At 43.6% G+C, this 288,358-nt stretch overlaps 1 protein-coding gene across 1 annotated transcript; it reads right to left on the minus strand.

The window, feature by feature from the left end:
• Positions 1 to 85,286: 85,286 nt before the first annotated feature.
• Positions 85,287 to 205,030, minus strand: JMY (junction mediating and regulatory protein, p53 cofactor). Its single transcript, XM_073623747.1, has 11 exons — positions 204,098 to 205,030; positions 180,747 to 180,920; positions 158,665 to 158,815; positions 157,145 to 157,314; positions 131,592 to 131,757; positions 120,162 to 120,349; positions 118,880 to 118,963; positions 116,159 to 116,254; positions 115,418 to 115,976; positions 95,283 to 95,596; positions 85,287 to 87,261 (listed from the first exon to the last, which is right to left on the minus strand). Exons 1-10 carry the CDS (start codon positions 204,683 to 204,685, stop codon positions 95,289 to 95,291), a joined length of 2,484 nt encoding a protein of 827 aa, XP_073479848.1. The 5' UTR covers positions 204,686 to 205,030; the 3' UTR covers positions 85,287 to 87,261; positions 95,283 to 95,288.
• Between the last annotated feature and the right edge of the window lie 83,328 nt (positions 205,031 to 288,358).

The raw sequence follows: 288,358 nt of genomic DNA on the forward strand, positions 1-288,358 counted from the left end.
CTTTTTACAATTTGGCACTGCGTCGCTTTAACTGCTAATTGCGCGGTAATGCAATGCTGTACCCAAACGAAATTTGCGTCCTTTTCTTCCCACAAATAGAGCTTTCTTTTGATGGTATTTGATCACCTCTGCCATTTTTATTTTTTGCGCTATAAACGGAAAAAGACCAAAAATTTTGAAAAAAAATTATATTTTCTACTTTTTGTTATAAAAAAAATCCAATAAACTCAATTTTAGTCATACATTTAGGCCAAAATGTATTCGGCCACATGTCTTTGGTAAAAAAAATGTCAATAAGTGTATATTTATTGGTTTGCGCAAAAGTTATAGCGCCTACAAACTAGGGTACATTTTCTGGAATTTACACAGCCTTTAATTTATGACTGCCTATGTCATTTCTTGAGGTGCTAAAAACCCCCACAAATGACCCCATTTTGGAAAGTAGACACCCCAAGGAAATTGCTGAGAGCCATGTTGAGCCCATTGAATATTAATATTTTTTGTCCCAAGTGATTGAATAATGACAAAAAAAAAAAAAATATAACAAAAAGTTGTCACTAAATGATATATTGCTCACACAGGCCATGGGCATATGTGGAATTGCACCCCAAAATATATTCAGCTGCTTCTCCTGAGTATGGGGATACCACATGTGTGGGACTTTTTGGGAGCCTAGCCGCGTACAGGGCCCCGAAAACCAATCACTACCTTCAGGATTTCTAAGGGCGTAAATTTTTGATTTTACTCCTCACTACCTATCACAGTTTTGAAGGCCATAAAATGCCCAGATGGCATAAAACCCCCCCAAATGACCCCATTTTGGAAAGTAGACACCCCAAGCTATTTGCTTTGAGGCATGTTGAGTCCATGGAATATTTTATATTTTGACACAAGTTGCGGGAAAGTGACATTTTTTTTTTTTTTGCACAAAGTTGTCACTAAATGATATATTGCTCACACAGGCCATGGGATATGTGGAATCGCACCCCAAAATACATTTAGCTGCTTCTCCTGAGTATGGGGATACCACATGTGTGGGACTTTTTAGGAGCCTAGCCGCGTACGGGGCCCCGAAAACCAATCACCGCCTTCAGGATTTCTAAGGGTGTAAATTTTTGATTTCACTCTTCACTGCATATCACAGTTTCGGAGGCCATGGAATGTCCAGGTGGCACAAACCCCCCCAAATGACCCTATTTTGGAAAGTAGACACCCCAAGCTATTTGCTGAGAGGCATGGTGAGTATTTTGCAGCTCTCATTTGTTTTTGAAAATGAAGAAAGACAAGAAAAACATTTTTTTTTTCTTTTTTCAATTTTTAAAACTTTGTGACAAAAAGTGAGGTCTGCAAAATACTCACTATACCTCTCAGCAAATAGCTTGGGGTGTCTACTTTCCAAAAATGGGGTCATTTGGGGGGGGGGGGTTTGTGCCACCTGGGCATTCCATGGCCTCCGAAACCGTGATAGGCAGTGAAGAGTGAAATCAAAAATTTACGCCCTTAGAAAGCCTGAAGGCGGTGCTTGGTTTTCAGGGTCCCGTACGAGGCTAGGCTCCCAAAAAGTCTCACACATGTGGTATCCCCATACTCAGGAGAAGCACACTCAAAGAATGTATTTTGGGGTGTAATTTCACATATTCCCATGGCATGTTTGAGCAATATATCATTTAGTGACAACTTTGTGCAAAAAAAAAAAAAAAAAAATTGTCTCTTTCTCGCAACTTGTGTCACAATATAAAATATTCCATGGACTCGACATGCCTCTCAGCAAATAGCTTGGGGTGTCTACTTTCCAAAATGGGGTCATTTGGGGGGGGGGTTTGAACTTTCCTGGCATTTTATGCACAACATTTAGAAGCTTATGTCACACACCACCCACTCTCCTAACCACTTGAAGACAAAGCCCTTTCTGACACTTTTTGTTTACATGAAAAATTATTTTTTTTTTGCAAGAAAATTACTTTGAACCCCCAAACATTATATATTTTTTTAAAGCAAAGGCCCTACAGATTAAAATGGTGTGTTTATTTTTTTTTTTCACATAGTATTTGCGCAGCGATTTTTCAAACGCATTTTTTGGGGAAAAAAAAACACTTTTTAAAATTTTAATGCACTAAAACACACTATATTGCCCAAATGTTTGATGAAATAAAAAAGATGATCTTAGGCTGAGTACATGGATACCAAACATGACATGCTTTAAAATTGCGTACAAACGTGCAGTGGCAGCAAATTAAATACATTTTTAAAAGCCTTTAAAAGCCTTTAAAGGTTACCACTTTAGATTTACAGAGGAGGTCTACTGCTAAAATTACTGCCCTCGATCTGACCTTCGCGGTGATACCTCACATGCAATTGCTGTTTACATTTGACGCCAGACCGACGCTTGCATTCGCCTTAGCGTGAGAGCAGGGGGGGGGCAGAGGTGCTTTTTTTTTTTTTTTTTTTTTTTCTTTATTATTTTTTTGCTTTTTTATCTTATTTTTAAACTGTTCCTTTCATATATTTTTTTTTTAATCATTTTTATTGTTATCTCAGGGAATGTAAATATTCCCTATGATAGCAATAGGTAGTGAAAGGTACTTTTTTTTTAAAAAATTGGGGTCTATTAGAACCTAGATCTCTCCTCTGCCCTCAAAGCATCTGACCACACCAAGATCGTGATAAAATGCTTCCCCAATGGCACTGTTTACATCCGGCGAAATCTAAGTCATGGAATGCTCGTAGCTTCCGGTTTCTTAGGCCATAGAGATGTTTGGAGCCACTCTGGTCTCTGATCAGCTCTATGGTCAGCTGGCTGAATCACTGGCTGCATTCTCAGGTTCCCTGTTGAGACAGGAGAGCCAGAGAAAAACACGGAAGACGGTGGGGGGGGCATTTTCTCCCACTGCTTGTAAAAGCAGTCTAGAGGCTAATTAGCCGCTAGGATTGCTTTTACATGAAAGCCGACCGCTGGCTGAAAAGAATGATACCAAGATGATACCTAAACCTGCAGGCATCATTCTGGTATAACCACTCAAAGTCGTGAATGGCATACCTGAAGACAAAAAAAATGGTTAACAATAAAGCACAGTAAACCTAAAGTATAAAAAATTGCATAACTGAAAAGCAAACATGATAAAACATAATAACAATAAAACATTGCAGAATAGAATACAGTAAAAAAGAGCAGAACAATAGAGAGAGAATAGAGAGAGAGAGAGAAAACAATGAAACGACAACTATTTTTTTTTTGTGTTTTTTTTTTTTTACACTTTTTTTTGTAACTGTAACTTTTATAACTGTAACCGGTTCCAGGTTCGGGCCTCTCAAAATGCGATGGCATCTTGGGAAACCCTGTGAAAGTGTGCCTAGTCTGTGCAATGCTGTACCCTACGCTAATACTCAACTAGTGAATGGTAGCGTTCAAAACATTCACCAATGCAAAGACCAGGATTGTCAGGACAGGAGGGACAATAGTAGCGGGTGTCACGCCTATATCCGCGCTTGCTGCAGACATGACATCTTTTTTGGGGGGGTTCGTTGGGTAGGGGTACTCGGGAGGACATAAAAATGCCTCTCATGCACCCGACTGCATTTGGTTGGGGATGTGAATGGGGGAAGTACGGGCGCTGCAGAAGTGGTGGGTTCCCAATTAGGATTGGCGAATGCAGCAGGAAGGGCACTATGGGCACGACGGGCCTGTTTGTCTTCTTCTTGGTGGCAGCGGGACACTACTTGTGCTTGCCACCTCACCAGCTTGAACTGCGCTTATGGGACTCGCCACGTCACCAAGTGTTACTGCACTGCTGGTTTGACTACGACCGGGGTGTACTAGGCCGCTGGCGCTTGCCAGTTCACCAAAATGCTACCAAAAAAACTGTTAGCGATCGCAGGGATCAGGCCTGACTCCGCAAACGCTGCAGTTATGCGTTTAGTGTTTTGTAAGTGACAGTGATCGATCGATACTGCACTTGGGTGGGCTGGGCCGGGTGGAGGGGCAAAACGCAGGTGCTAGCAGGTATCTGGGCTGATCCCACTAACACTGCGTTTTTGGGAACCCTAAACTGTTGGGGACGCTAGTATAGATCTGATCAGATCAGATCAGATATTGATCCATTCAGATACTATACCACTAAGGGAGGTGTACGGTGCGTGTGTGGGTGTTAGCGGTACTGGCACTAACCTGATGCTGCTTGGGGCTGGTGCTTGCCAATTCACCAAAATGCTACCAAAAAAACTTTTAGCGATCGCAGGAATCAGGCCTGACTCTGCGAACACTGCAGTTATGCGGTTAGTGTTTTGTAAGTGACAGTGATCGATCGATACTGCACTTGGGTGGGCTGGAATGGGCCGGGCGGAGGGGCAAAACGCAGGTGCTAGCAGGTATCTGGGCTGATCACGCTACCACTGCGTTTTTAGGAACCCTAAACTGCTGGGGACACTAGTATAGATCTGATCGGATCAGATATTGATCCGTTCAGATACTATACCACTAAGGGAGGCGTATGCTGCGTGCGTGGGTGTTAGCGGTACTGGCGCTAATCTGACGCTGCCTGGGGCGACGCATATCACCGCCGGGCGATCAGGGGGCTAAACCTTTATTAGGTAATAAACGGCGGGTGCCCTGACACTATAAAAAATAAACGAACTAACCAGCGTCACCCGTAACGGTTATACGGTGAAAGGGTTAACTAGGGGGCAATCAAGGGGTTAAAACATTTATTAGGTAGTATATGGGGGTCCCTGACGCTATAAAACGCTGACGGCGAACCTAAATATTTACCTCCCTAACTAGCGTCACCAGCGACACTAATACAGCGATCAGAAAAATGATCGCTTAGCGACACTGGTGACGGGGGGGGTGATCAAGGGGTTAAAACTTTATTAGGGGGGGTTAGGGGGGTACCCTAGACCTAAAGGGGGCTAACACTTACTGCCCTACCACACTAACTGTCACAAACTGACACCATGCAGTAATCAGAAAAAAAAAAAAAACTGCTTGGTGTCAGTGTGACGGGGGGGGGGGGGGTCGGGGGGTAAAGGGGGGTGTAAAGTGTGCCTGGCATGTTCTACTGTGTGTGTTGTGTTGTGCAACTCACTCAGATGTCTTCTCTCCTCGGCGCCGGAACGGAAACTGCCGAGCCGAGGAGAGATGACATAATTTCCTCTGCCTCTGTGTACTACACAGAGGCAGGGGAAGATTCTCATTGGCTGGGAGCGATCGCGAGGGGGGGGGCCACGAATCGGACCCCCCGCCTGCGGGAAGGCAATCACGTACAGGTACGTGATTTTGCCTGCCCGTGCCATTCTGCCGCAGTATATCTGCGTTAGGCGGTCGGCAAGTGGTTAAATCTGCAATAATGTCAACAATTCTGTGTTTTTTTGTCAATATGGGGTGCTGTGTGTACATTAATGAGGAAAAAAAATGAACTTAAATGATTTTAGCAAATGGCTGCAATATAACAAAGAGTGAAAAAAAGAAAACTGTATATATATATATATATATATATAGATATATATAGATATATCTATATATATATATCTATATATATAGATATATATATATAGATATATATATATATCTATATATATATATATATCTATATACACACACACACACACACACAGTATCTCACAAAAGTGAGTACATCCTTCACATTCTTTTTAAATATTTTGTTCTATCTTTTCATGTGACAACACTTAAGAAATGACACTTTGCTACAATGTAAAGTAGTGAGTGTACAGCTTGTATAACAGTGTAAATTTGCTGTCCCCTCAAAATAACTTAGCACACAGCCATTAATGTCTAAACCGCTGACAACAAAAGTGAGTACACCCCTTAATGAAAATGTCCAAATTTGGCCCAGTGTTAATATTTTGTGTGGCCACCATTATTTTCCAGCACGACTTTAAACCTCTTGGGCATGGAGTTCACCAGAGCTTCACAGGTTGCCACTGAAGTCCTCTTCCACTCCTCCATGACGACATCATGGAGCTGGTGGATGTTAGAGACCTTGCGCTCCTCCACCTTCCGCCCCACAGATGCTCAATAGGGTTTAGGTCTGGAGAAATGCTTGGCCAGTCCATCACCTTTACCCTCAGCTTCTTTAGCAAGGCAGTGGTCATCTTGGAGGTGTGTTTGGGGTCGTTATGTTGGAATACTGCCCTGTGGCCCAGTCTCCGAAGGGAGGGGATCATGCTCTGTTTCAGTATGTCACAGTACATGTTGGCATTCATGGTTCCCTCAATGAACTGTAGCTCCCCAGTGCCGGCAGCACTCATGCAGCCCCAGACCATGACATTCCCACCACCATGCTTGACTGTAGGCAAGACACGCTTGTCTTTGTACTCCTCACCTGGTTGCCACCACACACGCTTGACACCATCTGAACCAAATAAGTTTATCTTTGTCTAATGAGACCACAGGACAAGGTTCCAGTAATCCATGTCCTTAGTCTGCTTGTCTTTAGCAAACTGTTTGTGGGCTTTCTTATGCATCATCTTTAGAAGAGGCTTCCTTCTGGGACAACAGCCATGCAGACCACTTTGCAGTGTGCGGCGGATGGTCTGAGCACTGACAGGCTGACCCCCTACCCCTTCAACCTCTGCAGCAATGCCGGCAGCACTCATATGTCTATTTCCCAAAGATAACCTCTGTATATGACGCTGAGCACGTGCACTCAACTTCTTTGGTCGACCATGGCAAGGCCTGTTCTGAGTGGAACCTGTCCTGTTAAACCGCTGTATGGTCTAGGCCACCATGCTGCAGCTCAGTTTCAGGGTCTTGGCAATCTTATTATAGCCTAGGCCATCTTTATGTAGAGTAACAGTTCTTTTTTTTTCAGATCCTCAGAGAGTTTTTTGCCATGAGGTGCCATGTTGAACTTCCAGTGACCAATATGAGAGAGTGAGAGCGATAACACCAAATTTAACATGCCCGCTCCCCATTCACACCTGGGACCTTGTAACACTAACGAGTCACATGACATGACCCATGGGAGGGATAATGGCTAATTGGGCCCAATTTGGAAATTTTCACTTAGGGGTGTACTCACTTTTGTTGCCAGCGGTTTAGGCATTAATGGCTGTGTGTTGAGTTATTTTAAGGGGATAGCAAATTTACATGGTTATACAAGCTGTACACTGACTACTTTACATTGTAGCAAAGTGTAATTTTCTCAGTGTTGTCACATGAAAAGATATAGAAAAATATTTACAAAAATGTGCGGGGTGTACTCATTTTTGTGAGATACTGTATATATATTTACCAATACAGTAGCCACTGGTACTCTTAGGAGACAAGCATTGATGCATATTATTTAATATGATCCAACTTTTCAGTGGAATGCAGTCTACCTTTCCCAAAGCCTTAGAAAGGTAGGGTGTACCTCGCTGAAACGTTAGAACACATTAAATGTTATACATTACTGTCCACATTGTGAATCTATGCAATGACTCCATACTAACTTTTGGTGTCTCTATGCAGTACATAGACAAACAAATGTTGAGAGCTGGTAAAAAAAAAAAAAAGTCATTCGGTTTTGGAATGGTACAGATTTTTCTTTTTTTAAGAACTCCCAATGCAAAAAATGCCCCCCATGGAATTTCTTTCTAATGGACTGTCAATCTGGTCTGATACCTACATGAATCATGCATATGCGGAGTGCTCCACAAAGGCCAGACGTGTTAGTCCCCCACTAAGCCAGGTGGATAAGTAAAGTGCACATTACATTCTACTACACATCTAACATACACATGTGGAAGATGTCACCGTTAAATGGCACTTGACAATCCTTCTACAGAGTGATAGCCAAGATCCTTTCACAAATTTCTTTGATATTTGGGGTGGTGGTTGGTTTGAAGATGAGCCACTGGTGCAAGAATATCCACTGTCCTGCAAACCACATTCTTTTGGGTCATTGATCTTCTCAGAACACAATCCTGTGACCAGTTATGTAAAGCTGGCTATACACTAGTATAATTTCTTCAAATTTCTTTTATTTTAAGAACATTTATTCAATTTTCTAATCGTTAGTGTGCTCAAATCGATGTTTGTTTCACTGCAGTGACGTGAAAATGTGAAGAAGCAGGATGAAAAAAATGATCATGAAATAATAAATTTCTAACAGTGAATATGGTTCTTGTATGGGAAATTACGTTCATTCCAAAATTGATTGCTAAAGCAAACTGAATTTTAAAGTACTTCCAAACAACAATCAAAGTCATTGAATGTACTGAGAATTATTGTACAAATGTTTGTATGATGCACAACATGGTCCTGGGCCGTTTGGGTTATGGCCTGAGTCAAGGCCTCAATAGTTGGGAATACCCCATTCTTAACATTAGTCGCTAAACTGGCACTAACTTGGGTGGTGTAGGCTACAGTGCCTTGTTTGTGCCCCTTTGAAGTTTCAGGCTTCTGGGTTTTACCAGTGATCAAGGCTTCCTCCTTCCAAATTGTTTTCATCGGTTTGGAGTAGGTCAGAGTATCAACTTGATCTCTTGCCCAAAGCTTGAGCATTATCGGATCTAGAGGTTGCGCTCCTTTTCGAACTTGAGTCAGTAAGGTCTTGCTCGTGGCTTCAACCTGCATTCCACCCTGTATGATGACTTGATGAAGGATCCTATCTAGACGTGTCACAAAGGCTGACAGTTCCTGCCCCTCTCCTTGATTGGTGTGCTCTAAGAGGTAGATCAGCTCTGCACAGTTCTCCACTCTTTCATAAATTTCTTGAAGAGCTTCCAAACACCACCATGCTGCCTGATTTGACTTGCTTTAGGTTCTGAAGAGGCTCTGTCACTAGCCAAGCACCTGGCTACACTAAGAAATGTTGACTTTGATACATTTTAATTTTACTAGAGGTCAACCAAAAGGGCTGCCAGTATGTGTTGTAATTATTATTGGATTGAGATTACAGTGAGTTAGGTATTAAAAGATAAATTCTAGGAAAACCCCCAAACACACTGTTATAACACACACACACATATACAGTGGGGCAAAAAAGTATTTAGTCAGCCACCAATTGTGCAAGTTCTCCCACTTAAAAAGATGAGAGAGGCCTGTAATTGTCATCATAGGCATACCTCAACTATGAGAGACAAAAAGTGGAAACAAATCCAGACAATCACATTGTCTGATTTTTGAAAGAATTTATTTGCAAATTATGGTGGAAAATAAGTATTTGGTCACCTACAAACAAGCAAGATTTCTGGCTCACACAGACCTGTATCTTCTTCTTTAAGAGGCTCCTCTGTCCTCCACTCATTACCTGTATTAATGGCACCTGTTTGAAGTTGTTATCAGTATAAAAGACACCTGTCCACAACTTCAAACAGTCACACTCCAAACTCCACTATGGTGAAGACCAAAGAGCTGTCGAAGGACACCAGAAACAAAATTGTATACCTGCACCAGGCTGGGAAGACTGAATCTGCATAGGCAAGCAGCTTGGTGTGAAGAAATCAACTGTGGGAACAATAATTAGAAAATGGAAGACATACAAGACCACTGATAATCTCCCTCGATCTGGGGCTCCACTCAAGATCTCACCTTGTGGGGTCAAAATGATCACAAGAACGGTGAGCAAAAATCCCAGAACCACACGGGGGACCTAGTGAATGACCTGCAGAGAGCTGGGACCAACGTAACAAAGGCTACCATCAGTAACACACTATGCCGCCAGGGACTCAGATCCTGCAGTGCCAGACGTGTCCCCCTGCTTCAGCCAGTATATGTTCGGGCCCATCTGAGGTTTGCTAGAGAGCATTTGGATGATCCAAAAGAGGATTGGGAGAATGTCATATAGTCAGATGAAACCAAAGTAGAACAGTTTGGTAGAAACACAACTCATCGTGTTTGGAGGAGAGAGAATGCCGAGTTGCAACCAAAGAACACCATACCTACTGTGAAGCATGGGGGTGGCAACATCATGCTTTGGGACTGTTTCTCTGCAAAGAGAACAGGACAACAGATCCGTGTACTTGAAAGAACGAAAGGGGCCATGTATCATGAGATTTTGAGTGCAAACCTCCTCCCATCAGCAAGGGCATTGAAGATGAAACGTGGCTGGGTCTTTCAGCATGACAATGATCCCAAACACATTGCCCGGGCAACGAAGGAGTGGCTTCGTAAGAAGAATTTCAAGGTCCTGGAGTGGCCTAGCCAGTCTACAGATCTCAACCACATAGAAAACCTTTGGAGAAAGTTGAAAGTCCGTGTTGCCCAGCGACAGCCCCAAAACATCACTGCTCTTGAGGAACTCTGCATGGAGGAATGGGCCAACATACCAGCAACAGTGTGTGACAACCTTGTGAAGACTTACATAAAACGTTTGACCTCTGTCATTGCCAACAAAGGATATATAACAAAGTATTGAGATGAACTTTTGATATTGACCAAATACTTATTTTCCACCATAATTTGCAAATAAATTCTTTCAAAAATCAGACAATGTGATTGTCTGGATTTGTTTCCACATTTTGTCTCTCATAGTTGAGGTATACCTATGATGACAATTATAGTCCTGTCTCATCTTTTTAAGTGGGAGAACTTGCACAATTGGTGGCTGACTAAATACTTTTTTGCCCCACTGTATGTATGTGCGCGTTTTGCAATTCTGTATAAGGTGTAATACGCAGTGTTTATGTGCTAAAATATTTTCCATTAGTGTAAGGAAGATAGCTACAGTCTTTGAGGCATTTATGCCTAATGAACAGCCTTGGAGACTATAGAGGTTTGTAAAAATCTCTTGAACTTTTTCTTGTCGATCATGGTATTATTAGACAACACAAAGTGAGCTATAAAGCACTGTTTTGTGAATCCAGTATTGATTGTAAAATAATATACTCTGACAAGTAAGTTAACTTGATAAATGTGGGCAATAAACTTAGTCTATTGTCTGTATAAAATATCACACATGACAAGAGACTTTGGTAGTTAGGCAGCACTGTTAATCTTAACGACTAAAATTTCCAGTACCCACCCGAACTTCCGCTTTCCTCCGAGCTCCGCCTGTCTGTTAAAACCCCAGCCCCCTGACCATGCAAATTGATGAGTTTTTCCCCTCCCAGCAAGGTAGCAGTGGTTAGCATATAATAGCAGCCTCTCCCAACCATCCAGTTCTCTTCCCTGTGCACTCACTCCCATTTACTTCCCCATCCCCACTTGCAGGTCACCTCCCCATCCCCAAAGTATAATGCAGCCTGGCATTACAGCCAATATAGTTTACAGTTTTTGTTTGCTTCTTCTATTTTAAAGTTGCACTTCTATCTGTCAAAAAGCAATATTTTTGTTTGTTTATGAAACTTGGTTTTATTTATAAAGACAATATATATCACAATGGCTAAATCTGTGTCTGTAGTGCATGTTCAAACCTTAATACTATAAATAATAACAAGTTTTTTACTCTAGGAGTATATAATGTGTTTGGAAATTCTAGAGAAATGCTTAAATAATGCATTACAATTTAACTAAACCCATTAGATTTTAGGTGGCTAAATGAAAATTGGAATTGGTTTTCGTCATAGTTTCCATCAATTGACTTCATTCTAATTTTATTTTCATTTAGTTTTTGTCATTGCAAACATGCATCTGATGAAAACTATGACTAAAATATTTTCGTTGATGAAATTAACACCGTTCGGCAGATACTTCCTGGCAGCCCCGCAATAGAGAGATGGCATTAAAAATCTCCTGTAATTAAAGCTGGACATTAGGAAAAAAAACAACTAAAATAGACTTCAAACACAAGCAGGCACTTTTTGATAGCCTTGATTGGTCAGGGTTCTGCCTTGGGCTACGTTGAATTAGGTAATACAAATTCTTTGGATATGGAAGTCTATTAAAGGATAACCTTGAAATATTGAACATGTGATGTAGATTATTCAAAGTCTAGACTATTATCCAAAGTCAAGGACTAGAAAAAATGTGCCTGTTCCAAAACGCAATGTTAGATATTACAAACAATAAAGTGTCCTAAATGTGCATTATGTGAAAGAAAGTAGTGCAGGGGCATGGCAGCAAGCTGTAGGTGCAGGGGAGAATTACAGGGGGTATGACAGTGGGTCGTATGTGCAAGGGGGTGGGCAGAGGGTAGGACTATAGGAAATATGTGCAAGGGAGCGATGCGGACAGCGGGCAGAATGTGCAGGGGGGGTGTAGGGAGATAATAGCAGACAGTATGTAGAGGGGTGGAGTGCAAAGGGTATGACAGAAGGCAGTATGTGCAGGGGAGGAGTGCTAAGGATAGGATAGAGGGTAGTATGTGCGTGGGCCTAGCGCATTATCCCCAATATAGGCTTTATCATACTCACAAGTGTAAACTAAAAGCATATCATATCATTCCTCCATATGAATCCATGTGAAGCTGTCCCCATCATATGGGACTATCTCGCAGAGGCATAGGCTAAGGAGCTTCCTCAGAGCCTGCCAAACAAGTCTAGCTTGCACACTTATAAGTGACATACTGGATTGATGGTAACAGCCCAGGGGGTATGTCCTTCCCTCTCCAAAGGGCGTGGATAAGATCCGTACCAATCAAAGTACACCACATCAAAATTCAAAGATATTTAATAAAATAAGGGGACATACAAAGAGTATATCCGTATACTCATTTGAGCTCACATGAAGAGCTGCAGTATAATTACTAATAATAGTGTCTCTGATAAAAAGTGCTAAAATACAAGAATATGTGTATAAAAAGATGATAGTAAAACATATTATGCTGACCTACCCGACCTGTAGTGGTTGCTAGTGCATTCCCCCCCACACCATTCCTGCTGGATGGATGTATGAGTCAGTTTCATATGGTAGGGCTGGGATGCATAAATATTTCCCTTTAGATCTTCCACAGGGCACAATAAGAAAAATAACAAAAATAAAAAACGCTTCACGATCTGAGAACAAAAACAACTGCAACACAACTAGGGTTGTCCCGATACCACTTTTTTAGGACCGAGTACAAGTACCGATACTTTTTTTCAAGTACTCGCCGATACCGATTACCGATACTTTTTTTAAAATGTCACGTGACAGTGTGTTTTTTTTTTTTTTTAACAGTGCTTTCTTTTTTTGTGGGGTGGGGGGGGGTGAACGGTGTATGTGTGTGTGTTTTTTTTTTTTTTTATTTATTTATTTACAATTTTTATTTTTTAAAATAATATTTTTTTTTATACTTTATTGCAATATGTGTTTTTTTTTTTTTTTTTTATCAGCCCTGTTGGGGGGCTTTGGTGAGATATCAGGGGTCTTAACAGACCTCTGATATCTCCCCCTTGAGACAGAGAAAGAGACAGAGGATAGAGATTCCCCAGTCCCTTTCTCTGCAGCCTCAGCTGCACTGAGAATGAATGGAGAGAAGACAGCGGCTCCTCTCCATTCATAAACTGAGACATCGTAATCACAGAAGATTACAATGTTTCAGTTATGTGAATGGACAGAGTCAGCTGACTCTGTCTATTCACAAAGCAAGGAGGAGGAGGACAGCGGAACGGAGGGGGACAGAAAAGGAGAGGGGATCGGAGGTGACTGTCACAGCGGAGAGGCACAGAGGAGGAGAGGGGATCGGAGGTGACAGTCACAGCGGAGAGGCACAGAGGAGGAGAGGGGATCGGAGGGGTCAGTCACAGCGGAGAGGCACAGAGGAGGAGAGAGGATCGGAGGGGACAGTCACAGCGGAGAGGCACAGAGGAGGAAAGGGGATCGGAGGGGACAGTCACAGCGGAGAGGCACAGAGGAGGAGAGGGGATTGGAGGGGACAGTCACAGCGGAGAGGCACAGAGAAGGAGAGGGGATCGGAGGGGACAGTCACAGAGGAGAGGCACAGAAAAGGAGAGGGGAACGGAGGGGGACAGCGGAGAGGGACAGAGGAAAGGAGGGGACATGGAGGAGGATGCAGTGACAGTCAGCGGTGAGCGATCACCGCTGTGTCACTAAAGCAGCTGAAAGCCGGCGGGGGGGAGAATCTTGTAACTCCCCCACCGCCGATCACAGCTGTCCTCCAGGTATCGGGTGAAGCATCGGGAGCATTTGCCCGAGTACAAGTACTCGGGCAAATGCTCGGTATCGGTGCCGATACCGATACTAGTATCGGTATCGGGACAACCCTAAACACAACAATACACGCTCATACCCCTAACTAAAATTTAGTGGAACCAATTGCCTTCAGAAGTCACCTGATTAGTAAATAGAGTCCACCTGTAATTTAATCTTAGTATAAATACAGCTGTTCTGTGAAGCCCTGAGAGGTTTGTTATATAACCTTAGTGAACAAACAGCATCATGAAGGCCAAGGAACACACCAGACAGGTCAGGGAGAATGTTGTGGAAAAGTTTAAAGCAGGGTTAGGTTATAAAAAAATATCCCAAGCTTTGAACATCTCACGGAACGCTGATCAATCCATCATCCGAAAATGGAAAGAGTATGGCACAACTGCAAACATATCAAGACATGGCCATCCACCTAAACTGACAGGCCAGGCAAGGAGAGCATTATTCAGAGAAGCAGCCAAGGGGCCCATGGTAACTCTGGAGGAGCTGCAGAGATCCACAGCTCAGGTGGGAGAATCTGTCCACAGGACAACTATTAGTCATGCACTCCACAAATCTGGTTTTTATGGAAGAGTGGCAAGAAGAAAGCCATTGTTTAAAGAAAGCCATAAGAAGTCCTGTTTGCAGTTTGGGAAAAGCCATGTGGGGGACACAACAAACACATGGAAGAAGGTGCTCTGGTCAGATGAGACCAACATTGAATTTTGGCCTAAAAGCAAAACGCTATGTGTGGTGGAAAACTAACACTGCACATCACCCTGAACAAACCATCCCCACCATGAAACATGGTGGTGGCAGCATCCTGTTGTGGGGATGCTTTTCTTCAGCAGGGACACGGAAGCTAATCAGAGTTGATGGGAAGATGGATGAAGCCAAATACATGGCAATCTTAGAAGAAAACCTGTTAGAGTCTGCAAAAGACTTGAGACTGGGGCGGAGGTTCACCTTCCAGTAGGACAACGACCCTAAACATACAGCCAGAGCTACAATGAAATTGTTTAGATCAAAGCATATTCATGTGTTAGAATGGCCCAGTCAAAGTTCAGACCTAAATCCAATTGAGAATCTGTGGCAAGACTTGAAAATTGCTGTTCACAGACGGTCTCCATCCAATTTGACAGAGCTTGAGCTATTTTGCAAAGAAGAATGGGCAAAATGTCACTCTCTAGATGTGCAAAGCTGGTAGACATCCCCAAAAAGATTTGCAGCTGTAATTGCAGTGAAAGGTGGTTCTACAAAGTATTGACTCAGGGGGGCTAAATACAAATTCACGCCACACTTTTCACATATTTATTTGTCTAATACAAGAAAAGGTAGAGGGGTAAGGGGCGGCCGCAGTTGGCTGCTTCTGTCGGCCGATATCCCAACCCCCCACACAAGGAGAAACAAGGGGAGGGGACTATTACGGTACTCAAGATAGTTGGATATTTAGTAAAAGAAGGTTAAGAGGGAAATAATAAGATAAAAATTGAATTTTTAATAAGAAACAATTTTAAAAATTATTACAATGTCACATACAGTTGATATTCAAAGCAAGGGCAATATATACAACCATACGGATTACATCCAATAATGACAGAGGGTACATATATAGCTTGGATTCTCGACCGGTTTCGCGGTATTCACCGCTTCCTCAGGAGAGTAAAGTCTATAATGTAGCATGGAAATATAATAATAATGAATACAAATAAAACCAAAGATACATAGGAATTTTAAGTTGCAGCAAAGTCATTTCAATAAGGCATTAAACAATCACATACAAATTAAATATAATGAGGACCAGCTCACCCGTTCAGAGATTCTCTGTGAATATGTAGGGCCCCATATAATTCCCCCCGCGGCGAACACAGGGGATAACAAACAGCCTCTAGTAAATAAAATTTATTGAATAATTAATTTATAAGGGTCACTGGACCAGGAACTGAAAGAGAAATAAGGTATAGGGGTACCAGTGATACAGCTCTAAACTTCAAGAACCAGTGTGCCAAGAAAGATGAAGGGGATTGGATATATGAAATAGTGGTAGAGAGGGGATTAACAGGGGAATGGGGGAGAAGGATATGGGTCAGGAGGGAAAGGGGGGGAAAGGGGGGGGGAAGGGGGGAAGGGGAGGGGGAAGGGAAAAAGGGGAATGGAGAGGAAGGGGGAGAGGGGGGAGGGAGAGGGGGGGAGGGAGAGGAGGAAGAGAGGGGGGGGGAAGGGGGAGGAGGGGGGAGGGAAAAGGAGAAGGAAGGGGGGGGAGAGGGAGGAAAAAAAAGGGGGGGAAAAAAGGGGACTGTGAGGGTCAGTAAAGACGCAAGGCCCAATACTTCCATATATGTGAAAAACAGGTCAGGATAAGGAAAGGTTGCACACAGGTATTAAGAGCTGACACTTACCCCTAGAGCGTTATTCAATTGAACAACGCCTGAGTTGGAATAAACAAAGGCAGCATGATAAGGATCATACAATGATGTTGACAAAGCCAACGCTGTTGGATTAGCAAAGAAGCTGGAACCATCGATGTGGGCAGCAGAAAAGTCACTGCAGCAACTGCAATCAGAGTTTGTCAAAATTACAATCCACACTAGTAAAAGGGGGGATTTTTGCCCACAAATAAGTGGGAGTAGTGAAAGTAACAAGCTAGGGTTACAGTTTACCAAATTATGGGTGATATAAACCGATAATAAACATACAGCAGTGTCAGATTAGCAGTGTCAAATTAGCAGTGTCAAATTGGGGTATTGGTTCTTAATGAAAGAGACACAGTTTGAAGTAGCCATACATAAGCATACAATAACGCTGCAAATGGTACTGCATAGAGGGACTGTATTCAATAGACTTGGTATGAGAATACAAGAAGAAAGCTTGACTGGGAGCAAAGGGGGAGAAACAAAACTTACCCACAATGATATCTTTCAACTAGCGTGGCAACAGGAGGCTGTAGGCTCACACAGCGGCCGTGTCCGGCCGCTATAAGAGCACCCCAACCCGGAAGTCGAGGACAGCGTAGCAGAGGCGGTCCCTGACGTCACCGGGTCCGCTCGCCCGCACTGCGCAGGTGCACAATCTGTGCTACTGCGCAAGCGCGCGCCCCTGTCAAAGGGAATCGGATTCCCAGACCTGGGGACGCAAGCAGCCCAAAGGCTGCCAGGGCGAGCATGTGTCCGCCGTACGGAGAAGGATCGAGGCGAAACACAGATCAACAGAGTCTATTGGCGGGGGGAAAGAGCTTGTCCTTAAACAGCAATTCAAATAGCACCAGTATAAAACATGATGAAATAAAGGAAAAAAGCAATACATTGATTATATGTAGAAACATATGGGTATCAAACACCCACAGCATTTAGGGGTAAACCTAAGGCAGAAAAGGCAATATAACTCATAATAGAGCCTAATGATCCCCCCCCTCCCCTCCTCTCCCTCCCCCCTCTCCCCCTTCCTCTCCATTCCCCTTTTTCCCTTCCCCCCTCCCCTCCCCCCCCCCCTCCCCCCCCCCCCTTTCCCTCCTGACCCCTATCCTTCTCCCCCATTCCCCTGTTAATCCCCTCTCTACCACTATTTCATATATCCAATCCCCTTCATCTTTCTTGGCACACTGGTTCTTGAAGTTTAGAGCTGTATCACTGGTACCCCTATACCTTATTTCTCTTTCAGTTCCTGGTCCAGTGACCCTTATAAATTAATTATTCAATAAATTTTATTTACTAGAGGCTGTTTGTTATCCCCTGTGTTCGCCGCGGGGGGAATTATATGGGGCCCTACATATTCACAGAGAATCTCTGAACGGGTGAGCTGGTCCTCATTATATTTAATTTGTATGTGATTGTTTAATGCCTTATTGAAATGACTTTGCTGCAACTTAAAATTCCTATGTATCTTTGGTTTTGTTTGTATTCATTATTATTATATTTCCATGCTACATTATAGACTTTACTCTCCTGAGGAAGCGGTGAATACCGCGAAACCGGTCGAGAATCCAAGCTATATATGTACCCTCTGTCATTATTGGATGTAATCCGTATGGTTGTATATATTGCCCTTGCTTTGAATATCAACTGTATGTGACATTGTAATAATGTTTAAAATTGTTTCTTATTAAAAATTCAATTTTTATCTTATTATTTCCCTCTTAACCTTCTTTTACTAAATATCCAACTATCTTGAGTACCGTAATAGTCCCCTCCCCTTGTTTCTCCTTGTGTGGGGGGTTGGGATATCGGCCGACAGAAGCAGCCAACTGCGGCCGCCCCTTACCCCTCTACCTTTTCTTGTATTAGACAATTGGGATGATGGTACGCTTAATTGGTAATTTAACTTTTCTAATATAGGCGCTCTTCCTTATTGTATACACAGGGTGGATAACACACCCATATCGTTTCGTGCCCTTGGGTGAACAGCAACACCCATCGACACGCCCCCATTAACAGCGCATGTACATATTTTTTTGACATTGTCATTATTTGTATTTCTTAGTCTTTGTATTGTGTCAGCACAACACACTCTAGGGGTTACCGTCGGCAGTTTGGTATATTATGGATATCCTAGGCACAGATTGGACGGGCTTTATGTCCAACCTCCAAACCACCTGTCTGAATGAACACAAAATCGATGATGACATTTCGACGTTTTTTGAGCGAATGTTCAAACTTCTCAAACGTAAGTCCCATTTACACTGGCACATTGAATATTTTAAACTATATGTTAGTGAAAAAATTTGCCCTTTGGGTTTAAGAGGCCAGATCTTCCCTACCCTTAAAGATCCCTCAGTGGACTTTAAGAAAACCTGGGAAGATATTCTAACTAAGAACAGCCTTGAATTAGTCGGACTACTTATTACTCAATATACCCTAGATATGACCCTTCTTAATAACGATATCGAGCGACTTAATACCGAATACTCCCATTTGACCGATAATACGGTTTTCAAAACCAAGTGGAAAGAACTTAGAGAACTCTTGGAAACCATGAATAAGGATATTATTGTTAAGAAACAGATTAAATTTGGGAAGGATAAAGCCGCCTTCACTGAGGGCCTGGCCTACCGGTGGCCTGGGAGAGGCCGAGGTAGACGAGGCCCTCCTCGTACCAACAATAGAAATTTTACTACTGATATTGAATCAGATTCATCACTCTCTTTCACTGTATCTTCCTTAAACGTCACTCAACCCAACACTTCATCTGCACTTAACTCTTCACGCAAGAGACTTCGTTTTGGGGGTAACACCCCACCCACGAATCCTAAAAAAGATAAGAAAGGCCCAAAAGGCCCCAGACTCACCCAGGTACCTCTCACACAAACTTCACATGATACGAATACCCCCTTGGAAGGGGCCACTGGTCACTCCACATTGCATGGCACAATTCCCAAAATCCTAAATTTGGCGTCAATGACCAACAAGTACACAAAAATTAATGAGGATGCAATTTTTTTAGATCTGAAAAAACAACAGAGCAATCTGGATGCTTACGTCCTAAAACCCCCACCGTCCCAGTAGTATCCTCCCCTTCATATCACACTGATCGTAATGTTATCAACCTTACCCCCTACACATTTAACAGCGAGGAAATCTCGTTGTTACAATTAGGTCTGGGCTTTTGCCCTCTTGATGCACTTAAGGTTACCGAAACAATTAAGGACTTGTACCTGTTTGCACGCAATCTAACTTTCAGGTTTATCTATGATAAGGATTGCACTAACTTGGGACTTGAGCGTGAACTCGTGGAGCGTACCAAAGGTTTCTCTATGGAGGAATTTAGGGCTCTCCGCGACCTTATGCTCCTGTTTGATGAGGGCGACACTGGAGACCCCGCAGCCTCTCAGGACGGCGGCGATCCCAGTGACATCCCCTCAAATTAATCTGTAGCAGGGACAGTTTCACTTGCCCCCCCGCAACCAATATATTTGATCCTTCGGTTACCCCTAGACATACACCTTTGCCCAAGCCCTTTCGCCTACGATCTCGCAGGTTTCCTGATCTGAATACCTGCCCCGAGATATGGGCTTTTCTTCGAGCTACAATCAGTGATCTCAAGAAACAAAAATGGCCCGACTTTCCCCCAAATCTTGATCCTGGTCAAATTCGAGCCCTTCGGTCCTTACAGCAACGTTCTGATGTCGTGATTAAACAATCAGACAAGGGTGGGAATATTGTCCTCATGACCAACCACCAATACCAATCTATGTGCCTAGCTATCCTCACCAACAAACATTGGTATAGACCTATTTCTGTTACACTTGTTTCCTCCTTTGCACAGGAACTCCAGGCTCTTTGCACTGAGGCCTACCTTTCAGGCCTCATTGACAAAGACACCTTGGAGTTCCTGGTCCCCAAATTTCCCCGCACTCCCACCTTTTATTCCCTACCCAAGACCCACAAAGATATGCACTCCCCTCCGGGAAGACCTATAGTGTCGGGGATAGGCTCCTTAACAGACAACGCAAGCAAATTCGTCGACGCGTTTTTAATGCCCCATGTCCGTACTCTCCCGTCCTATATCAGAGACACCACCGACCTGTTGCAACACCTTGAGGGAATCCAGATCCCTCCTGACGCCCTACTGACGCCCTACTCGTGGCCGTTGATATTGAGGCTCTATACTCTAGTATCCCCCACGAGCGGGGCGTACGGACGGCTGGATCCTTCTTAGCTGAACAAGACACAACGACTTGGCCTTTGAATCAGTTTGTATTGACACTACTGTATTTCATTTTGACCAAGAACTATTTTACTTTTAATGATCAATTATTTTTACAAATACAGGGTGTTGCAATGGGGACGTCTTGTGCCCCAGCATATGCAAACTTATATCTAGGTGGCTGGGAGCGACATATCCATGCTCATGACCAATTTACGGAGCTTCTAAACGATATCCTTTTATGGTATCGCTTTATTGATGACCTATTCATGGTATGGTCGGGACCTAGGGACAAACTTCTACACTTTTTACGTCAACTTGACAATAATGATCTAAATCTCAAATTTACTTTTAAAATCGAAACTGAGCAAATCCCCTTCCTAGATCTATTAATCATCAAACAACCGGATGGGACTTTAGGCACCGATCTCTACAGAAAACCCACTGCTGGGAACACCTTGTTGTTCGCCACTAGTGCTCACCCAAATTCCCTGGTACAGAGCATACCCTATGCCCAATACCTACGACTACGCAGGAACTGTACACATGACAGTGACTTCAAACGCCAGGCTAAAGCATTGCGCGAACGCCTTTTACGACGAGGTTACTCATCTACCAATCTGCGAAAAGCGTATAATAGGTCTTTGACACGTTCACGGACCTCTCTTCTTTTCAAAGATAGGAAACCGTCTCCCCCCTCAGAAACCGTAAGATTCATCACTACGTATTCTGCACACCATAATGTACTTCGCAACATTCTAGCCAAACATTGGCATCTTTTGGCCGAACATCACACACTGACTAAATACATCAGACATGCACCGGAAGTGGTGTTCCGCAGAGCACGATCACTACGTGATCAATTAACTGCCAGCCATTATAATCCCATAAAACCTGTGAAGAGTGGCCCCAATGGCACATTTCAATGTGGGGAATGTCCCCGGTGCCCTTGGGTCCACGAAAGCAGAACTGTGGTTCTACCCAATGGAGAAATCCTGGTTCCACGGACTTTCGCCAACTGTGGTACAAAGGGGGTTATTTACCTTATGAACTGTGTATGCAAAGCCTTTTATGTGGGCAAAACTATTCAGGAACTGAGACAGAGAATCGGTGACCACCTCTATGACTCAGAAAATGGCAAACTGACTACTATCGGCCGACATATCGGCCTATACAATAGATTTGACAACTCTGTGGCCAAATTTCTGGTACTAGAGGTGGTTCAACCTAGTCCCAGGGGTGGCGATTGGGATCGCTCGATACTCCAGAGGGAATCCCTCTGGATCGAGCGACTCAATGCCACCACCCCTCCCGGCTTAAACGAGTCAGTGTCCTATAGGGCCTTTTTATGAGGCCTTGTCCGGTACCTTCTTCCCCCCCCTTTTTCCCTCCCCCCCCCCCCCCTTTTTCCCCTTCATTCCTTCCCTTCCCTTCCCTCCCTTCTCCCCCTCCCTCCCTTTCCCCCCTCCCCTTCCCTCATCTTCCCACCATTGTCTTCCGTCCCCCTTTCTTCTTTCGCCCATCTTCCCCCTTCTCCCTCCTTTCTCCCTTTCCCTCTTCCCTCCCTTCCCTTTCTTCTTATCTCATCTCCCCATGTGTTTTGCTATCATTAGGCTCTATTATCAGTTATATTGCCTTTTCTGCCTTAGGTTTACCCCTAAATGCTGTGGGTGTTTGATACCCATATGTTTCTACATATAATCAATGTATTGCTTTTTTCCTTTATTTCATCATGTTTTATACTGGTGCTATTTGAATTGCTGCACTATTTTGCAGATTGTGCACCTGCGCAGTGCGGGCGAGCGGACCCGGTGACGTCAGGGACCGCCTCTGCTACGCTGTCCTCGACTTCCGGGTTGGGGTGCTCTTATAGCGGCCGGACACGGCCGCTGTGTGAGCCTACAGCCTCCTGTTGCCACGCTAGTTGAAAGATATCATTGTGGGTAAGTTTTGTTTCTCCCCCTTTGCTCCCAGTAAAGCTTTCTTTTTGTATTCTCATACCAAGTCTATTGAATACAGTCCCTCTATGCAGTACCATTTGCAGCGTTATTGTATGCTTATGTATGGCTACTTCAAACTGTGTCTCTTTCATTAAGAACCAATACCCCAATTTGACACTGCTAATTTGACACTGCTAATCTGACACTGCTGTATGTTTATTATCAGTTTATATCACCCATAATTTGGTAAACTGTAACCCTAGCTTGTTACTTTCACTACTCCCACTTATTTGTGGGCAAAAATCCCCCCTTTTACTAGTGTGGATTGTAATTTTGACAAACTCTGATTGCAGTTGCTGCAGTGACTTTTCTGCTGCCCACATCGATGGTTCCAGCTTCTTTGCTAATCCAACAGCGTTGGCTTTGTCAACTTCTCATTGTATGATCCTTATCATGCTGCCTTTGTTTATTCCAACTCAGGCGTTGTTCAATTGAATAACGCTCTAGGGGTAAGTGTCAGCTCTTAATACCTGTGTGCAACCTTTCCTTATCCTGACCTGTTTTTCACATATATGGAAGTATTGGGCCTTGCGTCTTTACTGACCCTCACAGTCCCCTTTTTTCCCCCCCTTTTTTTTCCTCCCTCTCCCCCCCCTTCCTTCTCCTTTTCCCTCCCCCCTCTTCCCCCCCTCCCCCCCCTCTCTTCCTCCCCCCCCTCCCCTCCTCTCCCTCCCCCCTCTCCCCCTTCCTCTCCATTCCCCTTTTTCCCTTCCCCCTCCCCTTCCCCCCCCTTTCCCTCCTGACCCATATCCTTCTCCCCCATTCCCCCTGTTAATCCCCTCTCTACCACTATTTCATATATCCAATCCCCTTCATCTTTCTTGGCACACTGGTTCTTGATGTTTAGAGCTGTATCACTGGTACCCCTATACCTTATTTCTCTTTCAGTTCCTGGTCCAGTGACCCTTATAAATTAATTATTCAATAAATTTTATTTACTAGAGGCTGTTTGTTATCCCCTGTGTTCGCCGCGGGGGGAATTATATGGGGCCCTACATATTCACAGAGAATCTCTGAACGGGTGAGCTGGTCCTCATTATATTTAATTTGTATGTGATTGTTTAATGCCTTATTGAAATGACTTTGCTGCAACTTAAAATTCCTATGTATCTTTGGTTTTGTTTGTATTCATTATTATTATATTTCCATGCTACATTATAGACTTTACTCTCCTGAGGAAGCGGTGAATACCGCGAAACCGGTCGAGAATCCAAGCTATATATGTACCCTCTGTCATTATTGGATGTAATCCGTATGGTTGTATATATTGCCCTTGCTTTGAATATCAACTGTATGTGACATTGTAATAATTTTTAAAATTGTTTCTTATTAAAAATTCAATTTTTATCTTATTATTTCCCTCTTAACCTTCTTTTACTAAATATCCAACTATCTTGAGTACCGTAATAGTCCCCTCCCCTTGTTTCTCCTTGTGTGGGGGTTTGGGATATCGGCCGACAGAAGCAGCCAACTGCGGCCGCCCCTTACCCCTCTACCTTTTCTTGTATTAGACAATTGGGATGATGGTACGCTTAATTGGTAATTTAACTTTTCTAATATAGGCGCTCTTCCTTATTATTAACATATTTATTTGTAATAAAAATTTTAAAACCATTTATCATTTTCCTTCCACTTCACAATTATGTGCAACTTTCTGTTGGTCTATCACATAAAATCCCAATAAAATACATTTACATTTTTGGTTGTAACATGACAAAAAGTGGAAAATTTCAAGGGGTATGAATACTTTTTCAAGGCACTGTATATTCCAACATTTTATGAAGCAGTGTTGGAAGAAATAAAAAGGATATGCCAGAAGAGCAATTATAACAGCAAATGAGTACACCCTAAGAAACAACTGTGAAGCGTCAAAAGAAGCTATTAAGAAATTGAAGGGTAAGGAAGGTATAATTATTAGACAAGCCAATAAAGGAGGTGGTCTGGTTATCCAGGACAGAGAGGCCTACTTGGCTGAGGCCCTGAGACTGGGAGATGATGCCACCCATGAAAAACTTCTTGGGGACCCCCTATCCTGTTATACAATATCTCTCAAACAACTACTAGATTGAACTATGGAAAAGGGTGTAATAATGAGCAGATGACGCTTTGCTCAATTTGGGGGATAGCGCTGCCTCCTTGCAGGCATTGATGGAGACTATTACTAAATTTGGTGACTTTTCAGGTTTCTCTATTAATTGGTCTAAATCTATTCTCATGCCCCTTGACCCAAAAACTGAACCTTTGCCTACGGGCGCTGGAAAAATTACCATTGCCAACTCTTTTAGCTATCTGGGTGTGGTGGTAGCCCCGGACAACTCTAGTTACCTTTGGTTAAATTTGTGCCCATTGCTAAATAGACAACGGGAAAAATGCCTCAGTTGGTGCAAGCTTCCCCTCTCGGTAGTGGGTAGAGTGAATTTGATAAAAATGATTTGGGCTCCGCAGCGCTTGTATATTTTTCAAAATTCACCTTTGTGGATTTCTCATAAGCGGTTCAAGTAGGTGGATACACAGATGCATGATCTCATCTGGAAACAGAAAAGGGCTTGGATTAGCTTGTATACTCTACAGTATGGAAAAGATAGGGGAGGAATTGCTGTTTCTCAACCGAAAATGTACTTCTTGGCCTCCCAGATGCAACAGTTCGCTGGATGGGGTCAGGAGGATAATGACGATCATATAGTACAATTAGTGAAATTTTGGTAAGCATTCCGAGAGGCTTTTTCTTTGGAGGGCCCACTAGGGTTTACCCCTCTGTGGAATAAACCAAAATACCCGGAACTGAATAAGCTACAAGGATTATTTACATGGAGACAAAAGGGGGTTTGGTTCGTTCCACAAAAGTGAGTACACCCCTCACATTTTTGTAAATATTTTATTCCATCTTTTCATGTGACAACACTGAAGAAATGACACTTTGCTACAATGTAAAGTAGTGAGTGTACAGCTTGTATAACAGTGTAAATTTGCTGTCAAAAATAACTCAACACACAGCCATTAATGTCTAAACCGCTGGCAACAAAAGTGAGTACACCCCTAAGTGAAAATGTCCAAAATGGGCCCAAAGTGTCAATATTGTGTGTGGCCACCATTATTTTCCAGCACTGCCTTAACCCTCTTGGGCATGGCGTTCACTAGAGCTTCACAGATTGCCACTGGAGTCCTCTTCCACTCCTCCATGATGACATCACGGAAATGGTGGATGTTAGAGACCTTGCGCTCCACCACCTTCCATTTGAGGATGCCCCACAGATGCTCAATAGGGTTTAGGGCTGGAGACATGCTTGGGCAGTCCATCACTTTTACCCTCAGCTTCTTTAGCAAGGCAGTGGTTGTCTTGGAGGTGTGTTTGGGGTCGTTATATTGGAATACTGCCCTGCCGCCCAGTCTCCGAAGGGAGAGGATCATGCTCTGCTTTAGTATGTCACAGTAGATGTTGGCATTCATGGTTCCCTCAATGAACTGCAGCTCCCCAGTGCCGGCAGCACTCATGCAGCCCCAGACCATGACACCCCCACCACCGTGCTTGACTGTAGGCAAGACACACTTGTCTTTGTACTCCTCCCCTGGTTGCCGCCACACACGATTGACACCATCTGAGCCAAATAAGTTTATCTTGGTCTCATCAGATATGGCCCTAGAATCGATTCCTGTAGTTTCTCTCTCGGCCTTTCATAGGCCTATCGGATGCCTGAGAAACTATACGACTGGGGTCTGAGAGACTCCTCTCTGTGCCCAAAATGTAAAGTGCAGCAAGGCACTTTTATACATGTAAAATGTAACAGTTACTGGACTGATGTCATACAGTGTATTTCCAGTTTAGCTCAGGTACCTGTGCCTCTAACTCCTTTAGTGTGCCTATTAGGTGCAATTGATGTAGAAATGTACCAAAAAGGATGTATATTATGATCACCAGACTGCTGTATCTGGCTAGAAAGCTCTTAGCCCAATACTGGATGGCCTCTACAATACCTACTGGGAAACAATGGACTGCATATGTCAACTCCCTTCTCCTCAGGAAACAACTGGCTTACCGTCAAAATTTGATCTTATTTGACAGCCTTGGTTGGATAATCCTTGCCCGACCGCAGTTAGTGATGGATAGATTATTGCGACTCTAACCCACCAAGAGTCGCACGTAAAAAAGGAAGAGAAGAGAAAGGAGGTTATTAAATGTTTTCATTTTGTTTTAAAGGGTACCCGGTTCCTCAGCATTCGATAGCTAAAAAAAAAAAAAGCTCCCTACTGATTCAATAGATACTGTACCGAGTGCCAGTTTTATTAGTTGTTTGTCTAACATAAACTGTACCTCAAGTATTGTGACTCACTGCCACTGACTCCATATATACACCTGATGTACTTTATCATTTGCTACATCTTTATGCTATGTACGGCTGTATAGTCACTTTATGCAACAACCAACAAAAAAAATGTTTTGATTAAAAAAAAAAAAAATTCACCCTGACCAATAATTATTTTTCCTACCTAGGTGATTTCTATGGGCAGGTTAGAGGCATGGCTATGGGAGCTAGATTTGCCCCTAGTTATGCCAACCTGTTCATGGGTCTTTTGGGAGCATCAGTTTATATCGGCAAACAACCCATTTGGGGTCAATCTAGCTCAACACGCGAGATACATAGATGATATCCTGTTTGTATGGAATGGATCTCAAATCGAATTAAGCAACTTTCTGGAATATTGCAATGCCAATCCCTTTGGTACAGCCTTCACTCATGCTGTTGACAACAAATCACTGGTATTTTTAGATCTTGAACTACAGGTGGACGGAGAAGGAAATATCCTCTTAAATACACACTTCAAACCTAGGGCGGGAAAACTCTTATTTACATGCCAAGAGCCACCACCACCCAAGATTAATATACAACGTCCCGTTTGGACAATTCTGCAGGCTGAAGAGAACCTGTACAAGAAGGAGTGACTATGAAGAACAAGGGACCATCCTCAAAAATATATTCCTAGAGAAAGGGGTACGAAGAAGATCATGTGGAAAAAGCCTACATGGAATATTAGATACAATACAGTGAAGGTTCCCCACTAGAAATGCATGAATCGAATGGAGAAACCAAACCAAAGAAAAAAAGTTACATATTATAAAAATACAGAATCCATCAGATTCAGCACCAGGTAGAACACCAAGGCCTTCGATATGCAACGGAATTGGAATATTCTCAAGCAAGACCCTGTCCTGGGTCAGACACTGTCCCTTAGACCAGAGTTGTATTCAGAAAACCGAGGGACTTGAGAAGTTACATTGCTCCTAGCAGGGTCTGCAAAGTTCAAGGTGAGAGCAAGATCAAGATGGGCCTCTGGTCATTGGTGTTCGACCAAAGAGGGAATTATAAGTGTGGAGTGAAGAATTGCAGGACCTGTATGTATATGTGGCATCAGAAGAAGGAGATAACGGGAAGAGACAGTCACAACCACACGATAAACAATTCATTAACTGTGGAACCTCCTATTTGATTTATGGCATTATTTGCCTGTGCAGCCTCCTCTATGTGGGACGTACAATACACCCATTAAGAGTGAGGTTTGGTGAACACAAGTGCAATATCATCAACAAAGAAGAAGATAAAGATAAAAATAAAAATAATAAGAACAAGAATAAATATAAATACTCAGTACCACGTCATTTCAAAGAGCATCACAACGGGAACCTGGCTGGCTTGAAAGTGTTTGGCATAGAAGCAATAGGTAATGACCCTGAAGCTGGGCGAAGATTCCAGAGGTTATGTAAGAGAGAAAGGTTCTGGATATTTACCCTGGAGTCTTTGGCCCCTAGGGGGTTAAACGAAGATCTTGAGGTCCATGGGGTTATCTAGTGAACAGAGGGTGCACAGACAGAGTCTGTAGCTAGTGCGTCACGCACACACAGGCATACTTAACACAACATTCTGGCGTGATGCTATACACCCCAGTTTTATGCAGTTAGTACCAACCTTTTTTTGCAACAGACCTTGCAATCTTTTTTTTGAGGCTAAAAGTCCCTCCTTTTAGGACATTCCCCTAGTGCCACCCAGCCATTTCAGACTTCTCTGTAGGTGCTAAATACACTCATCGACAACCCAGTATGTTTACAATTGCAAAAATGGATTGTCTAGAGTGTCTGCACCGGCCAGTGTGAGCGATGGAGCCAATGTACATGAGCCTGTGTGGTGACACGCGCAGATGTACATACTTTGTGTGCACAGCATTTGTGCACATGTAGCTGTGTACACATGCACATGTGCAGCCACTAGTGGCATCTGTTGCCTGAAGTACGACATTTACTTAGAGTCCAGGCTCATATGCCTGGTGTTTAGCTCTTATATATATATATATATATATATACACACATACACACACACACACACACAGTATCTCACAAAAGTGAGTACACCGCTCACATTTTTGTAAATATTTTATTATATCTTTTCATGTGACAACACTGAAGAAATGTCACTTTGCTACAATGTAAAGTAGTGAGTGTACAGCTTGTATAACAGTGTAAATTTGCTGTCCCCTCAAAATCACTCAACACACAGCCATTAATGTCTAAACCGCTGGCAAAAGTGAGTACACCCCTAAGTGAAAATGTCAAAAATTGGGCCCAAAGCGTCAATATTTTGTGTGGCCACCATTATTTTTTTGGATCGTACCCAAACCTGGATGAACAGGGCATGTGTAAGGGGACAGCATCAAAACACATATTACTTGCCCTGTGGAAGATCTAAAGTGAAATATTTATGTATCCCAGCCCTACCATATGAAATAGACTCATACCATCCATCCACCAGGAATGGCGTGGGGGGAATACACTAATAACCACTACAGATCGGGTAGGTCAGCATAATATGTTTTACTATCATGTTTTTATACACATATTCTTGTATTTTAGCACTTTTTTTTATCAGAGACACTATTGTTAGTAATTATACTGTGGCTCTTCATGTGAGCTCAAATGACTATACAGATATACTCTTTGTATGTCCCCTTTTTCTTTTGGTTTACACACACCATATTGGTTTTGATCATTTTGCATAAAATTGTGGTTTTCAATCTTATATATTTTTTAAATATCTTTGGTGAATTTTGATGTGGTGTACTGTGATTGGTACGGGTCTTATCCACGCCCTTTGGAGAGGGAAGGACACACCCCCTGGTCTGTTACCATCAATCCAGTACATCACTTATAAGCGTGCAAGCTAGACTTATTTGACAGGCTCTGCGGAAGAGGAACTCGGCGTTATGCCTCTGCGAGATAGTTCCATATGAGGGGGACAACTTCACATGGATTCATATGGACGAATGATATGATGTGCTTTTATTTAAGTTTAAACTTGTGAGTATGATACCTATTTTTGTTTAACCACTTCAATACCGGTCACTTTCACCCCCTTCCTTCCCAGACCAATTTTAAGCTTTCAGCGCTCTCGCATTTTCAATGACAATTGCGCGGTCATGCTACTCTGTACCCAAATGAAATTTTTATCATTTTGTTCCCACAAATAAAGCTTTCTTTTGGTGGTATTTATTCATGACTGCATTTTTTTATTTTTTGCGACTTAAGCGGAAAAAGAGCAGAAATTTGAAAAAAAAACAATATTTTTTTCTTTCTATTTTAAAAGAAATCCAATAAAATCGAATTTTGTCATAAATTTAAGCCAAAATGTATTCTGCTACGTCTTTGGTAAAAAAAATCCGCTTAAGTGTATAATAATTGGTTTGTTTGATCACGGACAGATGCACGCAGATGATCATGTACAGATGTGCGCAGGTGATCACGGACATAGGTGTGCAGATGATCATTGGGACATGTGATTTTACTGTTACATATGTGGGGGACAGGTGTTTTTACTGTGTGTTTACATTGTGTGTTTACATGTGTGGGGACATTGGGCCGGTGATCAGTGTGTAAAAAGCTGTAAAAAAAAACAGCTCATACTCACTGATCACCGGCCGGCTGCAGAGATCCGCTCTCCTCTCCTCACGGACAGCTTCTGAGTGAGGAGAGGAGAGCCGATCGCCTAGCAACCGGCTCTCTATTTACATCACATGACGGCTGTGATTGGACACAGCCGTCATGTGATCAGGAGGGCCAATCACAGTGCCCTCCTGCCGATCGGAGATGCGCCGTGTCCGGGTGACACGAGCGCATCGGGATCACACTGCTGCATGGGCACGCGCGCCCAATCCCCCTCCTTCTGAGGGACATTCCTGAATGTCCACTCAGAAGGAGGAAGCGCCCGCCTGGCCGTATATGTACAATGGGCGGGTGGGAAGTAGTCAATTAACCAGTTACCAACCGACCCATAGCCGAATGACGGCTGCAGGGCGGTTGGATAACTCTGGGAGGGCGTACTATGATGTCCTCCCGGAAAACCGCTCCCGCGCGCCCCCTAGAGCGCGCACACGGGAACATACGTGTTTGCCGGGTTCACGGGACCCGGCGCAACACAGATCGCTGTAAAGGGCCAATGACAGCGCCCCTTTACCACGTGATCGCTCCGTCCAATGACGGAGCGATCACAAATGTCAACAAAGACAGTGAAGCAGGGTTATCAGAAGTTCATCGCTCTCCTCTCCTCACACCGACGCAGCGTGAGAGGAGAGGAGAGCTTTACAGTGCCATACTGTGAGTTTTTTACATATGTCAGTGCCCAACAGTGCCACAACAGTGTTACCTGTGCCACATCTGTACCACCTGTGCCACCAGAGCCACACCAGTGCCACACCAGTGCTACTACAGTGCACACCAGTGCCACCTGTGCCCATCAGTGCCACTTGTGCTCATCTGCGCCACCAGTGCCACATCAGTGCTGCCTGTGCCCACCAGTGCCGCCTGTGCCCACCAGTGCCGCCAGAGCCACACCAGTACCACTACAGTGCACACCAGTGCCACCTGTGCCCATCAACCTCACCAGCCACCAGTATGGCAAAAAAATTATTTACGGCCGAGGAGGCCTACCAGCATCTCAGCATGACCGATGAGAGCAGCGGGGAGCTTTCTGAGTCTCAGTCCGATTCGGATTCAGCCTATGAACCCGTGACAAGCAGCGGGTCTGATACAGAATCGGAAGAGGAACGTGTGCCAGTGAAAAGAAGGCGTTCTGGCGTGGAGCAGCAGCCTACTACCACCTCAAGCGCAGTGCTGTCCACCTCAAGCGCAGAGCCACTGCAACAAAGGCCAAGCACCAATAAGGTGTCATCTCAGCCCCAAAAGGGATAGAAGCCATGCCAGCCTTCCCTATGCCCTTCAAAACCCCCTGTGACTTCCCCTTAATTCCGGAGCAGCAAATATCCCCCATTTTACCGCCCAGCCAGGTGTCCAGGTGAACACCGATGATTTTGTCATGCTTGATTTTTTTTTTTTTTATTTGATTTTCACTGAAGACTTACTATCGTCCATTGTGGCCCAGTGCAACCTCTATGCACAGCAGTACATAGTAAGCAACCCTGGCTCTAGTTTTGCCCGTCCCTTTGATTGGAGATTGCTACCATAGAGGAATTCCAAATTTTCTTAGGCCTAACTTTTACTATGGGTCTCACAAAAAAAAACGAAATTTACTCATATTGGTCAACTAACCCAGTCTACCACATGCCACTCTTTACTTCGATTATGCCAAGATCAAGATACCTTATGATTTTGCGCTTCCTCCACTATAATGACAACACCCAGTGCCCTCCCCGAAATGACCCCTTTGACAAATTATTCAAAATTCAGCCACTCCTAAATTATTTCTCTTAAAAATTTCCCCAGTTATATACCCCCGACCAGAATATCTCTGTTGATGAGTCCCTTGTAAAATTCACAGGCAGGCTAATGCCGCGTACACACGAGCGGACTTTCTATCCTACTTGGTCCGGCACACTTTCCGACGGACTTTGTCCGCCAGGTGCGCCGGACTTTAAAACGAACGGACTTGCCCACACACGCCGGGATTTTCCGGCGGGCTAAGTCCGCCCGTCTTTCCGACGGACTTTCGCCGGAGTTCCGGCGGACTTTCAGAATGAACGGACTTGCCCACACACGGACAAGTCCGTTCATTTTGAACGTGACTCAGGTGCGACGGGACTAGAAAAGGATGTCAATCTTGCCGCTTTTATCGGCTAGATTGACACCTTGCGAGCCCCGTCGCGGGGCATACCAGGCCCTTAGGTCTGGTATGGATTATAAAGGGGAACCCCGCTACGCCGAAAAAACGGCGTGGGGTCCCCCTAAAATCCATACCAGACCCCGATCCGAGCACGCAGCCTGGCCGGTCAGGAAAGGGGGTGGGGACGAGCGAGCGCCCCCCCCCTCCTGAACCGTACCAGGCCGCATGCCCTCAACATGGGGGGTTGGTGCTTTGGGGGAGGGGGGCGCCCTGCGCCCCCCCCCAAAGCACCTTGTCCCCATGTTGATGAGGACAAGGGCCTCTTCCCGACAACCCTGGCCGTTGGTTGTCGGGGTCTGCGGGCGGGGGCTTATCGGAATCTGGGAGCCCCCTTTAATAAGGGGGCCCCCAGATCCCGGCCCCCCACCCTATGTAAATGAGTATGGGGTACATGGTACCCCTACCCATTTACCTAGGAAAAAAGTGTAAGTAATAAAACACACTACACAGGTTTTTAAAATATTTTATTAAACAGCTCCGGGGGGGGGATCTTCCTCCGGCTTCGGGGGTCTTCTTCCGGCTTCGTGGGTCCCTCCGCTTCATCTTCTCCCGGCGTCCGGTTGGTTCTTCTCCGCTCTCCGGCCTCTTCTCCCGGTGTCGCAGGTCTTCGGCCGGCCCCTCCGCTCTCTTCATGTAGCTCTATTGCGAGCGGAGGTCCGGACTTCTGGGCTTCTTGGCTTCTTGGCTTCTTGGCTTCTTGGCTTCTCTTCTCTTCTCTTCCCCCAGATGTTGACACGACGCTCTCTCCGGCTGGACTGGTTTCTGAGGGCTGCGTTGTGACTTATATAGGCGGAGACCCCGCCCCCATATGATGTCACAGTCCCTGGGCATGCTGGGACTGTGACGTTTTAGGGGGCGTGGTCGGGGGGCGTGGTCGACCACGCCCCCTAAAACGTCACAGTCCCAGCATGCCCAGGGACTGTGACATCATATGGGGGCGGGGTCTCCGCCTATATAAGTCACAACGCAGCCCTCAGAAACCAGTCCAGCCGGAGAGAGCGTCGTGTCAACATCTGGGGGAAGAGAAGAGAAGCCAAGCCAAGAAGCCAAGAAGCCAAGAAGCCAAGAAGCCCAGAAGTCCGGACCTCCGCTCGCAATAGAGCTACATGAAGAGAGCGGAGGGGCCGGCCGAAGACCTGCGACACCGGGAGAAGAGGCCGGAGAGCGGAGAAGAACCAACCGGACGCCGGGAGAAGATGAAGCGGAGGGACCCCCGAAGCCGGAAGAAGACCCCCGAAGCCGGAGGAAGATCCCCCCCCCGGAGCTGTTTAATAAAATATTTTAAAAACCTGTGTAGTGTGTTTTATTACTTACACTTTTTTCCTAGGTAAATGGGTAGGGGTACCATGTACCCCATACTCATTTACATAGGGTGGGGGGCCGGGATCTGGGGGCCCCCTTATTAAAGGGGGCTCCCAGATTCCGATAAGCCCCCGCCCGCAGACCCCGACAACCAACGGCCAGGGTTGTCGGGAAGAGGCCCTTGTCCTCATCAACATGGGGACAAGGTGCTTTGGGGGGGGGGGGGGCGCAGGGCGCCCCCCTCCCCCAAAGCACCCACCCCCCATGTTGAGGGCATGCGGCCTGGTACGGTTCAGGAGGGGGGGGGCGCTCGCTCGTCCCCACCCCCTTTCCTGACCGGCCAGGCTGCGTGCTCGGATCGGGGTCTGGTATGGATTTTAGGGGGACCCCACGCCGTTTTTTCGGCGTAGCGGGGTTCCCCTTTATAATCCATACCAGACCTAAGGGCCTGGTATGCCCCGCGCTCGCCGCAATAGGAAGATTTGTTTTTCCTATTGCAGCGAGCGCGAGATGCAATACCATCCCCTCGTGTCGTATTTGGTCTGTCGGACCAGCCTACACACGAGCGGGCTTTCCGTCGGACCAGCACACACACGAGCGGACTTTCCGCCCGAAACTGAGTCCGACGGAAAGATTTCAAACATGTTTGAAATCTAGGTCCGGCGGGCTTTTGGGAAGAAGTCCGCCGGAAAAGTCCGCCGCCGCCCACACACGGGCGGATTGTCCGGCACACTCTGGTCCGCCGGACCAAGTATGCCGGAAAGTCCGACCGTGTGTACGCGGCATTAGCATCAAACAGTTTAACCCCAGCAAAAGGGCCCAATATGGGGTTAAAATGTATAAACTTTGCGACCGAGCCACGGGGTACATTTACGCCTTCCGGGTGTATGAAGGGAAGTACTCCCAACTGCATCCCTCTGAATGCCCAGAATATATTGGAGCCAGCTGCAAAGTTGTCTGGGAGCTTGTTTATCCACTCCTTGGAAAGGGGTACCACCTTTATGTGGATAATTTTTATACAAGTTTGCCCCTCTTCCGCAATCTTCACCGGAGGGACACCCCAGCATGTGGTAGCGTAAGAACCAGTAGAAAGGGCTTCCCGCAAAAACTGGTCAATGAAAGGCTACGACGAGGGGAGACGGTGTCTTTGCGGAACCAGGAGCTATTGGCTGTCAAGTGGAGGGACAGACGAAACGTCCACATGCTGACGACAATTCATAATGACACCTACGTGGAAGTCTCCAGGAGAAACAGCCCAGTCCAGAAACCAACTTGTATCTATGATTATAATTTGTTTATGGGGGGAGTGGACTTCAATGATCAGATGATTGAACCCTACCTTCCCACAAGAAAATCCCGTCATGAGTATAAAAAAAGTGTCCATTTATCTTTTCAGTTTGGCCATGTATAACACTTATGTTATTTACCAAAAATCTATTGAGACCCCCGTATCCTATCTGCACTACCAGGAACAAGTAATCTCCGCCCTTTTGTACCCTGAAAGCCCACCAGAAAATATTCGCTCTGATTCCATGAGCAGACTCCACGAACGCCACTTTCCTGATAAATCCCCCCCCCCCCCCCCCCAGTGAATCAGGCCACAGACGTCGGAAGAAATGCCGGGTGTGCTCCAGAGGAGGAATTAGAAGAGACACCACATTTTATTGTCCCCAATGTCCTTCCCAACCAGGCCTCTGTATAGGTGAATGTTTCCGCCGCTACCATACTTCTCTACATTATTAGGGAAGTATGGTAAACGTAATGCTCATTTACTGTCATTTTCCTCCACACCCCTTATGCCACTGCACTGAACCTGACATACCTCAGCCTTGTCTGGAACCGACCCTTGCCTGTTATACGACCAAGCTTCTGCCTAACACTAAACTTTACCTACCTCTGCCTTCTCCGGAACTGACCCTGGCCTGTTATACGACCAAGCTTCTGCCTAACACTAAATTGTACCTACCTCTGCCTGCCCTGGAACTGACCCTGGACTGTATGACCACATTTTTTGCCTGCCTCTTGGACTGATCATGTACCCTGCTATGCTAGTGGGAACACAGGGGTCTCACATATGTGAGGGGCTACAGAAATGTTTTTTCTGGGTGAAGAAAATTTTTTCATTTCTCATTCCCAGATTTAGGGTCTGGAGACTCAGAGGCTTCAAAGAGATTTGGGTGGGAGATTTGGGTGGGAGAAGCCTCTACCCCTGTCCCCAATCTTTCCTGGCCTGCTACTTGGACCATGTTCCTGCTTACTACCAGGACCAATATTTTGGCACTGCTGGCAATGTCTCTGCTTGCACTGACCCTGGACTGTATAAGTACAGTATCCCTGCCTGTACTATGGACAATATTCTTGCCTGCTGCCTGGACTATTCCATTCACTGTCGCTGACCACCTCCCTGCCTGCTGCCTGGATCAGGGCTCTCTTCCTGTGGACAACTGCACTAATAAAACCACAGGTAATCTTTTGTTTACCCTTTTCTCAGCAGAATGTATTTTAGGGTGTAATTCTTGGTATGTTCATGCTATGTGTTAGAAATATGAAGGGCCTTCAAAAATGTGATAGATTGTAAGGAAATTAGATGTGTAATTTATGCTCCTAGAACGCCTGAATGTGCTACTTCAATGTTGGGCCTCTGTATGTGGCCAGGCTGTGTAAAAGTCTCACACATGTGGTATCGCCATACTCAGGAGGAGTAGCAGAATATATTTTGGGGTGTCATTTTTGCTATGTACATGCTATGTGTTGGAAATAACTTAGAAATGGACAACTTTGTGTAAAAAAAAAAAAAAAAATGCATTTTCGTATTTTTTCCACATTTTCCAAAAACTTCTGGAAAAAAAAAAATGAACCGATTATAGGTTGGGGTGTTTGCTTTCCAAAATGGGGTCACTTTGTGGGCGTTTCCATTGTCCTGGTGCTCCAGGGCCTTCAAAAGTGTAATAGGTGGTTGAGAGGTTAGATGTGTAATTTATGCTCCTAGAACGCCTGAATGTGCTACTTCAATGTTGCGCCTCTTTATGTGGCCAGGTTGTGTAAAAGTCCCACACATGTGGCATCCCCATACTTAGGAGGAGTAGCAGAATATATTTTGGGGTGTCATTTGTGTAATGTACATGCCATGTGAGAGAAATAACCTGTTATGATGACAATTTGGTGTGGGAAAAAAAAAAATCTTCATTTTGCAATTGTAGAAAAAAACAACAACTTCAAAAAACTCACCATGCCTCTTACTAAATACCTTGGAATGTCTACTTTCCGAAAAGGGGTCATTTTGTGGGTATTTGTACTTTCCTGGCTTGTTAGGGTCTCAAGAAATGAGATAGGCCTCAGTACATCAGATGTGATCAATATATTTGTTTTAGAGGGTAGTATGTGCAGAGGAGGAGTGCTAAGGATAGGATAGCGCAGGCATCACTAAATGGCAGACCATGGTCTGGATCGAGCCACTATCCCATCTGGACCCGCGGTCACGCCCTTTAGGAGCGGTTTCTATCCCCCAGCCTCGGTCGCTGTCATTCTCTTTATGTCAGAAGCAAAATAAAATAAAAGGTCTGCAGTCACCATTGATGCACCTCCATCCCTATATACATATACAAAAAAAAAAGAGAGAGAGTCGCCCTGGGACTTTAAATGAGGTGGTCACAGTTAGCCACTGAGTAACAAGAGCAATAGCAGTATAAATGTTTATTAAAATTAATGTACATACATGGATAATATAGCATATTAGCTCAGCCAATGGATTTGCATATAATAAAGAGAATAATTAAAGTTGATACAAACGTTATAAAATGCAGTATATACAAATGCACGCATCAGAAAACCCGACGCACGTTTCGCAAAATCATTGCTCGCTCATCAGGGGTGGATGCGGATGAGATGTATCTAAACAAACAAAAAGATGGGTCACAGTGGTAAATGTAAGAACAATGGCAGATTGGGCCAGAGCAAAACAGCCCAATACTTACCAATGAACAAAACCAGAGTTTCCATCGCTGAACCCCCAAATGGACGGCAGCAGCCAGAGTATGGCACGGGAGCTGAGGGGGAGAAGACAGACACGGGTACCCCCAGGGGGGACGCCAGGGGGCAGACATGGCATAAGTGAAGGTGAATGGTCCTATTGTCTCAGTATGTAGCTTGATATACATCTATGTTTACAGCTGATATCTATGTCTCAATGATTTGCCAAAATTTAGTAAACATCAAGTTATATAATGTAATAATATTTTTGTATGAGAGCATATATACTCTAGCATAAGTATACGTGTCAAGCTTTACTAAAAAAGCAGAGTAGACAAAAGTTGTACAGTTATTTGTATAGAAACATATGTGGACTAACCTGATATCGGTGCCATGCTCCTACACCCATTGGGTGGCTTCCGCATTTGCGGTGTCACACAGTGGCAGTGCAGTTTGTCATCTTGGATGGACGGGAGTCTACTGCGCATGCATACTCCCATTGGTAGCTGACACCCTGGGCATCGGCACACCAATCCATCCTTGCATGGCAGGGGCGGGGCGGACCGGCCCCCTTTGGGGATATAAGTCAGGGGTGAGACATGTCTGAGATCACTTCCTTCGCTCACCAATACTATGCACACCACAGAGATTTTCATTGCTGTTCAGCTGTTTCTATATCAAGGTAAATACACTCTCCCCACCCCCCAGCACTCACTTGGTGCTTTATCTGCATTCCCTGCACTTTTTTGTTTCTTTTAAAACACTGTTTTTCACACAACCCTTTCCTTCTTTCTTTCTCAGACAAACACATTTTTTCAGGATTTACTTTTTTACCCATGGTCTCTATGTCTGCTCCATTATTGGATCAGGTTAGTCCACATATGTTTCTATACAAATAACTGTACAACTTTTGTCTACTCTGCTTTTTTAGTAAAGCTTGACACGTATACTTATGCTAGAGTATACATGCTCTCATACAAAAATATTATTACATTATATAACTTGATGTTCATTTTACTAAATTTTGGCAAATCATTGAGACATATACATCTATGTTTACAGCTGATATCTATCAAGCTACATACTGAGACAATAGGACCATTCACCTTCACGTATGCCATGTCTGCCTCCTGGTGTCCCCCCCTGGGGGCACCCGTGTCCATCTTCTCCCCCTCAGCTCCTGTGCCATACTCTGGCTGCTGCCGTCCATTTGGGGGTTCAGCGATGGAAACTCTGGTTTCGTTCATTGGTAAGTATTGGGCTGTTTTGCTTTGGCCCATTCTGCCATTGTTCTTACATTTACCACTGTGACCCATCTTTTTGTTTGTTTAGATACATCTCATCCGCATCCACCCATGATGAGCGAGCAATGATCTCGCGAAATGTGCATTGGGTTTTCTGATGGGTGCATTTGTATATACTGCATTTTATAATGTTTGTATCAACGTTAATTGTTCTTTTTATTATGTGCAAATCCATTGGCTGAGCTAATATGCTATATTATCCATGTATGTACATTAATTTTAATAAACATTTATACTGCTATTACTCTTGTTACTCAGTGGCTAATATATATATTAGCCAGTTTACAACCGGCAGCTCCCACTCCTGTCCAATGCAGAGCCATCTCCCGAACTCAGGATTATTACCCCCACGCAGCCTGACCCCCCCCCCCCCAATGCAGAGCTGTGACTCCTGCCTCCTGCCCTCCGCTCGATCTAAGGTAGGAGAGTGAAGGGCAGGGGACACTACAGGCAGGGGTGTGTGTGTGTGTGTGTGTGTGTGTGTGTGTGTGAGAGTGTGTGTGTGTATGTGTGTGTGGGGGGGTGATGTGTGAGGAGGCAGTGCTGTGGGGGAGGGGGTTTGTGAAGAGGTGGGGTTGTGATTTGAGAGGGGCAGTGCTATAGGGGAATTAAGAGGGCATGGGGATTTGTAATGTAAAGGGGGGGGGCAGTGCTGTGGGGGGGGGGTGATGTGAACAGAGTCGGTGATATGGAGGGGTGATGTGCAGGGGGCCAGTGATGTGAAGCGGGGGGGGGGAGGAGGTGATGTGAAGGAGATGCAGATTATGTGAAGAGGGTAGATCAAACTACTGGGGAGGGGGGATTTGTCATGTGAGGAGGCAGTGCTGTGGGGGGGGAGTGATGTGAAGAGAGTCGGTGATATGGGGGGTGATGTGCAGGTGGCCGGTGATGTGAAGTGGGGCAGTTCTGTGTGTGTGTGTGTGTGTGTGGGGGGGGGGGTGATGTGAAGGAGACACAGATTATGTGAAGAGGGTAGATCAAACTACTGGGGAGGGGGGATTTGTCATGTGCAGGGGGAGTGATGTGAAGAGAGTCGGTGATAAGGGGGGTGATGTGCAGGGGGCCGGTGATGTGAAGCGGGGCAGTGCTGTGTGTGGGGGGGGTGATGTGAAGGGGAAGCAGGTGTTGTGGAGAAGGGGGCAGGTGATTAGAGGGAGGGCAGTGCTGTGGGAGGAGTAGGGTGTGTGCTGGGGAGGCAAGTGATGTGAAAGGGGCCTGAGAACACTACTCTGAAGGGAAAAGTGTGAAATGAAGTGGGGGACTGTCATGTAAGAATGGGATTGTGATATAAGGGGGGCTGTGAAGTAAAGGAGTATTCCCACAAATATGTGAATCGGGCCTCTGCTGGAAGTAAATATCACTGATCGGACCTCCGAAAAATGTAATTCAATACCCCTGGGATGGAGGGTAGTATGGGCAGGGGCGGAATAGTGAGGGTATGACAGCAGGCATTATAGTGACCAGAAAAACACACACATGTGCGCTATATGAGGTCCAGAGCTGACACACTCCTCTGTGCAGAGCGCTGCAGTGAGCTGTGAATAGTTTCAGGAATGGGTCCTTCTTTCTCAAGTTGGCAACCACTAACAGGAAAGGAGAGTATGATTTCAGCGAGACAACTTTTGACAGGCATGGGATCCTGCCCAGATTTACACAAGCTCCAGCCTAAATAAGGATATCCTTACTACATCACTGGTCCTGGTGATTATATTTTGCGGTTTCCCCTTCCAATGTGGCGATTTACACCAAACAAATGTAAGTACACTTTTTTTTTTTTTTAAATGTTCTTTTCAATCAATAAACTGTTTCTCTGCGCTAGATGTCTGACTGCAGGCAGTATATGCAAGGAATTAGTGTGGCGGGTATGGCAGTGGACAGTATGTGCAAGGAAGGAAAGCAGATCTTATGACAGTGGGAAGAATATGGAGGGGAGGAGTATATATATAGTAGGGTGACCAGACGTCCCCAGACAAAGTCTGTCCCCAGATGCAGGGCCAGATTGATGAACACAAGGCATCCCATGCTGGCTAAGAAACAGCCTGGTGGCTTGGATGCCAACGCCCCCTGCTGGACGATCTCACTGCCGCTCCTGCTGCTGTTCAGTGGAGGAGAGGAGAAGCCAAAATTTGACTGTGGAGGGCTGAGACCGGGAGGTGAGAAGATGAATGGGTGGGTCTGTTTGTACACAGGTGAGGGCAGTGGGGGAGCAGGGGTCAGAGCTGATGCAACCGCATGGAGGGATGGAGAATTTAGCTGTTGTGGGGGAAGAGCGAAGGGGTGGCTGCAGAGATAATCTGTGAGAGAAAAGTGCAGAGGTGAGCTATGAATGTGGGGGCAGAAGTGTCCTCTGTGCATAGCAAATCTCTGAATCCTGCACTCTATGCCTAACACCCTCCTGTATATTATGAAGTCCTGTGCCCAGAGCTCGGTGTATTATGCAGTCTTGTGCTCAGTGCTCTGTGTATTATGTAGTCCTGTGCCCAGCACACTTTATTATGTAGTCTTGTGCCCAGTGCTCTGTGTATTATGCAGTCCTGTGCCCAGTGCTCTGTGTATTATGTAGTCCTGTGCTATTTGCCAATAAAAAAAAATATGTCCCCGGATTTAATTTTAAAACTCTGGTCACCCTAAGTAGGGGAGGAATGCAGAGTGTATGACAGTGGGCAATATGTGCAGGGGAGGCGTGTAATTGGTATGACAATGGGCGATGTGTGCAGGAGAGTATTGACGATAGAGAGGGAGAGGATTATAGTGGGTATGACGGCAGACAGTACGTGTGGAGGAGTGTAGTGGGTATGACAGTGGGCAGTATGTGCATAAGGGAGTGCAGAGGGTATTACAGTGGGCAGTATGCACAAGAGAGGAGTGTAGAGAGTAAGATGACAGGCAGCATGTGTAGGAGAAAAGAACAGAGCCAACAGTTGCCAGTATGCGGAAATAAGGAGTATAGTATGATGGCGGTCAGTAAGTGCAGAAGAGAGATGGGTAAGATTCAATACACCCAATATTTAAAAGAGGTGGTGGGGGCTATGCCAGCATACACAAAACATTTTTATTTTTTTTTATTTTTCATAGATTTCACATTACAATTCATCATGATCTTACAATGTCTTTTTATAACATCCTTAAAGAGGGTGTAAAGGTTCATGTTTTTTCACCTTAATGAATCCTTTGCATTAAGGTGAAAAAACATCTGATTACCAGCCCCCCCCCCCCCCGTTTACCTGAGCCCTCGAAAGTCCCGCGCTTGATCATTGCCTGGGCGTCTCAGCTCTTCATTGGATAGATTGATAGCAGCGCAGCCATTGGCTCGTGCTGCTGTCAATCAAATACAATGACGCAGGCGCCGGAGCCGAGTCCTGCACTTGGCGGCTATAGACGCCGTATGCAGGACTCGGGAGTGCGCCCGCAAGGTAACCCCCGGGAGAGTGCTTCTCCCAGGGGGTTATCTGAGACGGGGAGGAGCTAGGAGTGCCGCCGGGTGTCTCCAGAAAATGCTATTCGGGGCCACTCTGTGCAAAACAAGCTGTAGAGTGGAGGTAAGTATGACATGTTTGTTGTTTTTAAAAAATAAAAAAAATCACTTTAATACTTCCATCTAACTATGTACATTGTGTTGCCTCTTAAATAACTCCTTAAAGTGGGAGTCCGGCGACCATTTTTTTTTTTTTTTTTTTTTAGGTCATTGAGACACTTTGCTAATCCCAAAATAATACTCACAGTTTGGGTGTAATATTTCCGCCTCTGTCAGTTTTCGTACTGAAGAATAACTTTAAAAATGTGATGCTGGCTGTTTCCATCTTGCTTGTGGGCATGTGAAGCTCACAAGCATTGATTTCCGGGATGCGGTGAATGCTGTTCATTCACAGCTTGTTCACAAGCATGATCATTGTTCCCGCACTGAATCTTGGGAAGCCTGACACTAAGCTCCCAGGAGACAGTGCGGCGCCGGGAAAGGCAATAAGCACGCCTACTCCCATGGGAGGAGAGACAGGAAGTGCCACAATAAAATACAATATAAAGGTAATTACAGCGATAAAAAAAAATTTAGTGCGGCATTTGAACATCTATGCAATTAACTGAAGGGGGTAAGATTAAGTTATAAATTTGAGTGGAACCCCGCTTTAACTCAATTTTTCTACTTTACCCCCACACCCTAAATCTAAATAATACCCAAAAAGAAGAAATAAGACCCCCCTTCCCCTGCACTTCCCTCCTCCTCCCCTCTCGGCCGGGCACCTTACCCTTCTAACTTTCTATTCTCGACCCCCTCCCTATACGCCACATAAGGGGCCCATGTCTTCCGGTACCTCCCATCTTGATCTTTCATCGCCAAAGTAAGATTTTCCATTTGTTGGATTTCTGCGATCCTAGCAAACCACTGTGCTCTAGATGGAGGGCTATTCTTTTTCCACAGGACAGGGATACACGCTCTTGCTGCTGTAAGAAGATGTCTCAGCAAAGAGTTTTTATATTTTTCCACTGATATAGGAATGTCTAATAGCAAAAAAGCTGCCGGTTTATCTCCTAGAGACACTCCTGTTATTGTTTTAATGGTTTCAGCAACCATTCTCCAGAACTCCTTAATTTTCGCACATTCCCAAAAAATGTGCAATATAGTACCCTCTGCTTCATGACACCTCCAGCAGACATCTGACATTTAGGGGTATATCCGATGTAATACAGTCAGTGTTATATACCACCTAGTAAGACTTTTATATCCCCCCTCCTGATATCTACTCGCTACTGATGCCTTATGGTTGAATAGCATGATCTTGTCCAACTGCTCTTGGGGAAAATGACACACCTAAAGCCCTTTCCCATGCCTGAAGGAAGGTAAGTTCTTGCGGTGCTTCTAATCCAGTTAATGTGGCATAGAAATATGACGAGTGTCTCACTGACTCCCCCTTCAGGCATATCTGCTCAAACCCCGTTAGTGCCCTGACTTCTGTGTATGTATTTGACTTGAATGGAATAAAGGCATCTAGTTGCATCATCCTAAAAAAAAATCTAGTTCTGGTGCTATCTTTTGTTCGATTTCTGTTTTTGTCATTAAGCGGTTAATGGATGATCCTACTGATACCTCTACGATGTATTGCTCCGAACCCAAGGTCCATTAGACCTGGCTGAAACGCCGGCGTACCTAAAATCGGGGTCAGCGGACTAGGGTGTGTCGAGATTATTTTTAGAGTCATTTTTTTTATATACCTTTTTGGTCGTTAGCAGGGTGGCGCCTATCAGCGGATGTTTCCTTACTTCCAGTGGCACATCAGCTTCTGGTATCCATACCAGACCTTCCAGAGGAATGTCTATCATCGCCTGTTTCATTTGTATCCAGGGTTTCTTCTTATTAAGCCTGCACCACTCCACAACTCTGACTAAATGTGAGGTTTCCTGATATCTTATTGGGTCCGGAAACCCGATCCCTCCTTTTCCCTTAGGAAGTGATAGGATAGTTCTACGTATTCTTGCTGGCTTCCCGGCCCAAATAAACCTCAAAACCTTGATGTAAGATATCTTAAAAAACTTGGGGGGATCTTAATTGGCAGGGTCTGTATCAAATACAAAAGCCTTGGCATCATGTTCATCTTTATAATATTTGTCCTCCCGAACCATGTAAAGATTTCTTTATCCTATCTCAGGAGGTCAAGTTTGATCTGTCTCGCCATGGCATAGTTCATAGCTTATTCAAATTCTTCGATATTTTAGTCCCTAAATAACTTTTATATGGGATTCAGTCCAACTAAAATCGAATTGTGTAATTATCAGATGTAATAGGGATGTATTTATTTCTATCCCCATCGCCTCAGATTTCCTGTAGTTTCTAGTTTACCAACCGGCCCATAGCCGAATGACGGCTGCAGGGCGGTTGGATAACTCTGGGAGGACGTCATATGACGTCCTCCCGGAATTCCCCTCTCGCGCGCCCCCTGGGGCGCGCACCCGAACACATCCGTGACCGCCGGGTCCAGAGGACCCGGCGCATCACGGATCCCGGTAAATGGCCGCTGATCGCGTCCGTTTACCATGTGATCGCGCCGTCAAATGATGGCGCGATCACATGTAAACAGACCGGCGTCATCTGATGACGCCGGTTCCTCTCCTCCCCTCCTGTGTACCGATCGGTACACAGTGAGCGGGGAGGGGGATGGATGGATGTCTGCAGCGCTGTGGGCTGGATGTGTAGTGCCCACAGCGCTGCACAGAGACATCCAGCCATCCATCCATCCATCCATGCTCAGCCATCCCTCACTACTCTGCAATGCTGTGCAATACTCTGCAATACCCCCACAATACTCTGCAATGCTGTGCAATACTCTGCAATACCCCCACAATACTCTGCAATGCTGTGCAATACTCTGCAATACCCCCACAATACTCTGCAATACCCCCACAATACTCTGAAATGCTGTGCAATACTCTGCAATACCCCCACAATAATCTGCAATGCTGTGCAATACTCTGCAATGCTGTGCAATACTCTGCAATGCTGTGCAATACTCTGCAATACCCCCACAATACTCTGCAATGCTGTGCAATACTCTGCAATGCCCCCACAATACTCTGCAATGCTGTGCAATACTCTGCAATGCTGTGCAATACTCTGCAATGCTGTGCAATACTCTGCAATGCTGTGCAATACTCTGCAATACCCCCACAATACTCTCCAATGCTGTGCAATACTCTGCCATGCCCCCGCCATACTCTGCCATGCCCCCGCCATACTCCGCCATGCCCCGCCATACCCTGCCATACCCCACCATACTCCGCAATACCCCGCCATGCTGAGCCATGCTCAGCTGTACTTGCCCTCTGTATGTGGCCAGGCTGTGGAAGTCTCACACATGTGGTATCGCCGTACTCAGGAGGAGCAGGAGAATCTATTTTGGGGTGTAATTTTTGGTATGTACATGTTATGTGGTAGAAATATTGTATAAATGGACAACTTTGTGTTAAAAAAAAAAAAAAAGCATTTTAACCACTTCCCGCCCGCCGGCCGTCATACAATGTCCTTGACTTTGTGCGGTGATATCTGAATGATGGGTGCAGCTACAGGCATCATTCAGATATCAGCTTTTTCAGCCGGCGATTCCCTACACCATAGGAATGATCATAGTGGCTGTTCCACTGCTTGATCGTTCTTACGGGAGGCGAGAGGGGATGTCCCCCCCCTCCCACGCTTCTACCGACTCACCGCTACGATCGAAGCCAGGATCGTTTTTTTTTTTTTTTATTTCAGGCTTCCCAGCCTAGAGGTGAGATGTGGGGTCTTATTGACCCCATATCTCACTGTAAAGAGGACCTGTCATGCCATATTCCTATTACAAGGATGTTTATATTCCTTGTAATAGGAATAAAAGTGGTCAAAAATTTTTTTTTTTTTTGGAAAAAAGCATCAAACTAAAATAAATAAAGTAAAATGAACAATAAAAAAAAAAAATTTTTTTTTAAAGCGCCCCTGTCCCTGTGTGCTCGCATGCAGAAGCGAACGCATACGTAAGTCCCACCCACATATGAAAACGGTGTTCAAACCACACATGTGAGGTATCGCTGCGATCGGTAGAGCGAGAGCAATAATTTTGGCCCTAGACCTCCTCTGTAACTCAAAACATGTAACCAGTAAAAAATTTTAAAGCGTCGCCTATGGGGATTTTTGAGTAGCAAAGTTTGGCGCCATTCCACAAGCGCGTGCAATTTTGAAAGGTGACATGTTGGGTATCTATTTACTCGGCGTAACTTCATCTTTCACATTATGCAAAAACATTAGGCTAACTTTACTGTTTTGGTTTTTGTAAAGCACAAAACAGTTTTTTTTCCAAAAAAAACGCGTTTAAAAAATTGCTGCGCAAATACCGTGCGAGATAAAAAGTTGCAACGACCGCCATTGTATTCTCTAGGGTCTTTGCTAAAAAAACATATATAATGTTTTGGGGTTCTATGTAATTTTCTAGCTAATAAATGATGATTTTTGCAAGTAGGAGAGAAATGTCAGAATTGGCCTGGGTGCTCCAGAACGCCTGAAGGTGCTCCCCTGCATGTTGGGCCTCTGTATGTGGCCACGCTGTGTAAAAGTCTCACACATGTGGTATCGTCGTACTCGGGAGTAATAGCAAAATGTGTTTTGGGGTGTAATTTGTGCTATGCATATGCGGTGTGTGAGAAATAACCTGCTAATATGACAATTTTGTGGGAAAAAAAAAAAAGTAAAAAAAAACCTTGATTTTGCAAAGAATTGTGGGAAAAAATGACAACTTCAAAAAACTCACCATGCATCTTTCTAAATATCTTGGAATGTCTTCTTTCCAAAAAGGGGTCATTTGGGGGGTATTTGTACTTTTCTGGAATGTTAGGGTCTCAAGAAATTAGATAGGCCGTCAGTACTTCAGGTGTGATCAATTTTCAGATATTCGCACCATAGCTTTTGGACTCTATAACTTTCACAAAGACCAAATAATATCCACCGATTTGGGTTAATTTTACCAAAGATATGTAGCGGTATAAATTTTGGCCAAAATATATGAAGAAAAATTACTAATTTGCAAAATATTATAACAGAAATAAAGAAAAATGTATTTTTTTACAGATTTTTCGGTCTTTTTTCTTTTACGGCGCAAAAAATAAAGAACCCAGCGGTGATTAAATACCACCAAAAGAAAGCTCCATTTGTGTGAAAAAAAGGACAAAAATTTCATATAGATACAGTGTTGCATGACTGAGTAATTGTCATTCAAAATGTGAGAGCACCAAAAGCTGAAAATTGGTCTGGTTAGGAAGGGGGTTTAAGTGCCCGGTGGTCAAGTGGTTAAAAATTGGATATTTCCCCATATTCACGTAACTCCGACAACAGGGATGGAAGCGATATAACTGGGGAGGTTATAAAAAAAATTAAATCGTCGGCATATGCCACGAGTTTCTGTTCTTCTCCCTTTACTAATATCCCCTTAATATTCAGATTCACCCGTATTTTTCTTAAAAAAGGTTCTATTGTCAGAATAAAAATAATGGGCGAGAGTGGGCATCCCTGTTGTGTTCCGTTTTGAATGGAAAAAGGCTCAGAGATTCTATCGCCTATCTTTACCCCGGCGCTTGGTGCCGAGTATAGATTGGAAAACCAGCTCAACATCCCATCTCCCAAACCTATGTGTTGTAAAGTAGCTTTTAAAAACATCCAGTCTACCCTATCAAAGGCTTTTTCTGCATCAGCGGAGACTAGCACCAGTGGTCTCCACTGCCTTTGTGCAAGATAAATCGTGTTCACCACCCGCTGTGTGTTCTCTTTTCCCTCCAAGGGGTAAATCCCACCTGATCTGAATGTATTAAACCAACAACACATTTTTCTTTACTGTGGTGACAGGTTCTCTTCATTAGACCCCGTTAGCTCTTCATCAGATACAAACCAGGGTCAGAAAGACCTTGATTTACACCTAAGCTGTCTCAGATCACCAGCATACTGAAGATGAGAACCTAGAGGTGTTCCATGCTCTGTGACAGCGTGCGTGTAGGCACATGATAACAGAGGGGTCTTGTATAGGCACATACCTTCTTTCAGGACCGACACACAATAGATCAGTCTCGCAAACTAAGTCTAAATTTAGACCTACAGAAAAAAAAATCTGCAGGATTAAATTCCACCATTCCACTTCAGATAATTCAAGACAGCTACACAACCCCAAATCACAAAAAACACTAACTTGCAAGTCAGTTTAAAAGCAACATTTCCATATCTGACTGTAGGGTATCTTTAAGGACGTTTCTATCCAAACAAAAGTATTACCAAACACTTCCTGTAAATATCAGTACGATTATACAACATTTTGATGGCAGAAGCTCTTAAATGAGACAACTATGTTGCTAGGAGACTGGATGTACAATACAAGTACGTGACTACCCTTCATACTTCTGATCATTTAAAGTAGTATTAAACCCTCAGTTTGTTGGCTTAAAGACTCGTACACACTATAAGAAAATCAAGCAAACATTTTCAAATGATCGTACAATTTTCTGATACTGAGAAAACAACTTTCGACAGCCGATTCCAACCTTCCAAACAAAAGTTTCCAAAGGGACAAACTCTAAAACAGGAGAAAAATCTGAAACAAAAGACTGCGCATGATCAGAAACAATAACAAAAAAAAGTAGAGCTTTTAACGATTAATTCCTCAATAAATCGGTAATTTTTTTTTGATCGATCAAAACTTTGATTGGCCAGGCTGCCTGCCCTGGGGCCGCTTTGGGCCAAGCTGTGGCTGCAGTGCAGCCCTCTGCTCCCTCCTCCACTATATGTCATACACCAGGGATATGCAATTAGCGGACCTCCAGCTGTTGCAAAACTACAAGTCTCATCATGCCTCTGTCTCTGGGTGTCATGCTTGGGGCCGTCAGAGTCTTGCTATGCCTCATGGGAGTTGTAGTTCTGCAACAGCTGGAGGTCTACTAATTGCATATCCCTGTCATACAGTCTGCGGGCATCTCCTGCTGTGTGTCTCCAAGCGGAGTGTGAAAACTTTGCCCACGCTGTGAGAAAAGCCCCGCCCTCCTAGAACAGCTCGTGTGATAGAAGCAGTGTTCTGTCTATCACACGAGCTGATCTAGGAGGGCGGGACTTTTCTCACAGCAGGCCAAAGTTTTCACACTCAGCCCCGAGACACACAGCGGGAGATGCCCGCAGACTGTGTAATCCAGGTACTGACTACAGTGAGGCTGCGATTATGGGCGCGGCGAGGCTGCGATTATGGGCACGGTGAGACTGCATTATGGGCATGGTAAGTCTGAGATTATGGGCGCGGTAAGGCTGCGATTGAGGTTGAGTTTATGACGTATGACGTCCTAGCCATGCCCCGCTACTGCCATAACAACAGTGCTAAATCAGCTAAAAGTATTTGGATCTGTATGTGCTTTATTATTAATCGATTAAAAAAAAAAATCGATCAATCGAACACTAACATTTTAAGCAGTAACAGCCCTAAAAAAGCCTTTGTCTTGCGAGAATTTTCGTACATTATTTCCTTCCTCGGTTCTGACTTGCTGTGAAACAATGAGGAAACTCGCCCGATTTTGTTATAGTGTGTACCCTACTTAACACATTGAGCACAGTAAAATAAACATTCCCCAGTAAACTATTTTTTAAAATATGTTTAGTGAGGATTTTCTAAAGTATAGAGAACAGATCTATAGCATATAGAAACAGAGAAATCAAGGAAAAAAAGACAGCAGTCATGACAATCTAGAATCTTTACTGCTTTCACATTGGAGCGGGTAAGGAAGAATACCCCTGGGAAAGAAACAGAACAGCGAGAACACCGAAGGCAGGCCCCTTTCACACATGCAGACTGTTAATTTCATCAGTTCAGTCACTTTTTTTAAAGAAAAAATGAAAGAAGTGTACATCAGTTTCTCATTTATTTTTATAACAGTTTTTCTACATCCTCCAGCTAGAGTCCTTAACCACTTGAGTCCTGGAGCCATTTTTTTATGCAAAAATGGACCATTTGTCAGTTTACATCCGTTTATCGTCCAATATGTTTTTTTAACAGAAGAAAATAGAGCTTTGGTCCGTTTCAAAAAACAGATGTTGACGGAAGCAGAAGTAAGCGGATGTAAATGGACGATCATCCGTTTTTCCATAGAGAGGTATTGATTTTCATCTGTCAACTGATGGATGAAAAACGGACAAATAGTCCACATGTGTGAAAGGGGCCTAAGGCCCCTTTCACACGATCGGACCGTTCAGGTCCGCCTGTCAGTTTTGACGGCGGACCTGAACGGGCGCTCCATGTTAGCCTATGGAGCGTCGGATGTTAGCGGAGACATGTCCGCTGACATCCGACCCGGTCCGATCCGCTAAAGGCAGACGGATGGCTCTACGTCCAGGTCCGTCGCTGGCGGATCGGGTGAGATCTGATGAAAACGGACATGCTGTCCGTTTTCATCCGATCCCTCCATAGGCGACAGCGGCGCCTGACAAGCCCCTCCCCGCTCAGTGAGCAGAGAGGGACCTGTCATCTGCCGGCTCAGCGGAGATCAACGGACTGATCTCTCTCTGAGCCGGCGGACCGAGGCGGGCTCCGTAGAAATGGAGTCCGCCTCGTGTGAAAGGGGCCTAAGAGTATATAGGAAGGGATCACAAGTGGATCAAAAGGATGTTTTATTGCACCTATTTAAATGTGAGCAGATAGAGTATTATTATGAAGATTGTTTTTTGAGTAGAATATACTACACTATGTGGTTTATTTACTAAAGGCAAATCTACTTAGCACTATACGTGCACTTGGATGTGCAGTCGCTGTAGATCTGAGAGGGACATGCAAGGAAAATCAAAAACAGCATTTTTGCTTGCACATGATTGGATGATAAAATCAGCAGAGCTTCCCCTCATTTTAGATCTTCCCCTCAGATCTACAGCGACTGCACTTCCAATGCAAAGTGGATTTGCCTTTAGTAAATCAAACCCTATATGTTGTTTTTTGAATTTTTCTTGGCGCTCGATCACCTAGAGAAAGCGGGATCAGCTTGCAAATTGGGACTGAACCATATGAGCAAAAGAAATCAAGGAAGCAAGAGACATTTTTGAACTTGTATACATGCACTCTATTGGACATAGGATTGAGTAATATGGTGGACTCTTCTGAGGGTAATTTTTGTTTGTAAGCGCTGGTTTTGAAAGTCAAGGTAATCTAGAATCTGTTTTTACAGTACATGCTTGGGGAGATTGATAAATGTTGATATGAAAACAGAAAAAAAAAAAGACTCGGAACTATACTCCCCTGGACAATGCAGCATGTGAAAAGTGTTTGTGTGTGTGTCTTTATGTCTCCCCTTTGGGTCTAAGCGTGATTTCCATTATACTCTTAACAGTAAATCAACAGTCTTAACAACAATTCAACAGAATCCAACCAATAGTCAAGGATATCAGGAAGTGTCTAATAGAAGAGGGATGATGTTTGCAACAGAAAAATTCTAAGAGACCCAAGGAACCTTTCAAATTTTTAATGATATCTATTAAAAATACTGTAGTGTATCCCCCCCTAGGAGCCGCTGGTGAATAGGGATCCCCACCCTGCACAGCCAGGCACACCAAATTTCCACATGCTTGCTTGAGTCAGGAAAACAGTCCAGAAACTTTGTTTTGTTATTTTTATTTAGGGGTTAATAAACTTGGATAGTGATAAGAATATTATGGGATGCCCACTTGACTGGAACAAGTGTCTCTTCAGGGACACTAACTACAGTATATACACTCTCTGTATACACGCTTCCTCCAGCACATCACTTGCTTGCAAAACAACTCAGACCCAGCTGGATCACAGTTTAGTAAATCTGGCTAGGCAGATTAAGCAAAAGCTCTTTACAGGCAGGGACTACGGACCCCTTTGGTGTGTAGAGAAAAAGTCTAGTGTCCAGTTACATTCCTGTGGCTGCTGATCCCAGCACCACCTCTTCAGGCACTGCCTGGCTGGCTGGCTGCAGCTACCCCTCTCACTAGCCCTCCTGGCTACTTCTCCACAGTCCTCCCAGACTGCCACACTCACCATCCACCCAGCTGTCTTCTTCCCGGAGATCTCCCGGATGTGGTAGCTGGCTCCTGCTGTCCTCACTCTTGCTCCCATGCCTCTGGACAGGACTTCTCTATATGTTGTAATAGGTCACCCCCCCCCCCCCAGACTAGGGGGTACCCTGAAGGGCTATGACAACCTCCTCAGGACTCCATCTCCAGCTTTCACCTGCACTCCACACTGCCCCTGTTGGCCTGACTATTTAACCGCTTCCCGACCGCCTCACGCAGATATACTGCGGCAGAAGGGCCCGTACAGGCAGATTAACGTACCTGTACGTTGCCCTTTAAGAGGCGGCTTGCGCGCGCACCCGCTGGGAGCTCCATGACCGTGATCGCGGGTCCCGCGGCCTTGATGTTCGTGGGGATACCTGCGATCGTCTCACGGTGAGGAAGAACGGGGAGATGCTAATGTAAACAAGCATCTCCCTGTTCTGCCTAATGACACTGTCACTGATCACAGCTCCCTATAATCGGGAGCGCTGATCAGTGTGGTGTCACACACAGCCCCTCGCCCCCCCCACAGTTAGAATCACTCCCTAGGACACACTTAACCCCTACAGTGCCACCTAGTGGTTAACCCCTTCACTGCCAGTCTCATTTACACAGTAAACAATGCATTTTGTATTGCACTGATCACTGTATAAATGTGAATGGTCCCAAAATCGCGCCAAAATTGTCCGTGTTCGTCATAATGTAGCAGTCATGATAAAAATTGCTGATTGCAGCCATTACTAGTAAAAAAAATGCCATAAAACTATCCCCTATTTTGTAGACGCTATAACTTTTGCGCAAACCAATCAAAGCTTATTGCGATTTTTTTTTTTTTTTTTTTTTTACCAAAAACATCTAGAAGAATACGTATCGGCCTAAACTGAGGAAAAAGATGTTTTTTTTAAATATTTTTTTGGGGATATTTATTATAGGAAAAAGTAAAAAATAATGCTTTATTTTCCAAAATTGTCGCTATTTTTTGTTTATAGTGCAAAAAATAAAAACCACAGAGGTGATCAAATACCACTAAAAGAAAACTATTTGTGGGAAAAAAAGGACGTCAATTTTGTTTGGGGACCACGTCGCACAACTGCGCAATTGTCAGTTAAAGCGACGCAGTGCCGAATTGCAAAAAGTGTTTTGGTCTTTGGCCAGCCAAATGGTCTGGGGCTTAAGTGGTTAAGAGGGGCCTACCCCCTGCCAGCCCATTTTGCTGGGGATTGGCTACGGCCCTCTTCAATACTCCAAGTAGCTCCTCCTAAAATCCCTCCCATTCTTCTAGAAACTTCTCCAAGGTTCCAGCAAGTAAGGGGAGGTACCAGAAGTGCTGCCTGATGAGTCATCCAGCCTCCCTGGATGACTCACCCTGACCCAGATTAAACACAGGCTTGGCTGCCAACCAAGCCTAACAATTTACCTACTCTATCAAAACCCTATGTACAACCTATTCTAGCACATTAGAGGGTGCTACAATACTGAAACCAAATAATTTCTTTACGTTAAGTAGGTATCTGAGTCTAGAGCAAGTCCATGTGTGGAAGAACCTTTTGGTAAGGATACCCTGATTTGTGGAAGCTTGCAAATTCTGTCAAAAAACAGGTTTATATAATTTTTTTTTTTTTATTAAATTATTTATTTATATTAGAAAACCGGATCACCGGGACACGCAACAATGGTATGACTGCAGTCATCTTAAGTACATACATAAGTATAGAAATAATATATATCGTACACTGACAGAAATGGAAGATATGACAATTCTTTTCCATAATTTTGAAGGCGTACAAACATATTACAGGGTCGATAACTTACAGGTTATATTACTACCTAGTTTCTGACATGTTTTCCATGTAGTGGCATAAAACTATGAAATCATCTATCATGTACTGTTAGTCCTCTGCCTGTCAGTGTGTCTTGCATGTGTCTTCGGCACCGCGATGGAACTTAATCCCGGATCAAGCGGCTTCCCATTTATTTTAATATTTCAAGAGGAAGAACCAAGAAACAAAAAGAGTGTCTAGTGTAACGAAGAACAGGTTAGAAAAAGAGAAATGGGAATGGACAAAGTTAGGAAGGAAGGGGAGGAGGGGTATGAGGGGGGGGGGTTGTACACTTGGGAGGAGGGAAGGGGGGGGGGCTGGGGATTCGGATAGTGATTAGCGAGTATGTGTATTTGCCTGTATCTACATGCAGTTAAGCCTGGGAACAGAGTGCATGGCAACCTCATCTACCTCGGAGTGCCTGGCCTTCTTCTGAGTACTTGAACATATTCCATAATTGCCAAGTTTTGGAGTATATTTCCTGTCTGTTTTGGCTTGTGAAGATTAAGTCCTCCATCTGATTTATTTCCTCCACTCTTTGGAGCCAGAGAGCTATGGTTGGCGGTTGGGTGGACTTCCAAAGGATTGGGATGCAAGTTTTCGCTGCATCCAGCAAGTGTCTTACTACCGATTTCTTGTAAACCCGTGTTGGGGTGTCGTTGGCGTGTAATAGAAAGTACGCTGGGTCATTTGGTACAACTCGGTCTGTGAATCTCTGCGTTAATTGGCGGACTTCTCTCCAGAAGTTCTGGATCCTAGGGCAGGACCAGAAAATATGGAGGAGTGTGCCCTTTCCCTCCTGGCATCTCCAGCAGACATCTGGTGACGAGGGGTATATTTTGTTAAGCAGAGCTGGTGTTCTGTACCAATGAGTAAGGATTTTAAAATTTGTTTCTTGAATTTTGGTGCATAAAGAGGATTTGTGGGTGAACTGCAGGATGTGTTGTGTTTTGTTAGTGGTGAACTGACATTTTAGATCTTTTTCCCATTTGGAGAGGCCCCGTAATTTATAATCTCCTGTTGGAGTGATTAACATGCTATAGGTTAGAGAAAGTGAGTGTAGCAAGGGTTCCGTTCCCGAGCATAGGTCTTCCATGGGCGTGAGGGTTTGGTCGGTAACATTGGGTGGTGGCATACTACTGAGGAAATGGTGGAGCTGTAGCGATCGTAAAAAATCCAGACGGAACTGTCCTTCAGGGTCGGACAACTCTGTGATAGTTTTCCACCTCCCCCCAACACTGAAATGCGAGGCTTGGTATATCCCCACTTCCCTTAACTCCCGAAATCTTCCTTCCTCTATTCCTGGTTCAAATAAAGGGTTCCCTAATATGGGCTTGAGTGGTGAATTACGGGTAAAGAGGGGGGACGAGTCTATCAGATGTGCACAGACGCGTGCCGTGTTGCCTATTAACGGGTGGTGTTTGAGGTCTGTTGGGAGTGCCGTGTAACACCATGGTATCCTGTGTATAGGGAATGCGCTTTGTGCTTGTTCAAGTTGCGTCCATAGATTGGTGGTTGTATGTCTGCACCAGTCAATGAGCCTACTCAGATGTGTAGCTCTATAGTAGGTTTGGAGTTCAGGCATTGCCAGTCCTCCGCATCGTTTGGGCAATGAGAGGATCTTCCTGTGTAGTCGTGGTTTTTTCCCTGCCCAAAGGAATTTGATAAATATTGATCGTATTTGGTTGAAGTAGTCGGCGGGTATGTGTATTGGGATAGTCTGCAGAAGGTACAAAAATTTGGGTAGAATTGTCATCTTGAGGATATTGCAACGCCCAAACCAGGAGTGAAGACCTCCATTCCATTTATCTAGAATTTGTTGGACTTTTTTTTAATAGGGGTGGGAAGTTAAGCTTAAACAATTGGGAGAATGTCGGGGGTATGTGTGTGCCTAGGTATTTCAGAGCTGTAGTGGTCCATTTCAAGTGGAAACTATGGGATGTAAGTTTGTGGATTTGACCATCTCTATGCTCTATATATATCTTTTTACATATAATACTTTCCATATCATGGGCCCCATTTTTTGATTTAGAACATCTCCATTATTTACAGATATTCAATATCCGCTCCTGATGAGTCGGCTAACCGACGAAACGCGTCGAGCTGTTGAGGATGTAACCCCTCACATTTCCACCAAGATTTTTATGAATTTTACTGTATATTACAAGTTATACTCATGAAATATGTATTATTGTCCCCTTATGGCAATTATGTTTTACACTCTGTTTATATGTATGCAATTTACTTCCCAAGATGTCTGCATATGCACTGAGCAATTTTTTGTTATATATAACGTTACGCAACTTGATACTCATGTACATTAAAAATATTTATTTTTACTCTCAAATTTGTGTTTGAACCTGCCTCATTTAAAGTCCCATACTCTTTTATTATTTTTTGAATTTATAATTAGGGATGGAGGCGCACTACCCCCCTTTCCTTGTGCGCTTCATTTAAAGTCCCAGTATATGGAGATATACATTCCCCCCTCTGTTGTATGTGTATTGGGATAGTCTGCAGAAGGTACAAAAATTTGGGTAGAATTGTCATCTTGAGGATATTGCAACGCCCAAACCAGGAGTGAAGACCTCCATTCCATTTATCTAGAATTTGTTGGACTTTTTTTTAATAGGGGTGGGAAGTTAAGCTTAAACAATTGGGAGAATGTCGGGGGTATGTGTGTGCCTAGGTATTTCAGAGCTGTAGTGGTCCATTTCAAGTGGAAACTATTTTGGAGTTGTGTGAGATGTGGTTGTGGGATTCCCAGGCCCATCGCTTCGGACTTACTAAAGTTAATTTTCAGATTAGCTAGTTGGCCATAGATGTGGAATTCTTTCATAAGGTTGGGGAGAGAAATGGTTGGGTTCGTGAGGGAGAACATCAAGTCATCAGCGTATGCGGATACTTTGAATTGACTTTTATTTACTTCTATTCCTGTGATGTCTGGGTTCAATCTAATGTGGCATAGGAAAGGTTCCAGGGATAGCGCGAAGAGCAGTGGTGACAGGGGGCAGCCTTGACGGGTCCCATTAGTAATTGGGAAAGCTTCGGATAGCACGCCGTTCGCTCTTACTCTGGCTGATGGGTCTGTATAAACTGCAGAGATCCAGTGTAGCATCTTATCACCTAGTCCTATGTGTTTCAGCGTCGCAAACATGAACCTCCAGCTGACCCGGTCGAACGCCTTCTCGGCGTCTGTTCCTAGTAGAATGCATGGGGATTTGGTATTGTTAGCTATATGAAGTAGGTTGAGGACCTTAATCGTATTGTCCCTAGCTTCCCTAGTTGGGACGAAACCTACTTGGTCTAGGTGAATTAGTGAGGTAAGGTGTTGTTGCAACCTGATGGAGATGATCTTCGTGAAGAGTTTTAGGTCTGAGTTTAAAAGAGAGATCGGGCGGTAGGAGCCGCATTGGCTTGGATCTTTGCCCTCTTTTGGTATAACAGAGATTTGTGCCTGTAATGTGGATTTGTGAAACTTTCCCCCAGATCCTAGATTGTTGTAGAGTCTAACCAGATGGTGACCTAGGGAGGGGAGAAGGGTCTTATAATAAGGTATTGTGAGCCCATCCGGGCCTGGCGCTTTACCTGATTTAGAACTTTTTAAAGCAAGTTGTAGTTCGCTTAGCGTGATGGGGTCTTCTAATATGGATTTTGCGTCGTCCGGAAGGGTCGGCATCAGGGAGGATGAAATGTAATCTGTCATTTTTTCGGGGGTAGCTTGTGTCTCTTTTAGATTGTATAGGGATGAATAGAAGGAGCTAAACTCCTGCACAATGTGTTGTGGTAAAGAGGCTTTCTGGCCTTTAGGGGACATAATATGGGGTATATATGAAGCTATTTTCTGCTCTCGTAGTGATTGGGCTAACAGTCTTCCGCATTTGTTACCTGATTCATAATATTTCCTTTTGGTAATTTGTATCGCCGCTTTCGCTTTATAGCGCAGTAGGTCGGTGATCTGTGTACGGGTCGTGTCTAACTCTATTTCCAGTTGTTTAGTGGGTGTCTGTTTATGACGTACTTCTAGTGTTTCTAATTTTTTAAGCAAAGTGTTCAATTGTGCGATTCTTTGTCGTTTAAGTCGTGAACCGTGTTTGATGAGTATCCCCCTGACAACGGCTTTGTGTGCCTCCCACACTAGTCCTATGTTACAGTCAGGGGTAGAATTAGAGGAGAAATAGTGTCCTATCTCTTTAGTTATCTCAGCTAGAACTTCTGGGTCTTTCAGTAGTCCCTCATTTAGTCTCCACGGTGGTTTCTGTGTCGACCTCATGTCTGGGAGAACATACCGCAATGTAATCGGGGCATGGTCTGACCATGTGATTGATCCTATAGTGGTCTCTCTAACCGCTTGTAAATCTCTGTGGGGGATCAGGAAGTAATCGATTCTGGAGTACGTCTGATGTGGTTTGGAAAAGAAAGTGAAATCCTTTTCCCCCGGGTGGAGAAGGCGCCAGGCGTCGATCAGTTGTGAATTGTGTAACGTCGTAACGATACGTTTACGTAGATCTCGCGAGGTCGAGGAGGTTCCAGTGGAAGTATCCTCCGTAGGGGAGAGGGGAACATTAAGGTCTCCTCCCAGGATCAGGTGTCCGTCTGAGAATTGTGATAGTAGGTCCAGATGACGTTTAAGGAATCTGTCTTGTTGTGTGTTGGGGACGTACAGGTTAGCTAGAGTTACTTTTGTGTCCCCTATTTTCCCCTTTAAGAAGAGGAATCTGCCTGCTCTATCATACTTTACTTCCGTAAGTGACCATGGTATTTTAGATGAGATTAGGATGGAGACCCCTCTAGACTTAGCCTCTGTGTATCTGGAGTGGTATACCACTGGAAAAAATCTGTTCTGTAGTGTCGGTAGGGCACCCTCCCTGAAGTGGGTCTCCTGCAAAAAAACAATGTCCGCTCCCATGCGTCTCATGTCATTGGTTAGCATGCGTCTTTTCTCAGGCGTGTTAAGGCCCTTTACGTTCAGGGAAATTATGTTTATGGTGGTCATGGTTGTGGGTGGTGGGTTTGCTGGTGTTTGAAGATTGAATCCCAGGGAGGGGGTGGGAAGTTGAGGGGGGGGTGGGACTAGCGAGGGATGGGTAAAGAGGGTGTAGAGTAGGTCAAGTAGAAGAAAATAGATCAACTCAAGAAAGAGTGAATGAGAAAATAAAGAGGCTGTCACTAGATAGTGCAGCTTAGTGCAGCTACTAAATTAGCCAATCAGGCTATTACGCTCCCCAGCCGATGTACTGGGAATGGAGCGCTGTCCTATGTGGGACGGTGGATAGACAGGGCCGGGGAGTGAACCCCCGAACCTCTCCCTCCACCCCCGGCCAACTATGATTTCAATACGTGTGTACTTAGTGTCATTAGCAGTAACATAGCAGGCTGGTAAGTTGTAGCACTCTAGACACATTAGCATTCTAATTATTACCATTAAAGAGCATGGTATAACGAGAGACACCAATAGGAAAAACTAATAATAGAGTGGAGCTCTCCTATCTAGGGTCCAACGAACACAATTGTGTAAACATAATAACTCGGCAAGTGCAACGACATAAAGTCCTATTTTCCTCCCCATCCAGTGACGTATAAAGTGGTTGAGCAAAGTAAACTGTATAGTAAGGGGAACATTCAACCTCAGCTCAACAGTTCCAAGTACAGGATGAGACCTCAGGATTATTAGTGTTCGGTTCCACACAAGGCCTTAACGAAGTGGTCAAACGTTTTACGTGGTCAAAAAACCTTTTACTGGCAACCCTATGGTGGATCCCCTCCCTTTCTCATAGCATAAATGACAGATCTTTAGTACCGACTTGTGCCCTAGCAGCAAGGTAAATAACAGTAACTGCTGGATGAATCCGGGTCGTCACATCATGTGTGGCTTCTGTCGTCTCAGTAGTTCAATGGTACGCTTATCCCCAAATGTGAGGTGTGTGGCGGTGAGTATCGGTGTAGGTTCATCTCCTGCCGTTCCCATGTCACACAACCTCCTGCATCCATTTAGTTTGCAAAGTTTCAAGCAATTAAAAAAGGAAAGGTTCCTGAGTGCCTTACATAAAGTCCATTCAGGTATGCGGGGGAGGACCAAATACGATGGACAGGAGAGGACAGGTACCGTACCTCAGGGCAAACAAATTCAGGTGTGACTTAAGTCCAGGAGAGGGGCAAATGCCATTAGACACTAGGCCTTTGTTTTCCCTCTAGAATGTCAAGGGATCTTCTAGGTCTCATCTCCGTCCATCGCCAGACCCAGTGTACTCCCTGAGGCTGGGGGAAGGGAGGGGAGGTCAGGCAGGGGGGAATTAGGGTAAGGTCTGTCTAATTCCCTCTCCCTCTAAACGGCAGAGGTGACCAGGCTACAGTTCCCTGTGTGCAGGGGCTAAGTTCCTTGCGGTCTGTCCTGAGTTAAGTAAGGCTGGATATGGGGAGGGGTGGCCATAGGCATACTCACGCGGTTCTCCCTCTGAAGCCGTCCTGCGTCTTCTTCTGTTCCTTTGCTGGCGAGGAGGGAGGGGTCCGTGCAGTCTCAGGGGGCCCGATCGACCTTGTGGACGTGGTAGAAATTGGAGCCAGTCGGGTACTTGGATCGGTTCTGCTTCCATGAATCTGAAGAGCACTGGTAGGTCTGCGTTTTTTTGAAGGGAGAAAGAGCCTGTGTCATTGCGGAACGTTACAGACAGCGGATATCCCCATCTGTATGTCAAGCCTTTTTGCAAGGCAAGTTCCAGGAGAGGGCGGAGGAGGGCTCTGCGTCTCAGTGTGGCCCTCGATAAGTCTGGGAGTATTCTGGCCTGCTTGCCTCTCACTTCCACTTCACCATATTCCCAGGCACGGCGGAGGATAGTCTCCTTTTGAGTGTAGCGGTGCAGTCTGCATACCACATCTCGCGGTCTGCTCGGGTCTTCAGACCTGGGGCCAAGGGCTCTATGCACTCTGTCTAACCCGATGTTGAGTTCAGGGTTATCCAGCACTGTACGGAATGTCCTTGACCGTCTCTCCTAGGTTCTCCGCAGTTGTTTCTTCTGGAATCCCCCGGAGCCGCAGATTGTTCCTGCGACTCCGGTCCTCGATGTCCTCCAGGTGTAGCTGCAAGGCGACGGCGGAGTCTCGGTGGTGATCCCTCTCCTGCTCTAGCGCTGCCACTCTTCCTTCCAAGGAGGACACCGATGTTTCCCCTGTGGTCATTCGTTCCGCCAGCGTAGCCACCTTGCCCCTTACTTCTTGCATATCCCTCCGGTGGGTCTCTTCCAGCCTGAGGATAAGCGCCTCAATGTCGGAATGGGTGGGGAGGGCCTGAAGCAAGGCCCGAATGTCCTGCTCGAGCATGATGGGTTCCGGAGATCGTGGGGATGCCATTGTGCTCCTCGTAGGGCCTCCGTTACTGTCCGGGGAGTTGTTAACAGCGTCCCGGGGACAGGATACTGCTGGTGGGTGTCCGCTCTGTTTGGGGGTTTTCCGCTGCTCACCGCGTGGTAGGCCTCGCGGCGCTGCTACAGTGGCTCCCGGAGATGCGGCTTGTAATTGCTGGAAATAGTGGCGGATCTCTCCTGGGCTCCTTCCAACGGGTGTACCCCGGGTAGATGCTCTTGTTCTATGCCGTTTAGTTGGTAGCATGCCTCTAGTAATGTGTATTTGGCCGGGGTTTTCGGGACAGGCCGGGAGCTCAGAAGAAAAGCAGCCTCACTCAGCCATGTCCAGGCCACGCCCCCAGGTTTATATAATTTTTATGAAAGGTCTGATCTTAAGGAAAGAAGTGGTTTATTCCAATTCATAAGAATCTGTTTTTTGCTTTTTTTTTGCCAAATGAGTTAGATGTTCAAATCTTTTTAGAGATGGTTACCCTGTCTGATTGGGAACTAGCCTGAAACAGGAGTAGCAGAAAAGAAAGGGGGGGGGTGACTCAAGCTGGGTTAGTAAACCTTTTTAATTCCTACACCTGCATGTACAGTTTACAACTTACAATGCTGCTGGCTCCTGCTCTCAGTGCTACTTCCCTAAACTTCCAATCTTAACAGCAAAGAACTGTAAAGTCACATGCATTCATTTCTTTGATTCTCTTTGTTTTAGGTCCGTGTTCAGTACAGTGTATGTGTTTTCCTAAAATTATAATGCTAAATACCTTCTTTGCAGAGCCCTGCTGTGCTGTCATGTGATAACCCTCTGCTTTCCTTTATGATCTAAGAGAGCACAGTGGGATGGGCTGAGATCCCCCTGTGATGAATGAAAGCTAGCAGAGGGAGGTCATGTGTCTGCACAGCAGGGCTCTGCGAAGAAGGTATTTCACATTATAATTTTAGGAAAAGACACGCACACTGTACTGAACAGGGACCTAAAACAGTGAGGATGAAAGTAATTAATACGTTTCTTTACTTTACAAGCACTGGAGAAGCTGCAGTGAATAGAATCTCACAGACATGAGAGGAGAGGGGCAGGGAGGAGATCGGCTCTTACAGACTATAGAATTGACAGGGAGAGAGGGAGGGGGAGATGCTGAGGAGATAGCTGTATGACGGAGGCACATAAACTGGCCATGCTATCAGAGATCTGCAGCCATGATAAATGTAGTCAGTTAACAGAGGTGAAGACAGGAGCAGGCAGGATCAACCAGGTGTTGTACAACATAGAAAGGGGCAATTGACATAGCAAAGCACTATGCTATATCTTGTGCCTTAAAGGAACAGGAGCATTTTTTTTTTTTTTTTTTAGGGCTACAACCACTTTAACAGTGGACAGTGCAGTCTCAAATCAGTCTGTTAGCTTGGAGAAAGGAGGGGGGGGGGAGCGAGGGAGCAGGCCTTGCCATCCTAAGCTATGGGGCTGTGTGTTTCTATTGATGCAAACGGTGCATAGAGACGTAACTGTAGTCCCTGTATGCAGGGGTGGATCCATAGGATGCTGCTAGAGAAAGGTGCCACCCTGAAACAGGAATCCTGGCACCTGATCGAGACATTTCATACTAAGCATGCATAATCAGAGGTTACCTGTAGTAAAAAACTAGCAATCCGTTATTTAACTATTTCAATTTAGAAATGCAATCTAGACGTTTTCTGTGCAAGTCAAGCCTGGCTATGTCCCGCCCCCATCACAAGGCTGCCGCCCCATAGCCATAAAGGATATTTATGGGAGAATAAGAGGGTGAGAATGGTGAGGCAAAGCTTGACTTTTGCATGAAAAGTTGAGAACTAAATAAAATCTCAGCTGCCTTCACACCTACTGAACATTTGGATACACGATTTAAACTCAAGGCAACCTCTGCATTAGCCTTTTCTTCTTCAAATTCTCAGTTAATATTGACCAGATTTGTGGCGGGTTTACAATATTAAAACTACATAGGCTTCTTAAGAAAGATCAACATTTGTCCCCATATTTACTTGGCCTATTTCTGACTCGCCTGCCTTGGTTGCTGTAGTTGTAGTCGCTTGCCCTAATAAACTGCTGTGAGATAGCGTGTGACGTCAGCCAGTAGACAGGGCAGCAACTGCAGACTTCGGGTGACCTTTCACATGACTAAGAAACATCAGCCATTCCAAAAAAAAAAAAAAGCTGCAAATGCTTTGACGAGTTTCATTCTTCATTTTTAATTTTTCAAACACTTTTGACAGATTGCAAATCCAATACACCACAGTCTACTTTGGCCTCATCAGTAACCCCTTCCACTAGCATTCATACTGTGTAGTTGACAGACAAAAGGTCGCTGAGAATTCTGACCCAGATTCTCATCCAAACATTTCAGATGCAGATTAATGTCAGGATGACAAGAATATGAGAGCATTGAGATTTAATTTAACGCTGGATGATCTTCTCAGAGCCATTTAAATTTGAAACATCCAGGAAAAGAAAACCAATCTTTTTTTGTTGCATGGCCCAATATATATGGCACTGCAGAAGAAATACGTTTTTCCTGTGTGTATGATTCCGTAAGATTCTTTTCCATCAAAACAGATGGTCTAAGACCTTTTGTTGTGGATTGTGCTTATAAAAGTAGAAGGGATGGAAATGGACTGGTTTCTCCTGCAAAGAGAATGTAGGTGCATTTACCAGTTAAGTCTTTGAGGACCCTGGGATTGAGGGGGCTTTAAATTTCAGTTGCTTTTTGGAAGACAAATAATAATAATATATATAATAATAACAATTCCTTCAGGGTATATATATATTTTTATCCTATTTAGGAAGTATGGATTAAGTGGTATTAAACTCAAAACGTAATATATTGCAGCTTACCGTTCATCAGATGTGGTGGTTGCATTAGTTGTTTTTTTTCCACTAGGTTTTCACCAGATGATATGGCCAGTAACACACCTCCTGCATTAGCGTGCCCCCACTTGTGCATATTGCTGGACTGCAATGGGGTCCAGGTAAGTATTTTTTTTGTTTTATCACAAAGCCTCCAAAGTGTGCTTTGAAAGCTCAAGCACTTAACTATATTTCATGGGAACTAGTGAATCAGTGAGTTCTGTTTTCAGTGCCCTCGTTGAAGGAAGACCAGGGTTTTTAGTTTTTTTGGTTCAAAAATCCTCAGGGAAATACTGCCTCATCCTAAACCTCAAGACTTGGAATTGTTTTATTAGGTGCAAAAGATTATGAATGGAATCAATTTACTCAGTAAGTGCCTCTTACCAATGAAGTACCTTACGGCATTCTGGACCTAATATCTGAAAAGTGTGGCTTGCATTTGTTTTCAGCCCTCGAGTCAATACTTTGTAGAACCATATTTCACTGCAATTATGCAATTACAGCTGCAAGTCTTTTTTGGGTATGTCTCTACCAGCTTTTCACATCTAGGAGAGTGACATTTTTGTCCATTCTTTCTTGCAAAATAGCTCATGCTCTGTCAGATTGGCTAAAGAGTGTCTGTGAACAGCAATTTTCAAGTCTTGCCACAGATTGTCAATTGGATTCAGGTCTGGACTTTGACTGGGCCATTCTAACACATGAATATGCTTTTATTTAAACCATTCCATGGTAGCTCTGGCTGTATGTTTAGGGTCATTGTCCTGCTGGAAGGTGAATCTCCGCTACAGTCTCTAACAGGTTTTCTTCTAAGATTGCACTGTATTTGGCTCCATCCATCTTCTCATTAACTCTGACCAGCTTCCCTGTCCCTGCTGAAGAAAAGCATCCCCACAACAGGATGCTGCCACCACCATGTTTTACGGTGGGTATGCTGTGTTCAGGGCGATGTGCAGTGTTCGTTTTCTGCCACACAGCGTTTTTCTTTTAGGTCAAAAAGTTCAATTTTGGTCTTATCTGACCAGAACACCTTCTTCCTCATTTGCCATGTCCCCCACATGGCATCTCGCAAACTGCAAACTGGACTTCTTATGGCTCTTTCAACAATGGCTTCCTTCTTTCATAAAGGCCAGATTTGTGGAGTTCACAACTAATAGTTGTCCTGTGGACAGATTCTCCCACCTGAGTTGTGGGTCTCTGCAGCTCCACCAGAGTTACCATGGGCCTCTTTGGGAGCTTCTCTGATTAATGCTTTACTTGCCCGGCCTGTCAGTTTAGGTGGACGGCCATGTCTTGGTACTGTAGGTTTGCAGTTGTGCCATACTTCCATTTTCGGATGATGGACTGAACAGTGCTCCGTGAGATGTTCAAAGCTTGGGATATTTTTTTACAACCTAACCCCGCTTTAAACTTCTCCACAACTTTATTCCTGACCTCTCTGGTGTGTTCCTTGGCCTTCATGATGCTGTTTGTTCACCAAGGTTCTCTAACAAACCTCTAAGGGTTTTACACACAGGTGAACTCTACTAATTAGATGACTTCTGAAGGCAATTGGTTCCAGTAGATTTTAGTTAGGGGTATCATCAGAGTAAAGGGGGCTGAACACAAATGCACGTCACATGTTTCAGATATTTGTAAAAAAATTTGAAAACCATTTATCATTTCCCTTCCACTTCACAATTATGTACCACTTTGTGTTGGTCGATCACAAAAAAACCCCAATAAAATACATTTTCGATTTTGGTTGTAACGTGACAAAATGTGGAAAATTGCAAGGGGTATGACAACTTTTTCAAGGCACTGAATTAAAACATTTTTGGATATTACAGCAGCAGTATTAGAGTTCCTGCAAGATGGAGCAGAGCTGTAACTAGCCATTAGTACCTTAAAATTATAAACTGCAGATTAAGAAGTTGCTCATGAAGTTCTTAAAATGTTTTTTTTTCGGGTCTAGAACGTTACCTTAAAAAACATTTCTTCAATGGGGCTGGTCAATAGCGCTTCAGGGCCTTATCAAGCAACCTTTTGAGCCTTTATCTTATGCCTCTCTGAAAATGCTAACCATTAAAGCAGCTTTTTTTTCAACTATTACTTCTGTTAGAAGAATTATCCCTGTCAATAGCAGTCTTTGTTGATCTACTTGGATACAGTGCTTTTTAGGATGGACTGTTTTTTTTACCTAGGGTATATGCCTGGTTTCATAGTTCCAAGGAAATTACTATAACCATTCAGCTCAACCCAGGCAACTAGATTTTCATTCACTGGAGTCATTAAGCTTCCAAAGGATCCCTCACAAGATGGATTAAAATGGCTATTCAAGGATCATGCACTGCTAACAAATCTTCAGGAGTCTTAGCAGATTCTACGAGGGCTCGAGTCATTTGTTGAACTGATACGTCTCTGGAGCAAATTTACAAGGCATTGGCATGGTTAAGCTGGTCCACATCCATCTGGCATTTCCACCTAAATCTGATATCCTGAGAGAACTTTCCTCCCAAAGGCATGATGCCTCAAATGGTAATCCCTCCCTATTAGCTGGTAAGTTCTCATTTTCTTAGGCGATGTCCTGGAAGTGACTGGAGGAAACTAAAAGTTAGTCTTACTGGTAACTTGGTTTACAGGAGGCTTTAACCCCTTCCCGCCGAGCGTACGCAGATGTGCGTACTTGGAATTCGGGGGTTATACCGGGATGATGCCCGCAGCTGCAGGCATCATCCCGGTACTGTTTTTTAGAGCCGGCGACCGGCTTTCCAGGGATAACAACTGATGCGCCTAAAAGCCGCTCAGCTGTTATACCGGAGGAGCGGGTGTGGACACCCCCCCCTCCCGCTGCTCTTACCGGGCCTCCCGTTCCACCGGGAGACCCGATCAACAATCTGCCGCCTCTGGCGGCTACGGACAGACTGAAACAAAGTCGTAAGCGGCTTCGTTCCAGTCTCCTAATTGTAAACACGGAAGCGACGTCATGACGTCACTTTCCGTTTACTCAGCTGCCAATGGCGCCGGTTTTAAAAAAATATACAGTATTCAGAATCGCCGAAAACGCCGATCTAAATACTTTGAAGTGCAAAGGAGGGATCGGGGGTCTTTTAGACCCCCGATCCCTCCATAAAGAGTACCTGTCACCACCTATTACTGCCACAAGGGATGTTTACATTCCTTGTGACAGCAATAAAAGTGATCAAATTATTTTTTTTTTAAACACAATAGAAAAAAAGATGTTTTAAAGCACCCCCGTCGCCGCGAGCTCGCACAGCAAAGAAAACGCATACGGAAGTCGCGCCCGCATATGTAAACGGTATTCAAATCACACATGTGAGATATCGCCGCGATCGTCAGAGTGCGAGCAATAATTCTACCACTAGGCCTCCCCTGTAACTCTAACCTGGTAACCTTAAACAAAATTTAAAGCGTCGCCTATGGAGATTTTTAGGTACCGTAGTTTGTCGCCATTCCACGAGTTCGTGCAATTATAAAGCATGACATGTTTGGTATCTATTTACTTGGCGTAACATCATCTTTCACATTATACAAAAAAATTGGGCTAACTTTACTGTTTGGGTCTCTTTAAATTCATGAAATTGTCCCTTTTCCCAAAAAGTTGCGTTTAAAACACTGCTGCACAAATACCATGTGACATAAAATATTGCAACAATCGCCGATTTATTCTCTAGATTCTCTGCTAAAAAAAAAATATATAATATAATATTCCCTGGGGGTAATTCACAAAGAGGGGTGCAAGCACAAGCTTGAAATTAGGGTTGGTGGCACAGATAGACCTGAAACAGGTTATATGATTAGTTAATGTAGCGCACACGCCACTTCCGACCATTTTCTGCACCATTTTAATTGCACAGGAAGCTTAGTTAAATCCCTGACTTATGCATTTCAGTCCATCTCTATGGTTCTCTCCACATACTGAAAAAGCAGGACCTAATTTAATGACTCCTCAGTAAAATAATTTGTGTTGGTGGGAAAAGCTTGTGGTGAGAATAACTAATTTTTTCTCGTCTACTGGCCACACCTACTTCGTAAGCAGCCATGGAAGTTGATTTACCAAAGGCAAATGGACTTTGCAAGTATGCTCATTTTCCCTAGAGCTTAGTCATTATGAAGTTTCACTTTGTAAAGAAAACCCAATCGGGTGCAAGGAAAATTTAAAAAAAAAAAAAAAAAAAAAAAAGCTCTGGGGGAAACGTGTAACTGTATTTGTTTGCACAGTCTATTCATCTTTTGTAAATCAACCCCCACAGAGCTGAATGGGCCCAAAGACTACAGAAGCCAAGATGGCCTCATTCATTTTTATGGCTGTTTATTGCCAGAGGGGAAAGAAACCCAGCAGTGGGATGTGAGACCACTTTCACACTGGGGCGGTTTTTAGGCGCTTTAGTGCTGGAAATAGCCTCTGCTAAGTGCCTGAAAACCGCCTCTCATTCATTCCAGTGTGACCTTTCATACTCGGGCTGTGCGCTTGTGGGGCTTTCCGAAAATTCCTGCAAGCAGCTGTATTTAGTGCTCCCAAAATGCCCTGCCCATTGGAATGAATGGGCACTGATTTGAAAGCACCGGCGCCGCTTAAACAGCGCTAAAGCGCTGCTAAAACGAGCAGCGCTTTAATGCCGACAGCCTGCACTTTCATTTTATATCATACATTAATACACTATTTCTTCAATTTCACTCATTTTAATGAAATTACAGGCGTATGTAGAAAGACTGAAAAATAGCCTTCTTTTGCTGCTTTCATTTTCTCCAGAGATGATGTAACACTGAAAAAAAAAAAGCCAGAAGGTGAAAACACAGAAAATTCTAATTTCTATAAGTCCCTTCTAAAACAGAAGATCATAGATTACAACTTCTAGAAAAAGGTATCACAAGTTACATGTAAAATTGTGCTTAAAACATTGGAAAGTGTTTTTTGTTCAGTCAAACTATCTGTGCAAAAGCTTTTTCTTTTTAATGAATTCTAACATCAAGTTTACTTTAGAAGGCAGGTTAATTCAACAAGAGAGACCACAAATTAATATGGTTGAAATAAATAATTTTTATTCAAGAAAACAAATAGTTTAAGCACCAAAACTGAGTATGCGGTTACATTTAATATGAGAAAAGTGATTTCGGGACAAAGTACGGTATTCAAAATACATTACAGTGACAAATGATTAAAAAAAAAAACAAAAACAAAAAACTAACGGAAAAAGAAGCAATAGAATTGGCGATACCATTTAAAAAATATGAGGCAGAATTGCAAATCAATCATTTCATAGTATTGCTATATATAAATGTTTGTTTAAAAAAATTATACTTTTGTCACTTAATAAATACTTTAGATTACTTAAGCAAATAATAGTATTGTAAATCCCCGCAATGCCATTTACAATACAATGTGCATCTGAAAATGTTCTTTATCTTAAAGTGATTTTTGTCTTGTATAAAGAGCACAGTGTGCTAGTGTTCACTTCATCAGAATATTGCACAAAGCTAGAATGTGAGTACTTAGCATCAGATATTCTACATACCTACAAGTGGGAAAGTTCAACTCATGACTGCAGAAGCAGTTCATGGCATTAAGTGAACCAAAACTACAGGTTATAGGCTTGGGCAAAAAGAATGCTGCTTTTGTGCAAAAATAGGTTATGTACAAAGTAGAGCTCACGGGGAGCTGGAAAAAAATAGGACAGTTGTGGTTTGCAACCAATCAGGAGCTAGCTTTTTTTAAAAATTTAAACTGCTTCAGAAAAATCAAGTGCAACACAATACAAATTGGCCCCACAGCCTAATAAAAATGTCAGTCATTTTGTGGGCTAAACCAATATCTGGCCTGGCATTACTCTAGGAGCTAGTAGATCTCACAGCTGTAATATTAGCCCAGGATACAGTATATGAACAGGTACACTATGACTAATATACAGTTTTGGATAATGAAGATGAATGGCTCCAATCACATAAGAACCCTACCACGTCTCTATGCCATCAGTGTAGGACATCTACTGACAGTGTATATGAGGATGGAAAAGCCTTCAATTTATGAAAGCTTTGACAGGTCTCATAAATCTAATCAGAGAAGCAATAGGCAGCCTTGTAGCTTGTGCTAGAAAAGCAAAAAACTCGTGTTCAATGCTGCTTAATTAAGCACGACTACACAGTTTCAAATTAAATGTTAAAGTGACAACGTCAGTATGTACAGGCAAATAAGTAACAAGTCATGTAGTTGCAGAACTAAAGTAACACGGGAAAGGGGGGGCTGGATTATCAAGTGACTTGTGGACAAAATCAGGGCCTATGAAGTTGAAATCTGACTGTATCTCAATTAATAAATATATCTGAGCAAAATAAATAAAATATGCAGGACATCTCTGCAACACATGTGCACTGCTTCATGTTATATCCATTTATAAATGCTGCAAGTAAACAAAAATACCAGTTGAATTGCCAGAAATCCATTTAGTTGCTTTCTGTAGTAGGCTGAAACATATTACCTCTACTGCAGCCTTTTTCAACCAGGGTGCCTTGAGGCTTCTTCTGGGGTGCATTGACAAAATGGCTAAAAATTTTTGATCAAAAATTGTATACAAGCCAGCAGGTGGATATAACTTGCCTTTTAGTTACACAAAGCCGCACGTTTTCAATGTGCACCATTACAACTGTCTAGATACTGCCATTCTAACAACCAATGATGTCAGCAGTTGATAAGGAGGATGTCTGTTGCCTCCACAGCATCCATGTTTGACCCACCGCCTCTCTACCTCAGCACAGGGGTCACATTAGCTGACTGATGGAGAGAAATTTAGGAAAAGAGAAGCATTGGAATACTAGTCAGTACCAGTGTGAAAAGTGTATTTGCTTTAGAAGAAAAGAATCACCACTAATGTTGGGTGTCCCGCATGTGTGGATGTTGCTGCATTATGTAAAACTATTAGAATCATTTTATACATTTTATAATGGGGTGCCTCAAGACTATACTTTTAAAGGGTGCCTTGACTGAAAAAAAGGTTGAGAAACACTGATCTACTGAACAGAAATCCCAAGCAACGTTATCATGTCTTCCCACTTCGTACTGGTCTACAGACCCCCCCCCTTAATTTGTAGAAATAAGGGGAGGTGATACGTTCTGCAGTCTAGCGAAAGACAGGGTAGGGGTGAAAGCATTGCCTGGCCTAGTACAGAAGGAGGGACTGTGCTGTTAAGTTTGCTATGGAAAGTTAGGAGCTCCCTGGATTTCTGGTGGTTCAACAGGTATTTTCTGTACTTCCACCACTCCTAAAGAGACAAAACATGACGAAATGTGCATATTAGGATCTTGAGAGGTGTTAAGATAATATACTGAAATAGTTTTTGTATACAAACTGCCTTTGAGCAGCACATGGGAGAAATTACAACTATGATCTCTTCTACTTAAAACACAGTTCTGTTGCCATTTTGCATTGCCTTGCTGTGCAACAAAGATGATACATTTCTCCTATTATCTAAACAAATTCACTATTGGGCTGCATTCAGACCTTTTCATTTTGATTATGTAAATTATTACAAAAAAATCTTGCATCTTTGGTGCAGTTTCCACCAAAATGCATCTTTCATAGAGATGAACGGTTACACATGTAAAGTGTCCCACATGCAGAGGTGTGGATGACGCCTGTTTTTTCTGCATCTTTACACTTTGGAAACAAACAGTTCCCACTGGTGAACTGGTAATCTAAAGATGAAAGAATGTGCTTATAATAAGGGCATTTTCCTTCATTTAATTCATGTAGTGTGCCATTTACATTTACAGTCGTTTCTCTGCATTCTGGCAACATAGTGCCTCCTGTATACTTGTCTTCCACACTTAGGGGTTGATTTACTAAAGGAAAATATACTGTACACTGCAAGTGCACTTGCTCCAGAGCTCAGTTAATGAGGTAAAGCATCACTTTGCAAAGATTACCCAATCACACGCAAGGAAAATAAAAAACAGCATTTTTTGCTTGCACATGATTGGGTGATAGAAATCAGCAGAGCTTCCCCTCAGATCTAGAGCAACAACACTTGTAGTGCAGAGTATACTTGCCTTTGGTAAATCAACCTCAGAGTCATTTTTTATTTAAACTAAAATTATTTTGTTTTGGACCTCTCAACAATGTAATTTTGAAAGTGGCAGCTAGACTTGTGAAAGTATGTGACCCTTGCAAATACCGCATAGTGTAGTAAAAATGTAGCCATGACACCATATCATGTGTCTTACAGGTTTTGTGCTGGAAATGCATTACTTTGGTTGATGCATCCTACAGAAACAGAACATGTACTGTTTATACTACAACACTGGCAGATTAAAAGGACCTTTGAAAAACCTAGAATTAACAGACTAAAATGTGGTTAATGACACAAGTTAACAAATGTTAAAGCAGTCAGTTTATCACAATGGTAAATGTAGCTTATTACAACAATAGCTATGAAGACCCAGGCTACCTTAGTATTATAATAATCAAGAATATGGGGGTTTGAGAACAAGGACTGCTGCAGTGAAATGAGGGAATAATTGAAATACCCTGATAAGCACTATTATACATACATCAGAATTTCAGAGAACCCACAAACCAACTTGTATAAAGGCCTAATTTGTTGGCATGCCCTCTAACTGCCAATAAGGAATGCATGAGTTTGGATTTTAGTTTGTGTGTGTGGCCACTCCTCTTGCTCAGCTAATAAAAAAGATATTCCTGTGCTAACAAAAGTATTATAAATATGAGCTAACTGCTGCAAACACCGAAATGGTCAATCCATGGCCAAGGAAATATAAATAATGTGAACGATGCTGCGCTGTTATAAGCGGAAAACATTAATGGATAGGAGATCAGATTGATAAACAACTCATGTGCATAGTGTTAAACAAATCTACATACATATCAATTAAACAGTAAACAGTAAAAATCCAAAGGGTGCAATATCACAAATGACAGTGGTGCAGTATTGTATAACAAAACAAGTCCTTGGTAACAGTGCTCCCAATAATAAGACAGAGTGGATGAAGTGGTGCATTCCCTCTTTCACTCTTGTGCAAAATAAAATAAAGGTGGGTGTCTTTCCTTTCCTAAGTGCAGGGTGGCCTCTCACCTTACAGCATATGAGGATACTATTGAAGATCCTGGATGGTACAGACGTCTTCTACAGCACAGGGTGGACAGACCGGGAGGGATACTAAGAACATATATATTCGCTCCAAAGAAGTATACATGATACATATATTCAGATGGGAACCATCTACTAGGAAAATAAGGCCCTCTAGAGGAATCGTTTGCATTCGTTCACAGAAGCCCACAGCAAGAGTGATTTACCATCCAGGATCTTCAATAGTATCCTCATATGCGGTTACCTTACAGCTGTAAGGTGAGAGGCTACCCTGCACTTAGGTGTCACCACACGGGAAAGAAAAAGACACCGACCTTTATTGTTTTATTTTTCACAAGAGTGAAAGAAGGAATACACAACTTCATCCACTCACTTTCTAATTATTGTCAGCAGTCACTCAGGACTTCTGTTATGCAATATGACTTTGGTCTAAACCATTGGTCTCCAAACTCTGGCCCTTTGCTAGCCTTTATCTGGCCCTTGGCGCAAAATTCTTGCCACTGACACCAACAGTGGGGCATAATTCCTCCAACACGATATCAATGATGGAACACTATCCTACTGACCACAGGTTCTACACTCCCACTTACCAAAAAGCCTGAGGCATCGCTTATTCTCACTGAATCCATATTTACTACCCCTAATGGCCACAATTCAGCCCCACCTAAAGTCTGAAGGACAGTAAACTGGCCCTTTGTTTAAAATGTTTGAAGACATATGGTCTAAACTAAGAAAAGAAAGTTCTAGTCTAAAAGTACAACAGTTACTGCCAATATTTTGCTCTGCATATCCATATCTGTATAATGCAATGGGATGGGGGCATATGCAGCATAGATTTGTGTCAGAAAACTGAAATGCATACAGCAAATTCACAATTATGAAAACACAATATGGCTTTCATGATCCATAGCATGTCTCAGCTTTGGAACAAAAAATGTCAGAGAATGCAGCTAACATGGATTTGGGTAAGATGGCTAAATTGCTAAAATCCAAACTTCACCCAGAAATGGTCCCTCAGATATTCCATAAGATGCCATCATTCATTTAAAATGTATGAAAACCCAAACACCAATGTTGTGCAAGCCTTCCTTTTTGCTTTGTAAATACAGTAGTGATAGTTTTTACACCATACCGGTGTCAGTAAACGTTTAATAAAAACCTGATTATCCTGCCAGTTTATCTTCTCTCTGAGGCCTCCTAAATCGGATGACCACCAGCTTCCTATGCTGCAGAAGTGTAGTCACCTTACCGGCAGCTGTGCTTTCACCCAATCCACTACAGCCTGTGCCCCCTGCTGGCCAATTTAGCAGCTGAGACTGGGAGTTCCTGTAGCTACGACTAGTTTTGTTTGCCAGCCTGGCCGATTACAGGTGGTAAAAAAAAAAGCTAAACAATCTATCTACTGGCAGTATTCACAAGTACTATGTTACCGGAGGAATTCAGAAACAAAAATTGCTGATAATGCTACTGACAGGCTATGTAATAGATTAAAAAAAAAATATTTTGCCCTGAAATGCAAGTTAAAAGCACAAAATTGCATAAAAGTGCAAGTCTGTGCTAAAAATGTATAAACTAATAAACTACAAGCAGCTGTATTAATACTACAAAATTATATAAAATGAAGATCAATTAAAAAAAAAAAAAGTGCTTATTGCAAAAACAACAAATAAATGCATAAATCAATCGAACTGATCTATTGCACAGGTTAGATTGGTTTGTATTTACTCATTTATTGTTTTTTTCACCAATTGCTGTTTTTATTTGGTCTAGGGTTAAACTATGAATTGGATGATGGGATTAGTAGTTTACAAAATAAAGAAAAATTTTGACTGTTGTTGCTTTGCACAGTAAGAGACACGGACACTGCATTTCTGGTGAGATCAACAGGTATTTTCTGTACTTGATGAAAATGTTCCTAGCTTAAAAAACAGTAACTAATGCAGCCAACAACATCTAAGGACGGGTGGCTGCAATATATTACATTTATGTTTTTGGGTTTAGTCATCCTTTAACAATGACTTGGTCATTTTTAATCTTCAGCTGGCCACGATTGCTTTAACCTCCAAATAAGTTTGCATATTCATTACTAAAAATCATAGTAACAACATCTGCTTTGTAGATGGATTTCTCAGAATCTGAATCCTTCTGTTAAAGCGGAACTAAATGTAAAATATAAAAGAAAATGGTGAACAGGATGGCTTTTTTTTTATTGCAGAAGAGACATGCACTTTTCTATCTATAAGCAATCCTCTGCAGAATGCACACTGACCTGCACATATTCAGCTCAGCTTACATTCAGGCACACTGCTAGCGTGCCTAGATGAGTGCACCCGATGAATGCAAGGGAGTGATCCCACACCACCAATCAAAACTGCTGAAGACCAGCACCTGGAAAAACCCAGGGAAAAGATGCCGGTGCAGGCGAGGGACCTCGCGGGTGTTGGGCCGTTGATGTAATGGTAAGTATTTGTGCCTTTAGTTCCATTTTAATGTAACCGATCTACTGTCTGTCACATAACTCTGAACAGAGTCAGGGGCTACATTACAGGCAGCTTGTTATCCCTGGCAATATCTAAGCTGTTCTAATGTTCCTAAGGAAATTCTGAAAAATTGTTTCAGTGCATCGCCATTAAATCAACTCATTTCATTCAAAAGCCCTTAAAATATCATGCAGACTTTATATTTGAATGAAATCCCAGGTGTAGTAAACATGTTTCTTTGTGCCCAAAACATGTATATTACAATATTTACAATTCTTCCTGAATGAAAACCACGTTCACAGTTAGAAATATGTTCATTCAAGAAAATTTTTCATCCTACTACTCCATTTTTCTCGTCACTATGGGCAAATACAAATGTCGAATTGACCCCAATGACCATTAGAAAATCAAAATGAAAAAGTTCCAAAAACGAAAAACATTTTCGAACAAAATTTTACTGGTGTATGGCGGTCTTTAGGTTTAATGCAGGTATTTTATCCTTGGTAAGATTCAAACAGAATGCCGCACATTTAAAGAGATTCAAGGGCATGCAATGTATTTTTTTTTTTTTAACAGTGCTGACTGATCATATCACAGTAAGGCTCCGTTCACACATAAGCGTTTGGAATTGCCGAGATTCTGCCTACGATTCCAGAATTGCAGCAAAACCCAGGGTGCATTTGCAGTGTCATTTTATCTTAATGGCACCTCAAACGCAATGCAATTCTACCACGATTGTTATGTCAAAAATAGCTCAATGCATGTCTCCCAAAACAAGTCTCGGCACTTCGCTTGGAGGGACGCGCTTCGCATGATTTTGTTTGTGTGATTGCAGTGCGATTTGTCATGCGACAATCACGGCAGAATCGCACCGCTATGAAAATGCATCCCGATTCAAATCGCCAATGTGTGAATGATGCCTAAAGGAAGAATCACTCAAGAGCCATAGAAGCATTTTGATATGTATGTATACCAGTATGTCCTATCTTAATGCCTATGGAAGAATGAAAGGAGGATCTCGAGGGAAATATATATTTCAATCCTTGCTAACCATCTAATTGACACGGAATGGATTTTTGCACTTCAACGAGAGCAGGGTTTGACTTTAAACCATTAATGCCATTAGATTATGACAACATCAACCAACTGATGACAATCATAGATTTTGTTGGTATTTGCTAGATGACTCCTCACTAGCGTACAGACACTCTCAAGTTCATAAGATGAACAGAGAAGGGAGCTTTTGATGAATCAGAACACTTTAATGCAGGACTGAGAAACTAGGTGACAAGTTAATCACCTTTTTTAAGCTATCGCAGTCAAATTAAGACATGAATTAAAGAACAGTTCTACATCAAAGATGTACCTCTTTTGAACAGATCATTTATTCCCCAAACACAAACCTGACCTAGCTCTCCTCACTGATGGCGTATTAGATCTAGATAATTTGGCAAGAAAAGCCCAAAAAGCTCAATGTTAACAAACATATGATGTAATTCTAAAGTAGTTGCAAAAAATGTAAAGCATATCCCCCCCCCAGGATATTTTTTTAAACCCCTGCCTTTCCACTTCAGCCCTGGAAGGTTTTACTGCATTCATGACCAGGCCATTTTTTGCTATGCGGTGCTACTTTAACTGACAACTGTGCGGTCATGCAACACTGCACCTAAACAAAATTTATATAATTTGTTTCACACAAATACTAAAAATAGCTTTCTTTTGGTGGTATTTGGTCATCTATGTTTTTTTTTTTTATTATATAAAACGAAAAAAAAAAAAAAGACTAACGATTTTGAAAAGAAACAAATTTTTTTTACTTTCCTCTGTAAAACATTTCCTATAAAAAAAAAAAAAAAAAATAAAAAATAAAATCTCTTCATAAATCTTGGCCATAATGTATTTTGCTACACGTCTTTGGTAAGAAAAATTCCAGTAAGTCTATATTGATTGGTTTGCTTAGTGTCTACAAACTATGGGATGTATACCGGAATTAGTGATTTCTTTTATACTAGTAATGGTGGTGATTAGCGACTTCGGGCATTCTGCTGGGTGGATAAGTATAACGACTTGCCAACCGTACACTGTACATTTACTGGGACAGTGTGGGCCGGCTGTGCAGCATCACGTGCTTAGCAGGGAATGAATACAGCTCTGTGTTGTGTACATTCACAGGAGATGTGTTTTGTGAAGCTCAGAGTTGATCGCCAGCAGTCAATCACTGGCCAGGACCCGGTGACTGGCATGTGCTGTGAAGAATCACAGCACAATCGGGCGTGCGTGCCCCCTACCTGGAAATGCAGAAACACACACACACACACACATACATACATACATACATACATACATACATACACAGTATCTCACAAAAGTGAAAAAAAAAAAAAAAAGTGAAAAAGGTCGCTAACATCCACCAACTCCATGATGTCATCATGGAGGAGTGGAAGAGGACTCCAGTGACAACCTGTGAAGCTCTGGTGAACTCCATGCCCAAGACGGTTAAGGCAGTGCTGGAAAATTATAGCCACCCAAAATATTTGGGCCCAATTTGGACAGTTTCACTTAGGGGTGTACTCACTTCTGTTGCCAGTGGTTTACACATTAATGGCCGTGTGTTGAGTTATTTTGAGGGGACAGCAAATTTACACTGTTATACAAGCTGTACACTCACTACTTTACATTTTAGCAAAGTGTCATTTCTTCACGAGATATAATAAAATATTTACAAACACGTGAGGGATGTACACAGCGGACCCAGGTGACATCCCCTGCTCTTCTGGCAGCGCTCAGTCTCATGGCTCCATGTTTTTCTGTGACGTCAATCAATAGGCTGCCAGCTCTTCTGAATTCAGGCAGTGTGCCTCCCAATGACACACTAAAAGGCCCCCCCCGCCCCCCTTTCCTGAATGAAAGGCTATGCCTCCTGGAATATGTAACATACATATCCCAAGATGCAAAGGAAGCACAGTACAGAGCACAGTGCACGTCATTCACCAAGGCGAATGGCACACAAGGGAAGGTGGGGCCGAACAAAGTCTTTAAAAAAAAAAAAGGGGGGGGGGGGGGTTGGTCGCTATTCAGGTAGAGGAGTGGAGCAAAGGGACATGCTATACTTTTTTCAGCGCACCTTGTTGTGATGTATCCTGCTGCAGTGAATAAAGATGAATGAAATGTCACTTTAACATTTTAAAGTCGTGCAATGTGCAATTTACAATGCACTGGCCCCACTCTCTCCACAGGGAACACCATGACATGGCAGCTGGTGTGAACAAGCCTTGAAGCTCTCTCCCTCTTGAAAACCGGCTGTTATCTCTTCTACTACCACTACCTACCACTGTATTTCAGAGCAGCTATTCCCACTTTAACACCATAGGGGACACAATTATCAAGCAAATTAGTGGCATAATTATGTGCAAATATGGCTGCCTCTTATTCAGCTAGGTCTATGCAACAGGTTTTCTCCACTGGAGATGAAACAGAATTTCACTTCAGACGCACAACTAAGAAGTGGTCAGGGGCAGGTTTTGTTCTGTTGCAGGACTTTCTTAGAGCAGCAGAGGGAGGAATTTATTATTGAAGCTGAACTCTTATTGCAAACCCTTCACACTGATTCTGTTTAGCACCGCTTTGCTGTATGATAGAATTCATAAATGTCCTCCCCATGCATCTTTTCTAAAACATACCATTCAACATTCTTTCTCAAAGGCTGATCAGCTTTCTTCCTTGACCAGAGTGTTTTCACTTGTTTTATAATGTATATCTGTTGCACATTTATTCTAGGTCTAAACAATCCAAATTTCAAAAGTAGTTTTCAATAAATTTAAATCTGTAGTTTTAATTAAAACAACACAAGAAGATCCTGCCCTAAAAGGTCCTAACTAAGGCACTTCCTGCCATATGCGGACAATGTTTCATCCTTGCCTTCTAACTGTGGCTCCTGCATGGTCACCTTGTCTCACACATTTCCGATGGAGACTACATGAGAGACATTACACAGGCATGGTGCACCACTATAACCATCAGGAACCTCAACCCTGAGAGATACCATGCAGCCATCTCCTTAATGCATGCATGCAGACAAGTGTCTGCAAAAATGTTGCCAATTTTAGCGACATTGAGATAAAACCAAGGATGGAAAAGGGTAAAAACGTATGTTTAATTTAAATAAAATATTTTCGGATACACAGTGCTTTAGAAAACCAAATGGCAATTAGGGCTTACATCTACCTTAGGTTTGAATCCTACTTGTGCCCCTCTGGCTTGGTTAAGGACACCTTACATAAGGAACTGCACACAAAATAACCCCCCCTCCTCGAAAAAGCATGAAAAAAACAAAAAAACAACAACATTAAAACAATGCAACTTTCAGATGTATAAAAGGCACCACACCTTGATCAAAATGCTAATCTGAAAGAATTGTTTGAAATCTGATAATGATAATCCTATCCTGTCTGTATGCACACCCCAAGATACTATAACATATGAGGTATGCAGTTTACCTGCATAGTTTTAATTAATAGTTTTAACTAAGGCTGGCCATACACAGTTCGAATCCTGCTGAACCAGCCAAAATTCAAACCGTTAATGGGCAGGCTGAATGTGCCAAGTTGATCAATCGATTAACTTGGGTACAACCAGCCTGCCGAATTCTCTTGTGATTATCACTAGTACCTGCTATAGCCACTAGCAATAATCACTATCTTCTCTGTAATACGAGAATTTTCGTACTTTAGTAACCTATTGTTTTCCATATGGAGGTTAGAATCCAAAAACAAACAAAAAAAATCGACGATCATTCGTCTGATAATCTCATCATTTGTACTAGGCTGTAGCAACAAAAAGCACTCTTTCAGGTATGTATTAAGTATACACCCCATTTAACACACCTTAATCTTTACTGGTGCCACTAATTACTTCCCAAAGTTATATTATAAGTGAAATGGAGACCATCTGTTTGTAGTCAAGAGGTTTCTTGTGATTGTAGTATGAATACAGGAATATCTACTTTAATATAGCGTTCAGTATTGTAGCAAAACCTGCATTAACAAGACAAGAACACTCCAAGCATCTCCATAAAGGGGACTGAAAAACACCAGTCAGCGGATGGATACAAAAAATTTCCAAGTCACTGAATATTTATTCACAATTAAAAAGTTTGAGAAACCCTTAGAAAGCTAAAATCTGTTCAGATCGATATAGAAAGGTTATCTGAAATAAGTTATTGTGCTTTATTTGGGTCCCAGACATGCTCCCGTTCACCACACACAATGGTCTCCTTGGGTCATTTTTGCCGACATCATGCATTCCATGATAAATCTCAGCCTCCTAATGGATAAGCTGAGCCAATATAACTATGCAAAAAACAAACAAAAAAACACATACCTGGAATTCAGCTTAAATGTGCTAGAATGGCCAATTCAGAGTTGAGAACTCAATCCAATACAGAATTTGTGGCTGTCCACTCACTCTCTATATAACCTGAAAAAGCGTGAGCAAATTTTACGAGGAGGAAAGTTGCAATATCTAAATACACAAAGCTGGTAGAAACTTAGCCACACCCTATACTAGTCACTTTCAATCAGGGTCACTTGATTCCTTTTGATAGTGTCTAAAAAGTCCCAGAGCCAGCAGTATGACATATTCTGTCTGGAAGTAAGTAGCATTTTCCTACTGACCCCCGATGAATTGCAGGGGTTTTCTTAGACCTAAAATTAATGTCAAGGGTTCCTCTTGGATAAAAAGGTTGAGGAAACCTGTCCTACACACACACACACACACACACACACGGCAGTAATTACTAGATACCGATATGACGTGCATGTATACGTATGCACTTCGTTATTTTGCGTTTTTTTTCACTGTAATTCATTTAAATAAGTTTGCAGAGCTCTGTTCTCTGTTTGAAACCAAAGAATTGATTTCTATTAAGTGTGATAAAGCTAAATAAATTCAACTGCGCTTCAATGCTCTATTGGAATAAAACATGACAACTTTTAAGGTGGAATGGTTTTCAGTGGTGGATGTAGATGTTGATAATGCTCTAGCTCCTTGATCAGTGCTGGCACATCAAGCACAGGTGTAGGCAGAGCAGTTAAGTACATAATGCCTAAAAAAAAATAGTTGGCATACAATGCAGTAATAACTCATAGCATGTGTTTCAGGGTACTGCAAAATAAATAGGAATGCTGCATGCATTTTTAAAAGGCACAAATATATACCTAAGATTAAGGTGCAAAATAAGCTAAAGAAGCAAAGTAATCTCTCAAAGTAGAAGTACTTTATTATATAACATGTTATAATGGGATGGAGAACTAAAGTACCCATAATATCTCAAATTTTTTACTTTAAAAATAACTATTCCATTAAAAGGAATCAAAAAGGTATTTTTTTTATTTCCCACAGTGAAAAATTAGAAAGCGTAAATTGCTTCCAAATGCAGACCAATATGTTGTGCTACCTTTAAGAAGTGCAAGATGCTTGCTGACTCTTTGGCGGAGGAGAAAACTGATCCAGTGCTGTGCTGGTTTTCTGATTAGCCAAAGAAAACTTAAACTGGCCATACATTATACAATTTTCTTTTTTCATTTCCTTTCAATTTACTTTCAACTATGTAGTGCAAGGGCCTTACTGATTGCATACAAATTGAAAGTGTTTAGGTTTGACCTCATATTATATGGTTTTGATAAATCTAAAGGAAAATTGTACAAGAAAATTGTATAATGAATGAGTGGCTTTAAAACAGCCTTTTGGGCCACACAACAGCCAACAGAATTGCAACACAAACAAAAGAAGGCCAAGGATCCCTTCTAAAAACGCATGCACCACAAAGAGTGCATGCATCGGAGCACATGGACATCGCAAGCGTTCGATCATTTATTGTTCATGGCTGCCTTAAAGAAGTTTGTGGCTTTCCAAGCACCACTAGACATATCCACAATTATCAAGCTAGGGAAAAAAATTGTACAGGATGGCTTTATTCTAGTGAAAGATGTTTTGATATCTACCTATCTGCTTTATAATAAATTATGCACTTCCTAAAGTGGGAGTCTAAGAGTGCTTCCTATGAGCCCTCCACAAGGGCCATGCAGAAAAAAGAACTTAGACTGGCTAACACAATGGCCCATAAGAACGAACAAAGATCTACATTTCCATGCTCCAAACATAGGAATTAAAGATTACAGAACACCACAAGGGCTTCACTTCCCACAGCATACACTGTGCTGAGCTAGCATTTTGACTCTATAAAATCGTTTCTTGCATAGGTTATGATTTGGAAATATCATGCCAAAAGTTATCCAAGTGAATAACCAAACTATACAGGTACGACTCCAATATAGACACGCAAAGAAATAAAAAGGCCATTTAGCTACAATGCTTACATCTACCCAAGGCAAGTATTCTACTACACCGTTCTTCAATTCTTAGGTAAGACACCAGAACCTAAATCTAAAAACAGAGGTTGGTAAATGACAGTAAAAATTCATAAGGCTGCACTTTTGGGTCATACAAGTGAAAGTGGAACCAAATCCAACTATTCACCTGTCCAAGCAAAGATTTATAGCTATAACATAAGAAGTTTAAACAAGAAGCTGAGCACATGAGTAAAAAATATGTTGAAGCAAAGTCACATATGACTACTTTACAACACATATCGGTACTTCATGGTTTGTACATGTATAAAAAAACTTAAGGAATGAAAAAGGATGGTTGCTACGCGTAATACAGACGCTGTTCTTTTCTTACAATTTTAATTATGCAAAAGGCTTGGCTGTGTTAGGTGTGGCACCTTCAATCACATCCAATACTAAACAAGGATGCACCTCCCCTTCATGTATACAACAGGGAACACCATATACAATTCAGCAGCTCTTTACTCCAGGGCAGGAGCAAGCGGACAGTACTAAGGGAATCAAATACGGACTAACATTAAATAAACATGATGGTCATCTGATGAACGTAACAAAGTATCCTGTCACTTGAAGTTGCAAAAGTTGTTCTATTGCTGATCAAAGAGGAAATATTGGTTGTGATGACTTTCCGACCTAGCTGAAAACAATCTACCAATAACCAATTCCAAATTTTTTTTGTATCAAAGACAAGACAATTTTTATTGTCTATAACAGGCAGCGTGTCTATATGTTAGGAAATCTGAAAATTTATGGTTGGACTTAAAGTGTTACTAAATCCACAAATAGTAAAATAGGTCTGTATATGTAGTAAAGCATGCTTGTTATACTCACTGTGGAACCTAAGGGATTAATCCTCCATGTTGTATGAAAAGGCTGTTTGATCCTGTCTTCTCTGACCCTCCCTTTCTTTCACTGTCCCCAATCCACCTGCTGATAGTACAGAGCCTTGGAGGCACTCTGCACATGCTCAGTTTAAAAGGACCTAAAAATGAGTGAGACCTGTCTCAGCCTGGAGCAAAAACACCAAAATGCCTCCATCCCTGAATACTAGGCGAAAACAAAAGAAATGGGGTTGGGACTTTACATGAGGCATGTTGGTGTGTAATAGTATATAGAATAAACATGAATGAGTTGAATGTCACAATCCCCTAGGGGTACATCATAATGAATGTTATGGATTATAATAAAGCCAATAGTAGTATAACATTTATGATGTAGAATGTATCAAATGTTTTACTACTATTGGCTTTATTACAATCATTAACATTCATTATGGTGTACCCCTAGGGGATTGTGACATTCAACTCATTCATGTTTATTTTATATACCATTATACACACCAACATGCCTCATGTAAAGTCCCAACCCCATTCCTTTTGTTTTCACATGCTCAGTTTAGTGTCTACTGCTAGAGTGTTTTTTTTGTTTTAAGGGTGCATGTGATCAGCACACTGCTAATCAGTACTGTGCAGACAGAGGGTCAGGGGCCACGCAGACTCTGAAGACAGTGAGAAGAGAATGAAAACTCCACAAGCTTTGACCAGACACTGACAGAAGTCATAAAACTGCTATATACTGCTGGTGAGAAAAGGTATTTAATCATGTAATTGCATTTCAATGTTCTGTGTACTGTGGGAGACCAAATATAGTGAATGCAGGGTCCTGGGTTTAGTAACACTTTAAGATCAGAAACAAAAATCAGCCACACAAACAAATCCCAACACGTACAACGTTAATCAGTGACTTAAAGACCATTTTAGTATAAAAAGTTGAGGACTGAATGTTCCAATTGTGTATGACCACCGAACAGAGACGGGGGAACATTCTTCCATCAATACCAAAACATGCAGATGAAAATGGTAGACACTGCTTGTAATTTTGATTACCTGGCTCCTGGGATTGTCCAGCCAAGGACAATACAAATATTGCATTAGAATAAAGATGTTGGTGTTTTAATAGGTCCAATTACCCTCAAACGTAGTAATAAATACAACTGAACAGCTTGGGTTTTGTACAGTGCAGAGGAAGAGCTATAAAAGTAAAATTGTTGGTCTTCATACTGCCAAACCAGAACTATACATGCAATGTTCTAAAACAAAACACCTATGCTGAAACTTTAAAGTATCTCATGCCAGCAAACCAGAATTTCAGCCAATATAAGCAAGACCAGCCTCTTCTATCAAAAATATGCAGAACGTTCTTTTTCAGATATATATTTAAGTCAGAATCTACCTTTTTAACTTAATGGCCAGACAGTGTAAATAAAATTAGGTGACTTTCTGGTCCTCTTGTTTGAATAACTTCCCCAAACTAAAAAACACATGCAAAGTTTAAAGCAACCATAATAAAGAAAAACTACCCACACAGAAAATACTACGTTTTCTGATCAATATTTAAATATGTTTTGCATTTTCCTTCAGATCGCTGAAAGGAAGTCAAAATGATATTGCATAAAACAATTAAGACAAAGAATAAAAGCAATCAAATCATAAAAATTGAAAAAAAATATATAGGTTATTGTAAAATGATGTACTGTCCCCTAATACACATCATGTAGTAAAAAGATTATTATTATTATTATTATTATAGCAAATGTGAGAAGCTATTGGTTAAAAAGAATTGTAATCAGACGGTGATGAGAGCCTGGCAGTCTTGTAGACAATGAACACATGCTATCTGCAGTGGCCAGCTAATTGGAGGTTAAGTGTAAATATTCCATCGAGACACACGGAATGATTTTCCAACTACTTGAGTTATACTTGACTCTTAATATTGGTCTTCTCAAAGAAATCTTGGGTCACTTTAACCTCAAAGCTTTCCCTTGAATCCTACATAGCTAGTAAACAGAGGACAGTCTACAGTTGGGCAATACAGTGTCTGGTACTGCTGCTGCAAAGAGGTCAGTTCTATTCAATCTCCTTCAAGCGAATCAGATTCAGTGCATCCAGTGATTAGAGTTTCATAGATGTCCTTCGTAAACTCCAACTTCACTAATAAATCAAGTGTGTTTGCCATAATAGTAATAATAAATGAAAAAAAAAAAAAAAACTCAAACCGATAACTGGCCACCAAGCTAAATGGAAAAAGTGCCTCTGGAAGCAGCGGAGGGCTCATGAAATCCATCTGGCTTCTAAGCTGTAAGTGTACTGGTGCTTCAGCGGTAACTATAATTTTCTAAACTGTAGAGATTCCTCTAGTTGTCTACCAGAAGGATTTGCTTCTTCCTCCTCGTAGGCTTTTCTTCATCTTGTGGCAGCAAAAATGATCACCTCCGCTCTGCTGCAATACAGTAATGTCAGCCAAGGACCTATTCAATGCAAACAAAAGATATCACACAATATGTTCATAAAGTTAGGTGTAAACAGCTTCTATTACCAATTAAGTAACACTGGCTTAACTATGTTAAAATGCATATTTTTGGCCTGACGATTCCTTAAAGTGGAACTTTAGTCAGAAAATGAGGTCCTGCTAGGTCACTTCAGGCTGGCCCTTTTGCAAGAATAGCTATGTAAAACATTAAAAAGAAGTGTCTATACTGTTTAACCACTTGACGACCGCCTCACGCCGATGTACGTCGGCAAGGCGGCACGGACAGGCAAAATCACGTACATGTACGTGATTTGCCTTCCGCGGGTGGGGGGTCCGATCGGACCCCCCCCCGCCGCCCGAGGCGGTCCCGTTCTGTCCCCCGGCGATCAGAGACGAGGGGGAGGCCATCCGTTCGTGGCCCCCCCCTCGCGATCGCCGCCGGCCAATGGGAACACTCATTTGCTGCTGTATGCTAAACAGCAGCAAAGGAAGTGATGTAATCTCCCCTCGGGTCGGTAGTTTCCGTTCCGGCCCGAGGAGAGACGACATGTGAGTAAGTGCACCAACACACACACACACAGTAGAACATGGCAGGCACACATTACACCCCGATCCCCCCCCCGATCCCCCCCCAATCACCCCCCCCCCTGTCACAAACTGACACCAGCAGTTTTTTTTTTTTTTTTTTTTTCTGATTACTGCTGTGTCAGTTTGTGACAGTTACTGTGTTAGCACAGTTACTGTTACCCCCCTGTAGGTCTAGGGTACCCCCCTAACCCCCCCTAATAAAGTTTTAACCCCTTGATCACCCCCTGTCACCAGTGTCGCTAAGCGATCATTTTTCTGATCGCTGTATTAGTGTCGCTGGTGACGCTAGTTAGTGAGGTAAATATTTAGGTTCGCCGTCAGCGTTTTATAGCGACAGGGACCCCCATATACTACCTAATAAATGTTTTAACCCCTTGATTGCCCCCTAGTTAACCCTTTCACCACTGATCACTGTATAACCGTTACGGTTGACGCTGGTTAGTTTTTTTTTTTTTATAGTGTCAGGGCACCCGCCGTTTATTACCGAATAAAGGTTTAGCCCCCCGATCGCCCGGCGGTGATATGCGTCGCCCCAGGCAGCGTCAGATTAGCGCCAGTACCGCTAACACCCACGCACACAGCATGCGCCTCCCTTAGTGGTATAGTATCTGATCGGATCAATATCTGATCCGATCAGATCTATACTAGCGTCCCCAGCAGTTTAGGGTTCCCAAAAACGCAGTGTTAGCGGGATCAGCCCAGATACCTGCTAGCACCTGCGTTTTGTCCCTCCGCCCAGCCCACCCAAGTGCAGTATCGATCGATCACTGTCACTTACAAGGCACTAAACGCATAACTGCAGCGTTCGCAGAGTCAGGCCTGATCCCTGCGATTGCTAACAGTTTTTTTGGTAGCATTTTGGTGAACTGGCAAGCACCAGCCCCAGGCAGCGTCAGGTTAGCGCCAGTACCGCTAACACCCACGCACGCACCGTACACCTCCCTTAGTGGTATAGTATCTGAACGGATCAATATCTGATCCGATCAGATCTATACTGGCGTCCCCAGCAGTTTAGGGTTCCCAAAAATGCAGTGTTAGTGGGATCAGCCCGGATACCTGCTAGCACCTGCGTTTTGCCCCTCCGCCCGGCCCAGCCCAGCGCACCCAAGTGCAGTATCGATCGATCACTGTCACTTACAGAACACTAAACGCATAACTGCAGCGTTCGCAGAGTCAGGCCTGATCCCTGCGATCGCTAACAGTTTTTTTTGTAGCGTTTTGGTGAACTGGCAAGCACCAGCCCCAGGCAGCGTCAGGTTAGCGCCAGTACCGCTAACACCCACACACGCACCGTACACCTCCCTTAGTGGTATAGTATCTGAACGGATCAATATCTGATCCGATCAGATCTATACTAGCGTCACCAGCAGTTTAGGGTTCCCAAAAACGCAGTGTTAGCGGGATCAGCCCAGATACCTGCTAGCACCTGCGTTTTGCCCCTCCGCCCGGCCCAGCCCACCCAAGTGCAGTATCGATCGATCACTGTCACTTACAAAACACTAAACGCATAACTGCAGCGTTCGCAGAGTCAGGCCTGATCCCTGCGATCGCTAACAGTTTTTTGGTAGCGTTTTGGGGAACTGGCAAGCGCCAGCGGCCTAGTACACTCCGGTCGTAGTCAAACCAGCACTGCAGTAAGACTTGGTGACGTGGCGAGTCCCATAAGTGCAGTTCAAGCTGGTGAGGTGGCAAGCACAAGTAGTGTCCCGCTGCCACCAAAAAGACAAACACAGGCCCGTCGTGCCCATAATGCCCTTCCTGCTGCATTCGCCAATCCTAATTGGGAACCCACCGCTTCTGCAGCGCCCATACTTCCCCCATTCACATCCCCAACCAAATGCAGTCGGCTGCATGAGAGGCATTTTCTTTATGTCCTCCCGAGTACCCCTACCCAACGAACCCCCCCAAAAAAGATGTTGTGTCTGCAGCAAGCGCGGATATAGGCGTGACACCCGCTATTATTGTCCCTCCTGTCCTGACAATCCTGGTCTTTGCATTGGTGAATGTTTTGAACGCTACCATTCACTAGTTGAGTATTAGCGTAGGGTACAGCATTGCACAGACTAGGCACACTTTCACAGGGTCTCCCAAGATGCCATCGCATTTTGAGAGACCCGAACCTGGAACCGGTTACCGTTATAAAAGTTAGTTACAAAAAAAGTGTAAAAAAAAAAAAAAAATATGAAATAAAAAAAAAATAGTTGTCGTTTTATTGTTCTCTCTCTCTCTATTCTCTCTCTCTATTGTTCTGCTCTTTTTTACTGTATTCTATTCTGCAATGTTTTATTGTTATTGTTATTGTTATTATGTTTTATCATGTTTGTTTTTCAGGTGTGTAATTATTTATACTTTACTGTTTACTGTGCTTTATTGTTAACCATTGTTAACCATTTTTTTGTCTTCAGGTACGCCATTCATGACTTTGAGTGGTTATACCAGAATGATGCTTGCAGGTTTAGGTATCATCTTGGTATCATTCTTTTCAGCCAGCGGTCGGCTTTCATGTAAAAGCAATCCTAGCGGCTAATTAGCCTCTAGACTGCCTTTACAAGCCGTGGGAGGGAATGCCCCCCCCACCCACACCGTCTTCCGTGTTTTTCTCTGGCTCTCCTGTCTCAACAGGGAACCTGAGAATGCAGCCGGTGATTCAGCCAGCTGACCATAGAGCTGATCAGAGACCAGAGTGGCTCCAAACATCTCTATGGCCTAAGAAACCGGAAGCTACGAGTATTTCATGACTTAGATTTCGCCGGATGTTAATAGCGCCATTGGGAAATTGGGGAAGCATTTTATCACACCGATCTTGGTGTGGTCAGATGCTTTGAGGGCAGAGGAGAGATCTAGGGTCTAATAGACCACAATTTTTTCAAAAAAGAGTACCTGTCACTACCTATTGCTATCATAGGGGATATTTACATTCCCCGAGATAACAATAAAAATGATTAAAAAAAAAAATATGAAAGGAACAGTTTAAAAGTAAGATTAAAAAAGCAAAAAAATAATAAAGAAAAAAAAAAAAAAAAAAAAAAAGCACCCCTGTCGCCCCCTGCTCTCGCGCTAAGGCGAACGCAAGCGGCGGTCTGGCGTCATATGTAAACAGCAATTGCACCATGCATGTGAGGTATCACCGCGAAGGCCAGATCGAGTGCAGTAATTTTTCCAGTAGACCTCCTCTGTAAATCTAAAGTGGTAACCTGTAAAGGCTTTTGAAGGCTTTTAAACATGTATTTATTTTGTTGCCACTGCGCGTTTGTGCGCAGTTTTAAAGCATGTCATGTTTGGTATCCATGTACTCGGCCTAAGATCATCTTTTTTATTTCATCAAACATTTGGGCAATATAGTGTGTTTTAGTGCATTAAAATTTAAAAAAGTGTGTTTTTTCCCCAAAAAATGCGTTTGAAAAATCGCTGCGCAATTACTGTGTGAAAAAAAAAAATGAAACACCCACCATTTTAATCTGTAGGGCATTTGCTTTAAAAAAATATATAATGTTTGGGGGTTCAAAGTAATTTTTTTGCAAAAAAAAAAAACTTTTTCATGTAAACAATAAGTGTCAGAAAGGGCTTTGTCTTCAAGTGGTTAGAAGAGTGGGTGATGTGTGACATAAGCTTCTAAATGTTGTGCATAAAATGCCAGGACAGTTCAAAACCCCCCCAAATGACCCCATTTTGGAAAGTAGACACCCCAAGCTATTTGCTGAGAGGCATGTCGAGTCCATGGAATATTTTATATTGCGACACAAGTTGCGGGAAAGAGACAAATTTTTTTTTTTTTTTTTTTTTTTTTGCACAAAGTTGTCACTAAATGATATATTGCTCAAACATGCCATGGGAATATGTGAAATTACACCCCAAAATACATTCTGCTGCTTCTCCTGAGTACGGGGATACCACATGTGTGAGACTTTTTGGGAGCCTAGCCGCGTACGGGACCCCGAAAACCAAGCACCGCCTTCAGGCTTTCTAAGGGCGTGAATTTTTGATTTCACTCTTCACTGCCTATCACAGTTTCGGAGGCCATGGAATGCCCAGGTGGCACAAAACCCCCCCAAATGACCCCATTTTGGAAAGTAGACACCCCAAGCTATTTGCTGAGAGGTATAGTGAGTATTTTGCAGACCTCACTTTTTGTCACAAAGTTTTGAAAATTGAAAAAAGAAAAAAAAAAATGTTTTTTCTTGTCTTTCTTCATTTTCAAAAACAAATGAGAGCTGCAAAATACTCACCATGCCTCTCAGCAAATAGCTTGGGGTGTCTACTTTCCAAAATGGGGTCATTTGGGGGGGTTTTATGCCACCTGGGCATTCCATGGCCTCCGAAACTGTGATAGGCAGTAAAGAGTGAAATCAAAAATTTTCACCCTTAGAAATCCTGAAGGCGGTGATTGGTTTTCGGGGCCCTGTACGCGGCTAGGCTCCCAAAAAGTCCCACACATGTGGTATCCCCATACTCAGGAGAAGCAGCTAAATGTATTTTGGGGTGCAATTCCACATATGCCCATGGCCTGTGTGAGCAATATATCATTTAGTGACAACTTTATGAAAAAAAAAAAAAAAAAAAAAAAAAAGTGTCACTTTCCCGCAACTTGTGTCAAAATATAAAATATTCCATGGACTCAATATGCCTCTCAGCAAATAGCTTGGGGTGTCTACTTTCCAAAATGGGGTCATTTTGGGGGGTTTTGTGCCACCTGGGCATTCCATGGCCTCCGAAACTGTGATAGGCAGTGAAGAGTGAAAGCAAAAATTTACACCCTTAGAAATCCTGAAGGCGGTGATTGGTTTTCGGGGCCCCGTACGCGGCTAGGCTCCCAAAAAGTCCCACACATGTGGTATCCCCATACTCAGGAGAAGCAGCTGAATGTATTTTGGGGTGCAATTCCACATAGGCCCATGGCCTGTGTGAGCAATATATCATTTAGTGACAACTTTTTGTAAATATTTTTTTTTTTTTTTTTTTTTGTCATTTTTCAATCACTTGGGACAAAAAAAATAAATATTCAATGGGTTCAACATGCCTCTCAGCAATTTCCTTGGGGTGTCTACTTTCCAAAATGGGGTCATTTGTGGGGGTTTTGTACTGCCCTGCCATTTTAGCACCTCAAGAAATGACATAGGCAGTCATAAACTAAAAGCTGTGTAAATTCCAGAAAATGTACCCTAGTTTGTAGACGCTATAACTTTTGCGCAAACCAATAAATATACGCTTATTGACATTTTTTTTACCAAAGACATGTGGCCGAATACATTTTGGCCTAAATGTATGACTAAAATTTAGTTTATTGGATTTTTTTTATAACAAAAAGTAGAAAATATCATTTTTTTTCAAAATTTTCGGTCTTTTTCCGTTTATAGCGCAAAAAATAAAAACCGCAGAGGTGATCAAATACCATCAAAAGAAAGCTCTATTTGTGGGAAGAAAAGGACGCAAATTTCGTTTGGGTACAGCATTGCATGACCGCGCAATTAGCAGTTAAAGCGACGCAGTGCCAAATTGGAAAAAGACCTCTGGTCCTTAGGCAGCATAATGGTCCGGGGCTCAAGTGGTTAAAGTGGCTGTAAACCTCAGACATAAAAATATAAACAAAGCATATCCCTCTATAGTGTGTACTTGTCTTAATCCAGAGCACTAAATGTAATTTCTGTCTGCTGCTTCCTTCCTCTATCAGCATGTGGGCACAGAACCCACTGCATGGGAAAAATATTTTTTGCCCAGAGTTGGGCTTTAACTTTCACAGCAGAGTTTTTGTACCTGAATGTGAAGACACAATCACACACATATAGCTCAGACACTAGATGCAGATATTTTTATACATTCTTTGTCGGGGGTAGAAGGGAAAAGGGTGGGTGTGTCTTAAGCATTTTTCCCTAAACTATATTAATTGTATACAAATGTATCCTTTTTCTTAATTAACTTAACTATTGCAATTCCAGGGGGTAGTGAGAAAATGTGTATTTTACAGAAGATGGCTAGTAAGGAAGAGAACATTGTGATTAACAGATAATGTCTGTACTTGATGAAAATGTTCTTTGGCTAAAAAAACAAAACAAATGCAGTCGCCATATTTACAGACCTGTAAACTGCCGTATATTACATTTACTTTATTAATGGAGCTCTCTCGGTTCCCTTAAGCAGAAAAAACACCTTGGGGCTCCACACCGTGGCCCCATTTTTATGAATGGGAAGGGTCACGCTATAAAGCACAATACAATGTAGAGCGGCTAGTGATATCCACTCTTCATAATAAATGAGCGCCTTAGTTATCTGCACTTCTTTTACCTGAAAGGCTCCATTTCTATTACAGATATGTATACTAGTGAATTGGGAAACATGATTTACATGCCATAAAGCTGATAACAGCGTAAGAATTGTGTGACCTGAGAAGCTTCTCGCCTCTTTCAGCTCACACCTAAAAGTCGCGCAACATACAGTGCGACTTTGAAGCAACTTCAGGGAATGCCTGAGCAATCTTCCTGTAATGTCAGATCCAAATCACATCAATTAAAATAAGGATTTGACTTGGCGGTAACTTCCATTACAGTCTGTAGGCGCAAGTCTGATAGAAGTCGCCTTGAAGTAGTACAGGAACCTTTTCTAAAGTCGGAATGACTTCAGTAGTGCCAATTAAGACAGCTCTCATTGACTAAAATGAGATTTCACATGTCACGTGACTTGGGGTCTCACTGTGTGAATTGAGCCTAAAGCGGAATTAAACCACTTCCCAAATCAGTTATATTCAAGGAATGCTGTGAAGGATAAATGTCACAGTTGCTTGTGCTAACAGATAAGATGGCAGCTTCCTTGGCTGTAAGGATACCGTACTGGTAACCCTAGCATAGGGAATAAAGGTTTCCGCGATAGGGAATTTAAAAAGACATGATGCCATTCACTAACATTAAAAGAGACGCTGTTTAACCTTAAACTGCGTAGAGGGTTTGTTACTGTAAGAGCGGTTAGGATATGGAATACCCCTCCACAGGCGGTGGTTTCAGCAGGGAGCATCAATAATTTCAAAAAACTAATAGATGGGCACCTTAAGACCATAACATTCAGGGGTATACGATGTACTATTAACATATAAGCACACACACACACACACATTATATATATATATATATATATATATATATATATATATATATATATATATATATATATATATATATATATATGTTGGACTGGATTGACTTGTGTCTTTTTTTCAACCTCACCAACTATGTATTTTGCTTTAAGTCGATCTCAGCCAAAAGGAGTAAAGCTAAACTGACCTTTTTAACGTTCTATGTAGTATAATTATTCCGCAGTCAGAAAACCATTCTTAGATGTAAAATTTTAGTCTAAATAATCTCTTGAAATCGGAAGCCACTAGTGTCATGAATCATTAAAATTAAATTAATGATACCCAAAATAAATATTAAAAGAATACATTACCACCAGCTAATTTTCCCAGTCTGTGCAAGGCAAACTCTCGTCTTCATCCTCCGATTCAGGTGAGGCCTCTTTAATTCGTCTAAGTGCCTCATGAATGCTGCGTGTCAGCGGGTCTGCATCACTCAAAAGTGTGAAAGATTCTCTTAAAACATCTTTCTGCACCTTCTTCAGTTTCACCCCCTTCCTGATTTGTGCCAATATATTATTGCTGTCGTCCTCATCGGGGAAAGGGGCCAGCGTCCTTTGTTCCACTTTTTTCAGATGAAAACTTCCACGTTTTAGGGAAGCCAAAACTTCATCCATTGGCGAGCTCACTAGAAAAGACACATAAATCAATACCAGTAGTAATATCATTGTACACTGTCATTTCAAAGGCTTCATCTTGAAACATTTTTGGTTTGTTGAAAGAACTGAAATCAGTAGTACAAGAGAAAATAAACCCACTTTAATGCAGGCTATACATGAGTTGAATTCCGAATGAATTTTCTTGATGCATTTTGTGATCCGATGGTGGCACTACTGATTTTGAAATTCGACCAACCAAGCCTTCAATTTCACCTTATGATGCTACACAAAATAATTTTGCAGTTTATAGTTCATGTGCATTTTTTTTTTTTTGGTTATATTTCTTGCATTATTCTCCCATCTCTGATTAGAAATTTGTTTCTTTTGCTAAAATTTTCTACCATGCCTGATCACTCAAATTTGATGGCTGCACGAAAAATCGGCCGTTGCTGTGGACCCACTAATGGTGGGCAATTCGAACAAAAATTCTTAGTTACGATTTTTGAAAAAAAAAAATTCTTTCAGAATTAGACCCATGTATGGCCAGCTTAAATCGCTTCATGTGCTATAGTTTCTAGGTAAGCTATTATATCTGGATGTAGATTATATTAAGGGTTGGGTACCCCTGCCTTACTGTATGATACAAAGGATGAATGACTTCAGGCCCTAAAGCCCAATTAAACATTCAGTTTAACGCAGCTACATCATTCCAGATGCATCAAAACAAAAAGTGTTCAATGTCTTAAAAAATCGATTTCTTAGCAGCAACAGCCTAAAAAGAAACGGCCATCCCCTGCCAGCATACTGCAGCATGGGACCCTTGTTCTATGTGGGAAAGCAGTGGTCTCACTGCAGAGATCCTAACTCTCACCCATAGTGAGTCAGACCTATAGTACTGCAATCAGTAAAGCACATACTCCCCTCCCAACTGATTGGAGAGCCCTGGTTCTGACTCATCAGGAGCCATGTCAAACCTCTGCAAAGAAATTACTACTTCCACAAAGGATGCGAGGATCCCACACTGCAGCATGCTGGCAGGCAACAGGCATTTCTACGTAAGCTGTGGCTGATTTTAAATAAAACAAAAATTGTAAGAAATTATACACCTTTGTTTTGATGCACCTGGAATGCATTTAATGAAGTTAAACAGGAAGTTCAATCATATAATTAAAACCCCACACGCTATTCAAAAATATAAATCACAAAACAGCTATTACTCCAAAATGTGCACTCATCACACTACAACAGAAAAAAAATATTATAAAACAGTGAAGCATTATCAATGCAAAGACCCCAAATCAATAAATTATAAACACATCTAAATACAATATCTGTTCAGATATGATAAATCAGTGAGATCAAACCTAAACGCATCTACAATGAAGCATAAAAATGTGCAATGAATCACGTAAATCAGGGATCTCCAAACTTTTCAACACGAGGGCCACATTGTAGCTTTTACAAGTATTCGGGGGCGAAAAAAAAATCAGTTATGTACAAATGAATGAATCATCATGCACATCATCAGTCCCCCCGGCAGAGTTTACCCATCATCAGTCCCCCGCGGCAGACTTTTCCCATTCAGTCGCCCTAACACCCGCCCCCCCCCCCGGCAGAATTTTCCCCATCAGTCCCCCCCCCGCAGACTTTTCCACTTTTCCCCATCAGTCCCCCTACACCCCCCCCCCCCCCGGCAGACTTTCAGTCCCCCCTCCCCCCTCAGCAGACTTTTCCCCATCAGTGCTCCCCCCCCCCCGGCAGACTTTTCCCCATCAGTGTCCCCAACAGAGTTCTCTCCATCAGTGTCCCCAGCAGACTTTTCCCCATCAGTGTCCCCAACAGAGTTCTCTCCATCAGTGTCCCCAGCAGAATTTTCCCCATCAGTGTCCCCAGCAGATATTTGCCCATTTGCCTTTTGTCACTGTTTGAGCCGACTTCAGCTCTCCTACACCTCCCGACTAAAGTGCAACAGCTGTAGAAAAAAAAAAATCTATATAAATAATAAAAAAAAAAAAAAAAAGTCGCATACACCAATTTTACTGCAATCTCCTATTGCAATTAAGTCGATCTTCAGACAGTGCAAGGAAGCTCCAGTTTCCACACCATGTACTTCGCCCCACCTTATAGGTATCTGCTCACCTTAATTGTTGGACCCTCACTGATAAAAAGTAGGCCAACTATGCTTTATTTACAAATGTAACGCCTGTCCAGTCTTCCTCTTTCCTCACAGACAGTCTCCCAATGGCAAGATAATATGTGGGAAGCGTGGCTAGCTGTGAAGTCATCACAGTGAGTGGAGTCTGGACGCCATATATTGGAATATGGAAGTGACGTGTCTGGTTTGATCTGCTGAAATGTGTTTTTTGTAACCATTTTCAATAAAAATCATAAACACGATCTGCACGATCAGTGTCTTTCTGCTTCCCACATATTATCTTGCCATTGGGAGACTAGAGAGGAGTTACTTTTGTAAATAAAACATGGCTGGCCTCCTTTAATTAGTGGGGTCCAACAATTAGGGTGAGCAGATACCCATAAGGTGGGGTGGTGAAGGATAGACCTGAAGGTGTGCGTGGTGTGGATAGACTTAATTGCAATAGGAGATTGCACGAAAATTGAATGGTGTATGGGACTCACTTTATTTATATAGACTTCTTTTATTTATTTAATTTATAATAAATATATTTAATATCACTGTGACATATAGATTGATTGCTATCATTTAATTAATAATTTACATGATTCGTTGTAGATGTATTGAGGTTTGAGCTACTCACTGATTTATCATATCTTTTTTTTTTTTTTACAAACACATTATTTTAATAAGTCTTTCCAGGTATATTCAAGTTATAATTACCATGAAAGAAGTCATTTAAATTTTTTTTTTTTTTAAATGTTTAAAATGCTTTTTTTACATCACATACAGTAAATATAATTATAAAATTAAACCCACACATTAAGGGTACCTCTATCCATTCACACTTAATTGTTCACAGCAATCAAGGTTAAGGATACTCTTAATTTTTCCCAGGTCTAACTTGGTATTACATCGAATACAAATTTCACACTGCCGTGTAGATTACATGCAATGTTCTGTGCGATGCAATTTCAGCCAAACAGATTGTATGGCTAAATTCGCATTCCATTCACACCAAAATGGTGCAGGTCCCTTTTTTTGTTTGCACTGGAATGGGATGGCATAGGTGTTCACACCCATGCCATCTGATTCCAGCACCATATGGCAGTCCGCACTGCAATTGTTGACACCCGCAGTGGTTCGCAGATGTCAGCGCCGAACCCCCTTATAGAATGACTTAAATGCCCAAAAAAAACCCAAAACAACAATAATTACCGTATTTATCGGATGTATAACACGCACTTTTACCCCCTTAAAATCAGGGAAAAATCGCAGGTGCGTGTTATACACCGATCCCCCGCTGACTGTGAGCGGAGCGAGCGCCGGCCACCGATATACATAGATAGCCGAGTGTACTCGGCTAGCTCTGCTCACAGTCACGCCCAGTCCCGCCCTATGATGGACACAGGGACTGGGCGTGACTGTGAGCGGAGCTAGCTGAACCTATCAAGTACACTCGGCTATCTATGTATATGGGCAGCGCTCGCTCCTTCGCTCACAGTCACGCCCATCCCAGGCGGGACTTTGAGAGGAGCCGAAAGCGGCCGAGAGCCACCGAGATACACAGGATCGGCTCTGTGTCTCGGCAGCGCCATTTTCAAACTGCAGTGACACTGACAAGTCACTGCAGTTTAACTGCAGCCTGGGCAAGGCTGCAGACGGGCACTGACAAGGCTGCAGACGGGCACTGACAAGGCTGCAGACGGGCACTGACAAGGCTGCAGACGGGCACTGACAAGGCTGCAAACGGACACTGACAAGGCTGCAAACGGACACTGACAAGGCTGCAAACGGACACTGACAAGGCTGCAAACGGACACTGACAAGGCTGCAAACGGACACTGACAAGGCTGCAAACGGACACTGACAAGGCTGCAAACGGACACTGACAAGGCTGCAAACGGACACTGACAAGGCTGCAAACGGACACTGACAAGGCTGCAAACGGACACTGACAAGGCTGCAAACGGACACTGACAAGGCTGCAAACGGACACTGACAAGGCTGCAAACGGACACTGACAAGGCTGCAAACGGACACCAAGGCTTCAAATGACACCAAGGCTGCAAATGACACCAAGGCTGCAAATGACACCAAGGCTGCAAATGACACCAAGGCTGCAAATGACACTGGACAAGCATGCAGATTGACACTGATAAGGCTGCATTGATGGACATTTAAATGTAAGTTTTTTTCCTTAAAATTCCCTCCTAAACTTGGGGTGCGTGTTATACGCCGATAAATACGGAATATACCACTTGTGGGGTTGCATTTACATTTCTTATTAGACCTAAAGAAAAAGAAGAAAAAAAAGAAGTTTATCATATCTTAACAGATATATATGTGACAACACTGAAGAAATGACACTTTGCTACAATGTAAGAAGTAGTGAGTGTACAGCTTATATAACAGTGTAAATTTGCTGTCCCCTCAAAATAACTCAACACACAACCATTAATGTCTAAACCGCTGGCAACAAAAGTGAGTACACCCCTAAGTGAAAATTTCCAAATTGGGCCCAAATAGCCATTTTCCCTCCCCCAGTGTCATGTGACTTGTTAGTGTTACAAGGTCTCAGGTGTGAATGGGGTGCAGGTGTGTTAACTTAAGCCACAGAAGGAGGATTTGCCCCCTTAACCACTTGCCGACCGCCTCACGCCGATGTACGTCGGCAGAATGGCACGGGCAGGCAGAATCATGTACCTGTACGTGATCTGCCTGCTGCGGGGGGGGGGGTCCGATCGCCCGCCCCGTCCCCCCCCCCCCCCCCCCCGGTGCCCGAGGTGGTCGGCTTTGGTCTGGGAGCGATGAGAGATGAGGGGGAGGCCATCCGTTCGTGGCCCCCCATCGCGATCGCTCCCAGCCAATCAGAATCATTCCTCTGCTGCTGTATGCTAAACAGCAGCAAAGGAAATTATGTCATCTCTCCTCGGCTTAGTATTTTCTGTTCCGGCGCCGAGGAGAGAAGACTGGAATGTGAGTGCACCAACACAACACACTCAGTAGAACATGCCAGGCACACTTTACACCCCCCCCCCCCCCCCCCCCCGTCACACTGACACCAAGCAGTTTTTTTTTCTTTTCTGATTACTGCATGGTGTCAGTTTGTGACAGTTAGTGTGGTAGGGCAGTTAGTGTTAGCCCACTTTAGGTCTAGAGTACCCCCCCCCCTAACCCCCATCGCCAGTGTCGCTAAGCGATCATTTTTCTGATCGCTGTATTAGTGTCACTGGTGACGCTAGTTAGGGAGGTAAATATTTAGGTGCGCCGTCAGCGTTTTATAGCGTCAGGGACCCCCATATACTACCTAATAAATGTTTTAACCCCTTGATTGCCCCCTAGTTAACCCTTTCACCACTGATCACCATACAACTGTTATGGGTGACGCTGGTTAGTTCGTTTATTTTTTATAGTGTCAGGGCACCCGCCGTTTATTACCAAATAAAGGTTTAGCCCCCTGATCGCCCGGCGGTGATATGCGTCGCCCCAGGCAGCGTCAGGTTAGCGCCAGTACCGCTAACACCCACGCACGCAGCATACACCTCCCTTAGTGGTATAGTATCTGAACGGATCAATATGTGATCCGATCAGATCTATACTAGCGTCCCCAGCAGTTTAGGGTTCCCAAAAACGCAGTGTTAGTGGAATCAGCCCAGATACCTGCTAGCACCTGCGTTTTGCCCCTCCGCCTGGCCCAGCCCAGCCCACCCAACTGCAGTATCGATCGATCACTGTCACTTACTAAACGCATAACTGCAGCATTCGCAGAGTCAGGCCTGATCCCTGCGATCGCTAACAGTTTTTTTGGTAGCGTTTTGGTGAACTGGCAAGCACTAGCCCCAAGCAGCGTCAGGTTAGCGCCAGTACCGCTAACACCCACGCACGCACCGTACACCTCCCTTAGTGGTATAGTATCTGAACGGATCAATATCTGATCCGATCAGATCTATACTAGCGTCCCCAGCAGTTTAGGGTTCCCAAAAACGCAGTGTTAGCGGGATCAGCCCAGATACCTGCTAGCACCTGCGTTTTGCCCCTCCGCCCGGCCCAGCCCACCCAAGTGCAGTATCGATCGATCACTGTCACTTACTAAACGCATAACTGCAGCGTTCGCAGAGTCAGGCCTGATCCCTGCGATCGCTAACAGTTTTTTGTTAGCATTTTGGTGAACTGGCAAGCACCAGCCCCAAGCAGCGTCAGGTTAGCGCCAGTACTGCTAACACCCACGCACACGCACCGTACACCTCCCTTAGTGGTTTAGTATCTGAACGGATCAATATCTGATCCGATTAGATCTATACTAGCGTCCCCAGCAGTTTAGGGTTCCCAAAAACGCAGTGTTAGTGGGATCAGCCCAGATACCTGCTAGCACCTGCATTTTGCCCCTCCGCCCGGCCCAGCCCACCCAAGTGCAGTATCAATCGATCACTGTCACTTACAAAACACTAAACGCATAACTGCAGCGTTCGCAGAGTCAGGTCTGATCCCTGCGATCGCTGTTTTTTTAGTAGCGTTTTGGTGAAGTGGCAAGCGCCAGCGGCCTAGTACACCCCAGTCGTAGTCAAGCCAGCACTGCAGTAACACTTGGTGACGTGGCAGGTCCCATAAGTGCAGTTCAAGCTGGTGAGGTGGCAAGCACAAGTAGTGTCCCGCTGCCACCAAGAAGATGAACACAGGCCCATCGTGCCCATAATGCCCTTTCTGCTGCATTCGCCAATCCTAATAATTGGGAACCCACCACTTCTGCAGCGCCCGTACTTCCCCTATTCACATCCCCAACCAAATGCAGTCGGCTGCATGAGAGGCGTTTTTATGTCCTCCCGAGTACCCCTACCCAACGAACCCCCCCAAAAAAGATGTCGTGTCTGCAGCAAGCGCGGATATAGGCGTGACACCCGCTATTATTGTCCCTCCTGTCCTGACAATCCTGGTCTTTGCATTGGTGAATGTTTTGAACGCTACCATGCACTAGTTGAGTATTAGCGTAGGGTACAGCATTGCACAGACTAGGCACACTTTCACAGGGTCTCCCAAGATGCCATCGCATTTTGAGAGACCCGAACCTGGAACCGGTTACAGTTATAAAAGTTAGTTACAAAAAAAAGTGTAAAAAAATAAAAAACACCAAAAAAATATATAAAATTAAAAAAAAAAAATAGTTGTTTCATTGTTCTCTCTCTCTCTCTATTGTTCTGCTCTTTTTTACTGTATTCTATTCTGCAATGTTTTATTGTTATTATGTTTTATCATGTTTGCTTTTCAGGTATGCAATTTTTTTATACTTTACCGTTTACTGTGTTTTATTGTTAACCATTTTTTTGTTTTCAGGTACGCAATTCACGACTGAGTGGTTATACCAGAATGATGCCTGCAGGTTTAGGTATCATCTTGGTATCATTCTTTTCAGCCAGCGGTCAGCTTTCATGTAAAAGCAATCCTAGCGGCTAATTAGCCTCTAGACTGCTTTTACAAGCAGTGGGAGGGAATGCCCCCCCCACCGTCTTCCGTGTTTTTCTCTGGCTCTCCTGTCTCAACAGGGAACCTGAGAATGCAGCCGGTGATTCAGCCAGCTGACCATAGAGCTGATCAGAGACCAGAGTGGCTCCAAACATCTCTATGGCCTAAGAAACAGGAAGCTACGAGCATTTCATGACTTAGATTTCGCTGGATGTAAACAGCGCCATTGGGAAATTGGGAAAGCATTTTATCACACCGATCTTGGTGTGGTCAGATGCTTTGAGGGCAGAGGAGAAATCTAGGGTCTAATAGACCCCAATTTTTTCAAAAAAGAGTACCTGTCACTACCTATTGCTATCATAGGGGATATTTACATTCCCTGGGATAACAATAAAAATGATTAAAAAAAAAAAAAAAATGAAAGGAACAGTTTAAAAATAAGATTAAAAAGCAAAAAAATAATAAAGGAAAAAAAAAAAAAAAAAAAAAAAAAAAAAAAAAAAAAAGCACCCCTGTCCCCCCCTGCTCTCGCGCTAAGGCGAACGCAAGCGTCGGTCGGGCGTCACATGTAAACAGCAATTGCACCATGCATGTGAGGTATCACCGCGAAGGTCAGATCGAGGGTAGTCATTTTAGCAGTAGACCTCCTCTGTAAATCTAAAGTGGTAACCTGTAAAGGCTTTTAAAAATGTATTTATTTTGTTGCCACTGCACGTTTGTGCGCAATTTTAAAGCATGTCATGTTTGGTATCCATGTACTCGGCCTAAGATCATCTTTTTTATTTCATCAAACATTTGGGCAATATAGTGTGTTTTAGTGCATTAAAATTTTAAAAAGTGTGTTTTTTCCCCAAAAAATGCATTTGAAAAATCGCTGCACAAATACTGTGTGAAAAAAAAAAAATGAAACACCCACCATTTTAATCTGTAGGGCATTTGCTTTAAAAAAATATATAATGTTTGGGGGGGGTCAAAGTAATTTTCTTGCAAAAAAAAATAATTTTTTCACGTACACAAAAAGTGTCAGAAAGGGCTTTGTCTTCAAGTGGTTAGAAGAGTGGGTGATGTGTGACATAAGCTTCTAAATGTTGTGCATAAAATGCCAGGACAGTTCAAAACCCCCCCCCCAAATGACCCCATTTTGGAAAGTAGACACCCCAAGCTATTTGCTGAGAGGCATGTCGAGTCCATGGAATATTTTATATTGTGACACAAGTTGTGGGAAAAAGACAAATTTTTTTTTTTGCACAAAGTTGTCACTAAATGATATATTGCTCAAACATGCCATGGGAATATGTGAAATTACACCCCAAAATACATTCTGTTGCTTCTCCTGAGTACGGGGATACCACATGTGTGGGACTTTTTGGGAGCCTAGCTGTGCACGGGACCCCGAAAACCAAGCACCGCCTTCAGGCTTTCTAAGGGCGTAAATTTTTGATTCCACTCTTCACTGCCTATCACAGTTTCGGAGGCCATGGAATGCCCAGGTGGCACAAAACCCCCCTATTTTGGAAAGTAGACACCCCAAGCTATTTGATGAGAGGTATAGTGAGTACTTTGCAGACCTCACTTTTTGTCACAAAGTTTTGAAAATTGAAAAAAAAAATGTTTTTTTCTTGTCTGTCTTCATTTTCAAAAACAAATGAGAGCTGCAAAATACTCACCATGCCTCTCAGCAAATAGCTTGGGGTGTCTACTTTCCAAAATGGGGTCATTTGGGGGGGTTTTGTGCCACCTGGGCATTCCATGGCCTCCGAAACTGTGATAGGCAGTGAAGAGTGAAATCAAAAATTTACACCCTTAGAAATCCTGAAGGCGGTGATTGGTTTTCGGGGCCCCGTACGCGGCTAGGCTCCCAAAAAGTCCCACACATGTGGTATCCCCATACTCTGGAGAAGCAGCTAAATGTATTTTGGGGTGCAATTTCACATATGCCCATGGCCTGTGTGAGCAATATATCATTTAGTGACAACTTTTTGTATTTTTTTTTTTTTTGTCATTATTCAATCACTTGGGACAAAAAAAATTAATATTCAATGGGCTCAACATGCCTCTCAGCAATTTCCTTGGGGTGTCTACTTTCCAAAATGGGGTCATTTGGGGGGGTTTTGTACTGCCCTGCCATTTTAGCACCTCAAGAAATGACATAGGCAGTCATAAACTAAAAGCTGTGTAAATTCCAGAAAAAGTACCCTAGTTTGTAGACACTATAACTTTTGCGCAAACCAATAAATATACGCTTATTGACATTTTTTTTACCAAAGACATGTAGCCGAATACATTTTGGCCTAAATGTATGACTAAAATTGAGTATATTGGATTTTTTTTATAACAAAAAGTAGAAAATGTCATTTTTTTTTCAAAATTTTCGGTCTTTTTCCGTTAAAACCGCAGAAGTGATCAAATAACATCAAAAGAAAGCTCTATTTGTGGGAAGAAAAGGACGCAAATTTCGTTTGGGTACAGCATTGCATGACCGCGCAATTAGCAGTTAAAGCGACGCAGTGCCAAATTGTAAAAAGTGCTCTGGTCAGGAAGGGGGTAAATCCTTCCGGGGCTGAAGTGGTTAATGACCAGGCCATTTTTTGTGATACAGCACTGCGTCACTTTGACAACTGCGCGGTCATGTGATGCTGCATCCAAACAAAATTGACATCCTTTTTTTCCCACAAATAGAGCTCTCTTTTGGTGGTATTTGATCACCTCTGCTGTTTTTTATTTTTTTGCGTTATAAACAAACAAAAAGCGACAATTTTGGAAATTATTTTTTTTTTTTTCACTTTTTGCTATAATACAGTTATGCTCATAAGTTTACATACCCTGGCAGAATTTATGATTTCTTGGCCATTTTTTAGAGAATATGAATGATAACACAAACATTTTTCACTCATGGTTAGTGTTTGGCTGAGGCCATTTATTATCAATCAACTGTGTTTACTCTTTTTAAATCATAATGGCAACAGAAACTACCCAAATGACCCCGATCAAAAGTTTACATACCCTGGTGATTTTGGCCTGATAACATGCAGACAAGTTGACATAAAGGGGTTTGAATGGCTATTAAAGGTAACCATCCTCACCTGTGATCTCTTGCTTGTAATTAGTGTGTGTGTATAAAAGGTCAGTGAGTTTCTGGACTCCTGACAGACCCTTGCATCTTTCATCCAGTGCTGCACTGATGTTTCTGGATTCTGAGTCATGGGGAAAGTAGGGGTTCACTGAATGGAAACTATGGTGCCGAAACCAATACCTAAAATGAAAGCTGCACTAGGCCGAAAACCGAAACTGAAAATGACAGTTTTTATAAAATATTTATATTATTTTTATATATTATTGTGTTCAACTTTTTAATTAATATCAATTTAAATTAATGTGAATTTATTGTTTGCCATTATTGGCACCTTTAGTGCAATAAAGTTCAAGAAAAATGCAGTCTTCAGTCTCTAACCATCACTTACATCATGTCTGCAATCTCTTACTTAAACACATTGCTTAATAGTATTAGCAAAATTTCCATTCAATGCACCTCTAGCAGATAGGATACAGGAGATCAATGCAGCATGCTTGTGCCCAGCAGCATCACCAGTGCCCAGCAGCATCACCAGTGCCCATTATATGCAGCCTCACCAGGGCCCGTCATATGCAGCCTACCAGTGCCCAGCAGCCTCACCAGTGCCAGTCATATGCAGCATGCCTGTGCCCAACAGCCTCACCAGTGCCCTTCATATGCAGCCTGAGTTGTGCCACCATTGGATCAGCGTGCCTTCTATCACAGGAGGTGGGACATTGTTACTATGGCCCGGACAATTCGCTCTGTGACATGCGGAGATTGCGGCGAGGAGGGAGGGGAGGAGGAGGAGGGAGTGGAGGCCTAGGGCAAGCCAGGGTGACAGTCCCGAAATGGGGGGCACTTGGGGCGAACCCCGCCCCCTTTCGGTATCGGCTGCGTTTTGCTATCGGCTGAATGAAAAAACACCATTTTCAGCCGAAGGGCAAGGCTACAAAATGAAAACGCTGCTGTTCTACCTCAAAACGGCAGAAACATTTGGTGAGCGGGAAATATAGGGACATGCAGATGTGCATCCAGAAGTTCTTCTTCTTGTAGGATAAAAACCACTGACCTGATCAACTCCATGCGAAAAAAGAGCGGATCTTCAGGAACAGATTTAGATTCTTTAGATCTAGAATGGGTCTGACATCCCCATTCGGTTTTGGGACTGTAAAGAGGTTTGACTAGAACCCCAAACCTTCCTCTTCTGTGGGGATTTGTATGATCACCCCCTGAGCCAGCAATCGGTCTAGTGCCTGAAACAGAGATTGCCTTTTCCCTGGATCTTTGGGAACGTTTGACCTCAGAAAACAAGACGGTGGAAACTCCCGAAATTCTAGTTTGTACCCCAGCGTTACCGTGGAGATTACCCATCTGTCCTGAATTTCCTCTTGCCAGACTTCTGAGAACTGCAGAAGTCTTCCCCCATGCCCTATCATGAGGCTTCAGAAATCTGTTTTGCAGGTTTCTGCCCCCAGAACTTCTTTTGAACTTGGGCCTGACCCTAAGGCAGAGGCTGTCGTCACTGCCTAGAGGCTGATGCCCCTGGCGTAGGAGAAAGAGCCCGCTTAAATGAAGGGCATTTATACCTTCTCTTGACTGGCAAGAGTACTTTTCCCACTTGAAATCTTTTGGATGCATTTGTCCAAATCATCGCCAAATAGCCGCTACCCCATCAAAAGCAAAACCAGTCAGGAGCCTTTCACATGGTACTTCTGTTGACAAATGTTTTAACCACAGGATCCTACGCATGTGTACTAGCACAAGGCGGGACGCCTGGTGAATAGAATCTTTAATGGTGTCTATGGCGGTTGGCCAAATCCCGGGCTTGTTGTACAGGAACTTCCTTCAAAACTGCTGTTAGGGATCGGACAGATGCCTATTGCAGCGACTGCAGGCTGAGTCACCGCACCTGCCAAAGAAAAAGAGGATTTTAACAGGAATTCCAACCTTTATTCTGTTGGATCCTTAAGCATTTGTGCATTGTCTACTGGACAAGTCAGACTTTTATTCACACTGGAAATCGCAGCGTCAACTGCTGGTACATTCCATTTTTTAATGAATTTCTCCTTCATGGGATAGAGAACTGAGAAACTCTTTGGAGGGAGAAAATGCTTATCCGGGTGATCCCATTTCAGCATAAATAAGCTGTTCTAGTAATGCATGAACAGGAAACGCATGCAAAGGCTGTGAGGGTTTTAAGGAACGCAAAGAAGAAACCAAATTTTCACCTGACTCCGTTAGGGGTAGCTTGAAAGTGGAACGAACCATTTCCGTAAGGGACTGTACCAGCAATTTCTCAGACTGCGAAGCTGAAAAGGGTTCATCCACTGTTTCCTCCGCAGAAGAATAATCGATTTGTCTTTCCTCCAGATCGCCTGAGGGTAACACCTCATCCTCTACCCACTCTCCCCTTGGTAAAGGGTCTAAGGTGGGGGGGGGGGGGATCTAACATGCTTCCTATCCTTTTGGATGGAGGATGCGATTAAAGCCGCTAATCTTCCCTCTAGCCCCAATAGAGCGGAGGAAAAGGCATCTTCAGTCATGTATACAGGGGCTGAGATGTGAGAAACAGCCGCACCACCAATTGGTTCCAATGACTCACCCTGGCTTGCCACGTCTGGTATTTCAGGAGATGACAGCATGGAGGCACGACTGGAGTTCCCAGCGCCTGGGGGTGAATTTTTTGGTACCTTTTTTGAGGTCTTTGTTTTGTCTTTTTTGGCAGGCATAGTCCTAAGCACAAAAAGCAGAGGCACTATTTAAATGCACTAATCGCCGAACAATAGTCTGACAGTATAATGCCGCTAATAAAAGTTCAGCCTAGCGCTGGGAAAAATGTCCTTTCCATGTTAGGCATGTGCCCCACTGCTCCTGTGTCTCGAGTGCAGCCAGCTTGCTTCTCCTTGCTATACAGCCAAGGAGAGACTGCTCCAGGTAATGTCTCCACCCTGCGCCCTGTCCTCGTGGACGCTCTGTCCCACATACGGTGCCACGCCTAGGCCTCGCCCCCTCCATACAACCCTCTCGCCTTTCTTTTCAATTTAAAAAAAAAACAAAAAAAAACGGTCCAAAACGGGGGGGGGGGGGGGGGGGGGTGGGTGAAGGAAGAGCCTAATGATGCCGAGCAGGAGGAAAAAACCTCTGGAGCCGAAAACCGGGACCTCCGCACCCCCCGCAGTGGGGGTGGGGGGGTATGGTATTGCAAGGGGGGCAGCGACAATTGTTGATTCCCTAACCCTCTTGGTCCCTCCAGGGGGGAGAAAAGCAGGATGGCAGATCTCTTACCTACTAGAGGAATCCTCACTGTGCAAGCTGCTGCTACCACACACAGACTGACACTGAGCTGTAGTGAAGACAACAGATTAAGGTATGGTCATATGCTCCCTCTAGTGGAGATTTAAGGCATGACAACATTTTTCCCTAAAGAAGAAAAAAACATAGGTGGACTTTTACAGTTCCTAGGCTTCCTCCCTTACCCTTGCCGCAGGATTCTGCTGATTTAACAGAAAGATCCAACCTTCACTCATCACGACGAGCTGCGTTTAGCAAACCTTCAAGGACCGAGTCCCTTTTTATCGGGGTTCCACTCCATTGGACCTGTATTAGCACCCCGCCAGGAAACACTTTAGGTAATGTAAGCATGACCAAAGCCCTGGGTCCAGCCCTGCAAGGAGAGGCGTTACAGGCAAAACCTTGTTTCTTCTTATGCGAGGCCCGGGTAACATCCACCTTGGCCTCAGTGGCACTTTGGATGGATCCGGTCTGTGGAGGCTATTTAAATCCAGCAAGGATCCCTCAGTGGAGCTCCTCAGAGAACATCTTCACTTGTGATCAACACCTTAGACACTGGCGAAAAAACTGAGGTGCTCCCAGTATGGGAGGGGTTATATAGGGAGGCAACTTCCTGTTTAGGGTGTGCCAGGGTCCATCACCTGAAGGTGGCTATAACCCACATAGCAATTACTATGCTATTCTGTGTCCTGTGATGTACGATAAAGAAAAGGAGGCACTTGAAGAAAGATGGGCCGCATAGTCGAGTCACCAGAAGAAAGCCATTACTACGCAAATGCCACAAAGTATCCCGCTTACAATACGCCAAACAGCACACAGACAAGCCTCAAATCACGTGGAACAAAAAGTCATTTGGAGTGATCAGACCAAAATTGAGCTTTTTGGCCACCACCATAAAAACACTACATTTGGAGAGGAGTCAACAAAGCCTATGATGAAAGGTAAACCATTCCTACTGTGAAACACGGAGATTGATCGCTGATGTTTTGGGGATGTGTGAGCTACAAAAGGCACAGGAAATTTGGTCAAAATTGATGGCAAGATGAATGCAGTATGTTATCAAAAAATATTGTAAGAACATTTGCATTCATCAGCCAGGAAGCTACACATGGGACATACTTGGACATTCCAACATAACAATGATCCAAAACAAGGCCAAGTCGACCTGTAATCGGCTACAGCAGAATAAAGTGAAGGTTCTGGAGTGGACATCTCAGTCTCCTGACTTCAATATCATTAAGCCACTCTGGGAGATCTCAAATGTGCAGTTCATACAAGACAGCCCAAGAATTTACAGGAACTGGAGGCTTTTTGCCAAGAGGAATGGGCAGCTTTACCATCGGAGAAGATAAAGAGCCTCATCCACAAATATCACAAAATACTTCAAGCTGTCATCATTGATGTTAAAGAGGGCAATACACAGTATTAAGAGCTGGGGTATGTAAACTTTTGATCAGGGTCATTTGGCTAGTTTCTGTTGTCATTATGATTTAAAAAGAGTAAACACAGTTGATTGATAATAAATGGCTTTAGCCAAACACTAGCCATGAGTGAAAGAAAAGTTTGTGTTATCAATTATATTCTCTGAAAAATGGCCAAGAAATAAAAATTCTGTCAGGGTATGTAAGCTTATGAGCACAACTGTACATATCCAAAAAAACCCCAAAAAAACTAAAACATGATTCGCAATAGGTGTATATTGATTGGTTTGCACAAAAGTTATCGCGTCTACAAACTATGGGATAGATTTAGGGATTTATTTTTTATTGTTTTTACTAGTAATGGTGGTGATCTGCGATTTTTAGCGGGACTGCGACATTGCAGCAGACAAATCTGACCCAAAATTACACTTTTTGCGGACCAGTGATGTTATTACATTGATCTGTGCTATAAAAATGCAGTGATCAATGTAAAAATGACACTGGCAGGGAAGGGGTTAACTCTAGAGGGCGATCAAGGGGTTAAGTGTCTTACCTAGGTGTGTTCTAACTGTAAGGGGATGGGCTGCCAGGGACATGACAGATCACTGTTCCCGATGACTGGGAACAGTAGATCTCTGTCATGTCCGATGTCAGAACGGGGATCCGCTTGTTTACAAAGGCAGATCTCTGTTCTGCCTCTGTACTAGGCGATCGCGGGTAGCCGGCGGACAGAGTCCGCCCGACCTGTGGGCACACTCCCGCAGCGGGTGTGCATCACCGGGTCGATTTGCGCAGGAGAGCCTGTGTGATGGCGGCGGGTCGGCAAGTGGTTACATTTGGTGTTATTGCTCTCATACTGGTCACTCAAAGTTCAACATGGCACCTCATGGCACAGAACTCTGAGGATCTGAAAAAAAGAATTGTTGCTCTACATAAAGATGGCCTTGGTTATAAGAAGATTGCCAAGACCCAGAAACTGAGCTGCAGCACTGTGGCCAAGACCATACAGCGGTTTAACAGGACAGGATCCACTCAGAACAGACCTCACCATGGTCGACAAAAGAAGTTGAGGACACGTGCTCAGCATCATATCCAGAGGTTGTCTTTGGGAAAAAGACGTATGAGTGATGCCAGCATTGCTGCAGAGATTGAAGGGGTGGGGGCAGCCTGTCAGTGCTCAGACCATACGCCGCACACTGCATCAAATTGGTCTGCATGGCTGCCCCCCCAGAAGGAAGCCTCTTCTAAAGATGATGCAAAAAGAAAGCAGTTTGCTGAAGACAAGCAGACTAAGGACATGGATTACTGGAACCGTGTCCCGTGGTCTGATGAGACCAAGATAAATGTATTTGGCACAGATGGTGTCAAGCGTGTGTGGTGGCAACCAGGTGAGGAGTACAAAGACAAGTGTGTCTTGCCTACAGTCAAGCATGCCAGTGGGAGTGTCATGATCTGGGGCTGCATGAGTGCTGCCAAAACTAGGGAGCTACAGTTCATTGGAGGGAACCATGAATGTCAACATGTACTGTGACATACTGAAGCAGAGCATGATCCCCTCCCTTCATAGACTGGGCCGCAGGGCAGTATTCCAACATGATAACGACCCCAAACACATCTCCAAGACAACTAATGCCTTGCTAAAGAAGACGAGGGTAAAGGTAATGGACTGGCCAAGCATGTCTCCAGACCTAAACCCTATTGAGCATCTGTGGGGCATCCTCAAAAGAAAGGTGGAGGAGCGCAAGGTCTCTAACATCCACCAGCTTCGTGATGTCATCATGCAGGAGTGGAAGAGGACTCCAGTGGCAACCTGTGAAGCTCTGGGAAACTCCATGCCCAAGAGGGTTAAGGCAGTGCTGGAAAATAATGGTGACCACACAAAACATTTGACACTTTGGGCCCAGTTTTGACATTTTCACTTAGGGGTGTACTCACTTTTGTTGCCAGCGGTTTAGACAATAATGGCTGTGTGTTGAGTAATTTTGAGGGGACAGAAAATTTACACTGTTACACAAGCTGTACACTCACTACTTTACATTGTAGCAAAGTGTAATTTCTTCAGTGTTGTCACATGAAAAGATATAATAAAATATTTACATACATGTGAGGGGTGTACTCATTTTTGTGAGATACTGTATTGTATGTAAAACAAAAAGGGAACTACACTGAAGAATACATGACTATGTTTTAGATAGAAAGGATGAAGATTTACATTCTCCAATAGCTTGTCACTTTGCCTATTACCATGACCCTAACAAAGATACATTTTTCATGTTAGAGCATATCGCTATACCAAAAAGAGGTGGAGATCTTGAGAAGTTATTAGTACAATGAGAATATAAATGGTATATAAACTGTTATTCTCCACATTTTATATGTTTTCTTCATCTATTATACATTTGAATCAAGTGGACATTTAAGATTTTAGATTTTTTTTCTGTATAATTATTCTATATATGCATTTCCTATTTACTTTAGTATAAATATGAGGTTCTATATAATATGTATAGTTACATATCCTTTTGCATTATGTATATGTTTTAATATGTATTTTCTCCTTCAGGAGTTTCCCAAGTGGAGGCCCATTTTGAAGATGGGTGCTCCCCAGACTTTCCTTTCTCCCTCTGCCTTTTTTTTCCCCTCACTGAGGAATGAAGTTTACCTTTTTTTTCCATCAGTGGCTTTTGTTTCACATATTGCTTGTCCTTTTAGGATGGATGGTTGGTGCCATGCAGTGGCGCTCTGCACTCCCAATAGGGAGGAGCTATAAGCTGGCAGTGGGAGGAGGAGGAAGCAAAAGTGCTCCAGACTCGAGTGCAAATGTGCATCTAGCTGCTAGTGTGTCAGCATGTGTCACATCACATTATCTCGTGACTCTTTGGGCTTGTGCACACTTGACTAAATTTTTAACGCGCAACAAACCCTCTAAAGCGCTTGTATAGCGTTAGTATGAACGTCAGACAGGCGTCAATGAGCTTTAGTATGGGCAGAGTAGACAGGCATTTTACAAGCATTAATGAGTTAAAAATGTTTCCCAAACGCCCTATGGGCAGTTTTGAAGCGTTTGAAGAGGTAAAACTGCTCCACAAGCACCTATTGCATTACAGTAAATTAACTAATCTTAATGGCCCGCAACTGCCTGCCAGAGCATTTGCGAGGCGTTACCATAGACTTGAATGGGAGGTGCTGAAAGGCTTCAAACGCCTCCTGACTCGACATGAGGCTTCAATTCTGAAGCCATCCGACGTGAACGCTTAGGGCGAACAGCACTATGTGCTGTCTATTGTATCTTGTGCATAGGTGTTTGAGGGATCTTTTTAACGCCTCTCAAATGCCTGCTCTTAATGCCAGTGTGAACTCAGCCTAAGGTGGAAGATAAAAGGGCACATAAGTAAGAGCAATCAGATTCCTTGCATTAGGGTAAAAAATTTTTAGGTGGCAGTATGCCCCCTCAACTCCCCATTTTACTTACCTCAATCCGACGCTGTGCCTGTCTGTAGTGGCTCTCCCCACTCTCACAGGCTGTCCTGAGGTGGTTGGAGCCACTGGCTCCTGCTGCTGTCAGGCACATCCTGTGACAGGGGACCGGGAGGTGTGTGTGTGGGGATGGGGCCCCGAGTTGTGCTGTGTCTTTATACGCAGATAACGGGACTTGGGAGTGAGCCCGTAGTGGCTTGCTATGGGGGCACACCAAGAAGAGAAGGAGCAAGGAATGCTGGTGGGGACCCGAAAAGAGGAGCATTAGGGCTGTTCTGTGCAATTCAATTGTATGGACATGGTAAATATAAACCAGTTTGTGATTTACAAAAAAAGAATTTGTTTACAATCACTTTAAGTCATCACATTATCATGACAGCCAGGAAACCAACATTCCCAAAGGAAAGGTCAGCAATGGCAAAGGATCCCATGCCCCCTCCTCTGCATGCTTTTCTGATTCGGGGGTTAGGTTTTCATTCATCATGTGTTTGTCTGATTACTCTTTATATTATGTATTTATCTGATCCGTTTCTATGAAAGTGTACCACCAATGACACTAAATGCACACATTGGCATGAATCCTGAGGAAATGATGTGATTGCAAAAAGCGTTGATAATCAATTCACCATACGTTTACAATAAAGTATATGGGCCCATATATATTTTGTTGTTTACAGTAGGTGATGGTCATAACACATTTATGTCTTTGGCTTTTTAACTTTTGCAATAAAACTCATTTTGTTTTATTTCACATGTGATTGCTGTCTGTGTTGGTACAATTAGTGTTCCATTTTCCCCCTCTATCTCTTGGGATGATCTAGGGGTTTCTAGCAGATATTTGAGTAGGGATGGCAACAGAGAACTTGTTGTATATGGAATGAACCCACCCTGCATATTTTTGATAGAGCAATGGCAGCCTTCATGACAGAATCACATTTAACTAGCTCTTCATTTCAGTTAGAGATAAATACAATACCACAACCAAATCAGTATTCTGGAAATAAAACACTACCTCTTCTTTGCTGCAGGCCTTCAAGAGCTCCAGTTTTCTTCAACTTTTTTCTGGCACTGACAAGTTGACTGCTGTCAAATATTTGGGTTAAGGGGGCGCCTGCAGGTGTTGGAGGTGCAGTGTCCTCCGGCTCCTTCTTGACATGTATAACTCTGACATCTAAAGGTTCTGTCTCCTCTTTTAAAGAAGGTGGAGGTGGAGGTGGTGGCGGTGGAGGGGGAGGTGGAGCAGAGAACACAGGCAGAGACTGGGGTTGTACAGTATTAAGTTCAAGTTTTTCACTGCTGAAAGTGGGAAGAGAAGCTGTTTCAGGAAGTTGAGAGCTAACTGCGTCAGGAGGTAAGGAATTATCTTCAAGCTGTGGTTGTTTATAGATTGTATAAACATCCAATGGCTGTAACACTTCTAGCGTTTCCACATCAGGTATTCCTTGTGTCTGAATACTGACAGAGAGGGATTGCGGTTCATGAAGGCTTGGGGTAGTTTTTGCTGTGGGTTTCCTTCTGCCTGGAGTCAAACGAAATCTTGTTGACTTCAATATTACTTGCCCAGGATGACGCTATGTATATAAAAAAAAAAAAAAATAAGACTCAGTGAGGTCAATGGTAATAAAACCCATTGGGAAATATAACATTCCATAAATTGCATCAAACTGATTTTACTTACTCCAAACTTTCACAAAAGTACAATTGCTGCTGGCAATATAAAGCTACCACAGCACTGTCCTAATTTGCCACCAACCTGTTTAAAAGTGCGGAGTCTATCCAAGGTCTTTTGTCGCTCCTGACTAACCCAAGTGCTCTTTTGTTCTTCCTCATCTTGCTGTTTGTCACGTTTCTGAAAACACACAATGCAATGCAAACATAATTATCAAAACCAGCCGTAAGAACAGTCATTAAAATCCAGGCATGACAACATTTAAGAGAAAGAAGACTGCATGTAAAGCTCCATGGCAAATCTAATCTTATTCCACCAAGTGATTTGATGCAGTATTAAACCCCAAAAATGTTTTTATTATATTGCCAATTCGACTGTATTAGTTTCCTTTTTAGGCTTTTTTTTCCATTATTTTCACTTGGTGATCTGGCCAGGAGGTCTGTTAATTTTCAACTTCCATTAGCAGACCAAGCTGTCCAGCAAAAGTGGAAGTTAGAAGTCGACACAAACTATTTAAAGAGATGGTAAAAGGTAAATAAAAAAAACCTATGTCTATATTTACCTGCTCTGTGCCATGGAATGGCACAGAGTGGCTGTGAACCTCCTCTTCTTGGGTCCCCCCTCTCTGTCCAGTGCCCCCATGGAAAGGGAAAGGGCATCCGTGCGTGCTCGCTCCCGAGTCCCGCTGCTGTATCCATTGATGCAGACAGCGGGACTCAGCTCCGCAGCCCCCCCCCCCCCCCGCATCACTGGCTTTAATTGACAGCACCAGCAGCCATTGGCAAAGCCAGTGAGACCCAGAAATGAGGGGAGAGAAGAGCTGCAGACGTGCACTGCACTAGATTGAATGAAGGCTCAGGTAAGAAAGAATGGAGGGGGGGATGCTGATGCCTAAACGCTTTATACCTTAATGCAAGGTATGTATTAAAAGGTAAAAATGTTTAGGCATTAGAACCACTTTAACACGGACAGGGTGCTTACAATGGTCAGCTTTTAGGGCCCATTCACTCTAGCCTGCACACTAAACTGCAATGGATTAGTGTGCAGGCAGCAGCCATTTTGGGCTGCAGTTCCATGCGGCAGGGAGTGGTATGATGCTCATTTTATCGCATCACACAACTCTTTTTTTTTTTTTTTTTTTTTTTACATTTATGTGAAATGTACTAAGTGACAGACAAAAAGCGTGTTACTGGCTAGATCAAAAAGGAAAAGTAAGGAAAATAAAAAAGGAAACAAATGTAGCTACCACAACCACTTTAAGACAAGCCTTTTCTGAGACTTTTTGTTTACAAGTAAAAATCTCTATTTATTGCTAGAGAATTACTTAGAACCTAGAAACTTAAGCAGAGACCCTACTGAATAAAATGGTGGTCGTTTTTTTTTTTTTTTTTTTTATGTCAAATGGTATTTGTGCAGCGTTTTTTTTTTTTTAAAACACTATTTTAAAAAAAAATTTAATGCAAAAAAAAAAGATATAACCCAATTTTTTGGTAAAATATAAAAGATGTTATGCCAAGCAGATATATCATGCTTTAAAATTGTGTACGCTTGTGGAATGACAAGAAAACGACGATACTTAAAAAATCTCCATAGGTGACGCTTTAAAAAGGTTTACAGTTTGGAGTTACAAAGGAGGTCTAGAGCTACAATTATTGCCCTTGCTATGACATTCACATTGATACCTCACATGTGTTGTATGAACATAGTTTACATATGCGAGCGCGACCTACGTATGCGTTCACCTCGGCACATGAGCACAGGGGGGACAAGGGCGCTTTCATTTTTTAAAAATTTATTTTTAAACTGCCCCTTTAAAAAAAACTTTTTAGATCACTTTTATTGCCATCACAACAAATAAGTAGTCATTAAAAAAATTGATATGTTGCTTTTCAAACAAACAAGAAAAAAATAAAAGAAGTAAAAAAAAAAAAAAAAAAAAAAGGAAAGGCAGTATTTACATCTGCCCTAAACTGCTGGAAGTCGCTTCCGGCCTTCTAAATCATAGAGGTGATCAGTGACGATCTGGGAAGAAGGTAAATATTTTACTGAGCAGTGTGCATATAAAGGATGTACAACTTCACTAAAAGGGCACAATTTAGCACAGCCATATCTTAAAGCGGGATTCCGTCAAAAAAAAAAAAAAAAAAAAAATTTAAAGTCAGCAGCTACTAACACTGTAGCTGCTGACTTTAAATAAGTACTTACCTGTCTTGGGTGCCCGCAATGTCGGCCGCCCGAGGCTGACCCGTCCCTCGGCTCTCGGCACCGCCATCCTAAGTAAGGGAAACAGGCAGTGGAGCCTTGCGGTTTCACTGCCAGTTTCCTACTGCGCATGCCCGCGCCGCGCTCCGTTCTGTGAATGGCCCCGTGGTGTTCTGGGAACACACACAGTTCCCAGAAGACAACGGGGCTGCTCACCGAGGCAGATTAGGAAGAATGCCTAGCAACAAGGGTTTAGGTAACTTTACATTTTTTTTCAAATGTTTTTTTTTTATTTTTTTTAGGGTTTTTGGTGATTTTTTTTTTTCAGGGTGGCCCTCCACTTTAAGTTGTAAGCAATGTTTTCATATTGGTCTTCTCTTTAGGCCATCAACTGAGCCTCTAATGTCACAATATTTGCTTTTATAGTTCTCACCTACACAGCAACATTTCTGCAACACTTGCAAATACCAAATGGTAAATGGTCATCTAAAAAGCTTCATTGTTTTGTGGTGGTGATATCCAGTATATATTTCTTTGTGTGTAAAAATAACCAAGTCTGTAGAAATCAAATGCCTGCATGTGAAATATACAGTTTAAACATACTAGCTGTGCAGCATGTGCTCCATATTCCTCGTCACTATGAAATTGTTGCTGTATCTTCTCTGTATGTTTGGCAATACAGATCTCCTGAAAGAAAAAATAAAAAAAAAGACAGGAAAGAAGTAAAAAATATGCCAATAAAGGCAAAACGGGTTTTGGGTACACCAACAGTTCTTGCACTGGGAAACCAGGCAGATAACGATATCGGACTGTATAGGCCACACAAGGAGTAAACAATTTGTAATAAAAACATACAATTTATTAATAACAAAGATTAAAAGGATTCATACAATGTGAATATTATTTATCAAAAACAATACTAGTGCTGATAGAATTCATTGTGTATATTCATACGCCAAGAGACAATGCTGATAAAGGATATAAATCTTCATATTCCGATGCGTTTCGTCAGACTTTGCTTCATCAGGGCCTATGAAGACAATACAGCACTCATCCTTGATGCTCCAGCGGCGCCCGGGGAGTGATGGTGCTGGTGTCTCCTTGTGCCTGGGGTGGGTGCCACGTAGTGATTACATGAATGTATTGAACATTGATATACGAATACTGTATAATGTTATTGCCTTTTTGTAGATAAGTGCTGTATTGTCTTCATAGGCCCTGATGAAACAAAGTCAGGTGCATCGCATCAGCATATGAGGACTTAATTTATCAGCATTGTCTCTTGGTGTATGAATATACACAATGAATTCTGTCAGCACTAGTATTGTTTTTAAACAAATAATATTCACATTATATGAATTCTTTTAATCTTTATTAATAAATTGTATAATTTTATTACAAATTGTTTACTCCTTGTGTGGCCTGTACAGTCAGATATCGTTCTCTGCCTGGTTTCCTATCTATACAATACCGATGATGGCCATGAGTGGCACTTAATTGACAGTTCTTTAACTCTGCCCGCCAATATATTCCCAGCATATACTTACCTTTCCTGTGTTCCCTGTGTCCATATATGAAACTTCCTGGGCCAAGTGGCACAGTCCCATGGAGGTAGCCTTGTGTAATCGATGACTCTAATGACTTGTAACTTACACAGGACATGTGTTTGCTCCCAGAAGCTGAAATAAGCAGTGGGGGGGTATGAAGGGAAAGGCTACATTAAAGTGAACCTGTTGCTTTAAACTGTGTGGATAAACCCCAGGCTTGCTTGTTTGTAAAAGGTCTTAATTTTTTTTTTGGTTACATTCTGCTGCTGATAATGTCATTTACAGAAAGGTTACATGAGAAAGGCAAGAACTAGAATCGCATATTTTAGTAACGGCACCTTTTTGTTTCTGAGGTAGGCTTTCTTGGCTGAAATTCTGCCACGTTTTGCTTCAAGCTGCCGAACTTTCTGCTGAAGTTTAAGCAGTTCTTCTCTTTGTAAATGGATAGAAGCTGCCATGTCTTCCGTTGCAAGCATTGCCTCCATGCTTTCATATGTATCATAATAGACAACTTCATCTCTTTTCTCTGCGGAAACAAAGATAATAAAAAGGAAGGGGTTATTTTGCAAACAGCTCTTTTCTTAGTTTGAATAGTAGCTAAAAGTTATTGACAACTAATTGATAACTATCATCCTTTATAAATGTATACTAGGGCTGCACTGATACCAATTTTTTTTTTTTTACAGATGAGTACTGATACTTTTGGTCAAGTACTCGCCAGTACCGAGTATTGATACTTTTGAGGTGTGATTTAGGCTTATACAAAAAATGAAAATCATTATAATCACAGAATCCAGGTGAGCAGAGATCGGGATATGGGCGCTGTGATTGGCCCTCCCGATCACGTGACGGTTGTGTCCAATCACAGCCGTCACAATGTAAACAGGGACTGTGACAGTTCTCCTCGCCAAGCTCAGTTGGGGGGGGGGGGTCTGCAGATCAGTGACAGCTCTCTGTGTGAGGATGATTTTACACAGATAGCTGTTACAGATCACCCCACAAACAGGGTCCCATGAGGCATTGTAAAACTGACATTTACAGAACTGACTGAGCATGATGGGAATTGTAGTTCCTGAACAACTGGAGGGCCAAAGTTTGGAACCCCCTGATATAGAGTATCCGATTTTTTTTTTTTCCTCAGTAGGAGCCACATATTCACACAAGCTATGTTTTCTAAGTGGTTTAGTTTGATTTTTTTTATTTTATTGGCACTTGTTGCCTGTATTTTCTATTCTTTATGCAGGTTGGCACACCCCTGTATAGGATGCACCGCCTGGCTACCGTATATTTTTTCCGCTTGTATCATCATCGAAAATTCAAATAAAAAGATTTCTAAACAAAAAAAAATAATGAAGAAACGTTTCCCAATTTCTTTGTGTACTTTAGGAAAAGACTTTGTTCCAGTGCTGTAGCAAACTGGACAAACAAGGGAAAATAATCAGTGTACATTTCCTTAAAACAGAATGTTGCAACTTTTTTTTTTTATTAACTGTATTACTTAGTAAATGTGGTGCAAGTATTAAATTGAGCAGTTTTATATAAATATAAGCAACACCAAGGTCTGGTCTGCATGTAAACACATGGGTGGGGGAATTTCCCCTGCAAGCTGTAATGTCCATACAGCCACTAGACCTGCGGCTATCTGAATACCCAAACAGCCACAGCATCTGCACCATCATGCACCGGGACTGTGACGTCATAAGGGGCGGGGTCACCGGATTACATCACCCGGTGACCACGCCCCATGCCAATATAAGTCGTTGCAAACCGCTCACCCGGCATTGTAGCGGGAGAGAGCGTCGTGTCAATATCGGAAGAAGACCAGAGGGGAGAAGGCGACCTAGAAGACCAGGCCACCGCTAGCAAAAGAGCGGCAAAAGAGCAGAAGATAGCAGAGGAGCCCGGCAGAAGAACCGGAGACCGGGAGAAGAGGCCGGAGACCGCAGAGAAGAAAGAAGAGACCCTCGAAGTCGGAAGAGACCCCCGGAGCTGACTAATAAACTACTTTAAAAACCTGTGTAGTGTGTTTTATTTTTGACACTTTTTTTCACCAGGTGAATGGGTAGGGGTACGATGTACCCCATACTCATTCACATAGGTGGGGGGACGGGATCTGGGGGCTCCCAGATTCTGATAAGCCTCCCGCAGACCCCGACAACCAACGGCCAGGGTTGTCGGGAAGAGGCCCTTGTCCTCATCAACATGGGGACCGGCCGGGCTGCGTGCTCGGATAAGGGTTTGGTATGGATTTTGGAGGGGCCCCCATGGCGTTTTTTCGGTGAAGGGGGTTCCCCTTGAAATCCATACCATACCGAAGGGTCTGGTATTGTCTGAGGGGGGAACCCCATGCCAATTTTTTTTCATTTTGGCGAGAGTTCCCCTTCATCCTCAGCACACAAGTCGCACCGTAAGTCGGATCATGATGATCCGACTTGCAGTGCGACTTCTATTCAAATCAATGGGCTCCCATAGGGAACCACTGACTTTGAATAGAGGCAGGGAAATGCCGAAGGAGGCTTAACGGTCTTTTTACAGCGTTAACCCTTGTTTAACACCTTTTACCGATGTCTGGCGTTTCCAGTACTGCTCTTGAACGCGAATTTCTGACGTTCAGAAAAAAGCCCATAAACTCCACTGCTCATTAAAGCTAAAAAACGTCCATGTGTGCATAGACACATAGGCTAACATAGAGCGGAGTTTATGGGCTTTAAAAAAAAAAAAAAAACGCCCAAACTCCAATAAACTGCAGTTTATCAGCTTCAGTGTGCATGGAGCTTTATTCCTGTTACAAGGAATGTAAACATCCCTTGTAATAGAAAAAAAGCATGACAGGACCTCTTAAATATGAGATCTGGGGTCAAAAAGACCTCAGATCTCATATTTACACTAAAATGCAATTAAAAAAAAATAATTGTCTTTTAAAAAAAAGGATTTAAAAAAATGGCCCTTTAAGAGCTATGGGCGGAAGTGACGTTTTGAGGTGCAGTGTCATGGAGATGGGTGGGTGCCATCTTCCCCTCACTCATCTCCATGTACAGCCACCGAGAGGACTGGATCGCCTCCGCCGCTGCCGACGGCTCTGGTAAGCGGCGGAGGGCTCCGAAGGCGGCAGGAGGGGGGCCCCTCTCCTGCCACTGATAAAAGTGATCTTGCGGCGAAACCGCCGCAGAGACCACTTTTATCTTGTAGCTGACCGACGGCCGAACATGGGGATACCGGGGTTATAGTATCCCCATGTTCGGCCGTCGGTCAGCTGCTGCTATAACAACGATATCCGTCCTCAAAGTGAGGACGTATATCGGCGGTCGGCAAGTGGTTAAGTAAGCCTGTACAATGCTCTAAAATAGCCTACGTGTTTCAGATGTTAGTCCTTAGTCATGGCTAAGGACTAACGTCCGAAATGCATAGGCTGATTTACAGCATTGTACAGGTTTACTTAATACATACTAATTTTTTTGGCAGTCATCCTGAGTGCCAACCATCCCTTTCCTTACTAAGATGAGGATTAAACTGAGAATGAATGGACTATTATAAGCTGAAAAGATAGGTGACAGATTTTTACATAAACTAACTTTTGACAATCATGTTTCTTTAGCTAGAAACATTTTAGGCAATGCGTTTTCTTTAAGAAACTATAAGACTATATGATACATCTTTAATAGATTTAAACATAGTCATCTACACATAAAACAAGAAGCACTCTCCATTTACATTCAAATCCAGAAAACAAAATCAAAGAGCTGGCTTACACAAAATGTACAGTTTTATCTGACCTTTATGATAACAATAAAAACTTGCAGAACATATCTGTCAAAACACTGGAATGCTGTATGCGTTCATTTAAATAGAAGCCATGACTCATTCTTACTGTAAGGCTAGGCTGTCATTAAAAATGATTCTGAAATGTAGGGTGATATAATTAGACACAAGGGAGTCACGCTAATCAAATAACTGACACCCCATTTTATCTTTCTTGTTTGATATTTTATAGACTAATAACAGAGGATGATCCTTAGCAACAATAGCTGTATTCTGCCAGTAAAGTTCAATTTATATAGCAAAGTTTGTTTTTTCCTCATTCAAAAAGATGCTTCTAGCAAAAGGTTAACCACCATTTAACTGAAATAAAAAAAATATATATAAAAAAATAAAAATGCGGTGCTACTTAAAGTGGAGTTCCACCCACTTTTACAACGCTTCAGCATCTCTCACTAAACTGTGCACTGTAAACGAATTGGATATTTTAAAAAAAATTTTCTCAGCACTTACTGTATATTTGCTGTATTCATTTTTCACTTCCTCCTCCCTGGCCGTGGCCCATCGCATCATTTCCTGTTTGCAATGCCTTCTGGGAAGGGGCGGCAACTTCCTCTGACACTGCCGTTGCTGTGGAAACCTGACTTGAAACCTATTACACTGCTTGTGCTGCACTGAGCATGTGTGCGATCTGCAAGGATGAGATCCAGGAAGAAATACAGTCTGGCTTCAGATGCCCAGACTTAAGATGGCCACGGCCTGCTGTAAGTTTATAAAATAACAAACTACTGCTATAAACTAACAAAACAGACCTTAGTTTACAGACTAACTTTACTAGAATACATTAAGCTTGTGTATTATAGGGGTATTTTTTTTAAAAAAAGTATAATTTTGGCCGGAACACCACTTTAAACAAAACTAAACCCTCCTATCATTTACAGCCAAGGAAGCAGCCATCTTAGCCTCAGCTTGATCTGCAGTTGCCATAATGCTGCACATGCGACCAAATACGACACCAACCATTTAATGGCTTAAACAGTTGAGAGCGACTGTAGTGGGCATGCCTTGAATGTAACCATAGTTTTCTTCTTGGTCACATGTAGCAGAGAGGAGGAGGGAATTTTAATTTGAGGGTGGAGATTCGCTTTAAAAAAAAAAAAAAAAAAAAGGAATGAAACTGCACTTTTGGTTTGTGGTGCCCAGATGCAGTGTAGTTGCGCTTTGACATGATAGGTCAGGAAAGAAATGTCTGAACACTCATCAAAAAAGCACACTGTGTAGAAAAGACGCTGAGGAATGCTCTACAACATAAATCTCACCCCTTTCCTTTAGAGAGAAGCAGTGTTAACCCTAGGACAGGAGTGTTAGGACATAACATTGAAGGGGTTGCAGTCCACAAAAGTTTATAGAAAGGCTAATAATTTTGGGGCATCTGACAATGCTGCACCAAGATTTTATTTTTTACAATACAGGAATTTTTAATTGAAAAAGTATAAAAGCATAAAAAAATACAAATAAAAATCAAACAAGAATTGTTTGAGCTGCATCAAGATTTTAGTACAGCACTGTCTGATCGTTAAAGGGGTTGTAAACCTCAGACATGAAATATGAACAAAGCATATCCCTCTATAATGTGTACTTGTACTTGTACTTAAGAGCACTAAGTGCAAAAGGAGACAAGAGAAGGACCTGCAGCTGATTGACAACCTCAGCTTTGTTCCTGTGCACTGTGTGAAGAGGGGTGTGTCCCTTCCCTCCAATCAGTTCTCTTCATTGAGCCTTGCAGTGTGCGACTTCAGCTCTCCGCCACCTCTTTCCCGAACTCTCAGACAAGCTTTAAATATTTAACGCTTTGAATGGATGTAGCGAAGAGAAGATTGCAGATAGACAGGTACAACTTATGTAGGAGGATTTACAGTTCATCTGGACGTATTCTCGGTGCTCCATTCTTTCCACATTTCGTTATGTTACAGCCTTATTCCAAAATGGATTAAATTCACAAACAATACCCCATAATGACAACGTGAAAGAAGTTTGCTTGAAATCTGTGCAAATTTATTAAAAATAAAAAAACGCAAAAAAAAAAAAAAAAATCACAATGTACATAAGTATTCTCAGCCTTTGCTCAATACTTTATTGAAGCAACTTTGGCACCAATTACAGCCTCAAGTCTTTTTTGAGTATGATGCTATGTGCTTGGCACACCTATTTTTTGGGCAGTTTCTCCCATTCTTCTTTGCAGGACCTCTCAAAGCTCCATCAGGTTGGATGGGAAGCGTTTGTGCACAGCCATTTTCAGATATCTCCAGAGATGTTCAATCGGGTTCAAGTACATTCAAGGACATTCACAGAGTTGTCCTGTAGCCACTTCTTTGTTATCTTAGCTATGTGCTTAGGGTCGTTGTCCTGTTTGAAAATGAACCTTCGTCCAAATCTGAGGTCCAGAGTGCTCTGGAGCAGGTTTTCATCAAGGATGTCTCTGTACATTGCTGCATTCATCTTTTCCCCAATCCGGAATAGTCTCCCAGTTCCTGTCACTGAAAAACATCCCCACAGCATGATGCTGCCACCACCATCCTTCACTGTAGGGATGGTATTGGCCAGGTGATGAGCGATGCCTAGTTTCCTCCAGACATGACGCTTGCCATTCAGGCCAAAGAGTTCATTCTTTGTTTCATCAGACCTGAGAATTTTGTTTCTCATGTTCGGAGAGTCCTTCAGGTGCCTTTTGGCAAACACCAGACAGGTTGTCGTATGCCTTTTTACTGGGGAGTGGCTTACATCTGGCGAGTCTACCATACAGGCCAGATTGGTGGAGTGCTGCAGAGAAGGGTGTTCTTCTGGAAGGTCCTCCTCTCTGCACAGAGAAACACTGGAGCTCTGTCAGAGTGACTATTGGGTTCTTGGTCACCCCCCTGCCTAAGGCCCTTCTCCACCAATCGCTCAGCTTGGCGGCCCGCTCTAGGAAGAGTCCTGGTGGTTCCAAACTTCTTCTATTTACGGATGATGGAGGCCACTGTGCTCATTGGAACCTTCAATGCTGCAGAAATGGACCCTTCCCCGGATCTGTGCCTTGAAACAGACCTGTCTCAGAGGTCTACAGTCTATTTCTTGGACTTAATGGCTTGGTTTGTGCTCGGACATGCACTGTTAACTGTGGGACCTTATACAGACAGGTAGGTACCTTTCAAATCATGTCCAATTAACTGAATTTAGCACAGGTGGACTCCAATCAAGTTGTAGAAACATCTCAAGGATGATCAGTGGAAACAGGATGCACCTGAGTTTATTTTGAGTGTCATGGCAAAGGCTGTGAATACTTACCGTATATACTTGAGTATAAGTCGTTCCGAGTATAAGTCGAGGCCCTAATTTACCACAAAAAATGGGAAAAACATATTGACCCGAGTATAAGACGAGGGTGAGAAATGCACAGCTACTGTAAGTGGAAAAGAGGGTCAACAATGTCCATTTGCAGCTTCACTGTGCCCATTTGCATGCCTCACTGTGCCCATTTGCAGCCATAGGTCCCCCGAACTTCAAACTCGGTAGTTAAGTGTTCCTAGATGCCCCCTAGCTGCAGCCAAAATTTGGGGTCTCTGAACCCAAAGTGTCCCGAAATGACATTGCTGCAGATGGACACAGTTGACCGACTTTGGGGCCCCGTATCTCGGGGCCACTTAGTGCTAGGAACCCCAAATTTGATGTGCAAACCCAGTGGAACTAGCACCATAAAATATCCAAAGCTTGGATTTCTAGCACCAAGTGGCCTGAGATACAGGGCCCCAAAAATCGGTTTAGAAAATGTGAAGCACTTTTCTGCAGCAGAGAATGACATTTTCCAAACCTAATTTGGGGGCCCGTATCTCGGGGCCACTTAGTGCTAGGAACCCCAGCTTTAGATATGTTATGGTACCAGGTCCACTTTGTTTGCACACCAAATTTGGGGTTCCTAGCTCCAAGTGGCCCTGAGATACGGGGCCCCAAATTCGGCTCGGAAAATGAATTTTTTTGCTGCAGAAAAATGCTTGACTCGAGTATAAGTCGAGGGGGGCACTTTCAGCACAAAAAAATGTGCTGAAAAACTCGACTTATACTCGAGTATATACGGTATGTATATGGGATTTTTTTTTTCATTTTTTATTTTCTTAAATTTGCATGGATTTCAAAACAAACTTCTTTCAGGTTCTCATTATGGGGTATTGTTTGTAAAATTTTGAGAAAAATAATGAATTTAAATCCATTTTGGAATAAGGCTGTAACATAACAAAATAGGGAAAAAGTGAAACCCTGTGAAAATTATTTTTAAGGATTTACAGCCACTTTAAGGTTAGGAGCAATAAAAAGAGAAAGAAAGCTATATAAACATGACAGAAGATCTAACCCTCTTCACTGTATGCAAAACTAAAATAATAATAATTAAAAGAAAAAAAAGTCTTGCCTAGAGAACACACAGCTAATTGTATGAAAAATACAGCTTTTGAAGCAATCGCACGATAAATCGGATCGTTGGTACAGAGATTTCGAGAGCCGATCATGACAGTTCATCCGATATTATCCGATCGGACAAGCACAGAAATTTTTCTTGTACGATACCAGATCATGCGATTATCGTTAAATCAGTCAGTACAGCTGTTGTTCGCAAATACAATACAAATACACTACAACACAGGACATCACTTCCGAATTTTTATTCTGTGGTACGAGAATTTTAGTAAGTTTAGTAAACGCTTCATCTTCGATATGCAACTAGCATGCAAAAAAAAAAAAACGGATGATCTGTCGTCTGATTTTCGGACAGCGTGTACGAGGCTTAAGGTAGGCCGACAGGAACCATGACTGTTCACAAGTGTTTACAATTCATTGTGAAGTCTTTCAAAAATCCTTTAGAAGGCTTCCAGATATCAATGGAAGCATCTACCATTTGTTGCCATTACACGCACTAGAGAATGCCTGCTATCCTATAATTAGGAGATGTAAGCAGGTGTTTTGTCGCTAAAATAGAAGGTTTAATCCTTCCACGTCTTGAAACATTACCTGTCCTTTGAACTAACATTTAACTATGCCTCAAGGGCAAAGTTGTACATGAAAATTGTTGTACAATGCTGCCTTTGAACATAGTACTAAAACCTGTGCTTTTCAATGCAAAAAGGCTAAGCCTGACCTATGCTTACAATGCAAACACATCTCAAAAGGGCATGCTATGTTTAAAGGAATGATATGTAAAGCAAGTCAAAAACAGCCTCAGAACTGTCATCCACATGGTCACCATTGAATTAAATGGTGAATTTCAAACACAGAATAATTGATCTGCTTAAACAAATCCTTAGGATTCATTTAAACCAGCAAGTTGAAGTAACATATATTTAAAGAGCATGATGGGACAAGTCCTTGTAATGTTTCCTAAATTAAATTAGATCACCTCTCCTTGAGACTCTGAGGCTCAGTCCACACTGCCACAACCTGAAAGTCGTGCGACTTTGCCAAGCAACTTCCTGGTGAATTGCTGGCGACTTGAGTACTACTTGATGTAAATTTGAAGCAACTTTCAGGGGAAGCCTGGGTAATCTTCTTGTAATATCGGATCCAAATCACAGCAATATAGATAAGGATGCGACTTGGAGACTTCTATTAAAGTCTATAGGCACCAGTCGGATAGAAGTCGCCTTGAAGTAGTACAGGAACCTTTTCAAGTAGTAGTGCTAATTAAGACAGTTATCAATGATTAAAATGGGATTTCAAATGTCACACTACTTGAATTTGGATCCCAAGTCAAGGCAGTATGAACTGAGCCTAAGCCCCTTTCACACAGGCCATCTGATCAGGTCCACCTGTCAGTTTTCAGGTGGATCTGATCAGATGGTCCATGCATCCCTATGAACAGAGGCCATATGGTTGATTTTGGAGGGGGGGGGGGGGTCTGGGCTAAAGGGACAGTGAAATTGCCTTGAGCTCCTGAGATTTCTCTGATGACCCATGTGCCATGAACTAATAGGAAATCCAGGACTCCTGACTAGCGCAATAGGTTGGCGTACATTCTCAGAATCTTTCAGACCACTGGGAAAAGGGTCTTCTCTGATTTTAGCACCCAAATGAACATTCATTGTTTCAGGACTGCCTTGAAGGAGACCCACCATCAAGCCAACACCCTCATGCAGAAGCAAACTAAGGGGCGAGTCATAAAACACACATCCTGTACCTTCGACTGAAGGGTCAGAAGCTTTTTCTACAGACAAATATTGCATCTCAGGGCTGTGTACAAGTCTATGACCAGATATTCCAAGTGGGGCATCAGATCCACAGCTGAAGTTTGGAACTTCGGGATCCAGCCTGACAGCCTGTCTGCCAATTGTTCTGCCAAAGCAGGCCATCTGGATATCCAAAAATGGAGATCCTCAGACTAACCCTTGCAGGAGTCTTCATGGTCTGGGCTCCACTGCAGTGGACCATGGTCCTGGACCTGTATAGCACCCTAACAAGCTCTCTCCAGCTGCTGCAATGATGTGCTTCCTGTGGGGTCCTGTGCTAGCTAGCAGCATTACAGGTCTTCTCTGCTATCCTGTAGGGTCTAGGTACAGTGCCCCCAAAGCGCTGTGAGCTGGACGGTAACGGGTCAGAATACTGCTGTGAAAAGAGCCTTCAGTTTAAGCAGCAGGACACCACAAAGAATTGCTAAAAGATCAATTTCAATAGTAAAGGAAACAGTCTTTCAGAGCAGAGAAAGATCCATCCATCACCCATAGACACTAGCAAAAAATGGAAGGCATGCTGGAAGTAGGAGGGGTCGTGCAGGGCTGAGTTTTAGATGTGCTATTTTCCAGTGTCCAATCACTTCCAAGTAAAGCAATACCAAAACAGTTACTGCATCTCTTAGGTTGCAGTCACTGTTTGCCTGACCATTTTTCACCCGTCTCCTTAGAGTTTTCATTCAGATCTTTCTATGCTGTATGGTGCAGACAGGGCCAACCACACCTTGGAATTTAAGCTATAATTCAAGCAGTGTATGGTCAGCTTAAAGGGGTTGTAAACCCTCATGTTTTTTCATCTTAATGCATCCTATGCATTAAGGTAAAAAAACTTCTGTCACTGACCGTCCCCCCAGATCCCCCCTCCCCCCGTTTTACTCACCTGAGTTCTGTATTCCCCTGCCGGAGACGTGCTCTTCCTCTCTGCACGGGGTTCTCGGCTCTTGATTGGATTAATAGCGGCACAGCCATTGGCTCCTGCTGCTGTCAATCAAATCCAATGACGCAGGCGCGAGTCCTACATTGGGCGTCTATGGACGCTGAATGCTAGACTCGGGAGCGAGGCCCGCACGGTAACTCCCCGGGACAGCACTTCTCCTAGGGGGTTATACGATGCGGGGAGGAGCTATCAACACCGCCGTGGGACCCCAGAAGCCGAGGATCAGGGCACTCTGTGCAAAACGAACTGCACAGTGGAGATAAGTATGACATGTTTGTTATTTTAAAAAACTAAGCCTTACAATCACTTTGTTAGCTTATAAGGCTGGCATATATAAATGCTCGGAGAGCGAGAGAGCAAGAGCGAGAGAGATCTGTGCCTAGGATGTGTATTATAACCTGAAACCATGGGGAACAGAAAACAGAAGACTTGATTTCTGAATTTTACAAAATATGATTAAAGCCTTGTGGGGAATGTAGGTAATACTGTTAGAACAAAAGGTTTGTACAATGTATATGACAAAGCCAAGCTAAGGTCCGCTTGACCTTTTGATGCAACATCAACAATATCCCCCGGTGTCGCCACTGACATCTTTGTCTGGTTGTCCTTTGGATACAGAAATTTTGGACATCTTCACCAACAGGCTCAGGATGATGTAAACACACACATGCCAACAGGATTTAATTCACCCAACACCCTAAGCAATATTTGATTCACACACTATAGTTCCACTTTAAAGTAACTGTGAATCGATTTTCATATATAAATATACAGGGTTTCAAAGATTTCAGTGAACAGACAAAGCATGTAATGTAAAGGAAATTTACCTGACATCTGACGTTTGATGCTCTCTAGCTGAGCTGTAAGTAGTAGCTCCTCACATTTGAGAATCTCAAACTGGACTTCATATAGCTGAAGCTGATGAGTATAATAATCTGCTTCTAACTCGTCTAATACAGCGATCGCTTCTTCTCCGCCATGTAAACTCTGCATCTAAAATGGCAAAAAAAAAAAAAAAAAAAGCAAGAATAGCTCATAGGACTGCATTAAACAGAACCTAGCCTAATAAGGGTAACATTGTTATAGTATTATGTTTGTCTTATGTGCTTCACTGGAAACTGAATAAAAAAAAAAAAAACACATACAACAGATTGGAATAAGAAAGCCTAAAAGAAACAGGTTACTGGCATGGAAAAGATGCCAATGCTCCAATAACAGCATTAAAAAGTATTTGTGCACACACTGCTCCAAAAGGCCATTGCAATACAGCCTATAGAATACATATCTCCATTCACCTTTATTTTTGTAAAATAAACAAATAAATGTGTTCAACCTTTTTTATGAGGCTGGCATGTAATAGAATAGCCCCATCAGTCCCTCTTAACTACGGCAGAGGGAGTGTGTCTTGAAGGGGCGGGTTTAATTACAGACCAGTGGAGAAGTTCCCCCGTCTTACATCTCACACACACACACACACTCACACACCAGGCTGGCGGGTGGGCAGGATTACTTCATCCAGAATTTTTAGTGTTAACGTGGTCACACCCCTTTAGCACCTGCTGGATTATATACATGTAAAAGTTATTGGGATTTGAGCACATCTTTCTTTTAATGTATTGTAGGTCAGTGACCAGACCTAGGACTTGTAGCTCTCCTATAACTTGTTGTCAATCTGCCCCATATTAGCACTGTATCCAATGTTGCATTTGCATTTCGCAGAGAAGAATAGGACTGGCCAGAGAGGGATTAGTTTTGAACATTTCAATACAAAAATGCAAGACACCAATACAGAGAGAAAAGAAATAAAAAAAAAAAAAAATCAACAAACTTCTGTGAGTAGCACGGATGCGTCCAGCAAATACCATACATGAAGCATAGCCGATTAACAAAAGGAGGCTGAGATACGGCTCTGCAAAGGTGAGAATGTAATACAGAAGTGGTAGCTATAAGTGGGTCAACAGTTTAACATACTATTGGGATAGTAATGGTCTTATTATTGCATAGTCTGCATATCCAAGGATAGCGGAAAAAGGGGGAAAAAAAAGGGGGGGGGGGGTGTTTAATAGAATCAATCCGACCAGCTAGACTCATGCTCCTGGGCTCTGTACAAATTTGCTGCATAAAGCAGGGGGAAGCTCAAGTAAATAAAGGGGGATCCATCCGGCGATACCAGCTCTCCCATATCACCGTATGTTGAGCCACCAGATCCTCCAAGCAGGCCAACACAGACTCCATAAGCTCCACATCTTTGATTCTGGCAGAGAGATCTGAAAGTGTTTGGGGATATTGCTTTTTCCAGTGAAGGGCTACTAGGCACCTAGCTGCTGTGAGTATATGTGTGGCCAATTTTTTTGCTAGCCCAGGGAGTTTAGAAGGGAGAAGACCCAGTAGAAACAGCTTAGGGGGGAAGGTAATATCTACTTCAAACAGCCGATGGAGAAGCCCCTGTACTGAGCGCCAATAAGGCTGAAGACATGGGCAGTTCCAATCAATATGGAGTAGAGCTCTTAGATGCACAGGACCATATAGTTCTCCATTGTTCAGGAGACAGTTCCTCCCCAAGATGTTCCTCCCGTTTACGCATACAACTATGTTTCCCTAATGAAACTCGGTCAGTAGAATTTTATATATGTCTGAGGTCAATCCTTTCTGTGAGGGGCCAGATAAGACTAATCCTTCAAATGGGGAGGGTGTGGAGACCTAAAGAATCAGGGTAAAAGTAAGAGCGTAATGGCGTATTTAAAGGTACCCAAAGAAAGCAGTACGGGGGAGGTCGTGCTCAGTTCTAAGTTCGTCAAAGGATAGTAGTACCCTAGTCACCGGATTCACTAAGTGTCCATAGTGGAAAAGATTCTTTTGCAAACAAGGTGAGATCATCTGGTAGGTTAAACGCATCAGGCTTTTTAAAGAGAAAGAATCAACAAAAAGTTAAGAGGACAGATATTAAAAAAAAAAAAAAAAAAGCCTACATACATTATCCAGCCGGGCCAAATGCTATGGGCAGGCTAAGTCTGCAGTTCAGCAATGAAGGCACTGCAGCCAGAGGTAGAGAACAAAAGTGCTTAGTAGGAAAACTAACCCATTCAATTATCACTGGGCAGTCGAGAGCCCAAAATCTCAAAGTAGCAGAGACCGATGTCCTAAGGAAAATATAGTTTTAAAGTGCAATTGGAGTGACAGAAATACACAACCTGTTAGATACCTGACACCGTAGTAACAAATTCCATTTTTATAGCCTAAAGCTGGCCATAGAGTAATTGAAATTTATCCAGTCCGGCAGGAACCAGCCGAATTTTAATCTATCAATGGCTGTTCCTACTCGACATAAGTCCAACTAGCGATTGACTTTTAATGAACAGAATGTTGGAAATTTTTCATTCAATTGGCTGCAATGACAATTATTAGTGTATTCTGACAGTGAAGAAGTCCCTGCTGTCAGAATACAACACAGCAGGGAGGATTCCGCAATCTACCTCATTTGTGTGGAGGGGGAGGTCATTCTATTTTATTTTTTGCCTGAATGGCTGATTGAAAAAAAAACAAATCCAGCCTTTTCTACTCAGTGACAGACCTGGTTCTTTGCAATACAAATCTGTGTGAGGACACCGTTACTGAGGAGTGCGGGAGTTACTCAGCTCTGCTTGTACAGCTCTTTGTAGTACGAGCTCTGGAAGCAGCATTTTAAAAAAATAACATTTTAAAGACATTTAAGTAAAAACACACTTGAAGAATGTCAACTTCCCTCTGCACAATGTACACCTGATACAGCTGCCAGCTCCTTGTCAACTATAATTGTCAAGCTCCACTCATATATACTACATTATATATATATATATATATAAATATATATATTTAAATAAATATCAGTTTTCTGACACTTAAAACCTTAGTTACTTACCGGTAACTGTATTTCTATGAGCCTTCCAGGACAGCAGCTTGGAGATAACCGAGTACTTACTTCAGGGTGGGACCACAGCTATAAGACCTTCCCACCAAAGGACTGATCCAAGGAAGACAGCAGATCTAACCCTGTAGTGCCTTATAAATGCTAGGTAAGCTTCTTTGATAGCCTGCTTTTAGCCCCCTTCTCAAAGTACTTCTGGAAGCTTTCTTCCCTTTGCGTGCTCTTGTTGCCAGGATGAACAGGGCGGTAGACTTTGAGGTGTTTCTTTACTCTAAGATATTTTAAAAGACATCTTCTGACGTCTAGAATGTGAAAGGCCTCCTCTCCCGGGCCGAAGGGAGCTAGACAGAACGTGGGCGGTATAATTTTCTGCATACAGTGGAACGCTGCAGAAATTTTTTTTTGGAAGAAAACCCGGATCTGTCCCTAAGATTATTCTGTCTGGAGAACATCTCAGGAAAGGCTCAGCATTAGATAGGACATGCATCTCGCTAATCCTGTGGGCTAAAGTTACCGCTACCAGGAGGATTGTTTTCAACCTGCCCAACTCTATGGAGATATCGTGCAAAGGGCCAAAAACAGGGCTTTCGTGAGCCGCTGAAGAACTAAAAATAAGTCCCACTTCAGGAATAATTTGACCCCTAGCCATAGCTCAAAAAAAACAAAAAACGAATCAAATGGCTCTAGATAAGGTTTTCTCTAGAAACACCGACATCGCTGCCACATGCGCCTCGAGGGTGATCGCTGCTAATCCCTTCCCCATTCCCTCATGAAGAAATTCTGAACAGAAATCAAAGTTTTTTCTGGAACACCAGGAGTTTACAATACTTCCAAACCTTGGAATAAATTGCCCTGGTTACTTTTTTCAACCTTGACAAAAGGGTGTTGAAAAGCTTTTGTGAAAGGCCTCTGCGTCTTAGTAGGTCCTCCACAGAAAACAGGCAATCAGGTTGGGATATGCTGGGTCCGGATGAATGACGGACCCTTGACTCGGTAAGTTCATTCTGACTGATAATCTCCAGGGGGCTTCGCTGATAAGTTCAGCAGGGCTGAAAACCAAGGTCTTTTTGCCAAAAGGGTGTGATTAAAATGAGATCCGTGGATTCCACCATGAACTTTGCTAGCATTTGTGGGATCAGTTAGAGGCGGGGAACACGCAAGACAAGGGGAAGTCCCACCCCATAGCCTGATCCACTCTGTAGAGCAAAAAGAAGGCAGGTGTTTCCATGTTTCTCTGGTCCGCAAATAAATCTACTTGAGGTAGGCCCCACTTCTCGGAGGTCATCCAAAAGATCTCCTGATTCAATGACCATTCGGACTCCTTTATCCTCTTTCTGCTTAGAAGGTCCACTAGAACATTTTGTGTGCTCTTTAAGTGCACTGCTGACAGCGAAGCTAGATTTTGATTTTGCCCAGGAAAGGGGCTAATGTGCCAGCTCCATCAGTCGCCTTGCCCTGTTTTGTCAGGTATAAAACTGCTGACCTGTTGTTTGACAGAACCTTGACATGCTGATTTTCTAAGGACCGCCGGAAGAACAAAAGACTTGGTTAAAATCGCCCTTCGTTCTCTCCCGTTGAAGGATCTTCCTTTTATAATTTAGGGAAGTCCCTGAGTCAGGAGTTCGGTTTAACAACATAGAAAGAACAGAACTTCTCTACATGAAGTGGCATGTTTGGGCTGCGAACCCAGAACCTCAGTGCTTGTAGGTGGAAATACTAACCTCTAAGCCATGGGTCTCAAAGTACCGGCCCGCGGACCGGTTACAAATAGCCCACAGGCAGGGCCGATCCTAGGCGGGTAGCAGCAGCTGGGAGCTTTCTTTCTCTGTCCCCCCCCCCCCCCCCCCGCACAACACAGTAGAGCAGAGTGTAGGGAGGATCCGCCCATCGCTCCACCTGTTCTGTCGAGAAATGCTCCCATCGAATAGTGCCCAGGCTGAAGGGCGCATGCGCAATGCATGCGCCGTACGTAGCATAACAGCTGATTTTACCATCAGCTGTTGTGACGGCGAGACGGCACAGGCTCACAATAGCTGACAGATTTTTTTTTTTTTCTGTCAGATTGTGCCCCGCGCTCCCGTGGCAAGTTCATGTGCATGATGGGCGGATTTCTACACGTTGTGGGCAGATTTATGGGCACTTGGGGGCGGAATTACATGCTCAGTGCTACAAAACAAAACTTTGTGATGGGCGGATTTCTACATTTCTGCTTGGCGGATTCATGGGCACTTTGGTAAGTGCCCATAAATCCGCCCACGTGTAGAAATCCGCCCATCATGGACATGAACTCGCCACGGGAGCGCGGGGCACAATCTGACAGGAAAAAAATTCTGTCGACTATTGCGCCTGTGCCGTCACAACAGCTGATGGTAAAATCAGCTGTTGTGATGTTACGTACGGCATATGTGTTGTGCATGCGCACTTCAGTCCAGGCACTATTCAATGGGGGGCATTTCTCGACAGAACACCTGGACGAACTGCGCATGTGCCGTACGTAATACCACAACAGCTGATTTTACAACCAGCGATTGTGTGGGCGAGACGGCGCCTGCATACCATAGCCGACTGACCACATTTTTCAGTCAAGATTGTGCCGAGGCACGCTCATGTAGGTGACATGAAGGTGGCGGATGTTTTCATTGATGGCCAGTGTTGATCTAACATGAAGGGGGCGGATGTTTTCAAGAATGGTCACTGCTGCAAAGATGGGGGCAGAATTTTGAAACGTTTAGCTAGCTAAGTAGGCCCTCCAGGAAGAATAGCAGATAAAGATTTGTTTAGCAGACTTGTTTGGGCATCGTTAAAAATTCTGCCCCCATCTTTGCAGCACTGGCCATCACTGAAAACATCCGCACCCTTCATGTTAAATTCCATCCCTCACCTACATGAACACTCCTCAGCAGCGCGAGGCACAATCTGACTGAAAAATGTCTTTAGTCGGCTATTGTGTGCAGGCACCATCTCGCCGACACAACAGCTGATCGTAAAATCAGCTGTTGTGCTATTATGTAGGGCGCATGTGCAGTTTGTCCCGGGCACTATTCCACAGCGGGCACCTCGACAGAATACTGGCCACGGATCCAGGGTCCTGCTGCCACCTCAGGGCAGAAGATTGTGGCATTCTCACAACTGCCCTGCCACTAGGCCTGTGATGAAGCCAGGACCTGATAGGAGGAGGGGACTGGGGAGGCAGAAGATCAGGCCACAGCTGACCGCCAGGAGGAGAGGTAAGTGTGCCATCACACAGAGGCTGAGCAAAATCCTTAGTTGTGTGACTGGGATTGAAATTTGTGAAGAGGGGATATTTTTGGAGTGAGTGTGTGTGTGGTATTTGTGGAGTGTAAGGGGGGATATTTGTAAAGTGGAGTGGGGGGGGGGGGTATTTTTGGAGTGCAGGGGGTAATGCTGGGGTTTACTATTGAGTCCGCTGACACCAGTGCTGGGGGGGTTAATAGTGCATCTGCTGACACCAGTGCTGTGGGAAAGGACAGTTTGCATGCGGTCCCCATTGGATGTGAAATTTGAGTTTGAGACCCCTGCTCTAAGCCACTGTGCTGCCAGCTGTTCTTGTAGCAATCTTGATATTTTCCATTGACTCCTGTTTCGACCACTTTTGGAGTCTATCCTATGGCACACGTGGGATTTGAACTTGCACCTCACGGTTACTTGCAGGGCGCATTTGCCCACTTTTCCTATTTTTTCAGGAGGAAGGAAAAATCTGTGTCGAGTCCCTCTCTAGACCCAGTAATCTTACTTGCTGTGCCATCCCAAATTGTTTAGGTGCAGAATCATCTGCAGATTGTCTGTCAACTGAATTTTTGGACTCTGCAAATAGTAGCAGATCGTCCAAATAGGGTACTATTTCTTAGGGGTTCTAAGGCTTCCGCCAATCTTTGGAAAAACTCTGGGTGAGGAGAAAAGACCAAGAGGTAGAGCCCCGATCTGCCCTATTTTGTTTCCCAGATTGACTGCCAGCCGCTGAAACTCTTGAGATGAGTTTGCAATTGGGATGTGTAGATTCGCGTCTCACAGGTCGATTGACGCCATGAAACAATTGGAATGAGCAGATTTATTTAGAGAAAAGATCTTGTCCACCCGAAACCTTTTGTACCTGATGGATCTGTTTAGGATCTTCAAATTCAGCATCAGCCGAAATGTTCCTAAAGGTTTTTTGCCTAGAAAGATGTGGGAATAACCTTCCGCCTCTTGCTTCCTCGGGACCCCTATTGAATCAGTTCCCTTAAAAAGGGATGTCATGGCCAGGGCTTTCTCTTGATCCTTTGGGAGACTGGTTATATAAAATCTGCTTGGGGGAAGTCTGGGAAAATTCTGGATTGCCTCCTCCCACTGCAGTTGGAAGGCTTAAAGCCTTCCCCCACTGCAAGGTGGCCGTCATTGCTTTTTTCTTTGAGCATGCCCCCTCTACCTCTTCCCCTCTGGGAGTACCCCAGTCTCTCCTGGCTTTGGTCTTTTTCCTTTTGAGACTGTGAAAAAGGACAAAAACTTTTTGGTGGTACGCTCCTTCTCTTAGTCGGAAATGCCTTCTTATCCGCTGTCCTAACTAGGACGGTTTCCAGAACTGGACCAAACAGTGAGTCTCCTGTAAAGGGAATTCCACACAGTTTCACCTTTAACACCGAGTCTCCTGACCATGTCTTGGGCCATAAAGCCCTCCGGGCTGAGTTTTATAAGAGCCGACGATCTCGCTGACATCCTGGTGGATTCTGCTGAGACGTTCGCTATGTATTTTACTGCTTTTAACAGCGTAGGAAAAGACTAGTAGATACTTTGTTGATGTACCGACCTTTTAACTGCTTAACCCAGCATTTAAGGTTCCTAGCGACCACTGTAGAAGTCATCGCTGGTTTTACATTGGACAGGGACTAGTCACGAGCTTTCTTTAGTAAGGAGTCTGCCCTCTTGTCCATGGTGTCTTTTGAGCATACCCGTGTCCTAAAATGCCCAGTCTGAGCGTCTTAAGACCTGCGAGAAGGCAGCATCGATCCTCTAGCCCTTGAGTCAGGAGTTATGTTTAACCACATAGGAAGAACAGAACTTCTCTACATGAAGTGATATGTTTGGGATGCGAACCCAGAAAGTCAGTGCTGGTAGGCAGAAATGCTAACCTGTTAGCCACTGCTTGAATATCAAGGGTGGTATAAATGACCTTTAAGAGATCGTCCACCTCTTCCCAGGACGATTTGTAATAGAGGGTCCTCACCGCCTCTGATTCCAGCATAGGAAGGATAGTCTCTTTTTCTTCCTCTGATTCACGATCACCTTTTTAAGGTGGGTGGCAGAGGGTTAAAGCGGAAGCTCTGTTGCTGACCTGACTCCTGACCTGAACTCCTCTTCAACTTAGAGTGTACAGATCCCATGGTTTCCGCATGCTCCTCCTTACTGAGGAGAAGAGTTCTATGCATTGCTGTGCGGATTCCCTCACTAGCCCTGCAATACCCCACAGAGTGGTTTAGGCCAGGAGTCCCTCATTGGATTCTTACAGGAGGGGCCTTTTCCCCCCTAGAAGGACCTCTCTCTGATTTGGCAGTGGTTGCAACCCCACGGTCCAACCAGATGCCACAGAGCCTTTAACGAAGGCAAAGAGAGAGCAGAGATGTACCCAGGAAACACTCCTTTCCTGTAACACAGAGCTACCCCATTCTGCTGTACTGCTAAATGAACATTAAATCTCTAAGCACAGGCTTCTATGGAAGGACAACACAACAAAGCAAACACCCGGATTAGAGGCACCTCGGTACCTCTCTTACCTGGGTCTGGCTGGTGCATCAGGCGCCTGTATCCACCCCAACCGCTGTGACAATACCTCCAATGCAGGGTACGCTGCGGTTGCTGCCGCCATTCCCGCTCTTTCAAAAGTATCCTTCTGGCGTCCTCTCCTTCCTTACTGCTCGAGGGCTGGAAGGACGCACCAGCCGATGACCCGCCTCTTCCTCCTGCGTTCCAATGGCCGTACGTCCACCTCGGAAGTCCCGCCTACCGGAATGATGCCACCTGCCTTCCGGGACTCGGATACGACATGCCGAGAGCTCTCTTAGCATGTCCGCTACCTCCGAGCACACAGGTGGGTTCCCCCTGGGTGGCCATCATTCCCATGAGCCAGAGAAGGAAGAAGGCACCAAAACACCCCTTTCCCATGTGCGGGGGTGCTGGGCTGGTGACAGATGATTCCTGGAGGTAAAATTTCTTGGCGAAAGCGCAGCGCCCCCACCAATCAGTTCCCCAGCAGTGCTTCCACCATGGCGGAGGAAACACTAAGACTGATGGCATGGTGGAAGCAGCTGCATTTAAAGGGCGTTGTCACGGCAGTGTTTCCTGAGAAGGGTGGAGCTACGCTCTCTCTAAAGTGCTAAACGGCGAGGGGAGAAAAATGGATAAGATAAACATACTTGTATGCTAAATTGTACCTTTGGAAACGATACACTGAATTTTACTGAATGGGTGTAGGCATCATCCTGGTAGTGTTTTTTTTTTTTTTTTTTTAAAGAGCCAGCTCTCTTGTAATAGCAATCAGAGTAGTTAACCAGCTGCTGGATTGTCATTACAAGCAGCGGGAGTGAATGTTCCTGCCTTCCTGCAACTTGCTCGGCCTCTCCTGTCACAGAAAAGCCAAGTCTGGCCAGAAAGCCAAGCAAAGCTAAGACAGGCTTTGATCGGCTGTTTGCGATAGTAACTCAGAAGCGATGACATGGCATCACTTCTGGTTTACCCAAATGTCAACAGCGCCATTTTTTTTTAATCGAAAGTATACAAAAACACAGATCTTGGTGTTTTGAATGCCTTGAAGGGTAGAGGAGGGATTTGGGGTCTTATAGACCCCAGATTCCTCCATAAAGTACCTGTCACATGCCTATTACTCCCACGAAGGAGGTTTACATTTCTTGTGACCGCAATCATTTGTAAAAAAAATAATTTAGCACTTTTTAAAGAAACAATGTAAAAATTAAAAATACAATTAAATAATTTTAAAAAGTACCCCTGCCCTCCTGTGCTAGAGCGCAAAGGCAAACGCACGCATCGGTCCTGCACGCACACAAACCGCGATCGTCCCACAGGTGTGGGGTATCGCCACGAACATCAAATCATAGGCAGTAATTCTAAGCACTAGACCTTCTCTGTAAATCTAAAGTGGTAACCTGTAAAGGCTTTAAAAGCATTGCCTATGGATAGTAAAACTTGCGTCGTTTGTTGCTGTTGCAGGAGCGTGCGCAATTTTAAAGCATGACACGATTGATATCCGTTTACTTGGCGTAACATCTTTTACATTTTACAAAAAATGTAGTTATGTATTGTGGTTTTTTGCATTTGCATTCAAATTCACAAAAGTATATTTTTACCCCCAAAAAACTGCATTTGAAAAACCTCTGCGCAAATACCGTGTGACATAAAAAACAATTGCAACACCCACCGATTTATTCTCTAGGGCTTCTGCTTTAAAAAAAAAAAAAAATCTATAATGTTTGGCGGTCCTAACTATACTTCTAGCAAAAATAACCCCTGATTTTACATGTACATAAAAAATTGTCAAAAAAAGGCTTGAAGCTGAAGTGGTTAAATTAGATTTTCAAGGAGTTTTGCCAGTCATTCAAAAAAAAAAAAAAAAAAATCCCTTTCTTTGTTTAACAGAGGAATGTAATATATAGCAAATGAGAAGAGACAGAAATGCCATGAGTGGGCATGCAGAGATCCAGGAGGAAGAAGTCAGTAGTTTTTTTTTTTTTTTTTTAATGGAAGCATTGGAAGTGTGGGAAAGTTAAATCTGAAGTTTAGTATAATTTTTTTTTTTTTTTAACAGCACCATACACGATATCGTATTTGTGGAGCCGTGGGCGGTAGAGCATCTGAATGACAGGACTGAACCACCCATTTGCAGAACATGATGCACGTGGGATTGTAGTAAGATAAATTCTATCAATATAGGAGAGAGCAGATGTGTATGGTGTAAAAAAAAAAAAAAAAAAAAAAATATTATACTAAACTTCAGCTTTGAGAAGACGCCTGTTTCACTGAACACATTTTAATGCCCCTGCCAGTTTAGTAGGGTGGAGGAGGTCAACTTTAAGAGATCTGATGAGACTCAAGGAAAACTTTGTAAAAAGACATTTGAAATGACTAGAGATGCACAGAAATTTCGGCGGCCGGAAAAAATGTGGTCCGAAAAAGCAGTTTTTGGCATTTTGCTAAGAAAAAGATGCAGAAAATGGCGCCAAAAATGCATGCGATTTTGCCATGATTTAACTACCATTATGCTGTGATTTTACTGTGCTTATGGTGTGTTTTTCAAAGGTGATGTGACTCAAAAAGCGCATCAAAAACTTAACGGGTGCGTTATTGATGCGTTCTTGCTGCGTTTTCAATGCATGTCAACAGGGAGGTGTGTTTTTGGTGCGTAAATTTTAACTGACCAAAAATGCAGCAAGCAAGATTTAACACCGCAGCTGAAGTGCAACTGACCACTGTAAAGACATAAATAGAATTTAAAGAAATACATTTTTCTTAAGCTATTCTTGCACGAAAAAGGTGCAGATAATGGCTGACAAATTCATATTTATTTAAATTCACAATATAAAAACGTAGATTACAAGTATATATAAAAATATATAAAAATATATATCATATACATTTTCAGCCAAGCACATCCTGAATTTTTGGTTTCAGCACCAAAATGTCTATTTAGTACACCTCTAGTAAATACACTTGGTTACAAGTGTCACAGGAATGTCTTAATATAAATAAGAAAAACAATTTTTTTTTGTATGAATGGCCTCTCACACCACCGCTTTATTTTGACATCTTTTATACCTAATTTTTCATACATGAGTATTTGAGCCCAGATCTCACTAAATCAAAGTCAAATCTCGCCTCAAGAGAAAAGAGAAGCGAAAGAGAAAAAAAGACAGAGAAGCGAAAGAGAAAAAAAGACAGAGAAGCGAAAGAGAAAAGACAGAGAAGCGAAAGAGAAAAGACAGAGAAGCGAAAGAGAAAAGACAGAGAAGCGAAAGAGAAAAGACAGAGAAGCGAAAGAGAAAAGACAGAGAAGCGAAAGAGAAAAGACAGAGAAGCGAAAGAGAAAAGACAGAGAAGCGAAAGAGAAAAAGACAGAGAAGCGAAAGAGAAAAAGACAGAGAAGCGAAAGAGAAAAAGACAGAGAAGTGAAAGAGAAAAGACAGAGAAGCGAAAGAGAAAAGACAGAGAAGCGAAAGAAAGAAGTTCATATATTGGCTCTCCTCTGTGAACTTTGGACACAGAGAAGGCAATGTGTAAAGGCGCTCCACAAAGCAGTTTCATAAACGTACACCTAAGAGTTTTGGTCACTCCCATAGATTTTAAAAAAAGTGACTCTCAGCATCAGATCAGAGTAAGAGGATAACCGTGATCACAAGAAAATCACAACATTGTGACTCAAAAACCACATGAAAAAAGTAACAGGTGTGTTATTGATGCATTCTTGCTGCGTTTTCAAAGCATTTCAACAAGGAAGTGCGTTTTTTTTTTTTACTGACCAAAAATTCAGCAAGATTTTTTTACATCACAGCTGAAGCGCAACTGACCAGTGCGATGACATACATTTAAAGGGATGCATTTTTCTAGAGCTATTCTTGTGCTAAAGGTGCCGATAATGGCCGACGATAAGTTCAATTCAAATAAAGTTCATCCTGAATTTTCGGTTTCGGCACCAAAATGTCCATTCGGTGCACCTCTAGTAAATTCACTTGGTTAAAAGTGTCACAGAAATGTCTTAATATAAATTATAACACAATTTATGAATAGCCTCTCTCACACCAGGTGTTTTATTAACTTTTTTTCTAATCACTTTATTTTGACATCTTTGACTCTCAGCATCAGATCAGAGTAAGAGGATAACCGTCATAAGAAAATCACAATATTGTTATTGCAGCTTTCAGGCCACCAAGAGCAGAAAAGTGCAGAAACCAAATGTTAAAGATAGTCTATGTGAAGGTAGATCAAGTTCTAAAACAACCTCTCTTGGTGAATAGTCTGACCATGCAACGTTAGTCTGTCACAAGGGGCTTTTGCTTGCTTCAAGCAGGTTGTGCATTCCTACACAATTCTATGGGAATAAAAATACCACTTGGTCAAATACAGGACAGGAAGAGGTCAAATGTAGGTTAAATGCATGTCAATGAATTCTGAATGCATGTCAAACTGATGCCACCTACACAAAGGGAGACCCCAACTTTCCTGGAAACAAGCCTGCATGCAAAATTCTGAAGTTAGTAGTCTATTTGAGAAAATTCAAGCTGAAAGAACTGAAGGAGCACCATGTATCATACAGCAGCAATTAACTAAAAGAAACAACATGCAATTCAACATCAATACCCAGCTTATATGAAACTCATGTGCCTCAATCTCTCAAAGGGAATAAAACACGCCAGCCACATATTTGACCAGGCACCACATCAAACTTAAAAACAACACTGAAAAGTGAAGTATAAGGACATGATGTTCTGAGGCAGACCAGACTAGTAATAATAGTACAGCATGATCTAAAACAGAACACGCCAACTCAAAAAGGGAGAATCCTAAACCTTCAAGTCAAGATCTTAAAGTTCGTATTTCAAGTTCTAAAATGCGTGTGGATAAACAGTGAACTAAACAAGCACCAGAAACTCAATTAAAGACCAAACACTAAAGACAAACGTTTACAAATAAAAACTTTCCACATACACTATAAGGCTAGGTTCCCACTGCTGCAATGCGGGAACGCTGCAAATCTACTGCGGGTTCCCGCATCGCATGTCTCCTGACGGCAGTTCACACTGCCCTATGCGAACTGCTGGGAGTGTCAGTTAAAAGTTAACGACACCCCCAAATCAGTTCGCATATCATAGTGCGATCTGCAAACTTGGACAGTAATCGGATCACATGGGTGTGAACACCCATGCGATCCGATTCTGCTGCGGACCAAAAATGGGTCCTGTTCGAGTTTGGTTCGAATGCAATGCGAATTCAACCATACTATCTGTATGGCTGAAATCGCATCGAACAGAGATCGGATGTGATTTGCACTGCAGTGCGGTGCAAATCACATCCAATCTCAGACAACGCAGCAGTGGGAACCTAGCCTAAAGAAGGCTAAGAGCAGACAATTAAAGCAGGCGATTAAAAGGCAATTGTACTACTAAAATCACCAGAAATTGCTGATAGTAGCAATAGATTGTCATTCATTTAGAATAAATGCCCACCTATAAGAGAGGCACACGAACATCCTGTAGTAGCGATCACCAATTATTCACACAATGTTCCAAATGTGTGTTATTGCATGCTACTGCTAGCGATCAATTGCCAACAATTTTAGTAGCGCTATCGTACTACTAGCATCGCCTGTGTCTGCGCCTTACTATGTAGCCTAATGGTGTTCAAAAAGAGAAGATCCTAAGGAAGTACACACAACTATGTATGTATTCTTTTTCTCTTTTACTATACACTTCACCACTTAGCCATCAGGTATTCACTTAGGATTACACACAATTTGTTCTGATATACTGTATGCCTGCAGTTGTCTAAGAAGCGAAACACGCATTAGCCCTAAAGAGTACCAAGTTCTCCAGAGTTTTAGCTATTTTGACCTTTGAATTGCTTCAATCTGTTCCTTAGAGCAGAGGTTCCCAACCTCAGTCCTCATGTAACCCCAATTTCCCCACTGCCATCAACACGGATTGTAACCACTTGACCTCCAGAAGATTTACCCCCCTCTTCATGACCAGGCCACTTTTTGCAATAAAGGTACTGCGTTACTTTAACTGACAATTGTGCAGTCATGCAACGCTGAACCCAAATAAATGAAATTAGTCATCTTTTTCCCCCAAAATTGAGCTCTCTTTTGGTGGTATTTGTGTTTTTATTTTTTGTGCTATAAACTAAATGAGACCATATACACACACACATACATATATACACACCCTGGCAGAATTTATGATTTCTTGATTATTTTTCAGAGAATATGAATGATAAACACAAAAATTTTTTTTTTCACTCGTGGTTTGTGTTTGGCTGAAGCCATTTATTATCAATCAACTGTGTTTACTCTTTTTAAATCATAATGGCAACGGAAACTATCCAAATGACCCTGATCAAAAGTTTACATACCCCAGTTCTTAATACCGTGTATTGCCCCCTTTAACATCAATGACAGCTTGAAGTCTTTTGTGGTATTTGTGGATGAGGCTCTTTATCTTCTCAGATGGTAAAGCCGCCCATTCCTCTTGGCAAAAAGCCTCCAGTTTCTGTAAATCCCCAGAGTGGTTCAATGATATTGAGGTCAGGAGACTGGCCACTCCAGAACCTTCAACTTATTCTTCTGTAGCCAATGACAGGCGGACTTGGCCTTGTGTTTTGGATCATTGTCATGTTGGAATGTCCAAGTACGTCCCATGCGCAGCTTCCTGGCTGATGAATTCAAAGGTTCCTCCAGTATTTTTTGATAACATACTGAATATATCTTGCCAACAATTTTGACCAAATTTACTGTGCCTTTGTAGCCCACACATCCCAAAAATATCAGCGATCCACCTCCGTACCTTTCATCATAGGCCTTGTTGACTCCTCTCCAAATGTAGCGTTTATGGTTGTGGCCAAAAAACTCAATTCTCATCACTCCAAATGACTTTGTGCCAGAAGGTTTGAGGCTTGTCTCTGTGCTATTTGGCATATTGTAAGCGGGATACTTTGTGGCATTTGCGTAGTAATGGCTTTCTTCTGGTGACTCGACCATGCAGCCCATCTGTCTTCAAGTGCCCCCTTATTGAGCATCTTGAAACAGCACATCACACGTTTTCAGAGAGTATGTCACCTGAAGTTATTTATGGGTTTTTCTTTGCATCCCAAACAATTTTCCTGGCAGTTGTGGCTGAAATCTCAGTTGGTCTACCTGACGGTGGTTTGGTTTCAACAGAACCCCTCATTTTCCACTTCTTGATTAGAATTTGAACACTGCTGATTGGCATTCTCAATTCCTTTGATATCTTTTTATATCCCTTTCCTGTTTTATACAGTTCAACTACCTTTTCCCGCAGAACCTTTGACAATTCTTTTGCTTTCCCCATGACTCAGAATCCAGAAACGTCAGTGCAGCATGGATGAAAGATGCAAGGGTCTGTCAGGAGTCCAGAAACTCATTGACCCTTTTATACACACACACACACACACAAATAACAAGCAAACAGATCACAGGTGAGGATGGTTACCTTTAATATCCATTCAAACCCCTGTGTGTCAACTTGTGTGCATGTTATCAGGCCAAAATCGTAAAAAGGTAAACGTTTGATCAGGGTCATTTGGGTAGCCATTATGATTTAAAAAGAGTAAACACAGTTGATTAATAAATGGCTTCAGCCAAACACTGACCACGAGTGAAAAACGTTTTTGTGTTACCATTCATATTCTCAGAATATATATATATAATATATATATATATATATATATATATATATATATATATATATATATATATATATATATATATATATATATATATATATATATATAATGTGATTTTTGACTTGTCGTAAAATCCATTTCTTTGAGTTCATTGACAGACACGGCGCTTTCTTATTTAGAACCATAGGGTTATAAATCGCCCCCTACAGGAGTAGTACAATAGGCAGAAAAAAGACCATGGGCAGTCCTAGGTGATATACACATACACACCCCCCCCCCCGCTATAGGCCTTTATTTTGTCCCAAGCAGTGTCAGAAGCATTATAAACTCCATAGGGTGCTGTGTCTATCAATGAACTCAGAGAAACGGATTTTAAGGTAAGTCGAAAATCCTGTTTTCTCATTCGTTCATTGACAGACACAGCGCTTCCTTATTCAGAACTATTAGGGACATCCCAAAGCATGCCAAACATAAGGGGTGGGACAACGAAAAATCCCAAGGCTAACACAAGAGCCAACCAGGTAACAGGAGATCAACACAGAAACAAACTGGAGCCCAACCTGAACAATACCCCTTCAAGAGGGAATAGACCCTCTAAACAGCAGCCTGCAACACCTTGCGGCCAAAAGAAGCATCCTCAGATGCCAGCACAGCCAAGTTGTAGAATTTTGTGAACGTGTACACCGACGACCATGTGGCCTCCTTGCAAACCAGCGCAGCCTATACCTGATGATGGAAGGCCCCAGAAGCAATAAGCAGCCAAGTAGAATGTGCCGTAACAGGGAAAGGAGGAACCCAACCCCTAATAGAATAGATCAGAGTCATCGTCTGTCTGAGCCATCTAGAAAGGTCACAGAAGAAGCAGACAGCCCCCTTTTTGGCACGTCTGTGATCACAAACTGTGAGTCTGCACCGGTGGAGGCAGATGTTGAACCCCTTGATTAACCACTTCCAGACCGCTGCACGCTGATGTACATCCTCACTTTGAGGACGAATATCGTTGTTATGGCAGCAGCTAGCTGCCATAACCCCGGTATCGCTGTTTTCGGCCGGTGGTCCAGTACAAGATAAAAGTGGTCTCTGTGGCAGATTCGCCGCAAGATCAAAACGTCACTTCTGCCCCTAGCTCTTAAAGGCCATTTTTTAATTTTTTTTAAATGATAATTTTTTTTTTTTTTTTTATTGTATTTTAGTTTAAATATGAGATCTGAGGTCTTTCACCCCAGATCTCATATTTAAAGTGGAGGCCCACCCTAAAATAAAAAATTGCATCAAAATTCTAAAAAAATAAATAAAATAAAAACATTTGAAAAAAAAAAAAAAAAAAAACACTTTTAACTTACCTGAAAACCTTCAGGTACTTCCACCTCTTCGGCGAGCGGCCCGTTGCCTTCTGGGAACTGTGTGTGTCCCAGAAAACCATGGGGCCATTCACAAAGAGCCACGCGACTCTCGCATGCGCAGTAGGAAACAGGCAGTGAACTGCCTGTTTCCCTTCGTTAAGATGGAGGTGCCGGCGGCCGATCTGATGGACGGATCGGCCTCGGGGGCCGACATCGCGGGCTCACTGGACAGGTAAGTGTCTTTTTTAAAAGTCAGCAGCTACAGTGTTTGTAGCTGCTGACTTTTAAAAAAAATAAATATTGCGGCCGGAACCCCCCTTTAAGAGGTCCCGTCATGCTTTTTTTCTATTACAAGGGATGTTTACATTCCTTGTAATAGGAATAAAAGTGACACTTTTTTTTTTTTTTTTAAAACAAGTGTAAAAATAAAAAATAAAAGTTAAAATAAATAAGAACATTTTTTTTTTTAAACGCGCCTGTCCCGCCGAGCTTGCGTGCAGAAGCGAACACATACGTGAGTAGCGGCCGCATATGAAAACGGTGTTCAAACCACACGTGAGCTATTGCTGCGATCCGTAATTCTTAATTCATAATTCTAGCCCTAGACCTCCTCTGTAACGCAAAACATGCAACCTGTAGAATTTTTAAAATGTTGCCTATGGAGATTTTTAAGGGTAAAAGTTTGTCGCCATTCCACAGGCGGGCGCAATTTTGAAACGTGACATGTTGCATATCAATTTACTCGGCGTAACATTATCTTTCACAATATAAAAAAAAAGTTGGACTAACTTTACTGTTGTCTTATTTTCTAATTCAAAAAATTGTATTTTTTTTAAAAAGTGCGCTTGTAAGACCGCTGCGCAAATACTGTGCGACAGAAAGTATTGTAACGATCGCCATTTTATTCTCTAGGGTGTTAGGAAAAAAAAAATGTATAATGTTTGGGGATTCTTGGGGAAGTAATTTTCAAGCAAAAAAAAGGTTAACTTGTAAACAACACATCTAAAAAAGAGGCCCGGTCCTTAAGTGGTTAAGAGAATGCGCCAGGGAGTGCGAGACCAGGGGACGTCAGCGACCAAGCGCACCAGGTCGGCGTACCAAGACAGACAAGACCATCCGGGGTCCATTAGAATGATCAGAATCCCTTTGGCTGCGATCCTGCGCAAAAGATGCGGCAGAAGCTTGAGAGAAGGAGAGGTGTAGATCCGACTATACCGGCCCCACGGGGCCACCAGAGCGTCTGCAGTGGCCACCAGAGGAGCTTGCCAGAAACCTCAGTACCGTTCTGTTAAGCCGGGACGCCAACAGGTCTACCTCGGAAGTGCCCCATCGGAGACATATCCGATGAAACAAGTCCTGGTGAAGGGACCACCCCGTGGACCAACACTAGCCAACTGAGGCAACCGCCTGCCATTTTTCCACTCCTTGAATGCCAGAGGATGATGGCTACTGTCAGGGCTGCCAACACACTCTTCGTTTTACCCTGGTGATTGACATAGACCACCACTGTGGCATCGTCCGACTGGATCCATACCCGGAGCCCCCAAAGTCAACCTCCATGATCCATACATAGTCTGATCACTCAAAGTCCCAGGATATCGATCGGGAGTCCGGATTCCTCCAGCGTCCAACGACCCTGAGCAGAAACCAGTCCCAGGACACCTCCACATCCAGACAAACTGGCATTGGTTGGGACCATTGTCCAATACAAGGGGAGAAAGGATGTGTCCTGCCGAAATCCCGGACATCAAAGCCACCAGACCAGGGACCCCCGGTTTTCTGGTGCAGCCGAACCTAATAGCCCAGAGACCCCAGACACTTTACACCAGGATCTCACTTGAAAGGAGCTTGTATGGAACTGCACAAATGGAACCGCCTTAAAAAGGTAGAAACCACCATGCCCAACACCCACCCGCATGACTGCAGGGAGGCCCACGTGCGAGGCAACAGTAGTTGAAACGCAGCATGCAACTTCTGGAGTTTGTCCAGAGGAAAAAACACTCTGGCCAGAGATGAAACCAGAGTCAGGCCCAGATAATCCAATTTTCTGGGAGGAGCCGGAGCAGACTTCATGTATTATAGAAGCCAACTGAAAACTGATGTCTGTATAGCGAGCTACGTCGCCCCTCAGGGTAGCCGAGGGCTCTGCTCGCAGAAGATCATCCAAGCAGCCCAGGACCGCAATCCCCCGCTTACGTAACCATGCCAGAACTGGGCCCAACACCTGTGCGAGTATGCGTGGGGTGGAGGGGAGACCAAAAGTCAACACCGCGAGATGAAAATGCTCTTTTCCCACAGTAAAATGATGGAAGTGTTGGTGTTGGGCACATATTGGAGTGCGTAAATAAGCATCCATGATGTGGACAGAAGCCCGAAAGTCCCTATGATGAAGGGATGCCACCACCGTGTGGATGGACTCCATTCTGTACCCACTAGAACCGGGACAAGCACACACTGAATCAACAGGGCTTGCACAGCTCCAAGGAGAACTGCCAACAGTCCGGTGACAGACGCCAATTGGAAGGAAAAAACCCTTTTCGGGGTTCAAGGCCGGAACACTAGGACATAAGTGAGGGCGCGCCTTCATGATGAAGGGGCCTTGTCTGTGGGTCTAGGGAGACCCGCTCTCGGCTCGCCAGACCAGGTCTATTGCGTGCCAAGAAGAAGGACCGCGCATCCGCTACGAGGCCCTTTTCCCCATTTCAGACTGTGGAAGACATTTACACTTCCCTCCTGTAAGACTAGTAATGATGCGCCACTGCAGTTGTGGAGGAACAACCTCATTAACTGACAGGACATGGAGTATGGCCACCAACCCCGCAAGGCGGGCCACATCCACAACGGCAGAGCCAGCCATAGGATCAGTCGAGACCGATGAGGCAGGGGAGGGCGCCATTTACTAGCCTATATGCCCAAGTGCCACCTGTGAAAAACGCAAATAACACAGGGGGGCCGGCGACAGACCTCCACCGCCTTAGGTCCGAACAGGGATGTCACCTAGGTCCCGCACCCAGGCTCCTCACAAGGAGCACCGGCTGAGACCCCGCACTGGGGCGCCTACTGATACCCCACACAGGGGGCACCATTGGACCCATAACAGGAGCACTGGCTGAGACCCTGCACAGGGGGCACCTACGGATATCCCGCACAGGGGGAAACACTGGACCCCTTACAGGGGGCACTGGCTGAGACCCCGCACAAGGGGCGCCTACGGAAACCCCGCACAGGGGGCACTGGCCGAGACTCCGCACAAGAGACGCCTACGGAAACCCCGCACAGGGGACACCACTGGGCTCTTCACAGGGGACAACACTGGGCTCTTCACAGGGGACACCACTGGGCTCCTCACGGGGGGCACTGGCTGAGGCCCCTCACGGGGGGCACTGGCTGAGGCCCCTCACGGGGGGCATCGACTAAGGCCCCTCACGGGGGGCATCGACTAAGGCCCCTCACGGGGGGCATCGACTAAGGCCCCTCACAGGGGGTGCCTACGGAGGGTCCACTTAACCCCCCTAAAAGGGAGTTGCCCTCAGAGTCCCTACAGCACTGTCCCTCTGGAAGAAGGCATCTGGCGTGGTCGTGCGGACTAGCAGGCCGCAAAAGCCGTGGGCTAAATTTTCGGCCACCTGCCGCGAGTGCACAGGTCCCATAGTGACAACCCTGGAGGGGGAGGGATGGAAAGAGTGTCCAAAGCACCTAAGCCAGAGGCCTGGGCTTCACCCGGGGAAGGGGGGGATGTGGAGGAGAACCCCAGAGGGACCAACCACCCCAGGGAGTAGCCGCGCCACACACCACTCCAGGGAAGGAGAGGAGGGGGCCCCTTACTTACCGCTCCAGTGAGTGCGCAGGTAAAGCTCCCAGACAGATCAGCCTCGCCAAAGTGGGGGGCTGTCGGCCATGAGGAACGCTGCAACACAGGCCGAGACCCGGTCGTATGCGACCTCACAAGACATTTAACTCACAGGGCCAGCCCCCGTCCAGTGGGGCTACGTCGTGGCCGACCTAGCGTATAGCTGCGGTCTGCACGTGCTTGCTGGCCAGACTGGGGAGACCATGGGATCTTAGTGTCCAGCCCGCCGCCCAGTCCGGCAGTTGATTGTAGATCTCACAGGAAAAAATTCAAGAGAAAAAAAGCTTAAAAAGCAAAAACAAAAAAACTTGCCAGGACCACAGATCCCAGCAGGGAACTAGATCCCTACTCCTGACTAGGCAGAAAAAAAACTGAAGGCCTATAGCAAAGAGGGGGGTGTATATCACCTAAGACTGCCCATGGGCGTTGCCAAGTCTTTTTTCTGTCTAGTGTCCTACTCCTGTAGGGGGCGATATAGCCCTATGGTCCTGAAGGAAGCGCTGTGTGTCAATGAACGAATGAGAAATATATTTATTTTCTTTCTGCTATAAAACTTATCCATAAAAAAAAAAAAAAATGAAATCAAATTATTTCATAAATTTAGGCCAATATGTATTCTGCTACAGGTTTTTGATAAAAAAAAATCCAATAAGCGTATATTGATTGGTTTATGCAAACGTTATAGTGTCTACAAACTATGGTATATATATTATATATATATATATATATATATATATATATATATATATATATATATATATATATATATATATATTTATTTTATACTTTTAACGGCCGCGATCAGCGACTTTTAGCAGGTCTGCGATATTGCAGCGGAAATCGGACACTGACACTTTGCAGGAACTAGTGACACTAATACAGTGATCGGTGCTAAAAATATGCAATGTCACTGCACTAATTTCACTGGCTGGGAAGGGTTTAAACTTATAGGGTGGCCAAAGGGTTACCTATGTGCCTAGCCAGTGTTTTTGCGTACTGTATGTGCTGCTTTTACTAGGGGAAGATGGGTTTTAGTCCCTGCTTTGCAGGAACACAAAACCCATCAATTCCCCGTGTCAGAACAGAACTCTGTTCTGAATCTCTGCCTGATGATCAGCGGGTGCCAGCGAACATCGAGTGCCGGCCATCTGCAGATCAGCTTCTGCTGTGAACAATGCAGGATCACAAATAAACATACGTGATCTGGTGCAGAGCTGCCACCCTGTAGCAGTAAAACTGCTATAGGGCAGTCAGCAAGTGGTTAACCATTTCCGGACCGGCTCACGGCGATATATGTCGGCACTTTGAAGAGGGATGTCGTAGTTATGGCAGCAGCTAGCTACCATAACCCCGGTATCCTCTTCTTCAGTGAGCGGTTCGGTTTCAGATAAAAATGGTCTCAGTGGCGGATTCGCAGCGAGATCACTTATTAGCGGCGGGGAATTTTTTTTTATTACAAACGACATTTTTTAATATTTTTTTTTTGCATTTTAGTGTAAATATGAGATCTGAAGTCTATTTGACCCCAGATCTCAAATAGGTCCTGTCATGCTTTTTTTCTATTACAAGGGATGTTTATATTCCTTGTAATAGGAATAAAAGTGACTTTTTTTATTTTTTAAAGAACAGTGTAAAAATAAAAAATAAAATAACGCGTCACGTCTTGAAAACATGACCTGTTGGTGGTACTTGAGGACCAAGGTTGGGAGCCACTGTCTTAGAGTATCCTAGTGTGTGGCTTTAAAAAGGTCAGCATATGCACTTCAGAGTCCACATATAGTACAAAAGGCCAAGGTCTCATTCACACAAGATCTTGGTGCCAAACGGAAGAACGTTCCTGCAGCTGGATTCAGAGGTACATGCTGATAGTTACAACCTCTCAGCCTGTACAAAGCAAAGGTGAGCTTACGGCACCCATGTAATTGCGCATGGAGTGATTACCCGAGGATTAGTCACAGATGATCACTATTGGATGCAAGCTGAGGAAAACTGCAGTCGCTGTTAGCCTGTCATTGCTTTGCACAGTTTGAGTGGTTGCAACATTTTTTTTCGACCTGTGAATCCACCCACAGGAATTCACTGGATTCTGCCCACAGCTGGCATTAAAATTCTGTGGGAATAAGGCCTAACGCACTCATCAGCCATGGAACTGTAATTTTTCAAATCTTTTTTTTTTTTTCAAAGATTTTATTCAGATTTTTTCAAATAAAGAATCTACAAATAATGAAAGTCATTAAATAGTACAGTAAGGGTACAATATCCAATAATTTGTATAGAAATAGAAAAAGGAAAGAGAAAAAATATTAGAAAGGAAAAAAGGTCAAAGACACAAGGTATCTTGTACCGACTTTTCTTTTTTTGAAGTAATTCAAGTGGAAACAGTTCTAGAACCATCGATCTGATATTTAGTCCATGGATCCCAGGATTTCTCAAATAATCGAACCTCATCATTTAATATCGCTGAAAGATGTTTGTTAGTAATAATCCAGGACAATTTAGCTTTTAGGATGTCATAGCCACCATATGCCTCCCTTCTAGATTGTAAGCTCTAACGAGCAAGGCCTTCTGATCCCTCCTGTATTGATTTGTATTGTAAGTGTACTGTCTGCCCCGATGTTGTAAAGCGCTGCGCAAACTGTTGGCGCTATATAAATCCTGTATAATAATAATAATAATAATAATAATATGCAAAACATTGTCCCTGCATATCCACAATCTCTAAAACACAATGGAGAAGCTCCTGTGACATAAGAAGATATCCCTTTCGGGACCAGATACCACCTTAGCAAAACTTTGTAGTTAGCTTCTATGGTAAAAGTGTTGATCAGGGATCTCGAGGCATTATGAGCTAACCCATGCCTATCTTTCAGTTCTAGAGTTTCATTCAAATCCCTCTCGCATCGTTCCATATAACCTAGTTTTGCAGGAATAGATGTTAAGATGGAATATATTATTGAAATGTGTCCTTTAAGCTTGTCAAAATTTGTAAATAAAGATTCCACAAGTGTCATAGATTTTGTATCTAGATTACATGTTAAAGTAATAAAATGTACCGATAGTATCGAGAGAATTCCGATTTTAGCAACAGGTATTTTTCAATAAGGAATTGTTTTGTTAATATTCCCTTATGATCAAAAAAGGCGGCTATTTGTAAAAGTCCCTTATTGATCCACCAATTAAAGGTTTGAGGAGCAAATCCCAGGGTTAATTTTGGATTTTGAACCAATGGTGTTAAAGGGGTAAGAGGGGATTTAAATGTATACGTTTTAGTTAGTCTGTCCCATAATCCCAGGGAAAAGGCTAGAGATAGGCAGAGTATAATAGGTTTAGATTTAAATGGTAGCCACATCAGTTGTGAGATCGATTTAGATGGGCAGGAGCATGTTTCAGTCTGCGTCCATAGAGATGGAGACAATTTTGTATGAAATCTAATCAGTTGAGCAATTTGGGCAGCAGAAAAATATTTTATCAGATCTGGGACTCCCAATCCTCCTTTCATTTTAGGAGTAAATAGCGTACTTTTGTTCACCCTATGTAATTTTTCAAATCTCATTGGACTAACAAAAAAAAATATTCACGTTTTGATAAATAAGTATCCTTATCCTGCTGTGTTATCCTGTGAATTGAGCCTAAAATCTTTTATCAAAGTTTCTTATTTTTGATTTTCTACAAGTGGAAGCTTTGCTTTAAATCTATTACCAAGAAGGAAAACAGTTAAACTTTGTGCAGAAAATTAGCATCCCTAAAAATATATCTTAAATATTCATTAAAATATCATTCATAAAGAAATGTCAAATTTTATTAAAAAAAAAAAATCAAGATACTGGCACTGTTATAAAAATATACCAACACCAGAAACATTACCTCTTCTTTCAGTGCATGTTTCTTTTGTTCTAGACAAATTTCTTTTGCTCGCATCAGTTGTAAAGTCTCCTTGGAAACCCCATACTGAAGCTTTTCCATGCGCTCCACAGCAGCTGCCCAGGCTGTCTTCCCAAACTTCTTTTGGTCAGCTCTCATGCGATCATACACAGCTTTAATTACAAAGAAGTATTATTATATACATTCATTATCTACCTAAACCAATTTATAGAGCACTGAATGATAAAAGTGATTGAATCAGGAAAATCAGTCACAGTCTGAAATGATCTCCAACTACCCCAGTATTGAAATATAATATTAAGAACATCACCACCATCATCATTAAGGATAAAAACAAATGTGGCAGTTTCAGTTTTGTTAGGCCCCTTTCACACTGGTGGAGTCTGCCAGAGGATGACAGGTCCGTGTTCACTCCGCTGATAGAGAAAAATATTACCGCTCTGAAGGAGGTCTGTGCGGAACAAACATTTTCTCCATGCTGGCAGTAACAGGTGCAGGCAATGCTGGTAATTGAGAGGTAAACGAGAAATCCTGGACAGCTGCACTCAAAAATAATCTTCGATCTTTATTAAAGTATAATCATAAAAATACATGCCACAGCATCACAAAACAGGAAAGCTGACGCGTTTCACAGAAACGCGTCAGCTTTCCTGCTTTGTGATGCTGTGGCATGTATTTTTATGATTATACTTTAATAAAGATCGAAGATTACTTTTGAGTGCGGCTGTCCAGGATTTCTCGTTTACCTCTCATTCACTCCGCTGATGCAGAGTGGACATGCACACAGCCCACTGTCTTTTATAAGCTGTCAGATGGAAACAGACCGTCGATCCGTTTCCATCCGACGGACATCTGATCCGATAGGCAGATGGTGACAGATCCCCATCCTTCTGTTTTTAGTAGACCGGATCGGATGTAGGCGCATGTCAACAGACACGTGTCCATTGGCATCCATCGCTCTGTAGAGAGCAATGGATGGTCCGATCAGGTCTGCCTGAAAAACTGACAGGCGGAGCCGATCGATCCATCAGTGTGAAAAGGGCCTTAGTCACACTTGTTACCCTAGTTTTGAGGTTTAGTGCTAGTAAAAGATTTATTGGCTTCAGGTTTATAAAGAATCAAAATGGCTTTGATTCTCTTTAATCACAAACTGTATACAATTAAAGTTATATGACATGTAGACTTTAAACTGGCTCCATCATATATGTTCTGTTCCAGTAATAAAAATTCAGCACTGGGTTTAAATATATATTTTATTATTTATTTATATTGATTATGCAACACATCAGGCGGTGTGTGGAGGGAATACAACCAAAAACACAACAGACTCCCTTTATAATTTCAAGGGGCAATGGAAACAAAAATGGGACAAGTTGGAGCCCTAAGCATCTGAGTTATTAGAACCTGGTAAATGTGGAAACACAACTTCTACATGTAGATATGCAAGTACAACAGACAGAGCATACACACTAGACAACAGAAAGTAAATGGTAGCTGGTTACCCTTTTGGGCCTTTGCTGTGATTTCAAAATATTTAACCGTTAGGTCCTGAATAGAAAGTACGGCCATGTGAGCCTTCTTTTGCCAATCCGCATCTTCTTTCTTCAGGCTCTCAATTCTTCTAGGGCCCAAATAATCATTCTCTAGGGAAATCTAAAAATCAAAGCAAATATTGGAATTAAACAACTAAAAATTGCAAGGATGTCGAGAGTAAGAAGTCAGCAATACACTCAAAACAGAATCTAGATTCTTTGCTCATTTACAGCATCTTGACCAATGATTATGGCACATTGTGCACTATGTTAACCATACACTTACATTTTTACAGTTACATGCAAAGTTCAAATATTTAGTGCTCGGTGCAACAATCTGTAATTTACCAATTGAGAAACAGTTCAACTAGTATATTGTGTTGATATAGGGCAAATTCATTTTAACTAAACACAGAGTCTATTCAATGCAATGAAAGCAACAAAAAAGATTAATTCAAAATCACGGACTGCATGGAATTCTATCCTAGAACAGCTCACTTCTGCTCTCTTCTCTCTGTGTTATTTACCACTCCACAACCATTTGGTCTTGCCTCCCCTTTACTCCTTCAATGTGCTATCAATATACATTGTTCAAATTGTACCTTTAATTTTTTTGAAAACACATCAGATCTCAAAAATATCATGCTAAATATCTATACTAATATGGACTGGGTAAAGGGTTAGGAACAAATGGTGAAACATCGTTTGATGGAAATGAACATTACCAACCTACAGAGGGCTGATTTCAAAGACACCAAAAATCAGATAAAAAAAAAAAAAAAAAAGATGCAGCAGGCTAATCTATTTTGCTGAAATTTCTTTGCAGCAACTCAAAATGGTACTCAGTAGTTTGTATGGCCCCCACGTGTTTGTATGCATGCCTGACAATGTTGGGGCATTCTCCTGGGGTATTTCCTCCCAGATCTGGACCAGGGCATCACTGAGCTCCTGAACAAACTGAGGAACAACCTGGTGGCACCGAAACATAATGTCCCAGAGGTGTTCTATTGGTTTTGGGTCAGGTGAGCGTGGGCAGTACATAATTGAATGCAGCATAGCTAGTAATCGCCGGCAGTAACTGCATGCAAAAAAAAAAAAAATCAGACAGACTGGTTGAACTGATGGACTTCAGTGCAACCAGGGTGCCCACAGAAGGATTCAATCTTGGCCAGTCCCTGCTAACCTGGCTGAGATTCGATCCATCTATGGCCGGCTTAAAATGTAACTAGCCCTAATCAACTACTTACTTCTATCCTTGGCTCGTTTTTTTTTAGTCTCCAATATGCCCAGTGCTTCCCTACATCTATTACACAGTATGCAAAATTCTATCTCCTGTGCTGCACCTACTCTAAAAACCAATAGGCTACACAGATAATGCACCCAATAAAGCAAATTACAATTAAATAATAAGTGAAGCACTTTTTAACATACCCAAAAAACATAAAACCATGTGCTCAATATACAGTCAGGTCCATAAATATTGGGACATCAACACAATTCTAATCTTTTTGGCTCTATACACCACCACAATGGCTTGCTTCACTGATAGTGACAGCTCTTTGGATCTCATATTGAGAGTTGACAGCAACAGATTCCAAATGCAAATAGCATACTTGAAATGAACTCTGGACCTTTTATCTGCTCCTTGTAAATGGGATAATGAGGGAATAATGCACACCTCGCCATGGAACAGCTGAGCAGCCAATTGTCACATTACTTTTGGTCCCTTAAAAAGTGGGAGGCACATATACAAACTGTTGTAATTCCTACACCGTTCACGTGATTTGGATGTAAATACCCTCAAATTAAAGCTGAAAGTCTGCAGTTAAAGCACATCTTGTTCATTTCATTTCAAATCCATTGTGGTGGTGTATAGAGCCAAAAAGATTAGAATTGTGTCGATGTCCCAATATTTATAGACCTGACTGTATATGCATATAGTCCTTAATAAGTGTCCACATTTCAAAATGAAATTGTGCAAATCCAGTATCCCAAACGCAATCTTTTCTTCTGTGTACCACTCCACCCAAAAAAATCACCGCTGTGCTCCACCAGGATAAAGTTGCACTCTCCAAAAACACCAGCTGTGCTCTCACCTTGTAATTTGGACTTAAAGTATACTAAAAAGGCAAAACTTTTTTTTTAATTATTTAACAGTGGAGATAGCCCCTGTTAGGGAGATTCACCTTCTCCATTTGGCCTGTTTACCATTATCATAAAACTTAAAAGAAAAACTAAAATTTTGTGTTGTCCCCAGAAAAGTAATAGAGGGGATATCTTCCAATGGGCACACTAGTTCTGGTGAGCCGAATAAGTTGCCTTTATTTGCAGGGATTTTCTCTTACTTCCCGTTAGACTATGGGACAGGAAGTGAAGCAAAATCTCTGCAATGGGACACAGATGGCAAAACGAAAAAAAAAAAAAAATAAAAATAAAGAAGGTTTTGCCTATAGCTCTACTTTAATGGTTAGAATGTCCAAATATCACTTTTACTCACCAGTGGTTCATTGCGACAGTCATCCCAGGTTAAGATAATCCATCCTTCCCACAGAAGTTATACTTTATCTCCCAAATTGAACCATGCACTCAAAAGAAAAATGGTAGAAAGAGCTCATAGTGCTTACTGTACTAAAATACCTTTGTTTAACCCTCAATTTTAGCACTCATGATTAAAATCCATATTGCACTTTGTAATAACATGCTGTGTTACTCTATGCCTGAGATCCCTCACCCATCCTGCACCACTGGTGAAGGAAAAAAAAAAAAAAAAAAAAAAAAAAAAAATCGCACAAAAAAGTGGTGCATCAACCACTTTTTAAAAATCGTCCTGCACTGGATCTAATGCAGGCAAAACGCACTGCGTTTGCAATCTGCATTTGGGGTGTCCTTAGGATTATAGACACCTGCAGCAGATCACACACCCAATGTGTTTTGTACGTGGTGCAGGAAACGCTTAGGCTCGGTTCACACTAGGGGCGGCACGACTTGCAGGTCGCCTCACCGAGACGACCTGCACACGACTGCCTGGGCGACTTGCAAAACGACTTCTGTATAGAAGTCTATGCAAGTCGCCCCCAAAGTAGTACAGGAACCTTTTTCTAAGTTGGAGCGACTTGCGTCGCTCCCCTTAGAATGGTTCTATTGTACAGAACGGGACGCTACTTGTCAGGCGACTAGGTCGCCGGACAAGTCGTCCTAGTGTGAACCGAGCTTTACAGAACAAGGTTTTCCCACCCTGCATTCTGCTGTGAACAGGCCGGCCCTAACCCTTCTTACTCTTCCCTTCCTGAACACTATTAACCATTACATTTACCTTACTTATTGTCTCGACTATTACATTAAAAGGGAAACGTTACTGACTACGTTTAATTCTCATACTGCTAGCATTAATAGGAAAGAATATTAGATTTACTGGTTTTAAACTTCAGTTCCTTTCTGGTTGCCAGGCCTATGCAAATTATGTCGCACATTCCAGGAGTCTTCAGGAAGGGAGGAGGGGTTTCTCAGCTAACCACACCCTTCTGTCTGCATGCCTAAGCTGAGGGCAGATGTATTCCAGGAAGTAAATTCAACAGAATCATCTGCCCTTACTTAGGATGGCCACGGCCAGAAATGCTAGGGGGGTTTTCAAAGTGATTTCTCAGCAAAACAAAGCATGGAGACATGGATGGTTAGGGGGAGTTTGCTTTGAATAATAAAAATGAATTAAATAGCGTTTTTGGTTTGTGGTGCTTGGATGCAGTGTTGTTCCACTTTAATGATATGATCCACAATTACCCTGTACAAACAAAATAACTACCAAATAATAAAATAAATACTAAAATGTTAAATTTCCATTAAAAACATTGAATAGCAAACCAATACTTAAATTTTCAAATAGTTAATAATTAGATAAAAAGTAGTTTAGGTCCAGTTCCACATTAAGACCTTTTGGTTGCATGGTGTCCCATGGATAGATCCACTTTGTTTCATTTTTTGATATGAAGAGCATTGTAATGCTTGAAACTGTACAGTTGCTCGTTTGAATTATGATTTTGTATGAAGATGGACTTTTAAAGTAAAAATAATTGCACTATATGGAGATCTTTCTCATTTTTTGCTGTTGAATATTGGTGGATTAATTAGGAGCCTGCTGTTGATGTGATATCGGTGCGGTAATAAACTTACAGCATGGCAGGAGTGGCTCACTCTTCTGTATATATACACACACATACAGTAAAACTTTGGATTGCGAGCATAATTCGCTCCGATAAAAGGCTTGTAATTCAAAGCACATGTATATCAAAGCGAATTTCCCCATAAGAAATAATGGAAAATCAGAGGATTCATTCCACAATCATTTATTCATAAGTCTTTCAGTTTATAGTCCATATAAAGATTATAGCAATGTGATAGGTTGTGTAACCATAAAATGTCCATCCACAAATGGAAGCCTCCACAAGGGGATTAGAAGCAAAGTCCAGCAGGCGCTACAGAGTATAAAAGAGAAGAGAGGCACTTCTAATGCCGCGTACACACGACCGGTTTTTCCGTCGGAATAAACTCTGAAGGTCTTTCCGACGGAGTTCCGCTGAAACGGTCTTGCCTACTCACAATCACACCAAAGTCCGACCGGGACGGGATTAGAAAAAGGAAGTTCAATAGCGGGTAGCCAATAGCTGCCATCTCATACTTGCTTCAGAGCATGCGTCGTTTTTTGTCCGTCGGAACAGCATACAGACGAGCGGTTTTCCCGATAGGAAATGATTCCATCGGAAAGATTTAAAACATGTTCGATTTCTAGGTCCGTCAGAATTTAAAAAAAAAAAAAAAGTCCGATGAGGCCCACACACGATCGGAATGTTCGATGAAAAGATTCCGTCGGACTTTTCCTGCCGAAAAGTCCGACCGCGTGTACGCGGCATAAGTGTAGCAATATGGTTACATTTAATGAAGGTACAACATTTAGCAAATCACACGGTTGACGATTAAAAGGAGGCACATGTAAGTATCCAGGTTGCTACCCATGCAACTTTAAAAACGTGCAGATATTGTCATGTTAATTTATGCACAAAATCTTTCAATTCAGCAACCACTGGAGAAAGCTTTGTCATTAAGCAATACACTAATTGTGAAACCAAGTATGTGGTGTATCAGATGTGCTGCATTTCTTGTAACCTGCAGTACATTGGATGCACCACACACGCTTTAAAAACAAGGAGTAGTATAACATTATAGTGACTCTGTTAATCCAAACACAAAGCATATTTTAAATATCTCACGTCACTTTAAAGAATGCCATTCCGGTAACTTGTCCTCCTTTAGGTTTACTGGCATTGAGAGAATGACCCCTATGCCCAGGGGTGGTAAAAAGAACAGATGGCTTTCAGATAGAGAGGCATGGTGGATATTTAGATTAAAAACCAGGGTCCCTCAGATGGGACCTAGACTTTCACTTATGTTGATTCCTTTTTGCACTACCTGCCTCTTCCGTTTTAATAATATTTTATTTCCCCTACTGGGCATTCCTGATATTTTTTCTGTGTATTCAGCTTTAGTTTTTGTATTGTTATTTTCTTGGATTTTAAATGTCCTTTTCTGATCATGTAATCAATTATGTTTTCGGTTAAATTGTCTGTCCATGTATGGCGTTTCACCTCTCCAAGTAACTTTTATTATCCACTACATTGGCAAATTAATGAAATGTGCTGCCAGGAGGGGTTTATACACACACACATATATATATATATATATATATATATATATATATATATATATATATATATATATATATATATATAATATATATAATGGCATTTTTGTACATGGCATTTGTAGTGAACAAGGCCTACAAAGCTGAAAAACGTTTATATCTGCTGTCTGTTACTGTGCCTTTTATGGAGAATCAGTACATTTTGTATACACCGCTCCTAAAGTGCCTCAAAGAAGCTGCTTGCAGGACTTTTTTTGATGTCCTGCCTGCGCCTGAAAAACGCCTCCAGTGTAAAAGGGGTCTTAATGTTATACCTTTATTAAAATGTAACCATATTTGGTACACTTAGAGGCACCTATCCTTTTTATACTTAATTGTGATGTGACGTGACTTGTATATGAAGACATCGCTCGTTTATCAAGTCAAAATTTATTAGGAATTTTGCTTGTCTTGCAAAACACTCTCAATCTAAGGATATATATATATATATAAAATGTATCTCTCTCTCTCTCTCTCTCTCTCTCTCGAGAGAGAGAGAGAGAGAGAGAGAGAGAGAGAGAGAGAGAGAGAGAGAGAGAGAGAGAGAGAGAGAGAGAGAGAGAGAGGAGAGAGAGAGAGAGAGAGAGAGAGAGAGAGAGAGAGAGAGAGAGAGAGAGAGAGAGAGAGAGAGAGACATACATTTTATATATATACACACACACACACACATATATATATATATATATATAATTATATATATATTATATTATATATAGTAAATATTTTATTATATCTTTTCATGTGACAACACTGAAGAAATGGCACTTATCTACAATGTAAAGTAGTGAGTGTACAGCTTGTATAACATTTTCTGTCCCCTCAAAATAACTCACCACAGCCATTAACGTCTAAACTGCTGGCAACAAAAGTGAGTACACCCCTAAGTGAAAATTGGGCCCAATTAGCCATTTTCCCTCCACGGTGTCATGTGACTCGTTAGTGTTACAAGATTTCAGGTGTGAATGGGGAGCAGGTGTGTTAAATTTGGAGTTATCACTCTCTTTCTCTCTCATACTGGTCACTGGAAGTTCAACATGGCAAAGAACTTGGAGGATCTGAAAAAAATAATTGTTGCTCTACATAAAGATGGCCTAGGCTATAAGAAGATTGCCTAGACCCCAAAACTGAGCTTCAGCACGGTGGCCAAGACCATACAGCGGTTTAACATGACAGGTTCCATTCAGAACAGGCCTCGCCATGGTCGACCAAAGGAGTTGAGTGCACGTGCTCAGCATCATTTCCAGAGGTTGTCTTTGGGAAATGGACGTATGAGTGCTGCCAGCATTGCTGCAGAGGTTGAAGGGGTGGGGGGTCAGCCTGTCAGTGCTCAGACCATACGCCGCACACTGCATCAAATTGGTCTGCAAGGCTGTCTCCCCGTAGAAAGAAGAAAGAAAGCTCGCAAACAGTTTTCTGAAGACAAGCAGACTATGGACATGGATTACTGGAACCATGTCCTGTGGTCTGAGACCAAGATAAACTTATTTGGTTCAGATGGTGTCAAGCGTGTGTGGCAGCAACCAGGTGAGGAGTACAAAGACAAGTGTGACTTGCCTACAGTCAATCATGGTGGTGGGAGTGTCATGGTCTGGAGCTGCATGAGTGCTGCCAGCACTGGGGAGCTACAATTGAGGGAACCATGAAGCAGAGCATGATCCCCTCCCTTCGGAGACTGGGCCGCAGGGCAGTATTCCAACATAACGACCCCAAACACACCTCCAAGATGACCACTGCCTTGCTAAAGAAGCTGAGGGTAAAGGTGATGGACTAGCCAAGCATGTCTCCAGACCTAAACCCTATTGAGGATGTGTGGGGCATCCTCAAACGGAATGTGGAGGAGCGCAAGGTCTCTAACATCCACCAGTTCCATGATGTCATCATGGAGGAGTGGAAGAGGACTCCAGTGGCAACCTGCGAAGCTCTGGTGAACTCCGTGCCCAAGAGGGTTAAGGCAGTCCTGGAAAATAATGGTGGCCACACAAAATATTGACACTTTGGGCCCAATTTGGACATTTTCACATAGGGGTGTACTTACTTTGTTACCAGCAGTTTAGACATTAATGGCCGTGTGTTGAGTTATTTTGAGGGGACAGAAAATTTACACTGTTATACAAGCTGTACACTCACTACTTTACATTGTAGCAAAGTGTCATTTCTTCAGTGTCAGCACATAAAAAGAAATATTTACAAAAATGTGAGGGGTGTACTCATTTTTGTGAGATACCGTATACGCAAACACACACACACACACACTTATCAATTAACAAAATGGATAGAAAATGAACAGAAGAGAAATCCAAATCACTATTTGGTGAGACCTCCCTTTGCCTTCAAAACACCACCAATTCTTCTAGGTACACTTGCACAGTTTTCAAAGGAACTCGGCAGGTAGGGTGTTCCAAACATCTTGGAGACCTAACCACAGATTTTCTGTGGATGTAGGCTGCCTCAAATCCTTCTGTGTCTTCTTGTAGTCCCAGACAGACTTGATGATGTTGAGATCAGGGCTCTGTGGGGGCCAAACCATCACTTCCAGGACTCCTTTTTCTTTACGCTGAAAATAGTTCCTAATGACATCGGCTGTATGTTTGGGGTCCTGCTGTAGAATAAATTTAGAGCCAATCACATGCCTCCCTGATGGTAGGGCAGGATGAATAAGTATCTGCATATATTTCTCAGCATTGAGGACACATTGATCCTGACCAAATCTCCAACTGCAGAAATGCAGCCCCAAACTTGCTGGGAACCTCCACCATACTTTATGGTTGCCTGCAGATGCTCATTGTACCGCTCTCTAGTACTTCAGCAAACAAACTGCCTCCTGCTATAGCCAAATATTTCAAATTTCGACTCATCAGTCCAGGGCACCTGCTGCCATTTTTCAGCGCCCGAGTTCATATGCTTTTGTGCATAGTTGAGTCACTTAGCCTTGTTTCCATATTCAAGGTTTTGGGCTGCAATTCTTCCATCAAGACCACTTCTGGCCAGACTTCTCCAGGCAGTAGATGGGTGTACCTGGATCCCACAGGTTTCCGCAAGTTCTGTGCTGATGGCAAGGCTGGACATCTTCCAATGTCGAAGAGAAGTAACTATGGTGTGTTTTTCATCTGCTGCATTAGGTTTCCTTGGCTGACCACTGTGTCTACAGTCCCCAACGTTGCCCATTTCTTTGTGATTCTACAAAAATCTTGAACAGCACATCTTGAAACCCCAGTATTCTTTGAAATCTTTGCCTGGGAGAGACCTTGCCGATGCAATATAACTACCTCGTGTCTTGTAGCTGTGCTCAGTCTTGCCATGGTGTATGACCTGTAACATGAAACTGCCTTCCACAACCTCACCTTAGTAGCAGAGTTTGGCTGTTCCTCACCCAGTTTAAAGCCTCCTACACAGCAGTGTCTGTTTCAGTTAACGACCGTTTCAACCTACATATGAAATTGATGATCATTAGCACCTACTTGGTATAATTGTATAATCATACACCTGACTCTAATCCTACAAAATCCCTGACTTAGTGCAAGTGTACAAGAGTGAAAGAATTGATGCTGGTTAGAAGCCAAAAGAGTAGTCACATCAAATAATGATTTGAGTTCGATTTTTCTTCTGTTCGCTCACTTTGAATTTTGTTACTTGCTAAAATAAACATTTAAAATATAATTTGTTTCTTCACACCTGCCTAAAACTTGTATATATATAATTTATTTTAAAAAAAAAGTTTGTAGTTTGTCTTTTTATGCATTTGGCAGTGATCACAGCCAAAAGACATAATGCAACATATCCAGATTACCAACTGCTTCAATGCACGTTAGCAGCTGTGTTTACATGTGCAAATCGAAGCTATATATAACCTTACCAATTTGCATAAATATAAATATGCTTGGCTTTGGGATACAAAAGCAAAACTGCCTTAGATAACCATTCCAGAATGTTACATGTGAAGATCAGACAAATTCTCAAGAAATGCTGTAATTGTTAAGGGAACAGAATTGTGAAGCTTCATGGAAAGCCACCAATTGCACAGGGAACGACATCATGGAGATTGTCCAGCAACATGAACTGACAAGATCAGTGAGCGGGAAGAAGCAGCACAGAAAATGACAGAATTATTAATTACACTTTTTGGGTGGCAGAGAAAACACACAGCTGAGCTCTTTGTCAGCCCAGCATGATGAGGACAAGGATTTAAATAGGGTTAAACCTATTCACTCATCATCTATGCCAAACGCTTCTTACCTGAAACTGCTCCTCCCTAAAGTGTTTCCAGGTTTTTTGTTTTTTCCTATGGTGCTCTGACCTCAAGGCCAACTAAGGTGGTGGCAAACGGGCCATTATGGATCTGGTGGAGCTTCTGCTCAGGATGATTTGTCAAGTTTTTGGGGCCTGATCCTTAAACAATCATCATGAATATCTGTTTTTTATTTGTTGAATTTTTCACATAAATATATGCCTTTTTAGCCACAACATTTTTCAAACCTTTTTTTTCTTTGTAAAGTTTTTCTCATATACATACAGTATAAGTGTTACTAAAATACACAAATAAGCATCCCAAATGTCTTGTAGATGATGGAGATAAACAATCCAGACTTTTTTTTCCACCTAAAAAAAACTACAAATTTTTTTCAAACTTCTAATCAAAAAAAAGTGAAAGCGGGAGATTAAAGGGGTTGTAAAGCTTCACTTTTTTTTTTTTTTTAAATAACAAACATGTTATTGTGCAGCTCGTTTTGCACACAGTGGCCCCGATCCTCATCTTCTGGGGTCCCTCGGCGGCTGTCTTGGCTCCTCCCCGCATCAGCTAGCCCCCTCTGGGAAGCGCTCTCCCCAGGGGGTTAGCTTGGGGGCGTGCTCCCGAATCCTGTATCCGGCGTCCATAAGCCGCCGACTACAGGACTCGGCCCCGCCCCCGCGTCATTGGAGTTGATTGACAGCAGCGCGAGCCAACGGCTGCGCTGTTATCAATCTATCTAATGACGAGCCAAGAACAGCCGAGAAGATCGGGCCGACATCAAGCGCGTTCTCGACGCGGGACTTTCGAGGGCTTAGGTAAGTAAACGGGGGGCTGGGGGGCCTGCAATTGCTGAATATTTTTTCGCCTTAATGCATAGGAGGCATTAAGGTGAAAAAACATGAACCTTTACAATCCCTTTAAAGGCTAAACCCACCACGTTTCATGTTAGAACCACATTCAAGGCTGAACACGGTAAAAGAACCACCACTGCAGATGGACTTGTAGTTATCAATTCCTGCACTCGTAGTCCTTTGACATTTCCTACAGATCTCAAACTGAAAACCTGTAACTTCTTGTGTACCGGGCATTCCTTCCTGGGTGCATACAGCCTTAAACTTTAGTACCACTTGGTACACCCTCCAAGAAATTAACCTTCAAAGTGATATTAAAGTCTTTTTTTTAATTAATACCAAACATGTTATACTTACCTGCGCTATGCAGTGGTTTTGCACACAGCAGCATAGATTCTCCTCTTCTGGGGTCCCTCCCTCTTACCGAGAGCCCCCGCAACAAGCAGCTTGCTATGGGGGCACCTGAGCCACTGCTCTGTGAGTCCATTCAGACACACAGCCGCGGCTCGGCCCATCCCCCCCTCATTGGGTCACTGAGTTTGATTGACAGCAGCAGGCACCATTGACTCAGCCAATCAGGAGTGATAAACCTGAACAGCTGAAGCTCTTGTGCAACATCGCTGGCTAGAGATGGGGCTCAGGTAAGTATTAGGGGGGCTAATGCACACTGAAGGTTTTTTATCTTAATGCATTAAGATGAAAAACCATCTGACTTTAGAACCACTTTAATTGCCATTTTAAGTTGTGTGTGTGGTGTGTGTGTGTGTACCAAGGCCAAACATTCCGGGGCACTTTTGATCAGGGCCATTTGGGTGATTTCTGTTATTAGGATATAAAAAGAAGCCAAAACAACTATGTGATAATACATTGCTTCATATGATCACTATCCTTAAATAAAAGACAGTTTTTTGGCATGATCACTCATATTTTCCAATATCAAAATTTCACTATTTGTGCCAGGGTATGCAAACTTTTGAGCAACACACCCACACTTATTTATTTTTGCATGCAGTTTGAGTCTGAATGCATACAGTTGCATACAGTTTGAGGCCTAAAAATTGTTAGGAGATTTCTATAGTGAAGGATAATTTTTTTTGAACCACTTGCCGCCCACCCACAGTCAAATGACGAAGGGGTGTTCCGGCTGTCGTTCTGGGACAACGTCATATGACGTTGTCCCAGAATGGTTGCTCTGGAGGCGAGCAGCGATCGCGGCTCCGCCGGGTTGCTAGGACATGGCGCGGCCCCGATCTCTGTAAAGACAAAGAGATGCCGGTAATCTGCGCGCCTCGCATCACACTGACAGAGTGTGTGGCGAGGAGAGAATCAGCAGCATCTCCTCGCATGTGACATGTACACATGTAATCAGATTACAATAGCTCCACCAGTGCCAGCGATCACTCCCCACCAGTGCCCAATAGTGCCAGCAATCAGTTCCCATTCATGATGCCAGTCAATGCTGGCTATCAATGACGCCTATCAGTGCTGCCCATCACTGCTGCTCATAAGTGTTGCCCATCAGTGCCACCCAATGCTCATGAGTGCCACTAACCCGTGCCCACCAGTGCCACCTATCAGTGCCATTAAGTGTGGCATATTAGTGCCTCCTCATTAGTGCCCATAAGTACCACCTCGTCAGTGCTCATAAGTGCCCATCAGTGCAGCCTATCAGTGCCGCCTCATCAGTGAAGGAGAAAAATTACTTATTTACAAAATTTACTGACAGAAACTAAAAACTTTTTTTTCCCAACTTTTTTTTTTTTTTGTAGCGAGTAAACAAAAAAAAAAACAGCAGTGATTAAATACCACCAAAAGAAAGCTCTATTTGTGTGAAGAAAATGATAAAATTTCACACAGTTACAGTGTAGCATGACCGCGCAATTGTCATTCAAAATGTGACAGCGCTGAAAGCTGAAAATGGCCTTGGCAGGAAGGGGGTTGTAAGTGCCCAGTATTGAGGTGGTTAAATTATATCTAATATTCTATCAGAACTCCCGTGAATCTTCGGAATGTCCCGTTTTCAGCTATTAGCCAGCACAACTCTAAGGCCTTATACAAATCACAGTAAGAAGAAATGAGCTTGTCACATCTAAGACTTATAGAGTTAATTAAATTTGCGTATCTACATTGAAAGCCTCCATTACATGTTAGAATTTCCTTCCAACACTGAACACCTATAATGACACGCTTATTTTTCAGGCTTTCTTCATTTCTAAGATGTAAAAGAATTTTAATTCAATATGCCATTCTGAAAAATCTTGCTTGTGTTGTCAACCTGAATCCAAAAGAAATGAGGAAATGAGACATCAAAGGCAATAACTACTTGACACAACTAGGACAATCCTAGTAAGGCCCATATTTCTTACATAATGAGATTACAATATGTATCTTAGGGGAGACAAAATCAAACGCTGCTAGATATCATGTGAAAATAAACAAAATCAGTCTTTGATGAAAATGCCATGAAAAAAATAATGTCATCTGACAGAGATAGAAGAAACAGAAGTGTGATATCAATATAGAAAGCCCCTCTCCTCAACATTCCGTTGATAAGAATATCTTTCTTCTTTTAACTGTGAAATACAAAAACAATCCCACTTTAAAGTGGTAGTAAACACTTGCATACACCCAGCAAAGTGACTGGCCTCAGGTGGTACGCAGCGTAGAGATTAAACAGATCCTCCTATATAAGTTGTACCTGTTTATCTGCAGTCTTCGCTACATTCAGCCAAAGTGCAGATTTTATAAAGCTTGTCTGAGCTGTCAGAAAACAGGGCGGAGAACTGAAAATACACTCTGCAGAGCTCAGTGAGAAGAAGTCTGAGAGCTGATTGGAGGGACAGGACAGACCTCCTTCATAGAACAGAGCTGAGGCTGTCAATCGGCTCTTAATTGAAACACCTACACACTATAGAGCAGTGATGGTGAACCTTGGCACTCCAGATGTTTTAGGACTACATTTCCCATGATGCTCAACTACAGTGCAGAGTGCATGAGCATCATGGGAAATGTAGTTCCAAAACATCTTGGGGGCCAAGGTTCGCCATCACTGCTATAGAGGGATATGCTCTGTTCATATTTCATGTCTGAGGTTTACAACCACGTTAAGTAAGCCTGCCACTGCAATATTTTGAAATCTAAATGTTTTCTCAAATTTAGGCCATAAATGTATTCTGCTACATATTTTTGGTAAAAAAAAAAAAAAATCCCAATAAGCGCATACCGGTTGGTTTACGCAAATTTATAGGGTCTACAAACTTTGGGATATATAATGGCATTTTTATTTATTTTTTTTGGCCGTGGCGGCAATCAGCGACTTATATCAGGACTGCGATATTGCGACAGACATTCTGACACAACCTCATATCCTAAAAAAAAGTCCTACATGTTCTATGGGAGGGAGTTTCTCCTCCCATCCATTGTTTTTCTACTAGTGTATACTCAGGATATGGATATGATGTTTGTCCCTAGAACTAGTTAATCACAAAATAGTTACCAATACAATGATGAGTGCTAAAAATATGCACTGTCACTGTACTGACACTGCCTTGGAAGGGGTTAAACAGCTAGGATGATCAAAGGGTTAAAAAGGTGTGCCTAGCCTGTGTTTGTGTACTGTATGTGGTGCTTTTCCTAAAGGGAAGCGATTGATTTTATTCCCTGCTTTCCAGGGTCACAAAATCCAGCACTTCCCGTCAGGACGGTGCTCTGTCTTTTTTAACGATCTGCGGACATACATTGGTTGTTACCCACTGAACGGCTTCTGTTGTAACAAATCACAGCAGAAGCAGTGCACACCCCCTAGGCGGATGTGCAGAATGACATATATGTACACATGATTCTTCACAGAACATTTGTTCGCCTTGTAGCAGTAAATCTGCTTGCTATGGGGCGGTTGGCAAGTGGTTAAGAAAACCCTGGCTATAAAAAAAAAAACAAAAAACCCCAAATCAGTAATTCAGAAAGTGGCACCATCACCTCCCGAATGCCTGTCAGCCCTGTACAGCTCTCTGAAAAGCAAACCACCGCAGATCCCTTTTTAGAACTAGTGCAAGTGTAAACAAGCCCTAACACACAGTGATAAGATTACCTCTAAATTTTAGGATTAAAAAAATAGCACACTCCATACAGAAGTGAAAAAGAAGTGCTGCTAAGAACAAATGCATCAAACTCCTTTTAGATTTTCCAGCTTTAACAAATTTTAGACACCATAATAAATGAAGTAAATCATTGACCCAGAAACATGTAGATCAGGAGTTCTGACATCACTTATGGCATCAGTAACTCAAGACCATTGAAGCCACAGACAGGCAGGAAACCAGCATTTTCAGAAAGAGAGAACACCCAACAAAAGCAACCCTTCCAAAAAAGTGACACAAATATTAAACGGAAATGGAAATGTATTGAAAAATATTGTGAATAGAAAAAGAAATGGTCTCCATCACATTATCAAAAAAAAAGGTTCTTTATAATAAAAATGATACAAAAAAAAAGAAGAAGTACTATAATAATCAAACAATAAGAAATATAATAGAACGCAAATCATAAGAAATCACCACCATGAACTTGCTGTATAAAAACTGAGCAAGGTTGTTCCAGACAACCACACATGGCACACACATATACCATAGCACCGACTTTTTAATATACTAGATCCATATATGCTAGGAAGTATCAGTGCTGAACACCGACAATAGAATAATATTCTTCAGTGGGCAAAAACTGTTTGTTATCATTTTTCACAGAATGTATGAAAGTTCTTTTGTTATCCTTAGTCCCTTTACGCGGGTAGAACAATGTATCATTTGTGATCCAGACAGACCAGCATTTTACTTTTAAATGGTGTGTTCATCTCAATCAAACACACAGGCTGAGATCACTAAAGCAGTCCATACACGGTCGAATTTCGAACAAATTTTCTTTTCAAAATCAGAAAGGTTGTTTTTTTGTGATCCGATGATGCCACCATTGATTTTCGAAATTCAGCCGACCAAGCCTTCAATTTCACCTCATGTTGCTACAGAAAAGAATTTTCGTGGGAGGGAATCTTTTCTCGCACAATTCTCCCATCATTGATTAGAAAATCGTTTGTTTTTCTAAAAATTTCCAACATGTCCGATTCCTCAAATTTGGTTGCCACATGAAAATCGGCCGTTGCTGCAGCCCACTAATGGTGCGAAATTCGTACGATTTTCGAAAGAAAATTCTTTCGAAATTCAAACCGTGTATGGCTGGCATAAAGCAGATCTGGCAGTGCAGCACTGCACATATTAGGTATACTAATAAAGAGGCAAAGTTTTCCAAAGTAATACTTATGCAGCGTACACACGGTCGGACTTTTCGACCGGACTTGTCCGACAGACGCCGAGGGACCAAATCCGGCGGACAATCCGATCGTGTGTGGGCTTCACCGGACCTTCAGCGGACTTTTCCAGTCACAAATCTGACGGACTTTAGATTTGGAACAGGCTTCTTTACGTCATAACTCCGCCGGACCCAGAAATCCGCTCGTCTGTATGCTAGTCCGATGTACAAAAAAAACCCACGCTAGGGCAGATATTGGCTACTGGCTATCAACTTCCTTATTTTAGTCCTGTGTACGTCATCACGTACGAATCTGTCGGACTTTGGTGTGATCGTGTGTAGGCAAGTCCGTTCGTTAGAAAGTCTGTTGAAAGTCCGCCAAAAGTCCGTCGAAAGTCCGTCAGACGGCTGTTGGACTTTTGTAGCTGAAAAGTCCGACCGTGTGTACGCAGCATAAGGCTCAGTTCACATATGTCCGGCTACAGTTTAACTGTGATTTTTAAAAGGGGTCTGGTTCGCTTTCGTTCACTGGTTCAGGTGTGAATTTTCACTTGAAATCGCACCAGAACCATGAAAAACCATACAGGAGACTTTTTAAAAAACTGACTGTTGACAGCTTGGACATATGTGAACCGGCTCATTCATAGAAAGCATGGATCAGAAGTGGTTCAAAACGCATCCAAATTTTCATATATGTGAACTGAGCATTAAAGGAGAAGTTCATCTTTTGGAACATGTTACACGTTCCACCTGTATTAAGGGTGGTACATATAACATGTTCCAGCTCCTGCCATCAACCCCCCCCTCAGTGTGAGAGTAGGCGGGGAATCTTCTGCTCCACCTGCTGTCACCTTTTGAAAGGAGTGCGGCCGTGCGGGGCTCCACCCACATATCTTCATCACTCATTCAGTTTTCTGTGAAAAAAATTAGACATCCAATGCAGGCTGACGGCTTGTAGTTCTGAATGAACTGCGAGGGTGCTCATGCCCTCTTATAGTTCATTCACAAGCCCTGCAGCTTTCAGTCAGCCTGTATGAAAGTAGTAAGTAAAAAAAAAAAAAAAAAAACGCACTTTTTTTGCAGAGCATTTTTTTTCCTGCAGCAGCTTGGAAAGCATCGCACTTGTGATTAGTGGAGATGGGGGGCAATGCCAGGCTTCTACAGACAAGCCCTGCAGCTTGGGTTTCAAACAGTCAGCCCGTATGAAAGTACTCTGCTTAAAACCCAAGCTGCAGGGAATGTCTGCAGAAGCTTGGCATTGCCCCCCTCTTCCACTAATCACAAGTGCAATGCTTTCCAGGCTGCTGCAGGAAAAAAATGCTCTGCAAAAATTTGTGCGTTTATTTCTTTTTTTTCTGAAAAAGTGAACTTATCCTTTAAATACAGAGGGATCCTAATCCGAGTTACACATGTTGATGAAACCAGTCAGTGGTTTGCTTGTACATCTGGCACACATGCCATTTGTAGTTGACTGCCACTACTCTAAATGTACTGAAATTGCCTGAAATTTTATATAGTTGTACAGCTATTGGGGTCCAGCACTAATGAGTAGTGATTGATTACTCTGCCTCTTGCATTCCTTGAAAAGTGTGTGTTTTCTGGGGATGGCCATGTGGAGGGGAGATGATAAACTCCAGGGATGTACTGCACTAAGTACAAACCTGCAATCACAGATACAATGGTCGGAAATCCACAGGCTGTACAACTAGTGCATGAAAAAAGCATACTTTTACAAGTCCATGGTGGTGGGTTAGTACGATTTGTTTTATATTATATCAGTTTTTCTATAAATGGTTTGTGATATCACATTTTTTAATTATATGATAAAAATATTTCTATTTTTAATAACACAATGGGAACCATCTCTCTTTCTAATTAGAATATTTTCATAAAGAGACCAGCAATGGCAGCCTACATAATACTTGAAGACACTCTAAGCCTGGGTGCACAATATTGCGAACACAATCGCATGCGATTTGCAACCGCACTGCTGTGCCGATCATTTGCGATGTCTGTGCAATGCAAGTTCAGCCATACAGCTGTATGGCTGAACTCGCATTAAAATAAATAAATAAAGTGCAGGGACTTTTTCCCCACACTGGAATCGGATTGCATGGGTGTTCATATCCTATTTCTGCCTGTTGTTGATTTTGACAGGCTGCTGGCAGTGGACTGTACACACCACCTGTACAACATCAGGCCTAAAATGTGTTTGTTTTCCTTGTCAAAAGAAGTTTATTGAGTATACAATGTTATAAAGATACATAAAGTAAGTTTACAAGGATCTATAAAGTAAGCTCATTGTTTTACAGTAGGGTTTATATAGGTAAAGATCATGAAATTTCAAATATTAAACATTGGGTTCACGTAAACCTAAATTAAAGATATATATCATTTCCTTAGTTACTATTGTAGGTATTTAAATGATTTATACCTACTATACATATTGTTTACAAGTAGAGTGTATATAGGTCAAATAAATTCTGATAATGAGCTTTAATCGTAAGGTGGAGAAAAGGAAAGAGAAAGAAGAAAAAGGGTTGAAAGGTAGAGGTATGGTCCACAAAAATGTGTTTGTTTTCAACTATAGCTTCAATTTAGTATAAAGATGTCAAATGTGTTAAAACACTCAGCAAGTTTATAGTTGCAGGACAAAAAAATAAATATAGAAGTGTTTTCCCTTCCACATTCCCATCCCTCATTGTTACTTGTAATGCAGCTGCTGCCAAGTCTGCCAGCATTCCTCGAGCAGAGGGCACACCCCAGCATGGCTGCAACTAAGCAGCTCATGATACCAATGTAAACGGCAGCATTTAAGTATCTTGGAATTAGGCTATAAACAGCAGCTAGCTACCACTTACATAACTATTAATAATATACACCACACAGTATGGCACATTTCAATACGCAATTACGTAATTGTATTCTAATCAAGAACATACAATATATTTCTAGGGTATGTGTTACCATATACATCAGGCTTCATCCAGCCTATTGAAATGCATTAGAAAATACTATGAAAAAAAAAAAAAAAGTGTCCTATTAAATTAAAATGATATGCACTTCATAAAATTTCAATCAAACCGACATGATTCAGTGCTCATAATTCATACAAACTAAAAAATAATCATCATCCATACAAAAACAAACAGTTAAAAACGCAAGTGTCCAGTTTAATTATATGTAAAATTTGATATAGGCATGTAGTCCATATTAGACCAGATGTGAATTAAGTGCTCCCCGTGCGAATAAACATCAGTAGAAAAAGTGCTAAGTGCTCCTTAACCACTTCCCGACCATGATATATATGCGTTTCTGCACTTCCACCTAGGGGGGCGCACGCACCACCGCAGGCCGCTTATGCTGTGATTACGCAAGCCGTTCTGCGGATGCTGGGCAATGGATGTCCACCGGCACCCGCCAATCGTCGGGCAGAGACACAGGAGAGAGGGAAAGTGATGGATTTTGTGTTCATGCAAACCAAGGAATAAATTCCATCACTTCCCCTAGTAAAGGCAGCCTTTGATTGCCCAAGATGTCCAACTCCTTTCCAGTCAATGCCCTTAGTACAGGGACAGTGCATATTTTTTAGCACCGATCACTGGCTCCCGCAAAGTGTCAGTGTCCAATTGCCTGCTGCAATATCGCAGTCCCGCTATAAGTTGCTGATAGCCGCCATTACTAGTATTTAGGGAAAAAAAAAATAAATATATATATATATATATATATATATATATATATATATATATATATATATATATATATATATATATATATATATATATATATATACACACACACACACACACACACACATACATACACATATATATATATATATATATATATATATATATATATACACATATATACATACATACACATATATATACACATATATACTCACACACATACTTTCATACACACACACACCATAGTTTGTAGAAGCTATAACTTTTGCGCAAACCAATCAATATATGCTCTTTGGAATGTGTGTGTTTTTTTTTAACAAAAAAACATGTAGCAGAATACATAGTGGCCTAAATTTACAAAGAAATTCGATTTTTTAAAAACATTTTTATTGGATATGGTTTTATAGAAGTAAAAAAACTCTTTTTGGACAAAAAAAAAAAAAATTGGCGGTCTGTTTTGTTTATAGTGCAAATTTAAAAACTGCAGCAGTGATCAAATACCAGCAAAAGAAAGTTCTATTTGTGGAAAAAAAAGGACATATTTGGGTACAGCGTTGCATGGCCGTGCAATTGTCAGTTAATGTAGTGCTGTATCGCAAAAAATGGCTTGGGCATGAAGGGGGGTAAACCTTCCGGAGGTCAAGTGGTTAAGCAAAAGGGGCCTCTTACCAGACCAAAGCAATCTCGAGTTACAGAGATCAAATCCGCTTGTGTGTCCCAAAGAAAATGTTGGCACTCTCACTGTCAGACCCCCGGGGTAATTGGATGGAATGAAATGGTATAATCTTAATTCAGAAAAAGCAACCACTCCCAGCATCTGGCCTCAACCAATGAGGTATTTCAGTGCAGACCGCTGCACCTCCTGGCTCCCGCCCTGCTGTTTACATTGGTGTCCTTTAGTGCTGTAATTTTACATACAGCGTGCCTGTGTAATAGCGGCCCGGGACCTGAGACCAGGAGGTGTAGAAGATCGGCACTGAGGCACACTGTACAGCAGTAAAGTACGGGCAGAATGAAAAAGGAGGAAACAAATGTGCTGCATGGGGATGAATTGGCTCTGTTCAATGGCACGGAAGAGGACACAGTTGTGGGTTTGATGGCACTGAAGGGGACACAGTTGTGGGTGGAGGCACTAAAAAGGGGACACAGTGGTGGTGGTGGTAACTATGGCACTGAAGGGTACACAGTTTGGGATGGGGAGTGGTCGTGGCACTGAAGGGGGAACAGTTGTGTGGGGTTATGGTACTGAAGGGGACACAATTGTGGGGGTTTGATGACACAGTCATGAGGGGGGATATGATGGCACTGAGGAAGACACAAGTTTGCGGCGGGGGCTCCGATGGGCACACAAATGTGCGGGGCTCTAAAAGGAGACACCAATTTGCGGAGATTCTCTTGATAGGTGATGAGGACACAAATGTGTGGGGGCTACGATGCAGGTAAACACTGATGAGTGATAGGGACATAAATGTGCGGGGACACAGATGTAAGGCCCTAATGCACACTGGAATTTTAACCAGCTGTAAGAGGAGGATACATCTAGCCCCGCTTCCAGCAGCCCGGCAAATTTTATTCTATTCCGCTGCTGCGGATTTAGAAATATTTTCTGTACTGTATAGCCGCGTGCATGAAGCCTAGACAGTAGGGATGAGTGCCAGACTCTCAAATCAGGCAAAATTGGCAAACTGCATATTTTTTGGATAATTTTTATTGATGTTTTTGCACACTGTCTCTCTATGATGTCTGTTTGTGAAGTATGGTGGCATCTACATTGACTCCTCTGCTATTGCAACAGCTGTTCCAGTTTTTTGCAATTATAGCCATCAATGAATTCAATTAGTAGGTGGAGCCTTTGTTATCTTAGCCACTATATATTTCAAAGTTTCATGTCTTATCGTAGTTACAATTAAAGCTGTGTAGGCTGAAACATGTCAACTGCATTTGCGTACTGTACACTGCGGTTTCCTGAATAAAAGCAAGATGGTAGAGCATAAACGGTTGTGCGGATCATCTTTGTGGGATATTTTTGGTTTTGCCTGGACAAATCTTTGCAGACGATATACTGTATCTATTGCATCAGAAAGATCTGCTTTTAAAAATTCAGGTAAATCAAACATCTGCAAGATGGTGTAATACAGGCACTAATAAAAGCCATCAGATTGCATCACTTGACCGTGTATAAAACACCATCTCCCCAAGTGCTACTGAAATCACAATTCCGGATTGTACAAGGATACTCCGATTACCTTTATTTGTTGCCTTCGTAACATTGCCAGCTCTCTCATATCTCGGAATGGCTGTAAAAGATATTGATAAAATTCTGTAGTGGATTCTACGACCGCATTGTAAGCCTCATCTTCCATCTGATACAAATGCAGTAGGTCAACCATGCTTTCTGTCACTTTGTGCTTTTCCAGCAGCTGTAAAAATAAAAAAATAAAAAAAAAAAAAATATGAAAAAAAAAAACCACAAGATTTGCATGACTATACAATTCTGAGCAGAAAAAAACTGAATTACTAAATGTACAACACTCAAGTGTTCATTTGCATTATATAGGTCATTAGAGATGAGCTCAGGCGTTCTCCAAACTCATCTTTAGCCAAACTCTGATTCCCCCCCCACCATATTTACTCCAATGGGCTGCAGAGCGGGATATTCCTGCCTGTTTACATGAGCTAGGCTGTGGCCTTTATAATGAGGGTCCACTAAGGAGGGTAAGCGGCTGTGTGATTGGGTGACGGTGGTGGTTTCCTCTATCATTTACCCTCTGCTAACCATTTTGTGAACTGTATTGAATACCGTCCCTTGGATTTATTTTCTATGAACTTTTTATACAAGCACTGCACCTCATTTATATACATGTTTACATGAGTCATTGGGTGGGAATAACCCAGCCCACAGCTCACTGGAGTAATAGAACAGTGCGAGTTCGGCTGCAGAGGAGTTTCATCTCTATTGGTCATAAATGTACAGACACAATTATTCAACAAATAATATTTTTCAGAAATTGATTGCACTAACTTTACCTAGGTGGTCACTTTTTTTTTCACTGTGCTTGATGGTACAACTAATATTTTGTGCATTTTGGTGCAGTGTGCCTTCTAGAATTATACCTGTACCTATTTCATACACCGTTCATGACTTTTGATAAAAAATACTGTTAAAGAAATTGATTGCAGTTAAGAAAAAGAAGTGATTGGTTCCACCACAAAGACATTTGATCATTACATTTTGGATCAATCATTTTCAATAATTTGTGTATGGCCAGAATAAGGCAATGTGTACATGTCTGTTGGTAGCCTTAACCGCTTGCCAAATCCATGCCACTACAGTGCCTCACAAAAGTGTAATAAGTAGTCAAAATAGATTTGAAACTTATGCCCCTAGAACACCTGATGGTGCTCCCTGCATGCTGGTCCTCTGTATGTGGCCAGGCTGTAGAAAAGTCTCACACATACTCAAAAGGAATAGTAGAATGTGTTTTGGGGTGTAATTTGTGCTATCCATATGCTGTGTGTGAGAAATAACCTGCTAATATAACAATTTTGTGAAAAAAAAAAAATTGATTTTGCAAAGAATTGTGGGAAAAAAATTACAACTTCAAAAAAATATGTAGCGGTATAAATTTTGTCCAAAATATATGAAGAAAAATTACTAAATTTGCAAAATTTTATTTATTTTTTTTTACAGAATTTTCTTTTATAGCGCAAAAAAATTAAAAACCCAGTGGTGATTAAATACCACCAAAAGAAAGCTCTATTTGTGTGAAAAAAAGGACAAATATTTCATATAGGTACAGTGTTGTATGACTGAGTAATTGTCAATCAAAATGTGAGAGCACCAAAAGCCAAAAATTGGTCTGGTTAGGAAGGGGGTTTAAGTGCCCAGTGGGTAAGAGATTAAAGCAGAACTCCAGAATGCAGACCCCCCCCTCCCCCCCCACCCACTGTGCAGCGTTTTCTACATGAAATACATACAGCTTCAGACCACTTTCACACGGGGTGGACGCCAGCAGCAGATCTGCCCGCTCAGCAGGGGATCTCTCCGGTGATCCCCGCTGAGCAGGCAGACGACAGATCCGTATCTGCTTCGCTGATGCAGAGCGGACACAGTGTGCTGTTCTGTATAGGGTGGTCAGATGGAAATGGACTGCCTGTTCGATCCGATCTGCCGGACGGAAGGGGAATGGATTCCTGTCTTTTTTTTAGTGGACCGGATGCCGGCGGGTATCAGCAGACACATGTCTGCTGACATTCGCCGTTCCATAGCAAAGAATGAAGGTTCCGATCGGGTCTGCCTGAAAAACTGACAGGCGGACCCAATCAGAATGTCCGTGTGAAAGGGGTCTAAGGCAGCGAACAGACAATTGTTTGAAGTTTATATCACACTGCCCACTATAAGAATTTAGTCTGGGCCAAACTTACTGTATGTCCCTTTTTTTACACGTCCCCTATGTAGGTGGATAAGTCCATCCACTGTCAGCTGCAGAGGAATTCCTGAGTCCAGCATTTCAGTGTACACTGGGTAGAGAGGGGATTTCTGCAAATAATTTCTCATCTAGTTGACACAAGATAATGTTCCATGTGTTACAATATGGGGGGGGGCTACCAGTGCCACGGGGGACCCCAGAAGTCGAGGATCGGAGTCACTCTGTGCAAAACGAACTGCACAGTGGAGGCAAGTATGATATGTTATTTAAAAAACAAAAAAAAAAACGAAGCCTTACAATCACTTTAAAGGACAGAGCCTCTTTTTTAGACTTGTTTACAAGTTAAAATCTTTTTTTTTTGCTAGAAAATTACTTTAGAACCCCCAAACATTATATATATATATATATATATATATATATATATATATATATATATATATATATATATATTTATATATTTACACCCTAGAGAATAAAATGGCGGACCTTGCAATACTTTGTCACACCGTATTTGGCAGCAGTCTTACAAGCGCACTTTTTTTTTTTAAATACACTTTTTAAAAAAAAATAAATAAGCAGTAAAAAGTTAGCCCAATTTTTTTTTATATTGTGAAAGATAATGTTATGTCGAGTAAATTGATACCCAACATGTCACGCTTCAAAATTGCGCCTGGTCATGGAATGGCAACACACTTTTACCCTTAAAAATCTCCATAGGCAATGTTTAAGAATTCTACAAGTTACCAGTTTTGAGTTACAGAGGTCTAAGGCTAGAATTATTGCTGTCGCTCTAACGATCATGGCGATACCTCACATGTGTGGTTTGAACACCGTTTTCATATCACATATGTGTTCGCTTCTGCGCGTGAGCTCATCAGGACAGGGCGCGTTAAAAATTTCTTTTATTTATTTTATTTTCAAATTTTGACACTGTCTTTTTTAAAAAAAATTGGGTGGTCATTTTTATTCCTATTACAAGGAATGTAAACATCCCTTGCAATAGAGAAGAAGCATAACAGGACCTATGAGATCTGGGGTCAAAAAGACCTCAGATCTCATATTTACACTAAAATGCAATAAAAAAAAATAAAATAAAAACAATTCTCCTTTAAAAGCTATGGGCGGAAGTGACGTTTGACGTCGCTCCCCCCTTCCATGCTATGGAGCTGAGCAGGGGCCATCTTCCCCTCAGTCGGCAGTCAGGCATCCACAGGAGAGGACGCGATCGTCTCCGCCGCTACCAGCGGGTCCGGTAAGCGGCGGAGGCGATTGAAGCATGGTGGGCATCTCTCCCGCTGCCGATAAAAGTGATCTCGCTGCAAATCCGCCGTGGAAACCACTTATCTCAAAGAGAAACGCATGGCGTTCCCAAAATTACCGGGGTTATGGCAGCTAGCTGAGTCAGAAGAGAACTGTCAAAAGACCTGCGTAACAAGGTAATGGAACTTTACAAAGATGGAAAGGGACATAAAAAAAATATCTAAAGTAGGGCTGCAACTAACGATTTTTTTCATTCGTTGGCTGATTGTTTCAATTATTAATTGGATAAAAAGTTAATATGTAAAGTTTAAAAAAAAAAAAAAAAGAATTTATTCTTGAATATCTACAGTATATAGAGTGGTAAATATAAAACATTATCTATATGGTTAGGGAACAAAATATCTAATCCACTCTTAAGGCCCGTACACACGATCTGACTTTTTGACAACAAACATGCAAATTAGCTGTTTTGGAGCAACATCCGACCGTGTGTACGCTCCATCGGACAAACTTTTTCTGTTTCCATCGGACTTTTGTTGGCTACGCAAATGCACAAACTTTCCGGCAACAAAAGTCTGATGGAGCAAAGTCCGATCGTGTGTACACAAAACCATCGGACTTTTGTACAAACTACAGTACGCAGCCGCGAGAATGCTTCCAGCGCAATCCCATCGCACTGGTTCTCTGTGACAGGGTACTGTTCAATCTTGCACTGGCTGCAAAAGGAAAAACACATTTTCCTACCGCGGCAGGTGGTCTCGTATGGATTTTAAGGGGAACCCCCTACGCCGAAAAAACTGCGTGCCCCTCCCCCCCCAAAATCCATACTAGACCCTTATCCGAGCAGGCAGCCCAGCCGGTCAGGAAAGGGGGTGGGGACGAGCGAGCGCCCCCCCCCCCCCCCCACTCCTGAACTGTACCAGGCCGCATGCCCTCAACATGGGGGTGGGTGCTTTGGGGGAGGGGGGCTCCCTGCGGCCCCCCCCACCCCAAAGCACCTTGTCCCCATGTTGATGATGACAAGGGCCTCTTCCCAACAACCCTGGGCATTGGCTGTCGGGGTCTGCGGGCGAGGGGCTTATCGGAATCCGGGAGCCCCTTTAATAAGGGGGCCCCCACCCTATGTGAATGAGTATGGGGTACATTGTACTCCTACCTGTTCATCTAGGGAAAAAACAAAAAACACACTACACAGGTTTTTTAAATAATTTATTAGGCAGCTCCGGGTCTTAAAAGGGTCGATAAAAGCGGCAAGATTGACACAATATCAGACAACAATACAGAAGTTGACCAAAGGGTGGTGGTAAAGCGCTGAAAAACCACGTGATTTGGTGAAAGTTGGCTGAAAAAGTTCTGCCGTGTGTATGCAATACAAACTTATGGCCAACGCCCTTTGTACAAAAATCCAAGGAAAGTTTGTACAAAGTCCTATTGTGTGTATGAGGCTTTAGAATAACAGGCAGAAGAAATATATATACTGTTAGAAGAAGAATCTGGTACACATCAGACTCAGAGATCAAAATTTGTATTGATTGAAGGTTATTTTGTATTTCTTCCATTTGACAGCTCTTTGATCTTGCCCATGATGGTGGGTTTGAATGGAAGAGAGATTTTGTGGAAAGGTGTCTTTTATACACATAACAAGTTGTCGTTAGGAGAACCTTAAAAACTGACAGGATTAATTTGTGTACCACATGAGCAGATACTGTAGCCAGTCTGTGGGAGCCAGAATTATTGTGAGAGGGACAGAATAGAGGTCCGTCAGTGTAAACAGACAGATCTCCATTCTGTCAGGGGTGAGGAGACTAATCTGTTGTTCCTACTGCTTAGGAACAGCGATCGGTCTCCTCCCCCAGGCAGTTCCATCCACCACAGTTAGAAACATTCCCTAGGACACACATTTACCCCTTGATCGCCCCCTAGTGTTAACCCCTTCCCTGCTAATGACAGTAATCAGTGGCTAATTTTAGCACTGATCGCTGTATAAATGTCAATGATCCCAAAAAGGTGTCAAAAGTGTCCGATCTGTCCTCCGCAATGTCGTAGCCCCGATAAAAATCGCTGATCGCCATTACTAGTATTTAAAAAAAAAAAAAAAAAAAAGCCATAAATCTATCACCTATTTTGTAGACGCTATAACTTTTGTGCAAACCAATCAATATACACTTATTGCGATTTTCTTTTTTACCAAAAATATGTAGAAGAATACATATAAAACTGAGGAAGAAATTTGTTTTTTCTTTTTTTTATATTTTGGCATATTTATATAGTTACATAGTTACATAGTAGGTGAGGTTTAAAAAAAGACACAAGTCCATCAAGTCCAACCTATGTGTGTGATTATGTGTCAGTATTTCATTACATATCCCTGTATGTTGCGGTCATTCAGGTGCTTATCTAATAGTTTCTTGAAGCTATCAATGCTCCCCGCTGAGACCACCGCCTGTGGAAGGGAATTCCACATCCTTGCCGCTCTTACAGTAAAGAACCCTCTACGTAGATTAAGGTTAAACCACTTTTCTTCTAATTGTAATGAGTGGCCACGAGTCTTATTAAACTCTCTTCTGCGAAAAAGTTTTATCCCTATTGTGGGGTCACCAGTACAGTATTTGTGAATTGAAATCATATCCCCTCTCAAGCGTCTCTTCTCCAGAGAGAATAAGTTCAGTGCTCGCAACCTTTCCTCATAACCAAGATCCTCCAGACCCTTTATTAGCTTTGTTGCCCTTCTTTGTACTCGCTCCATTTCCAGTACATCCCTCCTGAGGACTGGTGCCCAGAACTGGACAGCATACTCCAGGTGCGGCCGGACCAGAGTCTTGTAGAGCGGGAGAATTATCGTTTCATCTCTGGAGTTGATCCCCCTTTTAATGCATGCCAATATTCTGTTTGCTTTATTAGCAGCAGCTTGGCATTGCATGCCATTGCTGAGCCTATCATCTACTAGGACCCCCAGGTCCTTTTCCATCCTAGATTCCCCCAGAGGTTCTCCCCCCAGTGTATAGATTGCATTCATATTTTTGCCACCCAAATGCATTATTTTACATTTTTCTACATTGAACCTCATTTGCCATGTAGTCGCCCACCCCATTAATTTGTTCAGATCTTTTTGCAAGATTTCCACATCCTGCAGAGAAGTTATTGCCCTGCTTAGCTTAGTATCGTCTGCAAATACAGAGATTGAACTGTTTATCCCATCCTCCAGGTCGTTTATAAACAAATTAAATAGGATTGGTCCCAGCACAGAACCCTGGGGAACCCCACTACCCACCCCTGACCATTCTGAGTACTCCCCATTTATCACCACCCTCTGAACTCGCCCTTGTACCCAGTTTTCAATCCATGTACTAACCCTATGGTCCATGCCAACGGACCTTATTTTTTACAGTAAACGTTTATGGGGAACTGTGTCAAATGCTTTTGCAAAATCCAGATACACCACGTCTACGGGCCTTCCTTTATCTAGATGGCAACTCACCTCCTCATAGAAGGTTAATAGATTGGTTTGGCAAGAACGATTCTTCATGAATCCATGCTGATTACTGCTAATGATATCATTCTTATTACTAAAATCTTGTATATAGTCCCTTATCCCCTCCAAGAGTTTACAAACTATTGATGTTAGGCTAACTGGTCTGTAATTCCCAGGGATGTTTTTTGGGCCCTTTTTAAATATTGGTGCTACATTGGCTTTTCTCCAATCAGCTGGTACCATTCCAGTCAATAGACTGTCTGTAAAAATTAGGAACAACGGTCTGGCAATCACCTGACTGAGTTCCCTAAGTACCCTCGGATGCAAGCCATCTGGTCCCGGTGATTTATTAATGTTAAGTTTCTCAAGTCTAATTTTAATTCCGTCCTCTGTTAACCATGGAGGTGCTTCCTGTGTTGTGTCATGAGGATAAACACTGCAGTTTTGGTTATTGAAGCCCCCCGATTCACTTGTGAATACTGAGGAGAAGAATAAATTCAATACCTTTGCCATCTCCCCATCCTTTGTAACCAGATGTCCTTCCTCATTCTTTATGGGGCCAATATGGTCTGTCCTCCCTTTTTTACTGTTTACATACTTAAAGAATTTCTTGGGATTTTTTTTTGCTCTCCTCCGCTATGTGTCTTTCATGTTCTATCTTAGCCGTCCTAATTGCACCCTTACATTTCTTATTGCATTCTTTATAAAGTCTGAATGCTGAGGATGATCCCTCAACCTTGTATTTTTTGAAGGCCTTCTCCTTTGCTTTTATATGCATTTTTACATTGGAGTTAAGCCATCCAGGATTTTTGTTCGCTCTTTTAAATTTATTACCCAATGGGATACATTGGCTAATGCCCTTATTTAATATGCTCTTAAAGCAAACCCATCTCTCCTCCGTATTCTTTGTTCCTAATATTTTATCCCAATTTATGCCTTTTAGCAAGGTTTGTAGTTTAGGGAAGTTGGCTCTTTTGAAATTCAGTGTCTTTGTGTTCCCTTCATGTTTCCTCTTTGTGTGATTTATACTGAAACTAATTGACCTGTGATCGCTGTTACCTAAATTGCCCCATATTTCCACATCTGTGATCAGGTCTGTATTGTTGGTAATCAGTAGATCCAGTAATGTTTTATTTCTAGCTGGTGCGTCTACCATCTGACCCATAAAATTGTCCTGCAAGACACTAAAGTGGAACTTCCGCTCATCGGATTCCTCCCCCCCTCCGGTGTCACAATTGGCACCTTTCAGGGGGGAGGGGGGTGCAGATACCTGTATAATACAGGTATCTGCACCCACTTCCGGGTATAGCTAGCCGCAGAGTCCCCGCCCACCCCCTTTGTGTTGTGGGAAATACACAGTTCCCACAACAGAACGGGGACCAGTGTAAGACGCGCAGCGCGACTCGCGCATGCGCAGTAGGGAACCGGGCAGTGAAGCCGCAACGCTTCACTTCCCGATTCCCTCAGTGAGAATGGCGGCAGCAGCACCCAAGGATCGAGGGAGGGTTCGGCCTCGGGTGCCGACATCGCTGGAGCCCGGGACAGATGAGTGTCCTTATTTTAAAAGTCAGCAGCTGCAGTATTTGCAGCTGCTGACATCTAAAAAAAAATTTTTTAGCGAAACTCCGCTTTAAGGAACTGGCGAGCCTTAAATGAATGCGCGGTTCCCTCCGCCCAGTCTATGTCCGGATAATTAAAATTCCCAATTATGATAACACTTCCCCTCCTTGCTGCTAATCCAATTTGTGATAGGAGATCCGTCTCCACTTCCTCCCTCAGGTTAGGGGGCCTATAGCATACCCCCAGTATTATTTTCCCCTTAGCTTCATCCCTTTGGAGCTCTACCCATAAGGATTCCACCTCCTCACTAGCTCCCTCAGTGATGTCATCTCTCACATTCACTTGTACATTATTCTTGATATATAGGCATACCCCTCCCCCTTTTTTACCCTCTCTATCCTTGCGGTATAGGGTATACCCTTGAATGTTTGCCAGCCAATCATGAGAGCTGTTGAACCAGGTCTCTGAAATTCCCACAAAATCCAAATCCTCTTTGTACAACAGTATCTCTAGTTCACCCATCTTGTCCGCCATGCTCCTGGCATTGGTGAACATGCCACATAGTTTGGACCGGTCGCATATTGTCCTTGTATTGGGTGTTTCAAGATTGCAACTAGGACTTGCTACTATACTCACCTTGTGTTTTTGTGCTTTGGTTAACCTACCACTAAAGCCCCCAATACTACCCTCTGGAATATCTTCTGCGCTGGCTATCACTGTCTCTGGACCCTCCCCCCCATCGCCTAGTTTAAAAACCCCTCTAACTTTTTGTCCATCTTCATTCCCAGCAGATCTGCACCCTCCTCATTTAGGTGCAGTCCGTCCCTTCTATAGTACCGGTTACCGACTGAGAAGTCGGCCCAGTCCTCCAGGAACCCAAACCCCTCCTTACTACACCATCTCTTCAGCCACCTGTTTACTTCCCTAATCTCCCTCTGCCTTTCTGGTGTGGCTCGATGTACCGGTAGTATTCCTGAGAACACTACCTTGGAGGTATTTATTATTTATTATTGCAAAAAAATAAAAATGTCAAAAATGTTGCTTTTTTTTGTTTATAGCGCAAAAAATAAAAACTGCAGAGGTTATCAAATACCACCAAAAGCTATTTGTAGGGGGGGGGGACATCAATTTTGTTTGGGCACAGATTTGCACAACCGAGCAACTCAAAGCGACTCAGTGCCGTATCACAAAAAAATGGCCTGGTCATTAAGGGGGCAAATCTTCTGGGGCTTAAGTGGTTAAAGAAAAAAAAATAAAATAAAAGCCAGCTTCTCCTTGTTTCCTGTGCCAGCCCACTGATGACCTATGTGCCTGATATCACCCATGCAAAATACATAAACTGATCTATAAATTAACAAAATCTCTTGGGATTTCAATAATGAAAGCATAGCTGGGAATCTGCCTCCTTTCCCCATGTGACACCAGACATCATCCAAAATGCCTTTGCCAGGAGATATCACAAGATCTTGTAGCGCATGCACCACTGATTTTTACTGTTTGGGGGGGGGGGGACAAAAAAAAATTTAAAAAAAATTAAAAAAAAAAAACACCACACAAAAACAAAGGATCAAGCCAAGTAAAAATTCACTATGAACATGCTTTACTTCTTTAGTAAATCAACCCCAGCGTGGCAAAGTGATGTATTAATCACTGTTGCATAATTACACATCACAAAAACCGAAAGAGCAGCAATTACATCTATGAGGTCACTTCATTAATGCAGGGAAATGTGACCATAATAAATGTGCCATTGATATGAACTTAGAGACTTGTCAACAGTGGATGCAAATCCAGTATGTTCAGTGCAGCAAGCTGAAATCCATGACAGTAGGCTCTCTGTTCATATCTTAGCACCAACTATAGGAAAAAACAAATGCCAGTGGAAATCATGCTGTAACAAAAATTTGGCATTGAGAAGAGGAGCTTCAACAACAATTATACAACCAACTCCAGTCTCTATAATGTTCCAGACATGCTTGTAAACAACCAGTCTACCTAATGAACTTTGGAACTTACCAGCAAACGAACAGCTATAAATTTTGTAATTTATTAAACTGTTCCGAACGTAGAAAAACAGTGATGGCCTTTCTATGAAATTCCTGTTAGATAACATCAACATTTAGGGGGTTATTTACAAAAGGAAAATCCACTTTGCACTTCAAGTGCACTTGGAAGTGCAGTCGCTGTAAATCCTAGGGGGACATGCAAGGAAAATAAAAAACAGCATTTTAGCTTGCACATGATTGCATGATAAAATCAGCAGAGCTTCCCCTCATTTCAGATCTACCCCTCAGATTTACAGCGACTGCACTTCCAAGTGCACTTGTAGTGCAAAGTGGATTTGCCTTTGGTAAATAACCCCCATAGTGTGCTAGGAGGAAGTGTGGGTGGCAAGTCAGGCTATCAAACATCCACACTGCATGGCAACCAATAGAGAACATTAACATTATCAAAGCATACTGATCGGAGATTTTTGTAAAAATGCATTTACACTTAGCGAACACGTGGCCTAAGAAAAGTTTGACAAAGTCTCTTTACTGGACTTTTATAAGTTTTATCTTCACAAAGAAAAATCTCACTCTTCACAATCACGCCAGGTCATCAGTTTTGGGCAGTACCTATATTTGTGAGCAACTATTTTCAAGGCTGAAGCACACAATGGGCAAAAAAATAAGACCCAAAAAATCTGATGAGCACCTTGAAAATTGCTACTAAATCCATCGAACCAGATATGCGTTAGTTCATCAAAAACCGTGTCAAATTTTTCACTAGTTTTTTGTTCCCTCTTTAAAGAGGAACTGCAGTCTGCTCGCATAATTTGTAATAAAAACATATTTGCCATTCTGAAGCTTCCCTCCAACCACTTTGCATATTATTTTATATATACTGTACTTGCCAAATTTGCTGCAGAAATCTCCCTCCACTGAGTCTGGCTGCAGCCATTTTAACTGTGGGCAGCTGAAGCTGCTGCCTGTTCACTTCCTGGATTTACACAGACACAGAGAGAGAGGGAGACAGGTACATTATCTATGTCTGCCTGAATTGTTCTGCTAATCAGCTATCCTTATTGTTAATGCAGGGCTCGACAAACCCAAGGTGCCAGGCAACTAGACTTTTCGACCTGGTGCCTGGACTGACGCCCAAATGCTCCGTGCAGCCCCCCGCTATGTATTCTGGGCTCTGCTTGCCCATCTGCGGACCCAGGACCAGCATGCCAGGTAGAGGGGAGCGGACACACGTCTGCTCTCCTCCCCTTCCAGTTGTTGACCCGGAAATGATGCGCGACGTAATTTCCGAGTCTCTGTTGACAGTTTCCCCAGCCATCAAAGCCAGGAAAGAATGTAACGGAGTGCGATGTGCATTGCATTCCATTCAATGGAGCACAGTGGAGACATGCAGGGTTCACGTATATGTACAAACGTAAAACGCATGCTGCTACGCCTGAAAATGTCAAATTTCAAAACATGTTACATATCACCATGCATGCCAGAATGAGAGCAATAATCCTAGCACCATACCTCCTTTGTAACACTAATTTTGATGACTTATAGGGGCTTTTAAAGCGTCCGCCATGTAAAATATAGGGTACTGACATGATGGGTATCTATTTACTCGGTGCAACCTTGGCCTTTACATTTTACCAAAAAAATTTATTGTGTTGTTGTGCCCCCCAAAATTAACTTTTAATCCGTTTTATTAATATCATGTGACATAAAAAATTAGAACTACCACTATTTTATTCTTTAGGGTGTCTGCTTTCAGAAAATATATACTGTTTGGGGGTTTTATGTAATCTTCAGGCCTAAAATAATTTCTTTTTAACGTGTGCAAAGATGCAAAAACGGCTCTGGCTGTGAAAGAGTTAACCCCTTCCTGCCGATGCCTATCGACCCGTTAAGAGTTCTGAATGCTGGGAGGTGGGCAATCGGGTCATGTGACCGCTTTGATTGGTTCTCACAGTGGTCACATGATCAGAAGGCTCCCAATCACAAGTATGCATCGGGGACTTTCCGATGCACGCTGGTGACTTTCCTGGGAGTGTGTAAGGCACGTGCTGTCAGCACAGTTATGTTTACACAAGGCCACATGTATGTATTCGGCCAGCAGCAATAGGTTAAAGGTTAAGTTTACCTTCCGGAACATGTTACACCCTTAAGATTTGTTGCTTAAAAAAACATGGCTCCTAACTTTTTTAGCTGGCTCCTAGATTTAAAGCAATATTGTTAAAGCAGAACTCCAGCCATTTTTTTTTCTTTCCTGTGTCCTGATCTCCTACCTTTACCCACTTTGCCATCCAGGTTCTTCTGAGCTTTGTAGTTCCTCTGTAATAGGCTGCTGAACTTGCCTACTGACATCCTGTTTGTAAGACTGCTGGCTTATATCCCACTCTTCAGCTCAGCCAGCGGTCTGACATGCCCAGTTGTTAAAAGCGAGCAGGGAGGAAGCAGACTTGTTGTGGGCGGAAGAGGTCTCACAGCCCCCAGTCTGTGCCACCCATGGAGGTGTCCTTCTCCTCTGTCCTCCTCCTGCCAGTCACCGCCCCTCCACTCCATCCCTGCCGCACCCCCCCCCTATCTCATTGCAGGGCAGGGATTATCATCAGTAATTTCTTGTATGACACAGCGGGGATCCCCCACTAAGTCAGGTATTGTATATGAGAACACCAATCACTGATCTCCTGCCCCCCACCTGTATAGGAACAGTGCACTGTCAATCATAACAACGGCAGGAGGTGGGGCATCAGCGATTGGTGTTCTCCCATACAATACCTGACACCACGGGAGATCCCCACTGTGTCATACAAGTGATTTCTGATAATAATCTCCGGCTTTACACTGGTGGTCCCTGACATGCTGCACTGGTTTGCATTTGTATTAAATTATAATAATATGCATTTATATTAAAATGCTTTGCATTTATAAGGCTGTAACCTATCATACCGTGTGTCTTGTATGGCTTGCTGGCTGCAGAATGAGGGGTGTGATTTATGTTGAAGTGGACGAGTTCACATTTACATGTACAAGCCTAGTCTACCTCCCACATTCACTCCAATCCCGAGAATTCATGGGAAATGTAGGCCGATTACAGTTAGAGAGAGAGAAGAGGATATTATGCAATCCCTGTTCTAAGAGATCCTCACTGACAGAAAAAATGATGCATTTTTTTTTGAATCACAGAGCTGCCTTCCTGAAAATTAAATCAGACATATCTCTAAATCGGTAAGAAATTTCACAAATTTGATAACTGTTTGTGTGTGTGTGTGTGTGGGGGGGGGGGGGTGCTCTAATAGGGGATTTTTTGAAAATCCCGGAGTTCTGCTTTAAGCCCTGTGTTTGTGCATATTGTGTGTGTTGCCCAAGAATATAGGGCATGCATGGTATAGGGCATGCATGTATAACATTTCATAGGACGTGCTTGGCCACATGATCAGGCACAAAAATAATTATAAATTTTACAATATTTGACAACTGTTATGCATTCCATCTCTTCTCCATTGCGTTTTAAAATAAAAAAAAAATGGCATACAGACATTTGAGTCTTTCATAAAAAAAAAAAAAAAAAAAAAAAAAAAAGGGGAGAAAGAAGCGCCACTAAGTGTAGTATAAAGTACAATTTATTATAGCCCCCATATTGGGTTACTCACAAGAGGTAGGTATAATACAGGCTCTCAGGCTCTAATGCTTTTTAAACCATAACAAAAACTTTTTTTGATCTAGGTTTGTGTATTTGTCGTTGTGCCTTTTACCCAATTTAATTGCATCTTTAAGGAAGAGAATTTGGAATTACAATAGAAACCAAAGAAAAACTGCCACTGTTAACCCAAAAATGAATCCCCCCACACTGACTCCCCATGTGTGCCAAGGTTCTGGTTAAAAATAGATTACATTCTAAGTACCTGGTGATCCTGCCCATTCACAATACTTCCATCTTCAGAGTGGCAACACTATGATGGCTGATCCAATCTTCTGCATTGCCACTCTGATTTTGCATGCTCCATTTTCAGTGTTATAGAAGCCGTCCTGAAGGAAACAGAGCTCCTCCACATAACGTCAGAAGCATCATGCAGGAGGCTAGTTGTGGAGCCATAGGACTATCAAAACACCAATCGGGGCTGTGCAGCCCCAGGTAAAGTATGCAAGCACACCGCAGTGACCTGTGCAGGGTGTATCACGCTAAAGCTGCCCAAACATCCCTCATTTTTTTTTTTTTTTTGATCAGCTTGAGAGCTAAATCGAAAAAAAAAAAAAAAAAAAAAAAAATGAATGGATTCCGCCATCCTCCCCGCTGTGCCACTATATTCTGACAGCGGGACAGCAGCCAATCGAGAAAAATTTTCGAACAGTCCCATTTAAGAGCAGTAAATGGACATAGATATATCAAAATTTAGCAAGTCCCAGATAAACCACGCGAATTTAGATCCATCTATGGGCAATTTAAGACAAATATGTCCACAGTAAGCCTGCCCATACATTATACAATTTTCTTGTTCAATTTTCCTTTAGATTTACCAAAACCATATAATATGAGGTCACACCTAATTTGTATGCAATCAGGCAGACTTTGCACTACATCAGGGTTCATGAAATGGTGGACCGCAGTCTGAACCCAGAACGAGGGACAGTCCTGTCTGGATCACGGCTGTGCCACTAATCAACCTGGGTGTTCTCTCTCTTGGTTCTCCAGCCCGGCCACCGTTATCATCCTCACAGCAGGCAGGTGTTGCATTATAGGGACAGAGGGAGGGAGTCTTTTTATAGGAACAAGCCAGTAATCACCCGCTTGTTAATGTAGCAAGTTGGGCAGCTTCTGCCCACCGTCACGATATGCAGCACCTCCCGCCACTGTAAGGAAGATATCGGTAGCCGGGCGGGAGAACCAAGAGAGAACACCAGCAGCTGTGTATCTCTACCTTGGTAGGACTGTGCGGGGGAGGCTGCAGGATTATGTTTAAAATGGAGCACTGTTATGTAAAAGGGGGGCACTGCGACACATAGGGGCATTGTGACGTGAAGGGGAACTGAGGACACTATTGGACGGCTTTCAAGGGGGAACTGTGATGTGAAGGATAACTGCGATATTAAAAGGGGACTGTGGACAGTGATGTAAAGAGGGGCATATGATGTGAAGGGGGCCGAGGACACTGATGTACAGGGGAACTGATATAAAAGGGGGTCTGCGATGTGTTAAAGTGCAAACATGAGATGCTGACTTCTGCCAGAAGAAAATATTACCAACTGGACCCCCGTAAATTTTAATTCAAGAACCCTGCACTACATAGTTGAAGGTAAATATAAAAGGAAATTGAAAAAGAAAATTGTACAATGTATGGCCAGGTTAAATTGAGGAGGAATTCCACAGATGTGACTGATAGACCATCATTTTAACACTGTTAAACACCATCCATAAGTGTAAGTATATGCAATGGGTTTAAATATGCTTCAAGCTTTTAAATATGAGACCCGCTGATATCTACAGAACCACAGAGTGACGAAGGGCAGGGTCACATATGTGTTGGGATGCACAGAGCAGCTTTGACCAGTGCAGTCCCAATGCATACACATCACACTGCTTCAACCCCCTTTACTCACACCTATGTTCACTTAGTCAAGGGGAAAAAAAAAAATGTAATTATGTTCCGAACTCTTTAACCCCAATTCTACTGCTGTCAATGCAAGGAACCCAGCTTGCATTTGGTGCTCTTGCAATCAGAAAGTGCAATTGTTAGGAACACTTATTTAAAGTGTGAGAACTGTCATCTGTCCTTCCTTTACTACCTGGCGAGTCCCTGACCTAAAACAAGGGAGAGCAGATCAGGTGTTGGGACACGTCATATATACACATACTTGTCTCAGGACATGGGCTGTCCAAACAATAGGTCACTTAAAAACTAACCGGTCAAATCCTGGACAATGTAAAAAGGAGCATATGAGGAAATAAACAAGGCAAAGGAATCAACGGATCCTGAGGAATCTGAATTTGTATGCAAATCCTATAACAGTTGAAATTGCTCTGCCCCCTTCGTATCTGGAGCCTTACTTTATTAACCAGTTCCCTCCCAAGCCAATTCTGACATTTCTCTCCTACATGTAAAAAAAAAAAAAAAAATCTGTATTTTGTTGCTAGAAAATTACTTAGAACCTCCAAACATTACATTTTTGTTAAGCACAGAGTCTAGAAAATAAACTGGAAGTTGTAATTTTTTTATGTCACACAGTATTTGCACAATTGTTTTGGAAAAAATAAAAAAATTTGTAGAACTAAAAAAGCAAAACTTTTTTTTTTAGTTTTGGATAAAATGGAGAGGGGTTAGACCCCCTGTGGGGTTTTTTGCTGTCTGTGCCCCCATTAGGGAGATTCACCCTCTCTATTTGTCCTGTTTACCATTATTATTGAAAGTGAAAGTAAAAGAAAATCCCACATTTTGGGTTGTCCTCAGAAAAGTAAAAGGAAGGAGGGGAAATCTTCCAATGGGGAGTTTTGATGGCCAGGGGGGCACCAGGGAATTCCCTTAATTTGCAGCGATTTCCTCTCATTTCCTGTTTGGCTATGGGATAGGAAGTGAAATCTCCACAATGGGACATGGATAGCGGGAAAAAAAAAAAATCTGACAGGGGTTATAACCCTCCCTTATTCTATCCAAAATGGAAAAAATAAAATAAAATTTTGCTTATAGCTCTATTTTAATGAATTTTATTGTGAACAAACACTATATTAATACCGAATTTGAATGTAACGCCGAGTAAATAGATATCCAACATGTCACACTTCAAAATTGCATCCACCTGTGGAACGGGGCCAAACTACAGCACTTAAAAATCTTAAAAATTAGTCATGCTTTAAAAGCCTTTACAGGTTACCAGTTTAGAGTTACACAGGAGGTCTGGAGCTAAAATTATTGCTCTGACATTCGTGACAATACTTCACATGTGGTGCGATCTCCGTTTACATATATGTGCGGGACTTACGATTTCGATTTGTTTTAATAATTTTTTAATAATGAATCATTTTAAATTTACTTTGTTTGAAACTTTTTTACACAAGCTCTATTTTTTTTTTATCAACTTTATTGCTTTCACAAAGGATGAACAACATCCCTTGTGAAGGCATGGGTCGTGACAGGTCCTCTTTATGCAGAGCCCAACAGACTCCAAATCTCTCCTCTGGCCTCCAATGCAGCCGATCAGACACAGATCAGGTCTGATCCACTGCTTTCCTGACTGCTAACAGCCAGGTAAACAAAGAGCTGAAACCAGAAGTGACTAAATCCTCGTCCTTCCGGTTTCTGGGGTCAGAGAGGGAAGAACATCAGTTCCCTTCTCTCAGTGTAGTGCTGCCATCGCCATACATACTCTCCTCCATGCAGTAGCATCAGTGTGATGCTGCAGATGTCCCCCGACGGCTCCAAGAACTAAACGATCACATGACCACTGAATGCGCAGTTTTTCGGCCTTCCCGAAGCAGAGATCAGTGACTGACAGTTACTGTTCTCTCTGCCCCTCCAGCACTCACTGGAGTGCCCAAGTGCCCGGCTGGAAAGGGGGAAGGCAATATAGCCCAGCTGAGAGTGGGTTATACTTTGCCATATTTCTCTTTTTAAGTTATGCCACCCTGATGACCTACAAAGTTTCCACTATTGCAACCCAAAGTCGTGCGATTTAGAGTGAGACTTCTGAGTGCAGCTTTCATCAAACTTTACACTCTCTGGATCAAACTACTGCAGGAACCTTTTTCAATGTCATTGATTTTCAAAGTTGCATAGATAGGAACGGGTGCCATTGAAATCAATGGGCTGTGACTTGTCATGTGACTTTATGTGTCCAAAGTCACATGACAAGTAGCACTAGTGGAAACAGAGCCTAAAGGGAGGTATAGGGGAGGAGCCTAGCTAAACAATTACAATAAAAGGTGACAATTTTCACAGGAAAAAATAATTGAAATGGTGCACTGTTCATCAGTCACTTTAGGGCACTTTCACACATTACTTTCCAGCAAAACCGCATGAAACACACCTATGCGTTTTTTGTGTGTTGCGTTAAATTTACGTCAACGCATGGTGTGTTTTTGATGTGTATTTGAGGCATTTGGATTGCGTTTTAACACCCCCCTTTTACATCACAAAGATCTTCCCACAGGCATGTGTTGTTTTTGATGTGGTTTATTTTCGTTTTAATGGGGAAATGCGTTTCTGGTGCGTTTTTTTTTACCTGACCGAACATGCACCAAAAAAGCAGCAAGCAGGATTTTTTTTAAACGCAACATATGATTTTAAAGGGATGCATTTGTCTGCTTTTTAACTGAAAAAAAGCAGATCAGTGTGAAGCAGCCCTACTCTTCAGTCTAGATTCCAGACATCTCTTCCCAAGCCATCCTGGTTTCCTCTGCCCTAAGAACTAGACATTGTCCCCTACTCATTGTCTTTTTGGGGCACTGGGCCCCCTCAACCTCTCCTGCCTCTGGAGCCAGAGAGGAGCCATACGTTTCGCCTCCGCATCAAGCAGGCAGTGATGTGGACACATGAAAAGGACCCCAAAGTAAATGGAGGGAAGGATCACCATGTGACCCGTGGCTTCAGGTAAGTAAAATGGGCATTTGAAAGCTCCAGCCCTCCTCTGGTGCTCCGCCAGACCCCTACTTTCTGCTTTCAAGCAATGCATCCAGCTTCTTCCCAGCAGAAGCATAAGGAAAGGGGGTGCACTGTGATGTTAGAGGTAGTAGGGGACCCAACTTCTGATGGTGGGGTGGCTCTTGACATCTAATGTAAGGGGAGGGGATGCGCTGGACATCTAATCTTACAATCTGCTGATGTGGCCCACGATGAAATTGAGTCTGACACCCCTGTAACTAAGGCAACCTCAATCAATCATCTTAAAAAGGCAGAGTGATCCCTGTGGGGCCTCTGTGGCCCTTCCGTCAGTCATCCCCTCGGCCGAGTAATCCCTCTGTGGTCCCCCTGGCAATCATCCTATAAAGGCCCAACGATCTTCTGCTGCGCCCCCAGACATCTCTTCCCAAGCCATCCTGGTTTCCTCTGCCCTAAGAACTAGACATTGTCCCCTACTCATTGTCTTTTTGGGGCACTGGGCCCCCTCAACCTCTCCTGCCTCTGGAGCCAGAGAGGAGCCATACGTTTTGCCTCCGCATCAAGCAGGCAGTGATGTGGACACATGAAAAGGACCCCAAAGTAAATGGAGGGAAGGATCACCATGTGACCTGTGGCTTTAGGTAAGTAAAATGGGCATTTGGGTAGTTTTTTTCCTCGTAGTGGGGGTTGATAATATCCTGGAGTTTAAGCTGACTACATCCCTGATCTATTCATTGAGAACAAGCACTTTTCACAAGAAGTAACCTCAAGTTTCATATCTTCAGTCTGGAATGCCCTGTGGTTTATGACAGGTGTACTTTAAAGCCAGCCCCCATATTTCCATCCATACAGATTCCCTTAAAGACACAGTCCACCTCTTGAAAAAAAAGTTAAACGCATTTGCATGGGAAAAAAAAAAAAAAAAAGTCATTATTTATTCATTTTTTTCATTCATGCCTGCAGAGCATTGTGATTGCACGCAGTGTATTATGGGTGCAGTAGACAGGACCCTGCATTGTGTACATCCCGCCTCCAGATGGAGGTACAAAGCTTAGGTTATGGGGCCAAAGTTAGTAATCAGTGGGCTGACATCACAGTATTTGTGCACAAGTCTCTCTGCTATGGTGGCCAATAGGACTTGTAGGATGGATTTCTCACAAGGCCCTCGACTTGTATTAGAGCAGTGTGAACAGCAAGCTTTTACAAAGTATTTGCAGAGCCTTCAGCAAGCTTTGTTGAAGCTTCTAAAGTACCCTTCAACTCCAGGTTGTAAATGTTAAACACAACAAGCTTCAGGAAAGGGGGGTTTAGAACCCCTGTTTTTTACCCCCCCCCAAACTCCTACATAGGCACAGTGATCCTGCTGGGTCCCATAGTCACAGGGGGGAGTGTTGGGGCCCCTGTACCCCTCCTTCCCCCGGTCAGTCGTTCTATGCTGGGATCCCCCTGGCCCCCCCAGTTATTCTTTCTATAAAAAGGTACACCAGTTCCTCTGGGGGAAAAGAAGGGGGGGGGCCTGTGACCCCCTACTCAGTCATTCCGTAAAGGGACAGTGATCCATTGGGGTCTTTTCTCCACAGTGGAGGTAGTCAGGGCTGGTCCCCCAGTCATCCAATAAAAGCGATATCAATCCCACTGGAACTTATTACTGCAGTGGGGGTTATAACTGCTCCTGTGATCCCCCAGAAAGCGTATAAAGACACAACAATCCCTCTACACTGGGTGAAGGGAGAGGTTGGGGTGGTGGCCCCCCCTGATCAGTCATTCTATAGAGGCCCAGTGATCCCTCTAAGGCACAGGTGTCAAACACAAGGCCCGCGGGCCGAATCCAGCCCTCCAGGCCATTTCATGTGGCCCTCACACCTCTCCTGTAGCTGCAGGAGAGCTCCAGCCCTCCTCTGGTGCTCCGCCAGACCCCTACTTTCTGTTTTCAAGCAATGCATCCAGCTTCTTCCCAGCAGAAGCATAAGGAAAGGGGGTGCACTGTGATGTTAGAGGTAGTAGGGGACTCAACTTCTGATGGTGGGGTGGCTCTTGACATCTAATGTATGGGGAGGTGATGCGCTGGACATCTAATCTTACAATCTGCTGATGTGGCCCACGATGAAATTGAGTCTGACACCCCTGTAACTAAGGCAACCTCAATCAGTCATCTTAAAAAGGCAGAGTGATCCCTGTGGGGCCTCTGTGGCCCTTCTGTCAGTCATCCCCTCGGCCCAGTAATCCCTCTGCGGTCCCCCTGGCAATCATCCCATAAAGGCCCAACGATCTTCTGCTGCGCCCCCCCCCCCAAATCAGTCATCTTATAAAGGCTGAGTGATCCCTGTAGCCCTCCAGTCAGTCATCCCCTAAAGGCCCAGTAATCCCTCTGGGGTCCCCTTATTAATCCCTCTGGGGTCCTCTTATTAGTCATCCTACAAAGCCCCAGCAATCCCCCTGTACCCACCCCCAGTCAGTCATTAAAGTGATCCATGTGGGACCCCTGTAGCCTACCAGCCATTCCTCTGGGGCCCCCGGAAGTTATTGTATAAAGGCAGAGCAATCCCTGTGGCCCTACAGTCAGTCATACCCTAAAGGCCCAGTAATCCCTGCGGGGCCCCTTTAAAAGGCCCATAGATCCCCCTGTGGCCCCCTGGTAAGATGTGCTATTTGGCACATACATGGCCCATGGATTGCCCTATGCCGTGGCCCCCATACAGGCCCACGGATCCCCAGGCTGTGGCCCCCATACAGGCCCACGGATCCCCAGGCTGTGGCCCCCATACAGGCCCACGGATCCCCAGGCTGTGGCCCCCATACAGGCCCACGGATCCCCAGGCTGTGGCCCCCATACAGGCCCACGGATCCCCAGGCTGTGGCCCCCATACAGGCCCACGGATCCCCAGGCTGTGGCCCCCATACAGGCCCACGGATCCCCAGGCTGTGGCCCCCATACAGGCCCACGGATCCCCAGGCTGTGGCCCCCATACAGGCCCACGGATCCCCAGGCTGTGGCCCCCATACAGGCCCACGGATCCCCAGGCTGTGGCCCCCATACAGGCCCACGGATCCCCAGGCTGTGGCCCCCATACAGGCCCACGGATCCCCAGGCTGTGGCCCCCATACAGGCCCACGGATCCCCAGGCTGTGGCCCCCATACAGGCCCACGGATCCCCAGGCTGTGGCCCCCATACAGGCCCACGGATCCCCAGGCTGTGGCCCCCATACAGGCCCACGGATCCCCAGGCTGTGGCCCCCATACAGGCCCACGGATCCCCAGGCTGTGGCCCCCATACAGGCCCACGGATCCCCAGGCTGTGGCCCCCATACAGGCCCACGGATCCCCAGGCTGTGGCCCCCATACAGGCCCACGGATCCCCAGGCTGTGGCCCCCATACAGGCCCACGGATCCCCAGGCTGTGGCCCCCATACAGGCCCACGGATCCCCAGGCTGTGGCCCTCATACAGTCCCACGGATCCCCAGGCTGTGGCCCTCATACAGTCCCACGGATCCCCAGGCTGTGGCCCTCATACAGTCCCACGGATCCCCAGGCTGTGGCCCCCATACAGTCCCACGGATCCCCAGGCTGTGGCCCCCATACAGTCCCACGGATCCCCAGGCTGTGGCCCCCATACAGTCCCACGGATCCCCAGGCTGTGGCCCTCATACAGTCCCATGGATCCCCAGGCTGTGGCCCCCATACAGTCCCATGGATCCCCAGGCTGTGGCCCTCATACAGTCCCACGGATCCCCAGGCTGTGGCCCCCATACAGTCCCATGGATCCCCAGGCTGTGGCCCCCATACAGTCCCACGGATCCCCAGGCTGTGGCCCTCATACAGTCCCACGGATCCCCAGGCTGTGGCCCTCATACAGTCCCACGGATCCCCAGGCTGTGGCCCTCATACAGTCCCACGGATCCCCAGGCTGTGGCCCTCATACAGTCCCACGGATCCCCAGGCTGTGGCCCTCATACAGTCCCACGGATCGCCAGGCTGTGGCCCTCATACAGTCCCACGGATCCCCAGGCTGTGGCCCTCATACAGTCCCACGGATCCCCAGGCTGTGGCCCTCATACAGTCCCACGGATCCCCAGGCTGTGGCCCTCATACAGTCCCACGGATCCCCAGGCTGTGGCCCCCATACAGGCCCACGGATCCCCAGGCTGTGGCCCCCATACAGGTCCACGGATCCCCAGGCTGTGGCCCCCATACAGTCCCATGGATCCCCAGGCTGTGGCCCCCATACAGTCCCATGGATCCTCAGGCTGTGGCCCCCATACAGTCCCATGGATCCCCAGGCTGTGGCCCTCACCTGGTGCAGCCCCCGGCGGGCCCGGCTCAGCACCTCCTCGTATCCGCTGTGGCGGAGCTGGCTGAGGCTCTCGTAGTACTCCTCGGGGTCGTCGCTCTCAGTGAAGAGGATCTGGGAGAGGATCCTCCATCCACACGTGTCCAGGGAATGGCCCAGGTAGAGGTGAAGGCGGCGGCACAGATCCTCCACATCCTCCTCGCTGAGCTCCGGGGCCCCGAACAGCACGGACCACACGGCGGACGGCTCCTCGGGGAAGGCGGGCAGACACGGCTCCAGCTCCCCGCTGACGGAGCACAGCTGCTGGTGAACGGCCCGGAGGTCCTGGAAGGAGAAGAGTCCGGCCCAGCTACACCCATCGTCGTCCGCCTCCTCCCGGGGCTCCTGCTTCGGGCTCCCCCGGGGACTGCGGCTCTGCTCGGTGTTCCTCTGGCGCTGGGCCGTCCGGTTGTGGCAGGTGATGGCGAACTTGCCCTCCACCTCGTTCCAGGCCACGATAAAGACAAACTTGTGGCGCTCCTTCTCCTCGAACACATTGGGCCTCACGGCCACCCAGTCCGCCTCCAGCGTGTCCTCCAGGGTGAACGACATGTCGCTCGGTGCGGTGCTCTACGCTCCTCGGTGGACCGATCTCTCCCCGCTGGCCCCTCTCTATTGTTATTGTCATCAGCGGCCTCGCGCGGCGGTCACGTGACGCGCTTTGTTGACAGTCACCGGGCAGCCGAGCCGCTTCACCCCCCACGTGACCCCTTCGCCGGCCCGCACCATCACCCGCCGGTTCTTCCTCTCTGTGCGCGTCCACGGACAATGCTCTGCGGCCGCCTCGGCTCCGGTCAGCGGCCTACGCGCCGCTCAGGACTTTCTCTAGGAGACAACAAAGCTGTCAGGCCGGCGCTGACGTCACGGCCCGTGAATGAAACGTAAACATGCGCACGTGTCAAGGGAGCGCGCCTGTGCGCGGGGCCGAGCTTGGAGGTGCGCGCGACCTGGCTGCAGCATCGAGCTGTCTGTTGTGTCCACAATGGCAGAGTCCTTACTAATGTAACCACTTGTGGACCAGGCCTATTCCTGACACTTGTTTACAAGTTCAAATCTGTATTTTATGCTAGAAAATCACGTAGAACCCCCAAACACACACACACACACACATATATATATTTAGATTGTAAGCTCTTCTGAGCAGGGCCCTCTTAATCCTCTTGTATTATAACTGTATTGTCTCCTTTTTATATTGTAAAGTGCTGTGTAAACTGTTGGCGCTATATAAATCCTGTATAATAATATTAATTTTATATATATATATATATATATATATATATATATATATATATATATATATATTTATTTATTTTTTAGCAAAGACTTTGGAGAATAAAATGGCGGTCATTGAAATATAACAATAAGGGAGCAGGCGCTGTCTATTTTTTTCGTTTTAATTTATTTTGCCCCAAGAAGGGACAATACTGGACAGAAGCGGCTCATATTGCCATATACCACTAAGTCGCGAGTGTCTTGTAATATCAATATTTTATGTCACGCAGTGTTTGCGCAGCGGTCTTTCAAAAGCAATTTTTTTGGGGGAAAAAAATACACTTCAATGAATTAAAAAAAAAAAAAAAGCTAAACAGTAAAGTTAGCCCAATTTTTTGTATAATATAAAAGATGATGTTATGCTGAGTATATAGATTCCTAACATGTTACGCTTTAAAATTGCGCACACTCATGGAATGGCGTCAAACTACGGTACTTAAAAATCTCCATAGGCAACGGTTTAAAATTTTTTAACAGTTACTTGTTTAGAGTTACAGAGAAGGTCCTTTGCTGGTATTATTACTCTTGCTCTTACGATTGCGGCGATACCTCACAGGTGTGATTTGAAGACCATTTACGTATGTGTTTTCTTTGGTGCTCAAGCACACAGGGAGGGGGGTGCTATTATTATTTTATTTTTATTTTTTTACACTATCTCTTTAAAAGAAAAAATTATCTGATCACTTTTATTGCTGTCACAAGAAATGTAAACATCCCTTGTGACAGTAATAGGTGGTGACAGGTACTCTTTATGGAGGGATCGGGGGTCCAAAAGACCCCAACTCCTTCCTTAGCACTTAAAAGTATTCAAAACGCCAAAATCGGTGTCTTGGAATACTGTGGATTTTTTTAAATCGGCACCATTGGCAGCCAAGTAAACTGGAAGTGACGTTGTGACATCACTTTCGGGTTACTAGATCCCAGACCCGATCTAAATGGGAGACCTGGGTGGAGCTGCGGAGGGGGCGTCCCCTTCCTACTCCTTGTGATAACGACTGAGTGACTGCTGAGCCGCATCAGTTGTTATCACCAGAAAGCCGACCGCCAGCTCTGAAAAAAATGGTACTGGGGTAAAGCCTGCAGCTGCAGGCGTCACTCCGGTACAACTACTTCCTCAAAGTGACGTATAGGTACGTTGTTTTGCGGGAAGTGGTTAATGTCTGATTTTTATAAATAGAACTAATGTCCCCATTGGAAGGTTTCTCCTCTATTCCTGTTCTGGTGACAACCCACAATATGTTTGTTTTTCCACGCTTGGTGATTAGACATATGCGATTCATTCTATTATGATTTAAAATTTGAACAAAATTTTCGTTATTCTAATATTTGGATGAATTAAAATTTCCTAATCACAATGGTAATGAAACCAAAATAAATTATAACAAAACAAAGAGTTTGAAAATGAATTTGAAATGAAAACATATTGCAATAAAATACAGTAAGGTAAAAAAAAAGTGAAATAAGTTAATTCCTACTCAGTGGCGTTGCTATGGGGGCGCGGACCACACCCAGGTGACACACCCGCCAGAGGGGTGACACCATAAAGTAGGAAGTGATATCCAAACGCAATGATGTCACCCTCACCTGTGACAGCACATGGATCGGCGTGCCAGCACCGACCACATCATTTAGGCCCCTTTCACACTGGGGCGGTGGGGGCGTCGGCGGTACAACAGCGCTATTTTTAGCGCTGCTGTACTGTCGTTCTTGCAGCGGTATTCGGCCGCTAGCGGTGCGGTTTTAACCCCCGCTGGCGGCCGAAAAAGGGTTAAAATCCCTCGTACAGCGCGGCTATAGCCGCGGTATTGCCGCGGTATAGCCGCGCTGTCCCATTGATTTCAATGGGCAGGAGCGGTGAAGGAGTGGTGAATACACCGCTCCAAAAAAGCGGTTTGCAGGACTTTTTTCACCGTCCTGCCAGCGCACCGCTTCAGTGTGAAAGCCTTCGGGCTTTCACACTGAACAAACAGCGCAGGCTGTTTAGGGGCGGTTTGCAGGCGGTATTTTTAGCGCAATACCGCCTGCAAACCGCCCCAGTGTGAAAGGGGTCTTACAGAGAGCTGGTTTGGGATGCACACCGTGACCATGCTCTGGCGGCCAGAAAATTGCCTGCCCAGCACCCTGCAGGGCACTGTGGCAGGCTAGACAGGAGAGAGTCCAATGAGGTTGGAGGTGGCGCACATCGTGTTTTACCGCACCAGCTGACACCAACCTTAGTGATGCCACTGTTCCTACTTAGGCTGCTTTATAGAACAAAATAAAGCAGAACAGTATAGAAAATAAAAGAATAGGATAGAATAAAAAATGGAATAGAAAATAAAGGAATAGAATAAAACAGAATACAATAGAAAAAAATAAAATAGAATAGAACATAAAGGATTAGAAAATTGATTAGAAAAGAACATACTGTAAATTAGTTGCAGTTCAGTGAGTAAAATAAGTATTTGATCCCCAAGCAAAACATGACTTAGTACTTGGTGGAGAAACCCTTGTTGGCAAGTACAGAGGTAAGACATTTCTTGTAGTTGGTGACCAGGTTTGCACACATCTCAGGATGAATTTTGGTCCACTCTTTTTTACAGATCTTCTCTAAATCCTTAAAGTGTTTGTTAACCCCCCCCAAAAAAAGATCCTGTATCTTTAACCACTTCAGCCCCGGAAGGATTTGACCCCTTAACCACTTGTTTACTGGGCACCTAAACCCCCCTCCTGCCCAGACCAATTTTCAGCTTTTAGCACTGTTACTCTTTGAATGACAATTGCGCGGTCATACAACACTATACCCAAATTACATTTTTTATAATTTTTTTCCCACAAATAAAGCTTTCTTTTGGTGGTGTTTGATCACCTCTGGGTTTTGTATTTTTTGTAAAAAAAAATAAAAAAAGACAGAATTAAAAAAAAAAAACAGTTTTATATTTTGTTAATACATTTTGCAAACAGGTAATTTTTCTCCTTCATTGATATGCGCTGATGAGGCTGCACTGATGGGCACTGATAGGCTGCACTGATGGGCACTGATAAGGTGGCACTGATGGGCACTGATAAGGTGGCACTAATGGCTGGCCCTGATGGGTGGCAGTGATGGGCCCTGATCGGTGAGCGTGAGAAGAAAAAAAAAAGATTACCAATCTTCTGTTTACATCACATGATCAGCTGTCATTGGCTGACAGCTGATCACGTGGTAAGGGGTCGGGATCGACCCCTTACTCCTATCACCCGAGTCTCATTAACTCGGGTGATCACAGTGCGCGCCGTGTGTGCCCTTTAGGGGGGCGTGGCCAGCTTGCAAAGGGGAGGATGTTTATTGACACCCTCCCGGCAAAGCAGATCCACGCTGTAGCCGTCATTCGCTATAGCGCAGATCTGAAGGAGTTAATGACCAGGCAATTTTTTGTGATACGGCACTGTGTCCCTTTAATCGACAATTGCACAGTCATGCAACAATGTACCCAAACAAAATTTACGTCATTTTTTCCCCACAAATAGAGCTTTCTTTTGGTGGTATTTGATCACCTCTGCGTTTATTTTTTTGCGCAAAGACAAAGAGAGATAATTTTGGAAAAAAAAATATATTTTTTACTTTTTGCTATAATACATATCCCATATATATATATTAAAAACAAATTTAATCATCAGTTTAGGCCGATATATATTCTTCTACATATTTTTAGTAAAAAATAATGCAATAGGTGTATATTGATTGGTTTGTGCAAAAGTTATAGCGTCTACAAAGTAGGGGATAGATTTATGGCATTTTTATTATTTTTACTAGTAATGGCAGCGATCTGCGATTTTTAGTGGGACTGCGACACTGCAGTGAACAGATCGAACACTTTTGACACTTTGAGACCATTGACATTTATACACCGATCAGTGCTATAAATAACCACTGATTACTGTGTAAATGTCACTGCCAGGGAAGGGGTTAACACTCTGGGGCGATCAAGGAGTTAAATGTGTTCCCTAGGTGTGATCTAACTGTAGGGGGGATGGGCTGACTGGAACATGAGAGATCACTGGGAACAATAGATCCCCATCATGTCACCTGTCAGAATGGGGAATCGCCTTGTTACAAAGGCAGTTCCCTGTTCTGCCTCTGTAATAGGCGATCGCAGGTCGCTGGCAGACATTGTGTCCGCCCGACCCACAGGCACACTCTGGAAGCAGGCACGAGCACGCGCTGCCCGCTATCGCACCTGCCGGCTATTTGGCGATTTGCGCAGGAGAGCCGACCTGCCACCATGTAACGACGGTGACTGGTCGGCAAGTGGTTAAAGAATTTTATACAGCACAGTGCTTGTGCTGTGTCATTTGACCCCCTGTATCACCTGAAATACCTGGCTGATCCTGCCTGGCTATACCCTCCCCTTTGTAAACTGACCACGTTGTATTATGTCTGTTGAACCCTGACACCGTGGTCAGTTTACATGCCTCTGTCATCCGCAGCCCTGCTATCTGTCTCTGTGCTCTCTCCCCCTCCCTCCCTGCCTGTCAGCTCGTGACAGTGCCCACCCCGCAACTCCTGCTGCTCAAATAACTTTCACATCTTCATACCATCCCCTCTTTGTTCTATTTCTGTGTGCCCCTGTGTGAGTAATTTATAAAAAAAAAGCCTGCTATATCTCATTTCACAGCTCTCGGCGATCACATGATCGGCTGTCTCTCTCTCTCTCTCTCTCTCTCTCTCTCTCTCTCCTCTCCCAAGTGACGAACTCAGCCCCGCCCGCTGCATCTACCAGACGGGGAGAGGAGAAAGCCAACCGATCATGTGATCTCTGAGAAGAGCTGTGAAATGAGGTATAGCAGTTTTTTTTTAAATAAATCACTCACAAAGGGGGACACAGGATTACAACACAGAGGGGATGGTATGAATACTTCTTCTCGAGCCACTCCTTTGTTGCCATGGCGGTATGTTTTGGGTCATTGTCATGCTGAAAGACCCATCAATGACCCATCTTCAGTGTTCTGGCTGAGGGAAAAATGTTCTCATCCAAGATTTTACAATACATGGCCAGAACACTGAAGATGGGTCATGACTGGCTCTTTTAGCATGACAATGACCCAAAACATACCGTCAAGGCCACAAAGGAGTGGCTCAAGAAGAAGCACATTAAGGTCATGGAGTGGCCTAGCCAGTCTCTAGACCTTAAAGTGATTGTAAAGTCTGTTATTTAAAAAAAAAAAAAAAAACTAAACATGTCATACTTACCTGCTCTGTGCAGTAAATTTGCACAGGGCAGCCTGGATCCTCCTCTTCTTGGGTCCCTCTTCGGCAAGCAGCTTGCTATAGGGGCACCCGAGCTGAGCTGCAGCTCCATGTATCCATTCAGGCACGGCCCTGTCCCCTTTCTCTCATTGGCTGACTAACTTTGATTGACAGCAGCGGGAGCCAATGGCGCTGCTTTACTGTCTCAGCCAATGAGGAGGGGAGTCCTGGGCAGCCGAGACAATCCTACAACATCGCTGGATAGAGATGGAGCTCAAGTAAGTATTAGGGGGGCTGAGGGGGGCTGCTGCACACAGAAGGCTTTTTATCTTAATGCATAGAATGACTTTACAATCACTTTACTCCCATAGAAAATTTATAGAGGGAGCTGAAACTTCGAGTTGCCAAGTGATAGCCAAGAAACCTTAAAGGCTAAGTTCACTTTTTTTTTTCCTAAATTCCAGCTCGCTTGTGTGTCAATATAGCATTAATGTACTTATTTTGCAATAATAAAACAGCTTTCCACACATAAAAAACCCTCTCCACTCTGTCAAAAAAAAAAAAAAAAACAAAGCTAGCCGGATGCCTCCATTAGGTCTCTTTCAGACAGGCAGCAGCACTTATTAACCCCTGAAAAGCGATTCACAGTGGAACACTTTTCGGAGAGCGATTTAGCAGAGGCTGACAGGCGTTTAGGAGTCACTAATGCCACCTCATGATTTTTTTTTTAACCACTTAGCCACTGGGCACTTAAACCCCCTTCCTAACCAGACCAATTTTCAGCTTTCAGCGCTCTCACATTTTGAATGACAATTACTCAGTCATACAACACTGTACCCATATTAAATGTTTATACCTTTTTTTTCACATGAATAGAGCTTTCTTTCTCAAGAAATGGTTCTTTCTCATTTCTTGAGACCCTAACAAGCCAGGAAAGTACAAATACCCCCCAAATGACCTTTTTGGAAAGTAGACATTCCAAAGTATTTAGTAAGAGGCATAGTGAGTTTTTTGAAATTGTAATTTTTCCCCACAATTCTTTGCAAAATGAAGATTTTTTTCACAAACTACACCCCAAAACACATTCTACTCCTCCTGGGTATAGTGATACCACAAGTGAGAGACTTTTACACAGCGTGGCCACATACAGAGGCCCAACATGCAGGGAGCACCGTCAGGTGTTCTAGGGACATAAATTACACATATAATTTCTTGACTACCTCTTGTACTTTTGAAGGCCCTGGACCACCAGGACAATGGAAACACCCAAAAAATAACCCCATTTTGGAAAGCAAACACCCCAACACTTTTGAACATGTCATTTTTTTCCACAAGTTTTTGGAAAATGTGTAAAGAATTTTTTTTTTTTTTTTTTACACAAAGTTGACCATTTATACAATTTCCAACATATAGCATGTACATAGCCAAAATTACACCCCAAAATATATTCTGCTACTCCTCCAGAGTATAACGATACCACATATGTGAGACTTTTCCACAGCCTGGCCACATACAGAGGCCCAACATGCAGGGAGCACCATCAGGTGTTCTAGGGGCATACATTTCAAATCTAATTCGACTACCTATTACACTTTTGTGAGGCATTGTAGTGGCATGGATGTGTCATAGATGGGGATAGATGAGCCGCGGATGGGGATGGATGAGCCGTGGATAGGGGATGGCTGAGCCGTGGATGGGGGATGGCTGAGCATGGATGGGGATGGCCGAGCCATAGGTGGGGATGGCAGAGCCATAGGTGGGGATGTCTGAGCCATGGGTGGGGATGGCTGAGCATGGATGGCATGGCTGAGCATGGATGGCATGGGTGAGTTTAGATGGCTGTGAGTATGGATGGGATGGCTGAGTATTGATGGATGAATGAGGTTGGAATGGGCACAGAGCAGCACTGTGGGCACTACAGATCCAGCCCACAGCATTGCTGCACTGGATCTCTCTCCCTCTCCTCTCACATACTGTACCAATCGGTACGGAGAGGGGAGAGATGAACCCGGGCCTGCGCCGGCTTGTTTACAACTGATCGCTCAGTCATTTGATGAAGCGATCACTTGCTAAAGGACCGCTGTCATCGGCTCTATACCATGACCTGTGATGCCGGGGGACTCGGTGGTCATGGATATTCCTGGGTGCGCGCCCCAGGGGGCGCGCGGGAGCGCGATTCTGGGAAAATGTTATAGTACGCCCTCCCAGAGTTATCCGACCGCCCTGCAGCTGTTTTTCGGCTATGGGCGGTCAAGAAATGGTTAAATGACAATTTTATACCACAGGACCGCACCACAACTATGAGCCAAGTGTTTGACTCGTGGTTGCAGTGTGGTGCATTTGACAGGCGGTGATGCAGTGCCACAATTCTGTGGCCGCAAAGAATCCATAAGAATGTCCATAGGTAGGAAAAAAGTGCCAGTAAAAAGTCCCCTTGTTGGCGACTCTAAACTGCGCATATGCAGTTCCAGAGCCAGCCGATTAGAGAACTGCCGGGCTTGGCCTTGGATTGGGCAGCGGGTATTACTTATATTTACATGTCCCGCCGAGTTGATGCTGGGCTCGGCAGTTCACTAATCAGCTGGCTCCAAAACTGTGCATGCGGAGTTCAGAGTAGTCAAGGATTTTTCTGTAAAGCATTTTCATGCCAGCTGCTCGCGAATCGCAGCCCACCACCTCCATTAAGGTATGTTTAGCGGGTTCTTTGGAGGCACTAAAGGGGCACTCTGGAGGACGCACTAAGGGGCACTCTGGAGGACGCACTAAGGGGGCACTCTGGAGGATGTAAGGGGCAATCTGGAAGTTGTAAGAGGGCACTCTGGAGGCACCAAGGGAGAACTCTGGAGGATGTAAGAGGGCACTCTGGAGGATGTAAGAGAGCACTCTGGAGGCACTTAGGAAGAATGCTGGAGGATGTAAGAGGGCACTTTTGGGGCTCTGATTTAAAGGGGTACTTTAGAGAACCTGATGTATGGTGGGACTCTGGGGGCTCTGATATAAGATGGCACTCTGGGAACATGGCTTTAAGGGGGGACTCTGCGGCCTCTGATTTATAGGGAGAATGCTGGGGACATGGATGTAAGGGAGGACTCAGATGTGAACTGGTCGCTCATCCTGACTGCTGCATTTCCAATATTGTTTTGTTTGTTACTTACTCCTGCCCCCTGCTCTCTATACATTGTACTGTGTACATAGACCTGGCCAGGTGTTCATTGTCTCAGCAGCTGCTGGTGTAGCACTGCCCCCTCGGGGGTTGCTTGGTAATGCATATTCTCCTGTGCAGCCATGACCCTGTTAACTCTCCAGCCCCTCTGACACTCTAGGTTCAGACATGTTGTGTATACCTTTACATAACACACAGACACAAAGCAAGTAGTTTCAACTCTCTCTGATTTTACTTATTTAAGAAGAGAGATTTAAATCAAGGATTAGTCAGCCAAATCCTGGTTGAAGCCATGACTAGGTTGAAATAATGCTTGCAATAACAGTTAGTAATGACAAATGAATAAAAATATACACAGTCACAATGAATACATTGAGAAAGCTATTATTGGATATAAGGAAATGTTTCTGTCTTAAAGAAGAACCCGGGGCCGGCCTATAATACCTTTAATCCCAATGAGAGACAATGTAATATAAGTACCAGTAAAGTGTCCCCTTTAAGAACAATAAACAATAATGTCCTAAAATCAAGGCCTTGCACCGTCTTCACCGGCAAAGTTGGAGCTCATAGAACAAAGATTCCTGATTGTAGCAAAATAATGATAAACAAGGTAAGATAGCTGATCCTGGTTTATAGCAATATTATTTGTAATCCCAGTGAATGTCGCCTGTGCACAGTGTTCAGTGTTGTACTTAAAGCGGAGTTCCACCCAAAAGTGGAACTTCCGCTCATTGTTCTCCCTCCCCCCTCTGGTGCCACATTTGGCACCTTTCGGGGGGGGGGGGGGGGGGGGCAGGATACCTGTCTTTCATAGGCATCCTATCCCCACTTCTGGGATATAGAGCTACCATAGAGCTTAGGTTTGGCTGGTCTAGGCATTTCGTGGGAGCCCCTGCTTCTTCAGGACAATGTAAGTTGAGTGTCATATATAGCTTTATACGCTTGCTGACCAGTACACGACGATATACGATGGCACGGCTGTGCAAATGGGCGTACAGGTATATGCTTTAGTATGTCCTGTAAGGACATTGTAATTAAAATATTAGTGAGATGGCAGCTTCTTTATCTTCCTTCTAAGCTGACATATGTACTTTCATAAAGCAATAAATTAAGGTCGATTCACCCATTACTGTTATGATGATCAATATAAAAGGTATTCCTGATCCCATTAGTATCAGATGTGCCGCTGACTGGGAAGATTTTGAGTCTAAAAGGCTTCTGGCTTATTGTTAAGATGCACAGATGTTTTATATTTTAGGAGGAAAATTGATTTGCTCTAGCAGCATAGAATAGTCTAAAATATAAAGACAGCTATAGATTTATAACTGAGACAGATATAGATGTTTATATTATAATATTTCACTTTTATTAACCACTTGCCTACTGGGCACTTTAACCCCCTTCCTGCCCAAGCCCATTTTCAGCTTTTAGCGCTGTCACACTTGGAATGACAATAGCACGGTCATGCTACACTGTACCCATATGACATTTTTATAATTTTAACACAAATATAACTTTCTTTTGGTGGTATTTAATCACCATTGGGTTTTTTATTTTTTGCTAAACAAAATGAAAAAAAAAATGTTCATAGTTTATTAGAACATTTTGCAAACAGTTTTTTTCTTTTACTGATGTGCACTGATGAGGGCACTGATAGGTGGCACTGATGAGGTGGCACTGGTGGGCACTGACGAGGCTGCACTAATGGGCTGCAATGATGGCACTGATAGGCGGCAATGATAGGCGGCACTGATTGGCAGCACTCATGAGCACTGTTGGGGATGCACTGATAATCAGGACACTGATCAGTGCTCTGATTATCAGTGCTGATGGAAAAGCCGATAACCGGCTTGTGTTTACATCTGTGATCAGCTGTCATTGGACACAGCTGATCATGTGGTAAAGGGCTGCTGTGATTGGCCCATTACCTCGATCTGTGATCAGCTGAGTCCAAAGGACTCCGCGATCACATAGTGTGCTGCCGGCGCGCTGCAGGCGGTGCACGGGCAGTGTGATCTTGGGAGGATGTCCGTGTACGCCCTCCCAGGAAAGTATGCCCCCCGTGCTGTAGCCGTCTTTCAGCTATAATGTGGGAGGAAGTTGGTTAAATAAATATCTGAATAATCAATTGGGATTAATTGGGTGATTTGTATATGTGTGCAACTTGAGCTTAGGCCTCAGCATAATAACCCAGATTAAATTTAATCGTACCAGTCCTTAACCTTAGTACACACAATCAGAAAATCGTACAGAAAATACCACTTTCGAAGCGACCGTACGATAATCTGATCGTTATTATACAGCTTTTGTCCGAAATTATCCGAAGAGACAAACACGATAATGTTTCTCGTACGATACCAGATCATACGATTTTCGTTTAACCACTTCAGCCCCGGACCATTTGGCTGGCCAAAGACCAGAGCACTTTTTGCGATTCGGCACTGCGTCGTTTTAACTGACAATTGTGCAGTCGGGCGACATGGCTCCCCAACAAAATTGACGTCCTTTTTTCCCCACAAATAGAGCTTTCTTTTGGTGGTATTTGATCACCTCTGCGGTTTTTATTTGTTGCGCTATAAACAAAAAAAGAGCAACAATTTTGAAAAAAAAAGCAATATTTTTTACTTTTTGCTATAATAAATATCCAAAACATTTTGTTTCCTCAGTTTAGGCCGATACGTATTCTTCTACATATTTTTGGTAGAAAAAAAAAAATCACAATAAGCATTTATTGATTGGTTTGCGCAAAAGTTATAGTAGCTACAAAATAGGGGATAGTTTTATGGCATTTTTATAAATTTTTTTTTTTTGCCGGCGATCAGCGATTTTTATCGTGAATGCGACATTATGGCGCACACATCGGACACTTTTGGCGCCATTTTGGACCATTCACATTTATACAGTGATCAGTGCTATAAAAATGCTATAAAATGCATTGATTACTGTGTAAATGTGACTGGCAGTGAAGAGTTTAGCCAGGAGGGGGCGCTGCAGGGGTTGTGTCCTAACTGTAGGGGGGATGGGCTACGTCTGTCACGACACTGATCATCGCTCCCAATCACAGGGAGCGGTGATCAGTGTCCTGTCACTAGGAAGAATGGGGAAATGCTTGTTTACATCAGCATTTCCTCGTTCTTCCTCTCAGTGAGACGATCGCGGGTATCCCTGCGAACATTAAGTCCGCGGGACACACGATCACACTCACGGAGCTTGCGGCAGGCGTGTGCACGCCCACAATGCTGCGTCTTAAAGGGGACTTACAGGTATGTTAATATGCCTGTCCGTGCCATTCTGGCGACGTATATCGGCGTGAGCCGGTCGGCAAGGGGTCAATCAGAGTTTTCGCCCGAAAAAACAATACAAATACAATACATTATATCACTTTGGAATTTTTATTCTGTCGTACAAGAATTTTCGTAACTTTAGTAACCTCACCATTTTCGATATAGAGACTGGCATGCAAAAAGAAAAAAAAAAGATAATTCGTCCAATAATCTCATCGTGTATACCAGGCTTGCATTCGTTTTCCATTCTTTAGGCTTGCTTTCTTAAATTTCAGCAGGTGATCCTGCCATTAGCACCCCTCTGCCTTACAGTGGCTACACTCAGTCCTCTGCTGTATCTATGGAGGAGCTATGTAGCCACCATTGTCAACCTATGGAGAGGGTAGTGTAAGATGGAGTAGTGGATTAGGATGAACTTTAAATAAGTGACTAACAATTTAAAGCCTAAAGCAGGGTACACACGTTCAGTTTTATTTTAGTTCATTGAGTGGGTTAGAAACCTGACAGATCCCCACTATAACACAACAATGTGTGATTCGGGGGCCCTCATCCTCTGTGCTATTGTATTCTGACAAAGGGACTCCCCCTGAGAACTGGTGAGCAATCACAGCCAATGGCAGCAAGCACTGATAGCATGCCGGTTTTTACAGCAAGACCGTTCAAAATAAGCCGGTTGTTAAACTGGTTTCTGATGAACAGACAACGATACATATGTACCAAAAGGAAGTGTTTCAGCCAGATGAGCTGGGTATCCCCCTGAAAGAAAAATCATACTAAAATCACAGAGAAATTGAAGTCTTGGTTGAATGTTTAGGAGCTCTCATTTGTTTTTCAGACCTCTCCAGTATATTGATCTGTTCTTCTCGTCTAAAGGCTTCTCCTGGCTGGGATCATATCCAGAGCTATGCCATTGTTGTTCTAGGCCTGCATCCAACATTCAAATCCTGGATCTGCATGTGCTGCTGAAAAAACAGGTACTGGTTATTCTCAAATCCAATTCCTTCTACTGTCCCGGCCTGTTGTGTTCAACAAGACTGGCCTGGGGCATCTTACCTGGCTGAAATCAATCTGTGAAAATGAATGTTCTACTCAGAATTTGGTATAATTGGTGCCTCAAAGGTGTTTCTGTTGGAGACTAAAGCCTGGTACACACGATCAGATTGTTGGCCAACTGAGCATCTTATTGCCAGGAACTTATTTTGCATACAAACGGTACACAATTGTTGGCCGACAAACACGAACGTAGTGACATACTACGAGCAATTTCAGCTCTTGAGCGCCACCCTTTGGGCACCTTCTACTAATTTCGTGTTTGGTGAGCATTGATTCTGAGCATGCATGTTTGTACTTTCGACTTTTGTGTGACGGACTTGTGTACTGACCATCAGAAAATCTGGCAACAGAACGTTGTCCACCAAAAATTTACTAGCCTGCCATCCAACATTTGTTGGCAGAAAGTTGGACAACAATTGTCAAAAGGAGAGTACTAACGGTCAGATTTTAGGACAACAGTCTTTCAACAGACAATCCCCTGCCAACAATTTGATCGTGTGTACGAGGCTTTAGATGAAAATTCCAGCAGCTGTGTATGTTGTAGATTTGGAAGGAACTATATGTTCTCAGGAAATATGTCAGAGGACTTTTAAAATTTTGCAAGTCAACAAATTCGATAGAATTCTTTTATCTGTTTATTTTATTTTTTACGTTGAAAAAGGATTCTAAAGCAAAAAACACACGATTGGCCTCGTTCACATGGGCGCACTACAGCCTACAACAAAATGACAGCAACAGGGCACAAGGGCCTAGTGCATTACCCTAAGAAATTTTTAACAAATTACCAAACATGCCAAAAACATACTCACAAGGCATTGAATATAACAAAACTCCAAGCAACTATAAGATCGGAGGTGTGGAAGTATTTCACAGAGACCCAGGCATCACTCAGATGCGCATGCTGGCGCAATTCTAGGGACAAGCCCTCTTCCTCAGAACAAGGAAGGAAGAGGGCTTGTCCGTAGTTTTGTTATATTCAACGCCTTTGCCATTTGGATTTTTGTGAGTGTGTTTTTGGCTTGTTTTGTCTATTAATAAAATTTAATTGGGTAATGCACTAGGCCTTTGCTCCCTCTTGTTGTCATTTTGTCGTTTGGCAGAAAGATTTCCGCAATCGAAAGAGGGCTGCATTGGTCAAGCTTGTCTGATATTGAAGTGAATGATTGTGAGGAGGCTTTTATATGGAGGCATGCTTCGGTCTCAGAACCTTCCTTAGCTCCATGGTGTTAATACATTGGAGTCACCTGTTTGCTTGAAGTACTACAGCCTATAACTGTGTGAGGGCCGTATTTACCCTGATGGGGATGCACTCGTGCAGGCAGTCAGGGCCGGATTAAGAACATCATGGGCCTGGTGCTAAGGATTATGGTGGGGCTTTTTATAAAAAAATAAAATACAATAAAAAATAATTAAAAATGCAAACAATTTTTTGTTATAGCAAATTAAATTAAATAGAGAGAGGGAGGATGAGAGAGAGAGAAAGGGGATGAGAGAGGGGTGAGGGGTAAGGGTGGGAAGACGAGAGAGAGAGGATGCGCATGAGCATGCGTGGAAGTGACAGCAACACAGCCCAGCCAAGGCAAATGGGAAAAGAAGTTGACTCGCGCTAAAACAAAAAAAAAAAAACTAACACATGTATGGTTGCAAAGGTGCAAAGGTAAACCTTATGTGAACATGTAATATAATGTGACAACGCCAAATTAGGTTGATGAATGAAAACAACCTCCCCTTAAGTAAAAGCTAAAAAAATGGATTATAAAAATTATATATAAAAAAAGTCCATGTACAAAAATTATATATAAAAGTCCATATACAAGAAGCCCCCAAAAAAAGTGCAGTAATGTGCAAAAAAATTAATTGAATGAAATCCCAGATGTGTGGGTCCACCACCATAGATGAAGTGCCTGGCCGCTTACCAGAACCCCATGACCCCCCGTTACAGAGGGTCTAACTGGGCATTGTAGTCTTGTTGCTTCGGGCAACCCAGGAATCAGGATGGAACCGGAATGAAACCTCAGAAGCTGTGGTGCGAATGGATCCACAGGGAAAGATAAAGCCCAGCTCTCAATGGAATGTTAACATCCTGTCTCCATGTGTTCATCTCTCTTTCGTTGCGTGGTTTTTCTTCTTTTTTCTCTCAGCCAAGGCAAATGAACGAAAGCACAGAAGGAAGACCGGATGAAGATAGAATCGCCCGGGACCAGGGCTGGACTTACCATTGGGCTTGACTGGGCTCAAGCCCATGGGCCCCGGCCAATAGGGGGCCCCGCCCATTTCGAAAGCCACCAAAATACACAGGACATCCGGCTCTGTATCTCGGCGGCGCCATTTTTAAACTGAAAGGCTGAAATGACAAGGCAGCAATGACACTGGGGCAAGGCTACACTGACACTGACAAGGCTACACTGACACTGACACTGATAAGACTACACTGACACTGACAAGGCTGCAATGACACTGACAAGGCTGCAATGACACTGACAAGGCTACACTGACACTGACAAGACTACACTGACAAGGCTGCAATGACACTGACAAGGCTACACTGACACTGACAAGACTACACTGACACTGACAAGGCTGCAATGACACTGACAAGACTACACTGACACTGACAAGGCTGCAATGACACTGACAAGGCTACACTGACAAGGCTACACTGACACTGACAAGACTACACTGACACTGACAAGGCTGCAATGACACTGACAAGGCTGCAATGACACTGACAAGGCTACACTGACAAGGCTACACTGACACTGACAAGACTACACTGACACTGACAAGACTACACTGACACTGACAAGGCTGCAATGACACTGACAAGGCTGCAATGACACTGACAAGGCTACACTGACAAGACTACACTGACACTGACAAGACTACACTGACACTGACAAGGCTGCAATGACACTGACAAGGCTGCAATGACACTGACAAGGCTACACTGACAAGGCTACACTGACACTGACAAGACTACACTGACACTGACAAGGCTGCAATGACACTGACAAGGCTACACTGACAAAGCTACACTGACACTGACAAGGCTACACTGACAAGGCTGCACTGACACTGACAAAGCTACACTGACAAGGCTACACTGACACTGACACTGACAAGGCTACACTGACACTGACAAAGCTGCAATGACACTGACAAGGCTACAATGACACTGACAAGGTAACACTAACACTGACAAGGCTGCGATGACACTGACAAGGCTGCAATAATGGACAAGGCTGCAGATGAACACTGATAAGGCTGCATTGATGGGCATTTAAATGTAAGTTTTTTTCCTTAAACTTCCCTCCTAAAAGTTTTTTTCCTTAAAATTCCCTCCTAAACTTGGGGTGCGTGTTATACGCCGGCGTGTGTTATATACCGATAAATACGGTGATTATCATTTTATCCATTTTTATTGCTTTTATTAATCGTGGACCCAGGACGAATACTAGTACAGTATCCCCCACTTATACGCTTATAGATTATCTACTTTTGTGAGTAGCCATTTGGCTGTTTTGTCTTGTCCAATTAAACAGAAGTTCTTTAATACTGCACTGAGTCTGGCGCACCTGCTCCTTTTCTATTTCTGTTTTATAGAGCAGTGCATATGTATAGAAGGGTAGGGCCCGAAAGTGACTCAAGCCCAGGGGCCCCCACCACCCTAAGTCCTGCCCTGCCCGGGACCCACCGGATTGATCACAGTGCAGCACTGGAGGGCTCAGTCTGAGAGCTTGTGTGGATGCAGGAATCTGAGGTTTTTTTTCTTTCAGCCCTTTGGTTGAGCAAAAAAAAAAACAAAAACAAAACAAACCTCATAGCATGTATGCAGCTTTACTCTGGTCTAACTTCTTGATAGTGACAGCATTGGACCTTGTCTGCACAACGTTTGTGGGTTCAACTTGTAGTCTCAACAGTAGTGCAGGTGAGAGGAGACAATTTTCACCCAGTAACATGAAGTGAATGAACCAAGATCTTCGTGCCTGGTTCGCACCTATGCCTTTTTTAGTACTTTTTGCAGAAACACACTACAGCCTATTTAACATGGTTTCCTATGGGACACGTTTACATCTATGTTTTTTTCAGCTGCTGCATTTTTGGAAAGGGTCAGGGACTTTTTTAAACACAAAAAGGTGCATTTTTGGTTCAATGTACCTCAATGGAGATGTTGCAGAAAAGCATGTAGTGGGTTTTTGCCACCATTTTACCACGATTTTCCAGCAAATTTGCATTTTCAATCTGCTCAACAACAATTTGTCCAAAAAAAAAAAAAAAGCTGGAAAAACGCAAAAAGCACTGCAGAAAGGGATCAAAAGCAAACTGTATAGGTATGAACCAGCCCTCATAGTAGGATCATTGAATATTATCACTTAATATTATTTTAATGAAAGCTGCAGATTTTCAAAGATTGAAAATCACAATTGAAATTACATTAACATGTTAAAGCTTATCCCCCTAGCGCCGACTGTACTCACATAGGCGGCCTCAGCTTTCAGGGGTTATACCGGGATGATGCCTGCAGCTGCAGGCATCATCCCGGTACTGTTTTTTTTAGAGCGGGCGATCAGCTCTTCAGGGATAACAACCAATGCGGCTAAAAGCCGCTGGGATGTTATCTCAAGGAGTGAGAGGGGACATCCCCCCACCACCACCACCTTCCGCCGCTCTTCATGGGCCTCCCGTCCCACTGATCCTTAATCCGGCACTTCCGCCGGCTAGAGTAAGACTGGAAGAAAGCTGGAAACGGCTTTGTTCCAGTCTTTCTGTAAACACGCCACAACGTCACTTCCGGTTTATTCGGCTACCAATGGTGCAGTTTAAACAAAAAAAAAAAATGACAGTATTCAGAATCGCAGTTTTTGGCGATCTGAATACTTTGACGTGCAAAGGAGGGATTTGGGGTCCCTCCATAAAGAGTACCTCTCACCACCTATTACTGTCACAAGGGATGTTTACATTCCTTGTGACAGCAATAAAAGTGATCAACATTTTTTTATTTTTAAAGTGACAATGTAAAAAAAAAAAAAAAATAGATCAGAAAAACTTTTTTAAAGCGCCCCTGTCCCAGCGAGCTCGTGCAGCAAAGAAAACACATACGTAAGTCGTGCCCGCATATGTAAACGGTGTTCAAATCGCACATGTGAGGTATCACCGCAATCGTCAGAGCGAGAGCAATAATTCTTGCACTAGACCTCCTCTGTAACTCTAACCTGGTAATCCTTAATTTTTTTTAAAGCGCCGCCTATGGGGATTTTTAGGTACTGTAGTTTGTCGCCATTCCACAAGTGTGCGCAATTTCAAAGCATGACATGTAAGGTTTCTATTTACTCGGCGTAACATCATCTTTCACATTATGAAATTTTATATAATGTTTGGGGGTTCTAAGTAATTTTCTAGCAAAAAAAAAACGGATTTTAACTTGTAAGCAACAAATGTCAGAAATAAGCTTAGGCATGAAAGGGTTAAATACGATTTGAGCAATTGGGTTTAAATCTACTTCAATTATGTTTTCAACTGTAATATTGTCACGTACCTGCCGGACGAGCCTGACGTGCAGTGGGAAGGCTTCATGTACAACCCCGTATTCAAGGGCCACCAGTGTTGCTACAGTAGCCGAAAGAGCCTGGCGGTGTATGGGTGCCTGCGTCGCCATCGGTGTAGCAGATGTGTCACCAGGATGGATCAGCAGGTTGAATGGCAGGTGTTGTCAGTTCAGCTGATGCAGCAGGAAACAGGAATAGGAAGCAGACTGGTAGGTGCAAACCTGAGGAGACACTGAATGCGTGGTAAGACAAGCCAGGTTTGGTAACAGACAATCAGATGCACACGACAGGCAGAGAATGGTCAGGATACAAGCAGAGTTTGGCAACAGGATATCAAGCAGTAGATAGGTAATTGTAGTCAACAAGGCAAGCTGGGGTCAGGGTAACAGAGAGCAAACGTAGTCAGAGTGAGCCAGGTCAACAAAGGATTCAGAATCAGGCTCTCAGGAACAGGTTTCACAGGTACAAGCTGCAGATCAGACAGCAAAGTCTCTGTGCAGCTGGGGGTTTAAATAGGAATTCTCTGCAATTACTCTGTGCTCTTGTTAACCCCTCAGGAATCACTGCGCTGGGTGGTGAATCCATGACATTGCCCCCTCCTTACAGGCAAACTCTGGATGCCCAATTTGCTTTCCTTTTGTGGGTGGCTGCGGAAGAGGCATTGAACTCTTGGGCATGAACATCTTGTTCAGATTCCCACAAATTTTCCTCCAGGCCATAGCCATTCCAATTGATTAGGTACTGTACCTGGTTTCTTCTTCTCCTACAATCTAAAACGGCGTCCACCTCATACTCCTCTTCCCTGTCTATGGTCATGGATTCCGGTGGCCTGGATACTCTCCGGTGGCCTGGATACTCTATCTGGAAAAGAGTCAGGGACTGCAGGTTTCAAGAGAGAAACATGGAAGACAGGATGTATTTTAAATGACTCGGGTAGAGATAATTCATAAGCAACCTCATTAAGTTTCTTCTTAACTGGGAATGGGCCCACAAATTTAGGTGCCAGTTTCTTTGAGGGACACGCCAACCTGAGATTCGTAGTAGGCAGCCATACCTGGCCTCCTGGGTGGAGAATCAGTTCACCCTTTCTTTTTCTGACAAAGGCCCTCTTGTTAGCTGCTTGTGTTTTGGTGACCGTTTCCTGTAGCAACTTATTTTTGCAGTTGAGGAAATCCACTGTGTCTTGGACAGCAGGAACTGTGACCTGTGGAATAAGGTCAGGCAAAAAGGATAGGTGAAAATCATAATTCACAAAGAAGGGTGACTGACCTGTGACAGAGTGGCTGGTATTATTGTAGACGAACTCCGCCATTGGCAGCAGCGATACCCAGTCATCCTGGGCGAACATGGTGAAGCATCGGATATACTGCTCCAAGGTCTGGATGGTCCTCTCTGTCTGTCCATTGGTCTGGGGATGGTAGGCAGAGGACAAGGATCTTTCGATTTTATGGGCTTCGCACAGAGTTTTCCAGAATCGGGAGTGAACCAAACCCCCCGATCGAAGACGATGTTCATGGGGACTCCATGAAGCCTCACAATTTCTCTGATAAACACCTGAGCCATCTCCATGGTCAAGGGTGTATTCTTCAGAGGCAAGAAATGGGCCATCTTGGACAGTCGGTCCACTACCACGAAGATGGCCGTGCATCTTTCTGATTGGGGAAGCTCCACAACAAAATCTATGGCTTTCATTCTCCATGGTCTTTCAGAGACTGGCAGTGGTCGGAGTAGACCCCAGGTTCCTAGTACCCTTGCTCTGGTTGCAGATTGCACAGGAATTAATGTAACTTTTACAGGTTTCTTCCAGGTCTGGCCACCAGATCGTGCGTTTCAGGAGATCAAGAATCTTGTGGACTCCGAAATGACCTGCTAGGGGATGATCGTGACACAGACCCAAAATGGTTATATGTAAACGTTCAGGCACAAATACCTTGTTTCCGTTCAAAAGCAGTCCTTCCCGGAATGTCAGCGTGACCCCTGGAGGGCTAGGGACGTCTGCCGAAGCCTGCTTTATTCGGGTGAGAAGGTCGCTCTGTAAAAGTAAGAAGTTACCTTCAGACAAGGTGGTATCTGCCACTGGTGGTTGCTTGGGGTCATTGAATATATGGGACTGCATCTGGTTTGACATTCTTCGAGCCCGGCCGATAGGTAATGTGGGACACAAATCGGGAAAACAACAGGGCCCAACGTGCTTGACGCGGCTTTAGGCATTTAGCAGTCCTCAGGTACTCAAGATTTTTGTGGCCAGTATAGACAAATATGGTATGCGCTACTCCTTCCAGAAGGTACCTCCACTCTTCTAAAGCCGCCTTCATATCTGTCTCTCGGTCCCCGACATTGTAGTTCCTCTTTGCTGGAGAAAGCCTTCGTCAGAAAAAGGCTACTGGATGCATAAGATCCTTAGGGCCTTGGGGCCAGGAGATGACTGCTCCAATAGCAACTTCAGATGCATATACTTCTAGTGTATACGGCAGGGACGGGTCTGGGTGACTAAGAACAGGTGCCAAAGTAAATAGTCTCTTCAAGGTATCAAAGGCTGTCTTCCACTCATCCCCTAATGGATGCGGACTAAATTGTAGGCCCCCCCCGCAGATCTAGTTTGGTGAAGATGGTTGCCAACCATAATCTCTGAAATTGTTTGGGTACTAGAGACAGAGGATATCGGTTTTTAACTGTAAATTTATTGAGTTTCCGATAATCCACACAAGATGGTAGGGAGTGATCTTTTTTTTTTTCAACAAAAAATAATCATGCTCCTGCTGGGGAAGTAGAGGGTTGGATCAAGTTTTCTTGGATATACTCCTTTAGTGACTCCTGTTCTCATTCAGCGAGGGGGAAGATCCTATCCTAAGCAGTTCAACCGGGCAGTCGTATGGCGATGCAGGGGAAGAATGTCAGCCGCTCGCTTACTAAAGACATCCAGGAACTCATGGTAGGGTTCAGGTATGGCTTGTTGCACCTCAGACTCAGAGTCCATACAGAGTAGTGTTGTAGAAGGGACTGGGGACCCTGGTAGGCAGTGTTCCTAGCAATAGGCTGAGTGGAGATTGATTCTCCTTGTGGTCCAGTCAACTTGTGGATTATGCTCCTGTAACCAGGGTAGGCTCAGAATAACAGGGAATAGCGGGGAAGAGATGACATCAAGGCTTAGGATTTCCTTATGTTGGGAGGAGGTCAACACGGGTAAGGGAACTGTCTCTTGGGTTACAGGTCTGGACTGAACTGTCAGCCAGGTAAACGGAAAGTCCTCGTGCTTTAGATCTCAAGGGGATGCGTTGTTGTGTAGCAAAAGTCAGATCAATAAAACAACTACAGGCATGAAGAAAAGTGATTAACTGAAGAGATCATCTGCCACTTACGTGTCTTGGCTGGGCAGGTGCGTACATAGTGGCCTGGTTCCCCATAGTATAGGCAGAGGTTATTCTGTCGTCGGTGTAGGCGCTCCTCCGGAGACAGAGGGGCCGATTTGCATAGGCTCCAGTGCTTCAGTTGCAGTAGTAACAGGAGCGGGCTGAACTGGAATGAAGCTGGCAGGAGCAGGGTGAGTAGGAGCTGGGATCCGGGGCATTATCCGGACTGGACGTGGCTGCTAGGCTGATCTTTCTGATCGTCGCTCACAGAGCCGACGGTCAATTTGAATGGCCAGTTTGATAAGGGCTTCCAGGGTATTTGGGACTCTGACGTGCCAATTTGTCTTTCAGATTTTTTGATAACCCCAAGCAGATTTGGTGTCGCAGGGCTGCGTCATTCCACTACGTGTCTGCACTCCAGCGACTGCAGTCTGTAACATAATCTTCTGCCGTTCTGTGACCTTGCTGAAGTGCATGAAGAGCAGCCTCTGCTGTGGTGGTTTGTTGCGGGTCATCGTACAATTGTTCCATCGCGCAGAAAAAGGCAGATATGGACTGCATCAGTACATAATTTTCCAACATCCGATGAGCCCAGGACTGGGGCTCACCCTGGAGCAGTGAGATGATAAATCCTACTTTGGTGGATTCAAGGGGAAGGTTCTAGGTGCAGGGCGAAGTACAGCTCACATGTGTTACGGAAGGATCAAAATTTTCCCCCGGGGGGGGGGCGTGGCCGAGCGATGGCAGAGTGAGGACGCACACCTCAGAGCTCTGTGTGGGGAAACCCTGAGAACGAACAGTAAATCCTGTCAGAGAGAGCCGGAATTCATGCCAGGGGACCGCAAACACCCGCTGCACTTGGGGGCACAGAAAGGGTCGGAAATCACCCACTATTTCCTCAGACAACACGCTGTTTCTTCCCCCGCCGCTCCGGCCAAGATGTCGCCACCTCGAGTTCCTCCGACGAGCGCCGCCGCCTCATCTAAGAAGAGCACTCAGCCGGGACTCAATGCTGGAGGCGACCGAGCAACCCAAGATGACAGGTCAGCCTCACCTATACTATCCCCTGTGATCCCAATCACGGACACCCAACCTAGCAGCGGCCATACAAGGGAGACAGGCAGTAATGTAGAGGGCTCTCTCAGAGACATTGTGGCCGGTCTGCCCACAAGGCAATATCTACAGGAAATGGCGGCATCCATAGTTAATGCTCTCTCCAGGGAACTACATGACTTGCGCCAACAAGTGGATACAGTGGAAGAGAGGGTCACTGGCCCGCATTGCCGCCATGGAGCAGGAGCAGCGTGGCTTTCACCGCCATCTTGTGGAGATACAATTAAAGCTAGATGACGGCGAGAACAGGAGCAGACGCAACAATTTGCTCCTCCGCGGCATCCCTGAAGCCACCATGGGTTCAGACCTACGCGCAACGGTGGTGGTTATCCTGAATCAGGTCCTCGGAAAACCGCCAGCTACGGAGCTGGAGCTGGATAGGGTCCACCGTATTCCAGGACCCAGGGCGCCCCCCGCAGCATCCCAGGATCCTGATGCCATAGACCTCCCACGAGATGTCCTGTGTAGGGTGCATTTCTTTAATATAAAAGAGGAAATCCTGCGCCTGGCTTGGGAACATGGCCCAATTGACTTTGACGGTGCGGTGATCCGGATTTACCCGGACATCTCCAGGCAAACAAGAGCAATGCGTGGCCTTCTGAGACCCCTGTTGGAGGTAATCCGTGCGGCGGAGACGACTTACCGCTGGGGTCACCCCTTCCATCTAATTGTGCGGAGGCAAGGAGCAGAATTCTACCTACGCTCACCAGACCAACTCTCAGACCTGTTCAGCTTCCTAGCCAAGCCCGCTGTGAGTGTCCCTAACTGGTTTGACTACCTGTTGTCCCTGGAGGCCCTTGGCCCACCTCTGCCCAGGCTGCAACGTGTCCGTCGACCGCGCTCACGCACCACTAGTCAAGAGACTGTTAGACCCCATCCGATGTCCTCCGAAGCTTAACTTCTCATCCTATTCCAAGGACTGGTAAGACATGTTGAACGCACACATTGCACTACCTTCCTGGGTATTCCAAGAACATTAGATCTACCCATTCAAGAGGCTTTTGGAACCGCTTTGATGGGCGACTTCCTGGGGCCGCATTGACTACCTTACATAGTACACTCTAAGGATTTCTGACCCCTGGATGTACTTTGGAACCCTATTTGAGAACTACGGGATGTCAACTGACATTTGCTAGCTTGTTCAGTGAGGTGCTGGGTCAAAACAGACTCTTAATAGTCCTGTCTTGTACGCCGCTTCTCCCATACGGATTCACCATCGGTGGCCGGTGGGGGAGGCGGATGCAGCGGAGAGATCAGCAAACGGCCATAAGCCCCGGCGCCTCAAAATGCTTCTACTGAATTTCTTTATCTTCCTGAAAGGTTGGCTCCCCAACCCTATTTAATGGGTATTTTACTTGTCACCCGGGCTGCCCCCCAAGACCTTCCACTCCCCTTAGTTTTTCCTGATGGTTATGCAAGTAGCTACATATTAGGAAGGGGAGGGAGGTGTAGTGCCATAGCGGGTAATAATCCCAGGGATGTGGCAACCATGAGTGACATGCTCTGTTATGTTATGCTTTGTTGTGCTGTTTTATGCCGTTTTATTTTATTTCATTATTTCATCATTTTATTATTTTTCATTTGCACTGTTTGTATTGACCTCGCCCTCCACAACTTGCTTCGATATTCCTCGGTGCGAGGGTAAAAGACCCTTGGTCCTGGTGTCGCGGGCTCTGCCATGGGGCGTCAGCATGGATCCCGCCAATAATACCTATCGTTTGCACTGGTAATGGGATTCTTTCTGACGTCCATGAGCCTCCCGGGGGCGCTATTACCGAATGGTCACAGCGGAGGGTGCCCAGCTGCTCCACGGTAAGTACTAATTACTAAAGGTAATGTCCAGTTATGTTGGTTCTCATGTTAGAAACATTACGATTCTCAGAGGCTCTATTCCCCCACATCTCCACCTATATTGCTTATTCCGATTACTTTCTAAACTCTACTTAATTTAGAGTAGACCTCAGCGCTCCTTCCACCCCCACATTAGGGCGGACCCCTGTGTGGACACTTTAAGTGTGCAACAGGGGCCCATAGTTAGTCTACGACAGGAAAAGTTCACTCCCCTACCCCATCCTTCTTCTCTTCCTCTCTTTCTCCCTCATTACTTTCTCCCCCCTGGTCTATTTCCCTCTATCCTTGATCTCTGCCTGGAGGGGGTTCTGTTTTTGGGATTCTCCCACACGCTTATCGACATCCATTTCCCTGCCAGAAGATACAATGGGTCACCTTAAGATCACCTCTCTAAATGTGCGTGGCCTCAATATACCAGAGAAGCGCTCGCAGCTTCTAGCTTACCTGCGCAGGGGCAAAACACATGTTGCTTTTCTACAGGAGACGCACTTCCGTGCAGATTCTATACCTAGGCTGACCAACGGGGCCTTTCCTGTAGCATACCATAGTGTCTCTCCGATCTCCAAATCAAAAGGGGTCAGCATCATTTTAGCCAGGTCAGTTCCATGGGTGTTTGAGGCGCAGCGGGCAGACGAGCAGGGTCGCTTTCTTCTCCTAAAGGGAAGGGTGTCCGATGTGCGGGTCACTTTCGCAAATGTCTATTTCCCCAATGTGAACCATACACAATTTTTGCGCAAGCTCCTCTCTGAGCTCTTGGAGTTCTCAGAGGGGATGCTTATCTTTGGCGGAGACCTTAATTTTGCCATAGATCCGACCTTGGACGTCTCACGTGGAGCCTCACACCTGTCCTACTCTCGCCTGAGACGTCTCAAGGCGGACCTCCATACCTTGCACCTAGTTGACCCTTGGCGGTTGCTTCACAACCAAGACAGAGACTATACATTTTACTCCCAGGTGCATCACACCTACTCGCGGTTAGACTATCTGCTGTTGTCACATAAAGACCTTAACAAAGTGGTTTCTACGTCCATAGATGTTATATCTTTCTCCGATCATGCACCAGTCCACCTGACCCTCCAGTTGGGGCCGATGACTCGGTCTCCCCCATCCTGGCGACTGAATGAAGCTCTGCTTCAATCGGAGGAAACTCGCTCAGAGATACTGAACGCACTGCAGGAGTACTTTTCCGTCAACGAGGGGTCAGTCCCCAACCCCCTTGTGGTATGGGAAGCCCACAAGACGGTTGTAAGAGGTGCATTGATCAAAATAGGAGCCCGTCTCAAGAGGGATAGACTTCGACGCACGGAGGAACTTCTTGCATTGATCCTCAGCCTGGAGAGTATACATAAGGCTAGTCTTGCTCGCACAACCTTCCGAGATCTTCAGAAGGCCCGTGAGGAACTTTGTACGCTTTTATTTCATAAAACCAAACAGAAACTAGCCTGGGCATGTCGCACTATGTTTGAGTTCTCAAACAAACCTGGGTCACTTCTGGCCAGAGCCCTGCAGGGCCCTCGCACGAAAACCTATATCCCTCACATACAGTCATCGACGGGACAGAAGCTAAATACCTCCTCAGACATGGTGGAGGAGTTCCGCTCTTTCTATACAGGTCTCTATAACTTAGACAGACCGCAACCTATGGACTTCCCAGTGGAAGGCAGGCATACCCCCCAATCTTACTTAGCTACCTCAGGCATGCCATCATTACCAGATGATGTAAGGGAGGAGTTGGAGGAACCCTTGACTGTTGAAGAATTGGAAGCGGCACTGGCCTCTTCTAAACCAAAAAAGGCCCCTGGCCCTGACGGCCTAACCCCAGTGTACTACTAGGCTTTGTGCTGCTGCGAGAACCAAGGGACAACACCATCCGAGTTATTAATCTGATAAATGCGGCAAGGACTTCTAAACGGGCTCTTCTCCTGCTGTCAACCGATGCAGAGAAGGACTTTGACCGTGTCGACTGGTCCTTTATCCGGGCAACTTTAGAGCCCATAGGCCTTCGTTCATCCATGTTACAGTGGATACTATCCTTGTATACTCACCCCACGGCATCGGTCAAGGTAAACGAGACGCGATCGGACTTTTTTGGCATTCGAAATGGCACACGTCAGGGATGCCCCCTTTCCCCCCTGATCTTTATCTTGTCCCTAAAACCCCTTCTGTGTACGATAAGGGCGAACTCAGACATTGTAGGTTACCCGAAACCCTCGGGGTCCCATAAGGTGGCCGCTTTTGCGGACGACCTTATCTTCTTTTTAACAGAACCACTTACTTCTCTCCCAAACTTGCTCCGATCCCTTCAAGAATACGGTACTCTCTCCTCTTTCCGGATCAGTTTAACCAAATCCTCCATTCTTAACATAATGGTAGATAAAAGAATTGTCCAACGTTTACGTTCGGCCTTTCTATTGAGATGGGCAACCAAGCTTATACGATACCTAGGAGTTGACATCACCTCAGATCCTGCTGAATTATACTCGGCTAATTTTGCCCCGCTACTCCTACGTCTCAAAACAGACCTCCTACACTGGCATTCTCTGACGCTGACTTGGATGTAGTGCCCTCAAGATGACTTTACTGCCAAGGGTGTTATACCTGCTGCAGGCGCTTCCCATCCGATTACCTCCAGCGTTTTTCAAACGAATTGACTCCATGTTTCGGGCCTTTGTCTGGTCCCATCGCAAACCACGAGTTAGACTCCAACTTCTTTACCTGGCGAAAAGTAGGGGGGGGGTCGGCCTGCCGGACATTAAGGCTTATTACAGAGCAGTCCACCTAACTAGGTTGGTGGACTGGCACTGTCACGCAGAGGCGAAGCACTGGGTCGCTATGGAGGAAGAGGACTCCGGGGGTTCGGCCAAGAGCTGGCCTTGGATCACTACGCCACTGCCTAAGGACCTTGCAGAGCACCCCACCTTGGGCAGAACCCTAACAGTGGTCAGAGATGCTTTTCAGCGCTCATCGGTGTCCCCGCAGCCGCCCCCCATGGTACCGATTTTAACTAATCCGGAATTCCCACCCGGAGTTCAGAGCTCGCAATTTAAGCGACTGGCAATGGGCACCAAACTTCGTTTACATGATTTCTTGGGGCCCAATGGTCAACTTTCCTTAGAAGCCGGGACATCAGTGACTGACCCTCCCCTAGACTTTTGGAGTGGCCTACAGCTGCGTAATTTTTTGCGCAGCTGCCTGAGGAAACCAGGCATTACCTGCAAGCTTACTGAACTGGAGCTTATTTGCCATCGTGGGGAGCCAATACGACACTGTCTCTCACTGTTATATTCATCCCTAACTCAACCGGAGGAAGGGTACGTACCCCTGTTTCTCACTAAATGGGAGGAGGAACTCGGAATCCAATTCACTGATGTGCAGAGACAAAAAATTCTCTACTTTGCTCAGAAATCCTCAATTGCCACTAGGGTTCAGGAAACCTGTTACAAAATTATGACACGTTGGTACAGGGTTCCTGCCATTCTGCATCGTTTCTCCCCTCAGGTGCCCAGCCTTTGTTGGCGCTGTGGCGCAGAGATGGGGACGATGTTACATATCTTCTGGACATGCTCCAAGCTCGCCCCATTCTGGCTCGAGGTTACCCGCACAATCAGACACCTCACCGGTGTCTCCTTGGAAGGGAATCCTGCAGCCTGTCTGCTCCACCTATCAGAACGACCCATTAAGAAATATAAGACCTCCCTCACCATCCAATTACTGAATGCCGCAAAGGCTTGCATTCCCCTTTGCTGGAGATCGGAGAGACCACCGGCGAAGTCCTTATGGTTTACTAAAGTGAACGAACTAAGGGATATGGAGGATCTCACTGCTACCTTACACAACAGAGAGGAGACCTTCCGAGAGACCTGGAGACCCTGGCAGCATTTTATCTACACAGAAGCCTATCTTCAGGAAATGGCACAATCTAGCTAACTTAATGGGCTAGCATCATCCCCCCGGCAGAGGACAACACATCCTACTATATCTTTCTCATACTTTCTTTACCCCTCTTTTTTACTACCTCACCCTTTCAGTCTCCGCTCTCCTTTCTGTCCCCTCCCCTTTCTTTGCCCTCTTTCCCCCTTTTATCCTGGTTATATTCCTCTCCTACCCTTGGGGACACCAGTCATTGTATTATGCATCCTCATTCATGGGTTTCTTTTTGTCCAGATACAGAGTAAATCCTAACATCCATTAACTCTTCATTGGTCCCATGTCTGTACTACATAACTTGTTAGATCCCCGCTTTTACCAATTGTATGAAAAATTATCTTATATCACTGAGTGACACAATTTAACATACAAGGAAGTCAGCATTAAGTCAAACAACTAAGATCCCAGAGCACTCACAAGGTCCCATACATAGGCAGTATTGTTATACCGGGATACCACCCCTATAAGCTTTGATTATGGTGCTAACTAAGGTAACTAGATTTGTTGACCTTGTTGTTTCTGATATTACTGCTTACAATTTTTTCTTTATACTCCTCATGCTTGACTTTGACATTGTTTTATTACTGAATATGTAAACGGTTGTATCTACTTAGTGTGAAAATAAAGGAATTTAAAAAAAAAAAAAATTTTCCCCGGTCATCTGAGAATCTCTCTGGTGCTGGAACTCTGGGTTCAGGAGGCAGCATCACCACTGAGGGTGCGGCAGTGGCAGTCCCTGAGGCAGAGGATGCAGCAGTGGTCGCTGCAGTGCTTGCTGGTGTAGCTAGAGTCTTTACACGCTGTGTTACACGCGGCTCTGTTGACTTACCCGATTTCTCCAACTCTGACCTTGGCTTGCCTTGACCTTGCTATAAGGACTTCCTTGCTGATATCTTGTTGCTGACCTCTGCCTGTTCATCTGACTCTGCTTCAGCTACAGCCCTGCCTGCCTGACTACCTGTGTTTGAACCGGCTTGTCTCACTCTGCTCCAGCCTACTGATCAGTTCTATTTGATTACCTGTGTCTGACCTGGCTTGTCTCACTCTGCTCCAGTCTGTACCTGCCAGCTTCCAGGTCACTGACCTGCACCTGCCTCCGCTGACATCAGCATCCGGACCCACTGGTGGCTCATCGTTCATCCATCCGTGCCTACACCACAAACAGGCACTCCTACCTCACTGCGCTCTCGAGGCTACTGTTCCCACTCCAGTGGCTCTTGAGCCAGGACTGTAAGAGAGGTCTCCTCCTACAAGTCATACTCTACTACACGGTACGTAACATGCGGCATCCTGGGCAGCACATTCCAGGGTATCCATAGAGGAAATCTGCTACATTACAAAATTTATTGAGCAGGGCATCATGATAATAATGCAATTTGAAAGCCAAGTTATCCAAGCTTTTGTCGCAGCCATCCAATAAAATTCTGGCATGCATTTTTATGTAGCTAGATATTTATTGCAGGTATGCTGCCATGTAGGCACCAGGAAAATAGAAAATGTTATCAAATAATTACTGTAATTTTCCTTTCCTGGTACCTTTCCATGGTAGCATACAGACCCACCCTCAATATGTAGCTTATTAGAGAGAATGCCTGGGGCCCTTGACCTTATTCTTTTGTGCTAATCATTGGTCCCGAAGGAGAGGTTAGAGCAGTGGCGTAACTAGTGCCTTCAGGGACCCGGTGCAAGAAACTATCAAGGACCCCTTGCCGAGGCCCTTTCCTCTGAGCCCAGTGGCAAAATGCCAGGGCCCAGTTGCAAGTTCGACCTTTGTGACCCTGGTAGTTCTAGCACTGGTGTCAGTAGTTTTTTATTTTTTATTTTTTTCATCATTTTTTTTTTTTTGTTTTTTTTTGTTATTTTGTGGACCTCTGATGTTCCACCTTTGAGACAGAGAAAGGAGATTGAGGACACAGCCCTCAATCTCTTTCTCTGCAGCCCCAGCTGCACTGAATGAATGGACAGGAATAGCTCTGTACAGAGCTTCTCAATCATTCACAAACTGAAGCAAACTATGTTTCAGTTATGAATGAACAGAGTGTGTGATCGGTACACTGACCCTATTCATTCAGACAAGGAAGGAGCCAGTCAATTACACATTTACTGGCCCCTTCCCCACTCTCTATCCTAACAGATCCCCCAAGAGGTGGAGGGGGGCAGGAAAAGAGCACATGGGGGCTGTAGAGCACATGACTGGAGAGCACACAGGGCAGCAGAAAGAAGCTGGATAGGAGGAGCAGCGGGGGGCGGCTACATATAGAGGAACCAATCTCTACATTTTCCTCCTGCAGCCACTGAATGCCTGCGGTAGGGAGAGGAGGAGAAGCAGGCATTCAGATGCAGGTGGAAAATGGAGAGATTGGTTCCTCTATATGCAGCCGTCCCCGCCACTCCTCCTATCCAGATGTACAGAGGGGCTGCATTGGCCCCCTGCAGCATGGGGCTGGGTCACAATTGCGACCCCTGCGACCCCCGTAGGTACGTCTCTGGGTTAGAGTTGGAGCTCTTTCACAGGTATGCTGCCATGAATAGGAACCAGAAAAAGAAAATTACGGTAATTATTTGATACAATTTTCCATTTTCTTCACAACAGTAAAAATGTCTCTTCCATATTTTTCTTTCCCAGCCACAATGATCATCAGGATAAAGAGGGAGAATCTTCCCTCTCTAATCTCCAGGAAGGTAATATTGGCTTAATGTTGGATCTCATGCATAGAATGAAGCGTGGGAACATATAAACCACATTTTGCAAACAAATAGAGAACTGTTGAATAAACGTTAAAGTGTATGTATAGCCAAAATTATTTTAGTACTGTAGTGAACATAGTAGGAAAGTTGATTTTTTGCTTTCTGTGTTATTTTCGGAAAATTCACCTTTTCTTTCCTGTCCCAAGTAGCAACAAGAGGTGATAGGAAGTCTCAACAGATTGAGGGGAATTCCTCTCTTAGACAGTTGTCACTGGAACAGGTGTCCCTATTAGAAGACTACTTCTCTTGTTCTGGTGATAACCCCAAAATTTGACAAATCCAAATTTTGAATTCCCATTATTTTCTGTCTCAGTGACAATGATCACCTGGGGACCTAGATGGGGTAAATGCATCCAAATGGGGCACAGACAGCAATAAAAACTTTACAGGAGTTCTGACCTTTCTCTACTCTTTCTAAAACTAAAAGAAGAAGATATTTAAATCCTTCTCACTGCTGCGTCAAACATTGTACATGCATGTCACTTCCACTGGATCCACTGGAAAACATAGATGTCTACCTGGCCTGCCAATTATAGACTGGGAGGTTATCAGTACACTGAACACTGTGAATAGATTTTTTTACTATAATATATATATATATGTGTAGGTTATTTCCTGATGCCAATGCTGTATTTTCCATAACCCCCTCTAATGTCCAGGTGTGAAGGGTCATGCAGTATATAAGACGGCTCCGTGTGGTCTATGGCTTTAGATTCAGCTTTTACTAATCTGTAAGCTGCACACAGGACCAGCTGTCAGTTGGGTCATTTTCTTGTTATCAATCCCCTGCTCCTCTCCATGCAGAAGAGTGAAGCTTAGTACATGCCATCTGGATTTTATACACAGACACTGCTTGCTCACCATTTATTGGGAGGATTAGAGGAATCCAGTAATTAGCCCTTGCTGATCTGAAGTAAAAGTAATCAGCTTGTCTTTACAACATTTGTTTTTTAAGCATACAAATGCAAAAGCATAACTAAAGCCGAACTGGAGCCAATCAGTCAAATATGCAAATGAAATAGATACATGGGAAATGCTTCACTTGCCAAAGGATATGTAATTCAGTTCAGCTGCTTTTGTGATCCAAGCATTCTGCCACACAGTACAGCCAGGCCCTGGGCCTCCTCTGCAGTAGCACATTTTGGTCAAAAACACAACCCCAGCCTGCTGATCGGACAGCTTAAGAATAATACACTGAAGACATCCTCAAAGCTCATACAGTATATAGTAGCTGCTAGCAATTGCACTACAGGACACCAAAACCGTGACTTGTGGTACACCACATTTCAGAAAATGGCAAAGGTATGGTTTTTCGAGTTGCTCAAAATAAATATATGTAGCACCCTCCTTGCTTAGTTTTTGGCTCCTTCTGGAGTCAAGGAAACAGTGATTGTTTGCTTTGGCCTGTTCGGGGTTTCACAGGCTGAGAGTTTGACTGCTTCCCCCTGCTTCTGGAAGAACTTTCCAGAATTTGAGGCTGAGTCAAATGATCAAGCTGAATATTTATTATGACCTAGCCAATCCATGAAGGGGAGAGTCCAAAATGTGGCCGGGGAGGCGATAAATAGCCTGCAGCCCTGGAAGAGATTGCACTTTCCTCGGCGGGGAGGGTTCCAAAGCCTCAAGGGCTGCTGCCCCCTGTGGCAGCCTGTGGACTCTATAGCTTTTCTATAACAGATTTGAGGACCTGAAGTGATCTTTCTGAGGAGCTGGCTGTAGAATGTGCTATGTTCCCCTGTCCTCAGCAGAATTCTGGAGTAGGAGCCTAGAGAAGAGGGTTCCCCTGTTATTGTACAGCATTTTGGAGTATCCCATGCCCTGACCCCTCTCCTGTCTAAAGTTCTTCAAGAAAAATTATAACATATACAGTATATTTCTCTATGTCATGATAGTCCAATCACCAACTGGTTACTGTTTGAATGTTGGTTTTGTCTGTTCTAAGTGCACTTACCTGGATTTCTGGGTGAACTATGTTTGCATATGTATGGGATTTTGGGTTGTATTTGTACACCTTATATATATGTACATCAATACGGTACATTGTGCATTGTTTCTGTTCTATTTTCTTTGAGCATTAATAAAATTACCTTAAAAAAAAAAGCTCTTCAAAAAATAAATTCCAAAAAGACATCCCCTAGACTAGGTTATTGGCACTAGAGTGCATAAATTGGGCTTGTGGTGGCGGTGGTGTTGGTGGTGGTGGTGGTGGTGGGGGGGGCATCTGTACTATTTGAGAAGAACCAGCTATTACCAGCTGGGATTTTGTTTGGACATAAATCCAATTATGAAGGAGTAAGGCTAAATTAAGTAAATAAGTTATACAGGATTTATATAGTGCCAACAGTTTGCGCAGTGCTTTACAACACAAGAACAGATAGTACTGTACAGTTACAAAACAATTCATTACAGGAGAAATCAGAGGGCCCTGCTCGTTGAAGCTTACAATCTAGGAGGGAGGGTCAAGTGATACAAAAGGCAGTAGCTGTGGGGGATGAGTTGATGAAGAAATAAAAGTACAGTTGTTAGGTGGGGCAGAATAGGCTTCTCTGCAGAGGAGGGTTTTCAGGGATCGTCTAAAAGCAAACAGAGTAGGAGATAATCAAACAGATTGGAGTAAGGAGTTCCATAGGATGGGAGAGGCTCGGGAAAAGTCCTGGAGGCAAGCATGGGAGGAGATAATGAGGGAGCTAGAGAGCAGGAGTTCTTGGGAGGAACGAAGAGAACGATTAGGTTGGTATGTTGAGACTAGGTTAGTGATGTAGCTGGGGGTGGGGCCAAGTTGTGAATGGCTTTGTAAGTTATTGTTAGTATTTTGAATTTAATTTGTTGGATGAGTAGCAGGCAACCAATGGAGGGATTGACAGAGAGGGGTAGCAGACACTGAGCGGTTGGTAAGATGGATGAGTTTGGCAGAAGCATTCGTGATGGACTGAAGAGGGGATAGCCTATGTAAAGGTAAGCCAATGGGAAGGGAGTTACAGTAATTGAGGCAAGAGATGACCAGGGAGTGAATTAGGAGCTTTGTGGTACATTGGTTAGAAAGGGACGTATTTTGAAGATGTTGCGGAGGTTGAGGTGGCAAGATTTGGACAGTGATTGGATGTGGGTCCGAAAAGTCAGTTCAGAGTCCAGGATTACACCAGGAACCTTGGCATGCGGGGATGGGCTGATAGTTGTACAATCGATCTTAACAGAGAAATCAGGGGAAGGGGGACGTGGGGGAGGAAAGAATATGAGTTTGGTTTTGGATAGATTGAGTTTGAGGAAGTGGTGTGACATCCAGGCTGATATGTAAATAAATATTTCTTTATGTGTAAACAGATAGAATTTGATTTGTAGAAAGCTTATGGGCCCATTCATACTCAGTCATTTTGTTGCGATGCATTAATGCACACGTTAAAGTGACTTTATTTTAAATTATAAACATCATACTTACCTGCTCTGTGTATTGGTTTTGCACAGAGCAGCCCCAATCCTCCTCTTCTGGGGTCCCCCCGCTGGCACTCCTGTCCCCCCTCTGAGCACCCCCATAACAAGCCAGTTGCTATAGGGGCACTCGTGTGGGATCGCTCTGGAGCTGCACTGTATGTGTCTCTTGACAATCACAGCACGACTCAGCCCCACCCCCGCTCTCTCCTCACTGGCTGTTATTGACAGCAGCAGGAGCCAATGGCCCCCGGTCCTGCTTCGATCTCCAGTAAAGAGAGAGTGGAGAGAGCCGCTGCCCTTTGGCACTGCGCTGGATTGACATTTATCTCAAGTAAGTATTAGGGGGGCTGGGGGGATAGCTGCACACACCCTTAGAACCAATTTATGGCACATGTTAATATGCATTGCATTAATACAGCCCACTCATTATTAATGGGCAGCCAATGCACCACAGCAGATGAAAAAAAATAATATATGGCACTTTTTAACAATGCGGAAACAAAAAGAAGAGAGGGCGCACCGACCTAGCGCATTACCACTGGTAGCGTTTATTAAAAAGTAAAATAACAAGTAATATCCTCACAAACGAGCTTGAAATACAGGCATGGACATAGACTGCAGATATGCAGTAACAGACACCAGATACCTGCAGTCTATGTCCATGCCTGTATTTCAAACTTTTTAATAAACGCTACCAGTGGTAATGCGCTAGGTCGGTGCGCCCTCTCTTCTTTTTATTTCCTCTTTGTAGTTTTTGAATGCCCAACATTCTGAAGAGGGCTGCAAGACACCAGATACCACTAAAGCCTACTGGCCCTATCACACACTGAGAATCTAGACACTTGAGCGCAGGAGAGAGATTTTCTCTTTTGGTTATACTTTTTAACAATGCAGCATACCATAACACACAGTATTTGTATTGTGGTGCGCTAGGTGTGTTTTGAATAAGGCTCTATTGTACTATGCATTGGGGTGCCATTGACAATAAATGGTACCCAAACACAGCTCACTTAGAGCAGGTGCATTGCCATGCGTTCATCAATCACATGCAGTATGTGAAATTTTCTGAAATACTTTGAATGCAAAAAAGAGCATGTTTTTTAGTTGTGTCTTTCTCTAAACTCATTTGGAATGACTGTTGGGTTTTTATAGTGTTTATTTTACCATCCATCCTGTGTACCTATCTAATGTTCTAATTATTCCTCTTTTTCATCTATTTTCTTCTCTAGGCCACAGCCTCTCTCTTCCAGATTGAAGCAATGTCAGGCAGGGAAGGAGCCTAGAAGGTGATTTTGCTTGGAAGGATAACGGAGGATAGAAGAAGGTGGATGCAGATCAGAGATATGTCCACAACATGACAACATCAACCTACCAGCTATGGAATTAGGTAGCACCTAAAAATAGCCACATTGGTTGTAAAGGCATCAGGTTTTTTACGTTCATGCATTCTATGCGTGAAGGTAAAAAACCTTCAGTGTGCAGCAGCCCCCCTGTCCCCCTAAAACTTACCTGAGCCCCCTCTCGATCCAGTGATGTCCACGAGTGCTTTGGCTCTCTGGGGACTCGCTCCCCTGATTGGCTTTTGGCAGCAGCGGGAGCCACTGGTTCCCCCTGCTGTCAATCACAGCCAGTGAGCCAATCAGGAGACGGAGAGGGTTGGGCCGAGCCACGGCTCCATGTGTGAATGGACACACAGAGCTACAGTTCAGGAGCGTGCCTGCTTGGGTGCCCCCACAGCAAGCTGCTTGCTGTGGGGGCACCCGGCAGGAGGGAGGGGCCAGGAGCACTGACGAGGGACCCGAGAAGAGGAGGATCCGGGCTGCTCTGTGCAAAACCATTGCGCAAAGCAGGTAAGTATAACATATTTGTTATTTTAAAAAAAAGAAAGAAACAGGACTTTAATATTACTTTAAGGGCCATGTCACATGAGTAAGCTGGGCCGGCTTGCATCAAATTGATTCACAAATAGTTATTTTTCAAAGTAGGAGAGCCTTTTTAACAAATGATGCAACAAAGGTACTAATTCACTCTGTTGTTGCGTTTCATCTCATTCCCTTCTCGTTGGCCTACCTTTACTTCCCGCTGTCATGAATGCATGACCAACTGCTCAGTATTCGCCACCCCTCTCTGCAAATTCCTCTATTGGCTTTTGCTCACCCTACAAATAAAATACTAAATATTAACAACTTACGAAGCCATCCACAACTCTACCCGGGGATACATCACCAAACTCATCTCATGATATCACCCAATCTGTCCTCTTCACTCCTCCCAAGACTTCCTGCTTTCCAGATCCCTCATCACCTCCTCCATAACTTCTCCAGAGCCTCTCACATCCTCTGTAATGCTCTACCCCAATCTGCCCAGCTACAGTACTTCCTACCCTGTCTGCTTTTGGACGATCCATGATAATGTATTTCTTCATGAAAGCCTATCCTACTTCCGTCTAATAAACTGAACTTTTTAGCTCATCCATCATAATTATTACTTTTTATATCACTTGACCATCCCTTTTAGACTGCAAACTCTCTTAATCAGGGCACTCCGAACCCTCTTGCATTGAATTGTATTTTAGCTGTACTGTCTCCTTTTATTTTATAAATTGATGTGCAAACTGTTGGTGCTATATAAATCATGTGTAATAAATATTAATAATAACAGAGAGAGAGAGTCCCTCTAAATTTCTTGAATGACTACACATAAGCCTGTATTCCATAAGCCTGTATGTATAAGCTATTCCATTACCTGCATGCTTTGGCAGGTAATGGAATAGCTGAAGTTAATCATATATTTAAAAAGCTTTTCACCAGCATTTAATTTGAGTTTGTCAGTCATTAACTTGTATGTCAATATCCAGTGTTTTAGCCAGACCCTGATGTCAAGTGATGTTTTAGAAGGTCATTCATATATGAAACACTTTTAAGCTCCAGGTTTGTAAGCACTTTAAAGGGAATATAGCGTGCATTATTTAACAAGGGAACAGGACAAGCACATGAAGTAATGACTTGTGCTGTGTGATGAAAAATAGAAGAGACTGAGATAATTGCAGCATCTCAGAGAAAAAGCAGCACGCAGGGGGGGTTAAATATTATTATTAATGAGGGATGGAAACTGCTAGGGATTGCTCAGCTTCAAAAGGGTGAGATAGTTAGTCCCATCATGAGCAATTATAATTAGAGAGTAGCTTCTGTATATTAAGAAAGATGTATTGCGCACGCACACACCTACACTTGTATGCACACCCAATGGGAAGATAACAACCTGAAACTCATACAGATATTTGTTTCTTTCTCATCTTGAAGGGCTTCAATGGCCAAGCATTCTGGCATTGGTAACATTTTACCTGCAAACGAATCAATAAAACTTAGCTTACATTATGAAGAATAATAAGAAAATAAAAAAGGTAGCGGGACTTTATATATAGACACTCGGGAGCGGGAATAAAATTAATAATTTTTAATGGAATCAAATGATTATAGAGTTTCTGTATTCGAATAATTCAATGCATGATGCTATATATAAAATCATTCGTACAACTATTACAATTCATTGAAACCAGAAAAGATATACATACATACATGTTCCAACAAGAAATCAATACATAATACATAATGTAAAAACATTTAGAGCATGATTACATGATTAATTGGAAAAGTTGGAGACCAAAAAGAAAAGGGAGGGTTACAGATCATAGGGGGCAAAATACAAATTATTATGGAATGGCCTGGTAGAATGCATCAATATGTATACTAGGTTGATATTGGCTCTACGCGTTTCAAGGTATTTGACCTATCATCAGGAGCAAGGAACCACTTCTCATGAAGTGGTATCAATAAGCAGGAACTCTATGCATTTCGTTGAACTCTCAACTTCTTCAGGAATTCACATGAAGTGGCTGCTAACAATAGATTGTATAACTTGGAAGTCAGCAGAGCAAAATCAGAGAAGAATCCCTGTGTCACATAGCTGGTTGGTGAGCCTGACGTGCAGAGGAAGGCCTCTCGTACAGTTCTGGCTCAAGGACCACTGATGGTGAGACAGCAGCCACTGTAGCACGGCGGGGTAAGAGTGCCTGGGATCAGTCCAGAAGTCTGTGCGGAGCCAGGAACCCACGGGCAGGAAGCCAGGCTTGGCTGGTAGCAGGCAGATGAGACAGCAGACAGGCTGGCAGGCTTGGCTGATGACAGACTGTGGATGCACGAACAGGAAGCATCAACCTGGAGGTGCTGAGCTGGACTGAAGGAGCTGTAGCAGGCTGGAGGAACTGGAAGCAGGGTCAGGCGAGCCAGGCCAGTAACTGGCAGCCAGATCAGACATAAACAGCGGCAGAAGCATAGTCGGGCCACAGGCAGGGTTGGCAACAGATGCAGGATAAACAGGAGCAGCAAGCAGAGACAGAGCCTGGGATAAGCCAGGGGTCAGAGCAGGTAGCAGACAAGGATAGTCGTGAGCAAGCCGGATCAGGATCAGAAGTCAAACACAGGAATCAGAACATACACAAATGCTGTAGACCAAGCAGCAATTAGACAGCACTGAAGCTCCGTTTAAATAGGCCCGTAACTGTTCTGCTCGTTCCTTGCTAGCACCTGCGCACATGTGTATGTCTGGAAACGGCAGCTGTACTACGCAGACGTCTTTCCTGACACCCTGAGGACAAATAAGGTGATATCAGGTCAGGGGAGGTGTACCATATTACCCAGTAGAAATGTCTACCAAATATCCTTTCAAAAAAGAGCAGTTATGTATCTTGTATATCTATCAATCATAGATACACTATATTACCAAAAGTATTGGAACGCCTGCCTTTACATGCACATGATCTTTAATGGCATCCCAGTCTTAGTCCGTAGGGTTCAATATTGAGTTGGCCTGCCCTTTGCAGCTATAACAGCTTCAACTCTTCTGGGAAAGCTGTCCACAAGGTTTAGGAGTGTGTCTATGGGGATGTTTGATCACTCTTCCAGAAGCGCATTTGTGAGGTCAGGCAATGATGTTGGACGAGAACGCCTGGCTCGCAGTCTTTGCTCTAACTCATTCCTAAGGTGTTCTATAGGGTTGAGGTCAGGACTCTGTGCAGACCAGGTCAAGTTCCTTCACCCCAAACTCGCTCATCAATGTTTTTATAGACCTTGCTTTGGACCCTGGTGCGCAGTCATGTTGGAACACGAAGGAGCCAACCACAAACTGTCCTCACAAAGTTGGGAGCATGAAATTGTCCAAAATGTCTTGGTATGCTGACGTCTTAAGAGTTCCCTTCACTGGAACTAAGGGGCCAAGCCCAACCCCTGAAAAACAACCCCAAATCATGATTCCCCAATCACCAAATGATTTGGACCGGCGCACAAAGCAAGGTCCATAAAGACATGGATGAACGGGTTTGGGGTGGAAAAACTTGACTGGCCTGCACCTCAATCCAATAGAACACCTTTGGGGTGAATTTGAGTGCAGGCTGCGAGCCAGGCCTTCTGGTCCAACATCTGTGCCTGACCTCACAAATGTGCTTCTGGAAGAATGGTCAAACATTCCCATAGACACACTCCTAAACCTTGTGGACAGCCTTCCCAGAAGAGTTGAAGCTGTTATAGCTGCAAAGGGTGGGCCAACACAATATTGGACCCTACGGACTAAGACTGGGGTGCCATTAAAGTTCATGTGTGTGTAAAAGCAGGCATCCCAATACTTTTGACAATATAGTGTACATCCCAATGGTGAAAATTCCTTAGGGGAGATCACATCAGAATGTCCAATAACACGGATCCATATAGTGGGAAATCACTTTATTAATCTGCCTCCATGTTTCCTCCAATATTATACGTAGGAACCCTTGGTGTTTACTGGTACCATGAAAATTCCATATACAGTATATTATACATTTGGATATGATGATTGGTACAAAATTGAGAAGCTGGTACGTTGACAGCTATATATAATACACAGGCCATTTTGTGACATTTACATTTTCAGGGTATCTCCACTCGTAACAAGGAGAAATAAAAATGCTTCTTAGCAGAGTTGGGGAAACACAGAGTCCCAGTTAGTTTTTTATTTTGTCTGTGTCCCTGTTGCAGATATGCCTTTATTATCTGGTGAAACAATTGTCAGTAGGACAAGAAGTGAGGATAAGTCTCCCTAATGGAGCACTGATTAGCAGTAAAAACCTGACAGTGGTTCCAATCCTTCCCCACTATGTTAAAAAAAAAAAAACAGTTTTTGGCATGACATACTATTTCATGTTTTTGGTAAGTGTTGAGAATGTATTTATTGTTCAGAATTTTGTGCCCCTAGGACAGGTTTGCTTTCCTACATCTGCTGCAAGTTTATACACCCTTTTGTACAGATTTTACTCTGGGCAATGGGAGTATTTTTCATTATTTCCATAAATGCAGCTTGGTCCAGCTGAGATTGGTGAAGCAGAGAAGGGATGCAAGTGGAGTGCTTTGCCCTAGTTTTCCAATCTCCATCAAAATCTTCTATTGATGCCACCTATCAAGAATCAACTTTTAACAGATATGGTGCAATAATTTGTATTTAGGGTTTAATGTCCACTTTATACTTATTTGTCTTAGTTGTCAACAGCTCTGTAGCTCTCACATGGTGACAATCATTAACATCAAGCACCAATAATTACCTACTATTTCATAATTGGATAATGAATGGGGTGCCACTGTGTAAACAATTAGTTATTATTGTTTAAATACTTAATACAGATTACATCTGCCTATCCTATTGTCATCTTATGATAACACGAACAATCAAATGGCATGTGAAAATAAGTGGGCGTCAGTAGTATATGAGGCTACCACACAAGAGTTTATTGCTAGGTCATGTTTACGCCCTTTTGTAATGAGTCCAAGCGCTTGCTAAATTTCCTGAGTGAATCACTTGTTGTTCAGGCTGCCAAGCATTCCAAACCCTAGTGGGTGTCTGAGAAATATTATAATGAGTTGGCTCCACAAAGAATAAAAATAACTTCAGAATAGAAGGATACTGTAGTAAAAAAAATAAAAAATAGAAATAGAATTAATAGAAAGCATGGCTGGAGTTGTTGAGAGAGGCCTTCCTAAACTCCATGGCTTCTTCTCAGTAATTCCCACAGCCAGATTGCCAAGAATAAGTTCCAGGATATCTATGCAAGTTACGCAAGGAAAACCATTTACAGTTTGTGGCCTAAGGTGACCACCGCACTGTCTGTAGCTTGCAGTACTGTTTTCCACTCCATGGGTGAAGCTCAAAAGTAGAAATTCACTCTCCCAACCAACGTTGATTATTTTAAATCCTCATGCTGCTAGCATTAGTAGATCGATAGGAATGTATATCATATTTACTTGTGTAGTGGGTGCTCCACTTTTTCCGCGGCCTTGTCAAGCTGGCCGCCGCGAGTGCATAGGCTCTCCTGAGGGAGAGAAAGACTGCCAGCAGCTGCGGTGGAGTTTCCCTCCCACACACAGACACACAGAGCTGCTCACTCTGCACCCTCCCCTGTGTCCCTATTGGCAGGAGGAGGAGAGCCAATTACAGGAGCCAAGTATAGGAGCCAATCAGAGGGAGCCAATTAAAGGAACCAACCAGAGGGACCGTGACAAGCCGCTGGAGCAGCTGCAATGGATTCTGGGACATGTAGTCCCCTTACCAAATGGCCCCATTTGTATGGGGGCAGGAACTACAAAGCCCAGTATTCTCTGGGGGAAAAGGAAAACTCCATCTTGTTTCCTGAGGGACATTCAGTCACTACGAGGCAGGGGAAGAGACTGGACCTAGGGGAGAGGTGTTGCCTCCCGGGTCAGTACACAGCTCCTTTACAAGCATACACGGCCAGTCGGGACATCCAGTCTGATGGAGGAGGATCCCAGGTGCATACCCAGGCACACCTGCACCGATGGAGTGAGGTGTTCCAGTGTGAGGTGACCAGTCGGGTTACCAGAAGACCCTGCTTGCTCCAGGACATTCGTTTTGGGCCTTGACCACAGGTTTGGTGAGGGGGCAGTTGCCCATTTGCAGGAAACAAGCACACTGCATACAGACAGAGTTACTTCACTTTGCCCACACTTGCCAGATCCTGGGTATCATTGATTCCCTGTTAAGCAGGCACAGTGTCTGCCTTGCTAACCAGATACTGTCAGTATACCACAGTTACACATTACCAAGTGGGAGATTAAGTGCACCAACTAAAGTGGCTGGCTGAAGATCCGGGGCCTCATCTTTCTTCCAAGGGACTAAAGTTACTGGTGCCATACGGGGCACGCACATGCATACTCAGGGCTCTGTATATGTAGTGGGTGTGCGGGATAGTTCACCTGGGAAGTTAAGCCACTAAATGTTGATTTGAGTAAAGTGTTGGTTGTTGGGCCTGTGGTGTCAGGAGACAGAAGGGAGAGGTCTGACATAAGAGAGGGTCATTCGGGGCATGGCCTGGCTATGGAGGAGTGAGGACGTGTCTCACCTCAGCTCCTCGTCCGTCGCACCATTCCGCACCGCACAAAGGGGATAATTTGGTTCCGGAGATTATGTCACAGGGACGGAGAGCGCTATCCCAGCAATCGAGAGCCGAGGTGACCCGGCAGGGACACCTGGAGACATACTTCGGCCTGAACTGTGGGCCCGGGACACGAGGCCTCCAAGATGGCGCCGGCCCCGACGCCCAAAGCTACTAAGGCCGCAAAAGCCGCACAGAAAGCACAGGCCCAACAGCAGCAACGAGACTCCCAGATCCCCTCTCCGAAGCTGGTGAGTGACACAGCCCCTGGATCATCTGCCTCCCATGACCAGGACCCTGACATGGCTGATTTCTTAGGGGAAGGAGATATAAAGCGCCATATCTGGTCCCTCCCCACCAGAGAAGACCTAGAGAGATTCACTGCCAGAGTGGAGAAAGCTTTCAGGGAAGATATAGCCCAGCTTAAAGCTGACACTAACCACCTGGGGTCTAGGATGGAAACTGTAGAGCAGAGGATGGATGAAGTGCTGCCTGCTATCACAGTGTTACAAGACAGATGCAGCCTCCAAGACCAGAAAATTGAAGCATTATTGTGCCAATTAGATGATTTTGAAAACCGCAGCAGGAGAGCAAACATTCGCATACGCGGTCTGCCAGAAGCTACATCTCCTAAGGACATTGTGCCCACACTGGAAGATGTATTCAGAGAAATACTAGGTTTACCTGCCACGGCTCCGATCGAAATTGACCGAGCTCACAGGGCCCTTAGACCACCCTCTCAAGACGCAGACAATCCGAGAGATATCATCTGCAAGCTACATAAATACACCTTGAAAGATAGGATTATGCAGAAGATGCGTGGGAAGCAATACTTTGATTTTGACGGTGCACGCCTGTATTTTTACCAGGACATTTCAAGACGCACCCTAATGCAACGCAGAGCTTTAAGGCCCTTACTGGAAGCCCTTCAGAAAGCAGGCCTGCCTTATCGGTGGGGATTCCCTTTCTACCTACAAGCATCTAAAGCTGGGAAAAGCGTTACGCTGCGTACTAAAGATGACCTTCCTTTCTTTCTGGAGACTTTGGGACTTGAACCGGTGGATTTTCCAGACTGGAGAGGCCCACAAAACCATCCACATCTGCAACTTTCTCAACCTTGGCTCCCAGTTAATCGCAGGAGTCGCAGACGGGAACGCAGACACCCCACGTCTTCCTCCCCCATGGATCCGGTTTCACCTCGGCATTAGCTGAAAACGCCTTACTGCTGACTAGATCTCTGCACTCTTGTGAGGAATATTTTTACCTCAGTTACAGGGCTCCATCTTATTCCACGCAGGAATCCATGTCCATCCGGATGAATAAGACTGATGCTGGAAGCTGCGACATGGCTATAAACAAAAGATGTGATCCTGGACCCCTTCTCCATTAAGACTACCACCCCCATCCCTGAGCTAGACTTTGACCGCATAACCGCTGCCCTGAGGGGGATTATGGAGATTATAGTTCTGGGGCTACCCAGACAGGCCATGGTTTTTGGAAGCCCTGCATATAATTTTTTCTTTATCTTTTATAGAATTTTTTTTTTTCTCCTCACACTCAGATTACAACTGTACCCCTTTGCTTCTTTTTTTTTTCTTTTTCTTAGCCCAGTTCTTAGCCCAGTTTTTATTATTTCTTTAGCTTATGGGATGGTTCTCCCCCCTATTCAATAAACCCTTTGTGTTATTTTTTGCTCAGAAGGCGGCGATGGATGGGGGCTGACCCTCGTCTCCCCCATCCCCCCTTCATGATGGCACACGTTCCCCCCGTAGGCCATACCTTCTTAGGTATTTTTTTCCTTTTTTTGGAAATAGAGACGGGTCTCGGGTTCCTCTCCCTTGTGGGGAGGAACCTGATACCTGTCCCCCTGACATCTCAGGTTGAAACTATGTTCACAATAATGCACTTTGAGTTTTATATGTGCCTTATCATCTTTAACCTTGTTTTTTTCTTTTCTTTTTTCTTTTCCCTTTCTTTTTGCCTACTCTTTTCTGCTGTATATCTCTCTACTGGGACTGCCTCCAGCTCCGCCTCCCACTCTGCGCCCTCAAGGACACAGCAAGATCTCACCACTCTGAGAATCCCTGATGACATCACTTAAGGTAATTTCATATAATGTACGTGGTCTCTGTTCCCCATGTAAACGCAGTAAATTATGGTGGGAATTAAAACGGTCAGGGGCACAGGTCATTCTGCTACAAGAAACGCATTTTAATCCCCTCTCAATGCCTAAATTGCCCAATCACATTTATAATCAGTGGTTCCTAAGTAACTCACCGATTGCAAAATCCAGAGGTACGGCAATTGCAATACACAAATCTTGCCCTATCCAGATTCTGGACAGTAAGATGGACCCCCAGGGAAGATATGTTTTTTTAAAAGGGACCATAGCCAGGCAGAAGCTTACGATTGCCAAGATATATGCCCCAAACTCAAACCAACTCACCTTCCTGGACAGTACCCTTGACAGTTTGGCGGAATTTAGGGAGGGCCCTTTGATCCTGGGAGGTGACCTTAATATTAGCCCTGACCCTCAGATAGACACCTCACATAAGCGCTCTTCCCACTCAAACGCCTTTCTTAAACACTTCCGCAAATCCTTGCAAACCCACCGTTTACTCGACAGTTGGAGAACCCTCCATCCAGTAGATAGGGACTATAGCTACTACTCAAAAGTGCACGACACCTACACCCGCATAGATATGATTTATGTAGACCATGTGGTCCTGGAGTGGCTGCAGACCTCGTCCATAGGGACCATTACGCTCTCCGACCACGCTCCAGTGACGGCATCCTTGGTCATGCCACATGGCACTCGCAGGGCTTGGTCGTGGCGCTTAAATGAATCCCTGTTGGATGATGCAGCTGTGGTATCAGGAGTCACAAAAGTCTTGTCACATTATTTTAAAGAAAATAACACAGAAGGGATGAGTAAAGGAATTATATGGGAAGGCCATAAAGCAGTTGTAAGAGGAGAACTGATCTCTCAGGGATCCAGACTTAAGAAAGCCAGACAGGTAGATTTTGACAGGGTACTCCAAGCGCTGCAGCAAGCGGAACTTAAGCATAAACAAAACAGTGACCCGGAAGGCCTTGCAAACACTGATAGACTTGAGGGGACTGTTCTCACGACTGCTAGACCGACAAGCACGAAGACAACTGCGACACTTGTCGCATAAATACTATGAACACGGCAACAAATGTGGTCGTATGCTGGCTAGAGCGCTTAGGAAAAAACGTGCTCACATGTATGTGCATCAGCTACGGCTTCCCGTGAGGGAACATATGGCCAGACCTTCCGAAATAGCTGCTGGATTCCGAGACTATTACACTACTTTGTATAATTTAAATTCTTCCCAGACCCCAGAAACCCAAACTGCTAGGAAGAAGGATATTCAAACATACTTAACTGAATCCGGCCTTCCCACACTGACAGACGAACAATGCTCTTTGTTAGAAACCCCCATTACTGCCACCAAAATAGAGACCACGGTGACCTCCTTACCTAATGGAAAAAGCCCAGGCCCGGATGGACTTACTAAAGCATATTATAAGATGTTCCTCCCCCAACTGTCTGATTCGATGTGTAGCTACTTCAATTCGATAGCAAACGGTACTGTTATCCCTAGTGAGGCCCTATTGGCACACATTTCCGTAATACCCAAAGAGGGGAAAGACCCTGCTTTACCCCAAAGCTATAGACCCATATCCCTTCTTGATGTGGATATAAAAATTCTAGCTAAGATCCTAGCGACTAGATTGAAACACCTCATCCCATTAATAGTCCACCCAGATCAAACGGGGTTCATAACAGGCAGGGAAGCTAGAGACAATTCAATCAGAGCAATTCACCTTATCCACTGGGCACAAACTTCTCCTGACTCTCCCCCCTATTTGGTCCTTTCTACCGATGCGGAGAAAGCCTTCGATCGGGTGGACTGGACCTACCTGCGGGCTGTGCTGGAGGCTTTGGGTCTACGCACCCATATGCTCGCATGGATTATGGCCTTGTACTCAGACCCCAATGCCCAAGTAAAGGTAAATGGCTGTCTCTCCCCGAGATTCCCGATCAGAAATGGCACGAGGCAGGGGTGCCCCTTGTCCCCGCTGTTGTTTGCCCTAGTGCTAGAACCGTTTTTACGAACTGTTCGGGCAAACGTGGACATTAAAAGGCTCAAGGTGGGACACACGGAGCATAAGCTATCAGCTTATAATGATGATGTGCTATTCCACCTCACAGACCCCCTAACTTCTTTGCCTAATTTGATGCGAGAACTCCAGTACTTCGGGACGCTTTCAAATTTTAAAATTAATTACACGAAATCAGAGATTTTACCTATTCAACTGACACCATCCCTGACTGACCGACTGCAAGCTGCCTTCCCATTTACATGGACTAAATCATCCCTGAAATACTTAGGAATAAAACTGACTGATAAATTTGAAACCTTATTTACCACAAACTTTTCCTCCCTAATAAACACTATTAAAAAAGACTTGACCCAATGGACCAAGACAGCCTTTCCATGGATAGGAAGACTCAATATTATCAAAATGAATGTTCTCCCAAGGGTGCTGTTCTATATGCAAATGATACCCGTGGCCCTACCTAAGAGCTTCTTTGCTCAACTATCAACCCTGATATCCACTTTTGTTTGGAATAACAAGAAACCGAGAATAGCGCTTAGGTTGCTGAGTCGTCATAGAGATAGAGGGGGGTTGAGCTTCCCAGATGCTCAGAGATACTATAGGGCTATAGTCCTACAAAGAATACTGAACTGGCGCTTTCACACTCAATCCAAGGTGTGGGTTTCTCTTGAAAAATGCATGGCAGGAAGAGACCTAGCATATGCTCCGTGGCTTGCCCGGGAGCACAGGGGACTGTCGGCCTTTACTTCACCGCTCACGACCCAACTTCTAAAATCTTGGGATCAACTCAATGATAACTTATCGCTGTCGCCCCCTGTATCCCCATTGGCTCCGCAGGGGGGCTACTTGTGGTTCCCCCCTGGGGAGCAGGTGGCCTTTTTCGGTACCTGGGTGGATGAGAATAGTGCCAGTTGCGGCAAACTAATGCGAGACGGTAAATTAATTCCCCTAGATACTCTGAGACAGCGGTCAGGGAGCTTCCCCCTGGACCTCTGGCAATACAGACAACTTCATCATTTTTTCAAAACACAGGGAGACTCAATAAGAAACATCTCTTCCCTTACACCTTTTGAGCAACTTTTTATTACAGAAGAACCACTTACACATATGATTTCCGAACTGTACCAATTGCTTAGCTTGGCTTCTCCTGTGGTGAAGCCCCCATACGTTAGAGCATGGGAACGAGATCTTGATACTGTTTTTACTCCGGCTCAACTTTCATCCCTATACCAACTTACTAGAACTAGCTCAATTGACTCTAAGACACAGGAAACAAACTATAAAGTTTTGATGCGTTGGTATCGGGTACCAGCAGACCTGGCTAAAATATATCCAACCGTATCAGACTTATGTTGGAGAGGGTCAAAAAGGCACCCTTTTACATATTTGGTGGGACTGCCCCATAGTCAAACCGTATTGGGAAGACATTAAAAGCCAAATTAAAGAAATTATGGGCATTGACATACCTCTCTCTCCTATTCACTTCCTGCTACACATTCCTCCCATGCCAACAGGTCACTACAAAAAAAGTGTCCTGCCTCATTTGCTCAATGCAGCAAAGCGGCTGCTTCCCATATTTTGGAAACGCCCGCAAATTCCTTCCAGGGAGGAGTGGGAGAGCAGAGTGAGTGACATCCGGGAGGCAGAGGAGTGGATTGCTACCTGTAGAGAAGTCCGAGAACGATTTACAGCAACTTGGCAACCATGGATAGCATATACCTCAGACCCTGGCCATATACCCTCCAGCTTAGATGTGGCCCTACTTGAGTTAGCTGATCCGACCTTGAAGGGACGCCTTAAAGATAACTAAATGGAACACTGCTTTATGCCCTAAAATACCAGTCTATTATTTATATAAAAGGGAAAGTGGGAAAGAGCCACGTCTTTTCTTCCTTAGCCTGTGATGCTGTTGGGGGTGATCGGAGGGGAGACGGAGTCGGACGCAAATTCCCAGGTATATTTCATTTTACTTTTCCTATATCTTACTACTTTTTCTATACCCCCTTTTTTTTTTTCTTCTCTTTTACCTCATTTATTGAAAGTTAAGATTTAACTGGTTATAGTTGCACATCTAAAAGCAGATACTGTGTCTGAAGTTGTAGAGACAGGCAGAAATGGACAGACAAGCTGATAATGTGGGCTTTGAAGATCTGATGCCACGTGATACCTTGACCTGTTAGGGGTATTGGCACCTTTGTGCCGACGTGATATGGGTCTCTGGTGGGTGGGGGGTCTGGGGGAGGTGGGGCCATGGGGGTTGGTCAGATGGAGGCATTAGTTGCCCCCCTGCCCTCGTGAGTCCCCGTCTCCCTTACCCCGTCACTCTACTAGATAAAGAAAGGGGGGGAAAGAAGTGATGCAAGATGTTTGTCCTTTCTAGAAAGCTTGGCCATTGAGTCACACAAACTCCACTATATTGCCACTAGACCAAACTGTTATTGACACAGACTAAAACACCAGCTACAGTTATAGCAGTTGCACATTCTTTATTTTGAAGTTGAATTGTTATTATTTATTTACTTTTACTCTTATGTTTATTACTAATTTTCTCCTGTATACATTAACAAAAAGAAAAAAATAAGAAGGATTAATGTATTACCTGGAGTTATCACTTTCTGAAGATATAACTGTATCTTACAGTTTGCTATTGTGCAATGTAATACTTTGTCTTTCATAAATAAAGATTATATAAAAAAAAAAAGAGAGGGTCATTCCTTGGCTCTTCTCCTGCCAGGACTCATAGAGCCAATTTATACAGAGGTGACCATTCTGATATAGAATTGTCATTACTAAGTGCTTGCCTCTGCTCTTCGAGTTATTGTCAGGTTTGGAATCCCCTGAAAGCAGCCTGAATACAGTATTAAGCTATATTGCTCTGGGTCTTAGTTATTACTGTTAAGCTGATTTACTTGGCATATGCACACTGTTACTGTTCATTACTTTTCCACAGAAACCTTAAAGTAAAGACAATTTCTGTGTTTTTGCATAACACGTGTTTCTCATTGGTCCTTGCACTTATGCCCTGTACACACGGATTTTCAGACGGAAAAAGTGCGATCGGATTGTGTTGTCGGAAATTCCGATCGTGTGTGGGCTCCATCGGACTTTTTCCGTCGGAATTTCCGACACACAAAGTTTGAGAGCAGGCTCGGAATGAATTAAGAGACAAAAGCTATTGGCTACTGCCCCGTTTATAGTCCCGACGTACATGTTTTACGTCACCGCGTTCAGAACGATCGGATTTTCCGACAACTTTGTGCGACCGTATGTATGCAAGACAAGTTTGAGCCAACATCCGTCAGAAAAAATCCATGGATTTTGTTATCGGAATGTCCGATCAATGTCCGATTGTGTGTACAGGGCATTACACTATTGCCAGGTGTGTCAGAGGGGCTGAGGCTATTCTTGGAAGTGAGAGGCAGAGTACGGAACCAAACATACTTAAGTAGCTCCCTCAGGGGTATCACTACACTTGTTTTAAACTTTTTTATTACATTTTTTCACTTACTTCCTGGTTTCTTGCCTAGGCAAATTATCAAAATTATCAAACATCCCAGGAGTCTTCAGAAGGGTAAGAGAGGAGGAGGTGGTTTCTCAGCTAAGCACACTCTCCTGCATGCATACTTGAGTTAAGGGCAGATGGATTCCAGGAAGTAAATGCTAGGGGGTGTTTTTAAAAGTGATCTTTTAACAAAATAAAGCATAGAGACATGGATGGATGGCAGAGTTTGCTTCGAATATTAAAAATGAATTAAATAGTGTTTTTGGTTTGTGGCACTCAGATACAGTGAAGATCCACTTTACCATTACAGCTTTCTTACAACAAAAACTGAGATGCAGAAGTGTACTTTTGTGGTGTATCCATATTGGTCACAGGTGTTACAGCTAAGACTGGGTGTTCATGCCTGATCTGAGTATATATAAGGTACGCAAGGAGGTCCTTTCATAGTCTGCGACTAAGGCAGGCCATAGGCATTGCCAATTTCTTTCCAGGAAAGAAATTCGCATAATTCCTCCATCAACACAGACAGTGGTAAGCCGTTGGGAGAAGACATTGATTAATGCAAGTAAATCCGCCAGGCTGGTTCTACCCAACTTGATGGATTGATCAATCAACTTGGTACATTAGGTCTGCCCACATATGTTTTGAATCTCAGCCAGTTCCTGCTGATCTGACTGAGATTCGAACCGTCTATGGCCAGCCTAAGAGCAATTACCTTGTTTGCATTACCCTTTGGCCTTCTGTGCTGACGGCATCTACTTATCCAAGGACCTCTTGGTTATATACTCATAATATTTGAAATTCAGATGCAAGAATTAATGTGTCCATTATTTTATTTTATTTTTATTTATTTGTTTGCCCATATGGGTCCTATGTTTACGTGTCTTGCAACCAAGACTTGGTCATGAGTGCTTTCTGATGCCAAAGACCTTGAACCTTGACACATATCACCTACTTCATACTGCTGATACATAGTGGCAACCACAGCCACTTAAGAAATGCACCAAGAGAGGAAATAAAGATAAGAAGCATGTTTTTGGATACTGCTGGCATGCCATGTATTTCAGAACAGTAAACTCAATTATGTATTTGCTGCTCTATCACTACCTAGCACCAAAGTATAAAACTCTAAAAGTATGCAAGTGTCTTACATGTTCCCTATGAGAACTGTCATTATACTCACGTACATGTAAATGGGACCACGGTACAATGTGTAGGAGTTTGGAAGCACACAATAGAAGGCACATCAGAACTTTGTCTGTTTCATTTACATCGAAGTACACGTAGACATGAGAAGGCTTACACATATTATTTACAGTACCACAGTGGGACTAATTCCTTCCCCCATTTACATTTTACCAAGATGCACGTTATCAAGATGCACGTTATGTGCACACATACCACACTGGATCACGTTATGACCACCTTGCGGTCCTTTGGTTGCTTTCCCTGATCCCTGGGGGGTTCCCCATCTCAGCCCCAGTGGAGATATCCTACCCGGTATCCGGCAGAAAAGGTCAGACGGAATCATTCCATCGGATATTCCGATTGTGTGTGGGCTTCATTGTACTTTATGTTTAGAAAATTATGACGGACCTAGAAATAGAACATGTTTTAAATTTTTCCGACGGAATCAATTCCTATTGGGAAAACCGTTCATCTGTATGCTGTTCCGACGGACCAAAAACGACGCAAGGACAGCTATGGGCTACTGGCTATTGAACTTACTATTTCTAGTCTCGTCGTACGTCATCCCGTTCTAAACGATCAGACTTTGGTGTGATCGTGTGTAGACAAGTCCGTTTCAGCAGAACTCCGTCGGAAAAGCCATCAGAGTTTATTCTGATGAAAAAAACGGTCGTGTGTACGCGGCATTAGTGTAAGTCATGTGACTACCTATATACTTGATATAATGTTTCTCTTTAGAATGTGGTATGAACTTGTATATGCAACAAAAGACCTTGCATTGTAATTTCATTCATGTATTGACCCTATTTTGACATGGCGTGTGTCATATAAAGTCCCAGCTTGCTCTCCTTTTCCACATCAGAACCAATGCCAAAGAGCCAACTTCTCTATTACCAAAGCGAGACAAACACAACATTTAAATTATTAAAATCACATGAAAAAAATGATACCATGTGTAGCCACATGATTGGACTATTATAATATGGAGACAGAGACACTGCTTTTTTATTACCTTCCCCTTCTGTGTTGTTAAAGCGATTGTAAAGGTTTTTTTAAAAAATAACAAGCATGTTATACTTACCTGCTCTGTGCAATGGTTTTGCACAGGGCATCCCGATCCTCCTCTTCTGGGGTCCCCCACCGGCACTCCTGGCTTCCCCTCCTTGTTGTGTGCCCCTATAGCAAGCTGTTTGCTGTGGGGGTACTCATGCAGGCTCACTCCCAAGCCACACTCTCTGTGTCCATTGACACACACAGTGTAGCTCAGCCCTGCCCCCGCTTCCTCCCCATTGGCTGTGATTGAAAGCAGCAGGAGCCAATTCCTTCTGAGCCAGTGAGGAGAGAGAGCAGTGATGCTGCTCTTGTGCACAGTGTTGGATCAACATCAGGCTCAGGTAACTATGGGGGGGGGGGGCTGTACACAGAAGACATCACCAAATCCCACTTCCGATTTCCTAAGACTAGCAGTGAGAGAAAACAGAGCCTTAGATTTTATAATGCAGATATACAGTTATGAGAATAGCTGGGAACTTGCTGGAAATGACCCAGCAATGCTAGAATTTGTCTCCTATTCTGGAGATATAAACAAAGCACATCCCCTCACTAACTGATGAAGATTGGGACAAATGTCTGCAACACTATTTAACTGATGTGATCTTAGCTAAGGACAGTTTCATAAAACCTACATTTTTACATTGCGCATACTACACTCCCCTTAGACTCTCTAAGATATATCCATTGACTGTGGCTGCATGTCACTGGTGTGAAATTGAAATTGGCACCTTCCTTCATGTAGTGTGGGACCAGTGTTGGCAACCGTCAGTATTTTTACTTACAGCCAGTAAAACACGGGCACTTTTCTCTTGCCAGTAAATGCCAGTGAATAGATAAGAAAGGAAAAGATTGCCAGTAATAAATATGGGTGTGACGCTGGGATCAGAAATGCACATGAGCAGTTCTGGTTTGGAGTTGCCAAAAATCATCTGAGTGCCTGCTACAGTGTGTTTGGGTGGCACCGGTGGGTGGCAGGTCTGGCGGAGGTGGTGCCTGAGCATGTCATGTGATGTCATAGTGCAAGGGAGGCGAGCAAAGCGGCCAGAGCCTCGTATGCGGGTCTGTGGGACAGGAGCAAGGCAAGCCGGGTATAGGACTGTCAATGCTGTTTGGACTGGAGTGGAATGAAGGGACCACCTGGCATGGAGAGAGACACTGTCACTGTGACTCAGGAGGGGACGTGTTGGTGAGGTGTCGTCATCATCTGTGCTGCTGCACATTGTTGTCAATCTCACTGTGGGAGTCAGTTTCATATGTGTGTGCCTGCCCATTCTAATTTCTTGACCTCCTGTCCCTGAGCTACTTACTTACTATATCATATCAAAAATAAAATAAGAAATATGTTTTTTTGCCTTAATATCTACATTAAATCACATTGCCAAATGCATATTTTAATTGTTAATTTGTAACTTTTGGAAATGCCAGTAAAAACTTGGCTGTGCCAGTAAATTTTGGGAGTTGTGTCAATAAATTTCAATTCGGTAGGTTGGCAACATTGTGCATGTAACACACTTGACCCCTGGACTATGTACGTTACCCACCCCAGACCCCTGCACTATGTATATTATATCATAGCTCCCAACTGTCCCTGATTTTGAGGGACTGTCCCTGATTTGGAGCAATGTCCCTCTGTGCCTCATTCCTCCTCATTTGTCTCTCATTTTGGTCTAATCTAAATAGTTGTATATAAAATGCACATTTTCTCTATCAAAAAAGTAATTTCCAGTGCTAAACCTTTCAATTTCTAAACTGCTGCATTTGTAAATTTCAAAAGTCAATATAAAGGAATAGTAGTGGTAAAAAAAGCACTTGTGGGTTGCACCAATCTTTTATTTTTTGTACAATTCTCCTTTAAGGGGGCGTGGCAAGGGGTGTGTCTTATGCCTGCATACTTTTGCTGATAGGTGTCCCTCATTCTCATCTCAAAAAGTTGGGAGGTATGATTATATTTTTCTGACTTCTGCACTCTCTATGCAGGCTCATGTCTCTCCCTCCACTGTTAGCACAATTTTGCTATATTTTATTAATTTGACGTGTCGTGCCTCTATTGCGGTGTCGTCGGGACATAGGGAGGAGGAGCTACGTCCCAACGACACCGCAATTCGAATACCCGGAAGACACGGGTTGGCTTGCATATATGCATTTATACACAACTGCTTTTGTAAGTGCAATCCATACTTTTTTTTATTCAATAAACGTTAGATTTTATGCTATGTGGAGCTCTTTATCTCTTTTATGGGGATACATCCTACTTACTGAGGTGTGACTGGCGGAGGGAGTTCCTGGATTCGGATGACAACAAGTGCCTGTTGTACAGATCCCTGGCTGGGGTTGTAGCCATCCGCCCTTTAGGTCTCCCATAATTAAGAGACCAATTTTTTCTGGTAAGAGGCAGCAGTTTTTGAACGGTGGAGGTCTGTCGACGCACCTTATTCACTGCAGCAAGTTTTGGTTCCATATTCACTCAGCACTTGGGGACACTTATTACTCCGTTTTGTATGTGTGCTACAAAGCATGTACGGACTATAATCATTACTGTTTCTGTACAGCTATGGACTTTCTTTTCTTTTGAATTTATAAGCTTGGTTTATTTTATACACTGAATATCATTTTTTAGTTTTGTGACACGGCTCTCTTAGACATATATCTGTCACACTGTTATATTTTGCCTTAATGTTTTTAGGCATTCACTTGTTACCCGTATCAAGCTACTTATCATTAAGTGTTTTTTCTTTTTCTATTTTTGATTTTTTATGGACATATAAAGCAATATCTGTGTTCTATAAGTTTAATTTTTTATGGTGCATTTATACACTGATTAGCATTGAAATATTTGCTTAGTGACCACTATTTATCCTCATATTTTTTTGAGGCCTTTAGGCACTTGCCTGTTGCCACTTTCATTTTTTTAGAGCGACTTTGTAATACACTAGGATCTTCTGAAGGCCTTTCTCCTGAAAAGCAGCATAAAACATGTGCCTAAACCTGCATTTTTCAAACACGTTTAGGCACGTTTAGACATGTTCAAGCGCATCATGCGTTTGGGCGTTCATTCATTTAGTTGGCCAGAATATTAATTTATGCAGGCTGACGTTTGAAGCCCCTCCCACTGTTAGCACAATTTTGCTACATTTCATTCATTTGCCACGGTGCGCCTCTATTAGTCCCACCAAAAGAATTGATTTACAAAAGTTCTCAGGTATTGCTGTGACAGAGCAGGCACAGGGGTGCCTAGAAACCCTAACATATCATGAAATAGCTGCTTTTTTTCAAGAGGAATTCAAGCAAACCGTACATTTTTCTTGTACAAAGAGTTTTATTGAAAATATATATCAACAGAATAGTACAAAACAGTGATGGATACATCATGAATTAACAGGCATAAGGCTGCCGGGGTCCAGCAGGTAGAACTGACATTCAAGAATTTAAACCTGGTCTCAGGCAGCTCAAGGCCGAGGCCAGGCTACATACTAAAGAGAGTCTTCATCTCGTGTTTAGTAGCATAACGGTAGACTGCAAACACAGAATATTATGTTTGCAAACATTCATAAACATTTAAAGGATGCATAGTGAGATGTTATTGTAATACGTAACATTGCCTTAATAAAAAAAAAAAAAAAGGAAAAAAGAACCAGATATAAAGTCAGATTAAATTGGTTAACTTCGAAGAAGCTAACATACCTTTGTATGAAATAACTTTGTTACCTTAAAGGGGTTGTAAAGGTAAAAATTTTTTCACCTTAATGCATTCTATGCATTAAGGTGAAAAAACTTTTGACAGTACCGCCGCCCCCAGCCCCCCCGTTTTACTTACCTGACGCCTCGAATCTTCGCTGCTCGTGCTCGTCATCTTCATTGCAGCTCAGCCTGGTCGCTGATTGGCTGCAGTGGATGGATTGAAAGCAGCGCAGCCATTGGCTCGCGCTGCTGTCAATCACATCCGATGACGCGGCGCGCCGGGGGGCGGGGCCGAGTGATACAGTGAGCGGCTATAGCCGCCGGCTGTATCACGGGAGCGCGCCCGCAAGCACTCACTACCGTGCGAGGGAGCTCGCATGAAGGTGGTAAATGCTTGCGGGGAGGAGCTGAAACAGCCGCCGAGGGACCCCAGAAGACCAGGTTCGGGGCCACTCTGTGCAGAACGAGCTGCACAGTGAAGGTAAGTATAACATGTTTGTTATTTTAAAAAAAAAAAAATAATAACTTTACAACCCCTTTAAATATCCAAACTCTGTAGACTGAGGCCCAAAGGCCAGAATAAAAAGGAGGAAAGAGAAATTGAAAGTGGGAGAAAAAGGGTGGGGGGGAAGGAGGGGGGGGGACCCTGGGGTGGGGGGAACGGAGGCTCATTATAGGGAGAGAAGCGTTAGGTCAAATCTTGATGGACGGTTATGGGTCACCCAGGGTTGCCATATCCTGAGAAACTTATCATGTGTGTCCAACAATATGGCCGTAAGTTTCTCGTTTACCATGATATCATTCACACAATTTTTAACTGCTTCAAAGCTAAGATTCGGAGTTTTCCAGGCCCTTGCTATGGTCAGTTTAGTTGCGGTAAAAATATGTGCTGCTAATTGGCGTTCAGGACGAAGAAGCTCTGCAATCGGTTTCCATAAAAGGGCCTCAAAAGGGTCCCGCTTTATAGTGGTATTAAAAAGATTGCGTAGTAGTGCGTATACTCTAACTCATAATCTGCAGACCCTGGGGCAGGTCCACCAGATATGCGACATCGTACCCTCCTGTGAGCACCCTCGAAAACAGAGGGGGGAATAAGATGGGATGAAGCTTGCTAATTTGGCCGGGGTATAGTACCATCTATAAAAGACTTTATAAGCGTTCTCCAAAAAGAGAACATTCTTAGAGCATTTGGATAGGATAATAGTCATACCTTGCCAGTCCTCCGGGTCCAATTGTTTCCTGAGTTCGGCCTCCCATTGGAGATGATAGGGTCTCAATGGTGGTGTTTTGGAGTTAATTATAGCAATATATATGAGGGAAATTAGACCCGGGGATTGGGGGCGCGATCTACAAAGGCTTTCAAATGGGGTCATGGTAAAGGGGGCCGAATGGTATTTTATAAGCTGTTGGAGAAAATGCCTAATTTGCAGGTAACTGTAGTGCTCCCTAAGGGGGATATCATGTGAGGAACGTAAAGCCGCAAAGGGGATGATCTTGGTTGGGGTGAGTAACGAATGAATATCTGTAAAGCCGTTATCAGACCACCATTTAAACTGCAGTGGGTTATCACAACCTGGTTGGAATAAAGGGCAGTGGAGGAGACGAAGTAGTGGGAGGTGAGGAGAAATTAGGCCTGCTGAGTACTTAACCGCATCCCACAGTTCAAACCGTACATTTTTCAGGGTACACCTTTAGCACAATTAACATTCATCGTTATCTATTACATAGCAAATTTTCACTTTTTGAGCTCAGGTTCACTTTAAACCCTTCCCGCCCGCGCTATAGCCGAAAGACAGCTACAGCGCTGGGAGGGCCCTAATGGACATCCTCCCATGCTCACGCCGCCCGCTGATCATAGATTGGGGTAAAGGCCCAATCACAGCGGCCCTTTACTACATGATCAGCTGTCAGCCAATGACAGCTGATCACGGAAGTAAAGTAAAGCCGGTTATCGGCTTTTTTTCCCTCATGCTGACAGCGTGAGGAGAAAAGAAGAATGCTGTTAACAGCTTCTGTTACAGGGACATCGGTCCCCTCAATGCCCACCAGTGCTGCTAATCAGTGCCCACCAGTGCTGCTAATCCATGCCCACCAGTGCCATCTATCAGTGCCCATAAGTACTGCTAATCAGTGCCCACCTGTGCCACCTATCAGTGCCCATCAGTGCTGCCAATCAGTACCCATCAGTGCCTCATCACCAGTGTCATGTATCAGTGCCGCCTATCATTGCCCATCAGTGCCACCTATCAGTGCCACATCTCAGTGCCCTGCAGTACCGCCTATCATTGCCCATCAGTGCCACCTATCAGTGCAGCCTCACCAGTGCCACTTCATCAGTGCCCATCAGTGCCACCTATCGGTGCCCATCAGTGCCCATCAGTGCGGCCTCATTAGCGCACATCAGTGAAGGAGAAAAATGACCTGTTTGCAAAGTTTTATAACAATTTATAGCGAACTATAAAAAAACTTTTTGTTTGTTTTTTCAAAATTTTCGGGCTTCTTTTGTTTGTTTAGCAAAAAAATGAAAAACCCAGCAGTGATTAAATACCACCAAAAGAAAGCTCTATTTGTGTGAAAAAAAATGATAAAAATGTCATATATGTACAGCGTTACATGACCGCGCAATTGTCATTCAAAGTGCGACAGCGCTGAAGGCTGAAAATTGGCCTGGGCAGGAAGGGGGTAAAAGTGGCCAGTAGGTAAGTGGTTAAAGCAATGCAGGACAGAAGGTTCTCATTTTTGCCTCCCACTCCAGCCGCACATACTCACTTTTCTTTCACCCGCCACTCTGCTCAGCTACCTAAAGCATGAGACTCCTCCATATGTAAACTACAAGTTGATCAAATCGTAGCTTACACAGAGCTATGGCCCTTTCCTGTGTGAAAGCATTGGTGCTTGGTGCTAGGCCCAGCTGTTCCCTTTATACCTGGAAGATTCCAGTATTTACTTTACTCCCGGCAGGTTAAAAGAGCTGCAGTGACGTTAAAGCTGAACTAAACTCTCCCATGGGCAGTTCACACCAGAAAGAATGGGCTGCAAAACAAACTGCAGAAAAAGAAGCAAAAGTACTTCTTTTTCCAAACCACATGGTACCAGTGGCGGCTGGTGGTATATGTGGGGGTCAGTCGGTCCCTGCACTTACCCCTCTAGGTCGCGGGCTTCCCTGGGCGACGGGCCTCTGCGCCTCCTCCTTCCTCGGCTTTAAAGAAGCACGTCCCCTCCCTCCTCCTTCTCGGTGACCAATAGGATCGCTTCTCCTCTCGGCCAGTCAGGTCTCAGGACCTGCTTCCTGAGCTGGGATTGGCTGGGGGAGAATCAGGAAGGCAATAGCGAATATTAATTTGCTATTGTCACACAACTGGGTGGGCTCGGGCGCAGTGCTCTGTATATAAATTAGGGGCTGAGCATATGGATTAGGGGGGCGGCACCACTGCGCCCCATATGGATGGGCCGCCACTGCATGGTACTATGGTACCATGCGATTTAGTGGCTACAAACACACTGCGATTACAAGATGCCTTTGGGGTGCCATTAACAATTATTTGGCACATGCATGCAACTTGTAAGGACAGCGCGTTCACCTGCGCTGTGGAAAATTTGCACAGAATGAGCCTTTCCCGCATCATGTTTTGGTGTGAATGGGCCCTCAAGTCGCTGATCACCGCCATTACTAGTAAAAAATAAATAAATAAATAATATTGAATAAATTATCCTATAGTTTGTAGATGCTATAATTTTTGCGCATACCAATCAAATACGCTTATTGGGATTTTTTCTAACAAAAATATGTAGCAAAATACATATTGGCCTAAACTGATGAAGAAATTAGATTTTTTTTTTATTGGATATGTTTAATAGAGGAAAGTAAAAAATATGGGCTTTTTTTTTCAAACTTTTTTTTTTTTTTTTTTTTTTATAGCGCAAAAAAAAAAAAAAAAACGCAGAGGTGATCAAATACCACCAAAAGAAAGCTCAATTTGTGGGAAAAAAAGGGACATACATTTTATTTGGGTACATTGTTGCATGACCGCGCAATTGTCAGTTAAAATAATGCAGTGTATAGCGCAAAAAAAATGGCCTGGACATGAAGAGGGGTAAATCTTTTGGAGGTCAAGTGGTTAAGCACACCCACCCACCTCCATTGCCAGTTGAGACGTCTACTTGACGCCATCCTCTGGCATTCAATGGATTTTCCTGTGTCGGGGGCTTTTGTTCTCCTTTTGAGGATATGCCTCCTCTAAAAAAAGTCTCTGCTTCAATACTGGATATGTGATATAATTTTTCACATATCCAGCCATTTATGACATCCTTTGATTTATTTGCTATATTCCATTTTCCAGAGACCCTGCTGTACACTTTATTACAAAAAAAATTTTTTTTTTTTTTTTTTTTTTTTTAATAATAAAAAAAAAATTTTTTATTCTAAGTATAATTTTTCAATCTACAGGAGTGAGAACTGTCTCTGGACGGGCCCTCCTGTATTTTGGGCGAGTTTGTATTTGGGGAGGGCCGAGCGGAGTGCCGGCCTGTCTTTCCCTACGCCCTAATGTATGGGCGCTTCATTTAGTGTCAGCAATGTATGTCTCTCCCCTGTGCTCTTCCGGTTTTTGACGCTGGGGGTGGGCGGAGCGGTAAGCCGGCCTGTCTCCCTTTACGTCCGGATACACAGGCGCTTTTATGACCTGTATTGTGAGCGGCGGAGGTGACGTCGCCTACGTCTTTGCGGAGTGACGTCATCCCCTCGCGCTCGTTAAACCATTCACCTGCAGGGACTTATAAGGAGAACGCCGGGAGCCCTCGAGCTGCCAGCGCTATTTTCTCTGCTATTTGCTGCTGAGAGTGGGTAATTGTGGGTTTGTGCTTGGGCTCGGGATGGATCCTTGTTTCCTCCTGTACCCCTGGTAGATTTCGCATTCACGTATGCTCATCTGCAGGAGACATGCTTTTAAAATCATGGTAAGCTTGAAACCACTATTTCCATCAATGGATTATTCATTATTTATATTTCATCTATTATTCATTCTTTATTTTTCATTTATTTTTTGTCACCTCCTCTGCAGACCCCTGTCCCTATCTGTGGACAGTATGTGGGGACAATTATTCTTTGCTACCTCCTTTCCAGCCCCTTTTCCCTATCTGTGGACAATATCTGGATAATGAAAGAACGTTTCTTGTTCAGTTAAATTGATATTCCCTCTTGCACTGGACTTGGTTCCTTTTTTGGATCGAGCCCACTGAAATACTGGGACACAATGAGCAGTTGTGTTCCTTTTCGTTTTTTATTTCATTTATGTGTTCCTTATCCAATTTTGCATTTTTTCATTTTAATTCCTCCTCCTTTTGTTTTTTTAGGAAAGGGAATTCTTCCTCTTCATTGTATACTGAATTTTTTTGTTTTTGAAGGCATACAAGCCCACAGGTCTGTTGCAAGGTTAGTTGGGGTTGTGTGTTTTTGTTTTTTTTTTTTTTTTGTTTTTTTTTTTTTAAGAATGCATTATCTCCCCCACAGATGATGACCATAATTATATATATATATAATTTCAGATTTCACATTCCCCTTCCCCTAAGCATTTCCCTTTTGCTTGGGACATTTGGCGTCTCTCATTGGATCTCAATATCTGAGGGCTCTTTTGCACGATATAAGACCGTTTTCTGGCTGGATGGGGGTTCTTGGAGTATCATACTGAGATTTCGCTGGGTCAATCATGATTACTGTAAGCCTTTTTACACATATTTTTTGCCGGTTGTTCAAAAATAGATATGTATGTATATTTATGTTACTCTTGTGCCTTTCAGATATTGGCAAAAATTTATCCCTGAAGAAGAAATTTAATCATTTTGAAACGCGTTGGATCATATAATTCTTTGCCACTTCTGTAGTGTATCATTTTGTATTATTTGTAAATGTATATTTTCATATGTTTAATCACCTTTTAACAATCTTTGTATAAATAAAACTTATTCAACTTTTTTAAAAAAAAATTTTCTCTTTGTTTGTTGCCTTAAAAATCCCATTCTAATGAGGTTCCCATTGCACCCACCCACCTGCATGCCTGAGCTAAGGACAGATGGATCCCAGGAAGTACTGTAAATGCTCCATGAATCATCTACCTTTACTCAATGGCTGCAGCTGGTAAAGCTAGGGGGTGAGAGACATGGATGGATGGGGGAGTTGTCTTTGAATATTAAAAATGAATTAAATAGGGTTTTTGGTTTGTGGTTCTCAGATCCAGTTAAATTCTGCTTTATTGAAAAATAGGCATGTGCTGCTAGGAGGGAGAACTTTAGTTCAAACTTGTTGCTTTGCTTTAAATATGGTTTTCTGAGTGGCAAATCCAATGGATATGAACATGCCCTTTGGCTCTTATTACTGAAATAGGCAACTATTGAATGGAAATGAAGATGAATACTCAAAAAATAAATTGTTACCAGAGAGCAGAAGGGGGTAACCACAGGCTATCAGCTAGGCTAAAGGGCAACACGTTTTACATTATTCTATTAATTTGCTTGGTTTCAGGCACATTTATCTGTGAGAAAGCACAGCAATAGACGGCACACACATAATCAGGAAGGAAATTGCATTTCAGACTGCTGGCCACACAATTATCTTGGTCAGGAAAACCAAAAACCTCAAACATCATGCTAACCAAATGCTGTTTGCAAACAGAGTTTGATAGGAAATAATCTCTATTCTGTGCAACTGCCGAGCTAGGCTGGCGTCGTAGTTGATCATTAGAAGATCAAAAAATGTAGCAGAAAAAGGGAACTTTAATATCAACACCAAATAACAAGAAGGTTATTCACAAGGCGTAGGTTTACATTGCAGTTATGGTAAAATAACTATTTGTGAACTGTTTATGTGACCTAGAAAATAACGCAACTGTGCAAAAGCCAAAAATTCTGCTCATTTATTATGCAATTTATGTAATCTATGACTTCTCACACTGCATTTCCAACAAACTGCAGTCATCTGTGCTGTGCAACCTCCCTCTCCTGCTTCAGGGTGTGCGGTTGAGACTACAATGAACAGAATTCCATGCACAGATATTTTTACATAGTTACATTGGTCCAGATTGGACCCATGGGGCCATGCATATACCATGGTATAAACCATACTTGTATATACAGCACTTTCATACATCATATCTGAGGCCAGCTGCAAATCACTGTATTAGGCACTGTAACAGAGGTCAGAAATATTGGATCTTTCTTTTTCTTACCCCCATTTCCCCGCAGGGGGTAAGTCATGGGGCTGCACTCAGTAGGTAACGAATAAATTATTGTATACCGTACCAGGATAGAGACAGACAACTTAGCACCACCTGAATTTTTTACGTTATAACAAACTGTTTATTTGCAAGATCGTACATAACATGTATAAAGTATTGGTACACATATTTTACATCATACAGAAGGTATTGCATATAAAAAGGTCATGATACATGTAAAGGAATTGTATATATTTAGTTATTTGGGTTCTGGTGTGATCCGTACATTTCCATACTCATACTTATAAAGTATTGGGATAAGCACTGTTTATGTGCACGTTGTAGCCTCTTGTAACCATCTATCCCATACCCTGTTATATTTATTTGGACAACCTCTATTAATATAAAGGAATTTTTTATATGGAAGGGTTGTATTTATGTCCCTTTTCCAGTCCACCAAATGAGGGGGTTCAGGTCTCATCCATTGTCTGGCAATGATTTTCCTAGCCGAGAACAAAGTTTCTTGTAGGAATATTAGAGTAAATTTATCTAGCGCATCTGGAAAAATCCCCAGGAGGCATTGCTTTGGGTCAAGGGTTAATGGAGACCCCATGTCGTCATGTAAGAAGGTAACTATTTGCTTCCAATAGTCTTGTATCTTATGACAGGACCATATGAGGTGAAAGAATGTGCCTGTTTCAGTGCCATACATTGGGCATGTGGTGGGTTGACTTCTTTTATATCTGGCGACCCTGATAGGGGTGAGGTATGCACGGTGGAGTATATAGATTTGGGACAGTCTGTCTGAAAGCTTGGGTGACACCAACTTACATGTTTCCAAAGCCTCCTCCCACTCCTCGTCCTCCATCTTCCCAATCTCTCTCTCCCATCTTGGTTTTAAAGCGTAAGCTAATTTTGCGGAGATAGGAGCGGATAGCATGTTGTAAAAACAGGAAATACGTTTTTTTGGGTCTGTATCCTTGATTATAGCTATGATAGGATTAGGAGTGGGTTGTGGAAGATTTTGTGGAAACTGTGCCAGGATCGCATGTCGGACCTGAAGGAAACGAAAAAACATCTGATTCGGAATCAGGAATTCCATTTTAAGTGCATCAAACGTTTTGAGGGTTCCGTTAGTGAACAAATGGTGTAAATAATATATGCCCCTGGCTGCCCATAAATCTGAGTTCTGGATTCCATTAAGTTCCTGCATCTTGTTATTATGCCAAAGTGGTGTATAGTCATTATGTGATGGTGTTCCTAGTTTAGAAGATGCCAATTCCCATATACGTCTATAGTGATATAGCAAGGACTGTCTATAATCTTTTGACTGTGTGTTCCCTATACCCACTGCTATCCCGTTTATCGGGTCTTCAGTGTGCTGAGCCCAACGGGGGCATAGTAGGGTGAGAAAGCGTTCCTTGTCAGTCTTGTCAATGTGGAATAGTTGGGATAATTGTGACGCAATATAGTAGTGGTTAAAATCTGGTAGTGCTGTTCCACCCATATCTATTGGATTTTTAAGTGTTTGCCACGGGAGTTTGTGTCTAGATTTCCCCCATATAAATGGTTTAAGTAGTGCTTCTAACGATTTAAAGTACTTAAGGGGTAGGTAGACTGGAGTATGCCATAGGACGTACAGCACCACCTGAATTTAAGGTGATGTCTCTGTCTGAATTCAAAGTACCTAGATAACAAAGAAGCATGTCAGAATGTAGAGAGCTCAGTTTTGTGATGGACATAGGAGCTCGCAGCTGGAAGTCTCCTTAGAAAGAGACTAGAAAATACATGGAGCTGCTGAGATACACTTTGCTTTCTGCACTGTTGGATCTTGTGTGGCTTTCTGGACACTGGGACTTTACTCTTTCTTCCGCTCTTCCTCTAACTGCTGCCTTTCTGGCCCTGAAGTGGAGGCCAAGCCATACAGCTCTCCGTGATAGGTTTGTGAAGGGCCTCTGGACTTCCTTTTCCCTTCTACTCTGCCTGGACTTCCTCCGCTGAGGCCACTATTAGCTGGTGAGTCCCTGAATTGCTGCCCTGTGACCCTGGATTAAGTCCTTGCTGCACCAGATTGTGGCCTGCTACTCTCTGTGCATGGATTACTGCTTTGGGAATCTAGACTAAGTCCCTGCTGCAATAGATTGCTGCCCTGTGCCCCTAGGATTAACCTTGGCTGTACCAAATTGTGGCCTGCTACTCGCTGTGCATAGATTGTTGTCCTGTGACTTAGTCCCTGCTGTTCTGGATTGCTGCCCTGTGCCTCTGGGCTTATCTTTTGATTTTCCCTGTTGCCACCCTGTTATATTTCTGCATGTCTGTCACGGTGTTGGAATTATTGCCCTTTGGCCTTCCCCTTATCTGACTCTCTGTTTTTCAGCCCCACCTATAATAAGGAACCCTTTGGCCAGGGGCCCTAAAACACCTCTTGATCACCGCATGTGTTCTGTTCCACCCACACCTCCGTCACAGGCACCACTACAGTTATCTCCTCTAGTTTTATGCTGAGCGGCTGCCTTGCTCCATTTTGAACACTGGAGGTTGCCCGCTCAACACAGGTGCCATTCAGAGGTTGCTTTGTATCTTCTGAATGAATGCAAATCGTTTTCTGACTGGCCAAGTTGAGAGGCAGGGCGGTGACGTCATGCTCTCCAGTTCATCCAGTCAGATGTCCTTGTCTATAGAATATTCAAGAACACATTGAAAACGTGCCTCAACTTGCGTAAAAATGCTTGTCAAACAAAGTGCATGTGTATGCATGACATTGACAACACACATGGCTAATGCTACAAGCAGACACACAAATAAATCTAAACAGACCCCAAGGCCACACTGGGCATCAAAAATGCTGCTTAGAGGGCATTTGACTTTTTTAACGCCCCTCTATGACAGCCTATGTGTCCATGAACACATTGGGTTTTTTTTACGAAAGGCAAATCCACTTTGCACTACAAATGCAAAGTGCACTTGAAATTGCACTGAAAGTGCACTTGGAAGTGCAGTCGCTGTAAATCTGAGGGTAGATCTGAAATGAGAGGAAGCTCTGCTGATTTTATCATCCAATCATGTGCAAGCTAAAATGCAGTTTTTTATTTTCCTTGCATGTCCCCCTTGGATGTACAGCGACTGCACTTCCAAGTGCACTTTCAGTGCAATTTCATGTGCACTTTGCACTTATAGTGCAAAGTGGATTTGCCTTTCGTAAATAACACCCATAGGCATTTAGAGGCAGACAAAAACATCGGACGGTCGGGAGAGGAGCGTCTGAGCAGAAAAAACACCCAATGCACGTAAACGTGTCTAATTGTGCCTAAATGCTAGGCGTGTTTTGTGCTTGAGCTGTCATTCATTTCAATAGCCAGGATAAATTAATCTTCTAACTGATGAAATGAATGAACGGCAAAATGCTTGACACTTCTGGAAAACCCTAAAAATGTGGCTTTAGGCACTTTTTGAAGCTGCTTTTCTCCTGCCTGGGGAAAGGTATTCTGAAAAGCATGTGCATGAGGCCTAAAAGTTTTTCCGTTAGGCTCTAATGTATGTCAAACAAAGCGAGTCCTGTAATGACTGATGTGCCCCTAAGTGGATTAAACAGTATAAACAAAATTTGTATCTGCCTCTAAGAAGGAACAAAAAAACATTAGCTACCATGTACATGGTAATACTGCGTCCTTGTTTATGTTTACCATGTGTTTTTCCTGGTGATATCTATGGTAACAAGATCATTAACTTTATACTGCCTTCGTCATTTCTGACATGAACTAGGAGAAAGTTTAATGTGTTTGCTACCCTAAAAAAAAAAAAATCCTGTTCCCTTAAAGCATGTTATATAGCACAGTGCCTGTGCTGTGTCATTTGGCCCCCTGTATCACCTAAAAAACCTGGCTATGCCCACCCCCCACCCGTAAACTGACCACGGGTTTATCATGGTTTATGAGCCCTGACACTGTGGTCAGTTTACAGTGGGGCAAAAAAGTATTTAGTCAGCCACCAATTGTGCAAGTTCTTTCACTTAAAAAGATGAGAGAGGCCTGTAATTGTCATCATAGGTATACCTCAACTATGAGAGACAAAATGTGGAAACAAATCCAGACAATTACATTGTCTGATTTTTGAAAGAATTTATTTGCAAATTATGGTGGAAAATAAGTATCTGGTCACCTACAAATAAGCAAGATTTCTGGCTCTCACAGACGTGTATCTTCTTCTTTAAGAGGCTCCTCTGTCTTCCACTCATTACCTGTATTAATGGCACCTGTTTGAACTTGTTATCAGTATAAAAAGACACCTGTCCACAACCTCAAGCAGTCACACTCCAAACTCCACTATGGTGAAGACCAAAGAGCTGTCAAAGGACACCAGAAACAAAATTGTAGACCTGCACCAGGCTGGGGAGACTGAATCTGCAAAAGGCAAGCAGCTTGGTGTGAAGAAATCAACTGTGGGAGCAATAATTAGAAAATGGAAGACATACAAGACCACTGATAATCTCCCTCGATCTGGGGCTCCACGCAAGATCTCACCCCGTGGGGTTAAAATGATCACAAGTACGGTGAGCAAAAATTCCAGAACCACACGGGGGGGACCTAGTGAATGACCTGCAGAGAGCTGGGTCCAACGTAACCAAGGCTACTATCAGTAACACACTACGCCGACAGGGACTCAGATCCTGCAGTGCCAGACGTGTCCCCCTGCTTAAGCCAGTACATGTCCGGGCCCGTCTGAGGTTTGCTAGAGAGCATTTGGATGATCCAGAAGAGGATTGGGAGAATGTCGTATGGTCAGATGAAGCCAAAGTAGAACTGTTTAGTAGAAACACAACTCGTCGTGTTTGGAGGAGAGAGAATGCTGAGTTGCAACCAAAGAACACAATACCTACTGTGAAGCATGGGGGTGGCAGCATCATGCTTTGGGGCTGTTTCTCTGCAAAGGGAACAGGACGACTGATCCGTGTACATGAAAGAATGAATGGGGCCATGTATCGTGAGATTTTGAGTGCAAACCTCTTCCCATCAGCAAGGGCATTGAAGATGAAACGTGGCTGGGTCTTTCAGCATGACAATGATCCCAAACACACCGCCTGGGCAATGAAGGAGTGACTTAGTAAGAAGCATTTCATGGTCCTGGAGTGGCCTAGCCAGTCTCCACATCTCAACCCCATAGAAAACCTTTGGAGGGAGTTGAAACTCCGTGTTGCCCAGAGACAGCCCCAAAATATCACTGCTCTAGAGGAGATCTGCATGGAGGAATGGGCCAACATACCAGCAACAGTGTGTGACAACCTTGTGAAGACTTACAGAAAACGTTTGACCTCTGTCAATGCCAACAAAGGATATATAACAAAGTATTGAGATGAACTTTTGATATTGACCAAATACTTATTTTCCACTATAATTTGCAAATAAATTCTTTCAAAAATCAGACAACGTAATTGTCTGGATTTGTTTCCACATTTTGTCTCTCATAGTTGAGGTATACCTATGATGACAATTACAGGCCTCTCTCATCTTTTTAAGTGGGAGAACTTGCACAATTGGTGGCTGACTAAATACTTTTTTGCCCCACTGTACATGCCTCCATCATCCACAGCTCTCCTCTGTCCTCCTCTCTTCCCCTTCCCTCTTCGCCTATCAGCTCTGTGTCAGTGCCCGCCTCCTCCCCTCCTGCTGCTGAAATTACTTTTATTGTCTTATATAATCCTGTTTGTTTCCTAATATCAGGTGCTCCTGTGTGTGTTTTTTTATTAAAAAAATGCCAGCTATACCTTATTTCGAGTGCCGTTCGGTGCTCACGTGACCGGCCGGCTCTCTCCTCCTCTCGTCCCAAGTGACACCAGCGGGGGAATCTCGGCCCCGCTCGCTGCAGTTGTCAGACAGGGAGAGAGCCAGCTGGCCAGCTGGTCACGTGACTACCGAGCGGTGCTCCGAAATAAGGTATAGCTGGCTTTTTTTCTTTTTTTTTTTTTTTTTTAGAAAACACACACACAGGAGCACCTTTCATTAGGAAACAAACAGGATTATATAATGTTATAACAGTGGGTTAACAACCACTTTAAAGTCAAAGTATGCTGGATATGACTCTGCCGATTGGATACTAGTGGAAAATGTCTACATCTTTAAACATGAGGAAGGTCAAAATTAGGTGGTTTTTAAGGGTGCAATGACCATTAACCACTTACTGACTGGCTCATGCGATATACGTTGGCAAAGTGGTTAGTTCCTGCAAATCGCCGTATGGGTACCTCTGTACCCTTAAGGGCGATAGCAGGTGCGTGCGCGTCACCGGAGGGGTGCACGCGCCTGCTGCACGGCTGGGAACCGGATGCGCGTGCACGGTGGGCGCGATCGCCGCCGGCCACGCGCGACCGCGTGCACGAGAGCAGGAAGAAGGATTTGTGTGTGTAAACACACAAATCCCTGTTCTGTCAGGAGAGAAGAGACATATCATTTGTTCCTACCAAGTAGGAAAAACAATATGTCTCTTCCTCTAGTCAGTCCTATCCCCTCACAGCTAGAACACACCCAGGGAACACACATTTAACCCCTTGATCGCCCCCTAGTGTTAACCCCTTCACTACCAGTGCCATTTAAACAGTAAAGAGTGCATTTTATAGTACTGATCGCTGTATAAATGTCAATGGTCCCAAAAATGTGTCAAAAGTGTCTGATCTGTCCGCCGCAATGTTGCAGTACCGCTAAAAGTGGCAGATCACCGCCATTACTAGTAAAAAATAATAATAAAAATGCCATAAATCTTTCTCATAGTTTGTAGATGCTATAACTTTTGCGCAAACCAATCAATATACGCTTATTGCAAATGTTTTTTTACCAAACATATGTAGAAGAATATATATTGGCCTGAACTGAGGAAGAAATTTGTTTTTTAAAAACATTTTTGGAGATGTTTATTATAGCAAAAAGTAAAAAATATAGTTTTTTTTACAAAATTGTCGCTCTTTTTTTGTTTATAGCGCAAAAAATAAAAACCACAGGGTTGATCAAATACCAGCAAAAGAAAGCTTTTGTTTGGGTACAGCATCGCACGGCCGCACAATAGTCAAACTGTTAAAGTGACGCAGCGCCGTATCTTCCAGTCTGTAAGTGGATAAATAGCCCTAAGTGTTAAGGAACCTAATTTTAACTATCCTGGACCTGTTCTTCTGCCAAAAACAGAACAGTGTAAATTTTCCACTCTCCCCCTGCCCATGACACTGGACATCACATGCTTATGAGTGGAAATTGTCCCCCAATTGTCTGTGCAGGAACCAACACTCCCAATAGCATCAGTCTCCAATCCCTTGCAGTGCTTATTGGTTTCTTCCACCAAACCCTACGTCAATACAAGACACAGCAGTGACTTAGAGGTCAGTGGGAGAAGCCACAAGGTGCTGTAGCATAGTTGCCAACAGTCCCGATTGTCCCGGGACAATCCCGATTTTGGGACCCTCGTCCCGATCGGAGGCTGTCCCGAATCGGGATTTTTGGGAAAATCGGGAATGTTTGGTTTTTATTTATTTTTTTTGAGCAGCTGGCTCCAGCAAAATGGCCGCCGGCGCCGCCGCTAGATCTTCCCCCTAGTGTTCAGTGGAGAGAGGAAGGGGGCGATCCGTGCAGCCAATGAATCGGCTTCTTTAGCTGCACGGATTGGCCCCTCCCCTCTCCACTGAACACACGGCGCCGGCGGCCAGACACAGCACAAACACGGCCCGTCAAGAGAGAGGAAAAGTGAGAAAAAGTACAAGTTCCTCCCAGGGGCCGTAGTGCTGCCAGTCAGTCCCACTGTCTGCTCTAATGGACATGTCATGTGCTGGGGGGCGTTATGGGGGGTCTGCACTGCCACTGATGGAGGGGGATCTGCACTGATGGAGGGGGATCTGCACTGAGGGGGTCTGCACTGATGGAGGGGGATCTGCACTGAGGGGGTCTGCACTGATGGAGGGGGATCTGCACTGAGGGGGTCTGCATTGATGGAGGGGGATCTGCACTGAGGGGGTCTGCACTGATGGAGGGGGATCTGCACTGAGGGGGTCTGCATTGATGGAGGGGGATCTGCACTGATGGAGGGGGGTCTGCACTGATGGAGGGGGATCTGCACTGATGGAGGGGGATCTGCACTGAGGGGGTCTGCACTGATGGAGGGGGATCTGCACAGATGGAGGAGGGTCTGCACTGATGGAGGGGGATCTGCACTGATGGAGGGGGGTCTGCACGGATGGAGGGGGGTCTGCACGGATGGAGGGGGATTTGCACTGAGGGGGGTCTGCACTGATGGAGGGAGGATCTGCACTGAGGGGGTCTGCACTGATGGAAGGGGGTCTGCACTGATGGAGGGGGTCTGCACTGATGGAGGGGGGACCGCACTGAGGGGGTCTGCACTGATGGAGGGGGGTCTGCACTGAGGGGGTCTATACTGATAGATGGGGGAACCGCACTGAGAGGGGTCTGTACTGAATGGGTCTATACTGATGAGGGGGGTCTATACTGAGGGGGGTCTAAACTGATGGAGGGGGTCTGTACTTAGTGGGGGGTCTGTACTGAGGGAAGAGGATCTATACTGCTGGGAGGGGCGGTCTGTACTTAGTGGGGGGGGGTCTTTACTGAGGGAGGGGGGTCTGTACTGAAGGGGGACCATAGTTGGTGGAGGGGGGGGTGACACCATTTTTTTTTTCGCACCGGGTGACACCAGCTGTAGTGATGCCACTGGCTCTTGTCTCTGCAGCAATTTAACTTTAATGTACAGCGGGGGGGTAACTATATACAGGAGGGGGGAGGGTTAACTATGTACAGGAGAGGGGAGGGTTAACTATATACAGGAGGGGGGTTAACTATTTACAGGAGGGGGTTAACTATTTACAGGAGGGGTTACTATGTACAGGGGGGATACTATGTACGGGGGGGGTAACTATGCACAGGAGGGTAATTATATACAGGGGGGTAACTAGGGGGAGAGGGAAAACTATGTACAGGGGGAGGGGGTAACTATGTACAGGGGGGTTAACTATGGCTCTGCCTGGGACACTGATTTAAGGACTGAGGCTGAGAGGCTGGTGTAAAGACTGACTCTGCTGGGGGCACCTGATGCAAGGAGGGACTCTGCCGGGGGCACCTGATACGAGGACAGACTCTGCTGGGGGCACCTGATGCAAGGAGGGACTCTGCCGGGGGCACCTGATACGAGGACAGACTCTGCTGGGGACCCCTGATGCAAGGAAGGACTTTGCTGGTGGCAGGCGACGTGGCTAGTGACACGCTCAGGGATCCCACTGATTCGGCATTATGGTGAGTTGAATGATTTAATTTTATATTACAATAGTAATAGTAGAAATAATGCGCTTCAATCATCCTGACACCATAACAATCATGCTGTCGGGATGATTGAAGCGCTAACACCAGGTGTTGGAGTATCTTTATCTGCTGATTGTTAAACTTTCTAGAATACACATATTTCTATTGTTGTGTAGGATCTGGGGCTGCTGTCCCTTCATTCCTCTCTCCCCCTTTCCCTCTCCATCCCTTATTCATCTCAGACTCTAACCACACCCCCTTTGAGCCACGCCCATTTACGCCAAGCCCACTATTGCGTGTAAACCACGCCCATTTTCCGATGCGATGCGCGAAGCCAGCCGCAGTTTTATTATTTTTACTAAGCCACGCCTACAAACGCATGCCCCGCCCCCTAATTATTATACGACTCCGCCTACAACAAAAAAAGTGTCCCACATTTTTTTTTTGCAATGTTGGCAACTATGCTGTAGGGAACACGAAATAAACACCCCCAGAAGTATCCGTTTCTGCAGAGACTTAGCAGGGCAATTTATGCTCATCAGACTGATGTCCAACTACATGGTAAGTGGGAGAGGTGTGTATAAAACTTCTTGTTAGGTAACTCTCGTATTGGCATTTTTAAAGGAGAAGTACAGCTAAAGCCAAAGGGGCAGTTGGGAACTATGACACAGGGAACAATCATCTCTAGACAATATTGAATTTCACTTCACTTCAGCTCCGGAAGGTTTCACCCCCCTTCCTGACCAGGCCATTTTTTGCGATACGGCACTGCGTTGTTTTAACTGACAATTGCGCTGGTCGTGTGATGCTGTAGCCAAACAAAATTTATGTCCCTTTTTCCCCACAAATAGAGCTTTTTTTTGGTGGTATTTGATCACATCTGTGTTTTTTATTATTTGCACTATAAACAAAAAAAGACAGACAATTATGAAAAAAAAACTTTCTGCTATAAAACATATTCAATAAAAAATTTTGAAAAATCAAATTTCTTCATCAATTTAGGCCGATATGGTAAAAAAAATCCCAATAAGCGTATATTGATTGGTTTGCGCAAAAGTTATCGCGTCTACAAACTATGGGATATTTTTATGGACTTTTAATTTTTTTTATTGTTTTTACTAGTAATGGCAGTGATCAGCGATTTTTAGCCCGACTGCGACATTGCGGCGGATAAATCTGACACTAAGTGACACTTTTTGGGGACCAGTGACACCAATACACTGATCAATGCTAAAAAAAATGCACTGTCACTGTGTAAATTACACTGACAGGGAAGGGGTTAACATCAGGAGTGATCAAAGAGTTAAATGTGCTCCTAGGGAGGGATTTCTAACTGTGTGGGGGATGGTTTAACTGGAGGAAGAGAGACATCTGTGTTCCTCATTAGCAGGAACACAAGATCTCTCTCTTCCTCCCTGACAGAACAGTGGTATGCCTTGTTTACATAGGCAGACCGCCGTTCTGTCTCTCCTCTGAACGATCGCAGGTTGGCTCCCGCTGTGTCCAGCGGCGCACGTACGCGCCCCAGAGCCGATGGCAGCGATGACATACAGGTACGTGATTATGCGCTAAAGGGCTGCCCTGCCGCAGTATATGTACGTGAGGCGGCCCTTAAGTGGTTAAACATATCTATGGCCAAAATGTAAAATTGTAAATTCATTCCCACATTGTCTTACAATTATTTCCAGCCTACTCCTATTAATGTGAATGATCTTGAAGCCCATTAACTCGCTTTGTGACGACCCCCACACATTTACTTCCATGAATTCTGTGTCATATATTCACTCTCTTCTGTGAGTAGGCACTGCTGTGACACACATTTTACAGAGCCTGCCTTCTGAACTACAGAGGTGCTGAGAGGTGAAATCTCAGCAGGCAGCAAGGTACCATGGGATATGTAGTCCTTAGAAATTGAAAGTAAACAGCAGAAGAGAAACTGCAAAGCATGCAGGGAATCCAGGAAGTTGTGGTAAGAGATGGCCAGCAGACAGGAAGCACTCAGATTGTTAAAAATAACTATTGTTTATATTGTTATTACAATGCTGATGTTATAAAATGAATGTGTTTGCTGTGACCAAAGAACTGAATCATTAAACAAAGTCTAAAAATGTACACATGATTTTTATATGGCAGTTCTAGTGCTTGTATACTGAACTCCTAATCACTCTCCGTCCTATCAATGTACTCTTATGTAAATAGTACTGAATGCTGTCGTTTTGGCACCTTCCCCAGTGACTGCAATAAAAAGTGACCTCAGAAAGATGCTGTTGTGTGACCTGTTCTTTATCTTTTTATGATGGTATTTCAATAAAAAAATAAAAATATGAAACAAGATAACCTATCTTTATAGAGAAGTCAGGGAGTTTTTTATGATCTTTTTGTTTTTTAGTTGGCTAGAGAAGTAAAAGTGAAAGACTCAGTGTTATTTATCTTATGCTCATCAAGTTGCCTTATTTTAAATTTCAACTAGATATGTATTCTTTAAAAATAATTATCATATTTGCCGGCTTACAAGGCGACTGGGCATATAAGACGACCCCCTAATTTTCCCGTTAAAGCATAGGTTTTAGGCTATACTCGCCGTATAAGACTACCCCCCTTCCGAGGCAACACCATTTTAAAAAAACAGATTTGATTTAAATAATTTTAATTAAAATGGTTATGACTTACCGGTACTTCAAATTCTTCAAAATCCTCATCATGTTCATCCTCTGACATCATAAGTTCATCAATGACATCGTGTGATACATTTGTAAGACAGTCAACATATGGATCTAATGTTGTTTCGTGTCACTACATAACCATTTTGATGATGTTTATGCACCCTGTCTGCTAGTGCTACATGATTTTTGAGTTCTGGCCTTTGTGGGGTGCCTCTTCTTAATGCACACTTACTCCTTGGCATACCATTTAATGCATCTTCATTTGCTTTCCAGTCTCGGACCATCTTTTCTGTTACTCCATATTGTCTTGCAGCAGCACAGTTATTGTGTTCCGTGGCAAAGTTTACAATTTTCAGTTCGAAACTGGCTTCATATTTCCTTCTTGCTGGAGACATGATGGGTTCTTGTCTACCAGCCATTTTGTTTACACCCACTAATCTGTCAGCCCGCTGGATGTGCGGTAATACTGTATGTATGGTAGCTTCGGCTACATACAGTATACAGTATACATACAGTATACCACGCTGAGCCAATCACAGCGAGTGATGTATTCTATTAATGAATACAAAGCCTGCTCGGATTGGATTGGCAGAGGTTGTAACATCATCAGCCCGCCTCTCTGACTCAGCCAATCCGAGCAGGCCTTGTATTCATTAACTACTTGCTGACCGCTGCATGCCGATATTAGGGTTGCCGCATCATCCCTTTAATCCAGGACACACATTAATTACACAGGTTTTGTGTCTGATTAAGGTGGTAATTAAACTCACCTGGTGCCTTATCTGCATTTAATCAGCCTCAGAACCTGTGTAATTAATATGTGACTTGGATTAAAGGGATGATGTGGCAACCCTAGCCAATATACGTCGGCACAATGGCAGCAGTGGGCAAAAGGGCATACCTGTACATCCCCTTTAAGAGGCGGGGATAGCAGGCGCCCGCCGTGTACAATGTGACCGGCAGACTCGATGTCCGCCGGTCTCCCAGCGATCGTGTCACGGAGCCTCAGAACAGGGAAGTGCCTATGTTAACAAGGCATTTCCCTATTCTGGCTTGTGTCATGACAGAGAGCACTGCTCTCTGTCATCGAGAGCAATGATCGATGTCATGTGACTTGAAGCCCATCCCCCCACAGTTAGAATCACTCCCTAGGACACACTTAACCCCTTCATCGCCCCCTAGTGGTTAACCCCTTCACTGCCAGTGTCATTTATACAGTAATCAGTGAATTTTTATAGCACTGATCGCTGTATAAATGACAATGGTCCCAAAATAGTGTCAAAAGTGTCCAAGGTGTACGTCATAATGTCGCAGTCCTGATAAAAATTGCAGATTGCCGCCATTACTACAAAAAAAATAAAAATGCCATTAAATTATCCCCTGTTTTGTAGACGCTATAACTTTTGCGCAAGCCAATCAATATACGCTTATTGCGAATTTTTTTTTTACCAAAAATATGTAGACGAATACGTATCGGCCTAAACTGAGGAAAAAAAATAGGTTTTTTATATATTTTTGGGGGATTTTTATTTTAGCAAAAAGTAAAAAATAATGCATTTTTTTCAAACTTGTCGCTCTTTTTTTGTTTATAGCGCAAAAAATAAAACCGCAGAGGTGATCAAATACCACCAAAAGAAAGCTCTATTTGTGGGATGTCAATTTTGTTTGGGTGCAACCTTGCACGACCGAGCAATTGTCAGTTAAAGATCAACGTGATTGGCTCAGCGCCAATCACAAAGATACATACAGTATTATTATTGCATATCCAGCGGGCTGACGGATTAGGGACATTCGTTTTGGGCCATCTTGGCCCAAACTAACTAAAGGTTCACATTTTATACCCCTGCGTATAAGAAGACCCCACGATTTTTGGGGGAGGTTTTTAAGTATAAAAAGTTGTGTAATATACTGTAGATTTGACTTAGTTTCAGCCTCTTGTAATCCCCTGCATTGCAGCACTCAGACTGGGAGAGGGAGGTGCAGCACAAGGAGCCAATCAGATGTGCTGAATGCTGATAAAGAATGCAGGTTCACTGTCCAGTTGGCTGCTAGACCAGAGCATTGTCACGGGGGAGGAGGTTACATGCTCTTTCTTACCTAAAAAAAACACCAGATATATTCACCTGCTGCAACAGAGGGCAGTGATAGAATGCTTGCAAAGTGAGTATAATTGGATCGGGTGGCCTTTTACAAAGACATCAGCATAGTGAATAGTCATTTCAAGTTCAATTCCTCTTCTTTCCTATATGACTGCTTCACATTTATGCTTTGCAATTTAGTGCATTTTGTGAAAAGGAAACTATAGTTTATGGCCAAAAGTATGTGGACACCTTTCCAAATTAGAAAGTTCAGGTGCCCAAAGCTGGGCTATAAAGAGATGGTTTGACACATTTGGCTCAGAGCCCTAATTTTAAGTATTGAACACCTTTGGGATGAATTGGCACACCAGCTGCAAGCCAGGTCTTCTCACCCAACATGAGTACTTGACCTCACAAAAGCTCTATTGGTTGAACGAGCATAAAATTCCACAGAGATACACCAAAATCTCAGGGAAAGCCATCTCAAAAAAGTGAAGGTAATTATAATAATAGCCATAAAGGAAGGGCTAACTCTATATTAATGCCCAAGGTTTTGGAATGGTATGTCCAACAAGTTCATATGGGTGTGATGGTTAAGTGTCTACAAACTTTTGGTAATATACAATAGGTGTGACAGAAGAATGTTATAGAAATAATTGTGAGATGTTGGTGTTTAACATTTTATTAAATGCTCCGGGACCACAAAACACACAATTTATGGTTTCCGCTTCATACTGTAAAGCCATGCTTAGTAGAGCTCTACTCCATATTGCTAATGCTGGCCATACACAGATTTCTGTTTAAACATTCATAGAAAAATCATTGGTCAGAACATTTGTTCTTGCCATTGCTAATTCACATAATTTTGTTCTAAAAACATGTAAACTTCTTCCAGTCTTGCTATTTGAATGGAATGGAATCCCAATGAAACAGGTTTTATAACTATATGTATGATTTTCCCTAAACAAAGTCCACAATTAGAATTTTGTATATTCAAGGAAAAAAAAATCCATCTTGCTTCTTTGAATTTCTCTTCACTACTGTCAAGAACTAATTTCAATTTGACCCCATTAACCATCAAAAAATCAAATTAATGTTCTGAAAACCAAAATTTTCTGAGAAAATTCTACTATTGTATGGCCATGATAGTGATATGATGATAGTGAAAGTGGATCAACCATACCTCCCCCATTACAGATGAACACAGAATATTTAGAGAGGAGGGGACATCACTGCTACACAACCCAAACTTATTGCAAGGATGATCAATTAAAGCCCAACTCCACTCCCACACCTTCGGTTTTTTTTTAAACTTAATTTTCCCAGATGTCTTTAAGGCATAACTAAAAGTGAAACTTTTTTTTCCCGTTTTTGATAGAGTGGAGACGGATTAAAACACGTCAGGATTTTATTGCTGTCTGTGCCCCTATTGGGGAGATTCACCCTCTCTATTTGTCATGTTTACCATTATCATCTAAAGAGAAAGTAAAAAAAAATCCCAGATTTTGGGTTGTCCAAGGGTAAGTAATAGATGGGGAATCTTCCAATAGGGATTGGTGACAATCAGGGATTCCTTCACTTTGAAGAGATTTCCTCTCACTTCCTGCTTTGGCTATTGGACAGGAAGTGAAGAGAAATCTGCCCAATAGGACACAGATCGGGGAAAAAAACGGACAGGGGTTATAACCCTGCATTATTCTATCCAAAATGTTAAAAAAATGTGCCATTAGTTCTATTTTAAGCTAGTCACGTGACCACACAGGGTCCTCTTGCTCCTTTTTTCCGGCGTTCGGTGGTCCCCAGTGAAGCAATAAGCCTCACTGGCATGGACACATCACTGTCATACTCTGCATCATTGTGCTCTTTCCACAACTTTCATTATATTTGTTTTCGGAAAAAAACAGTGCAATCATCTGTATAGTATAACGTATAGATGAAAACTTTAATTCAGCATAAACAGCTTTGGTATTTATACAGTACATTTATATATAGAGATCTCAGCAACAGTGCTAAAAAAAAGGAACATTTTAGAAAAATCATTTGAATGGGCTTCTGTACCTTCGGGAATTGCAGAAAAAGGTTCCCCAATCTTTTTTCCAAGACACACTGTCAGGTCAGCCACCATGCGGTTTTGCACACCCGAAAATGCATTGCGTTTTTGGATATGTGGGAGTGGCTTTGAAAATTAATGGCACCTGGCTTTGGGATTTACACACGGTCCTGTACCCACAATAGTCGAACCTAGCCTCAAGGTTTCTTTGTAAAGGGTTACTAAACCCTTGTGTTTTTTTTTTTTTTTAAATAACAAACATATCATACTTACCTCTTCTGTGCAGTTGGTTTTGCACAGAGTGGCCCCTATCCTCCTCTTCTGGGGTCCCTCAACGGCGCTGGTGGCTCCTCCTCTTCTCGAGTGCCCCGATGGAGAAGTGCTCTACTTCTGACACCCGTGTGGGCGCGCTCCTGAGTTCTGCTGCTGCATCTATTGACATAGACAGCAGAACTTGGACCTGCCCCCCTTGGCGTCATTGGATTTAATTGACAGCAGCGGGAGCCAATGGCTGCGCTGCTATCAAGTTATCCAATCAGGACACGAGACACTGACTGGAGCTGGTGTGATCGTTCCGGTCGCAGGAATTGCGGGGCTCAGGTAAGCAAAAGGGGGGATCGGGGGGGGGGGGGCTGCTGCATGACAGGAGGTTTTTCACCTTAATGCATTAAGGTGAAAAAACTAGTTTACAACCCCATTGACCTCTATATATATATATATATATATATATATATATATATATATATATATATATATATATATATATATATATATATATATATATATATAATGTTGTGCATTTGTGCAAGGGATTAAAAGGATCTGTCCACTCTACACTGATATTTTGATCTCATCTCTGGTACATGTTAGAGGCTTCTTTTATCTGTCAGAAGTTCAGATGATAAAACTTCAAAAAATTAGGGTTCCACTTTTTTTGTTGGATTTTCCATTTCTTATGTAATAGAGAAAGCAGAAAGACAAAGTAAGATTACCTTTGCAAAAGCAGGAATAGCTAGAATGGCAACAACAGAGTTGGAAACATAGCGGGCAATTCAATCCTCTTCAGTTCATACTAGAGGAGATGTATGGGGTTAAAAGAAAAAACATACATACAGTACTCAACTCCATGCTGCAGCATCGCTGTCCCTCACTGACTCTAAGCCAGAGAACTGAGCTATCACTGCTTCCCCCCACCATGGCCTAGACAACAAAGAATTGCTTTCAAGAGGACGCCATACCTCAAAATTTATGGAATACAGTCCAGGAGGCCCAAGTAGTAGTATGCTAGTCTAGCTTATCATATTCCGATGCAAAAAAGGGGCTATAAATCCATAATGGAGTCCAGTTCCAGCACCCATTCTGTGTAAATATATGGGAAGGTCATCAATGGTGGGGGATAGATAGCTGATCTAGCTGCTGTCAGAAAATGATGGCAAATATCTTTTTTCACGGATTTACTATATCCAGAGAACATATATAACAAAGGTATACATGGAGTGTTCAGTATGGATGTCCCTGTTACTCTATCATTTATTTTCTAAATAGATTCCCAGAATCTTTTCATTATGGAGTATTCAGCCCATATGTGAGTCATATGGCCAACTGGATTCTGGCACTGCCCATAGGCATCAGGAAGGTGAACAGAAACTACCGTATTTATCGGCGTATAACACGCACTCTTTTCCCCTTAAAATCAGGGGAAAGTCGCAGGTGCGTGTTATACGCCGATCCCCTGCGATCCCGAGCTGTCACAATTTTAAAATCGCCGACCGCGATTTGAAAATGGAGCTATCCGAACCTACTCGGCTAGGTTCGGATAGCTCCGCTCGGGACTACGAGTGGAGCCGAAAGTGAACGAGAGCCGCCGGAAAGAGCCGAGGACCGGCTCGGTGTATTTCGGCGCCGGCGGCGCCATTTTCAAATCGCGGTCGGCGATTTTAAAGCTCAGGACAGGGGATCGAAGGCTGCACTGGGAAAGGCTGCACTGGGAAAGGCTGCACTGGGGAAGGCTGCACTGGGGAAGGCTGCACTGACATGGCTGCACTGACATGGCTGTACTGACATGGCTGTACTGACAAGGCTGCACTAACAAGGCTGCACTGAGAAGGCTGCACTGACATGGCTGCACTAACAAGGCTGCACTAGGGAAGGCTGCACTGACATGGCTGCACTGAGAAGGCTGCAATGATGGGCATTTAAATGTAAGTTTTTTTTCCTTCAACTTCCCTCCTAAAAGTTTTTTTTTCCTTAAAATTCCCACCTAAATTGGGGTGCGTGTTATACGCCGATAAATACGGTATTTAAGATTTCTGGGCATCTACACCACCGAATGAGAATTTTGAAATTCTTTTCTTGAATTGTACTGACTATAGAGAGTTTATGCAAAATTATAAATGCTTTCTCCCAGTCTTAAGTTTCAATTTAGAGATTCAATTTATTTTTCCCAAGTAGCTGTGTAGGCGGGGAGATCTCTGTGTGAGAGGGCAGACAAGGTAGATACTGAGTGTATTGATGGAGAACTGCAGACTATTTTAAGGACTTAGGGCTGAATGTTAGGCTTCATCTGTCAGGCAGTGACTGGAGAAAAGAGACTGTCGATTCAAAAGCCACCTATCTGATCTGTGCATGTTCAGGAAAGTTTCCAATAGGCTAGAAGTATTATTGCCAGACCGGCAATATTGTAGCAAGCCTATGATGTGTCATTTTTTTCAATGCTTCAAGTGAAGATCTATCAACAGCTGTGGGAAAGGATGGGTCATCAAACAATGGAGTCATAGGGCCTACATATGCAGAGACTTTTAAAGTTGAGACTATTCTATCCCATAGGCCACAATAGAGCTAGTGGTATTATCCATGGTAGAGCATGTAGACCAAGTGTGGTCAAGGACTGTACGATTTGAACCAATCATTTTGATTGGGTATGATGGAACCAATCTTTGATCCTAGTAAGGATCGAC

Source organism: Aquarana catesbeiana, linkage group LG01, assembly GCF_042186555.1.
Source record: "Aquarana catesbeiana isolate 2022-GZ linkage group LG01, ASM4218655v1, whole genome shotgun sequence".
Taxonomy (NCBI): domain Eukaryota; kingdom Metazoa; phylum Chordata; class Amphibia; order Anura; family Ranidae; genus Aquarana; species Aquarana catesbeiana.

What these genes read in the sequence shown, in the direction of transcription:
- JMY (XM_073623747.1), bottom strand. Translation starts at nt 204,685, where the DNA reads ATGTCGTTCACCCTGGAGGACACGCTGGAGGCGGACTGGGTGGCCGTG. An exon ending in CCTACCTCAGAAACAAAAAG is followed by an intron (nt 118,964 to 120,161) that starts GTGCCGTTACTA and finishes TTTTTCTTTCAG; the next exon opens with GAGATCTGTATTGCCAAACA. An exon ending in GACTCCGCACTTTTAAACAG is followed by an intron (nt 115,977 to 116,158) that starts GTTGGTGGCAAA and finishes TTATATACATAG; the next exon opens with CGTCATCCTGGGCAAGTAAT.